This window comes from Lepidochelys kempii, chromosome 11 (genome assembly GCF_965140265.1).
Source record: "Lepidochelys kempii isolate rLepKem1 chromosome 11, rLepKem1.hap2, whole genome shotgun sequence".
Taxonomy (NCBI): domain Eukaryota; kingdom Metazoa; phylum Chordata; order Testudines; family Cheloniidae; genus Lepidochelys; species Lepidochelys kempii.
The window spans coordinates 35,390,376-35,634,168 of NC_133266.1; the positions used below are offsets into that span (position 1 = coordinate 35,390,376).

The 243,793-nt window shown below is 40.3% G+C and overlaps 1 protein-coding gene and 1 long non-coding RNA gene across 9 annotated transcripts; one reads left to right on the forward strand and one right to left on the reverse strand.

The window, feature by feature from the left end:
- Positions 1 to 109,490: 109,490 nt before the first annotated feature.
- On the reverse strand, positions 109,491 to 212,130 carry GRB14 (growth factor receptor bound protein 14). Of its 6 annotated transcripts, XR_012154278.1 has the most exons (15): positions 211,551 to 212,129; positions 209,106 to 209,238; positions 158,429 to 158,585; positions 145,414 to 145,535; positions 143,495 to 143,569; positions 128,615 to 128,755; positions 126,059 to 126,169; positions 125,769 to 125,864; positions 124,996 to 125,076; positions 122,104 to 122,220; positions 121,941 to 122,010; positions 121,759 to 121,846; positions 116,187 to 116,280; positions 110,925 to 111,091; positions 110,083 to 110,168 (listed from the first exon to the last, which is right to left on the reverse strand). XR_012154278.1 is itself a non-coding variant. In XM_073305649.1 (14 exons), exons 1-14 carry the CDS (start codon positions 211,724 to 211,726, stop codon positions 110,022 to 110,024), a joined length of 1,608 nt encoding a protein of 535 aa, XP_073161750.1. In that variant the 5' UTR covers positions 211,727 to 212,128; the 3' UTR covers positions 109,491 to 110,021. The 6 variants fall into 6 exon arrangements, 5 of the variants coding, with proteins under 5 accessions (XP_073161750.1, XP_073161753.1, XP_073161752.1 ...); XM_073305649.1 differs by lacking the exon at positions 110,925 to 111,091 and having other exon boundaries at positions 109,491 to 110,168; positions 211,551 to 212,128; XM_073305652.1 differs by lacking the exons at positions 110,925 to 111,091; positions 211,551 to 212,129 and adding an exon at positions 209,925 to 209,963 and having other exon boundaries at positions 109,491 to 110,168.
- On the forward strand, positions 211,198 to 243,566 carry LOC140895593 (uncharacterized). Of its 3 annotated transcripts, XR_012154280.1 has the most exons (5): positions 211,198 to 211,268; positions 211,454 to 211,756; positions 226,944 to 227,033; positions 241,321 to 241,438; positions 242,147 to 243,566. It is a non-coding gene; the product is annotated as an uncharacterized lncRNA (long non-coding RNA). The 3 variants fall into 3 exon arrangements; XR_012154279.1 differs by lacking the exon at positions 226,944 to 227,033 and having other exon boundaries at positions 242,147 to 243,564; XR_012154281.1 differs by lacking the exons at positions 226,944 to 227,033; positions 241,321 to 241,438; positions 242,147 to 243,566 and adding exons at positions 215,109 to 215,188; positions 215,284 to 215,715.
- The last annotated feature ends 227 nt before the right edge of the window (positions 243,567 to 243,793 follow it).

Sequence of the window (243,793 nt, forward strand, 5' to 3'; positions counted from 1 at the left end):
GGTAAAAGTCTAAAAGACCCATACGCTCTTTTTCATCATGACAAAAACAGCTTTCATAAATTTTCTGACTACTATACAAAATTTAAAGGGAGTCAAAAAATTGTGACTCTAACATTACCATGTGCATAGTTAAAAACAACCAAACGGGCTGCTTGGCCATCTAGCTATTCTATGAGCCTGTCCCATTTTTAATATTTTATATTTTTAATATTCATTTTATTTATTAGTTCTCACAAATGAAAGTAACACTGACCTGATTTTGAGGTCCTGAATGGCCATCATTTAAGCCAGTGGGGTCTGGGGGTGCTTAGCATCTCAGAAAATCAGGCCACATGTTCATGGGTCCAAATATAGATTTACTTCAGGCACCCAAGTTTCTAACTTCTAACCCTATTTTTGATCACTTTAGCCGTTGTCTGCAGCTTCTCTTACTTTTAATACTACCATTATTAGAATCTGTCATGGTCTTAAATAAAAATAAGCCAGGTACTCATGAGGAAATTTAGGTAACCAGTACAAACGAAGAAATCCACCCTACAGCCATTTTTCATTAACCATCAGTTATTATACCATAATGTGTTGTTTGTTGGATACCAACAGAGTGTTTGGTTGCATGGGGAACAAAGAGATGACATGGTCCACGTCCCCCAGGAACTTATAATCAGTCAAACCTCCTGCATCCTGTTAGAGGCTGGAAGATTACTGGGAAGCACTAAACACTCTCAGTTCTCATTAAACAGGGCCTGAGGACAATCAGCACCTCTCAGGATCAGGAATTCCATGAAGGCAAGTATGGGAGACCATCAGTGAACATCTTCTTAGACATCCAGAATTTGAAACAAATACCTTAAAAATATTAAATGTACAAGTAATCCTATGGTGTGTCCTTAGGATCTTGTCACAGCTCCTAAGCAAGCTGAATCATTTGTCTCTGGCTAAATCAGTACTGAACCAATGCCAAAGTATGGTGCTGGTTTGGGGGAAGGGAGATTATGAGCTATGGTTGCTTTTAGATGAAATGTAAAAACAAGATCCTGCTGATCATTTGTGTCATTGTAGATCCCCAGCAAGAAGAGGAGCATTAACCTGAGTCCTGGACAAATTCTAGCTTGGCCAATTACATTCTGCATTCTTAAAATTGCTCCTCTATTATTTTCATTTCCGTTTTTTTTTCATTTCCTTCCTAAAAACTGTTGAGTGATGTAACTTCTCTGATTCACGTCAGGTACAGTTGCATTTCAGTGGTGAATGAGCCATACCTAATCACTTTACAGATGGTCTACAGTATTTAGGGTTCCTTGTAGACTACGCATGCTGTACAAAGTTATTATTCTAACAGACTGGGAGCTGATGCAAAAGCCACTGTACAGTGAAAATGTTTAGGATCTCAGCAGAATTCATAGGACTTCCTCCAAATTTGCAAAACAGAAAAAACGCCATTAGGTGATTTTGCCAAGATAATTTGAAGTGGAACCTAGCAGTTCACCAGCACTAGTCAATGGTGCTTTATGGCTTAGCACCCTTGAAATATTTATTGACAAACAGAGACAACAGAGCAGCAAATGGGTTTTAGCATAGCTAAGAAAAGAGATAATCTTTGACGGAATCAGTAAAATTAAATCCTGACAGAATCGTGAGTGAATCAGTGTGTCTGTTAAATATAAATGACACTGACCAACAATATATCTCTTCTTGAAGAGCCTATGGTTTGTGCCGTCCTCCCCCTTCTGTACTATTGAAATCATGTCCTTATCTCAAGTACTTTTCACATATCAGAGAAGTGGCAAATTTCACAAAGCTTGCACTAATGTTACTCATTTCTATTCCAAGTGAAATGCTCTTCAGTAAGTAAACATGAGTATTCAATAATGCTGTTTCTGGAGACAATGGAAAAGCTCCCTGTTTCAAAATATATTGATAAATAAATCATTTTAAAAGCATAGGATAATACTGTTGAACACTGAAGGGCTGAATCACTCAAGGCTGAGAATAGTACTGATGTGATTTTAAGTACCCTGGTTTTTATTTTTTCATTTGCTCATTGTGTTTGACAATACACGACAAGATGTTTGTATTATTACATTTTATAATTCTGTAGGTACTTGACTAGATTATCTGAGAATAATCACATTTCTGTTAAAGGACTAGGAGCATACTGAACACAGCCAAGTAAGTTGGATTTGGAATGTTTTGCATATTTCTTTTTTTCAGAACTGTTTTGCACAGCTTTGCAGGCCCTGAAATTAATATCGGATTGGGTTGGAACAACTGTTTTCTCATGCTTACATTTTATTGTGTGCATAGGCAAAGTAATGATTATTCAGCCATCAGTAGAGCACAAACGCTGCCGTCAGAATCAAGACCCTATTATCCTAGGTACTGGATTAACATAGGCCATGATCCTGTAAAGGCACATCCACTGGCTTAACTTTACGTGCTTTGAATAGCGATGCACAAATAACTGATTTTTTCTGTATTTTAAAAAAATGTTGCAGGTTTAACAAATGTTGAAATGAAAAGTGTTTCATTTTTGAGGGCTGTTTTTACCTTTTTAAAAATTAAACTGAAGAAAATTTCAAAACAAAGTAATTTGCAATTGAAAAAACATTTCATTTAAAAAAAATGTCTAAACTCAGTGTTTAGATTCTTTTTCTAATTTTTGGTTTTTTGACCAAAACATTTTGTCAAATTCAACGTGAACTCACAAACTGTTACAGTTGACCCAAATCTGCATTTTTCAGTGGAAAAAAAGTTTCGTCCAAAAGGTTTCAGCAAGCTCTAGCTGCGAACAGTTTAATTGAAATCAGAAGACCTACTCACATTCATACAAAACTTAAGCACACATATAAGCCTTTGAAGGTTTGGGGGCATAAAGGAATACATGGCCCCGGCTTCTAATAGCTTACAAAAAAAATAAAACAGATGAAGTTTGGGAAGTGTGATAAAACAAATTAGCAAAGTGATCAGGATAATAGGAACACAGCATTCCTTTTAACAAAAATGTAACTTATCCCTAGCCTATATATATTTTTCTAAATAGAGTCCATTACATGTTTACATGTCCATCTGATGACTGTTTTATTTTAAAAATAAAATTAGATTAAAAGTATTACATTGCCTTCCCAGACAGCAACCCCTTGCCTCTCATTATGAGTTCTGCATCAGTAATCATTCCACTCAGTTTATACAAATTAGCAGGTGGTTTGATATCAGAGGAAGAGGCCCCTGATGGCAGAAGACCTTATCAGACTGGTTGGTCTGAACATGGTTAGACACAGTATATATAGGATGTTCTCTGGTAAAGTGTTTCATGATCCCAGATCCCACCTCCAAGAAAGCTTAGACCCCCGTGCCCAAGAGTTTTATCTTTGGCCTTTTTAGTTGTAGAATCCCTATGGAACTATACAATGTGGATGGATAGGCAGCCTCTGGCAGAGCCTGGTCTTAGATCATGAAGGCCCTTGTAGATTAAGACTAGGGCTTTTAATTACATCTAGAAACAAATAGGTAATAACCAGTGGAGTTCACAGAGCACTAGTATGAAATGTTCTTCACCAGATCTTTTTGTTCAGCAATCATGCTGCTGCATGCTGCACCAGGCAGAATAAGTTGCAGTGATCTATCCTAGAGCTAACTAAATGCTTATATCTCAGTGGCAATATTCTCAGCTACAGATTCCTGGCTAATCAACGATGATAAAATGCACAATATGCACCATGTATGCAGGGGTAGTGAGGAGTCAAGCAGGATCCTAAGGTTTCGTACTACCTTGACAACAGATGGTCAGATGCCCTCAATCAAAAGGAAAGGTTTTTTACTTTTTTCAGCTCTTCTCAATTTTTCATTTCTTCTTTCTTCCTGAATTAAAGTTGAGGCCAGTTGCTCATCATCTTTTCTCTTATATCTTCCAGACAACCTAGGTTTTTGGTGTGCTAACTTATTGATTATACCTGGTCGTATGTTTAACAAACAAATCCTTCTCAATGGGTCACACAGACCAGCCATTAATCCAGACAATGGCCTGCAAGTCAGACTCAGAGGCAAGAGTAAAAAAAAAAAAATCTTTTTCTATCTCTGTTCAGTGTTCACCTTAGATTCAATTTAAACTGATCCTACTAGTCATAAGCAGCAGCCTCAGAAAACTCCCACGTTCAAATGGGGTGGGGGTGGGAAGGGGAGAGAAGCTTTGACAAAGTTTTCAGATGGAAAGAATATTTAAATAAACTGATTGTTTTATGAATACAGATCAGACTCAAATCAAGGCTGATTTTGAGAAGATCCAAGGTGTGTGTTGAATGTTTCCCATACTTCCAAACAGTGAAGCCATATTTATGGGGAAAATCTTAAAACTTAAACAATGTTCAACACAAGAATATATTTGCCAGACTAGCTAAGAGGCATCACAGAACCGGGCAATATTCTGCATCAGCTGTAGTCACTCTGCATGCCACATCATATTTCCATCATTTCACATTCCAACAGTTGCAGGGGTTGTGCATATTAGTTGTAAGTCAAAATGTTCAAACCTGGGTGTCTGAAGTTAGGCTTGCTAAATCAGTATTTAGTCTCCTAAATGGCAGTGGTCTGATTTTCAAGGGAGCTGAAGGAAAGCCAATGAAAGCTGCAGTCACTAAACTGCATACCCATGGGAAACATTGCTAGCCTAAAACTGGTGGAGGCAGTTCTGATGTATTGCCTCTTGTGCCAGCAATGCCTTCTTAACACCTGTGTAGGGAGAGGGAGTGTTGGGAGAAGGAATCAAGTGTAATTTTGCTGCATCCGGGTCTTCACTGCAAAAGGTCACTGAAGCACCTTACATCAGTAGCATAAGTTAAAACTGCTCTCTGCAACATTAACTTGCACTGGGGATGGTGGCTGAGAATCAGGGAACCAGCATCAGTTTCCTGATGCCCTCCCCCGCCCCCCCCGACACACAAACACTTCTTTCACTGTGCCCAAGCTCTGAGACTCAAGCTGTATTATAGTAGTGCCCAGAGGTCCCAAACAGAATGGGGGTACAGTTATACAAACATAGCTGTAGATTGGGTCCCTGCATCAAATACTTTAAAGTCTAACTTCTGATTGCCTCACTGTTTACCACCCCCGCTCTCACACCCATGCAGTGAAAGGCTTCTCCAGGCACTGGAATTGAACTGCTTTGTATAATTCCCAGCTTTAAGAGACTTCTGAAGTGAATGTTGCACTCACACACTTGGGTTCTCTGGCCCCAGGTCTTGAGCAAACAAAATTCACTTTGGCTATGTCCCTTCTTCAGCAACCAGACAACATCCCGTATGTTCAGTCACTTTGTATACTTTTTAAATATTAGCATCTGTTCTACAGACATCTGCAAAGACATGGTTTAAAGCCACTGGGCTAGATCCCTCGCTGGTGGAAATCGGCCCAACTCCATTCTGGCAGCTGACAAGCTGTCTCCCCACCACCACCTTTTTAAAAAATATACTATTGTGCAGTCAAAGTAACAGGAGCTGGCCATCCACACAGTCATTTGGTTATTTATGCCCCAGGCCTATGATCACAAAAAAAAATAGCACTTACAAAAAATAAAGACACCTTCCCAAATTTTGAAAAGCTCATTTCTCCATCACGGTGCCTAATATGGGGGCTCCATCACTAAAACAGATGTGGAGCCCCTTATTTGATCACATTGGTGATGCTTCAGGCGCTTTACTAAGAGCCTAATGGTCCTGCTGCTGTTTCTTTTTCTATTTTCTTACATATATTTTGAAGTTTGGTGGGTAGACGCGGATGCCGCTGTCCCCTATTTATCTGTATCATCTCTCCATATCATTGTCCAATCCCTACATATTATTTTAAATATTTCCCTTTCTCCAAAACACATATCACATACCCCAAAATCTTTGTCAACCTTGTCCCAGTTTTCCTCACCGAGATACCAATCAGTTGCTCCCCTCTCTCTGCTCCCCCCAAACAATTTTCACCATTCAATAGCTATTTTTTTGCCATTTCTCAAGGTCTATACTTCCAAAATTGTCCCAGTGTGATGGGTGGCCACCACCTACAATACACCAGCATGCTGAGAGCATGAGCGCTGATGCTGAACCATGTTTGTCGTGTCATAGCATGCAAAATTTACACTCTAATCCCTTCACTTCCCACCGTGGTGATATTTGGGTTTTATTTTAAAAATTGAAAACAAGCAAAAGTGATTTTTTTTTACCTTTTCACAAAACTGGCAAAAAGCCAAAATTGTGCATGTAAATCTGGTTATTAGTGTAACCCAAGGCAGAGGAATAAGAAAGGTTTTGTAGCTCTCTTCAGCCCTTTAAATAGTGATGTGGTGTTTTGATGGGCAGGCAAGATAAAAATAATACAGAAATACTTGGCATTCAGGCTACATGCTTTGCTAAAATTGTTTACTTAATGCCTTTCTTCCCCCTTGGGTATAGTTATTGCCAAGGCACATAGATTTATATTCACTTCTTTTTCAAGTACAGCTTTTAGAAAGGTACCCATATACCATATGTCTAAGAGCAACCTCCAAGCTGCAGGCAGAATAAAACAAATCCAAAAAGTAAATGTACCTTTTCAGAAAATTGTTGAGTGGATTTAAGTTACAATAATAAACAATAAATAATAAAGTCTCTCTGAAAGCTAGAGAAGCATGTGTGTCATCTTCATTGATTTTATCACTTCATCATGCACAACAAATCTGTGTCAACATGAGTGGCAAGTCTCTGAGGTAAAAAATGTACAAATCAAGGCCATGAAAGCAGACCACATGCTTAGGAATTTGTCTATTGTAACCATAATGAACTGGACTGTTGTCTCTGAGGAGACAATTCACGATACATAATATGCTAAGAGAGGAGTTCGATAAAAATACTCTTTCACTATCTTACATAGTAATCTGTAAATCAATGAAGATTCAAGTCCTTAAAAGAGAGAGAGGAATGAAGAATACCTGTTGATCTTACAGTACTGAGGAATATATTTTAAAAACCATGAGCCAGATCCATACTCTAACCAGCAGTACTCAGTCTGTGTCCAGTCCTGTGCTTTAACCACTACACAAACTTATTCCATTAGAGTTCAAATGTGTACGAATGTACAATTCTCTAAATACTGAAAATTTGGGTCACCACCAGAGCTACTGAAAATACATGCTAAAGAATTAGAGTTGGAGAGCTGTGAATTGTCCCCATTCGCCTCAAAGGAGGCTAAACTCTGAAACCTACTATCTCTCGCTTTATGCAATGGGGCTGACTCTATGTGAAAGGACACTCCAAGGATACAAGACTTAAAAGTAAAATTATATTCATTTTTCCTTGATCAAATGTGTGATTTTCTTTCATCATAGTGCACTGGAAGGGAGAGGAGAAGATGGTTTAGTGGACCTAGAGAATATTTGGAATCAGGGCATGTGAAGATCCTGAGAAAGTGAATGTTTCTAATCTCAAAGGGGAAAAATAATATAGATGAGATGGGTGAAACTAAGTAAAGGTTAGTGAAAAATACATAGTAATGAAACATAGTATACTGAAACACTTATTGGTCTCTTCATATATTTGAGTTTTCTTTTAAAAAGTCTTGCAAACAAAGCTATGGAGTAAGGATGTATTATATAGATCTTGGTGAAAATTCCCACGTATTTCCAGGCGCCTTAGTCACTGCTTATTTCATCTTTTTTTCCCCCTTGGTAAAATGTGACATGAAGCACCTGACCAAATTCTTCCCGCAGTTGCACTCACAAAACACATTTTAATAGTCAAGGTTTTATTTCCACATACATTCTCTTTTACTGGCATTTGAGCGAAGCAATAGTGACATCAGCTGACTAGTTGATTACAGATTTATATCCCATAAACATGAGGGCATATGGTGTGACTCTGAGATGGCTATCAGATGTTCACACAGTCTAACATAGATCATGAAGTGAATTGTAAAATAGGACACAAGTGACTTGGATTCAGTCATTTAGCATCTGCTCCAGTTGTGTTAATTCAGGCTGGACATTACGTGATAGCAGAGACATAGCAGAAACAGCAAGAAAACCGTACACACACGATAGCTTGATTGCTCATGTAGATGAAAATGTGCTGCCATGCAAGTGATCTGTGTTTGAACAACAGAGAGACAGTCCCATTCGTTAGGCTGGAACTTTGGAAGAATGAAGATGCATCTTTTGGTCTTTGTCAGCAAAGAGGGCCACAGTGCTCCTGCAAATACCCATGAGTCTGTATCATTGCAGCCTCACAAGCAGGAGACCAACTATTCTCCCAGGGATAAAGTCAGCATAGTAGGGCTACAACAGTATACATGGAAGATGGAAGGTAAATCATAGCCAAGAAAGAAGAGGTGGATTAAACCCCTGAAACCTCATTCATATTATCTGGATGTGCCAACTGTATCTTTGGGCAGGTGGGAGCCCCTCAGTCATGATCTAATTGGCCAAATGAGCACATGCAAGAGGATTTACTTTTGAATATCTAGAACCGTGACCGCGCAAGCAGTAATCAATTAATACAAATGAGAAAATGCCATATATTTGATTCACTAGGACTCACTTCACCCAAACCAAAGCCAGTGAAACTGACCGATTAAAAAAAAAAGTGAAGACGGTAAGTATCTGTACTGTTCTTGGCAGATACTGGCAGTAATTATTAATATATGAACTATCTGGGAGTAGGTTAGAACTTCTGTAGCTTAAAAAAACTGGATGGCATACAATGTGCCAAACAGAAGTACAAGTTCTTGTGTGGGCCATTTAATACACTGCATGTTTATTCAGATTTGTCTTCATAGTCTAAGCAGATGGATAAGTCAATCTCTCTCTCTCTCTTTCACACACACACAGTGGTGAGCTGGAGCCAGTTCGCACCGGTTCATGTGAACTGGTTGTTAAACTTTGAAGTCGGTTTAGAACCGGTTTTTAAAGGGGTGGGCAAATTGTGTCCCGCGGGACCGTCCTTTCCGTCCCACCCGAGCTCTCAGCTGGGGAAGCTGCCCTGAGAATTTTTACTCACCCAGCAGCACTCCGGGCCTTTGGCGGTGGGTCCTTCACTCGCTCCAGGCCTTTGGCGGCACTTCGGTGGCAGGTCTTTCACTCGCTTCAGGCCTTCGGTGGCACTTTGGCGGCAGGTCCTTCAGTGCCGGCGAAGAACCGGAGCGACTGAAGGAACCTGTTCTTCAGCTTCTGGCAGCTCATCACTGCATGCACGTGCACACACCTCTCTCTCTCTACCAGGAAAAGAGATGGGGACTATTTTGATTTAGTGCTTGTGTAGTTAATTTGCTTTTGCCACCTGCTTTTACCTTAACACTCAGGAAACAATTTTTTCACATCACAGGTAGCAAGACACTTAGATATTCATTGTGAACTAATATTATAGCATTCAGAGTACCAGCCGTGTTAGTCTGTATCCGCAAAAAGAACACGAGTCCTTGTGGCACCTTAGAGACTAACCAATTTATCTGAGCATAAGCTTTCGTGGGCTACAGCCCCCTTTGGCCCACGAATGCTTATGCTCAAATAAATTTGTTAGTCTTTAAGGTGCCACAGGTATTCCTGTTCTTATTATAACATTGTATACTGAAAAGTTGGGGCTGCTGGTATGCTTTTTATGTTATGTTGCACACAAATAATGAGACAATGTGATGAGCAGATAGGCCCCTAGATCAGTGCAGCCTCACTATGATGAACTGGTAAGGGGTGCCCATCTTTGACATGATTGCTGTCCTCTTTTTTTCTATTTTCTCTCTCCTGTTCTTTTCTGTCTCTGCTCTCCGTTCTTTTGCTATTTTAATTTTCCCTATTAATTTGTTTTCTAATTTTTGTCCCTTTGCACTCTTCTTCTGTGGCAGCCCACTGCCTCTTCCTTACCAGCATAAGGGTAAATGATAGAGTGTTTCAGCACTCATTGGTGCTGACATGAGGTATCAGGAGAGGCATTTGGTCCTGAAGACTGCTGCCTTAGCCTGAGCCCTGTGCATGTGTGCTACTGTTGTGACCATGGCCATCTCCATCAGGTGTAGAGCAGAGAGGGTGTGGCCTTCAACAAGCTATTATTACTCTCAGGCAGCGAAGGGCAGATCTGGGATCATGTCACTTTCCCCACCTCTACTGTTTCTCTCATCTGCCCAGCAACTTTCCCAGACTGGGGCTGGGTAGTAAACTGTAAGTGGTAAAACATACCCCAAATAAGACAAATAGGCAGAACCATGATTCCTTGGATTCCTCAGACACAGCTCAATTATAGTCATCACCTTAGATTCAATCTCCTGTAAACACCGGATTCCTTTATAAGCACAGGAGCCTCGCAACCCTCACCTGATCTTCAGGTTTCCAGAGAGGCCTTAGGACGCTTATGGGAACATCACACACCGGGGGCTGCCTGAGTGGTAGATCTAAACTGGGGCTGGCTGAATGTTAATGAAAAGTTTTTCATGAATATTTTTGGCAAGTAAAAATGGCAAGTTTGCTGTTATTTGTCCCATCCTGTTCATTTGTTGTTGAGGATTTGAATGGCTGCTGAATGGTCCTAAAAAGGTTTTTGAATCCCCAAAGTTTCATGAACTTTAGCATGCATGAAAAAAGTCCATATTGTGAGTGAGTTATTTGCTCTTCACTACTCATCATTCATTATTTGTTATTCCCATTTAAAAAGTTTCCATAATCCAGCTAGGATACAGAAAAAGCATCATATAACTTAAAAAGAAAAGGAGTACTTGTGGCACCTTAGAGACTAACCACTTTATTTGAGCATAAGCTTTCATGAGCTACATATGACTTAAGTGAACAATCACACATCATGAATAATAGCAAATAGGTGAAGTGAAAAATTACTCAACAAGACACAGGTTGAAATTTGTTTGCATATGTCATTTCATTTTTCATCTATATCCCATCCATGAACACTCTGTTTAACTACATTTTATAATGTTTAGAATACTTTTATTGTATTGCTGTCTAGCCTCCAATCACTTTGGTGCAAGGGTGCTTTATTCTTAAATCTCTTTGAGTGAAGTTATTTTTCCCCACAGACCAACTTCACAAAAAGAAGTTCAGTATAACTAGATTTGCTTTGAATTTCACACTGAAAAGTGATGGAAAAGTTGGGGGTTTTCAGAGTCTCCATAATTGAAACTTCATTACATCAAAATCCATGATGAGCAAGTTCCACTGGCATGAAACTTCATCCTTTGTGGTTCAGTTGCTTTTTTCTCATTGATATTCATCCATTTGTATATTATAAAGAATCTTCTTTTGATTTTAGAAAGTTGATAGTTGGCCTAATGGATTGGGGAAATAATTTGTGATCCCAGGCCTCCCCTTCCCTTCCAAAGCGTGACTCTAAAGAAAGTGAGCACTGTTCATACATCATCAAGTTCAGGGTGGCAATGCTGGTCAGCAAGAAATTAATTTTGAAAAAAGAAATTTTGCTGGTCAGCAAAAGTAAAGGCCCTTTTGGCACTCATAGATGAATGATGTTCTGCTAATTTCCATAGACCTTTTAACTATAGCCTTGAAACCTGATTTTTATCTACTCACCTTACAAAACCAAATAAAAGCTGTTGTTGGCTATGCTGATGGCACCCTAGAGTCCCATTAGCAAAGCCTAAACCTCTGAAAACTAATTTGACCTTTCCTCTGAGAAAAATGTGTCATCATAGAGGGTTCAGAAGTTGGCTGGTATTAGTGGCTGAGTATTAAAAGATTAAATTATTGATGATGCCAGTTTTCTTTTTTTAAAACCCCCCACCATTTTCTACATTTTCAGACAGCTCGCTTCTAAGCATCAGAACCCAAGAAGAATGGGGATCAGAAGAGGTTCCTCTCAGAATTTAGACTAGAAGTGAGAAGGAGAACATAAGCTCTCTGAAACTCAAATCACTAGAATGAACGCAAAGGAAAGGAGATTTAGAGACTGTGTAGACTTAGGTAACCATCTTCTTTGTTTATATGTTTGAAATGGCTGCCCCAATCAACAGTATCACATGACCCAGATGCGAACCCTACACAGGTTAATTCTTCATCATTATTGGCTATAGTAAAGGATGTCTCCCTCTTCATGGTTTTCCTTTTCTATTCACTATAGCGTGGGAGGAGGAATTTAAAAGTAATTCATTACTACAACAGAATTTCCTGTTTTGGGCTATTAATTATTTCATTTGTGAAACATCAACAGCATGCTACAGTAAGTTCTTTGCAGACAACAAAAAAGGCAATTCAATGCCCTTTTCTCTGACCCTCTTGTCATTTAACTGGGCACAATTAAGCTATTACGGTTTTATGCAAGTAAAAATATCAACATTTGTTTAATTTAGCTATCAAATTCATTTTTAGTTTGCCAGAGATTTCAACTTTGGCTTTTTTTCTGCCTTGTAGAAAATAAAATATTTCAAAAATGGAAACACAATAAGAGATTGCACGTTATATTAGTTGCTGTCAAAGAGGTCCTCCTCTCTGTTGTTTCTGGCATTCTCTATCTCCATTCTCTTTTGTTTGCTAAAGTAGCTTACTGTTTATAATAAAGGGAGTCCAAGTGTCAGCTCGAGACCTCATGAAAACTAACATTCACATAAACCATTTCCCCCCACTTTTGTTAAGCTTCTTATCAAAAAGAACTCTCTCACACACACTCACACACACACACTCTCATTCTCTCTCTTTCTGTCCTTTTTAGGATCTCTTTCTAATTTTGCTGAGACTCCTCTGCTAAGGTACAGAACTATAGTTCAGTAACTATAGAAAAGTGAACCCAAAAGAGCCAGCTTGAGACTACCACAAACCATTTTCACTTCTTATGTTAACATTTCATCTCAAAGGACTCTTTTCTCTGTCAGTTGCAAGGCATCTCTTTGTCTCTATTGTGCTTACTGTGCTAAGGTGCCTCATTGACTGTAGTGAAGTGAACTCAAGCATGCTAACTTGAGGCTGGCACACATTTTTTTTAAATTTGGTTGAAGTTGACACCCTAAGGGACTCTTACTGTTCTAAGCAGTAACTCTCTCCCCCCACCCCTCCACCCCCATGCCATCTCTGCTGAGATAGCTCTGAAGTATATTAGATATACAAACTTTGTATATACGCATTATACGTTTAATTTGACAGAATTTAACTGATCATAACCTATGGGTCATTCAAGGGTATTTCTTTACCATCCTCTAGAGTACCTTGGATACTGTAGAAAAGTGAATCCCCTCAACAAACAAGCAGCGAGATACCCTTCAGCCCTAGAAAATTTCTTAGCAAAAGCAAAGCATAAAGATCGCTGTTTAAGACGAACCTCCCAAATATATTTCTGAAAGCGAAAGGGTCAGTTCTTCCTCCTCCTTGAAGTCCAGTTCCTCTTTTGCTGAGGAAAAAAATAGCATATAAGATGACGACATTTTATGGTGGTATCAAGAATCTGTTGGTGTTTCTCAGACAGGTAGTACTGAACTTTTGAGTCTTGTTTCTCTATAGTAGCCACTCAAGAGGACTCACACTGGGAGATAATTTTAGGATTAAACATGAACTAAGCAAAAGCAAGTATCTAATATACTTACCAATCTTTTTATACTCAGTGGAGAGATGGCAGAAAGACTACAAGGAACAGGATTCATGGTCATCAGTCTGGCAGTGATATCAAATATTGCTTCAGTATTTCAATGACAACAGTGAGAGCAAGGTATATGTTTGTTCCCTGGTACAAGATTTGTAGAGTAATCATTTTCTTCCAGTGATGCCCTTAAAGTACTGTATCACAAAGAATACCATCCCTTTGGATTAGTCCTATTTGAAATGTTTAGCACTTGCCTCTTCCTGTGAACACCCAAAAATAAGACATGCTTTTTGAATTGGAAAACACAAGTCCAGCGCTGTGTGATAACAATAGGTGAATCCTACAGTTTTACCGCATGAGTCTATGCGTTTCTGACAAGGCAATTACAGTGGAAGATGGACTAGGCTTTTCACCTGCATAACAAAGGCTCAAAAGCATTTAACTTAATTTGATATAGTTTTATAATTTTAGAAAACACAGAGTCATGTCATGTATTTTCAGACTCAGTTTATGAATTGTATAGTATTTAAGGATCGGTAAAACTGAGGCACCCAAAAAATCACGATTCTCTTTTAAAAATCTTGGCCACCCCAGTTGAAGTCAATAGGAATGTTGCTATTGATTTCAATGGCACTAGGATTTCAGCCTTGGTCTTTAAAACAGTGAGCAAGTCCTAGAAGCAGAGTGATGGAGCCTCAGAAGCAGAAAGACAAAGACAGAAGTGGGCAGGTCTCTGGAATAAGGAAAAGCCTAAGTCAAAGAGCAACATTATGGAAGTCAACCTTGGGAAATCGACCCAGCCAGTGGAGCTGTGAATATAAAGAACTTAATTGATCAGCTCATTTATGTGATATAAATTAATATATTTAGCAAATGAAAATTTTGTGGTGCATTCTAAGTAGTTGCTCATGTAACAAATGTGTCATTTGGTAACATTCTTTGTTCCTAAAACACTATGAGCTTTCCAAAAACTTTTAGCAAGCCTAGAACTTAGAACATGTTAAGGCTTTTCCTTCCCCAGTTAATCATCATTTACTATTTACCTGCAGGAAATTGAGTAAAGCTTTAAAAAATGTCCAAACTCTCAAACCTGTCTTTGGCAAACAGTGAAATGACTACAACTGGCCAATTTCAATCAGATTTCTTTGGCAATTTTTCAGAGAGACAACAAAGTGGTACATGAGAATTCTGCCAGGCCTCATGAGCCTCTGTGAATATTATGTAAACAGCAGCACTTGAGAACATCCCCAGTCAAAATTATACCAGCTGTTGTTCCAGCACTTATTCTCTTTAATAAAGTGAAAAAGCATGATTTTGTCTTCTATGTAACACTCTTCCCCCCCTCCCCCCCCCAAAAAAAAGAACAAAAAAACCTCAGCCTCATACACCAGGAAGCAGGGGTGCTGGAACAATTTTTATAGTGGGGATGCTGAAGGTGGAAACCATGTATTTGGGTTGTTATTGCTACTTCAAGCCAGGGAGCGTGGCAGCACCCCTACTTCCAACACCTATTCAAGGAAGGAGCAATATTAATGGTTATTTTGAGAAATATACAAACTTTGTATATACACATTATACGTTTAATTTGACAGAATTTAACTGATCATAACCTATGGGTCATTCAAGGGTATTTCTTTACCATCCTCTAGAGTACCTTGGATACTGTAGCAAAGTGAATCCCCCAAACAAACAAGCAGCGAGATACCCTTCAGTCCTGGAAAATTTCTTAGCAAAAGCAAAGCATAAAGATTGCTGTTAAAGATGAAAGATGAAGAGAAATTTGCTCCCTCTTTGTGGGTTTTTTGTAACAGTCAGGGACAGCCATGATGATGATGATGATGCTGTTATGGAAAATAAAGCTGTACTGACTGGACTTTCATTCTGCTCCAATCAGACCATTTTACCAGATTTCTGTAAAGTTCATAATGTTTCAGGGAAGAACAGAAAGACTAACTCTGCTGTAGTTCATGGAAACTTTCTATGAGATAGGAAATGTATTCATGTTGAAAATATTGAGTCACTAAGCCTTCAGACTGCATTCCAAAAGTCTACCCGAAACATTTCAATCAGGAGTGCGAATATGTGACAGCCAGGCCATTTGGGCTAAAAAGCATTGTGCAGAATTATGCTGGAGAATCTAGTGCCCTCTAAATGACCTCATATTATGGCCATAGTATTAAGTCATGGAGAAACCTGTAAGAATAATAATTTTTTTCCTTTTTTTTAAAAAAAAAAGAGAGAGAGAGAGAGAGAAAGAAAGGCAAAACTCTTGAGTTCCTAGTAAGAATGCTAAATTACCCCATCTCCCAATGGAATGGTTCACTTTCATTTCCAAGTAGCAGTAAGCCTATTGACCCCCATGGTGTTATCCTTTTCACTGCTCATGCAGTACTTTCTTTAATCTCTCGGATCAAAGATTGGTCAATAAAAATCATCTCTGCTTTTGTGGGGAGCAAACAAACTGCACTCAGTCCTATGATAATTGTAAATCTTCACTAAAATCCTTGAAAAACAAAAGCCCATATGTTATCATTAACTTTGCAACTGGAGATGTTTGTGTTCCCCTTTGCTCTATACAGTCAAAATGCACTTGTTCTGAATCATAACTATGATTGTTTTATGCAGCTTCATTCTCTTCTCACTTTTAATTTAGTAATTTTAGGCCTTGAAATACTGCCACTAAATTATGTTTACACTCATTTTTGCCAATTGATTAGAATTATAGTATACTACAAGTCCTAATTAGAGACACATCCCAGGGCTCATTGCAAAGAATAGCAAACTGGGCAATATTTTAATAACAGTACCTATATGTGCCAAAAGGGTGCTATTCTGTTTTTGACTACAAGCACTAATGGGGCTTGAGCCAAAGCTCATTGAAGCTAATGGAAGCTGACTTCAACAGGCTTTGGAGCAGGTCTTGATTACCAAGTCTAGAAAATAATCCTACTGGGAAACTTTTAACACTGTAGAAAACAGTCACAATAGGCTGTGAAGTCTTTCTTGGAAGAAGTCATCCAAAGCTGATATCTACAGCCCTGCAAATCTGCAGATAACCATTTTATATCCATGGACCATGTTTGCAGATTTCAGATCAGATGCAATTTTGTATCCTCGCAAGGCTCTACTGATATCTTCCTGGCAATCAGGCTCATAACCTGGCAGCCATCTTTAATTTCTTTCTTGCCCGTGCCCATACATTCAGGCTGTGTCCAAAAAATACCACTTACTGTTCCACAACTTTTCTAACATCCAACACTTTATTGCAGTCTAGATGGCAAAAACTGCCTGTCAGGTACTTGTTTCTCATCTTCATTACTCTACCTTCCCCTACATCTACATCACGCACACCACCCCTATTGTTTGGCCTCTGTATACGATCTGCATAGCTGGGCTGTGGGCTCTAGGCTCTAGAGTAAGCCCTGGGACCTTTGATCAGTGCCTTGCTATAGGTCTCAAGACTCTAGCCTTTGGAACTTTGATCAGCCCAGTTGTTAGAAATCTGTAAGTGGTTTATCTCTCCCTGCTGGTGAGGGGTAGTGCTGAGCGGAGCTAAGCAGGAAAAACTATATAAAAAGTGATTTGCTAAACAAACTCCAGAGATATGAACAGAATCAGTTAACAGGAGATATTCGGAAAGATTCTGAAAGGATTTCATTCCATGTTCAGTACTACGTGTGATATCAACATGGCCTGTGATGGATTAATGGTAGCATGACCTGCAATGGATGTGCCATGTTCTTAGGGTTGCCAACTTTCTAATCCCACAAAACCAAATACCCCTTTGCCAAAGCCCCACCGCTGCTCCCAGCCAATGGGCACTGCAGAGCTGGTCCTCAGGGGGCAGCATGTGGAGCCCCCTGGTCACCCCTGCACCTAGGAGTCGGACATGCCAACCGTTTCCAGGAGCTGCGTGAAGCCAGGACAGGCAGGGAGCCTGCCTTAGCCCTGCTGCACCGTCAATCTGACTTTTAGCGACCCAGTCACCTGGCAACCCTTCATGTTCTCTTTCTTACCTGAAGACAGAAGGGATTTCATGTGCATGAAGTGCAAGCTGATGGCTGTGCTGGAGGAAAAGATTCTTGGATTGGAGGGGCAAAGTGAGATACTACTAAGAATCAAAGAAGCCGAGGAGTTCCTAGACAAGCAGATTTGGGAAACATCAGTATCCCTGGTTCAAGAAAGAATGGAGCTGGCAACAAAGGAATCAGTGAGAGAGGGAGTCAGAGAAGAGGTCTGGCAGTTTGTAACCACCAGAGACTAGATGTCACAGCAGCATTCTACATGACTGGAGATGGATGAGGATAAGCAGACAATGGCCAGCAGAGAGAATAGAAAAGAAACAGGAGGAATTTCATACAACTAGAAGTTTCAAATGAATACCAGATCCTCAATATGGAAAATATGAAAGATACAGCCCAAGATGGAGCAAGTCCAAGAGAACAGAGAGATATATGGGACTTAAATATAGATGACAGCTAAGCCCAACCTATAAGAAAATCAAATTCACCCTCAAAGACCCTCCAACCACCCAAGGAAGACAGAAGATTCTTGTTGGAGATTCGATACTGAGAAAAATCAAAAGTATATTCTACAAGGGACAGGTGGACAAAAGGACAGCGTGCAGCCTTCCTGAGCCAAGACAAGAGACATCTCTTGGAGATTGAATAGACTTAGGAAGCCGGCAGGCAAGGATCCATTGGTGATGGTTCATATCGACACTAATGACACTGCATTGTGGAGTATCTCACAGATAGTAGAGGACTTCAGAGAACTCAGTAGCATGCTGAAGAATGTCCAAACAATCTTCTCTGAGATCCTCCCTGTCCCATGAGCAAAGGAAGACAGAAGGCAGAAGATTCTGGAATTGAATCACTGACTAGGTCAGTGGTGTAGGGCTTTGGTTTTTCAGAACTTTGGTCCACATTCTATGGGGAAGAGGGGGCTGTGTAATTTTGGATGGCCTCCATCTCAACAGAAGGGGGACCAATCTCCTTGGGAACAGACTGGCTAGAGTAGTCAGGAGGGGGATAAAGTAATAACAAAGGGGCAGCAGGGTAAAAAGAGGAGATACAAGCACTCAGCACAAAATTGAGATGCTGAGAACAAAATTAATCAAGAAACCAAAAGGCATGAAGAAAAAAATTCCTCAACTGCCTATATACTAATTCTAAGAGCCTGGGTACAAACAAAAGAAACTAGAATGGTCCATTTCTGAGCATAAATTCAGTCTAACTGGTATTACTGAAACCTTATGGGATGATTTGCATGATTGGAATGTTATCATCAATGGTTATGAGCTATTTAGGAAGGACTGCGAGGGAAAAAGGGAGGGAGAGTGGCATTCTACAACAAAAATTGCATTACCTGTTTCTGAGTCACTCATAACCCATAAGCATTCAAGATCATTTTCTTTTGAATCAGTGTCCTAACAGATAAAGCACAAGATAGGGCACAAGTTTGGTGTCTCCTACAGACCACCAAAATTGTACTAGGCAACACTAGGATGACCACCTCCTTTACACACACATCTATAGTGGGGAGGGGGGGGTAGGGCAGGGGGGACTTCAATTTGAGTGACATATGTTGAAAGTCTCATGTTGCCAATACTAAAAACTTCCTTGGAATTTCTAAACATTATAGCTGACAATTTTCTGATTCAAAAAAAGCATTGCAGCCAACACAGGGGAATCCTTTATTAAACCTTGTCTTAACAGACAGAGAGGAACTGATCACAGAACTAAAAAAGTTAACGGCAGCTTAGGTGCAAGTGATCATGACTTGATCACATTTATAATGTGCAAGCAGTATAAAGTCCAGATCAGTAATACCTGGTGATTTAGTGGGACCAATTTCACAAAGCTAAAAACAATTATGAGCCAAATCACCTGGGAGGAAAATTGTGAATGATAGAGAATAATTTAACACCTTACTAGATGCCCAAAAAGCCACAATCCCACAACTGAGGAAGAAGGCTGCGCTGGTTAAAAAACCCAACCTAGTTTAGAGGGGAAGTGAAGTAAATAGATTAGGTAACAAATGTAATAAAGTGGAAGTTGATAGCAATTAAAACAAATCAGAGGTTAGGAATTGTAGAAAATCAATAAAGGAAGCCAAGGGATGCAAGGAGAAACCTATGACCAGCCGAGTTAAGGAAAATAAGGAGTTTTTAAAATATGTTAGGAACAAAAAGAATTCTGACAATGATATTGGTTCATTACTAGATGGAAATGGTAGAATTATCAATAATAATGCAGAAAAAGCAAAAGTATTCAATAAATATGTCTGTTCTGTATTTGGGGGGAAACAGATGACAGTCTCATCATATGGTGATAAAACTCTATCCAGTCCACATCTGTCTTAGAAGGATGTTAAACAGAAGCTACTAAAGTTAGACATATTTTAAATCAGCAGGTCCAGATAACTTGCATCCAAGAGTTTTAAAAGAGCTGACTGTGGAAATCACTGGACCATTAATGTTGATTTTCAGTAAAAGTCTTGGAGCACAGGGGAAGTTCTAGAAAACTGGAAGACAGCTTATGGCACCAATTTTTTTTAAAAAAGGGTAAACAGGATGGCCCATAATTATAGGCCTGCTAGCCTGACATCAGTTCCAGGCAAGAGAATGGAGCAGCTGACATAAGACTTGATTAATAAAGAACTAAAGGAGGGTAATGTAATTAATGCAAATCAACATGGGTTTATGGAAGATAGATCCTGTCAAACTAACTTGATATCTTTTCTGATGACATTACAAGTTTGGTTGATAAAGGTTATAATGTTGACATAATATACTTAGACTTTTGTAACGGTTTGACTTGGTACCACATGATATAAAATTAACATGGCACACAGTAATTGGATTATAAACTTGCTAACTGATGAGTCTCAAAATGTAACTATAAATGGGGAATTCTGACCAAGCGGGTCTGTTTCCAGAGCAGTCCCACAGGGATTGGTTCTGGGCCCTATGTTTTTCAACATCTTTATTAATGACCTGGAAGAAAATAGAGTAATCACTGAAAGTTTGCAGACGATACAAAAATTAGAGGAGTGGTAAACAATGAAGAGGACGGGTCACTGATTCAGAGTGATCTAGATCACTTGGAAAACTGGTTGGCAGCAAACAATGTGTGTTTTAATACAGCTAAATGTAAAGGTATACATCTACAAACAAAGACTGTAGGACATACTTACAGAATGGGGGATTCTATCCTGGAAAGCAGTGACTCCGAAAAAGATTTGGGGGTTGTGGTGGATAATCAACTGAACATGAGCTCTCAGTTTGATGCCGTGGCCAAAAGAGCTAATGTGATCCCGGGATACATAAACAGGAATCCTGAATAAGAGTAGAGGTTACTTTACATTTGTATTCAGCACTGGTGTGACTGGTCCTGGAATACCAGTTCTGGTGCCCACAATTCAAGAAGGTTGTTGATAAATTGGAGAGGGTTCACAGAAGAGCCAGGAGAATGATTAAAGGATTAGAAAGCATGCCATACAGTGAGTGAGCTCCTTGAGTCTACCTATTTAGCTTAACAATGAGAAGGTTAAGGGGTGACTTGATTACAGTCTATAAAAACCTACATGGAGAAAAATATTTAATAATGGGCTTTCAATCTAGAGAAAGGTATAACATCCGGTGACTGGAAGTTCATGCTAGATAAATTCAGATAGGAAATAAGGCATAAAATGTTAATGGCCAGAGTTCTAAACCACTGAAACAATTTACCAAAGGTCATGGTGGATTGTCCATCACTGACAATTTTTAAATCAAGATTGGCCTTTTTTCTAAAAGATGTACTTTAGGAATTATTTTGGGGAAGTGCTAGGGCCTGTGTTATGCAGGAGGTCAGACTAGATGATCACAATGGTCCCTTCTGGCCTCAGAATCAATTAATATTCATATAAAATGCAGTCATTAAGATTATATTCCTGTCCTGCTGATCTGACCAGGTCACACATGCCCCTCTGAATCCCTTCACTGGCTCCCACTTTTCCATCATATCAGGTTTAAACATCCTGTCCTCAAGAAGTTTTGTCCTTCAAGGCTCTATGTAATTTGGCCCTTGCCTACTTATCAAATCTTTTCTCTTATGTTAATCCCAAGCCCAAGGAATTTGGCAACCCCTGTTCATCCTATGCTTCCACAACCATCTCCACACTTTCTTCCATGCTGCCAGCAATGCATGTAATGCCCTGACAGAGGGCAAAGCCACTACCTTCTCCTCATTCAACCCCCTCCTTAAAAATCTATTGCATCACCTGTAAGAAAGTATTAAAATAAGATTTATATATTTCTGATTAGTAAAAAGAACATTTAGCGTGCTGTGAACTAACCTTTGCGGAGAAAAGGCCCAGTCCAACTTCTACTGACTCCAGTAGGAGTTGGATCAGTCCCTAATTGTGTAATCTTACTGCTTTAACCCCTGTCCTTCCTCACCAGACTCTTTCTACTGTCTTGCTACAGCCCCCACCTCCTCCCATTTGTTGCGTCATGTCTGAAATTAGACTGGAAGCTCTTTAGGACATGGTTTCTTATTTGTACTGTAAGATGCCTAGCACACACTTTTGGGTGCTATAAAATAAGAATAAGACAGGATGTCCACACACCACTCATAAATACTGAAGTATAATTATTTTTTCACACATTTATACTGAAAGGTTAATAGGTATTTTGCTAGTGTACTAATTTTAAAAACAGGCCTTCGCTTCCAAAGCCAGGTCACTTGCATCAAGATGCAGAGGTTAAGGGGACCTCTCATTTCCATAGGTCACACCTCCATATTAAGGGTCAGGGCAGATGCAATCTGCAAATTAGTTTCAGCCCTCAAGTTCCAGGCAAGATGGAAGTGTGGCACCCAGCTGAGCAAAGCCTGGGAAGACCTAGCATAGCCACCCTCAGACACAGTTCAAATCTAGGGATCAATTCTTGTATTCCCTGCACCAACAGATCTCCTATGAATATTTAAAATTTGAGGTATGCAAGGATCAAGCCCCTACATTTGAAGAATTAGCTGGATTCTAACCATCTTTTTTCCTGTTAAATATATTATTTTAGCATTGAGAAAATAAATGGAAAAAAAAACAGGCCTTGTTCTTATACACCTAAAAAAATACAAGTGTCTTAGCCAAATACCTTGTCTAATCCATACTTTTCCTATAGCTGAATACATTTCTACTGAAAGCATCAATGATGCTAGTGCTCAAACAGAGAAGCTAACAAAAGGCACCCATGCTGTCTACTGCAGCACTGGAAATGGAGAAAAATACAAAAGATGAGAAAATCAGAAGAGGAAAACAAATTAATTGCAAGCATCAACTCCAGACAAAGAAGAGTTAAAAATATCGAGTATAGTTTAAATTTCTTTATGAATGGCCACAGAGATGTTTATTTACAATTTTACAATCATGGTATTATTGGAGCCACAGAAAAATATTTTTGTATGCACAAGGACTTTACTATGACACTACAGTACAGCTACAAAAACTGCCATATGTATTGTGTGTATAAATTCATGGTTTTATTAATTCTGAATGTATCAAATACACACACTCCAGAATATATTAACAGTTCTTCCCATATCTTTTTAAAATGTTGCAACACTTAAAAAAAAATTTTGATAAATGATGGCAGCAACTCATTTAAAGTATCATGGTTTATTTTTTTAAATAAAGCACTCAGACAGTAACAAAAATGGCATACTTCATATAGAAAATAGGTTGCTATTCACTAAAATTGCCTCTAATGTTAGCTGAATATTAATAAAATCCATAAACCATTAGTACATTATGGCTTCTTTGTTCTGAATTACATAGACCTTTTATGTTTATTCCTCAGTGAAAATGCATAAAAAAATGAAATCCTCTCTAATTGTGCTCTCTGAAGATAGCTGGTAAAATCATTTCTAGCAGCTATAAATCAATTGTAATATTAAAATGACCTGCCAGGTGCATCTTCTGGGTATCAGACTAATTAAGGGAATGTATTAATTGCAACTATTCATCAACACCACCAATGTTGTTAGGTAACCCTTACAATGAATCTTTTTACCACATTATCCTGCAATAAAACTGCAGTTTTACCAAATGTAAAGGGGGATGGGGAGGAAGGAATTTTCAAAAGAAAAATACGACTTACTTCTGGTCTTGGTCTTATTTCATTACTTGTAAGACAATTAAACATAAGACCAGATAATGATTTGTGCATATATATTTTATACACTGCATATACATATATCAACCTCTCTTGAGATAGAGAGATTCACAATTTCAACACCAAACTTTAGAGGCTGATACTATTCTTTATTCCTTTTTATCACTGATCAACTGCTGTAGTAGGTGGTTCTACTTTTGGGTTTTTTTTCCAGCTGGGAGTTAATTGTAATAGTAATGTTAATTAGTAAGAGAAAGATTTCTAATAGATTTGAATTCTTAGCCATAAAATGAGCATGCACTGCCATCTGGTCCCTAAAACCTGGCATTATACCCACAATGCCCCAAAGAGAGAAGCTAAGGATTGTATCACGTATAGACTAGCATTCCATAACGCACATGACTATCATAAGCTGTGGGTACCATAACACATGTCTAATGGATGGTCAGATGAGTGGTACCTTGACCTGAGGACAGCTAATGCAATGGGCATTCTAATTCTTAGTTGGCTAACTAACATGTTGACCGATTACAGGTTTATCCAATGGCATTAACTTACCAAAGAGTAAAGAGACCCTACTGACAGCGGAAATGTAATTTTTAAACTGTGATTGCCAAGCATCTTCAGAATTTTTTTCCAGGATGTCTGTATTACTCTATATGTTCTTATAAATAACAATAATATCATTGTTATCATGGTAGTTAAGACTATATGCTGGTTTTCTCCATGATGTGATTCTTGGATATAAAAAATTAATATTTCTTGAAACTATTGATCCATTTTTGGTCCACTGCACTGCTGCAACTGTAAGCACGCTATACCTTAACAACTTTATGTACTTCATGTTTGTAGTTGTAGTAAAATTCCCACTATGCTGCTTTCCTAAGAGTTTGTGTTGATTTAAAAGAAACTCTGAAAAGTGGGATTTAATATGGATATAAGCTGGAGAAGAGGACTTGCAGGTATGAGTTAAACACAGAAAACGATATAGATCACAAAAACAAAACAAAACAAAAAAAGACAGCCACATTCTCCTCTCACTTTGTCAGTTGCACAATTGAAACCACACTGACAACGAGAAATATGATGACACAATTTGGCCCATTGCATTCTTCACATTCTTTTCTCTGAATGTGTTTAAAACATTTATACCTAGCGGGCTGGTTTTTGTTGACCCAAATCTCTTAGTTATTTCTAAAGCACCCCTCATAGTTAAATTTAACTCTCTCTCATTGCCATCTCAGAATAATTACCATCATTGTGTCCCAGCTATTCTCCACCCCAGCTGAACTTCAAGAAGACTCATACAACAGATCATTCCGGTGCCTAGAGCTTAATGGTCTGGATAAAAATCCAAAAGATTCTCACCCTCTTCTTTCACTGGAACCCAAGCACAAACTACCAGTTAAGGCAGCATGGCTGAAAGCCTAAGGTGTAGAAACAGCGGCCTGTGCCTTAAATTAGTTACCATCCATCACACTCATGTTTTAAGTCACATAGCAATTGTTGGCACTGTAACTGAAGGTGTGATTGCAGTTTGGGTAGGCATTCCATGCTAACTGTAACCTAGCTAGCACAAGTAACAACACTAGTGAAGGCATGGTGAGTTACGCTTGTACTTGGACCAACCACCCAAGTACAAGCCTGCCAAGGACTCTGGGTATATTCAGGTTGCTAGCCTATGCTGAAACCTGTACCAACATGTCTTCACTGCTATTGTTACCTGTGCTAGCATGACTACCCTGTGCTAAATCATACTTTCACTTGCAGCCTGCAAATTCTATTTCCCCTCTGTGTTTCCATTTTTTTAGTCCCTGTCTTCATTCTGTTCTTCACTGGATCCCTCACATCATGCTCTAGCCCTCGGTTTTGTTTTTCAGCCATGAAATGCAGCAGATTCAGGGCAGAAGAGGCTTTATCATTCTCTCTGGAGTAGGGTTCTCATTATAGTTGAGAAGGCATGGCTGAAAGCTTAAGAGGAAGAAACAAAGGCTTGACCTTAAATTATTATTTGTATTTCGGTAGTGCCTAGGAGCCTCAGTCATGTACCAGGGCCCCACAGCGCTAGACACTATACAAATACAAAACAAAAAGATGGCCCCCCTATCCCAAAGACCTTACAATCTAAGTAAAAAAGTTTAAAGAATGAAGCATCATTTCCCAGTTTACTTTTAGCAATATTTGTATCAAACAATGGCAGCAAGTGTAAGTGCTACATGTTATAACTTGTCTATACACAGCCTGGCACTGAAATAACACCATCGGTTGTACTTCACATCTTTGATGCCAATAACTATGTGAGTACTTACTTTGGAATAAGTGTCTGATTTTGATTTAACTTCAGACCACTAAAAATTGACTTCCCAGCCTCTAATGGCCTCCTACTGCTCCTCTCTCAGTCCCAGAGTGTCCTATTCCCCAGGAAAAGCCAGTGTATTTTGCAGTGTGTTATAATAATACCCAGGCTCTGGTAAACTTTGCCAGGAAGCAAGTTCCAGAAAAATGAACCCTTCACTGAAAATGCCCTGCTACCCTGGAAAGCTTTGAACTTGAGCCCCGATATCAAAGAGAGAGAGACGGAGTGTTACTTAAGCCGACAGTACCTGAGCAATTCAGTGTCCAGAGCCACATATAGCACAGGCAGTTTTTCAAGTTCCCTTCACACAAAGTTCCACAAATGCCTCATTCTGAATTGCTGCTCAAGTTGTGAACAGATACTACCAGAATTGTCTAAATGTGTAGGTTTAAGTAAAGAAATGGGCATGCAGTGAGACTACCCAATTCATTTTTATTTAGGACTTCAAATAAGAATAAACCCCCAGAGTTTCCAGTCTTCCAAATGATGTCTTTTTTAATATGATGTAGATTTGTTAAGTTCAGCGACAGCAATTTAAAGCCAACTACTTGTCTGGAGTTTGCATCAATATATTTGAAGGGATATTCAATTATTTTTGGTATTCAAGCAGTTAGGAAAAAAAAGTTCAAGTAAAATACTGTTCCTCTCTTTTCCCTCTCTACCCATACTGCTTTATATTCTTACCTTTGTCCTCAATCCTTCCCTTATCCTTTTCACCTTCTCTTTTTCACTCTCACTCCATCCCCTTGATCCATCAGACACAGCCAAGCCATCTGATACTCTGCCTTAAAGTGATTTTGGACAGAAGCAAAATGCCCTAGAATCCCTAGTAATCCTTCTCAGATCCATGTACTGAGGTCTGGTTAGGCTCTTATACAGCCAGTAAGCAGTCTTTTGACCAACCAGCCTGGAAATTGAAAACCTGTTTCCTTAACTTTGGAAGGACAAGTCCTGAGACGAAATCAGACTAGCAGGTGAGAAAGACAAAGGATAAATTAATGCAGACTGCACCCCATTACCCGTCAGATAATTCTAAACCCAAGGAGCTCAATACTTAAGCAGAGACTATAACAGCACCTAAATAGGCTGCCTGAACAGTCAGCAGCTGCAGGAGTATTGTCCCGGGGGCTCAGTAGGTGCCCATAGATACTCTGCAGAACGGAGGTAAGTTCCATTAACGGGCAGTGGCTCTGATTGGAAGGGACTTGGAAATGCAAGAATGGGAACCCAAAGTATCCTCCATGCCCTTTTTACCCAACAAGGGCAAGGTATCTGAAACTTGTTCTCTGAGAAAAGGGGCTGGAGTACAGTACTGAGGTGAGCTCTAATGATACCCAGTGCTTAAATGGAGAGATGCATAAATGAAAGAAAGTCAGGAGATTACGGAAAGGACAGGTAGGCCACAGAGCTCAGTACAAGAGCTGGAAAATGAAGGTGGAAATCCAAAGACACGGAACTGTTACTGACTGGAATAAGCTATTTTTACTGGGTGTGACTCAAGTTATTATCCTTTGAACAGATTTGGCATCACCAGATATGACAGAAGTCCAAGCCCCTGCTGAACTGCGCCAGAATACATTCAAAGACATTCAAATAAATACATGCGCACCAACAGGATAAATCATCCATACCAACAAGTCGTCTTCTTTAGTTGAGAATATCTGGCTACTTAGCTAACATGTTTACAAAGGGGCAAGGCTTTTCTCCTCTGAGTCTCCTTTATTCACCTTCCAGGCTGAAGCTCTATTAGGTAGGGTTGTGGAAGATGATCAGGCCTTGAAGGAAATCTCATCCTATTGCACCTATACACACACAGCATTTTGAGCTGCCTCTCTAACTCCATAGCCTCGAGGTCCAATCCTGGATTCCTTGTGCTGGAATTTTAGATGTGCTAAAAACACAGCATCAGGTCCCTCGGTGTTGCGATGTCCTTTTCTGTGTTGAATCTTTTTTTCCCCATAAACACTTTCAGAAATTATATGCCAGAAAGCAGTCTATGGTTTGGTTTGGTTTGGTTTTATTGTTGTTGTAGTAACATCATTGCAATTTAGTACTCATTAAGTACAACAGAAGTGTGGTGCAGGATAGTCTTACACTGGTAGGCAGTACAGATAGACATCAGATATTTCTTTACTTGTACATATCCAGTCATTTGATTTTGCTGGTCGGGGTTTGTTCACAGATAGCTTAGTCAATAAACTGTAATAATTTATAATAGCGACAGTGATACAGAAATTTCCTTTGAAATCTCTTGTATGCTTTCTTCAAAACTGAAACAATGCACTGGATTTAGAAGAGACAACAGAGCAGCCAGAAGCAGTTTCTTTCTATCAAGGCTTTTGTCTCCAAAAATATGCACACTGGATTTTGTTGCAACTGATAAGAGATGCTGATTATATAGATTTCATATTACAAAGTTTACACTACTTTCAACAGACTTTTGGCCCTGGTAGAAGTGTAACAAATGTATTCCCTGTGAGGAAAGACCGTCCCTCTGGCATTACCAGCTTCACCAGTATATTTAAAAAAAAAAAAAAAAAGCTTTCCTATTGATGTAGATAAAGCATGCAAATTGGCACATAAACAGTGTTGAGCTACAGTTTGGATTTACAGACTTCTCTTATGGGCCTGAGAGTATCAGTGGAATACTGCAGACCCTTAGAACCAAATTCTACCATTGTAAGCCTACAGCACATCTCAGGAGTCAACAAAAGGACTCCAGATTTAGCAGAATCTGGTCCTCAGTCATTATGACTAAAGGTTGCTTCACTGGACCCAGCCAGGTCTATTACTTTGCTGTTGGTGGGGTCACAAATGTAGGCAGAAAAAGCCCATTCCCTTGTCTGCTATTGGCTGCATCAGCCTGCCCTAGACCTTCTGCACAGTACATTTAGAAAAAGTTTACAATAAGAGACAAACATATTTTAAACCAGTGCAGGAAAACAGAATCTATTTATTTCTGAATAGTGAGTACTACCTCAGGTGCCAATGACCCAGGATGGACAGTGCTCCTTAAAGGGACCAGCCAGTTGCCATGGCAACAGGGGCTAGGCATCAAGCACATCAAAAGCTGATCTTAGCTGTAACCATGATGCAAGATGGGGTAAGAACTACATGCTTCACAAATCCACTCCTCTCCTCCTCTCCCTTGGCAGATGAGGCACTGAGACAGCCTGAGTGCTGATGCTGCCTCTCTACAGATCCAGGATGTCAGCTAGCAACACTCTCTTGAAAAGTCCAGTCCAACTTTCTGTAGCCTTCCCGCTTCCCACCCTCCCACCACCTCCATGACACGCTGTAGAGCAGCGTGCATGCAGAGACTGGAATATTCAGTACTGTGATTTCCAGTGCTTCCAACCTCAATCTCATGGCACTTACTGCTTTTCTTAAAGCTCAGCTCCTGAAGCTGAGAATCTCAGATTTCATTTTTAAAAAGAGAATTGAAACTTGCTGAAAAGGAGAAAAACAAAGAGAAAAGCCTGAAAAGGTAAACTGTGTGAACCCCAAGGGCTCAGAAACCAAGAATTCAAATAAGAAAAAACTCAACACACACTTCATGATTTTGGGGGCCTGGCTCAATATTTCTCACTGCTTGGGTTGGCAATACTGTGTCTGGCAGCATGTACCCATTCGGGGCCTAGTTTGGAAATGAGGGGCAATCTGTTTTAGGACTTTCCACATCCACACCTCCAAAGACAAATCACAGGAAAATGATTTTTTTTAAAAAAGCATGTTTACCCTACTTTGCTAAACAGAGGTACTGTAAGTCAGTCTTGCCTGCACATTCCACAGCTTGCTGGATTTAACATACATTTAATCAACCTTGTCTATAGTTTCTCTCGGTTTCCTTCTCAGGTGTTACTATGATTAGATGATGTTCTCCACTGCAGCTGCCCCTGGGAGCAGGAGGAATTGACCCCATTTCCAAAATACCAATGCTGCACATGAAGTAAAAATCTATATATTCACTCAGCTCTTACCAGCATAGTTCTAGCTAGAGCCATGTAGGAAATGGTTATCCCATCCCTCAAGAATTTATGAAATTTCAAATAAATTTCCTATCCTGATTTGGGATGAAAATTCAAAGTTTTGTGCGCCAAAAATCCAAAAAAAATTCAGATTGACCCAAACTAAACATCTTGTCTGGATAATTTTGAAACATTTCATTCTGATTTCAGCCTTTGTTGTTTTTTTGTTTGTTTGTTTTAAATACAAGGTAACTAAAAGTGAAAATTCTTTTTGAATTGAAAACCAAAACTTTTCATGTAAAAATGTTGAAAGGTATGTTTTGACAATATCTAGACTTGAACTCAAGGTTGTTTCCAATCTGGAGATTAATCAGAACCAACTCCTTCCAATGAACACTTTCAGTTTCAACAAATTGGCCTTTTCCCATGAAAAAAATGGTCAGAAATTTCCCAGACAGCTTTAGTTCTAGCCTAATTTTCAGCCTGTCAAGGCACACTCACAAATTTAAAAACACTTTCCTATGCTCACCTCTGCACGTTCCCCTACATGCACACACTGATGAATATTTTGACTATATGTAATTTGCCAGTGTCACCCAGCAAGTCTATGGTAGAGTCAGGAATAAAACCCAGATCTCCTAACTCCCATTTCTGTGCTTTAGCCACCAGATCATCTTCTTTCCTCATCTCTGATCCTATTTTCTTACATTGATTCACCCCCTTCGAATGTTCGCTGTAACCTTAGGTGAAAGATCCTCCCCCATCTTTTTCTTGTCTTTTCTTTTCAGTGGGTTTTTCTGTCTAAAATAAGCCCTTTATTCCTTATTACAATTGTTCCAACACACCTTTCTCCCTTTTATTTTATCATCATCATCATCCTAGCAATTGTTTTAATCTTAACTTATATGGATTTTGGCTTTTAATTATTTTGTTGATTAACTTTCTATTTCTCTGTAAAGTCTAACTGCATTTTCCCTTATTTTCACACTTTCACTTCTGGCTGTTCTGTAATATTTTTTTTCAGATATCTTTTATAGGAATTGATTCAAATACGCACAGCACTGTGATTTAATAAAGCAGTTCTAAAGTATTAACCAATGTCAATTGACAAAAACAGTATATCTTGTATATGAAATGCTGGATGTTTGTTAATCTTCAAAAATATGTTGCTAGTAATGAACTGCTATTTAATATTCAGTTCCTATTTCAAGAAACTGAAATAAAATCTTTAGTTAAGCATATTTAAGATGGTCAGCACCTTATTTAGCAAAACAGCCACCAGTCTTCCATAGCACACACAGCTATGGCAAACAAGTGTTCAGGATTTTTGTGACCTTGCCCAGCTCAGAAGCCAGGGTCTTAGTTTAAAATGATGCCAATTTTTCTTTTGACACCTTAGATTCTTTTTGTTTGTATTTAGAAAAGAAAAAAAGAAATAAATACTTGTTTATTGATGCAGAAACCAGTGAAATAGTAGAATTATTGTCAGTACATAAAATAGGGAGGACATCAACTTTTTTTCAGAAATCTCCAGTGGAATTACTTTGGGCAAGGTCTTTTGTCTCTGTCTGAACTGCTATTGGTAAGATGGCTTCAAACAAAATTGAAAATATAAATGCATGATTTCTATACATATAATGGAGAATGATATGCTAAATATTCATCAGATTAGTGGTGGCGCTTCACTATTATACTAGAAAATATTTACTGCATTTCACTGTGCTATTCAGTTCTTGCTGATATGAAACAGAAAACCATTTGCAAAAGGCCTAGTACAAATCCATTCATGTATTTTTAAAGGAAAATGATATCATAATAAACATGTCAGACAACTAAGACTTTCTATGTTAATAAAAAAGAAAAAGTGGTTATAAATGGCCTTTATTCTCTTATGAAGTTCTATTCCACTCTTTGAGTTTGTACTTCTAAATTTTTACAATAAAATACATTTGTACTATAAACTACATAATTAATATTTTGCTAAAGGAAGTGTTCATAAAGAATGATATTGATTGAAACTGTTCATACATTCTCATTTTTACCAAGTATTTTTATTACTAAAATGAGATATCACATATTATAACCTGATTTAAATTAATATTACTGAAACCATGATTTGTTGAAGCTCCACTAACATTAGAAACCTGCCAGTCTATTTCCTGTAACTATATCAATAAAGATAGAGCTGTATCTTTATGTAAATCGTATATAGATACACATATCCATATAGTTCTAAACAGATATTAATATTTCATCCTTATGCCCTTTTCACCTTTATATCTGAATGGGCCTAATGCTCAAGAACCCCATATTTTATATGTTACTGGTGCCTCAATAATTATGATGGAACTAGGAAGGAAATGATACATTCCTTGGATGATTAAATCAGCCTAAACATTCTACTCTCATGATTCACAGTGGCATGAATGAAGGCACCATATTCTTAGCCTTATATCTGTCCTGCTAATTTTCCTTAGCTTCATTATTATTATTTTTTTTGCCTAGTATCTTTGACCCCTCTTTTTCTTCCCCTCATCATCTGTCTCTCTCCTTTTTCTTCTAATTAGGCCACTTCTTTTTTTCTGTCCTCCTTGCTCCAGGTATACTTGCTACTTTCTGTCCCTGCTCTCACCTCTTTTCCACATTATCTCTTTCTAAGCACAAGAACAATGCCTTTTTTTTTACACTTCTGATTTGAGATAATCTCACTTTCCTGTGTCCCAGCCCAGGTTTTCTACCCCATGCCTAAGCTTTTCCTTTCTCCTGTTATCAGATACGGTCTCTCTTCTATTTCTAGACCTTGAAGTTCACAGAGCTTGTAGGAAATGAAAACTACAGCTGTGGTAAAACAACATAGGTTTGTCCAAAATTATTGCTGATAATTCTGATACAGTTTACCACTTTGTTCTCAATTAAAAGCAAAAATTGCCTTAATTACATTAAATGCAAAAAAAAAAAATAAAAAAAAAAATCAAGAAAAATTCCCTGGGGAAACAGACTTGTAGAAACCTTTTTGCCAGCAATTTTGGAAATGAAACATAAAAATGAACAGCAAATATTATGGTTACTAAATAGAAAGGGCCAGGTTCTCCTGGTGCAAATCAATGTAAGTTCATTGATGTAAATGGAGCTACACTGATTTAAACCAGCTGAGGATCTGATGTTCTTTCATACATTTGCAATGAACCCCCTACATCAACATAACTTGACACATGCCACCTTAATATGCAAATCTTTCAATACAAAGAAACATTTAATTTTACTCTGTTGCTTGCTGTAGGCTGTGACAGGGGTGGGGATAGCGCTGGTTCGCTGACCAACACTGGATTTAGAAGTTTCCTACAAGAAAAACCAGAAATATTATATCTAGTTTGCTGCTTCCCCTCTCTATCTCTGTTACAAAGTTAAACAATTTTAAGGCTATTAACATGACCAACATTTATTGTTATCGCCCTGATCTTTCGAAAGCAAAGACTTGTGCACAACTTTCCTTGCACAAATAGTCCCAGTTTTTCAATGGGGCCACTCACGGAAGTAAAATTGTGCACTTGCATAAATTTTTGTGGGATTGAAGCCTATAGTCTTTTTTTTTTTTGTCCTTTTTTTTTGGCGGGGGGGGGGGGAGGGGGGGAATAGCATCCTTCTTAGTGATGAAGACCTTCCTACTTCTGCTCTATTCTTTCTATCCATCTGTCTACCCAGGCTCTTATAACAGCACCCATTGCCATAGTATCCAAGTGCCTTCTGCATCATCTTTGGTTCACTATTGTCTTAATTCCACTACACATTTTTAAAAAAATATTTTTAAGAAACACTAAATATGTGAAGTATTATGGAATCAACTGATCATTATAACTGTAACCTTTAGTTTTCCTCTCTGTTTCACAATGGGCTAAATCCTGCCTTTTGTCCCCAGGAAAAGCACTCACTGAAGTCAAAAGGAGTTTTGTTAGAGTAACAGCTGCAAGATTTGGTTTCTCTCTTTACTGCCACAGCACAGACATCTAGGGACAGAATTTGCAAATCTGGATTCTGATGCCCAGATTAGGTTCCTGAATCCATAGTTGTGCATTTAAATATAAGTGGCCTGATTATCAGAAATACTAAGCACCAACAAATCCTACTGATCTCACTGTGAGCTCCAGGTCTTTAGCTATCAGGCAGCTTTTATTGAGGTGCCTATATAAGGGTTTGAAAGCCCAGGTTTAGAGATTTTGCCCTGACTCAATATATTTCAACTATCTACAGAAATGGGAAATAACCATGGCCAACTTGATTGCAACACAGAGAAAAATTAACTTTGCTTAAGTTATAATGAATTTAGGACCAAACTCTGCCACTCTTCATCACATTCAGCACCATCTTATTTGACATGCAGTTCCATTGACTTCAAAGGAACTAATCATGGAATAAGTTACTGCTCAAGGTGAGGCAGTATGACAGAATTTAGCCCTTATTAAATAAGAAGCAGGTGTCATTATTACAGGACTAAAGCAAAAAACAATATCTTCCTGGCACACGAGGCATTAGAAACTCTGTATCAAGGACACAGAGACAGACAAAGGCTGACACTACTATTGAAATAAATTACACTGGACCAAATTCTGCATTGACTTATATTCCATGCAACTCCGTAAATTAGGGCAGAATTTGAATGATTATATATTCATAGTATATTTAATAGACTACTGGCCCCAACTTTGTAGGAACTATGAGCATAAGCTGTGAATAAAAAATTGTATTCCATTCTCTCAATATATATTTTATAGAATCACTTTAAGATAAATATTGCTGTGATAAGAGGGGAAAAAAGCATTAGCACTAGCATTTTGGTAAAAGTATTTTGTGCAAAAAGTACTGTAGGAATTACAATTAAATATCACTAGCACAGTGTAACATAAAAATTAAATACCATTTACTTGATATAAAATTGGGATAGTATGTAAATTAAGTTTCAATTCATGTCTTCTTACTCACATCTGTTGGCAGTTTAAATAGTTTTAGTGTCATTAATTGTTATAAAAGTGCAAGATTTGCTGTATGCTTGCCACTAAGGACCAAAGGCACAAAAGTCTAATTGAACTAAGTAATTAGTAATTTGTCATTTCCTATTGTCAGCAATTACTTTCCATTAGAAATCCTCACTGAAAATTCTAATTTGAAGTGAGGTTTGCATTTTATTGCTGTCCATCCAAATTAGTTTAAAATTGACAGCTACATTTTCATTTAAAATTTTAAGATATTAAATATGCTTGACGAGGCTGAAGCATATTCTGCCCTGAGTGTGCCTGTGATTATGCATCCACACTCAAAAGAGTGAAAAGTGAAATCCAAAACACTTCTCTTCTTTATTCCATTTACGAGGTATCTACAAGAATCACATAGTGGGTCAAATCCTACTCGTCTTGCTCTTGTGCACAGTTTCACTAAACGGGACTACTCAGGTAAGTGAGATGAGCAGGTCTTTTACTCACAAAGTTACATTATGAATCAGTGGCTTTCTTATTTTGCATTTTATGTGGGAAAATGGCAGTAGAGATGGCCAGTACAGAATGAGAAGGGACCCTTGCATTTTCATACTTTGTCCTATAGGTTTTCCCATGTGGCTTTGCTGCAAAAGTGATTTTTCATTTGTTATTTTTCAGACTCCATTAAGGCAATCAGTACTGCCCATTTCCAAATGTTCTGAGTGCAGCATGAGACAACACTTAGGCAGGGTAAGAGTGCTTCAGAATGCTTGAAATACACAGGGCTGATTAGCTGGTGAGGAGGTAATGATTTACAATTAAGATGTGCCAAATGGATATGCATCATCCTTTAAGAGCTCACAACAAGGAATAAGCATCCAAGTGCCAGCTTGCTATTTGGTCAGATGATTCTCTTGCCCAGCCTGGAGCTAATACTGAAATTGATTGTATGCCCAAAGTTATACATTCCAACTTTTCTCAACTATAACTTGTCTCAACTTTTGTTTCCCAGGAGAAAAAACTGGAAGCACTTGTAAAGTATGACTGCTATGTATGCTACCTAAAAAAGAGCTTCTAACAAAATGCATATTTGTTTGCTTTTTAAAAATCAAAGAGACTAGCAGCAACTAATACTATCAGGCTGGAAATTTGTTGTCTAACTTTTCAAAACATCAGTATTTAGTGGTAAAGCTGACATCGTGACCAGGATGTTCATGCTGAATTCAAATGGAAGAGATCAGTTACCAGAAGATTTAATGCTTTCATTAACAAAGACAGCTATCAAAGGTACAAGATCTGCGATGATCGTTTTCTGTCACAAAACTCTGTGGGGAAAACAACTCTGATATGAGACGAGTTGGCCAAGTATATATTGAGAGATTTATTAACCCACAGAATTAGTAATGTATTAGGGACAGAAGAAAATGGAATTGCACAATTGTGTGTCTAATAATTCAATAATGATTAAAGTAAAATTGATCAAATAGATACATTAATTACAGTAATATTGTATATTACCATTTTTCTTGTTCCTAATTTACACGACACCAAAATTAACTTTTAAAACTAGGAATGGTGATAAATGTCTCTTGATTTTAAATATTCTACATTCATATACATTGAAAGAACATATTTTCCACTGAAAGTCTCTCAGAAAAAACAAGCTGATATCACAGATCACTAATACGTAATATTAAGTGGACATTAATGCTAATTTACAATGAATTCCTGTGAAGTAACATATTATAGCCACATGAACACCAAAACAGATCATCATGATTATTTGACAAAGAAAAGTGAAGAATCTTATTGACTTATCACTAATTAACAACAGATGTCTACAATTTTCTAAAATTCACCATACCAGGGGTCTTTCAAAAAGGCAATATCATATGCAACCGTTTTTTATCCTCAATTTTGTTTAATTATAATATTTAGTCAGTGCAAGAAATGACTTGTTTCACTTTTCAGTCTCGAAAAAGAGGAGGGAAACTGAAAACATAAGGGTGAAAGGGTCAACTGGACTTATACTGCAAGTCAACTGGACTAGAAGCAATTTTTCCACACTGCAATCAGTTTTACTTCTTACTATATTAATAGGAGACTGATTATAATTAGATGCTTGATATGTATTAAAAAATCTGAACTTCAAATGTGTAGATTGCTTCTGCACTATGTGTGTCCTAATTCTATGGGGTTTTCATAGTGAGGTCTGGAGACATCTCTCAAAATAATAAATATGCAAAATATATTTGAAAGCCCTTATTCTGCCATTTCTGCAATTGTGTTTAATTGCCAAATGAACAGAATTAAATTAAAAGTTCAATAAATACTGATCAATAGTCTTGTAAATACCAAGTCTATAAAATGATCTTCTCCTTAAATATAGTTATACTACAGGAACCGTGCAGACTATCTGCATTTGAATTTAATGAATTGTTTTAAAATCTCGTTAGATTTCTTTCTAATAAAAAACATGTTAGAAATCCAGGAACACAGACAGAAAAGATTATAAACTAGTCTTTATTCCTACACTGTTGCTGTCCTCTGGGTTAGCATTAGCTCACAATCAGCTGAATAAAGAAGTCCTCTTCTGTCTAACATGTAAATAAATTATCAGACTTCAGTTACTTTACCACGAGCTGTTTGTCATTCGGGAAAATAATGGTTAATCAATGACTAATCAATGAAGATGTGTAACGTATTAGTTTGCAGTCCTTCATCATCCTATTTTCTTCAATTGCCTGCGGGTTTGTGTTCAGTACTTACAGAATCGATTACAATTGAGAGTGATCATTCAGCTCATGTTGAGAGCTGTCAGCTGTGCTTTCTGCTATGAGTTTACCCTCCTGTTTAATATGAGATGCTAATATTTAGCTGCATCTGACAAACAAGGTACCACAGCGGAAAATTTTATGAGAAGTGCTTAAGTGACTAATTGTAACACTACATGTTACTTGATGAAACTAAACTTTTCCTGACTTCACAATAATCATAACCATTACTGGCTTGCTGTGGAAAATTAAAGGAAAATAGCTATCTGCTTGAGTCTGATCATGCCTGCAGGGAAGGTCTAAGAAAGGCAACTGACAATGATGCCTTTGTGCAAAACTGCAGGGGAAAAAACAGATAATTCTTCAATTTTCATATAAACTGACATTCTTTACCATATGTGACATTCATGTGTGTGTTCAATTTCCTACCAGAGCCACTAGAAAACTTAGACCTGAAGACTTTTGACACAAGGCCGCATTTATGAGTAACAAAGGGTTTTTTTTTTATAACAAAAGTAATGTTTCACTGCTTGACATGTCTGTTTTCTTTGAAGCAGATATAAGCTTGTCACCAACACAAAGCTAAGAGAAGATTGGCTGCTATCCCTCCTGCACTGACTCCCTCCCTTTACCCCCACACGTTGCTATCAGTGTCTAGGGTTATTCACTTTAATTATTGGTTTTTATAGTTCTTTTACCAAATCCTTGTTACCGATAGTCGTAGGGTTTGACTGTGGAAACTAATAATCATTAATATATTTCATTAAATATTTAGAGCTCATCAGTATTGATTAAAAGGTGTGTGTAGGTTCTCATTTTAATGGTTTTAGTTCCAACAGTACCCTCTTGTGGCTGAAATGTTGCAGATAGTCTTGTCTGAACTGAATTACATTTGTATGCAGTACTAAGCATACTGCCACTGTCTTTATGGCCAATATAAAGAAACAAAAAGAAAAGAGAGAGAGAGTATCTATCATCAAAAGGTGACCTTAATGTCCTTTGTTAGCTTAAAGTGTTTTAATATCATTCTATGATCAAGTGTAATGTGGAAATTTTAAAATGATCTAAGAAGTAGTTTTAAATAGGCCCAATGGGGCATTCACTCTGTAAAAGTCTCATTTCTCAACTCCTTTGTGCAATTTATTGATTCATCTTACAATTTTATGGATATTTTAGCATATAGCTCAATTGTTTTAAATTGCTGCTGGAAATAAAGGGGAAATACTGTACTAATTGTGAGAGCTTCCAGAAAACAGACAGACGTTCTGGTACCAGAGAGCGCAAGGCAAAGACTAAAAGATACACTATTATGTGTGTTATTGAAAATGATTATATGCCTCTATTCGTACGTTGTGCATTTAATCTGAAAATAGAAATGAACACCACAATACATACTATGATTTAAAGCAATGGATAAGCTATTTTAAATATCAATCAAACATTATCATCTTGTTCGTATGAAGAGTTTTGTTTCCAGTAGCATGTCATATTTTTGCACGTTCTTTACTGGAAATAAAATTGATCTTTTGAAAAGGACCAGATGCTCAAAACATTTTCTTTTTAACAGAAAAATAGAGAGAGAAAGAGAGAGAGAGAGAGAGAGAGAGAGATGAGTCACCAGGTATTTACGTTCTATTTTACAATGAAAATATAGAACACCTTTGGACCATATATGCTACAAGAAATTACAAAGCAGCTTTAGGACTAGCATATACAGTATTACTGCACACAGAAAACATAAGGATGAACAATTAGTTACAGGACTAAAAACAGATTAATAAAAAAATAAGGTCTAGAAATTTATGAGCAGGAGTAGATTCTTCACATTCAGATATGAGAAATTGGAACACAGAAACCCATCAAAACAGTTACCAATATAGTTCAACTGTGTTTCAGTTAAGTCCATGATTATAATAGCTTTAGAACTTTTCCAGTGTGTACCCTGAGTCCTGTTCAAATTTCTTCCCACTGGTTTTGGAGCTAATTTTTTTTTCTTAAATTCTCATAATAAGAAGAAATCTTTAGAAAAATGGCCCAATCCACCTCCAAAAAATTTATGTAAGGGGGATAATTGTCCAACAGAAAGATAAAGCAAATTACTGCTCTGAAATAATGACATCCACACACTGACAACCGGATGCTTACTTTTTAGTGCAAACTTCCATTGTTCTTAGCATATACAGTTCAACCCAAATATACCTAGAACAAGAAATATGTAAAATGCCACCATCCATTCCTAGCTATCATGTGAAGTTTGCTTTACTGCAGAGTATCTGCACGTCATGATGCTAGCCAAGTTGAAGATGAAAACAATTGCTCATCTAGATCAAGCTAGATATCACAGTTCCTATGGCTTGTCTTTATAATTTCTATTTTTTTGTCTGTGAAGCACCTTTCAGACTGGTGGTGCTATACAAATAAAAAACTAAAAAATATTAATAAGCAATTGCTGGTTAAGGTCTTCTATTTAATATTTTACAAGTCAAAGTATATTCTTGAAATATCCATTTCCAATACATCTCTATTTGGGTGAAGTTACTAACTCCTGCTACTTTACAATAACTTTTATTGCAAGATGTCTGACCAATCCTATATGAACATAAAAATGACTTAACTAATATTACCAATGTAATTGAGAAAAGAAAAAGTCTTGTGAACTATGATACATGTTTTCTGATACAGGTAATTTTTTTAAAAAAAAGCCATAATCATCAAAACAATGACAAATGAAAGACTCAGAAAAGGTTATGTCTTCACAAAGTAACATTTTTAAAATCTGGACACCAATCAAATTGATGTTAAGTATCAGTGATGCAACACTTTCTGACACTAAAGTCTTTACCACTGTCTAAAATATATAGAACAGCCTATTGCGATTGCTTAATGTCAGCTTTTGTTCATAAGCTCTTTCATAAAACAGAATTGGGCGAAATGATTTAAAGCAGTTCAATTTGTCTATTTACCTTAATCTTTAACTATTCCCATATGTCTTAGCGACATGATGCATGACTCTTCATAAACCAATTTTTCAAAGATATACAAGACAGAAAAAAAAATCAGACTCCTAACCTTTTATGCACTGAACTTTCATAGACAGCTGGCAAAAACAAAACTCTTTTAGGTTTCAGGGAAAACTAAAACAGTTATTTTGCTCTCTCTTGCTTTTTGCAAATATTTGAATCCGTTAAACAGCAGATGTCTGAAATATTTCCCTATGTCAAGCAATCTCAAAGGAAAAAGGCATTTGTTTAAAATTGGAATGTAACTGAAAAGTTGATGATCTCCATTGTAATAAAGACAATTAGACCCCTATCTAGAAAGTGGATTGTACAGTTGTGAAGTCTTGTTTGGAAAATGGATTATAACGCAGTACAGCTGCTGCGAAAGTTGCACTAGGTGCAATCTGACTTTATAATGGTATGTAGAACATAGAATGCATGGTCCAAACTATAGTCATTGTTTTTCTAACTATTTAATAATGGGACTTGCTTTAATAGACAGGCAGCAACCCTAAGATGCAATACAGCCTGTTTTGCCATTTAAAAAAAAATTATTGTACTGACACCTTTACTGAGTATTCAAAAATGAAGCAAAATCCTGTGCTGAGCAATGAAAAAATGACTCACTCATCACATTGGAACTCTGTAGTCTGTAAAAAGGGGAGTCTACAGTCAATGGAAAGCTTCCATTATGTTCAAGGGCAAATTCTGGTGCAGGGTTCCATTTGTGCTTCTGTTTGCACTGCAGCTTGCAGAGCGGGATTACTCAGAACTATATTCCCCTCCCCAGAAACAAACAAAAAATTCTAAATTTAAAAGAAATTTTATATGTATATTATATAGATATAGATTAGATATATATAGAGAGAGAATATAATTCTGTAGTTGTGTTTCCTAGTTCAGGAAAGATTTGGCAATAGCAGCCAGGTAAATTGATTTCAAAAAGTTTTTATTAATTATATATAACATTTCGAATATGAAAACCAAATCTTGATGTCAAAAGAGTGAACCAAATTCTGAACTTGACATCAACGGAGTTTTACCTGAGCAACGAGGGACATAAGAATGTGCACTTTAAAAAAAAAAAAACAACAAAAAATACCACATCATACTTTACGATAACCTCACTTCCCTAAAACCGGTTTATAGTCCTAGACGCATTGATTGCATAACTGTGTTACATAATTACTAAACATCCCACTTGACAGGGTGAACACCACATTTTAAAACTTTCAGAAAGAGAAACAATTTTAGTATGGAATATATTAAGTTGAGATTTCTAGAATTAAAATGGGAGTCTTTAAAACTTCAAGTAAGCTTGAGAAACTGACTGTGGATCATGCATACAATATAGGGTCAATGCCATATTGAATTTCTACACCATTTTCAGACTACCTTCTGGCAATGGAAGCATTTTGACCACTGACACTCCCTATGGGTATTTCTGACTATCCTCGTACAATGCGCCATTCCCCATTATTGAATCTACAACAAACTGCTCTAGGTTATTCATTGATTGAGTGTTTAAGTGTATTCTTTGGCAGCAAATGGAGAATGAATTCTGTAAACAATCACATAAAAAAAATCAGCAGAATTCCTTACTCAGAGATGTATTTCAGCTGCAGCACTGAATTATTTGTATTCTTGAATTATGCTGTGTCATTTTAAATAAGGATGCGCTGGAATTTTGCTCTTCCTTTCACAAACAATACAAAAACAACATGTTGAGCTGCACATTTTATTTCAAGGAAAAATTAAGCCATCACTAGCCACTAACACTGCATAGGGACATAAGGTTTAAGTACATGTGCCATCTTTTATGCTAACATCTTTATCTAGATCAATTACAGTATGCCCTATCACTGTTAAATAACCAATATAGATGCAGACTGCAGCTCTATAACATTCCTAATGGAGGTTAGACCAGACCAGACATTAAGGACTACATTTTCATAAGCTCAAGCAATAATTGTGTGCCTGTCTGTCTGTCGACATCTCCAATCATACAGAATTTTGATTCTATAGACAAATGTTCCTTTTTCCATTGTAACCAATGAAAAAACACAAAAACTTCAGTGTGTGTGTGTCTGTCTGTCTGTGAGGGGCAGCTTTGCCTGCATTCACATACTGGCAGACGAACAGTGTATTTACAACTACTCCCTCACTCGCAGCGCTTCATGGGCTACAAGGAGAGAGCTATAAACCAAACACAACATTAAAACATTTCAGACTCCTTTTGCCATTTCCATCTCTTATTTATAAAAAAGGATTTATTTGTTTATGTCCTGAAAATAAAATTTGTAAGCAATATGGTACCAGCATGTGAAAAATGTATTGACATATACTACAATGTATTGCTGTAGCTTAATAGAAAACTTGTTTAAGTTTGTTTCATTTAGAGAGAATTTAATCATTCTAATGAACTTTACAATACATCTAGAAAATAGATTACTAACTTTATTATTTCATAAGGCACCCACTGAAAAGTAAACAATGGAATTATTATTATTCAAAATTTATATTGAAGTGGCATGTAGGACCACCCACGTTGGGTTCCAGTATGCTAAGCATCCCTGCCCCAGAGAGCTTACAGTCTAAAACAGTTGAGCAGTGCAGAAAAATATGCTTCAAATATCTTTTGAACCTAATCCAGGGTTGTTCAGGGGATCAAGCCTTGTGGCTCTGTTATGAAAGGAGACAACTCCATAGAGCTACACAAGGAGAATCCACACACACCCTTCCCTGAGTGTCTAAATGGGGTCTATGGTAGAGGGAGTAGCTGGTGAGTCTATGAATTACATAGATCCACAGGTTCAAAATTCAATGAAATCACAGTGGAGCAGGACACAGCTGATACTAGAATCCAGGGATGGTAGTAGGAACTGCAGTGTGGATGCAGAGTCTCTGCTCATGGCGGGAGGGGGTTTCCACCACTTTTGGCTTTGTGAAGGTAATAATTAAATACCAAATTACTGTTCCCAATTCTGCAATTAAGAACTTAACCAGACATTTACTACAGGCGCCCAAATACATATTTTTAAGGGTCTACATACTTCTTACCGTCTCCAGATACAGAACTAGCTGCCTAGGGTGCGCACAGCACTTAGAATGCACATAAAACCCTTCCTTGGAAATCCCATAGGTGCCTAACTTCAGCCCAGTTCTATGTGCCTTTGGAAATTGGAGCTTAAAATATCATTTGTTTTGCAGGAGAGCCTAACGGGCCAATAGAGATCAAGGCTTCATGAGCGTGCTTTACTGCTTACTATGAAAAACAAACAAAGATAAGTGCAAAATACTTCACTTAGGAAAGAAAAAAAAAATCAAATGCACAACTACAAAATGGGAAATAACTGGCTATGTGGTAGTATTGCTGAGAAAGATGTGGGGGTTAGAGTTGATCACAAATGGACTACAAGTCAACAATGTGATAAAGTGAAAAAGGCCAACATTCTGGGGGGGTATGAACAGGAGGCAATTGCCCCATTCTACTCAACACTGGCGAGGTCTCAGCTGGAGTACCACATCCAGTACTAGGCACAACACCTTAGGAAAGATGTGGACAAGCTGGAGAGTCCAGAAAAGAACAACAATAAGGATAAAAGGTTGAGGGGGGACCTGAAAACATATTTGAAGACTAAGGGCTGTTACAAAAAGGATGGGATCAATTGTTCTCCATGTCCATTGAAGGTAGGACAAAAACTGTCTACAGCAAGGGAGATTTAGGACAGGTATTAGGAAAAAAAACTTACTAACAGTAAAGGGAATTTAAGCTCTGGAATAGACTTCTAAAGGAGGTTGTGGAAACCCTATTTTAAGAATAGGTTGAATAGCTAGCACTCTTTCATGGATGGTCTACTTTGTCCTCAAGTAGCACAGCGGCCTGCACTTAATCACTTCAAGCTTCCTTCCAGACATACATTTCTATGATTTTGTGCAACTTAATGTCAAAGAATTAAAAATATTTTCTCATGTTACTATGTATTAGCACTAAGTTAATTGTAAAGTTACTATAAAATTGACAAAGGAAGTCTTAAAAAAAAAAAAAAAGTTTGAGCCAGGAATATATTTGACTCGCACACTATTCTCGTTTCCTTTGTCTACAAAACTTCATTAGTCTTGGATTTTCCCCCTTAAAGCACTAAAGAAACATGAAAAAAGGTTCAAAACTAAACTTTCCACTAGGGTGGTTGCTTTTTAAGTGCCACATAATTGTCTTTTATATTGTATTAATGTGGGAAAACTGTGACATTCAAATGACTAACTAGGTAAAACTCCCCTGTAAGAAATTTCCATTCCTGAGGGAGATTTTGGGACTCCATTATATCACATTCAAACTGTTCCATCTTAAGTTTTGTTAGTACTAATATTATAAACCCCTCATTTTAGAAGTTTACAACCTGGTCATGAGAGTCTTTACTTCCAGATGAAATGTGCTGGAAAAGAGTCAGCTCTGCAGCAATATTCATTTTATACCATTTAATTTTTTTTTAAGTGTTTGGATAATTTTAAATGCCACTACATCAAGAGGACTATATTAAAAAAAGGTTGAACCTGCCAAGGAAAGAAAGTTGAAATCTGGCTGACAAAGAGTCCTAATCAACCTGCTGCACTGGTAAGAATTTACAAGTCAGGAAATGACAACGCTAATTTTGTGTGTGCAACCTTAACCATCCCCTGATGTGTATGCATTGCAATATGCTTTAAATATATGACCGCATTCTATTTCTCAAAGAACGCAATATAATTAGGGCCCTACCAAATTCATGGTCAGAGGATTTTTAAAATCATAAATTTAATTATTTCAGCTATTTAAATCTGAAATTTCATGGTGTTGCAATTGTAGGGGTCCTGACCCAAGGAGCAGTTGAGGGTGGGCGGGGGGAAAGGGGGATTGCAAGTCTATTGTGGAGGGGTTGTGGTACAGCTACCCTTATTTCTGCGCTGCTGCTGGTGGCTATGTTGCCTTCAGCGCTGGGCACCTGGCCAACAGCTGCCGCTCTCCTCCCACCCAGCTCTAAATGCAGCGCAGAAGTAAGGGTGGCAATACCGTGACCCCCCTAAAATAACCTTGTGGCCCCCCCTGAAACTTCCTTTTGGGTCAGGACCCCCAATTTGAGAAATGCTGGTCTCCCTGTGAAATCAGGTCTTTTGTGTGCTTTCCCCTATGAAATCTGTATAGCATAAGGTGAGACCAGATTTCACAGTCCGTGAATTTGGTAGGGCCATAAATATAATAAACAATTTTCCTGCAACTTTAGATACACATGTAACGTCTTGTACTGTCTATGTCAGACAAAAAAAGTCCATTAAAGCCATTACTTACATATAACACAGAGGATTAAGTATAAGAACACTGAACATGCAGTATCTAAATTTGCAACTAATTTAGCTTCCCTGTTAGCTGCCTCAGTCCCTTTGTTGCACCTCAGGAAAGCTGCACCGCTGGTGAAAAGAATTGTGACATGGCTGCTCACTAAGGCCACAATCAGCTCCCCACAGGCAGACATACCTGCATAGAGCATCACTGCTTCTATTAGAACCAACTCCTCTGTCTGCAGCAACCCCCCAGAACACCCTGGGGGTGGGCTACCTGGAAAAGGAATACAGCCTGCAAATGTATGACCTTTTCCAGATAAGGTCATCAGGGCTCTAGGGAGATGATTTTCGTTTCACCCACCATGGCTTATTCAATCTCCATCCTCCCCCTCCTCCCTGTGCAACCTCTGGGTTACACAGCCACGCTTCTGGAGATCTGTGTGTGGAGATCTAGCCATGGACACAATTTGTCAAAAAGATCTAGACTTCTGACATTTTTGCAAATTATCTGGCAAACCTCCAAAAAAAGGGGGCGGGGGGAAGGGAAGTATTACGGTCTGTTGAGAAAATAATGCAAGCATTAGAAACAATTACAAATCTGTATACACCTGCTAAACTTCACATGCACTCCAGCCAAGTGGGAGAAGAATACTCATTTGCAAAAAGAAAGAAAGAAAAAAAAAAGATCTAGGAATGTACACTGCATCAAAAACAGCTTTAAAACTCATTCAGCCAAGAGAGTCGAGAGTCGGCTCTGAAACAGATCCCATAATTAATGTGAATAGGAGTTGAGAGAAGAGAACCTCAAGAATGTTGCTAAAATCATTTTAAGGTTAGCATAGAAACAAACCCATCTAGAAAATGGAGAGGGTAAAGCAGGTACTCTAAGCCACAGAATGTCTTTGCTCTTCACGCTGAGGGGCAAATGTCATCCTCTCTAAAGTAAATGGGAGTTTGGTGCCTCTGACTTCAGTGAGAGCTGGATTTGGCCATAGGCAATAGGAACTGTATGTGTGGCCTGAAGAGAGGCTGTGTAACTGACGAAGCACTTTCAGTGCAGAGGTAAGGAGAATAGCAATAATGACCTCTTGTAGAGATGGAGCCAATGATTATTTCTCATATTTAAAGGGCAATGATTATGGAGTTTAGGGTCTCTGAGAGGGGCAGTATTTTTAAGAAGGATGGTGGGAGTTTGCTCCCTTTTCCCTTTCTCATCAAGAAAAGGCCCTGTGGTCTGAGAATCCTGGTTCCTAATTACATCCCTAGCTCCTAATTATATCAGTTCATTAAACCTTACATTGACTCTTGTAGTCAGCAAGGCTCTGCTCCTTACCTAGAAAGGGAACCATTTAAATAAAGCTGTATTATTGCTCCTGCTAATACAGTTTAGATAATTTTTTGGTACTGGATATGAAGACTGCTGAAACCTACTCTGAAGGGAATGTAGGAATAGTCTGATTCTCTGACTGGCCAACTTGGCTCTTCTGTTTCTAGGGTCTTTTCTCCCAACTACTATGGGGGAAAAAACACACAAACCAACACTCTCTTTTATGCTATAACTAAAGGACCAAAATAAATATCCTATATGGGGAGGTGAGGAATATTTTCCCCACTGAGAGAATTATTTCCTACTTAGTTGGTGACTATTTAAAGAGGAAGGAATTAAATATGCTGTCATGAGGGGAGTTAACTGTAATTTTGAAACAAAAATTCAGTGTTTCACCTACGTTTGCTCTGTTCTGACAGAGCCCTAGAAGGCACTTAGGAAAGAAAATAACCTAGAAAACCAAAAGAATAAAATTAAGGGAAACATTCAGGTTACAATTAAACCAGAAAGGTGCAATAGAAATATCAAGCACACAGTTTGTTGGCTACAGCACCTAACATCCTAAAATCCTTTGCTACGTTAAAAGTTTGATTGCTTTTAACTTTACAGACTGCAAGCAACTTGAAATTCTCTGCTAAAAATAGATGCAATATATGCATATGCCTAAAAGGTGCAATTGCTACATTGTATAAGAGACGACAAGTTTTAAAGGTGGTGGCACCTAAAGGTCATAAGGTGGCTCCTAAGGAGGAGATTTTGTATTTGTACAGAACATAAATGATGGGAGTGTAAGATGGGATGTGAAATTCAGAGAGGGTTGGGGGCAGCGGGGGGGACGGGGACGGACGGACGGACATTCTTGGAAATGGCATTGTATTTTGGAAACCGATGAGACTTTTGCAACTTTAATGCTAATCCTGTCAACATTGGCTCACTGGTGTTTACCTCCAAAGCTTGGATTCTTCCCTTGTCCCCAATCACACCACACCACCACGGGTGTTCTGGAGTCCCTTCATTCAGGAAGCTCTGTCAGCATGGCCAAGCCAGAGTAGAAAGGCATGGAGCCTTTCTGTATGAAAGTAGACCGTGCCTCTATGACTCCGCTGGAGATCTGTAAGGCTTGGGGCTTGAACCTCCAGCCATTTGTTAATCCCATGAAGATGGGGGGGGGGGGAAACTACCATGAAAAGGAGAATTTAGGGCAAATAGTGGAAGCCCAAACTCCCGGAATTCTCAGCTGACACCTGGCCAGTGGTTTTGGGGAACTGTACACACTAAAGAGAAATAATTGAGCTGAAAATAGTCCCATGATCTGTGTGGTTTGTATAGAAGGCAGAAGAACGATACCAGGGAGTTAGAGCGGGGACCAAGAATCACCCACATGAGGTTTTTAAACATAGCAGGCTCTCTCTCTCTAACTTTGCATGTCCTACTTTCTGTCACAACCTTAACTTTAAACACAGATCACTTTCCATTTCCTTTTTAAAGCAGTGCTGATTAGATACCTATGGATATTTCAGCATACATCTGATTATTGCAGGTATAATTGTATATATCACAAAAAATGATAAGCAGCAGAAATTAAGTTCATTGAAAGGCTGCTGTTTGGTGCAAAGAGTGGCTCCAATGTAAGTCCAGTCTGTCTTTTAATAAAGCAATAGAAAAAAAACAAACACACACAGAAATCAGAGTCCAGATGCTGAAGCCACTGCCCACATGAGGAGTCCGGTTAGACTCAGTGGAATAGACTCTTTTAAGGATTGCATGACACAGTCCTTAGTTGCAATCTCCAATCCCTTTTTCCAAGGGATTTAATGCATTTAATGTAACTAAGATCCGATTCTTTGCCCTGGGTTTAGCCCCTCTGGATCAGCTTAATGGCATAAAGAGACAAGAATCTCGTTAGTGGTGCCCGCTTAAGAGTTTCCCTTAATTCCCTAGCAACAGGAATTTCTCCAATGGCATAAACCTAGAGGAGTCAGTTCCTACCCCAACTATCTCCCCACCACAACATGAAGGGTGCATTGGAGAGATGCAGAATATGCTCTACTCTGCAAAATTCACCAATGGTGCATGGTTCTTTATGGCCCCCCCAAGCCCAACATTATAAGTTAGAGGAAATCCTAGCTGCTTTCCCTCATATCAGGGCTGTGGTCGGGGCAGTTTGAGAATCAAGGTGCTGTACCCCACTCCCTTACCACTCCTGACCTAATCCATGCCAAGTGGATCTCAGTGCAGAAGAGAAGCTGCTCCTTTGTGTTTCCTTCTCATCAAAATTGAACTACTTTTCTTCACCAAAAGAGGGGGTTTGTTTGAATTGCATCTCCCAAGTGTAGGTTTTAATGTGTTCTGTTACAGTCACCGTTCAGTCTTCAGCCAGTGAAATAAAGCTCTGAGAATTTAAGATGAATACAGGCGGAAATTACCTTGCATAGTCATGCCTCATCTTATTAGTATCCTGCAGTTGTGTCTCATTTAGGAAGTGGTGAAAGTATGATTTGAAAACCACGAAGACAACTGCTAGCACTGGACTCTATTCAGTAATTAAAGCTGCATTTCCAAAGATTATGTTACCGTGCAGTGCAGCAAGTGACATGACAAAACTGTATTGATGTGCGTGAGAAACTGAGACCACGATATGTCTCTTCCATTCTTGTATTTACATAGCAGGTTAGCTCAGAAGTTATATTTGTGTGGGTTTTTAAAACTGAAACATTTGATAATCACTAGATCTGGATTTGAACCTAGATACAATATATGGAACCCCACTGTTTGTATATTTTGATCTTCAAAGAGTTCATGGCTTTATTGATTGGACCATACAGTACAAACTTTCAGAGTACATTTTTCTGTTGTGTAGCTTATTTTTATTTATTGTAGTAAGATAGGGTTTAAACAGAGAGCATGATACGAGTTTCAGTTTAAGGTGAAGTTAGTTTTATTTATTAGGCTATGGTGTACATGAATTCATTAGCAAAAAGGCAAACCAAACTAGACCATCTAGGTTAGAGAAGGCCTAAAATATTTATCAAAGTTCTTTATATGAACCGTGCTCCCAGTGGAATTTGCCAATATACAGCATTGACTTTCCCAGCACTCTGCTCATAACAACTATATAGTTACACTCCCATGCAGCTGTGACAACACCTTCCCATTAGTTCTACAGGTGGTTTCATTTTCTTTAGCTGAAAATTAAACTGACTTTGATCTATAAATGCAAAGCTGAACTGGGTGAAACAAAACTGTATCACCAAACCCCCCAAAAAAGGCCCTTTCAAAATGTGGGTACACCAGACCGTGATTACTGGTGAACAGGAAAATGTTGCTGCTGAGTAAGAGCAGACAGACAAAGGCCAAACAAGAGTCCTTTGTTGGTGCTTTGTGATCATAGTTAGCGAACGTTCATGCAACCTAGAAGACTGGGAGTAGGTCTGACTGAGTAGCAGCAGTTTCTAGAAAATCAGGAGCAAAGCTATGCTGATGTTAAACTTTCCCCCCTTTCCTATAGCTGTGGCCTCTCGATACTCATGCCTGTTAAAACCAATGGCAACACAATAATCTATCCGATCAAAGTTAGAAAGCAGTTACCGGTAGAATGACACACAGCAAAAGAGTGTACTTTGTAAATGTGATTAAAAAAATGAAAACATGCAGCAAATAAATGTGAAAAGAAATTGCAGAGTTAGTTATCAAATTGGCATCAACTGGGCAAAGGGGAAAAACAAACCTGTTTATTTCCCCAGCCCTCAGGAGGAACTGAAGAAGGCAGAAGGCCTACTTTAAAATGTTTAGTGGTGAAGGCTGACATAATGGCCCAGGCCCAGCCAAATCAGAAAGAAATCAAAGTTGGTGGATGACTATGTCTCTCATACGAGAGCATTTGGGACCTGCATATGTGGCAGTGAAACTTCGCAAATGGTTAAAAAAAAAAATCAGGACAGATTGAAAGTTTCTAATCAGAAATGTTTTACAATTGAAAATTGGGTTTTTGAATGCATGAAAGGTTTTATGAAAAGTGTCTGTTTTCTGTGGAAAGTGTCAATTTTGTTGAAAGACCAAACGTCTGAAAACCAAATTTTTCAGTTCAGAAATGCTTCCACAGTGCTTCACGTGAGTTGAAGTTCGGCTGTCTTGTTCTCCTTTCCTTCTCTAAGGACAGGATTCCCAGGGGACTACATTTCCCATGACTCAGAAAGAGGGGACAGTGGTGCATCATCAGAAATGTAGTCTGACCAGAAAGCCCAGCTGACAGAGGAGAAAGGGACCATGAGGCACCTGACAACTCCCTCCTGGCACTTTCAAATCAAAATCTCCCAGTTTTGGGGCCAAACACTTCTAGTTTTCAAACTAAAAATTTTGATTTTCAAATTTTCACCAAGAGTTGAAGTTTTCCCAATCACCTGAAATTAAAAATGAAAAATAAATATTAGACAGTGGCCAAAAACATAATACTCTGAGTCATGCCTGACATGCCAGTGGCTAAGGCCAGAAGCCTACAACAGTAGTCCCGAAAGAATAGTATAAATTCACATACAACACTATGTAGGTATAATGTAAAAAATAAAAATAGTTACACAAGTCATTAATCAGATTCCACTGCTGTTTTGACTGAAAACAATACAAACTATTTTTTCTCATCATTCTCTTCAGCCATTTCCTGAATGAATCAGTCAGAACGCTGACCCAGAATGCTAACCATCATGATTGCACGAGATGCTCAGCTAAAATACAAGAGCCAAAATACCATGTGTCTGAGCCCAATCCAGTATGACATTAAAAATTGATAAATGCATTTGCCACATTTTGCAGTCATCCTCATAGCAAAAGGGAGGGCGGAAAAAGCTGTGTGAAACTTTCACATTTCCTCCCTCTCTCCCCCCTGCTAAAATTCTTGCAATAAAACCTACATTTTTTTAATTTTGAGAAACTGGAGATCAGAAACATGGTAGCCCCCCAAAAAAGACACACACACACACACACACACACACACACACCATTTATATTAAGCATTTTTCTCACGTTAAGTCAACATGGTGATAGGTTCTCAGCTAAACTGAATGATTTATCTTCCTTGAAAAGCAGAAAGGCTGAACTTCGTAATTCACTGTGAAGCATTAAGGCTTGGTCATTCTCTGCAGGGGTGTGCTTTTCAATTACTATCTTTATTTGGCCACAATTGTTTGGATGTATACCAAGATTTGAAACTTTTTTCTTTAACCTTTCCAAGTCAAGGAAAAGGCCAAGGAGGGAAAAGGAGAAACAATTGTACCAAAAATCTACCAGGGCTAATGCAAAGCCCTCCTTAAAGCCTATTTCTGACAAATTGTTTTATTCTTCTCAGGTCAGGCCACAGCAAAAGAATGCGTAAGGAGGTAAACATGAAATGTAAAAATGGCTTGCTGGCCTAGTAAAGGACTTAAGACACTGAAATAGATGCCAAGAAGAATTTCCCTTTAAATTTACCTGTTGGATAGACAAGAAGCAGAGAGTGAATGTACCCCTCACCATTAGAGAGCACCTCTCCTGTTCAAAGGATGAGACACCCCATCCGGACAATGTAGGTATGGAAGCTGGAACCTCTCCTGTCTAATTTGGGTAAACAAAGGACATCAATTTCTAGAAATCTTTAGTGACATGCAAATTAAATTTAAAAGAGTGTTTGTAGGAGAGACAGAGTTCTAGAAGGGTGGAAATGAGAAAGAAGAAATGTAGGGGAAGGGGGAAAACCCACCAGTGGGACACTGGACATGGTGATGTGGAAATAAGTTGCAGTATCTGTGGGGGGGGGAAGAGGGAGGGTGAGGAGGCCATACTATGACAATCTCCTTAGTTACATGTTCCCTTTCATCATGAAAGATCTAAGAATCAAACTGAAGTTCAGACTAGATTGTAAGCTATTTGGGGCAGGGTCCATCCATCTTTTTGTTATGGGTTTGTATACTGCCTAGCAGAATGGGTATTTGTCCCTGACTGGGGCTTCTAGGCACTACCATGATGCAAACAACAATGATATAGTGTTATTGAAATGCAGCATCTTCCAGGGCAGAACACAAAAGTAGTATCTTCGCAGTGAACAGCTACACCACATAGAGTGTTTTAATATAGGGAATGAAGAATGTCTTTTCCAACTGAAACTGCAGAATTTTTGCTAAAAGAATGTAATTGCTAGAGTTGGAATTTGGCCAGGTTATTGGTGTTAACATTCCCACTCTCTTGCAAAAAGTGCCATGAAGTCTTTAATGACCACAAGTGGTCAGGACCTTGAATTTACATCTCAGCTAAAGGACCTCAAGAGCATTGCACTATTATGCACAAAGCCTTGAGGTGTCAAAGGGGTAATTCTTCTAGTTAAATTTAATGTCAAGAAGCCAACATGAGATGATTTATGAGCCAGCCAGGGATACAAAATGTAGACCTCAAATTGAATTTACAAGCCCCAGGTAGTGGTCATTCCGGCTTTGGGACACAAAAATTAGTAAATAAAACCAAATTAAGATATTTTACTTCTGGGCTACAGTAGTTGTACATGCCATTCATGGACAAACACATCCTTCATTCAAATTAAGAAATACCAGTTCCGGGAACCCAAGTAATTTTTCAATCCCAGATTCCTGGGGTTTGGGGGTAGGGGGGAACTGTGTGAAACACATGAGCAGTGCATGCATTATGAGAAGGGAAGAGGGAGAAAGGAGAGCATATTGACGGTGATTTTTCATATTCAGAGACACTCCATGGGGGTGGAAGGAGGAGAAGCTGAGATTTTCAGTTGCTTTGCTCAACATCCACAAGAAATGTTTAACTGAGCATGTCACCCTACAAACAATAAAGAGATCCCAGCCTGCTGACCAAGGTGCACAGGACTCAGAAGGAAAAAAAAGTGGATTTTTTCCCCCACACTTAAAATATATCAGATTTCAGCAGTGAAACCAAGATTGATCCCTGGACTGTATTTTGCCATTGTATTGCATTTCCTGTTCTATGAGGAATATATTTAATGGTAGGAGTTCTAATACACCAGATCATGCATCGCTCATTCCATAAGGACCTTCCCCAACAGCAAATAGCTATACTTCATGGAGACGGAAGAGCCCTCAACGAGCTGCCTAACAGACAGTCAGGTGTTCAGAAGCACTTTTAAGAACATCTATAACTAGGGTACACCTGCAGCTTTGTAGTAGGATTAGGTTGTAATGTGATCTGCTTTATGCTCCACCGTGTCAGGGTAAAGAATCTTTGGGCCTGTTACCCACTATTTATGCAAGAGAAGTTGCAATGTCTTCTGCTGCCCCATTTGTGTTTTCCTTAGAGCACTGCCAATAGTAGCACCACATCCAAAACTTTCTGCTTCTTGCACCATGTTACAGCAGATACCTGAACGGCTTTAAGGATAAACTGGAGGACAGGTGAACAACTAGAGCTGAAGATAGGGGAAGAGACTGATCATATGGATATTGCCAACCAGAATCCCAGGTTGGAGAAAATCCAAACAGGAAGCAGCAGCAGCAACAGCAGCAAGGAGAGTGATTGGTTTGAGAGAACACCTCATAGGGCAGGGAAGGATGAGTGGGTTGCAACCTCTGTTGAAGTACAGAGAGTCTCTGGGTTATTAGGTTGGGGGTGGAAGGAGGAGACAGACTCAACATGTAAAGTCAGAGGTGATGGTACGGAGTGGGAGGACCAAGAAAAAAAAGCCACATGGACAAACACGTATGTGTACACACACACACAGAGTTTGTGTGAATGTAAACATGAAGGTGGCATTTACAGGCATTGTTAACATTAGAGCTGCGTCAGGAGAAGCAGTTCAATTTCACACATTCTTCCTGTGGCCTATAGAATTAACTACTAATAACTAAAAAAAGTAGACTTAAAGAAGCCATTTTAAAGTCAGGCAAGATGCTCCTCTGCAATTGCCATCTCTCTTCCCCTTCAAATTATAGCCAGGGTATAAAATCATAGATGTTAGTGATGGAATAGATGCATTAGGTAGGTCACACAGTGCAGCTTCCTGCTGACTCAGGACTGTTCCCTATAGTACATTCTCTAGTGTTTACTAGTTTGGTTTTAAATGCTCCAAATAGAGCTTCCACCACTTCTCTTGGTACAACTAATCCACAGCAGAATAGTTGTCAGTACCAGCAATTGTTTCTGACAGTCAGCCTAAATTTTCCCTTTCTTAATTTCAATTGTTTTGTCTACAGAGACTTCTTTCCCGGGTGGGTCTTGCCCACATGCCCAGAGTCTAAGTGAACACCATATTTGGGATTGGGCAGAAATTTTTCCCCGGGTCAGATTGGCAGAGACCCTGGGATCCTTTCATCTTCCTGTGGTGCACGGGTAACTTGCAGGTTTAAACTAGTGTAAATAGTGGCTTCTCTATAACTTGAAGTCTTTCAATCATGATTTGAGGACTTTCAGTAACTCAGCCAGAGGTTAGGGGTCTATTACAAGAGTGGGTGAGTGAGGTTCTGTAGCCTGCAATGTGCAGGTGGTCAGACTAGATGATCATGATGGTCCCCTCTGACAAAGTCAGGGTCCCACCCTAAAGAATTCTTCTTACTCTTTGGTGTTCAATCTCTTCTGCTATTCGTAGACTCTTGCTGTATGTTCTCAGTTGACACATAGCCAAGCTCTACACATTTACAATAGATCTTTAAATTAGTCTTTAAAAGTCTTTAAAAGTTCCTCTAGCCTCCCATATGACAGTTGCTGCTTTTTCCTCAGGTCCTTCTAGTCTGTATCTGGACTGGATGGCAGGAAGTGAAAACTACTGTTTATCCCTTTGGCCAGAGCAGTTAACCCTTAAGCTCCTTAAGATCTGTTTCTACTAGGGACGGAGTTACATATTTTTGGGTTTATTTACAAAGAATGTGGATAAAAGTGGATAAAAACACAGTTGTGAGCAAAGAAACTGTCAACGTTTGCTTCCAACTCCAAGCCTCGTTCCAGGCAGCACTCTACCTCAAAGCTCTCTTCAGATCACAGTACAAGTACTTCTGTTTATTTCTCAGGTTTCCTTGATGCCTTTCCTGTGTGCTGCTCTGTTGTTGCTCCTGCTTCCCTCTCACACACACCGTTGCAACCAGGTCAATCCCCCACAATGCCACATCTGTCGTCAAATCCCTGGGAAACCTTAGACCATAAGGCTCATACACTATTTTGGCATGCAGTTTAATCAGCCGGTGGTGATTTCTTATTGGTTTAGGTATTACTAAACAAAGGGGCATTTAAATTGTTTCCTCATTTAGCCTGAATGGAAGGTGGCAATCACACCCAACAAGGTGGTGTCATTGATAAATCCAATTATGCTGGGGAATGGACAATGCCCAGCTGGACAACACTCACTGTGCTGCTCTTCTATTACAGTATGGCTCTGTCATACCAGAGGACATCATGGCATCTCAGATGTCCCCATGTGTCTGTATAGTCAAATCTGGGAGGTGCAAGATCACCAACAGATGTCACAAAGGATGTGCAGGCTCCCACTGAAGACTTGGCATGATGCCTGGCCCTTTTTATAATCAGTTGTTCATGTCTTTCTCAAAGAGTTTACAACCTTCATTAAATAGTTGCTCTCCATTCAGGTCTGTTCTCAACAGGGTCTTCAAAGTTAGTATTTATATTGCATCAGTTGAGATTCTGCATAAGGGTGTCTGAAGCATTTACATTCACCAGCTTTATGGTACTTTGAGTTTCAGCGCACCATAGAGAACTTTTTTCAGGAGTCGGTCATCACCCATGCCGATAACATGGCCTGTCCATGTAAGCTGAGTTTTCATAATCATTGCCTTGATGCTGTTTTTTGGCCCTTTCAAGGATATTAATGTTTCACACTTTCTCCATTGGACCTTCAGAATAAAGCAAAAGCAGCATGTGTAATTTATTAAGTTGCTGGATGCATCTGTGATAAACGAACCATGTTTTCACATCCATAAAAATGGATGCTCACTGCTGCATTGCAGATCAGCAGTTTTGCTGACAGTTGGATGGTATGCTGGTAAGAATCCTACGGCAGGCAAAAATATTCCAAAAGTCTGGCTTGCCTTTCATATTCTATTTGATATTTCTTGATCCAGGGAACCATCACTTGAGGTGGTACTGCCATGGCATGTAAAATGATTGATGTTCTTCAGGCTTGTACTACCAATGGTGATGTTTGACTCAGTGGTACTGGTTAATGCGAGCGTTAGGGAGCGTCGAATCGTGGAAGTCAACGAATGGCTACGCAGGTGGTGTCGGAGAGAAGGCTTTGGTTTCTTTGACCATGGGATGGTGTTCCATGAAGGAGGAGTGTTGGGCAGAGATGGGCTCCATCTTACGAAGAGAGGGAAGAGCATCTTTACCAGCAGGCTGGCTAACCTAGTGAGGAGGGCTTTAAACTAGGTTCACCGGGGGAAGGAGACCAAAGCCCTGAGGTAAGTGGGAAAGCGGGATACCGGGAGGAAGCACAGGCAGGAATGTCTGTGAGGGGAGGGTTCCTGCCTCATACTGGGAATGAGGGGCGATCAACAGGTTATCTCAAGTGCTTATATACAAATGCACAAAGCCTTGGAAACAAGCAGGGAGAACTGGAGGTCCTGGTGATGTCAAGGAACTATGACGTGATCGGAATAACAGAGACTTGGTGGGATAACTCACATGACTGGAGTACTGTCATGGATGGTTATAAACTGTTCAGGAAGGACAGGCAGGGCAGAAAAGGTGGGGGAGTAGCACTGTATGTAAGGGAGCAGTATGACTGCTCAGAGCTCCGGTACAAAACTGCAGAAAAACCTGAATGTCTCTGGATTAAGTTTAGAAGTGTGAGCAACAAGGGTGATGTAGTGGTGGGAGTCTGCTATAGACCACCGGACCAGGGGGATGAGGTAGATGAGGCTTTCTTCCGGCAGCTCACGGAAGCTACTAGATCGCATGCCCTGATTCTCATGGGTGACTTTAATTTTCCTGATATCTGCTGGGAGAGCAATACAGTGGCGCATAGACAATCCAGGAAGTTTTTGGAAAGCATAGGGGACAATTTCCTGGTGCAAGTGCTAGAGGAGCCAACTAGGGGGGGCGCTTTTCTTGACCTGCTGCTCACAAACCGGGTAGAATTAGTGGGGGAAGCAAAAGTGGATGGGAATCTGGGAGGCAGTGACCATGAGTTGGTTGAGTTCAGGATCCTGACGCAGGGAAGAAAGGTAAGCAGCAGGATACGGACCCTGGACTTCAGGAAAGCAGACTTCGACTCCCTCAGGGAACAGATGGCCAGGATCCCCTGGGGGACTAACTTGAAGGGGAAAGGAGTCCAGGAGAGCTGGCTGTATTTCAAGGAATCCCTGTTGAGGTTACAGGGACAAACCATCCCAATGAGTCGAAAGAATAGTAAATATGGCCATTATCTTTGAAAACTCGTGGCGAACCGGGGAAGTCCCGGATGACTGGAAAAAGGCTAATGTAGTGCCAATCTTTAAAAAAGGGAAGAAGGAAGATCCTGGGAACTACAGGCCAGTCAGCCTCACCTCAGTCCCTGGAAAAATCATGGAGCAGGTCCTCAAAGAATCAATCCTGAAGCACTTGCATGAGAGGAAAGTGATCAGGAACAGCCAGCATGGATTCACCAAGGGAAGGTCATGCCTGACTAATCTAATCGCCTTTTATGATGAGATTACTGGTTCTGTGGATGAAGGGAAAGCAGTGGATGTATTGTTTCTTGACTTTAGCAAAGCTTTTGACACGGTCTCCCACAGTATTCTTGTCACCAAGTTAAGGAAGTATGGGCTGCATGAATGCACTATAAGGTGGGTAGAAAGCTGGCTAGATTGTCGGGCTCAACGGGTAGTGATCAATGGCTCCATGTCTAGTTGGCAGCCGGTATCAAGTGGAGTGCCCCAAGGGTCGGTCCTGGGGCCGGTTTTATTCAATATCTTCATAAATGATCTGGAGGATGGTGTGGATTGCACTCTCAGCAAATTTGCGGATGATACTAAACTGGGAGGAGTGGTAGATACGCTGGAGGGGTGGGATAGGATACAGAAGGACCTAGACCAATTGGAAGATTGGGCCAAAAGGAATCTGATGAGGTTCAATAAGGATAAGTGCAGGGTCCTGCACTTAGGACGGAAGAACCCAATGCACAGCTACAGACTAGGGACCGAATGGCTAGGCAGCAGTTCAGCGGAAAAGGACCTAGGGGTGACAGTGGACGAGAAGCTGGATATGAGTCAGCAGTGTGCCCTTGTTGCCAAGAAGGCCAATGGCATTTTGGGATGTATAAGTAGGGGCATAGCGAGCAGATCGAGGGATGTGATCGTTCCCCTCTATTCGACATTGGTGAGGCCTCATCTGGAGTACTGTGTCCAGTTTTGGGCCCCACACTTCAAGAAGGATGTGGATAAATTGGAGAGAGTCCAGCGAAGGGCAACAAAAATGATTAGGGGACTGGAACACATGACTTATGAGGAGAGGCTGAGGGAGCTGGGATTGTTTAGCCCGCAGAAGAGAAAAATGAGGGGGGATTTGATAGCTGCTTTCAACTACCTGAAAGGGGGTTCCAAAGAGGATGGCTCTAGACTGTTCTCAATGGTAGCAGATGACAGAACGAGGAGTAATGGTCTCAAGTTGCAGTGGGGGAGGTTTAGATTGGATATTAGGAAAAACTTTTTCACTAAGAGGGTGGTGAAACACTGGAATGAGTTACCTAGGGAGGTGGTAGAATCTCCTTCCTTTGAGGTTTTTTAAGGTCAGGCTTGACAAAGCCCTGGCTGGGATGATTTAGTTGGGGGTTGGTCCTGCTTTGAGCAGGGGGTTGGACTAGATGACCTTCTGAGGTCCCTGCCAACCCTGATATTCTATGATTCTATGATTCTAAGTGAGAGTTAATTTTTTCCCCCATCAGGCCAATGGTGAACCCAGACTCTTCAGTTACCTCTGACAAGGAGAAGCTGTAAGTCACTTTCCACTATGACTAAGTGGAGAACAATCATCTGCAAAAAGAGCTTGACATAGAAGTTCCGCAATATGTTTGTCTTTGCAGTAAGCCTTCAGAAACTGAAGAGTTTTCCCACCAGTTCTGTATCTTATGTAGGTGCCCCACTGAAGGTTTTCAGATGCATAATTCAGAATGGCTGCAAAGAGACTGAAGAGGATCAGTACCAGCACACAGCCTTGTTTCACCCCATTAGACAATATTCACCCCTGGGCAATAGACATGGGGAATTGTTTAGAGAGGCCACCATGTGAGGTTACTTGGCCATGTCTTCGTGGAATAGACATATGTTAACATGTTGATGAGACAGCCAAACTTTTCTGGAATTTTCTAGAAGACCATTTATGCTCAGTGTCAAACAATTTTTAGGTCAATGAAGACAGCTTATGTGTTTTGTTCAATGCATTTTCCTGAATCTGTCTCTCAAAATTCAGGTCTGTGGTGCTCCAACCTGATCTAAATCCACATTGGATCTCTTGTAGAAGCTTTCCTGATGCTGTTTCAACAAGCTGATAGGTCACTACTTGGGTTTCTCCCCACTTTGTGTAGGTGGGGAAATTCTTGCTCTTATTTTTATCTCAGTCAGATTTGTTGCCTTTATTTTTTGCATAGTGTAACTGTGATTGTATCTTCAAAAATCTGGAGGAATGTTTGGTTTCACAGATAGTTGACAGTTTTGGGGCCTGCAGGTTTAAGATTTTAGCTAGCATGCTGTCTTTGATAAGTGATTTACCTGACTTCATTGGTTTGACAGAAATGCCTAGAATCTATAGTGTAAAAACGAAGGCGCCCATCATTGTAACATATGAACCCCTGCTTAAAACCTCCTCTATGCACACTGAAAAATTGCACACACTCTACACGGAGCAGGAAACAGCTGAAAGTACAGCAGGACAGGGCTGGTGACATCAAAGGAGCATCAATTATGTCACCAGCCAGATTAGCAAGGCAGCAGGGAAGGCGCACACAAGACACTAATGTCTTGTGAATTTTCAATTTTGAAAATTATAAAAATCCAAAAATATCAAAAACAGTGCAAAACAGACAGAGGGAAACAGGAAGAAAAAAAGGAGTAAAGGGAGAATATATCAAAGCCTGTGTCTATCAAAATATTATTGATATTATAGTTCTGATCGCTGTTACTTCTTCCACAAGGTACGCTCAGTGACCCTGTGATAGGAACACTAGTTCTGGTTCCAGGGCAATCAGGTAGCATGCTCCCAAGCCTCCTGTATACAGTATATTGGAGTTGCACTTATGTGCTTCAATGCCCTGCACTTCTAGTGGGGAGAAACACTCAGCCCTCCCTCTGATTCTCTACAGTCACCAGTTCTAGGTTTTTTGCCTCCCCAAGCTCCAAGAGCGCAACTGCCCAAGCAAAAAAAAAAAAAAAAAAGTGGCCGGAATGCCGCCCCTTGAAATGTGCTACCCCAAGCACATGCTTGGTTTGCTGGTGCCTAGAGCCGGCCCGGACAGTCACATGGGAATGAAAGACTGGATTTCTCCCCCACACACAAAAATTGAATAATTATTTGAAGTGGTTTTTCCCCAGCAGAGGTTGAACAGGAATCTTTAAAGACAAAACATCAGGTATGCATGGTGCAATAGACCCCCTCCCCCGCCCGTGGAGGTGGAATAAGAATTTGCATGATATAAGGATGGTTATAATTTCAGAGCAGTAAAGCACAGCTAGCAGTCAATCTCGGATTAAAGAATATGAACATGGGACATCATGTGCCACCAGGAAATGCTGCAGCTGGTTTAATCGGGGAGGGCATCTCATCATGGCCTGACATCCTGCCCCTGCCTGGAGCAGCAATCTTTCAGAAGATAGTTTGATGAGCTATCATCTACCAGAGTAGCAATGATTCCAGAGAGAGTCTTTTCCTACCCATCCAAACTGGGATCCACCAGATCATTAACATTTTCCAACTCTGCATATCCCAGATTACTAGACACTTCTGGAGAGACCACTGCCATCAAGGACAATTCTTGTCTTGGGTGCTGAATTGATGCAGTGAAACCACAAGGCTTGCAGAACTGAATTCACCCATTCACTTTTCAGGAGTGCATCACTTCATTTCAATTTCGATAAAAACTAAGAAAGCAATTCAGTTGACTAGTAATATTTTGTGTACATTTATTCTGGGGTTAAATTTAACCATTTATGCACATCCAGGATATTCTGGAGTGTTTTTAATGGATTAATTGGTGGAAGAAAAAGCCACACCCACCCCAAAAAAGGTACATTGCACTATAGGTAGGATAACAAGGGCTGTTTTGTGCTGCTCAGTATAGCAAGGGCAATACACTGTTTGCTCTGCCCTCATATATCCCACCTATTATGTGGGAAACATTCTCTTTTTTAATAAAAGAAGTTGCCCTCAATTAATAATAGCCCTTGTTTAGCAGCTGTACTTTATGAAAGTCTTGTCAGAGAAGCTGAAATAGAATAATTAAGAGAACTGGCGGCTTCTAATCAAAGCTAGGTAGTATTCCTGTGCCACTGTAGAATTTTTCAAAGACTTATAGGTTCAAATCCACGGAAGCTCTATTCAACCCATACCCAGATTTCAAAGTGCAGTCTCATCTCCCCTTCCATAGTTATAGCTCACTACTGTCATGTTCTTGCATTCTCTTTCAGAGCAATGCAAAGGAAAAAAAGGACTGTTGCCCTCTTACTAACATTCAGTGAGGGTGTTTAGGTTGGCTAGCGCCCATTACTAAAAGGGGAATGGTCGATGGGGAATCAGGACCCTGAGACTGATAGTCCCCAGGAACAATGGGGAGAGGCCAATGCTCCAGGTCAGCCTGAATGACAGGGCGGGCAGGCTAATCAGGGAGTCAGGAGGCCAGGGAGGTCCCATCCTCCGTGTGAGCTGGATTTGCCTGGGTCAGACAGAGTGGGGCCGAGCTAAGGAGAAAGCAGGGGCCCAAGCTAAGCTGGGGAGCGGAGCTGGGCCAGATCCAGAGGACCAGAAAAGCAGCCTAGAGAGAGCAGACCTGTCCTGGGAGCAGAGTTGCAGCAACCAGAGCCAGAGGGGACAAAGAAGCAGCCCAGGGAGCTGGAGGCAGAGCAGCAGCAGCGCTGAGACAGAGTGGTGGAGCTGGGGCTGGAGCAGTCCGGAGCTGGGTGCGGTGAGCAGCTGGGGAGTGGGAGGGGGACCCTGGGCAGCGGGTCCAGCACACGGAGACGCCTCAGCCAAGAGGCTCTGCAGGCCAGGCTTGGATTGTAACCCCGGCAGGGTGGGGGCGACACTGGGAAGAAGGGTCCTACCACTTAGAGCCTGAGAGCGTGTGGCCACCACCAGAGCAAGTGTCCAACCCACAGTATCCCTGCAGCATGGCCAGGGCCTGAGAAGGCGGCCTGGGACTTAACAAGGAACAGACTGAACTGCCCTGACATTCCAGAGACACTGTTTGTGATGTTCCCTGCCACAGAGGGGGTTGATGTGCTTCCTTTAGCCTCTCTCATTTTTCCTTATTCTTTTTAAAATTAATTGTTGATTAAATAACTTGCATTTGCTTTAACTTGTATGTAATGGTCAGTGGGTCAGAGAAGTGCCCAGTGCAGAGAGAGTACCCCAGAGTAGGGACACCCTAGCCCCTGTCCTAGGTGACCACAGCAGGGTTGGGGGTCGAGCCCCCCAGGAATCCTGGGCCCAGCCTTGTTGGGGTTACGAGGACTCTGCCAGACAGGAGAGTGGAAGGGGAGTCCTCAAGGTCAGGGAGGCCACTGGATAAAGGAAGTGGGAGTGAGGACTCAGATCCTTTCGCTAGCCCCACTTCACCGGGGTAGTGCAGAAGCCAGGAAAGTTCCCCACAAGAGCAGGACTATTCCCCCACTTACACATAGTAGCAGTCTAGTTGGTGGATGTGATATATCTTGACTTTAGCAAAGCTTTTGATATGGTCTCCCACAGTATTCTTGCCAGCAAGTATGGATTGGATGAATAGACTTATTATAAGGCAGATAGAACGCGGTCTAGATTGTCAGGCTCAACGGGTAGAGATCAATAACTTGATATCTAGTTGGCAGCTGGTATCAAGCGGAGTGCCCAAGGGGTTGGTCCTGGGGCCAGTATTCTTCAATATCTTTATTAGTGATCTGGACGATGGGATAGATTACATCCTCAGTAATCTATGACATGAATGACACTAAGCTGTGGGGAGAGGTAGATACGCAGGAGGGGAGGAATAGGGTCCAGAGTGACGTAGACAAATTGGAGTATTGGGCCAAAAGAAATCTGATGAGGTTCAACAAGGACAAGTCCTGCAGTTAGGACGGAAGAATCCCATGCACTGCTGCAGGCTGGGGACTGACTGGCTAAGCAGCAGTTCTGCAGAAAAGGACCTGGGGATTACAGTGGATGAGAAGCTGGATGAGAGTCAGCAGTGTGCCCTTGTTGCCAAGAAGGCTAACAGCATATTGGACTGCATTAGTAAGAGTATTGCCAGCAGATCAAGGGAAGTGATTATTCCCCTCTATTCGGCACTGGTGAGGCCACACCTGGAGTATTGCGTCCAGTTTTGGGGCCCTCCACTACAGAAAGGATGTGGACAAAGTGGAGAGAGTCCAGCAGAGGGCAACAAAAATGATCATGGGCTGGGGCACATGACTTACAAGAAGAGGCTGAGGGAACTGGGCTTGTTGAGTTTGCAGAAGGGGGGGGGAATTTGATAGCAGCCTTCAACTACCTGAAGGGGGGTTGGTTCCAAAGAGGATGGAGCTAGGCTGTTCTCAGTGGTGGCAGATGACAGAACAAGGAGCAATGGTTTCAAGCTGAAGTGGGGGAGGTCTAGGTTGGATATTAGGAAACACTATTTCACTATGCGGGTGGAGAAGCACTGGAATGGGTTACCTAGGGAGGTGGTGGAATCTCCACCCTTAGAGGTTTTTAAGGCCCGGCTTGACAAAGCCCTGGCTGGGATGATTTAGTTGGGGCTGTGAGCAGGGGGTTGGACTAGGTGACCTCCTGGGTCTCTTCCAACCCTAATCTTCTATGATTCTAGTCTTGCTGGGTTTGGCAATCCCTTGGCATCAGCTACGTAGCTGAAAGTCCCTTCCTCGTAACTCTGCGCCACTTCTGGAAGCAGCCTGAGCATAGTGGGGTTCTTCAGCAGCTGTAGAGCTGGCAGAGGCCAGCAGCTCAGAAAGCATGTCATGGGTAGATCAAGGAAAGTACAGGCTAAGGAAGGGAAAAGACATGTCCAGGGTGTTTCTATACCCTCTTGCAATAAACACTAGACCATAGGTGTTGTTGCAGCAGCTATGGAAGTTAGGGGAGTCTTCAGGCATATTCACCGTGATAGCTTGAGAATGGAGGCATTATATTGCCAATTACCTCAATCCCTATGCCAAGTTCCGCATAGGTGAAGGGAAGAAATGGGGCCAGAGAATCTAGCCTAGGTTTTACACTGTGCTCAGAGCATGTTAGCCCAGAACTTTGTGAATTTAGTCACTGCTGTGTGAATGCCCATACAGCATAAATGGGGGGTGAGGGGAATTTTCAAACATACCTGCCTTTCAATGAGATTTAAGCACTTAGGTAGCTATGTCTTTTGAAAATGGGATTTCAGCTCCTGTGTCACTTTAGCACTTTTCAAAAGGTTGATAAAGTTTAGGTCACTGCTAGGTCTCCTTGATTAAAGGAGTGCCAAGTAAACAGCGATATAGCAACTGCATCCCTGCTGGAAACGGATGAAAATAATGAACTTGAAATTGCGCTGAGTTTCATTAGATATTGAAACCTGCATGTTAAGACAATGAATTATGAACCCTTGAACTCTAGCTTCAGCTTTTCTGCTAATAGATTCCAGTATGTTACATTTACATTACATGGTCTTCTGTAATTTGCTGACTCAAAGCAAGTCCAGTAGCACCAACATAATCTAGCCTGACCTAATGTTACCTGGAAATGTGAAGCCTGCCTTGGAAATGTGAAGGGGACTCAGAAATACCAGTGATTTCTCTAGCATGAAAAACAACAAGGAGCTTCATCACTGCGTTAGTTTTGGAAAAGAAAAATCTCAAATAGGATTAAGCTTTGTGCTGGAAGTCCCTTCCACTTATACATTGGCTGAGATTATACATTTACCATGGTTTGACGTTGCATTTCTATTTTTAAAACAGTAGAACTTTTACAGAGTACTACAGCTCTTTAACAGTCAAATGCTGTGTAAAGAGAACAGTTACTGTGAAATGGAATATTTGGAATCAAAGTGATAAATGTAACTAATTTAATACTTGCATTATAGTTGCGTTCTGACTTTTTTTTTAAACTGCTGATGGCACTGGCGAGAGCCAGATGTAATGAGGATATGCACATGCAAGCATCCTGACAGCTGTGCCACTATCAATCCACTTCAATCCCAGCCTGTGGTATCCTTGCTATCCTAGCCCTACCCTGCTCATAACAGAAGCTACCAGTTGTACTGGATTCTATGGTGGTTCTCAAAAAGGTGGAGACATATCTACAATACAACAGACAAGACAGACCACTAGATTCAGTTCACCACCTGTGAAAGAAAATTTGAACAAGTCCTCCTGAAGTAAAAGTGGAGCATATCAAATCCACCATATCACCTAGCTCTCCTCATATTACAACATTAGTCATTTTCCTTATTATTCAATCAAAATATGCTATATTGAAACAAATTAGATTCTTAGCACATATTTCATATACTGGATCAAGTCTTGCAAGGGTTTTCTTTTATTATTTATAAGATCATGTACTGTCTTCCTGCTGAAAATGAGATGGTCTGCATGAGGAAAAAATGTACAAGAAATGCAGAGAAATGAAAATCAGATATTCCCTAATGGTATTTAAAAATAGAAATTTTGCTGCTGTTACATACACCATGTTCCATCTTTTGAGATTTAATGGCTCTCTTGTGGTTTAATGGAGAATTACTTTCAGTAATTGATTATTAAAATTTAAAATTGCTAACCATCTTCATTATTAGATGAGTGAACATGTTATCCTTGTAATTAAAAAAGCTTGAGATTCACTTTCATCCTGTTGACAGAATGGGTAGACAGGCTCAGCACTCCAGCTTGATGGTTTCAGGCTTCTTCTTTGACAAAAAAATAGCCAGCAAGTTATTTAATGATGAAAATACAGAACATCCACAGAGAGCATAAAAATGAAGATAAAATAAAAAAGCCCGACAAGCTAATTAAAGTTTTCAGGCCCAAATACTGTATGCAGCAGCATTTATTGGATATTTCAGTGTACTTTATGCATGTTAAAACCCACACACATTTTTCTTGTTCCAAAATATACACTGAATTGCATCAAAAACTGGTTCCACTGGATGCACAGTCACATTTGCCCTTTGGAACTCAAAAAGTTAGAATTTGCCAAATGCTGCAGCAGCAGTTTGGGGGGGTCTGCGAAGGATCGGACGACTACACTCTCCGAAATGCGGGAGGGGGAGAGAAAGGTGTTGTTGGCATGAAGGGAGCCGATTGACAGACTTGGTGCCCTCTAGCATCCCCTCTATGGTACAAAAATGAGAAAGAGCTTTGAAGATTCCCTGCCAATAGAATTCTCAGCTGTGATCTGAACAGCCAAGTAGTGGAGAAATTTAGGTAAACACCATATTCCCCCAAAAATGGCAAGCGGTAAATTCTGGAAATCTTCAACATGACTGCAACTGAGATACTTGTAGAGGTGAAAGAATAGTTTACTCTGTATGCCCATTCATTGTGCTTTTTGCTGAGATTACTCATAAGATTTGAAATCTCTGGGACAGCCAAATAGACCACTAATTAAAACCCTGGGTTAGACTACAAAACAGCTGACTAAGATGGTGAGCAGGCTAAATTCCTCCAAGCATGATCCTAAAATGTTGTGCAAGTCTGAAAGGCACAATACGACCCTAAAAATATAACATTTACATGGAGCCAATGTCCCCACTTTCCATGCACAATTATTCAAAATGCTATTGAAAAAGGTGGAAAATTTTATAAATGTTTACACCCCCCAACTGCTCAGCTTATTAACATGCCCATAAAAAAAAATCAGAATAGAGAGTGAGGGAAAGTCAATCAGGAAGCTTCCCACTTATGTAAGACAAACTTTACATAGCTGTCAAGACCCGAGTCTGAAGTAGCGTGTTCCTTCTGCTATAATGGATAATATGAAGCCAAAGTCTGGCCCATGTTGACTAAAGCAAAGTCTATGGATTTCAATATGAACAGGCTCTCCAAGTGGTCAAATTGTGGGGTCATGTACAGACCTGCAGGATCTGCTAGTGCTTGTTAGTATTTTTTCTCCCCAATATAGGAAACAATTTCCTTTTGGGGCTAGAAGACTGACACCTGTGCTTGAGGATATTTGTGAAGTTATCGACTCTAACAAGTGGAACACAGAGTGAATGAAAGTTGCAGTGAGGTGGCTGATTACCTATTATATGGCCAAGTGTGCTGGCACCACATCAGTTTCCAAAATAGCTGGCCGTGTGAGCAATAGCCATGCTGACTAACAGCTCAAAAGAGCACAGCAGTTCTGTTAGTGTCAGGTTAAAAACATATATACACTCACTATATTTGAAACAAAATATCCCTCATATGTTACGACACTTATTCATTAAAATCAGAAAAGGTTAAAAAAAAAACACAAATTAAAAGTTTTATTTTCCCCACTCTTTCCCTTTGACTTTCTGCATTTTTTCCCGAGCTTGAAGGACCAAAAAAGGTACTAGTCAGGGTCACTTTTTGACCAGTCAGTTTCTAATCAGCTTCACTTTGATCTCAAGCATTATCTTAATGCTGCAAAAGTATGGTTGCAAATACTGCAAAAGAATGCGACTCTCCCGTAGAAAAAATCCTATGCCCCAAGTATTATTTTGAAAACATCAATTGGGTTTTAGGCTTCCAGGAAGTTAGTGTAATGTTACCATTTGACCCAAGAGTGCCCATTTAAGAGGAGTTAATACAAGGACATCAATTAGAAAGGACAATTGATAAAAATCCTAAGATTACGTGGAAAAGGACAACCTATCTTGAAACCAAAAAGAAATTTAGCAGATTAATATTTAAACCAAGGGTCCTATACCCACCTTGTTTTCTGGTCTTATATGTCACTTTATAAGCAAGTAAATACAACAGGTTTTAACATTTGTAAAAATAAAAAAGTTTCTTAGCTCTAATGCAGTAGTGCACAGCAATTAAGCATATTTTATTGATTGTGGTAAGAAAGGATGCAGAAAAAGTGTAAAAATAGTTGACAAATTTTGGCCCATTTAAGCCAATACCACTGTACGTAACATTTCAAAATTATTCTTAAATATAATAAGAAGTCTACTCCCTCCTTTTTTTAAACTATCTGCTTTTCCTGGGGTTGCTTCAAGTTTAAGCGGACCAAAATGTGAAATCTTATTGATTGGCTATTTTTAAAATGGAACTCTTCTCACTAAAATAGAAGCCATTTTTAAAGACTACACTGTTAGGATTATGTAGAACAATTAGTATGGGATTTTGCTAGAATAAGTGTTCTGTCATTCAGGAATAGTGATGAGTTGCCATCAGCACATTGAACAGCTTCAGCTAGAAAATGCTTATCCTTCCATCAATGCACATGCCTTCTGCAAAATGAGACCAAGCAATCACTGAAAATTCACAGAATAGTTATCTACCAATCGAGACAATGGGCTCAGCCAACTCTCTAGTGTTCTCTTTTGATCATAGTCTTAACATTGGTGAACCATTTGGTCTTTGGTACAGGAACTTCAGTTCAGACACCATTATTTCAAATTCTTCTGGAGGCATATGTTCTCCAGGTTCTTAATTATAACCTGGAAGAATGCTACCTACAGTGCTTGCCATTAAAAACCCAGAATTTGTCAACAGTTACCTCATACATCTGAAACACCATGTAGGTAGAATAGGAAAAGATTGTGCAGTATCTTTGTCATAAATATAAAGGGAAGGGTAAACCCCTTTGAAATCCCTCCTGGCCAGGGGAAAGCTCCTCTCACCCGTAAAGGGTTAAGAAACTAAAGGTAACCTCGCTGGCACCTGACCAAAATGACCAATGAGGAGACAAGATACTTTCAAAAGCTGGGAGGAGGGAGAGAAACAAAGGGTCTGTGTGTCTGTCTATAGTCTGTCTATATGCTGGTTTCTGCAGGGGATAGACCAGGAATGGAGTCTTAGAACTTTTAGTAAGTAATCTAGCTAGGTATGTGTTAGATTTTGATTTCTTTAAATGTCTGAGAAAAGAATTGTGCTGAATAGAATAACTATTTCTGTCTGTGTATCTTTTTTGTAACTTAAGGTTTTGCCTAGAGGGGTTCTCTATGTTTTTGAATCTAATTACCCTGTAAGATATCTACCATCCTGATTTTACAGGGGGGATTTCTTTATTTCTATTTACTTCTATTTTTATTAAAAGTCTTCTTGTAAGAAAACTGAATGCTTTTTCATTGTTCTCAGATCCAAGGGTTTGGGTCTGTGGTCACCTATGCAAATTGGTGAGGCTTTTTATCCAACATTTCCCAGGAAAGGGGGGGTGCAAGTGTTGGGAGGATTGTTCATTGTTCTTAAGATCCAAGGGTCTGGGTCTGTAGTCACCTAGGCAAATTGGTGAGGCTTTTTACCAAACCTTGTCCAGGAAGTGGGGTGCAGGGTTTTGGGAAGTATTTTGGGGGGAAAGACGCGTCCAAACAGCTCTTCCCCAGTAACCAGTATTAGTTTGGTGGTGGTAGCGGCCAGTCCAAGGACAACGGGTGGAATATTTTGTACCTTGGGGAAGTTTTGACCTAAGCTGGTAAAGATAAGCTTAGGAGGTTTTTCATGCAGGTCCCCACATCTGTACCCTAGAGTTCAGAGTGGGGGAGGAACCTTGACAATCTTTAAGTGTTGACACTTTAATGTCAACCACTGTTCCTTATGTGGCTATGAAACTGCATGCCCCTCCTCTCCCCCTCCCCAAGAATAAAGCATGCATTCCCCAACACTTAGCAAAGTGTATTTGTAACCATTCTTGCCAATATGTAGCCTCTGTTTTTCCTCTAGCACAAGCTGATTTTTTTCACATTCCTCTAGAGTCTGGTAATGTGGTTTGCTGTATTTTTTGTGTCAGCATGGATAGAAGGCATCTCAGTGCAGTGGAAATTGCAGATTGTGAATAATCAACAGCAGGCATCAAGGCACTGACATGTCATTCACTTGTAACACCATGGGATGGAATGCCAATAATACTTTCTAAATATGCCATTGAGGGAATTCCCGGATCCTTAGCACAGTGTGCTTTAATACATTATGTATAAGGTAGCATCCAGTTTCTCCATATAAATAGTGCTAAAAAGCAAAGGTGGTTGTGGAGGAGGTGGGGGGCAGGGGACAGCAAGTGCATTAACTTTAAAATACGTAGGACATTGGTTTCCAGTCCTGACTATTAAAAATAGATGTGTTTTTATTACTGTAAAGGATCTATATAGATGAGCTACATAGAATAAAGAATGGTTTCAGAGTAGCAGCCGTGTTAGTCTGTATTCGCAAAAAGAAAAGGAGTACTTGTGGCCAGAACTCCTTTTCTTTTTATAGAATAAAGAAAAAATCCTACTGCTAAATTTACTATAGTTTTATAAAAACAGACTGACTATCTTACCATTAGCAGGATATTACAAACCAAGGCCACAATTCCGCAATGTGAGCCACATGTGGCTCCATGCATGTGCAGAGCCCCATTAACTTCAGTGGTTGCCTTCTTATGCGTTGCAAGCTATGCATAGTGCACCACATTCTGCACTAATGTGCTTTGGTGTAATCAAAAATCGCCAGGAACTGGAGACAAATAGCAGTACAAGGTTAAGTACAATGCGTTGTGGTTTTTTTTTAAATTAATTTCATTTTAGAATGCCAGGTACAGTGAGTCTCCTCTGATCAAGAATTGGGGAAGATCAAAAATGCATCACAAGTCAATCCTGTGGTCTATGCTCCCACTATTAGACCTACTGAAGCCAAATGAGTGTCTTTCTACCTTAAAGGAAAACTGCACCTAATTTTGCCCTATCCAGGTAATGAATAAACCTGCATGCCCCTGCTCTCCCCCTCCCCAAGAGTAAAGCATGCATTCCCCAACATTTAGCAAAGTGTATTTGTAACCATTCTTGCCAATATGTAGTCTCTGTTTTTCCTCTAGTCTAATTGTTTAATAACTAACCTATCAAAACAGATTTTTAACTCAAACTGTAGTTTATGCCCAGCAAGGGTAAGCAAGGGTAGGTTTGTTTAAGAAAAGGCTATACAGTATTTTAAACATGGGTTTTCTTTACACCTATGTCTCTCAAATGTTTTTCATTTTCAAAAATTACTTATACTTCACACACATTTGGCCATCCATTTGCTTTTTTAATGTTATTTTGATCAGAAGTACAGAATCATGAAACTGAGGTTACAGAAGGAGATATTTATGCTAAAGGAAGAAATTCCACAAAATTTTATTTTGGTTCTGTGTCACTCATTGCACCCCCTATTATGGCCTTGGTAGGTAGGTCTGTACCTGTGCATACTGAAAGACAATTGTAAAGCTGAGGCATCAATTAGACTATTCATACGAGTATGAACAGGATAGGGCCCACTCTTCCATTTCCTGGAAATAAATACAAGTTATAAGGAAGCCCCATTGGCCCCACATGAGTAAACGATGTAGGATCAAGACCCTATTTAGTACCATTAAAACTTCTAGCCCTCTGATTTTGAAGCCATGTAAATCTGCGCCTTACATATGGTCGCATATTTTTAACACATCTTTTTCTAAATCAGACTCACCAAGCCTTGCTGCCAAAAAACTTCAAGTCTCCTGAATTCAGCATTGTTTGTTTCAATTAACAATATTTTTGAATATTGTATTGGCTACATTTAGAAGCAGGCTTGATGTTTTGGCTGGATTACAGACCTACTGTCACCTCTTAAGGTGATGCACTGTAGATCAGTTGGATGTTGGCTCTGTGCCTAGCTGCAAAGTGGGAGACTCAAACCTTCAAAGCTTCCTTTGAGTCTTTCTGCCCACCTAAGCAAGTTTCCTCTTGTTCATACATAGTTTCTCTGTACACTTATTATAGCAACAGAATGCCTTAAAACTAATCCTGAGCAAATAAATCTCTGTGGGAAGTGACAAAGCAGATATGGACCAGTGAGGCATGCAGTGTCTATTTTAAAAGGTTTTTAAGAAATGTTGAACCAGTGTCTTTCTACACTTCTACAAAGAAGTGTATATTCTCTGGGCTGACTGAGCGGTACACAGCACAAGTCCAAGGCAGCAAGAGTAGGGGAAAGTCACATTTGCTTTTCCCTCCCTCCCCCACCCCAATACTGCATCTAGCTGGTGATTGTCCTGCTCCAGGTTCTGGTCTGAGTAGCCTTCAGAGTCAGACAGCTTCCTTCTACAAGATTACCAGTGGCCCACAGGAGCCCTTGTAGCAGCTAGGAATCAGACAAGGTGGTGCAGCCACACCACCTGTACTGAAACTGGCAAATTCATAATTTAAGGCCAGAAGGGACCATTGGGATCAGCTTGACTGGCCTTCTGTATAATACAAGTCTTACATGTTATCCAAAATAATTCCTAGAGCACATCTTTTAAGGATAACATCCAGTCTTGATTAAGATCAGTGATGGAGACTCCCCCACAATCCTTGGAAATTGTTCCAGTGGTTAAATCACTTACTGTTAAAAAAAAAAGTATGCCTTATTCCCAATCTGAATTTGTCTATTGGGAAATGTATTACAAGCCATTGGATTGTATTATACCTTTCTCTGCTGGACTGAAAATCCCCATTATTAAATATCTGTTCCCCATGTAGATACTTACAGACTAATCAAGTCAGCCCTGAACCATTTCTTTGTTGATCTAAATAGACTGATAGACACAAGGAGCTGAACTCTATCAACCCAGCAGTCATGTACAGGATGAGGGGATAGAAGCCCTAAACTACTAGAGAATTATCCTAATACAAGGAGAAATCTCCATGGGCAATTGAGTTTGTTTTTCGGTCTGTTGGGTCAGCACAATGCAGATTTAGCTGTCCAAATCTGTAATTAGGAAGTTCCTGCTCCTATTTAAATAAATTGTGTAACTCCCACTAACTTCAATATGAAACCCCAAATGTTTAACCAACATGCCACCCGAGTGGAACAGATGTTTAAACCTACCCACACAGAGACACACACACACACAGAGGGACTTCTACTTGGCTTCTGACTTAACATCTGCATGTTCTCTACATCCAACTGGCAGGTGAAAATACCATTGGTGCCCACACATGAGGTAGACAGATTTAAAAGGTCTGTCATTTGCACTCATGATTGGTTACAAATGCCTGCACCTGTAATTGATTGCAGGGGCAAAATTATAGGCTATTTTTGGAAGCCTGGCCATCAGAATCCTAATGTATTAACACAAAGAGCCCAATTCTCCACTATCTTATACTTATTCTCATCTGTGAAAAGTAAAGGCAAAAATACGTGTAAAATTCTACTGTTCCAATTTGGGGACATTTTACACTGTAGAAGTCTACTTATGGTGCAAGGTAGAGGAGAATCATACCCACAATTTCCAATTGATCATCAGAAGTGTGTTGTGGTTAGCCCAGGTGTTTCTGTAACAAATGCATAGGAGAAGATGTACATGTCCTTAAAACACACACTATGTAATATGAAGGATCTAGTATTCTGTAGATTTATGTATCACCAGGAAAGGATTTGAGTATTTACAATGGAAGAATGGCTACATTTAAAATTTAATACATGAAAAGCAACATCCCAAAACAAGGATTGCCTTTTACTATAAAGAATCTCCATAGTTGTTCCCAGAAATCTAAGGGTATCCCATTTCCCACCCCTTCCACTCAATCTTCTTACAAAAGACCCTCAACCAAGCAATCATCCTTTTCATAGATATTGTGTTCTGTGGAGCTAGTATGAGACTAGTAATATGGAAATTTATTTTTAACTATTCAACATTACCATGTTGATTTGGTCTCACACACAATGGGAGTTTTTCCACGTTTACCTGAATTAGTTTCAGGAACTGCAAATCCAATGTATAATTTTCCAAGCATTACCACCCATTGATGTCTGGGTCACTCAGAATGGCTGAAGTAATGAAATGGAGAGAGTACGTCAAGCTATTAATGGTTTTTAAATTCCATGCCAACACAGGGGAAAAGTGATGGTTTAAACTCCCTCCCAAAAGTAAAATGCTTCACTTTTTTCTTCCAAAGTCTTTTCTTTTTCTGATGGTAGCAGGGGCATCTGCAGGCACAACATATCTTCCTGCAATCCTCCTGTCAGGGTTCCCTCCCCACTCTGAACTCTAAGGTACAGATGTGAGGACCTGCATGAAAGACTCCCTAAGCTTATTTCTACCAGCTTAAGTTAAAACTTCCCCAAGGCACAAACTTTTTGCCCTTGGAGAGTACCCTGCCACCACCAAGTGATTTAACAATGAACCAGGGATAGGACCACTTGGAGTTCCTGTTCTCCCAAAATATCCCCCACCCCACCCCTTAGACCCCCTTTCATGGGGAGCCTTGAGAATACCACCTAACCAATTGGTTACAAAGTGATCACAGACACAAACCCCTGGGTCTTAGGACAATAGAGAAATCAGTCAGGCTCTTAAAAGAAACAGAACTTTATTAAAAAGAAAAAAGGTAAAAGAGTAACCTCTGTGAAATTAGAAGGGAAGCTAATCTCTCAGGGCAAACAGATTTAAAAAACCAGAGGATTTCCCTCTGGGCAAAAACTTTAAATTTACAAAAAGAAAACCAGGATAACACCTTCCTCTCAGCACAGAGAAAAATCACAAGCCAAAACAAAAGTAAACTAATGCATTTCCTTGCTAGTACTTACTCATTCTAATGGAGTTGGATTGCTTGCTTTCTTGATCTCTCTACGGCAAGCACACAGAATAGACAGACAAAACCTTCTCCCCCCCCCCAGATTTGAAAGTATCTTGTCCCCTTATTGGTCCTTTTGGTCAGGTGCCAGCCAGGTTACCTGAGTTTCTTAACCCTTTCCAGGTAAAAGGATATTGTGCCTCTGGTCAGGAGGGATTTTAGAGTACTGTATACAGGAAGGTTGTTATCCTTCCCTTTATATTGATGACACCTCCCTTGCAGTTTTGTTGTAAAGAGGCCTAAACTATTCCTCTTCCAAAACACAGTCCCTTGTTTTAAGAACACATTGCAACTGGCCAATAGATAAAATGTCAAAAATAACTATAGAGTGAATGTTTTACAAGCTGGAATCTATTATCTAGATTTAGATGCAATGATGGACTATGAAGTGTCCTGAACAAGTAACATGCTGCGTTGCTGCCTACAAGCATAACAAAGGCTTCATTAAATGCTTTCCAAAAAAGGGATCCGTTTTGTTAGAACAATATTAAGTGATTTGAATGGTGTTATTATCTTTACCTAGAAAATTTACTGTTTGGCTTTTCCTTCTGTTCTTGTAACCATGACAGTTGTTGATTTTGAATACGGCTATCAGTTTAAAAATACCTTCATTAGCATAAAATCAGTCCGTCAGTTTGGACGTTGTTAAAAGGGCTGTGACACTTTGACGGATAACTATCTCAGTTTGTTCATTTCCATGCTATGATAAACTGAGTGATTAGCAGCTAATGTGTTTAATAGAGAGGATTTGCTCAATTCCTCTAAGTTTCCCCCGGTTTTAAATCCATACCCACATGGCTTACCTGAGGAAATTGATTGCGCAGCCCTATGTGAGATAGAGTCTTACACATTGCAGTTCCATTGCAGTGAATTGGGATTTATATGGTGGTTTTGCTTTTCTGAAGCATGACTCAAGTACAGATGCTAGATGGCATTTGATGCGGATACAGGAATGACCCAGTACGGCCTATGGACTGCTGTGAATCAGACATGGGCAGTTTTACTGGCAGACATCCAATAGAGACATGGGAAATCCCCATGTATTTGCTCAGTGAGGTCCAAAGCCTCCTGAAGAAAACCCCTGTAGAAAACTCCACCACATTAGACACTCACCATTTTGGCTGCACGGTCCTTTTTTTTTTTTTTTTGGGGTGGTGGGAGGAGGGATTTGAAGCAGGCCCTACAGAGCAGGGTAGGGTTTCTCCACAAGGTGCTAGGCCAGCCTCTCCGCAGTATTCCCCTCCCTGCTTCCTCTACGTTCTGTCTTCCAACCCACAGGCTTCCAGCTGTGCAGAGTAGCCAAGCAAAGGCGGTTTTAGACTTTGGACGAGGATATCATACCACAAAGCCATTGATGCCCACCGCCCCGCCTCCCCTCACCCCTCTTTAGTAATCGATCACAAATCAACTTACGTTTATCCATGTTGTTTAGGATTGTGAAACGGCAACCGTTTATGCCACCGAGTTTTGTAAAGGCACCAAAAAACAGCACTGACGCAAAGCGTGCAGCCTGGCAACTTAAAAAAAGATTTTAAAAGGCTTTCCAAAACATTAAGAACTGAAGGGAGACAATAGAAAAGTAGGCTATGTAGATCCAGACAGAAAAAAGTCTGGGAACATACAGAGCCGAGTGATGATCTTAGTGACACTTAAGTCACCTGAGTTATCCCAGATTTACACAAGTACAAGTCAGAGCTATGTTTGTCTCAGTATAATTATTTAAATATGTTCTTCTCTTAAAGTCTCAAGTATAGTCACAACACAGATATATATAGTTCCTTAAACAATTGTCTTAGGGGCCTCTGAAGGGTCATACCACTGAAAATCAGGACATACAATGAGGAAGATGTAATGCTTAGCTGACGCAGACAAAGGGCCAAATCTTGCCTTATTTTTTTTCCTTTGTTTCATAGAATATCAGGGTTGGAAGGGACCTCAGGAGATCATCTAGTCCAACCCCCTGCTCAAAGCAGGACCAATCCCCAATTTTTGCCCCAGAGCCCTAAATGGCCCCCTCAAGGATTGACCTCACAACCCTGGGTTTAGCAGGCCAATGCTCAAACCACTAAGCTATCCCTCCCCCCTAATAGTACAGCCAGTGCATTCCCACTGCTTTGAGTGTGGTTGAAAGACTCAGATTCAGCACTGACTTCCACTCATGAAGGGAATTTAGGTATCTAAGGTCAGATATATGGCAGACCTCTTAAAGCAACAGGCTTTCTACATATTGCCTCTTCTAGCAACATTTTTTTGCTTCTTTATTGCATTTACCTTGTCACTATCGCTATCAGGTGTCCTTCATTGCTCACAGGATCAAGAAATAAATTTGTAGATTAGCAAAAGGAAATTTTATTTTAATTGATCCATCACCCTTAAAGCTCTGCACACCTCAGTACATCCACCTCCATCCTAACAGAGAAACAGGTGGTCACATGGCAACACTCAGCCTGGAATCAGAGAGAAAACTTCATTCAGAAATCAATGTCCATTGAAATAAAATTATATTGAAAATAATCCATTTTCTAGCCCTTAAATAATTCACATTTTTCCTGCCTAATGTGCTCACGTAGTATTGCGGCAGTGCCCAATATGGAAGGTTCTGTACAAATGGGTCAGAGCCTCTGACCCAAGCAGCTTACAATTTACAAACGAGAGACAAACCACACCAACCTACCTATGAAATATTCAGGGTGAAGTTAGTCAATGGAGCTCAGCCAAATCTTTATAAAGAAGCATGCTGAACTCTGAACAGATGCGTACAGTACTTGTCATAAAGAGACAGCAAAACACTTGCTGAACCAGTGTCTAGACAAGTCAAATAGTTTAGGTCAATTCCTTTAGGCTCCTTTAAAAATCCAGTCGTAAGCTATTAGACACATGCCTTGCACAAGGAACTAAAGAGTAATTATCTCATAGTATACACAAATAGGCGGACCTGTAACCAATACACACTCTTAATTCCTACTGGCTAAAGTGACAGTCAAAATGTAATGCATTAAGCTATAATTAAATACATTAATTTTTTTAACTTGGGCATGTATCTGTGGAGAGATTGGAGCAGAAATGATGGTTGTTTGTTAGACTGTCGTGCTTTTTGAAGGATTTAAAAGCCTTCTGCATTGTTACAGTAGGAACACAGATATGATTCTGCATACACAGTGGTGCCCTGCCTGATCTGGATATTCTCAAAACCCCACAGAAATAGATGTGGCACCATTTAAAAAAAAAAACAAAACAAAAGACAACACCACACACTCTGGAGAATAGCAAGCTCAGCAGAGTGAAGAGAACAATTGCTTGCTAAAAGGTTAGTAAATAGATAACTCTGCACTTAGCATAAAAATTGCTCAAATTTTTAAGCCCATGACCTCTGTTTCTCATACAATTAGACAGTAGTTAGTTATGTCACGACAGAAAACCTCCTTTTTCCAGAGCATCAGGGGGTCATTACTTCTGGAATCCACAGGCAGATAAAACCTATGGCACAGCTGGGCTTCTAGTAGAGTCCCTGAGGATCTCTCACTACATCCCTTCTTCTCTTCATGGTCTTTTAACAACATAACAGTGGCCAAAAAATGGCCCAACTAGCCCAGCATCCTGTCTTCTGACAGTGGCCAGCATCAGATGTTTCAGAGGGAATTAACGTAACAGGGCAATGGAGTGATCCAACCGCTGTAATCCAGGCCCAGCTTCTGGCAGCCAGAGGTATAGGGACACCCAGAGCATGCGGTTGCATCTTTGGCCATCTTGGCCAATAGCTATTGATGAACCTCTCCTCCATGAACTTAACTTCTTTTAGCCATTATATTGTTTGCCTTCACAACATCCCCAGCAAGGAGTTCCACAGGTTGACTGTGCATTGTGTGAAGTAGTATTTCCGTTTGTTTATGCCTATTAATTTCATTGGGAAACCCACAGTTCATGTATTACATGAAGGGGTAATGACACATACCTCTTCACTTTCTCCTCACCATTCCTATTGTAGACCTCTACCACATTCCCCCTTGGTCATCTGTTTTCTAACCTGAAAAGTCCCTTCTCATATGGAGGCTGTTCCAGATACCTAGTCATGTTTGTTACCCTTCTCTGTAGTTTCCCCCATTCTAATAGATCTTTTCCAGGGGGTGACCAGAACTGCATGCAGTATTTGAGGTATGGGCATACCCTGCGTTTGTGTAGGGGTATGATGATATTTTCTGTTATCTATTCCTTTCCCAATGGCTCCTCACTTGTTAGCTTTTTTCACTGCTGCTGCACAGCAAGCAGATGTTTTCAGAAAACTATTTGCGATGATTTCAAGATATTTCTTAAATGGTAACAGCTAATTTAGACCCATCATTTTGAATGTATAGTTGGGATTAGAGTTTCCAATGTGCATTTATCAATATTTTAAACTCAGATGTTCAGCGCTTAAAATATTGCTAAAGCCATCTGCAAAATAAAATACCTACGAGTATCCCTGGGGACATCACTTTTACAGCCAGATTTTCACTTGCTCACTAAATGCAGACCTATGATCTGCCCCCGGTCTTTGTTCCGGGAATTCCAAATGTAATAAACGTCCCTTTATTCCAATAGGATTTTTGCTGCTATTAGATTTAAACAAATATCTTAGCTGCCTGACTCATCAGTTGCAAATAGCTTCTAGTCCAAGGCAGACACCTTACTAATGTATTGAGCCCTTCATTATGCCCCTAGTCCAGCTTTCTGCTAGCCATTTGGAGACTGTAAACTGACGGTGGTTTTAGCAGCCATGGAAGGAAAACAGAGCTTCAGGCACTCATCTTTTCGGCCTTTCCTCAGTATTTGTTTTATTGTCCACAAAACAATCACAAATCAAAAAAAAAAAAAATCAAAACTGAAACAGTGAGCAAGGAAAGCCTGTGGGAATTATTGCCCAAACCAGTCACCCTTCCCCATTGGCCCGTTTTCCCCTTTCTGCTATACTCCGCCCAAGCTGCCATGTGACAGGCAAGGACCTATAATCTCTTTACAAACTGCAGTCCCTTTACCTTGTTACAGACATTCTAGACAAGACAGCCCAGCATAGGAAGTATTAGATATACACATAGCCAAAGTGACCTAGAGTACTTGGAGACACTTAGATCATCATGAATGTTAGTGATCCTTCCCCGTCAAGATGCCAATTGTCCTCTTACAAGCAGAGTCAAGAATAAGCATGTACTATGCCTACTCCTAACCCTATACCTGCTAATACTTGGTTAGGCCTATATGTGGCAATAGCCACATTCCATTTACAGTAAATTCCATCTCTAATGGGTGCACACTTAAAAGGTCTGAAAGCTTGAGATCTTCTTGTTAAGTTCACTGCTTAGCATTTGGAAGCGTTATAGGAAATCTTTCCTCCTCCCCACTCTCGACCCTTTGAAAAAATTCATACACTTAGTATCATATGTAGAGTGATAGATGGAAGTGCTTTTTCCCCCTCTGTTTGCCTGCCATTCCTAAAACCAATGACATTATTAACCTCTGTTTTTCAGCATCTAATAAAACTGTTTTGCTTGTGACATCTAAGAATAAATGCATCCTGGAATATTCTGTTTGGAGCTAAGGTATGTAAGAAGGAAAAGTAATGATATAAGTGATAAATGGAATAAAGATTTTAGGGAAATTTTATTGTATTTAATTAATCTACCATTTTTACTAAGTTGCTTTCAAGTGAAATGGCTTTTTACCAACTCCTTTTGAAGAGGTTAGAAGGGTATTCCCTGAGCTACAATCATTAGCATATAGATGTCTCTAAGTGTTAATTTCTGTTTTCATTGAATGAATGTAATTTAAAATGAGGCCCTTTCAAATCAGTTAACTTTGGCCATTTGAAAAAGATAAGAAAAATGGACTCAAGTATGAACCCCAGCAAAACCTTCTTCTTAAGGATAAATATGTCACTATTTAAGAGTCTTCATTTCTACATGCTGCATGTGATGGATTTCAGGAATATTATGGAGAAGGGTGGGTACTAGGATTAAAGTCCCATTGCTAGGAGACAGAATCCATTAATAGGGTTAAAAATAACAAAAAAGAGGGGTTATTTTTCAATTCATTTTCTAAAAGAAAGTTGAAAACCAGCCTAGAAATTAGAGCTGTGGCAATTAGTTTCATACCTACTGCAAAACCCATTGAAATTTTTCCTTTTCAGTTTCATGTAATAAAAGGGAGAATAATTTAGAGCCTGATCCAGCTCCTAGTGAAATTAATGGCACAGCAGCCATTGACTTCAGAGGGAACAGGACAAGGCATATTTTTAGGTTTTAGTTTTAAACTATTTAATATATGTGTTGTGTGAAATGCCGTAGGCCCTTTCAAACACTTGTGCAACAGAGTATGAACCAAGTCATGCTCCTTAACAGCAGAAAGATTCTATTCAGCCTATGGGTCCATCGGACATACACATGCATATATAAATGATAAATATACGCAGTTTGTATAAATATTCATTAGATGCAACATGCATACCCTACCTATAGTTAAGGTTGCCTGGCACTTCCTATTTTAAGTTGCTTATATCTTTGTCTCATTCCCTTCTATTGTTTCGCCCACACAGAAAATAGCCTACTACTGCTACCAGCTACTCTATTGGCTCTAGTGGTAGAGACGAGCTGTAAAAGGTCTGAAACTTGATGACCTAAAAAGTCAGGGTCAATATCATTCCACATGATAAAAATTATATTTTCTCGGGGGGGGTGTGTTAAATTAGGTAATTGTATCCAAAGAACATTTCAAAGAATATTAATATTGCAAAGTCAGGTGTTCAAAAGTTAATATTAATACTGACATTTCCTAACAAGGCAAGGCAAGGCTAGGCTGAGCTCACAGAAAGAAGTCCTCCTTGATAGTGCCTTCCATTAAATGTGGGAGTAGGGCTAGCCCTTAACAAAAGTCACTCTAGCAAAATGTGACAGGTTAAACAGGAACGGATTTAGGAGCAACAGCTAGTTTGTACTTTAAAGTAAAATTTTTGCTTGTGAAATATGCCCAGTCAACGGCCCTCGAGAACAAAGGAACAAAGGGGCTGATCCTATACACTTTTTCAGAGGTAACCAGTTCTTACTCCTACAAATAGTGCATTAATGCAAAACTGGCTTGTAAGTAAGGTTTTGCCTACAATAAAAGTATGTATCCTCACTGATGAGAGCAATCATGTACCTCCATTTTCTTCAGCAGACACAGGGTCTGGATAGCTCTGGAGACTTGTAATGTCTACAGTATATTCACCTCTAAATTGCTGGATCAAGTCCAGTCTGTTAATAGCAGCCATGCATAGCAGTGTCCACTCACTGTACCAGTCTGATTTGAATGAGCAGCTATAATGTTAGATTCAGGTGCATGTTTTCAAAGTCATGGAATAACTGGCACATCTTAAGTAAATTCTTTGAACAAGTAAGCAGCAGTGTCCTAACCAAAAGTTATTGCCATCAGTTATACATTCAACACATTTCTCACCCAATAGACTACTGTCCATCTGACAGACCACCATCACAGCTGACATCAATTGGTTTGCTTGTGGGCAGTCTCAGCAGAGATGCCAAGGACTAGACAAAAGTACTGATCTACCTTCTCTTCTCTAGGGCATGTCTGAGACACAGTGACTAGAGAATTTGGGGAAACTCTGGACTGGTGCTGCCCTGTTCTAGGGGTTAATAGAGAGTTTCATGGCTGAAGTGAACCATTTTGGTTTCAGAGTTTTATTTAGGCTGACTGAAGTACTGTACCAACCTGTACCAGGGAATGCAAAGGTCTACCCAATTATGATCAACAATGCTCTTCAAGTCCATACAGAAGTTTTTCTACCTATAGAGTGGCATTCTGGGACTGCATACAACCGATTAGGAGATTATCCGTCCCAAAGCCAAGGCCAGCTGTGCATTTGAAATGCTGTCACGCTGCCTAGGGAACAGGGCAGTCAAAATAAGTACTCAGCTAAATGTATATTGGGCAATGCTCCTATATGCCACCACCACATTAGGAAATTTGATCAGTTCCATATGCTGTCTCTGGTGTGTTTGCAGGAACAAGATTCCCTATATTGAAGTCCTTAATCATTGGCAGAAGTCTGGCATTCAAAGCATGCTTATAAAAGCTCAGATGCATTGTCTGGGCATCTCATTCATACGGCCAAGTTGAGAATATGCAAGGCCATATTTTACAGCCAGCTAAAGCAAGGCACCTGATCTCATGGTGACCAGTAGAAACAGAGACACAAGTCAAATTTGAAAGCGTATCAGGTTGACCCCAGCAAATGGGAAACGGCCCACAAACAGAGCAAGATGGTGGCAGATTTGTCATGTTGCCATTAACTGCTTTAAAGCAAGACAATCTTTTGTGTGAAAAACAGCACAAAATAAAGATACAAGAGCCTGGACAATCTTGTCTGTCCTATAGGTAACTGTCTGTGATTCTCTCATTGGTCTAACCTTGCATATACATGTTCACCTATAGTGTTTGCTGAATCCTAGTATGTTGACATCAACTGTATGCATCATTATGTAGTAAGCTTAGAAAATAGTGCACATCCGCATGTCATTCCCCACCCCCATCCACCCTTGTTTAAAATTAAACAACTTGAGGAAAGATTTTAGTGTGTACTTATTATTCCAAACTCAAATCAGTCTTCCCAACGCAAAAAAAAAAAAAAATTAAGAAGCAGAGGGCAGCAATAAGTTTTGTAGAAATTTCTATTTAAATGTCAGATGAAATTTCTTCAATTTTCCCCACTAAAAAAGTTTTAAAAAGCAGAAAAACCCCATACACCACACACAGCCTGGAACTCCCCTTCCCCTGAAACTCTATGCATGCAGAATCCTTGTGCTCTGCTCCCAATGTGTATATTCTTTAGAAACACAGATAATCAAAAGAGAGCCACGAGGGACACAAAGTAATAACATTAACTAATGCCACACAGTAATGTTTATTTAACAAATCTGTGTTGCATGCCCGACATTTCCCCTGGTATCAATTTATTTTGTTTTGCTTTTCTCTGATAGCAGCACAAATGCATTTAAAATGTAAACTTATTTTACACATACCAAAGCATATACACAACATAATAAAAATGTATACATCTTTTTAATGTCTTGGGGGAATACACACTAGAGATGCACAGAAAGCCCAGTGGCCAAAGTAAACAATCCAGATTATGGAAAATGTTCATTTTTAGCTGTTCTAAGAGCTACTACAACTGCATTTATCATTGCACTGTATATCACTGCATTGTGTTAGATATAAGTGCTGCAAAATGACAACATGATGATGCTGTACATCAGGGTTCAATCTGAAGTGAAGTTGGCAAAGGGAAGAGGTGAGGATGGGAGAAGTCCACCCAGCCCATTCAAACTGACAGTTTGGAGAGTTCACACTTGGCAATTTTTAGAAGTCTACTTAGAAGTACTCAATCGATTCTCTGAAGAAAAACGGGACACACTCTTCTCCTGCGAAACTCCCTTTTTGCATAATTCTTATTTCTGCAACTTCCACTACCATCATTATAACCCTTAGTTTTCCATCCCCTCTTCTCATCTGCCTTAATTTTCAGCATTGATTCCTTTCTTCATTTAGGAAGCCAGCCCAGCCAACTAGCCTCCATTTAAAAAAACAATCATTCCCCTCCCCCCTTACCTTTTCCCCACTGCCCAAGACATCCTTCTGTCTTTGCCTTCCCCAGTTCTCTAAATCATTACATAGATATGAAAGCACAAATTTTCTATTTAAGAAATGTATGGTTTAGAGTCTCTTATGGACAGTGACCAGAGTAATCATCCCCTATCCCCTCGCATTCAGCTTCTATCTCCCGTAAGTCCTTTGCTCACAGTATGAAGGGGCACAACCTCACCCCCACATTAAGAGTAAAGATTATCCTTTCCACAAAACCATTGCTCTTCTCCTTTCCAGCACAGCAATACCCCTGGCACAAATGGCCCAGTGTCACTTACTGTCACCAAACTAGCTGCTGCCAAGCTAATGTAACCCCTGACTACCTAAATCATTTAGAATTTAGATATGTGTGTTTCTCCCCCCCTTTCATGGAAACAATCAAGCTGCTTTTCCACTTCTAGCAGGGATTAGGGACCCTCTGGTGCACGAAATTCTGGTCAGAAGTTCTGGTGCAGCTAAAAATGCACATTTACCATAACCTAGAGGTTTACTTTGGCCATAGGCCTTTTGGAACATCTCGTGTGTATTTCCACAAGATATTAAAAATATCTATGTTTATTATATTGAGTATACACCTTGGGAGATATAAAATAAGAGAATGTGTCAAATGTACAGAATTGGGCTTTGAATCCAGTGAGGACACCACCCTGATGAATTGCGTGCAGTTCCATATAGACCCTGTGATGCTGTAGGATTGAAGATACCATTTGCACCATAGTTGCTACCACTGTTATCCAATTGCAACAACTCTTATGCAAAGCGTATCCTGTAAGGTCTCAATGGAAAAATGACAATGTCAAGTATAATTATTCTGTTAATATGCATGTATCATCTTTGTATCTGAAGTTTTGAATATTGGTTGTGTACTTTTATCTCAAACAAATGTGTTCCTTGGCAACACCCCAGACAGATTTGCCTCAGGACTAGAGACAACTGTGTGTCGATGGCCCATTGAGGCCACTCATCCCACCCAGTAGGCTTTTCCTATGGATGCCTCAGACAGCCAGGAGTCACTGGCCACACCTGTGATTCAGAAACCTACTACTGTTGCTGCCATAGAAGGATCCAGAATAGGCTGCTGCCATATGGCACATGTTGTACTGTGCCCAGCTGCCTCCTAAATGCTACCATATACAATGGATCATTTAAAATCTCATTTCAATTTGGGTCAATGAAGTTATATCTGTTATGTATGTTTAGTTTGTCTGGTACCAGATACATGTTAAAAATGTTATGCACACAAATTCCATAACTTTGAAATTTTAGTTTAACAAAAAACTTTCAGCAAGTATAGAAAACTCATTGTATTACATACTAGACAACCCTTGCACTAACAAGTTTCTGCTAGCACATGATCAAATTCCACAATTTCTGCTCCTATTATGTAGTATGTTCATATTCTACGTCATTATTTTGCACTTGCCAATTTAAAAAGATTACACGAATTTGATCTGATGCCCTCACTTAATCCCATGGCGTTGCCTCAGTAGGATTCTTTTCCTTCCAATAAGCTATTAGTAGGGCTCCGTGTCTTTCATGGAGGTTGTGGAAGTCACGGATTCTGCAACTTTCCATGACCTCCAGGACTTCTGCAGGGGCCAGTGCGGCTGATCCCTGAGACAGCCACACCAGCCGCTGTTCTGGCAGTCCTCAGCAGCAGTCCTGGGACAGATGGAACAGCCACACTCCATGGCCCTTGGCAGCTGGTGACACTGCCCCACCCCACAGCAGAACCCACCCCCTGCCCAAGATTTAATCACAGATGTTTATAGTATAAGTCATGAACAGGTCACAGGACATGAATTTTTATTTATTGCCCATGATCAGTCCATGATTTCTACTAAAAATTCCCACAGCTAAATCGTAGCCTTAGCTATTAGCTACCAAAGATGGACCCATACATTGAAATGATTTAAAAAAACACCACAACCACCTTTCCAAGTCAACTACTACATACCTCCACCAGTGTAGCATGATTTACTTGGTTCATTGTGCTGTATTCTTCCTACTCAGCTCTTTTTGCTTCCCCCACAGCAGAGCTCTCAAATGTAGAATTGCTGGAGTTGCTGCTTCCATGGATGAAAAGAACTTTCCAGTCTTCTATAAGTTGGCAACAGAAATAAGCTATCAAGGTTGTTATACACTCATCACAGTGATGGTATCTGAGGTCTTTATCATCTCCACTCCCCACAAACATCTCACCCAGACATCTCTTAATTGCTGGAGTGAGTGTTTATAATTGGCCCAGTAAAGCCATACTTGTTTACTCTTCTCGTCCATAGTAGTGTTAGCACTAGACTAAAATACATTTTATTAGAGTCACTCCATTCCTCTCTCTGCTACAGACATTATGCTAGTTTGCCCATCCAAAGACCATCAGCCTCCATTCCTAGATCAGCTGAGGTGGCATCTTACTGCTAGAGATATACTCCAAGGACTGACTTCACTGATTCCACAGTACATGCAGCTGTTGCTGGACCAAGAGGTCATCTGTGACAAAATAATGTTATTATGCTGTTCATCACTGCCTTCTCCTGGGTGGACAGTTCAAATGTGCGATGTCACCCTCTCGTAGATAAAGCCTCTAGAGCATACCAAAACCAGATTTTGCCCTTTGAGGGAGTAATAAGTTTCCTGGGTTTGCATTAACTGTACATGCACCCCTGGTTACATATACTTTTTTTGGCTTGGATGCATACATCTTTTTAAAATTTGATTTAACCCACTTCAGTTTATAATTCTTGGTTTTATAACTCTTATGTAGGCCATTAAGACAGTAGAGAAGAAGGTATTACAAGGTGTAAGATTAAAGGAAGAATCTAAATATACAGAAAAATATAAATGCCTTAGGACTAGATCTAGTCCAGAATCTTTCAACACAACATGGTTTTGATAAATCAGCATTTTCCAGTGAAACCAAGACTTTCCACAGGAATGCCTCAGTTTCAACAAAGCCTTCTGAAGGGCAGGATGGAGTTTAAGCAAAGCAGGAAGTGGGGAGGGGAGCAGGGAAAGATGACATGGAAACACATTTATTCACAAAATCCCATATAAAACCAAAAAAGTGTCAAATATTAAGATTACAATATTCACACAACAGGTATAAAGAGTCAGACCCTAAGCAACTCTTACACATGGATCACCAAGGCATCATCACCACCACCAAGTTAACCTAAAACATTGTTACCACACCAGGTCAACGGAAAGGTGTCCAAATTTAAGTCAGTTAATAAAAAGTATACTCAATCTGCAGTGCACAAGACAGACCCAGGCCATCATACCCCTCTTCCTCTGCCACTCTGTCCTGGTCAGATTTCAAAACAAGGAGCATGGCCTAACCCAGTAAGAGACTGGCCAGGCAGGAACTGGGCGGTATGCGAGCACTGTATCTCATTTCCAAAAGAAATCGGGGCTTGAAGAAAACCAGTCCCAAATTGCTGAAGAGCTGCTGTTGAAAGAAAGAATGAGCGAGCAAACAGGGGCAATGGAGGAAAACATTAAAACCTCTTATCTGAGGCCAAGCAGAATGCCACACCTTGACACACATACCACAGAGCTGCTTCTTGCTCATGGCTAGGAAAGGAACAGCTACCCAACCCTTCCAAGACAACCACCTCCCCAACTGCCCACAACTCCTGTCCACCAGAGGGGAGATAACTAGTGAAAGGAGCACAGAATTCCCCCCAAAAATGCACAGCCAAGAGTGCAATCTGAGCAGACAGGGCTGCTGCCAGCTTCCATCCCCACCAGCCAGGAGCAATCAGGTGGGACTGCTTGATCAACCCAGCCTAGTTAAACAGCAGAAAACAAGCTCATGGAGAGAGCCTCAAAGTAGCTCTTCCAAGAGCCCTGGACTAGAAAACACTGTCTGGCTGAACACTTTGCAGGAGTCCCCAGACATTGAAAATGCTCTTGTAGAATGGTGGTGTACCCGTTCTGCCAGATGTACTCAGCAGCAATAAAGGGCCAAGTTCAATATCTAGGGGTTCCTCTTAAAAGAACTGGCTTGAGCCCCCAGTAATCTGGGAAAACTCACGATCACTGCTGGGTGCCCATAAGGGTATATCTGCACTGCAGTTAGGCATCCAGAGCTGGCCTGTGCAGTTGACTTGGGCTCATAGGGCTTGGGCTAAGGAGCTGTTTAATTGCAGTGTACACATTAGGGCTTGGACTGAAGCCTGGGGTCTAGTACACTGCAAGGTGGGAGGGTCCCAGAGCTTGGGCTGCAACCTGAGCCCAAATATCTATACTGCGGATAAAGACCTTTAGCCCAAGCTCCGTGAGCCCAAGTAACTGGCACAGGCCAGCTGTGGGTGTCTAATTATAGTGTAGACATACCCTTAGAAGCAATACTTCTCCACCCACAAGCACTGAGTCTGCATATAATAAAAGACAAAAATTATAGAGGGAAAGGGAACCCAGCATTATTTGGGAAAACACCACTACGTGTACCATATTCAAAAGCATAAAACCATAAGCCGAAATCCACCCCACAGTATGTTGGGCAGCATCCGTTGCCCAAAATTCCCCATCTTGGGGTGGGAAAGTCCAAAAAGTGTCTCTAACATACCAATCCCCTCTCCCGTCATTGCACCCATTCACAATTGGTTGTCCTTAGTGAGCCAAGTCCCAGAGTTGCATTCACATAGGTCCACCTCCAACCCTCATTAAAAAAAAGGGGGGGGGGGTTGAACAATGCTGCCACTGCCTCTGCAACTACCTCCACCCCTGTTGTTCTCTTACTGCCACTTCTGCCGTGCCACATTCGGAGGGTCCCCCACTTCGCCCAGCTCTTACTAATTTCACCTTTTAGTGGTTTCACCGGGTAGCAGGAAAGCTCTGTGTTGCTGCCTCTGTCATCTTGCACTGCGGCACTGCCCCCATACGAGGCCCAAGGCTTAGCCCCTACACCTGCTCATCAGTGATTTCAGCTCTAGTAATCACTCAACAAAAGCAAGGATGCTCAACTGAGTCCAATCAACTCTGTTTTTAAAGTACTGACGAGCGGAGGGTCAAATTGTGCCTAGTACTCTCTAGGCAGAGTCCACACCATCAGGTAGGCATATCTGTGCCCACCCCCCTCAGCGTCAATGGGATTTGGCTTTCCTACCCACTTCTTAACAAGGGCGATTTAGTTTAGGGGGACACCTTTAATCAGGCAAACAAAGTATAGCTCTGCTGCCTTCTACTCATTCAATAAGGATAACAGATCATTACCTGTGCATTCAATACTAAAGTGAATTGTAACCCAAAACCAGCCAAAACTGATCATTTTGACAAAGAAGGTCTGCCTGCTGAAAGCCTCGGCAAAGTAAGTTTGTCTATGCCAATATGATCTGCTCCTGAAGTCTTTTTCCCCAGTGTATCACTAGATGTCACAGGAGAGCTCATTCAGACCCCAAATACATCAGCAGACCCAGGCGCTCCAAGTGACCGGGTGTGAGCAGAAACAAACGAGAGTCAAAGCAGGATGGGGGGAGGTGGGGAGGGGAGACAGAGAAGAGAGCAAGGGGAGTCCAAGTACAGCAGCTGCTGGACAGAAGGTGAAAAGCTGCCATATTATTTATCAGGTTGATGAGACTCTACCCCTGCCCCCAATTTAACAGCAACAGCAGCGTCCAAACAATGGTAACTGTTCCTGAAAAAAGTGGTCGATGGCCCTCTCAAGTCCAGGAGCCCCAGGGAGGTCCAGACACACCAACTAGTGCAACAACATTGAGGCCACAAGGCTGTTGGCAATCCAAATCCACCTCCAAAAAGGAAGTCTAGGAAGAAGCCAATGCCATTTCTGCAGCCAACCCAGCACCCTCTCCTCTTCCCCCTCCCAGTGCTTTAACATCTACTGTTCAGATACTCCCCACCCCCCAAAAACCCAACACTCTAATCCAAGAGATGCCTGGGATGGGGTACACTGACCCTTGGAGCACCCTCTTCCATCTGTGTGTAACACTGTTAGTATCCTCTGCTCCCGTGCCTCCTCACTAGATCTTCCATAGCTCAGCCCTCTGGCCAAGACATATAAAGTCCAAACCCCTTCCAGGGTAACTAAAGAGTCCAAATGAAAATCCAGATAATTTTTCTGCTCCCCTTGGGCAGTCTCAGGGATTCCTCCCACAGGAACCTGCGCTACTGTCTGTAGGTTTCTCTCCATAGTAGAGTCCTGCCTCCTCTGCAGTCTCTCCCTGTATCTTGCCCCCAGGGATTGCCATGGGGATCAGTTCTGTCCCTATGGTCTTCCTCAGTCAGTCAGTCTGCCCCCAGCTCCTTCCCAGAGAGGACAAACTCTCTACCCTCTCTCTTATGGGTCTTCTCCCACAACTGAACTCAGCTCTATTTAAGTAATCCTCTGCAGCTCAGATCAGTCACTAACTCCACTTCACCCAGCTGAGATTACTAATTGCCCCAGAGTGGCTAGATCAGGAGCTAGTCTGAGGGGTTACTGCTAGGTCATGGACCGGACTGAGGCCAGCTTGCCTTAAAGGACCAGCCAGCCTCTAACAGTGCCCCATTGCAATTGCTGGGGCAACAGTTGGGGACTGCTGCACTGCCAGGAACCCAGTAAAATCAAATTACTCTTAGCCCAATTGATTTGGGAAGAGAATGCCTGTTTGTATACTCCCAAACAGAGGCAAAGTGCCTGCACAGCACCCTCAGACATGATAAAAGTGGAGATGTCATCTGCACAGGTCAATAGACAAACCGGGAAAGCATCCAGCATCCATGGCAGAGAGAGGCTGGCCATTTGGCACCAGGTTCAGGGCATAGAACATCCCAGACAGAGGGCACCCCGATGAATGCCTTTGCATACTGGGAAGTAGCAGCTAAGACCCCCATTAATCTTTAAAACACTAAAAATGGTATGATACAATAAAAATATATGATGTAAACACTGGCCCAATCCCAAGTGCTTTTAAATTTTTTAAAAGATAGCTTTTGACAGAGTTCACCATGGCTTTCGCCTGGTCCACTGAAATAAACCCCACATGCAGATTAAGAGGTTTGCTTATTGTAAAAATATCACAAATTAAAAACAATTTATCAAAAATACAGCAGTTCAGGGATACATATATGTTTGATCAAGGTGCATCAAAGAGTCCATCTGCCTATTTTATAAAATCCTATCCGGGATTTTAGCATCAGAACAGAGAAGGGAAACAGGTCTTATTTCAATAAATCATAATGGTTTCTTTGGCAGCAGGGGTAATTAGTGCACTGTGATATGTGAGGGGCACTTTCTTCTCATGGACACACTTCAGCACAACCAGGAAAATATCAGAACCAATCAGATTCCAACAGTGTTTATAAAATTCAGAGGGCTGTCTATTGAAACCTGGGATATTACCCATAGAGAGCTGCAGGTCTGCAAGAGAGCTCCTACAAAGACAGGTGCATTTGGATGCCACATCTCCTTGCCACTCAGACTGGGCAATGCCTGGTACAGCTCGTCCATTACCTGGACATCACAGTCTTCAGGCAAATACAGAACAGTAAAAGGAAACAGCTGCTCTCCAGATCTCTGTAGTGTCAGTCATCAGATGACCACCAGGCAGCCAAGGCTGTGAATCTTCTGGTGATCCATAGTCTTTTTATCAAAACCAAAAATAAATAAATAAAATCAAGTGGGAACATCGGTGTCATGCAGCTGGGTGAAACAGGCCCAAACCAGGACTCCCTACACCTTTCCCTTCAGTAAGCACCTCAGAAGCTGATATTTCTCCCACACGCTTGTCTGACTATAATTATGTCTCTCTCTCTTCCTGTGTGTGCTTCCTACTGGCACTTTATTGCTAAACTGTTGCAGAACTTGAATTTCACTCAGGCTGAGTTCTGGTAGCATTGGCAGCTGCAGAAGAAGCCCTTGTGTGAGTCCCTGAAACAGTGGTGGGATGTCAGGAATGTCCAGTACACCACAGAGAAGAAAGAAACAATGGAAAGTGGGGTATCTGGAGAGCCATGAGCCAAGGGGGAGACAATATGCCCTGAACAGTCCCTGAATGCTTCCTAACCTTACTCAGCAACTTCCTGAGAGAGAAATGTTTCCTGCAATTGATAGAGGTGTCTCTCAGAATAAGAGTAGTTAAATAGGCAAAGCACAGCAAATTAGGGAAACAGGCCTTAACCTCAACTCGCTTCTCCATTTTAGTGCTACCTAAGAAATCACTGATCTTGTGCACACTTTGCCCACCCTCTTGTTCAGCTGACTGGCTGGGACATCAGGGACCAGCAAGGACCCAGGGGTCATCATCATCATCCTCTTCTCCACCTTCAGACTCTAGAAGCTCAGAAGAGCATTGCACTACTGTGGCAGCACTCTCATCACTCACAAGGGAGATGCACTCTGTGGGAGTGGCTGTCAGCTCCCTCCTCTCAAGAGTTGCAGGCATGATGGCATGTACAATCATGGGCCTGAAGGATCACTATGCCAGGCATGGAGCCATCACCCAGAGCTATGCCATCCTGTTCCACAGGGGCCTGTAAGATTCCTCTCTCAGCCACGGCTAGCAGATCAGAGGCCTCCAGAAGCTTGGCCTTTTTAATAACCGCCCCAGGCAGATCTATTTCACTAGTCTGCTTCTCACCCCCATCTCCAGCAACTGTCTTCACTTGCTCTGCAAGGAGGTGCTCTTCAGACTCTAGGACTCATTTCTGTTTCAGCACAGGTGATGGGGCCACAGTAGAGGGCCTCTCTAGGGCGACTGTCCCCTGAACAGCAGCAGACCATCTAGGGAGAGGAGGGGGAGCAGATCCAAGTTGTGCAGACAGAGGCTTTGTCTTCTGCTGGCCCTATGATGTTCCTTCCCCCTTTCTCCAGAGTCAGCAGTACATGGGCAAGATCCCCTCAGGTGACCAGGTTCACCACACAAGGAACATTTCATACTCCCAGTGGTGGCAAACACTGTATAATATGTCCCATCCCCAGGGCTGCCTAGGGTCATTTAAAACCACATAAACCTGGTGTTGGGAATGGCGTCATATAGGGTGACCAGATAGCAAGTGTGAAAAATTGGGACAGAAGTTGGGGGGGGGATAATAGATGCCTATATAAGAAAAAGCCCCAAATATCAGGACTGCCCCCTATAAAATCGGGACATCTGGTCACCCTAACATCATACCTGATGTCTAAACTCTTACAGGCTAGTAGGATCATCCAAACAGGAGAAACTACTTTCCCATATGAAGAAAGATCAGATACCAGGGTCTTATTGCAAAGGAAAGGAGGGACTGGGGAAAAACTGTTTTCATTACAGGGGTAAACAAAGGGAAAACTGGAACAAAAGACGCCTGACCCAGAGCCCTGTCAGGACCAACCAATTCACAAACTGCTTCTGGGTCACAAAGATCACTATAGAGTTGCTTGAGAGGCAGGTTTTATGTTGACACAGCCAGTAACCTCACCTACACTCAGCAATAGGTCCTCCACAGAAGAGGATATGCAGGCACACATCAAACCCCAGATCTGTAGGTAAGAGTGCTAAACCCATCTAAAATGGACCTCTGAATGAGTCCCCTGTGGCCCCCATAGGTAAAAAGCAGGGGAAGGGGAAACACCACTATTCCTAAAAGAAACAAACCAGTAACAAAGAAAAACCAAACTAACAGAAGGACAGCTTACACACACACCAAACACAGAAACTCCCACAATCCCCAGAATAGCCAATAGCCCAGCAGTTAAGCACTCACCTGGGATAAGAGAAGACAAGTTCATGTCCTTGATCTAAATCAGGTGAAACAGGAACTTGAACCTGGGTTTCCTACATCTGAGGTGATTACCCTAATCTTAGGGCTATCACAGGGGCTTGCATATTTGTTTTTTTTAGTTTGCTAGTTTTCCCCTCTCTCCCTCCCCTCCCCACCCTGCTCTACGTAAAAAATCAGTGAGACAAATTGTCTCTTCATCCGCCTGTTCTGCCACTGAGGACTTGGGGGGGAAACTGGATCCCTATTTGTCTGAACCTGAAGGGACAATTTCTCTTAATGGTTGTGAAGGTGGATGAAGGCTGCAGCAGGATGAAGATCTCCAATCATCTCCTTGCCATTGGATTATGCTCCTCATCCTGTCTAGCACCTTGTGGACACTGGTGTGCAATTGTGTCTCCACATTAAATGAATCCATGCATAAGCATCTTCCATATTCATGTCCAAGTCCTGTAGTGATTGGCAAGTGGCGACAGGTGCAGGACAGTGATGACAGGAAGCTCTTAATCATGGACTAGCATGCGGGTGATGGCTGTCAGATGGTTGGTTTTGCATTTGGACAGAGGCAGGAGTGCAACTCGACAGCTGCAACTGCGACTGAGCAGCCCTTTTTAGGATCCACTCTGCTCACCCTGCACAGGGAGGGGGCTGGAAAAGGTGACCTAAATGTAGTCTGCCTCACCTCCCCCGACTGGATAACCACATCCAAATGGATCACCTTACTGCAGTCAAAACTGAACAATGAAATTTGGGACCTGGGCCATTCAAACCCTGATGGACCACCTGAAAAGTAACTGGCACATGAAGTCATGGGAAACCCAAACTCTCAACCTACCAAAATGGAAAAGGATCTTGTGGCGAGGATCCCAGTATTTTGAGATACAATTTAGATGACAGGAAATGGAGAAACAGAAAAGGAGGAAAGAACACATTGCAGCCCAACTCAACAATCCAGATCCTCCCATTGAGAAATGACTGTCTCAATTCTGACAAGATCTGTGGATCCTGGATCAGTCTCATTAACCACCTGCAGATCCACCAATGATAACTGACTTCCATAAAATGATAGCCAATCATCCTCATACTCTGAGGGATTACCTATGATTTAGGAAATCAGGATAACTACTGTTGATTAATTTATTTTATATATGAAATATACTCTCATTATTTTTCCACTGCTCATAAATCACATTCAAAATATATTATGAGGGAAATGAAAATCTGTTTGAAGCCCCTAATTGGAAATAAAGAAGTATTTTACACAAACAGATTCTCCTTAACCAGATGGTTTCCACTGGTATTCACTACTAAAAAGCTTAGTTAAGGAGCTTATGTTCAACTACTTTGAAAGATGCCAGGAACAGTACTATTATGCCAGCAATTAATGTCATTCGGATGAGTCTCTCTGTCAATTTCCTCCTGGTATTCAACAGCTATTACAGCATATTTGGTTTCATGCTGATTTGATGTCCACCTCACAGCATAAAAGATCTTTCATCAGCAAAACTGTGTTTTTTAGCTTGATGGGACAAGTTTTTAATGCAAATTTAGCAATATTTGGGCATATTACCATTATTGCGGCATAAAATCCTATAGTATTTGTGTTACAGTTTTACCTCAGTCCTTGATCTATAAATATCACAGCACTCGTAGAGTATATACTGTATTGTTCATCAGAATTTTTTTGGTCCTTAATTTTTTAAACTATAACTATGTTTGCTACTGAATTTTGTTGACATGTTAGTCTGTACAAAGGCACTTTTCCATTGGCATGTTATTGAGCCATTTTATCAGCTAGAGTTCATCATGTGAATTTCACCAGTACCTCTTAGACACTGTTTGCTCTTTGGCATAATACAACCTTTCAGATATATCCACTCAACCAAATACATTTTATACCAAAATAATTTAAATTCAACTTGAACCCAAGTTGCCACATAATGTCAAACTTATGTGTTAGCCCCATAGATTTTCATATTATATTTTTCATAGCATGGAAAAATGTGTGTAGGCGGGTTAGAGATTTTTCAGATTTACAAACCCCAGACATTTTAATGCTGAAAAAACACCCAAGCACCCTCATGTATGAGTTAAAAGAAAACTGCTGCATATGGCAGTGGATAGGGTAAATGTTAAGATTTGTTTCGGATTTCAAGGTACAAAATGTGGATACTCATAATATGAATGGCAGCCACTTTTAAAAGCTTTCCTACTCCATAACAAAAGTGATATCCCTTATCCCTAAAAGGATATTTCATTGCCAGACCTCTGTTCACTACTCAGATCCAATAAGGAAGCTGAAATCTTCCAGTCACCTTCAAAACAGTGACATTTTCTGATTTGGTTGGAAGAACCAATCCTTAATATTTTGTTGTTGTTCTTGTTTTAAACTCACATAGTAGTAACTACTGCTGAGGGGTGGAGGACCTTATCACCTCCAGAGGAAGCTCTGGCCTCAGATCATTAAGAGGGGTGGTAGTCTTGTTCTTTACCTAGACTTCTCACCACTTCAGAACACTGCTGCAATAAGGTCCCTTTTCACCTGTTGCAGGCCAGACGGCTACACAATACTAGAACGCAGACTTGTGCAGCATGACAATGCATTAGTAACCTCAAAGCTCAATTACTATAACAGACAATTTTTAAAATGCTCCAGGTGATAAATCTCAGCAGCCCTCTAAGCCACCCAAGCTGCAGGCACATACCACCCCAGTATTATGCTGTCTTCACAGGCTTGCTGTTGAATTCCACATCAAAGTCAAGGTTTTGCTCTTCGCCTTCAGGGGACTGACCCAACTTACTTGAGAGATAAGGTCACTGATTCAGAGTGATCTGGATCACTTGGTAAACAGGAAGCAAGCAAACAACTTGTGTTTTAATGAGGCTAATTGTAAATGTATACATCTAGGAACAAAGAATGTAGGTCATACGGACAGGACGCGGGGACACTATCACATGACTGGGGATAGGGGTGGATAATCACCACCCCTGAACATGACCTCCTAATGTGACGCAGTCACCAAAAGAGCTAATGTAATCCTTGGCTGCATAAGCAGGAGAATCTAAGTAGACAGATTATTTTACCCCTACATTTGGCACTGGTGTGACCGCTGCTGAAATACTGTGTCCAGTTCTGGTGCCCACAGTTCAAGAATAATGTTGACAAATTGAAGAGCCTTCAGAGAAGAGCCACAAGATTGATTAAAGAATTAGAAAACATGTGTTATAGTGATAAATAGATTGAGCTTCTTGAATTTATTTTAGCAAAGAGAAGGTTAAGGGGTGACTTATTACAGGCTGTAGATACCTACATGGGGAACAAATATTCAATAATAGGCTCTTCAATCTAGTAAAGAAAGGTATAACATGGAAGTTAAACACAAATTCAGACTGGAAATAAACTGTAAAATTTTAACCGTAACCACTGGAACAATTTATCAAGGGTCATGTCAACATTGACAATTTTTAAATCAAGATGGGGTGTTTTTCTAAAAGATATGCTCTAGGAATTATTTTGGGGAAGTTCTGTGGTCTGTGCTATACAAGAGGTCAGACTAGATGATCAGAGTGGTCCTTTCTGGCCTTGGAATCTATAAATCTCATCCTATAAGATCACAGTCTCCCATGGCTAGAGCAATAGAACTATCAGTCTCAAGAGTGAAGCTGGAGACAGAGCTTACCCAGCAACTAACCCACAGATCCTGAACTCTCTTCCAAAAGAGATTAGAATGACCACAAGCCTCAGTGCCTTCAGAAAGAAAAGTTTGACCCATTCATCCTTCAATACCCCAGAATTCACATTTTTCAAACAAGGGGTCTATAAAAATTTCTCCCTAACAAAGAAAGTCTTGTGATTAAGTTACAGAACTGAGATTTGGCTTCAGTTCCTGGCTCTTCTACAAACATAGTATAACACTGGGCATGACCCTTAAATCTCTCTGTATCTGTTGCAGGACCCAACTGTAAAGTGGGAATACTACTACCTTGTTACTTCACTGTGGGGGTTGTGAAGTCCATGCATGCCTGGACACTGCTCAGGTGAAAGCCACAGGAGTACTTAGAGAGACAAAATGGTGGAAGAGAAGAAGAGACACCTTGTGTTCACTACAATAATGTAGTCTCATACTCTGTAGTCAGATATCAAAGTGATGCTCATGTTATAAGACAGATAGATTCTCATCTTCCTCCTACAGGCAACATGCTTAGTAGTATTCCTTGATTCTGGAATTTCCTCTCTCTCATTTCCAACAGAGGTGACATTTGCTGAGTTTAAGGACATGCTGCCGAAGGACACAATAAAGGGGACCATAAGTTTTGTTTCTTTGGGGTGGGGAGGATTTTGTTGCGCCTATTTGTCATTGAGTTCAAAATGCTATGTATGAATACCTGCACTTGCAGGGTGTGACAGGAGCGATATTATGAAAAATAATCAGAATATTTTTAAAAATCAATGTCCCACATAGAGATAACATGAAAAGAAAGCTATAACGGGAAAGAAGAGTGCTTCCTAAAATAATACAAAGGCAGAAATAAGAGCTTTTAAAAAGAACTTTCATTACTTTACACTGAACATATTTGCAGTTTCCAAATTTATGGGTGTAGCTGTCAACATGTATATTTACTTTTACAATAGCTTTCTGGCTTAGTGAGGTCACCTGGAATGATTGTTCTTTTAAATTAAATTCCCTTTTGTAAAAGTTCATGCTGATTAGGGTTCCACCTGTTCTCTTGATTGGTGGCAGGTTCACCACCATCATGAAGGGGCAGTTAACTGACCTTTACATTTTAAATATCTGATAAAACTTTGAAGAGTACGAAAACTTCATTCAAGAAGCTACAACTCTACAACAACTGGCTTATTTATTAAAGTGTCTCTTCATAGAATGTAAAACATTAAAAATACCTGTTGGAACCATTAGTCTGGAAGGGCTGGAGAGCAAGCAGCTCAGTGTAAAAAACTTGAGTGAGAGAAGGCCACAAAACAAATCAATCACATTGTGATGCTGCCTCATTGCAACGGTCATCACATATTGGTGCAACATGACAAAGCAACGTTAGAATGTTTCACTGATTAGTTTGTCTTTCTCATACTCCATTTTTCTCCCAAGCTTCCTGGCTACTGGATTAAAGGTGGCATTTCCTTCTCTCATTTCTTCCTGACTTCTCTTTATTTGTTCTGCATTCCTCCATACAGACTGAACAGGAGAGAAACCTTGTGATGGCTGTTTCTTTCCTGCAGTATGATACCAGCCAGAGCATCAGAATCTCCAGTCAAACAGAGATTCCAAAATAAATCCTTGCAAGGACCCTTCCAGCAACGTGAGGCTCTTGAGTTATAAATTCAGGATTACCGAAGAATAAGACTATCTAGTGTGTCACCAACTAGTGCACAATTGTTTCCTATATGACTTTCTCCACAACCTTGTATACTCTTAAATTTGAATACCTCCAACACTTCCCTTGGAAATTTGTTCCCTAAACCTCTTGACCTACAGCTCAGACTTTTTTTGGTTTCATCCTAAAATCCTCAGTTATTCTTCCCCTTGTTAATGTTCATGCCCTTCCTATATTTATTTGTCGACTTGTAATACCCACTCTCACAGTCTATGTTTGGCCAAGTTACAGTAGTTTATTAGCCTTTGCTTGAAGGTCAGGCCTTCCAAGTTCTTCATCATTTTTATAGCTTTTCTTTGGATCATTTCCAATGTGTTGATTTCTTCCTTGAACTGGGGGCAAGCAAACTGTCCAGCATACTCCAAATGCAGGCAAACCACTGCTCTGTGAAGAAGTCAATTAGCCCCTGCTCCATGATGCTATTCCTTGCCTGAACAACCTAGTATTGCACTGTCTTTTTTGCCACTCACATCACATTGCAAGTTAATCACCATCACAGTTTATCACCATGCCAATTTTTTTCACCATTACTGCTGTGAAAGCATCTCTTTCCCAAGCATCTCAATAAGCACATGTGCAACCCTTCATTGCCACCTTTCCCCAGCAGCAGATTTGTCATATTCATGAAACATGTGGGTGTACCACTCAAATTACTTCCAGTTGCACTTTTGTTGTTATAGAACACTTATATCACTCTGCAAATTTACAGAAAATAGACACGACACATTCCCTGTCCCTGAAGAGCGTAAAATATATCCAGCAATCAAATGCTCCTCCATGATAGGTCATTCACCAGTAGTAGTAGTTCAAAGTGATTTAAAATGAAAGGTGAGATGAAATTGTGCAAAGAGAAAAAGGATAAAGGAAAAGAAGTTGTGCAGGGAGAGAAAAGAAAAAGCCCAGAAAGAATACCATCAGCTAGTTCTTTCTGATCTTTAGAACTAATGCGATGGCAACAGTAGGTTCATTCTTCTGACTCTGAATTCACATAAGATGTTTAGCCTTAGTTCAAAATGAAAGAAGCAGTGGGAGTGGAACATGTTTCTGATGGCTGATATAGTCATTTTATTCATTATATTACTTATTTAATAGAACTAACAATGACAATCAAAAATCCTTTTGCAGTAAATGGCACTATCCTAAGCAAAGAGCAAGCTATTGGCTTATTACAAGTATTTTCTTCTACAGCTACGCTTCTTTCTTTGGGTCATTTTGTGGGGAATCCCTTTTTAGCACCTCAGCACCATTAAATATGCTGTGAAATTGGTGTGGTAATTTATTTATAGCTACCTATAGAATCACAGAATCATAGGACTGGAACGGACCTCGAGAGGTCATCTAGTCCAGTCCCCTGCACTCATGGCAGGACTAAGTATTATCTAGACCATCCCTGACAGGTGTTTCTCTAACCCGCTCTTAAAAATCTCCAGTGATGAAGATTCCACAACCACGCTAAGCAATTTATTCCAGTGCTTAACCACCCTGACACTCTGTCCAACATAAACCTCCGTTGCTGCAATTTAAGCCCCTTGCTTCTTGTCCTATCCTCAGAGATTAAGAACAACAATTTTTCTCCCTCCTCCTTGTAGCAACCTTTTACATACTTGAAAACTGTTATGTCCCCTCTCAGTCTTCTCTTTTCCAGACTAAACAAACCCAATTTTTTCAATCTTCCCTTATAGTTCATGTTTTCTAGACCTTTAATCATTTTTGTTGCTCTTCTCTGGACTCTCTCCAATTTGTCCACATCGTTCCTGAAATGCAGCACCCAGAACTGGACACAATACTCCAGCTGAGCCCTAATCAGCGTGGAGTAGAGCAGAAGAATTATGTCTTGTGTCTTGCTTACAACACACCTGCTAATACATTCCAGAAGGATGTTCACTTTTTTTGCAATAGCATTACTCATTACTCATATTTAGCTTGTGGTCCACTATGACCCCCAGATTCCTTTCTGCAGTACTCCTTCCTAGGCAATCATTTCCCATTTTGTATGTGTGCAATTGATTGTTCCTTCCTAAGTGGAGTACTTTGCATTTGTCCTTATTGAATTTCATCCTATATACCTAAGTCTATTACTCCAGTTTGTTCAGATCATTTTAAATTTTAATCCTGTCCTCCAAAGCACTTGCAACCTCTCCCATCTTGGTATCATCTGAAAACTTTATAAGTGTACTCTGTATGCCATTATCTAAATCACTGATGAAGATAATGAACAGAACTGGACCCAGAACTGATCCCTGCAGGACCCCACTTGTTATGCCCTTCCAGCATAACTGTGAACCACTAATAACTAATCTCCGGTAATGGGTGAAACAACAGTTTATTCTTGTTGTGTTTGTTAGCTTCTAATATAGTTTTCATTGATGTGTATAATGTAGATTCCTTTTGTTTTTTATTTACTGACCACCAGCAGCATAAAAGGTCCTGTACAAAACAGAGAACAATATCATTTCAAGTGTAAGCATCCTATTACCAGTTGTTTATTGTAGGTAAAATCACTCCTATTTTTGCAACAAATAGCATTAAGTGCCAATAGTGTTATCAATTTACAGAGCACATAAAGAGGAAATAAGGCAAAAAGCTATTTTTAATTTCTCTCCATATGCGTCAGTTAGTGTAAACCAGGAACATTTTCATACAGAGAGAGAGTGTATGAGCTATTATTTTCATTGCAACTACAATGAAAGCATCATTTTATTTCACCAGTGATTTTCAACCTGCGGTCCACAAACCCCTTGGGGGGTCCACAGACTATGTCTAAGCTTTCAGGCTTTAACCTATATCCATGATGAAAAAAGTACAATTTGTATAGAATTAAAACATTGTGTATAGCCCCATTTGCAATATTAAAAATGCTACTAAGTTGGGATGAGGCAAACAGTAGGAAAAAATGAATATTTTAATTATCCTCAGATAGTCTACATGTTCTCAAATCACACCCTAAAAATACAGAAGCCAACACACATTTGAAATGGATATTACAAGTGAAGTGATCTCAAATATATTCATATATTGGAAAACATGTTAAAAGCACATAAAAAGCTGCAGCTTCAAACACTATTCACAAGTTAGGAGTGGGAAAAGTGAAAAAAAATTAAGCTTTTACTTTATGTAGCTCACTATTTATCCAAGCACACTTCAATGTGTAATTTACCCATCCTAAATGTACATCTGCCAGAATATCAACATTTAGGCTATGTCTACACTGCAGTTTACGTCAGCATAACTTGTCATTCAAGGGTGTGAATAAAGCACATACACCCCCCAGCGACATAAGTTACACCAACATAAGCACAGTGTAGACAGTGTTATACCACCACTCATTGGTTTTATTATGCTGACAGGAGAGGACTTCATCAAATGCAGCGCAGCACTGTATGTGTAGACAAGCCCTAAATTACTGTAAGGACAAGGTGGGTGAGGTAGTATTTTTCTTTGGACCAACTTCTGTTGGTGAAACAAACAAGCTTTCGAGTTGCACAGAGCTCTTCAGATCTGGGAAAGGTACTCAAAGGTGGAACAGATTGTTTAGCATAAGAAATTAACACACATTCCAAGAGATTATTCGAGGCGAAGTGACCCATTAACACCTCTGCAGTCACAGGACAAAAGTGGGGGTTTAGGGGGTTACAGATTGTTGTAATAAGCCATAAATCCAGTGTCTTTATTAAGACCATGATTTTTAGTGTCTAGCAAAATTAGGAATGTAAGCTCTTTTGAAGGTGTTGTGCAGCTTTTCTTTGAAGACGAGGACTGAGAGGTCACATAGGGAGCGATCATTCTGTGAAAAGTGTTTGCCCCGGGCAATATGGTGTTTGTGTGTTATTTTTCTGTGTGAGTTCATTCATGAGCATAGTGATGGTCTCATTTTACATACATAGTTGTTATTGGGGCATTTAGTGCATTAGATGAAGTATACCATATGTGATGGGCACGAGTTGGCCCCATAGATCTTGAAAGGAGTGCTGCGGGAGGTATAGATCATTGTAGCAGGGGAGATATGGCTGCAGGTTTTGCATCTGTTGTTATAACAGGGTCTGGTGCAGCATTGAGTTGATAGGCCCTAGTCTGTGGGGATTCTGAAACCATTAATGACAATTATTTTAAAGGGGGAGAAAAGCAAAAATTTTCTGTCGGCAAATAATTTTACGACCATCTCATGAGATAGGTTCAATGCCTCCTCTGCATTTAATCCTCTCTCATGTCCTACTCTGCTTTAAAAAAAATCTTTCAGGATTTTTTTTAATTAATTATACAAATCATTAGTATTAAAAAGGTAATGTAATGGTTTCAAGAACAAGCTTCACAGACTATCTGCATATTTAATCATCTCTACTAATAAATTTTTAATCATTCATTGAGTTCAGGTTCTTGTCTTGAAGCTTAACTTGATAACAAACCTAGCAACTGGTAGAACTAATTGGTACAGAACAAGTTAATAATTTATAAAAGGAAAAAGCACTGGGTGTTCTGAAGGTGTGCGGCGATCGCAAGTCACAGATATTTCCGGAAGGGAATAGACAAACAGCAGCAGATGGTAGGAATTCCATGATACACTGCTGCCATCCAGAGGCCAACTTTAAATATTGTTCACATTTCTTTCAGTTGGACTATAAAGCCAACTATAAAGTCAGATTCATTACATTTTAAATATTCATGCATTTCATTAAAGTTAACATTAATTGGGCTACCATACACATTGATTATGCATAGACCATCAAGTGTTTAACCTCTGAAAGCTTGAAAGCTTCAAATAACACACTGTGTCTCATCTTAGATGACTTTAGTGAAATCTTCAGTTATGGCCTGAATTAGGAAAAATTATATTCCAATGCTAAAGGATAACCATTTAAAATATCAGAGAAGTAATTAAAAATAATTTTATTAACTGATTGGGAGAATTGGTGCAAGTTATGTCTTGCTTCCATATATGTGCAAAAAAAAAAACCTAAAATATTTGGAAAACTAATAAAAAGGTAGTAAAATCTCATTGACTGATAGACTACTTAAAGTATATTGTGGAAGCTTCCAATTACATATATATAAAAATGTTGAACATTCAACTTACAAATTAGTCAGCTGCTCTTTTTTGGTGAAAATGACAATTTCAAATTGTATATCATATTAAAAACAAGATGACTGATCTTTTGAACCAGGAAAGGTAAAGTCAGTTTTCAATATTTAATTAAAAAAAAATCTACAAAATATATTTTTCTTCCCTCAGAGAAAACACAGAATACTACAATCCCAAAAACAGAATGCCTATGCTACTGGCAACTTTTGACAGAAGACTGAATTCTTCCCCAACTTTTAGCCAATTATATATCTAATGCTGTAGTATTTATTTGGTTAACCATGACTCAAAGCACTTGAGAATGTACATAACTTTAAGCATGTGCTTTAAGTCAATTTGACTTGAGCACATAAAGTGCTTTGTTGAATTGAAGACTTGCCTGTTAAGTAAAAAACATTTACAATCTTAATAAAATCTTGGAGTTTTTTTACTTTACATTAAAAGAGTTAGGAAATGGCAGATGTCATGTAAACTGAATTCGGCTCTTTTAACATATGTATTTGATAGTCTTTAATTATATCATCAATTTTTTCCCCAGAGATTCCCTCCCTCAGGGCACAGGATAAAATATGCTCTAAGAACGAGGTAGCTTTTTAATATTTTTTATTCTGATCATACAGTGTGTCACTATGCCTTATTTACCGTTCACCATCCAAATTCTGCACTGGAATACTGAATTCACTTTTCAGGTGGTTTTCTGTAACAGTCAATGCTGTAGTATCAAAGTGTCTCTCAAACGTTAATGAGTGCACGTTCAACTACGTGGGAGATAGGAATGTTTATCATCCCCATTTCACAGAATGCAAACTGAGCCACTGAGACTATGGCCAAAATTGGTAGTACGCACACTAATTATGGTTCCTCAACCACTGGGCATCCAACTTGAGACATCTTGGAACAATTTTTCAAAATATTTAATATTTTTAACGTACAGAAGTTTGCCATTGACTTCAAAGTGTCCCAAATTTCACCCTTTATACCTTCCATGCACTGTGCAGACACTAAGTAATCCTCACAACATCCCTATGAGGTAGGTGAGAAAGTATCATCCATATTTTGCAGATGAGGAAGCTGACAGAGTTCCAAAGTCAAAGTCAGCATTGGAACTCATCATCTCTGGATTCCCTTCTCAACTTGGGCACCAAGAAAATGAGAAATACATAATTAGGGGCCACCTGGCAAAATTTTGGTTTAAGTGACAGCATCTCATTGAAAGTTCATGGCAGAGGCAAGGATGAACTAAGTTATCCTGGGTGAGATTCACCTGTCTTATTCACTACATGGCTTCCAACTTTTACTAGAAATGGGGCACCATCCACCCTGCATAACCTCTACAAGTGGCTAACAAAGAGCTTAATAAACAAGTTTGTACAATTTTGCCTGTTTAAGACTTGTTCGGAACACCAATAGTTTCTACATGTTAACCTCTCACTCAAGTTGTTTTTTCAGGTACTTCTACCACTATAATTTGATAAAAAAAATTTGTGTTGTCTTTTAAATACCAAATTCTTGGAAGAATTTCAGCTTAGTTTTCTGCTTTAGGCTAGTTTGTCAGAAGTATTGTTAAAATAAAAAAGACAACATTTTTGTCTTCAATACTTCCCAGGTGAAAAGCATTAAAAATGTTCAGACAGTCTGCCAGCTCACTGTACTATATTTTTCCATTAATTTAGCATTTGTGAAAAGTTCTGGATTGGAGAGCCATGGAGTCCTCTGTCCATAGAATAGATAAAGCAAAGTTGGCAGTTCAAACTCTTGAACTTACATTTCTCATCCCTGACCTGGAGGGACCCAAGGTGAAAGGATTCGGTCTCCACTTTCATTCAGTGGTTAACTTCTCTACTGAGAAGGTTGATGACTTGAGTGCCAGAACGGCAATTACAGTATTTTTGAAAGTGACACTTTCCTACTATGAAATGGACCAAAGTAAACAACTTGTTTTAAGTGTCAGATGACAACCTGTGGTCATTATTTGTCTAGTGATGTGGAGGATGTGTGTCTCTTTCTCACATTTGCAATCCCTGGAGCCATGCAATGCCCGGAAGTAAACCTATATACATGGTTAAATTGGGGTTCAACAAATTTCGTTAAATAATGCAATAGCAACTTGGGAGCTTTTTAATTAAAATTATTCTTAGAATAAAATTTGAGTTTATTTTCAGGTTTAATTTTAAAGTTAATGTATTTGGGATGCAAAAACCTTAAAATTCAGTATTAATTTGAATGAGATGATGGGCAACACAAGTTGCATCTTCAATGCATGTTCTGGAATGTTGCTTCTCTTCAGCCTGGTCTCTAGTAGAAAATTATGCCAGCTTAACTACATGACTCAAGGGTGTGAAAAATCAATTCCCCTGTGTGGTGTAGTTAGCTGACCTAACCCCCACCGTAGACAACAAAGTTGATGGAAGAGTTCTTCCTTTGATGGGAATGCGGACTACCTGCCTCAATAGGGAACCTCTCCTGTTGGTGTAGGTAGTGTCTACACTGCACTGAAGTGCTACAGTGGCGTAGATGTGGTACAACACTGTTGTATTCAAGAGTAGAGAGGTCAGGCTCTATTGTCATTTTGAAAACAAACATTTTTACATTTAAGAGGGAAGGGGCTCTGGTGTGTGGCACATGTTGAGTAAGGGTATTTTTTTTGTTTTTGTTTTTAAGTTTTTATGGAAGTACTAGAACACAAGTAGCTATTTAAAGGCCTTTGGAAAAAAGGCTGGAAGCTAATACTGCAAATTTGAACTAGTTGCTGTCCAATTGGTCAATAGTGCAATGTTATCAGCAAGCAGACTGAAAAGGAGTACTTGTGGCACCTTAGAGACTAACCAATTTATTTGAGCATACGCTTTCGTGAGCTACAGCTCACTTCATCGGATGCATACTGTGGAAAGTGTAGAAGATCTTTTTATACACACAAAGCATGAAAAAATACCTCCCCCCACCCCACTCTCCTGCTGGTAATAGCTTATCTAAAGTGATCACTCTCCTTACAATGTGTATGATAATCAAGTTGGGCCATTTCCAGCACAAAGCTGGAGAAAACCACAATCCAGTTTAACTCTTAACTTGGGAAGGAGTTACATTCCACATACCCTTACTTCCAAAATATAACACTAAAATCAAGGCCCTTTTAAGTGCCTATGGATAAATAAAAGATTGCACATATACACATGCATGTTATGTGCACTACAAAATACATATATGCACGCTCATATGCACATCAGCTCCAAATCTGTATAATAAAATGTGGTTCAAGTCACTACTTAAAGGAGAAAACCTATAAAGAGTACTATTACAGCAGCAATAGTACAATTCATAACACAACTGATCCAGAATTAGTCAAGACATTAGAAATAATTTTAATTGGTTAATTCAGAATATTTTCACTTTTGAATGCAAGAAGCCACAAAATAGCATTTAAAAATATAGCGCAAAATAATTTTGTTTTATTTACAAATTAAGTACAATCCAACTTCTAGAGTTTTTCCACCCAAAGTTCATGTTATACTCCACACACACACAATTTCTATTCCACAGTGTAGAGTATTTCTGAATGCAATTAACTCATTTATTAGTCATCTATTACTAACAAGGAGGCACCCTCCAATTTTATTTTGGTAAATAAAGTTGCATAATATTAAAAATATCTGTTTGCATTTGAAAAAAATTCCAGTGCTGCAACATTACATAATTTCACATGATTTCACATGAAATACTTTTTTCTGAAGTTGATTTTTGCAGTGACAATTACAAAGCAAAGGACTTTCTGTATGGAGCATATAAACTTTTCTTTGCATCTGAAATTCATCACCATTTCAATATAATGATTTTTGCCCCGAGGAAATTGCCTTAGAAAAGTGTTCTAGCATCTCCTTTTTTCCCTGTTTGGTGAACTGACTTGGTTTTTGTTAAAGAGCAATTCGGGCACAATAGTGTTTTAACTTGCAAGGTAATACTCCTTTATTGAGCTGGTAGAACTCCACAAGCTGGATGAGATCAGTAAATCTGGTGTGACCATCATCCAGTGTATAAAATAGCTTTCCGTCCTCTTCTAGCTGTAAAAGGGGAACAAACAAAAAGATAACAAAACACTATTGAGCCACAGTGTTTGTCAGACATTCAAAAATATGTACATTGTTGATCTTTAATGAAATCAGGCCTTGTGACATCTTTGTGTAGATTCATGCTCCTGAGTTATTTATAGTCTGTGGGGAAGGGGGGAAACTTAGTGTTCATTCATAGCAAATTAAAACTGACCAGTAGAAAAGTAGTGCATTCTCTAACTTCTTGTCAATTTTAGTTAAATACATAAGGTAAAAGGAAGCAAGACTGAATATGTATTAGAACATTAGGCCATGAAGACTGCTAATGTCAACACCTCTTATGCCTTCTCCTTTATTCAGAGAACATCTGATGATCACACATGCAAAGATTTAAACTGGAACCATAAAAACCTTGAGCCTTCATAAAACAAGAAAACTGAATTTAGATATACTCTCTCTCTCTCTCTCTCTCTCCAAAGAAAGAGGGGGAGGGACAGCTCAGGGGTTTGAGCATTGGCCTGCTAAACCCAGGATTGTGAGTTCAATCCTTGAGGGAGCCATTTAGGGATCTGGGGCAAAAATTGGGGATTGGTCCTGCTTTCAGCAGGGGGTTGGACTAGATGGCCTCCTGTGGTCCCTTCCAACCCTGATATTCTATGGAAGAGGTGTCATATTATAACTGCCTTTTGCCCTACGCTCGTAATACACAATGTTCTGTGTACCTAGTATATTTTGTGTAGCAACGGGTGGCTGTATATTCATAATTACTTTTGTGCACTGACGTAGCCTTTACTGCAAAAGGTGCTTCTAGGCAGGAGCCTTCTATTGTTGGTTACCATGATGGCGGCAGCACACGTTCATTGATGCCGGAGGCAGCAATAGGGGAGCAGGGGAGAGGAAAAAGACTCCTGCTGTTCCAGATCGCCATTAGCATGCTAGCCCCAGGAAGAGAGAGGGAGGAGAATACCCACTGTAAGGTTACCTTGGCTAACTTTAAAATCCACCCCCCACACACACACAAAGATTTACAGGGAATATTTCCCATTTTAAACTATTACAAATGAATAGCCCCATAATTTGCATCACCCAATTAATTCTTAAGCTAATTCTTTGGCTAATAGAATATCCTCAATCAGCAGAAAAGGGAATCTAAAGCCTCCTGGTACTAAAACATTTGATACTTAACAGTAATATTGATCAATTAATGAAAGAAGGCAATTTATAGGCAGTGGATAGTAGTGCATAAAAGACCCTAAAATGGTGATCGCATTGGAGTATCAGTTACTGCAGCAGAGAGGAAAGATGTAACCATCCTTCTGGGATGGATAAAATTAGTTCTCTTACCTGTAATTAAGGTTTCTCAGTGTAAGCAGCAGTTGCACTGGCCACAACTACTGGGTTATCCTACCCATTCTAAGTCTGGAGGCAGCTTCCTTTTTTCAGATTTCACCAGTCCAGGACCAAACACTACTAGGTAAGGAAGTGTTAACATATATGTCACACTGTGGGTCTGATCATGCCTATTTTCCAGCGAGAAATATGAAGATGCATGGTCATCCATGGGACTCTACGCATGCATACAACGATCATGCCAACATGATAGACATTGCAGAGCTGAAACATTTAGGAGAGCTGAGGCATTTGTTAATCAGGAATTAAAATTTAACAATATTTTTTTTGTTATTCCCAAACTGATGTTTGCCTTGAATTACATGAATATTTCCTCAAGGGAAATAGCTCTTCAGAAGATAAATGAGGAAACCATAGTGTCCAAGAATCTGACATGTTCAGCATGTTTGCAAGGTTGTTATTCTGAATGACTGATCTTTTATTAGAAGATGATTGTCCGAGAACTAGTGTAATTGTATCCCTTTCCTCTCTCAACTTGAACAGCTGAATAGTGATTAGCGTTCTAGACATTAGAAGACACTAAACTGGGAGGAGTGGTAGATACGCTGGAGGGTAGGGATAGGATACAGAGGGACCCAGACAAATTGGAGGACTGGGCCAAAAGAAATCGGATGAGGTTCAACAAGGACAAGTGCAGAGTCCTGCACTTAGGACGGAAGAATCCAATGCACCGCTACAGACTAGGGACCGAATGGCTAGGCAGCAGTTCTGCAGAGAAGGACCTAGGGGTTACAGTGGACGATAAGCTGGCTATGAGTCAACAGTGTGCCCTTGTTGCCGAGAAGGCCAAAGGCATTTTGGGGTGTACAAGTAGGGGCACTGCCAGCAGATCGAGGGACGTGATCATTCCCCTCTATTCGACATTGGTGAGGCCTCATCTGGAGTACTGTGTCCAGTTTTGGGCCCCACACTACAAGAAGGATGTGGAGAAATTGGAGAGAGTCCAAGCGAAGGGCAACAAAAATGATTAGGGGACTGGAACACATGAGTTATGAGGAGAGGCTGAGGGAATTGGGATTGTTTAGTCTGCAGAAGAGAAGAATGAGGGGGGATTTGATAGCTGCTTTGAACTACCTGAAAGGTGGATCCAAAGAGGATGGATCTAGACTATTCTCAGTGATAGCAGATGACAGGACAAGGAGTAACGGTCTCAAGTTGCAGTGGGGGAGATTTAGGTTGGATATTAGGAAAAACTTTTTCACTAGGAGGGTGGTGAAACCCTGGAATGTGTTACCTAGGGAGGTGGTGGAATCCCCTTCCTTAGAAGTTTTTAAGGTCAGGCTTGACAAAGCCCTGGCTGGGATGATTTAGTTGGGGATTGGTCCTGCTCTGGGCAGGGGTTGGACTAGAGGACCTCCAGAGGTCCCTTCCAACTCTGATATTCTATGATTCTAAGAGCAGAATATATGGTGATTAATTGGTAGTGGTGGCCCAGAGTCATAAAGCACAAATTGGGAATGGAACATACAGCAATGAAGGATTTTTTTTAAAAGGAATGTTCAAACATTTTCATAGATGGTGTAGCTCATAACAAAGAAATTGTCTCCTACCATACCCCCTTCCAGCTTCCCAATCACACATCCATTTGTGAATATGCAACATCCCTTCACGAATTGCTGAATAGATTGCTAATATTGGAGACACTGGAGAAATGCTGCTCTCTATTAAATCCGGGAACTCTTTTGATGTGTTCTCTCAGATCTGGAAGGCTAGACTCTTGACTGCAAATGCTACCAAGCAGATATTTCCTCTTCCTCCACCAGGGATCCTATTGCAGGAGAGAGAGGTTTTAGCAGCCATAAAGGATGAACAATACTTGTATTTTTTGCACAGTGCTTCTGTTTGGCAGAACAACCTGCAGAGGTGTATGAGAAATGACTGGCTTTTTGAGAAGGAAAGAAGGGGTACGTCTGGGTCAGAGGGGAGTGGAACTTTCTAAAGAACCACCGAAGTTTCCTCCACAGGAGAAGATAAAGAGCTAGGGGCCTGTTTCCTGATGGGGGAAAGAGAAGGTGGTCTCTGTTTAGCAAGTCAAAGGGGTGCCATGCTGATGGGACTGAATCATTCAGTTTTTTTATGGAATCTAAAAAGCTGTTTCAACTATATTCCATCTGATCCAAGGACAGATAGGAAACAACTGGATAATGGAAGTGCATCATCAGTGGCCCTGACTATAGGGAACACAGGGTGGGTCCAAAGAGGAAAGACACTGGTGCCAAGAGTCCTCTCCTTGAGCTATTTAGGCCAGAGATACCACCACGACTACCCCATCTGTCACAGCAGTGCAAAACTGTGGACATTTTTGTCCTGGCACTGACTTTGCTTAATGGTTCACAATGATTAAGGGGTTATGGGCTGGTTTTCAAGCACTAGATCAGATTTACTGAATCCCCTGAAGTGTTTCAGCTCCATTTTGCAGCAAAGAGGGAGGTTTCTACGATACTGGCTACAGGAGCAGGGTAAAGCATGGAAATACCAAATGGTGGCCCTCTGAAATCTCATTGGAGCCAGTGAGTCAGGGGAAAGAACATTTGGGGAAGTGCCCAGTCTTGCAGAATAGAAGAATCCCCTGAAAAACCCAACAGGGGAACCTAATTATCAAGAGGTCTGGAGATTTTGGATAGAAGACAGTCTGGGAGGGAGGTTCTTTGAGAAGTAGTAGTTGTGGCTCCTAGGTAAAGGCAAAGCACTAGGGCTAAAGCAGTGCATGAAAATATATTTCAACGTGAAGCAGGATGGAAAGAAAGTGGAAGAACTTTAATACTGCCTCCAGAATCAGTGGAATGGATAGGATGACTCCACTGTCATGTCAAGAGCATCACATGTGATGTAATTGCTTTCACTGAGAAAGTAAGGGAAATATTGCTGTACCTCAGTAAATCCACAAGGGATTTCAAGATTAACCCCAGGTAATTGATCTGTAAAAGCATTATATCAATTTTAACCAAAAAGTGAATGTACACTGAGGAAGAGTGAGAATACCTATCTACCCTACTGGCCTTGTACCTAGATACACCAAGGCAACATGGGGCAGGAAATGGGGCCTGTGATGCTGTATGGAAAGTGGGGGACACTTTAGGATATTATTAACACCAATATTGTAAAATGGCAATGGGTGATAGCAGATATGCCATGTAAAGTATCTGCAAAAATATTATAATTTGTAAGGTATGATATCTTGTTATGTGTTTGTATCACCTTTGTATTGTAACATATATACATGGTATGTCTGTAGTTCCAAACTTGTGCTGTGCATCTTGGTGACACCCCCAGACAGGTTGGCATTAGAACTGCCTACCCTGCTTGACAACCCATTCAGGAACATCAGCTATACAATTGACCCACTGAGAGAAGGCAAGGGATACACCTTGTGACTCAGCAAGGCATGCAGGGGCATGCTTATGGACAGAACTCTAAGGTTTCCAGGCCATGTGCTGGGCAGCTTGTGTTCAGAACAAAGATGATCAAGCTGCATAGCAAAAGATGATAAAAGGCAGCTGTACCTTCTGCTTTTTGTCTTCATTCCTGTTTCTTATCTCTGGAAGAATTTTGCTACAAATGAAGCTCTAAACAAAGGACTCTGTGTGTTACAGAGGGACTTTCAAGCCAGCAGACTCACCAATTCTGCTAGGAACCTGATAGACTGTGAAGTCTTTGTATGTATGTGACTGCTTTACCATCTCTCTTCTTGTTCTTCACCCCGCCCTCCTTTAGAATAGACCTTTAGTTTTAGACATTAAAAGGACTGGCTGACAGCATTGTATTTTGGGTAAGATCCAAACCTATATTGACCTGGTAATGTGGCTGACCCTTTGGGATCAGAAGAGCATTTTATATATGTGAGCAGAGTTTTTTAAATAACTACTCACTGTACGGGTCCTATGTGCTGACTGAGAGCTTCTTGATAACCAGTCGGGGGGGGGGGGCGTTGTCAGAAGCACAGTTAGTGACTGGCTGGGGAGTTTAACTTCAGTGTTACCCACCAGTCTTGGTAGTATCTGCTCTCCCTTTTGCAGCCTACCCTGACCTTGTCATTTCCAGTGAGGGCTGCCTCAGGCACCCAGGTCACTGAACCAAAAAGACTGGGCCCTGAGATATGAAGGAAGCGGCTCTGAACAGAGGCAGTGCCTGTGCATGTGGCTAAGATTTCTAACCTAGGTGGGTCCATTTAACTGAAATTTAAGAAATAAAAAAAGGTGTGGGGCCAGGAGGCTGTGAGACATTTGAAAATAAAACATTTTCATCCCATAAGAGGTGTTTCTATTTAGTTTGAAAAATAGACTTGCCTTCATCTTAAGACAGCTCACACAAAACCCAAACGATATTGCCAAATCTTATAACAAATCAAGCTGCAAGTTCCATAAATGTTTAATTCTGTCTATGCAGGGTTGTTGTAACTGTGCTGGTCCCAGAATATTAGACACACAAGGTGAGTGAGAGAATAGCTTTTGTTGGACCAACTTCTGTTGGTGAGCGAGACAAGCTTTTCTAAGCTTTTCTAGTGTCTAATACTGTAGTACCAATATCTACCATCTTCCATATACCAGAAAAAATAACTTCAGAAGTTTGGCATGCTATTATGCCTTTTCAATTATACACAAATTAACAAGTGTTACTTACTGGTACAATTTGAAAGTGCTTTATTTTTAGTCCATGGCTCATTGACAATACAAACGTTTTGGGGTTACTTTGGCTATCCCGTACCAAGAAAACCCTAGGGAGAGAGATTAGGAATTTTCAAAGTAAGCTCATGTTGAATTGTTAGAAATTTATGGTAGCTTTCCAATGAACACTGTAATGAATTGTTAACACAGTATTAATGAACATCAATAATAAGTCAATCCATCAATTTTGTAACAAAGTTTAATTTCAAGAGTTCTGCTTTAAATCTTTATATGTTTTGAGAAAATATCAGAATTGGAAATACAAGCTTTAAAATAGTCTATTTAATCAAACACTGTCTCTCATGTGAAAAAAATATGCATCTACACAATGATAGATACAGCAGCTGTTATGTATGTCAATGTCAAGATGTAGCTTTTTATCACAGACATAAAAACATGTTTAAGAGTTTGCACTTTTAGCAAAGTTTTGACCAAGATCTTGACAGCTATCAAAATCACAAATTATACAGGGGTAGAATGCCAAGAATTGGCAGCCTGTGATTTTTCACATTGGAATTGTAAAAACTTATTTATTTTCATCAGAAAAAGCCACAGGCACCAATCACCAGTCGATTGACATACGGAAATTTTACCTTAGAAAGTACTTCAGAGCAAAGGAAAACATTTCAGTTTCTATATTCAATAGAATATATCCAATTGATACATTGCTACTTATTTCTTTTAATCTTCAAATAGTATGGCTGGAATTTGGACATCTAATTCCATTAAGGGCTTTCGAAATTCCCAGTCTATGTGAGTGTTGCTCATGTGGCATAAGAGCAAAAGCATATAACATAGCTTGCAAAGTTAGCAGTTCCATGGAAAGTTTATAGGAGATATGGTACAAGACTTGACGCTGACCATATTGTTACAGTTGGCAAATATCTGCATACAACAAACATTAACATCTGTAGAGCAGGAAAATTCCCCTTCAGGATCAAACTCTCAAGCTTACAATACTGGTTGTTTTATTGCAGAGCTCAAGTAAAATATTCTTAATTATCAACAGACCCAATCTTCGTTGGGCTGTTCTAAGATTTGAAAAGCCATTCCAGACCAGTTTTTCTGACAGCCATTGTCCTGGGCACTGTTGCAGCTGGAGGGATGAGGAGGGAGGCTGTCAGGGTGTCTCCCTCCCCACTGCTTACCCTATCTCTATAGAGCAGGGCACGACATGACAGGGCTAAGGAGGGAGGGAGTTTGGTGGCAGCAGCTGCTGTCTTAACTTGCTGATCTACTTAAAAAGGCAGTGTACTTAGAGTGCGGTCAGCTTACTTAAAGCTCTCCCTCTCTCACACACACACACACACACACGCTGTGTGTCGCTGGCTATCCCTCCATTTGTGCTGCCTTGTAGAGTGTGAGGCTACATTAACAATAAGGTGTTAACCCTTGAGGGCTCAGCCAAGTGCTAGTTCATCATTTAGCAGTAAGACATTCCCTGGGAAATATTCCACCCTCTGACTTCACCACCTCAACCAAGCTTCACAATCATCATTGCTGTGTACAGTATTAAATTGTTTGTTTAAAACTGTGTCTGTATTTTGACTGGTGAAAAAAATTTCCCTGGAACCTAACGACCCCCCCCCATTTACATCAATTCTTATGGGGAAATTGGATTCACTTAACATTGTTTAGTTTAAAGTCACATTTTTCAGGAACATAACTAGAACATTAAGCGAGGAATCACTGTAGCTTAAAGAGATAGAACAAAGCGGTTGGTACAGTTGGAGGGGAGACAATCTGGACTGGACGAATAATACAGAACAGAGAGGGGTAACCACTCCAAAATAAAAAAAAAAGGAAAATGAAGAACGAATCCATTGAAGGAGAAATCCACATGGGTAGAGAATATATGAGTGGCTGCCTCTTGTAGTCACCAGTAGACTAAAAACTAGTCTGCTATCCTCCCCATGCACATGCTGGCAGGGTGTAAGGGTAGTGAGCAACTTGGCCCCGCACACACCACCTCCAACAGACAATTACATGCAAGCGGGAAGCTGTTAGGAAAGTTGTGTGGGAAACGAGGATGATAGGAAACTTATAGGGCCCTCCATTGGCTCATATAGGCCTCCAAACTGCTACACATTCATGTAAGTCCCAAAGCTTTTGAGGTTCTCCCATCACCAATGTAGGTATTGTTATAACCACCATAAAGGAGGATTTATTAGCAATTTTGAAGTTCCTGATCATTTTATATTAAAATAAACTAAAATTCACCAGGATGACCTCAGAACCCTTGTGCTTGGCTCATTTGGAGACATGTCCATGGGAAGAAAAAAATACATATATCGGCAACTATGCATATATTATACCAGTAAAAGTACCTAATTGGGTTTAAATGAGTTATAGAGTGATTAATATACTTAGATGTTTCTAAAAAGTTTTCCCACACCATCTAGTTGCCTAAAAATCATCTCTTTGCCCTTTCCAGGGCTGTGCAAAAAAGTTTTCAGGCTACAGTTAGATCCCATGTATAAATCATATGGTATTTTATAACTCTTAACATTAAGGATGGGCAAACTGGTCCAGAAAACATACAAACAATTTCATTATTTGAGCATTGCACTTTACAGACATTCAAAATAAGGCCCCCATCCTAAGCAGCCTACTGTCTAAATTAAACAACAATATGGATAATTACATCAGACCACAAAAGAAGAGGCTGGAAAGGAGGATCAGGACTCTGCCAACACATTCATAATTTCATTTTAGGGCACATTATAAGGCCCACTCATTTCAACAGCCCTGTCTTTACTGGGCCCCATCCTTTGTTTTTTTAGTTATTTATTTTTTAAACTAGTTAAAGCCTTTCTTAACCCTGTTTTTGTGTTAAGTGTGGCTTATTTCCTTTTAGATGATGGGGTCCCTCAACCCTAAACTATCCTTATGTATGCTTGAGGAGCTTTAAAGCCTACATAACAAACAAAAGTATCCAGGGATAGTTTTTGACACACATCTAAAACCCATCATCCTCCCCCATTAAGCCCACCCTATGTCTAAAAACCATCAACCCCCCACCCCCACCTACACATACAAACACGCATACCTCGGGTGTCAAAGCCCAAATAACCCTGATTTGTAAGAAGTTCCCCGCTTGACCAAATGCATAGTGAACTGGGGTCTTATGATGATTATGATTACAACAATGACAACATTATCCTTTCCATATATCAGAAGCCTAATAGTTTTAAATCCTGTCAGCAATTTATTAACTAAAAATCCTTCAAATAGCCACTAAGAGTCAAATATCATAACCATAATCTCGCTGAAGCTTCTGCCATGCTTTAAAGCAAATATCATTGCTTAAAATTTAGTAGATCCAAAATGAAACATCACAGAGTACGCATTAATATATATATAGACACACACACACACCACATCAGTTGTGTGTCAGCCATAAATGTATTTTATTTTTTTGTTGCATTTCCTAAGCTCCACAGAAAAACCAACAAACACATAAACTTGGATTAAAAGTAAAATAAAGATTTAGCGACAAATGCTTTCAAAATTATTATGCACTACTTCACCTAAACTTGGCATGTAGTAAAACTTGGGAAGAAAAACGGCCTAGACACATGCAGTGCTCAGAGACAAACTTTCCAGAAAATAGACAAGTTTGTAAAATTGCTGGAGATTAGATCTGTGACTCATTAGTATTCCCTTCATCCCTTGAGAAAGCAGTTGTACCATGATGAGTCTCAAAAAATGCTTTAAAAATTGTTGGTATCTGTAATTAGGTTCAGCACTCTCTTCACGTGATGGCACCATTATCAGCCTGCTGCAGTTCCTTTCCATGATAGCCCTTGTTAAACTATTAACTTTCCTCTTTTATAAGCCAGTATGAACACTATTTATCAGGACACACATTAGAACAGCAGCCTATAATCTGTTTGCATCTGCATAGTGGGTTTCATTGCCTGGAACAGTATCTTTGAATTGACACCCACCAAGGCTCTGCTCAAGGAATGCAGAATTTTGCCTGATACATGGGCAAGCCTATACAGAAAGAACATCTTATTACCCCCATGCAAAGCCTCTACATTCATGGTGGTAGTTCATTTTTTCAGACAACTAAGCAAGTGAAACATTTGTCACATGTTGTATTATCGGTATTTGTGAAAGACTTCTATGCCAGTTTCCGCTAATGTCTAGTACACAATTTGGGCAGATATATGTGTTCAACACAAGCTGCCAGTCCATGATTACTGGTACAACCAGTTTCAAATAATTCTAGACAGTCTATTCGACAAGATCCCTCCCATCAAACTGCAATGCACATCTCTCTATAGACACCAGGGTATTATCACACACTAACATGGTACAGAGGTAACTTTGAGTCACTTTCTAGGACCTTTCAAGGCTCAAATGGTATTGCTCTTTGCTCCTCAATCCACTGTTTCTTTTCATTTTTTTCCATTTAAAACCCGGTTTTGCATTTTGGTTCTACTAAAATATGGCTCAACTTTAAATCTGCACACCTCAGAAACATTACTTGCTGGGTTTATTACTAGAAATCTTACTTCCCTTTATTAGACCAGCTTCTAATATCATTGCAGTGAAACAGAATTCAAGGAGGATGGAGCTCTTGGTTTTGCAGCTGAGATTCAGAGCTCTACAATGGAAAATGTTTTCAGCCCTGTGAGCCACTTTTTGTGCAGCCCTTTCTGACAGATATAGGAAACTGTGTTAAATCAGTGATCTGAAGGGGTTTCCATTACTCTAAGCTTCAGAAAGATTTGAAGTGGTGGCCCAATATAATAGGTTAGACAGATAAGAGTTCATATCTGGAAGGCCAGCAGGTAGGCCAAAATAAGAGGGGAATGTATACAGGTAAATTATGGGACTGAGGAAGCCCTAAACTTTAATCACAAAATGCAGCTGTATTACAGGAAGGCAGGAGAAGAGATTTAGAAGCAATAAAATAAATATGAAGATTTGGACAAATAAATATGTATTATCTTTGTACTTTTTTCAGAGAAATACTTTAAATATTCTATCATTAGAAGACTAAATGACTCATCCTGAAGTTCAACATTTACGCTCTCTCGCAATTACTTTCATAGCATCTCTGCTCAGTTTACAAATTAAATGGATTCTTCCAACAGCCAGCACTAGAAACTCAACCTTGGATTTGAAAGTCAAGCAGCGTTTTCTGATTCATCATGAGTAAGTGATGCCGGAATTCAATTTTAGGCCCTGATCTTACAGTTGACAGTGCAGAAAACAGAGTGTTGTGCCAATCCGAGCCCATTGATTTCAACATGGCTCTGTGCAAATGCAGCAGTCCATCCACTCAAGTGCAGGATCAGAACTTTAGAGCACTGTTTTATTGAACAAGAAAGATGCCTAATACAATCCAAATCATTCTCCAATAACTCTAATAATATGAATGTTTTTTATATTATTTACATTAAGTAAGCAGATATCACAACACAACCCCTTCAACAAGCAAATAATGTTTCTACATAGTTATTTTTCTGACCATACCTACAACCCAAAAAAGTTAAGAAAAAGAATCAGCTTACCCATCTACAAGTCCTTGCTGTAAAATAAGTCGTTGAGCTTCATCCCTAGAGATTTTATGGTGAAACCACAATTGTGTTCTGTGTATAGCTAGAAAAATTATAAAGATCTTAGTTTTAACAATATTGTTTTATCACAAACATTATTGCATCTCTTCTACGGCTGTAAATTAACTCACACATACCTACACTGGATGTGGCGCTTTGAGAAGTGGTAGGACTTCCATGTGTGTTGAGTCGTAAACACCCTTTTCTCTGAGTGGGAGAGGAAAAAAAAAATGTGTCAAAGCTTTCTGTGTGAGAATAAAATTAGAAAAAATACTTTGAAAAAAGTAGAGGTGTTTATACCCGCCATGCTAACCCTTCTTCAACTGCAACTGAAAGGGCTTCTGTTGGATTTTCAATAACTCTGCTTCTATGTCCTGAGAAGTCCATTGCTACCAAGGAATTTTCTGAAATGCTTCTCTGGGGGAGGGAGGGGGCAAAAAGAGGGGAATTCAGATTTGAAAGAAAAAAAAAGTTTAGGAGGTTTCTAAACCTTATTTTGAAATATTATATTTTGCCAGTTGTGTTTCAAATTTTTGCAAGGCTTTCCCCTCTCAACCAAGATTTGTTTCACTTTGGACAACATTTGTAGTTCTAATTCTCTTCAAGGGGGACTATCCAGCTGAACTTTAAGGTTTGGCCAGTCGGCAAGATAATTGTGGGAGGAAGGAGAAGGTAATGGCTACTTAGTATTGTAAGACTTATAATGTGTCTTGTTTTTGCATCACTGCAGCCTATAGTACCTGGTCTGAAGATGCTTAAGCTACTGAAGACTGGTCCTCACCAGCTGTAGTTGAGGCTGTGGATTTAAACTATCTCAGCTTGCTATTTATGGCTAGTTAAGACAGTTGTCATGAGACACTGGACACAAACTTTTGCTTTGCTTACTTCAAACGAAAGCCTTCATCTACCAAAAAAGCCACACAGGTCGGAATTTGAGTATGTAGTCTCATTAATGCTATCAAACTAGATCCGTACAAAATAACTGTACTCACACATTGAGAAGTAATTTCAACTTCCCTGAAACTCAAATACGGTTACAAAAAAAACCAAAAAACCAACACAGTGAACCACTTCCAAAGGACTAAACATTTCCAAGACGATTCTGTAATATTCCATCGCTGTTCTGTGACTCTGATACATTAAGAGAGAGGGGAAGTCAAACAAGGATGCAATTTCCTTTTCAATGGCCACACTGAATAGAATAGAAAAAGATAAGGAAAGAAAACTGCAAACCATGAAAAAACAATGCAACCTTTTTGATTGCTAAATCATACACTGATGTGACTGCTATGGTACAGTTGTGAAAATATAGCTTTTTCCAAGGTCCCATCTAAATTTAAGAGTGGATAGACGATGGGCCTACCTACTATTACTGCTTTTGAAAACTGCTAAACATGCACCACTGAATATGATTTGGTGCTCAAAATGCAGACCTCTTTCAAACAAAACAGAGCTACTCAACTCACTACACTTAGTTCCATGTGACTAGGCAGGCTGAGATGAGGTATGGGGAGGAAGAGAGATTATTCCATTCAGGAAACCCACTTTGCTACACAAGTAGGAGAGCCTATTAAAACTCCACACTTCAGCATGGACTCATCTGTGTCCAAAGTTGTGACATAGCATGGCCAGCCTGTACAGGCTGAAGTTAACCATGTTTAGACCAGGATTTTTCTGCTAGTGCTCAAAGAGCCAAAAAGGCTTATTTTTTTGAGACATCAAGCCGTTCTGGAATAGAAGATACCAATAACAATCTTATTTTTATTGTGTGGCTTTGGCACTTTCCTTTCTGTTCAAAAGCCCTTTACAACACCCCTAAAACCAGGAAGGGAAATTGAGATGTCCTTCAGACCCTTGGAGAAAGATTCTCATACTCTACTTTGTTTCTCCCCTATCTCTCCCCACTATCCCCTATGCCATTAAAGTCAACCAAAATTGCGAAATACTTGGGGTATGTGTGAATGTACACTCGGCTTCACAGTCTAAACTTCCAATAGAAGTTTCTGTGGGACCACTAAGAGGAATTGAGTAATGTTAGATTGTATGCCTTAATGGATTGTAAGATCTACTCTAGTGCTTTCTGTTAAGCTCCTGGCTGTTATGAAGGAGCATAAAAACAGTAAATGCAAGTTCGTGTATAAAATATTCTAACTGAGGGGCAGGTTTGTGAGACGGAAGTAATTTAATGTTTTATGTAATTGAGTAAACATGGATTCATGGACAGGGAAGACTCAAAGTTAGCACAAGCACTTGTATCTTAGGCATTCAGGTTTATAAATTGAGCTTGATACTAAGTACACTAGCTCCACAGTAACCATTGCTGGGCACTGGGATATAAATAAATAGAAAAACCCCTACCCTTCTATAATTTGAAGCAATGTGTAGAGAACAAAACACATGCCTAACCAAAAATCTCTGCCCTTAAAATATTCCTATTCAGTTCCAACCCTAGAAAGATTACTTTAGAACTCAGATAAATGGAAGTAGAAGAGATTTCAACAACATGTATTAGGACAGCCTATCCTATCAAAAACATTTAATTGCAATTACTTCATCAGAGATCACAACTGAATGACTTCAAATCCTGGGGCCATATCCTGAGCTGAAGATTGGGCCAATGAATTACAGCCTACTTAAACTTTTACCAAGGTACAAACAAGGACTGGATAAAAGGCAATGTTTGCCTGTAGGGGAGTTTAGAGAATGGGACCTGCATTGCTGAGACAGTTGTGAACTATGATTCAGGGATGTGAAAAATTAACTGCTTTTTATACTGAGAATGAATATACAGAATAATCTCAGTTTGATCATTTATATTAATCCTTTTTCAAGAGTGCTGCTGGACTGATTGGTTTCTTTATACAAAAGTGGTGAATTGCTTAATATTCCTCTTAGCTAGAGCATGGTTCAAATACAGGGCTAGATTCTCTCCTGCACCAAGATCCACTCGGCACAGAAAGAGACACAGGGGGAGTGCATGTCAAGGAATCAGTAAGGGCTTCCTGACTGGCTCAACCTCCGGCTCCAATGTCAATAAGGGCAGCTGATCATTCTCCCTAAAGATTTTGGTAAGTGCTTAAAATGAAGCACACACACAAACATTTCTAGGATCACAGACACAGGTTCCATTGCTTCTGCCATAGGTTCCATTTTAAGAAGTTTATTTGCTCAATAAGTTATTACAGTACATACCATAGGTGATATAGTCAGAGAACTGCAGCCACCTCTACCTTGATATGGTTGCATGTAATTCTGATACAGCTGCATTCCATACTAGAATCAAAAAATAACGTGCCTTATCACTATTAGTTTATTGTGGGGATTTTTGTAGTACCACCTTGAAGTACTAAATAAAAATGATTATACAGGAGCTCCTGAATACTATACAATGGATTTCAAAGATTTTGACTTTTATTAGCTTAATTAATTTAAAAATAGAACTGCCTGCACAGACAATAGGAAACCTTTCCTTAGAAATATATTTTTCCATTATTGTTTTCTGCCACTACATTTAAGAGAATTCTCCAAGTCCAAAACTGGAATGTATAAATTTTGCTACCCTCAAAAAAAAAAAAAAAAAGTTGACCAGAATGAGTAAATGGCTACAGTTTTCATTTTCTTAAGAAATAACTTACATGTATGTTAATTCTAGCCATTTATAGGCACCATATGACCCATTCTGCCTACTTTGCAACTAAAAACAGGCTCTTCTACCACTCAAATAAGTTCTTGCATCATAATCGGGGCCAGCACCAGTAGCAGCAATGCCAGCTTTTTCTATTGTACTGGAAATTCAGTATCTATCTTCTTTATTGGGAGAAGTCAAAAAGAGCCCACAGTGTACAAAATTAAGGATTTGTATTACACTGAAACCTACAAGTAACCCTTGATTCTCTATTCCAGAATGTAAAAACACTTAACCTAGTAAATTAGTGGCAAGAAATTAACTTCACAGAAGATTGTACCTTAAGTAATCTAATTGCTGTCATCCAGCAGGTCCTACTCTGCTCATCATCTGCACAAAGCTGCTTCAGGTCTCTGACGCCTCCTGCTTTGTTAGGCTAGAAGGCCACAGCACATTGTTTATCATTAATGCATATCTTGCAGATAATACCTGTTGAAATAAAAGCCACTAATTCTCCTATTTTATAATAGACAGCTGACTCTTTTTTAAAAAAAAGATCATAGAAACTTAAGCTTACCTAAGAACTGTGGCTTGCTTTAGCATATATCTATCAAAATATTAAGCCTGTACCTTAAAGCAGAATCCATAGTTTGCTGGTGTTCCAGACGTCTTTTTGCCTGCCAAAGACATATACATATCACTACTGCTGAATTCACTGAAAAACTGCAGATGTCTTGGTTCCTGAAAGGAAAAGCAATATAAAACAATTAGACCTTTTGCTTTATTATAAACCAATGAAGGAAATAATAAATAACTATATGAAAATCAGAAAAATATTAATATTTATACAGTAAATTATTTAAATACATGATAAATATCTCTCCTGGAAATATACTACAATTCATATTAAAAAAAATAGTTCTATCTATGCTAAAAATACATCCCTATCAACCACTCAGGTTTACATGTGCCTAGGCCCTTACCATCAATCAAGTTATGTGCTTTCCATCTATGAGGCTTTTATATATCTGATCCAAATCAGATTTGCATGCACCCAGCCCTATTAATCACGTTAGTTTGCACCTGGCCTCCATCAATAAGGTTTGTGCACAACGCATATATTTTTCATATATAATGTGAACAATGGCCAAAAAATGGCCCTAAATCAAAAACTAAAAGCTTCCCTGTTGCATCATATCTCCTCAAGTCCTAACTTCCTAACAAGCTTTGCGTTGGTAGATAGTATTTTTTGAGATATCACTCAACAGTGAAAAGCAAACCTCGCAAGAAAAACCATTCAAGTGGAACTTAAATCCTAACTATTAAAAATGCACGAGGAGAAACCAAAACCATACTACACAGAAAATTGAAAGGGTATAAAAACTAACCTGGTGTGAAATGTCACACCAACTGGCCACCTACTTTTAGAGAAATAGGAATTTTTACTCCATTTTAAGACACAAACTTGACTGCATAACGTGATGATTATCTCATCATCCAGCATTTCCTTGTGAAGAGGCTGGATGGAGGAATTGTTTGTTTTGGAGGGAGCTGCTTGTTCCTTTTGCGGGGAGGGGGAGAGACGACAACTGTATAGCAGTTTTAAATTACGTTCTGTGCATTTGCCTTAAGACACAATAGCAGCATTCCTCTTGTAAATAAAAATACCACACACACACACAGCTTAAGGAAATTTACAAAAATTAAACTTGCAATTTACCTTTAAAAGGAAACTAATAGTAAGTTAGGAAAAGCGTAATAAAAAAAGAGAAAGTTACACAGAACATTTTCAGGGAGAGAAACACTGAGCACTTCTCCTTTTAGACAGATAGCCTCTTTAAATACCAATAACTACACTCATCTGAGGCTCTTATCTTGTTCCAAATGGCAGCTTTCCTGATACTATGACTGTAGAAGTTGAACTGACTGAAGACATCCAGAAAAAGGCCACTGAACAGCCTACCTGCTGCAGCAGAGGAAAATGCCCAAAACTAGACAAAGCCAAAAAAGCAAACTTTCAATTTTTTGTGAGAAAAATATGTAGCACCAATGAACTGATTTCTGGAAAAGCATATGAGATATAAGCCATAATGCTTAACGATTCATTACATCTTAAAATGTAAGAACTTTTGAAGTCACTTTGCAGTTTATTTTTAATTCCCTTGTTTAAAACACATCATCTGAACCAAGAAAACAACATATTTTAGCCATTACTGTCCAGTCCCATTCTAAATATTAGTTCTATTCCCCAAGCTGAAACCAGTCAAGTTTCTTTTGTTTGATTCTTTGTCTCCTCAATTAAATGAGGCTAGCTGTGGAAATACTTTGACAGCTAACACAGAAGTTCAGATGGACATAAATCATAAATAAATAAATGGACATAAATCTCCTTCCTTAGAGGTTTTTAAGGTCAGGCTTGACAAAGCCCTGGCTGGGATGATTTAACTGGGAATTGGTCCTGCTTTGAGCAGGGGGTTGGACTAGATGACCTTCTGGGGTCCCTTCCAACCCTGATATTCTATGATTCTATGAAAACCATTTTTTCCTAAGTGGGTTACATAAAAGTTCTCTCCTCTCCAAAGCACCTTGTTTAACAGGTGTCAATAGTTATGCTTCCAGTATAGAAAAAAAATTGAACAAGTAAAGTGGGGAGGAGGTATGGATACAAAAGGCCATGATAAAAATTGAGGCGCTCCAAACATTTTCCTACAAATTATTTTTCTGCAAATTTTCTCCTTTCATTTGCTTCAAAATAAATACATGCTCTGAAAGACAGGTCCAAATGGTACATTCAGGAACAACAGTTAACGTTTGCTTATGTTCTCACCCTTCAAAATTCTCAACCAGTACATCTGAAATGCGGAATTTATTTTTGAAGAGCTCTGGTGTTGACTGACTGAAAAATAAATTTAAATTAATACAATCAGAATGAACCAGACTTGTTAGGCCAGAGTACTCGGGTTTATACAGGAAATTCTAATTTATTCTGAAGCCCTGTTCTTACATATCCTTACTCCCATCAATCACATGTTTTATCCTTAGAATGGACACTTGAATAGGAAATTTGGGAGCAAGGTTTTTTCCTTTAATTACCATGGATTGAAATAAAATTAGGTTAAAAACTACTGCAAATGAAAATACATGCTTACCCTATGCATATTGTTCTCTATCATATTTTAGTCTTACCTTTGATGTCCCTTTAGTGGAAAAATACAGGCCAGATCTTCTCAAAAGAAAGTATAATTTTTTCCATGATGATTTCTTCCCCTGCTCCTTTGCATGCAAATAACCATGAATTTCAGGATATGTGCTGGAACTTAGGAACATCTGAAACAAAATATTGCATATGTATTTCCCACCTGAAGCCAGCTTTCTCTGCTATTGACATACTATTCCACAGTTTTGCCAACATTATACCAAAATTTAAATGTTTAAAAATTAAAAATACACACTTCAAAAATGGAAAATTATACACATGCCTCAAAACAGGGGGACCATCTACTTACAACAGCACAGAAGACACTGAACAAAGCTTCTGGTAACTAAAGGAAGAGGTTAATCCTTCAAAGATTTATCAGAAATTTAGAGAAGGCAATAAATAACACTATATAAAATATAAAACCTAAGTTCTTGCACCCTAAAAGAAAGAACAGCCTTCTACAAACTTGAAAGTTCAGACAGATATTCATGGCAGTAGTTTGTAAGATTAAAAACAATGCTTTAAGGTATTTTGTTTGTTTTTGTTCTATTTTTAAAAGTGGTGGGTTAATGCCATATCTCCCAATTCTAACTCCCGCCAGCTGATAAACCACTGGAAAGGAAACAAGTTAAGTTTATAAGAGGTAGGCACATGCCATCATTTGGGGGTGACGGAGCATATCACCACTTATACATACAACCCCTCTCACTCTACCTCACACAAACCCAAACATACACACTTTGAGCATTGACAGAAAATTAAAGTGTGCATAAAGTGACCCTGAAATCAAAGCTAAATTTCAAACCCTCTGGAAAAGAGCCTTCCTCCTTCGAAAAAAAATTTAGCTGCATTATTTTGCAAGTACATTAGACTGAGAAATATTCCAAGTCCTTGACAAGGTAAAAATTTGTTATTCCCTAGAATAGTTTGCAGATATCTACACAGTATGCTACCACAACGTTCTGGTCCAATGTGACGCTGTAGTTTTACTAACATTGAAGCTACAGAGAAGCAAATACCATTTATTATGAGGGAATTGACCTTTAATAGCCAGATAAAGGGATATATACACTCCATAAAGAGCATTCCTTACTAGTTCAATGCATTGCCCTTGTTATTTGTACTGAATTTTCTAAAGGAATATATCATGCCTTTTGAAAATCTGACAGAATGCCCAAGAAATTGTATCAGATACTGGAACACTTCCTAATTCAACCCAAGAAACAGATTCAGCTCCAGGCCAGGGGTTCTCAATCCATTTCCCTCATATAAATCTCTCATCTTGGAGTCCTTTGTGCAAGTCCCTGCAGCTATTCTAAGGATTTCAGACACCTGGGAAGAGGACTCCATTCACTCTTCTCTATAACCGCCCAACTGCTCAAGGAAGGTTAGTACCTTCTTTCCAATGCAAGGTGTCACAGCATCCCTTCCCGACACAGGTACTTTCAACGCCTCTAAAATAGTAGGCTTTTTATAGCTCTCTCTGCTCTGCCCTGTACACATCTATTAAGGAAAGTGATGAGCCCTCCTGGGATCAGCACTCCATTCCTTCTTTTCAAGGATGAACAGAAAAAGTTGACAGAGGCAACTCCTACCAATCTACCTCTTCCCAGCACATCCCTGTCAAAAGAATTAAATAGATCAGTTTACCTAAAGGAGGAAAATATCTGCTCTAGCTAAGAGGTTCAGTTGTAAATAAAAAAAGGACTTATGTTCTGCTACTAACACAGTAATTTGTCTGATACACTATAACCATGTTCCTGCAAAGTCTTAAGCAGATGTGTAACTTTATGTACTCTGCAGCAAATTGTGCATCCGAAACTCATGTTCTGAAGCAATATTAAATTTATTCTATCATGCAATACCCTTCATTCCCACATCTCTACACCCTCACAAACGCATACAGCAATAAATATTGAAATACAATTATTGATTGCCACAAAAAACCCACATCCTGAAATAACCATCATAGAAAACAAAACAAAACAAACAAACCAATCTCCACACCATGGGCCTGGACTATGCACAATGTTTTCTAGGCAGTCAGGTCAGAACCACCTTCCCCTCCTGAATGGCAAGGAAAGGGGAATGCTGTAGCTAGCTGCAATGGCTCATCTCCCTGGCTCCAGAGTCCTTGGCAGTTGTGCTTTTCTCCAAGCTGTCTAGCTCATGAACTTGTATTTCTGGTTTCAGAGTAACAGCCGTGTTAGTCTGTATTCGCATAAAGAAAAGGAGTACTAGTGGCACCTTAGAGACTAACCAATTTATCTGAGCATGAGCTTTCGTGAGCTACAGCTCACGTCATCGGATGCGTCCCGTGGCTTTCGTGAGCTACAGCTCACGTCATCGGATGCGTCCCGTGGCACTCCCTGCTCACTGTCTGAATGTTGGATGCCTGTTGTGGCTTCATGGCACAGGGCAGGAAGCATGCACTAAAACTGGAAATAAGGAATACATTTTTAATGGTGAGAGTAATTAGCCATTGGAACAGTTCAGCAAGGGTCATGGTGGATTCTCCTTCACTGACCATTTTTAAAACAAGATTAGATGTTTTTTTCTAAAAGTTATGCTCTGCAAATTATTTTGAGGAAGTTCAATGGCCTGTGCTATACAGGAGGTCAGATTAGATCATCACGATGGCCCCTTCTGGGCTTAGAATCTGTAAACTATGAGCCAATTAACTTCCGCTTGTAGGGAAAGCTGGAGACAAAAAGCTGCTGGCAGAATCCAAGAGAGCAGGAAGTCAGAACAAAGTATCAGGCACCTGGTTGCAGAAAAATGGCTAATTCCATCAGGAAATATGCTAAATTCTTATGGCTACCGAATCACTGAGCCCACAGAGCCTTGAATTATATTAGAGCAGTGTGTATCTCAGAGCTATTGTTTCAGCCTTGCTACAGATTCAGGCAGACACATTGCTTTAATTACCATTCATTTCATGTTTCTGAGGTTTGCCCCATGGCCATAAGAGCTAAACACATTTTTTAAAATGAAGAGGAAAGATTGTGGAGCACAATTCTGCAGCAAAGGTTAAATTCCTCAGTAAAATTTTTGCCCACAGAATTGTAGAATAGACAAGGTCCTCTATGTCAATAGTCCCATCAACAGGACTATACATGCACAGAACAATCTCAGAATCAGGGCCTAGAGTTGCTTACACAAACTGTTTTCCAGCTTTGCTCACAGTTGAAGGGAACAACATCTCCATTGCAATGTAGGCACTGTTCCACAACACAGCTTCATTTCAGTAGCCATAAGTGATATTTATCATGCAAGAGTGCACTTGAAGGAGGCATAAAAATTGTGATTGGTGAAAAGAAGGAAACACTAATTTTGCTTTCTTATTGCTTTTGGTTTTGAACGTTGCTTGATGAGCCCACAAAAATCAAATAATGCGGGCTTCTAGAAGCAAGAAGTTTGAGGCAAAGACATTCTAATCTCAACTTGAAAGTGTACGTGTCTGAGATATTATCAAGGCTAAGAAGGTTTTTTGGCAAATGACAAAAAGGAAGATCAATAACGTAAACATACAAATACATTATTTTTCAGGCACATGCGAGAGTGAATAAAAACACTATATTAAAGCTGTAATTTAATTCTACAGACCAAGTTCAAAGGGAGGCTTTAGGAGAGTTTGAAAGATTGAGGGTACGTCTACACTAGAAATAGTGCAGTAGCACAGCTGCAGTGCTGTGGTATAGACTTACAACAGTGATGGAAAGGAATCTTTGGTCGCTGCAGTAAATCCACCTCTCAAAGGCAGTAGCTAGATCAATGGAAGAATTCTTTGGTCATCCTAGCCTTGTCTACATTGGGGCTTACGCACCTGAATGATACAGCTAGGTCAATCTAACTGTCTCGTACAGACCAGCTGTTGATTTTCTTCAGGGAGATTTCTCCCCACCTCTCCCTGATGGCTCTTAATTTTAGTACCTTTGCCCATTTTGTCTGAAGATTCAATTAATGGCTCCCTAACCCCATAAGACACCCATTTTAGGCCCTGTATCCTTGCACCTATCCTCTCACTAGGAAGATACCCATGACAAAATGATAACCAAAACATCATTCCTTCAACAGCAGGCCAAAGTTGCTGAAAGCAAAACAAAGCTCTGCTTTAGCAACCAATATTGCACCCATACTAGTGTTATCAATTTAAAGTAGTCCACAACAACAGTACTTGGAATGAGGCAAGACTAAATCAGGTTTTTTTTCTTCCCAGGATAGCAAAAGATTGCATGGCAAAACACATCATGACTAACAGCATCAGACAAAATCATTACTGCCATGATGAAAGAATACTGAAAATCCTAGACAAGGATAAGAATAACCTGCTCTTTGGGTTATGGAGTTGTAAACGATAGTAGGATGATAAATATACTCTGATCAAAACCCAACCAAGCTGAGACCAAAGTTTATCACAGCTGGAAGAAATCATCAATGACAAAGAAAAGCTTTATTAGGGAGCCAAGTAACACTGGGTAAAAAGTATAGAAAATTAGAGGATTCCTCTCAAAAAAAGGATGGGTTGGTTATATAAAATGCAGTAATATTCAATGTATTTTACTCTATGGGGATGAAGTATACGATATGATTTATAGCAAATGAACTGTAAATATCATTGGTGTAAAATGTCATTATGTATTACAGATTCTACTATACAACAGCATCACAGACATTTATAACTTGGTTTGTACGTCTGTAAAGCCTACTTAAAGAGAAATGAATTCAGCAGGTAACACAAGGATGCAAACTCAAATGTCTGAGATGAACATAAAAACTAAGGAAGAGGAAAGTTAGAAGAGGTAGATGTTCTTGCATGAGAACATCTCGGCCTAAAGTTATGTTTCCCCTTATATAATCTTATTCATTATTATATCCCCCAAACTTACAGTGAAACATCTGAAGTGCTAGAGCAGTTAACAGCGCCCTTGAAGTTAGATGCACCATCTTGCTTCTTGAGCAGAGACCCTGACTCTCACAGATGAAATGGGACGAAGACTAATTTCAGAGAAAACCAGCTTCTTTTTTTTAAACTTTCAGATTTGAATTAGAGCCTTTTTGTCTCCAGTTTGTACCCAGACTGCTTTTAAGTTTCTCTTAATTGCTCAGATTTTAACTCAGTCTCATAAAATCAAATTTGGTGCTGAAATCTTCCTTTTTGCTCCATGTGTGTTACTACTGATCAATATTTAAGAATTGCCTCCAAAAATGTTCAATAAATTTGTGAGCATGCCCTCTTGCAAGGCACAAATGGAGGGCTATATGTGCACATTTAGCACATAAATTGTGGGTATATTTTGGAAGTATCTTTGAAAATTACTAACTGAAAAATAACATTTTGGGCTCAGTTATATTATAGGCAGAGCTGGTAGCACTGTAAACAGGTGAAGCTGCCGAATGACTCCCACTATAAAGTCCAGTTTTCAATTGCTTAAACCTTTGCCAAACTTTTCCTGTCCATACTGAAATTTTCCATGCTGGGCATCTGCCTCAAGCTGAATATTTTTGGAACGTTTCTACAAAAGGAGTTCATCAATTTCTCCAAACAAGGTTATGGAAAAATGTATTGGTTTGCCCATCTTAAAACCATTTTACCATATTTGTTGCAAAGTTATAATGCCTTCATTCTTTGGAGCAGGGACATGAAATTTGGCAGGAAGTCACCTTTGCTGTTCCCATGGAAGCCAGCCCAGATTTGACCAGATTATAAACAGAGTTGGGTGGAAAGAGGTTTTCCATTCTGCATTGAGGCAAACCCAAGTCCTATCAAAAATGTTTATGAAAAACCAGAAATCAAAACGCTAACATTCTGGTGAACAGTCACATGAGATGTGAAAGTTGCTCCTCTGATTCATAGCAGGGACTTAAACCTGGGTCTCCTACATTCCAGGTGAGTGTCCTATCCACTGGGCTTTTGGCTAAACATCTCTCTCCCCTTCCCCGGAGAAACCTTTCCACGAAAAGTTTAGGTTCCAACAAAGAAGCATTTTCTGAAAACAAATGTTTTGTCAAATAACTCCCAGCTACCTCAGTTTATAAACCTTGGAGGGGTGGGGGAAAACACAGCTCACACATGCTCAGTAGAGACTTGACAAGTGAACTTTCCAGATTCCGTCTGAACTGGGCATGCTGCAGCCCCAAGCTTCAGAGAGGTAAGCAGGATTTTCCTTGCAATTGCCACTCCTGGATGCTGCAGAACCAAACATCAGAACTGAGACCAAGAATACTGACACTCAATGCTCTCCCTGCTGGTGCCCATGCAGTATGGCAGCCTGTCTGGAACGCAGAGGGGACAGAATGTGGTGGGGAAGGCAGTGAAGAAAGTAGAATGGGACAAGGAAGTAGGGTGACCAGATGTCCCAATTTTATAGGGACAGACCAGATTTTTGGGTCTTTTTCTAATATAGGCTCCTATTAACCCCCCACCCCCGTCCCGATTTTTTACATTTGCTGTCTGGTCACCCTACAAGGAAGGGAGGTGGGTTGAGAAGAGATTGGGAGGTGTGTGGAAGTTTGGGCCTGGATGGGCATGAAGACTGGATGTAGGACCCAGGTTGGGGGAGACTCAATGCTTTGAGCTGAAGTACTCAATGCTTTTTTTGCCTCTGTCTTCACAGACAAGGTCAGCTCCCAGACTGCTGCATTAGGCAACACAGTATGGGGAGGAGGTGAGCAGCCCTCAGTGGTGAAAGAGCAGGTTACGGACTATCTAGAAAAGCTGTACATGCACAAGTCCATGGGTCCAGATCTAATGCGTCCAAGGGTGCTGAGGGAGTTGGCTGATGTGATTGCAGAGCCTTGGCCGTTATCTCTGAAAATTCATGGTGATCAGGGGAGGTCCCGGATGATTGGAAAAAAGGCAAATATAATGCCCATATTTTAAAAAGCGAAGAAAGAGAACCCAGGGAACTACAGACCAGTCAGCCTCACTTCAGTCCCCAGCAAAATCATGGAGCAGGTCCTCAAGGAATCCATTTTGAAGCACTTGGAGGAGAGGAAGGTGATCAGGAACAGTCAACATGGATTCACCAAGGGCAAGTCATGCCTGACCAACCTGATTGCCTTCTATGATGAGATAACTGGCTCTGTAGATACAGGGAAAACAGTGGATGTGATATATCTTGACTTTAGCAAAGCCTTTATATGGTCTCCCACAGTATTCTTGCCAGCAAGTTAAAGAAGTATGGATCGGATGAATGGACTGTAAGGTAGGTAGAAAGCTGGCTAGATTGTCAGGCTCCACAGGTAGTGATCAATGGCTCAATGTCTAGTTGGCAGCCGGTATCAAGCAGAGTGCCCCAGGGGTCGGTCCTGGGGCTGGTTTTGTTCAACATTTTTATTAATGATCTGGATGATGGGATGAATTGCACCCTCAGCAAATTCTCAGAGGACACTATGCTGGGGGGAGAGGTAGATACACTGGAGGATAGGGTCCAGACTGACCTAGACAAATTGGATGATTGGGCTAAAAGAAATCTGATGAGGTTCAACAAGGACAAGTGCAGAATCCTGCACTTAGGAAGGAAGAATCCCATGTACTGGTACAGGCTAGGGACCGACTGGCTAAGCAGCAGTTCTGGGGATTACAGCAGATGAGAAGCTGGATACGAGTCAGCAATGTGCCCTTGTTGCCAAGAAGGCCAACAGCATATTGGGCTGTATTAGTAGGAGCATTGCCAGCAGATCGAGGGAAGTGATTATTCCCCTCTATTCGGCACTGGTGAGGCCACACCTGGAGTATTGTGTCCAGTTTTGGTACCCCCACTACAGAAAGGATGTGGACAAACTGGAGAGAATCCAGCGGAGGGTAACAAAAATTATTAGGGGGCTGGGGCTTATGACTTACGAGGAGAGGCTGAGGGAACTGGGGTTATTTAGTCTGCAGAAGAGAAAAGAGTTAGGGGGGATTTGATAGCAACCTTCAACTACCTGAAGTGGGGTTCCAAAGAGGATAGAGCTAGGAGGGAGATTGGGAATGAAAGCCAGGATGGGGGATAAAGGAGACAAACTCTGCTGAGGAGCCCAGAGCAGGAGATGGGGACTGGAGTGAGGAGCACAGAGGAGTGAAAAATAGGAATGAGACAAGGAACTGGGGCTGATAAGAGGGGAAAAAAGAGAACAGGGCAGAAGGGGTCAGGTTTGAGGGGAGATTCTTCAAGATTCCAGAGTCTCAACATTTCTCTGTCATCAGCAAATGTCTGTGAAACCCTCTGGCAAAGTATGTTTCATCCCTCTCTAGTCCACAAAGGATGACACCTTACTGGTCTGTGAAGTGGATCTAAAGACTCAAACCCTGCTGATGTCCCATGTGGCTATTCCCATAGGATTAAAAAGGCAAACTGAAAAACAGAAAATTAAAGACCTCAGAAATTACACACACAAAACTACATTAAAGAGAACATTAAGGTTGCAAAGTCAAGTACTCAAAAGTTAGGACATGCCAGAATTGAGTGCTTTGCAGCCTTCATGCTCTTTTAGCATAGTTTTTGTGTATATATTTCATACAAAAACTATTTTAATTGTCTAGAAAGGAAGTGCGCCCTGTTCTTTAACATGTATTTTATATTAAGATAAAAATACTTTGTTCCAAAGCATATGTACAAGCCATTTTTCACAAGCAATCTACACGTATTTTCTAATGTATTTGCATTCTGCTGAAAAGGCAATAAGAAAGAAGCAGCTAAATTAGTCAATACAAGATTTGCACTCTGAACTCAAAGTACACCTACAGAACCTGAATATCAATTGCATCTATTGACGAACCAGACTTGGGGAAAATAGAGCTACCCTTAAAGAAAAAGTAGAAAAGCATAATCAGGATAATTTTACAGACTAACAATTGTGAAATTGTTGCTCTCAAAGTACAAAAATAATTAACAATATTCTGCAGAGTGAAAAAAAAAATAATCCTGGTCCCAAAAACCACTGCAGCCAAAAGTTTTGAATAGTACGAAGAACAGAGAAGTGTTATTCATATAAGTAAAAGATGAACTCTTAACCCCTATCAAAGTCAATAGCAAAACTAACATTTACTTCAGTGGGACTAGGATTTCACCCACTATCCAAGTTAGCTCAAATGGGACCTAATCCTATGCACATGATTAACTCAATGGGAGTATTTGTAAGAACTAACAACATGAAATTTTATCCATATATTGTTATTGAAAAGGTGTGGAGGGTGTTGCCATAGAAAGCACTGGTGCAAGCTACTGAATAGGTTTTACAAGTGAAAAAATCTGATTTTAAATTAGATTTGAAGACATCAGCTTCACATTTAATTACTAGAAATAGGTGAACTATAAATGAATCCATTCATACTACGAGACCTATAATTTCTCAAAGAAACAGATAAAAATGAAATATCAGAATATTCTATTAATATTACTGTGAAGGCCTCAGGTTTAAAATCCATTTGATCTATTAATTTTTTATGTTTAAAATTGATCACATTCATAAAAACCCAGAATATGAGCTATGCTCAGTGATTCCACTCTCAATGCCCAAGGAATGTATGCACAAATACTGTGCCTCCCTAAAGTAGACTATGACACAGCCTTGTACCATCTACGCATCGCAACCCCTTCACCTTCTTCTTTAGACTTAACACTTGTTGGGGGCAGGGATTAAACTTCTAGCTCTTTGAGAAGTGCTACCAGAAACAATTTTTAAAAATCAATGCACATCTGATAGTTAAGCACCAGAATATGCCTCTAAGGGAGGCTCTGGAACCCCCTTCAATGGAGGTTTTTAAGAACAGGCTGCAAAAACACCTGTCAGAGATAGTCTAGTATACTTGGTCCTGCCTCTATGCAGGGGGTGGGATTAGATGACCTCTTGAGGTCTCCTTCACCCCTACATTTCTATGACTCTGATTATTAGAAAAGAACTAAGGAAAACAAATCAGTACATTTTTAGGTATTTCAGCTCTTTGACTTAAAAGGAAGGAGTCAAAATTCTTACCTTCTCTTACTCTTGCCTTATAACGAAAGGCAAGAAAAATGGTTAACACATAGCTAGAGAATATTTTATTTGCATATATCTCAACCCACAGAAAACCATAAGAGAATTTTAAAATTGGGTTGTTAAAACTAACATCGCTCTTGATACTTGACCAAGCATGTCACAGATAATAATGCAAGCTGTCATAAATATAAAGGGAAGGGTAAACCCCTTTGAAATCCCTCCTGGCCAGGGGAAAGCTCCTCTCACCTGTAAAGGGTTAAGAAGCTAAAGGTAACCTCGCTGGCACCTGACCAAAATGACCAATGAGGAGACAAGATACTTTCAAAAGCTGGGAGGAGGGAGAGAAACAAAGGGTCTGTCTATAGTCTGTCTTTGTCGGGGATAGACCAGGAATGGAGTCTTAGAACTTTTAGTAAGTAATCTAGCTAGGTATGTGTTAGATTATGATTTCTTTAAATGGCTGAGAAAAGAATTGTGCTGAATAGAATAGCTATTTGTCTGTGTATCTTTTTTGTAACTTAAGGTTTTGCCTAGAGGGGTTCTCTATGTTTTTGAATCTAATTACCCTGTAAGATATCTACCATCCTGATTTTACAGGGGAGATTTCTTTATTTCTATTTACTTCTATTTTTTATTAAAAGTCTTCTTGTAAAACACTGAATGCTTTTTCATTGTTCTCAGATCCAAGGGTTTGGGTCTGTGGTCACCTATGCAAATTGGTGAGGCTTTTTACCAAACCTTGTCCAGGAAGTGGGGTGCAAAGTTTTGGGAAGTATTTTGGGGGGAAAGACGCGTCCAAACAGCTCTTCCCCAGTAACCAGTATTAGTTTGGTGGTGGTAGCGGCCAATCCAAGGACGACGGGTGGAATATTTTGTACCTTGGGGAAGTTTTGACCCAAGCTGGTAAAGATAAGCTTAGGAGGTTTTTTCATGCAGGTCCCCACATCTGTACCCTAGAGTTCAGAGTGGGGGAGGAACCTTGACACAAGCCCATTAACTTGTGTTAATGAAAGTTACCAAGGAAAGAGTGGCATACTTTAAATGATCTACTGAATGGCTTTTGCTGAAATGTGCATGATGGCTTTGTAAGTCACAAAGGTGTTCTGTACTTAATGTCTAGTAAGTCCTATTGAACCAAATATAAATAATCAGACAATACTATGTAAAAAAATATACTAACAAGAAACAGTTTTATCCAGTTTTGATTGATTGACAAGTTAACCTGTAATTTCATATTTGGAGTAAAACTGAACCCTATGCAGAAGGCCAGCATACAAACTATGCACTGCTTAAACACTATTTTTGAGGACTTAAGTGACTTAGTGGTACATAGGCCTTAAACTGGCTCTGCGCACAGGTTTTTAGCAGATATACTTTAGTTTTTCTTTCAAAACTATGAGATCACTTTTGAGATAAAGAGATGTTAAATTCTATGAGCACAGAGACCAAAATTTTGAAATATAGGTGCCTAAAGTTAGACTCTGAAATCCATATTTAGGCAGCAAAAGAAAAATGGCCCAATTTTCAAAGGGTCAGCACCTTTGAAAGGTAGATTTTTTTTTAAATGTTCTTATTTTTGGTTCCTGAAGATGATTTTAGGGACTGAACCTAAAAGCATCTAAGTTTCAACATTTTGCCCACAGCAGGGGGTTAGAATCAGGAAATCTACACTTTATCTTAACTCTGCCACAAACCTAACCACTCACTTTAGCTCTCCTTTCTGTAAAATGCATCTGTGATAAATGAAGGGGCTGGGTGTAGCTCCCTTTTATGGACACCCAGCCAGCCAGCCAGCCATAAAACCCCTGTTAGTAGCTGTTCTCTACTTGCTTTACCTGAAAAGGGCTAAAAAGTCCATAAAAGGGAGGGAGTGGGCACCTGACCAAAAGAGCCAATGGGAAGGCTAGAACTTTTCAAAACTGGGGAAAAAATTCCCCTTTGTCTGGTTTGCTCTCCTGGAGAGCAGAGACAGGATTGGAGCTATGCTGTAAAAGCTTGTGCCAGGTATGAAAAATCATCAGATCATACCTAGAAACTACTCATTTAAAACCCCAGATATGTATTAGAGAAGTAGCCATGTTAGTCTGTATCCACAAAAATGAGGAGTCCAGTAGCACCTTAAAAGACGAACAGATTTACTTGGGCATAAACTTTCATGGGTAAAAAACCCACTTCTTGATAAGATTATTCCCAAATAAATCTGTTCGTCTTTAAGGTGCCACCAGACTCCAGATATGTAAGTAGATCAGGAAATGTCTAGGAAGACACGATTAGATTTCTCTCTTAATTTCTTTATGGCTTGTGGACTCCTGTGCGCTAACCCCAGATGCTTTTGCTTTGCTTGTAACCTTTAAACTGAACCTCAAGGAAGCTATCTTGATGCTTAATCCTTGTAAATTGTTTTTTGGGGGGGTTTTAATCTAGTAAAAAGCCTAAATTCAAGATGTATTTTCTTTCTTTTTGTTTTTAATAAAAATTTACCCTTTTTAAGAACAGGATTGGATTTTTGTGTCCCTCTGGTTTGTGCATATGTTGTTTAATTAGCTGATGGCAACAGCTGATTTCCTTTGTTTTCCTTCTCAGCTCTTCCCTGAGGGAGGGGTGAAAGGGCTTGAGAGTACCTGTAGGGACGCCGTGTGGTTCCCCACCACCCTGGAGAGGGATAAGCTCTGCCAGACACCAGAGTGGGCAGGGCCAGAGCACTCCAAGCCTGCCCTCCAGAGGGTCAGGTGCTGGACAGGAAGTGTAAGAGCCCAACCCCAGAGCGTCAGCCACTGGAGGGGCCAGACACCTCTGGACTCCAGCAAACAGTGGCGGACCTGGAGATTGGCCTGACCAGCCGATACTTGACACGGATCAGCGTGTGGGAGAGTTGCCGAGCCTACCCCTCGCCAGCTACCCCGAGCATCCAATGGTGATGGATCCCCCTGAGGGCACCACCTTGACACAGGTGCCTCCAGAGAGGGAGTTGCGAAGTAGGCCGGGGGCAGCCGACCCAAGTCTGGCTGCAACACTGCCGGAACCCACATCAGTGTGTTGCAGCCAGGACCCCCACTGACACAGCCGCGGGTCTTTGGCCGCTGCTAGGGCCCTGAGCTGGGACGCAGTGGAATGGGAGGGCCTGTGTCCCTCCCTGCCACCCACACATTATTTGGCAGTCTCCCCTTTTTCAAGGCCACTCAGAGCCTGAAGCCTGGGTATGCTATTTACCTGCATTTGCTCAGCCCCTGCCTGAGGGCCTGAGCCTCAAACTCATTTCTGCCTGGGCCTGTCAACTGCTAACTGTTACCTGTGTTTGCTCAGCCCCGGCCGGACAGCTTGAGCCAGGACTCCTGTGACTCGACTGATTCCCCAGGGACCAGTGCAGGGACTAAGGGAGGCGGTGTGGTTCCCTGCTGCCCCGGAGAGGGACGAGCCCTGACGAACCCTTTCTACAGTACCCCACAGGAAGGAATTCACAAGTGCGCCTTTCTGGGTTCTCGAAGGGGTTTTTCAATTTGGGTGGTGGCTAGGGTGACCAGAGAGCAAGCATAAAAAATCGGGACGGGAGAGGGGGGTAATAGGGGCCTATATAAGAAAAAGGCCCAAAAATCATGACTGTCCCTATAAAAATCGAAACATCTGGTCATCCTAGTGGCTACCCATCCAAAGTCAGAGAAAAGCTGTAACCTTGGGAGTTTGATACAAGCCTGGAGTGGCCGATATTAAATTTTTAGAATCCTTGTGGGCCCCCACTTTCTGCACTCAAAGTGCCAGAGTGGGGAATCAGCGCTGACAGCATCCTACACTTATAACAGGCATGTTTTGAAATTTAATTCATTAATGTTTTTAAAGCACTTTGTGCTTTCCCCAAAGTGAGCTGTAGCTCACGAAAGCTTATGCTCAAATAAATTCGTTAGTCTCTAAGGTGCCACAAGTACTCCTTTTCTTTTTGCGAATACAGACTAACATGGCTGCTACTCTGAAACCTGTCAGAGTATATTAAACTATCTTCCAATTTTAACAAATCTTGCGGTTTTAACTTTTTTTAAAAAATCCTATTTTGTCACTGTTCCTTTTCAACACCCTTTTAGCCCCAAATACATGTGGTAGGTTGCTCTCTCTAGCACCAGTGAAAGCTTTCCCATGTGTAAGTGTTGCCATTTCAAATATATAATAAAAGAAAGGGAAGATCCCCTTGTTTAGGATCCATCTCATGGCCACTACAGGATTGTTTTCTATTCTGCAGATTGCTCCCCATTTTACATTTAAAATGATGCATCCAGCTTATATTTAAAACATACTGTGGATATTATTTGTTGTATTACCATAGTGCCCAGACACCTGGAAGTCATGGACCATTGTACTAGGTTCTTCCACTTCTTTTGGGAGACTGCAACATTCCACAGACTAACAAACCATGCCAGCCATAAGATTTTTTTTTCTGCCAATCAGTCTAAATCTTCCTTTCATTAAGTTCATCCCTTTACTCCACTTGCAATGTGTTAAAAATCTCCTTGTTTTCCTTTGTGTGTACCACTGTCAAACAGTTGAGGACTGTTGGGCTCCCAGCCTTTTAGATGGGCTACACTACTTTAATCTTTCAGTCATTTCCTGCAAGTTACCCCACCCAACTCAACCAAACCATTTTTTTCTGCATTTTGTTCTTTTCTGAACTCCCTCCAATTGGTCAATATCTTTACGGCAATGAATTCCCCAAAACTGAATCATTCCAGGTGCAGTTATATCAGAACGGCATAGCGGGGGAATATTACCTTTTTGGTTCATGACAAGACGTCTCTCTAGTCATCCAATAGGCCACTACAATTCGGTCAGTGACAAAATACTATGTACGCACAAACTAGACACCTGAAATTGAGGTATTCTGCTGTAAACTGGTTTATCTTAATGCAAATACTGCATACCTGTAATATCTGGGCGTGGCCTATCATTCCACTGGTCTCGCTTGACAACGACACCATATGCTCTGGAAAATAATTCTGTTAAAATAGAACATATTAAAACTTCTGTAAATGTGAGTACAAAAACCTTCAGATTTCTCTTAGACATATAAACGGATCCACCACCCAATTGCACAGAGCAAAAAGACAATGAGATTTCCCCACCTCTCAAAGAATTTAGGAAAGGGGAGGAATCCATTAAAATAGCCTCATATTGTGGTATCTTGTAGATTCAGCTGCTGAGTTTGTGAGAGCAAACTTCAAAGTTTGGTTGGGTTTTTATTTTGTTTTGTTTTTTTAAAAGATTTCAATGCAGGGTCTGCTGCATCAAGTCAGACTGCAGGAAGGACAATACTTAGGATACATATATACTGCAAAAACCTGTGCCAGTGGGTTTCAGAGCCTGGGTCAACTGATTCAGGCTCACACTATGGGGCTAAAGCAGCAGTATAGATCTTCCCACTTGGGCTGGAGCCCAGGGTTTGAAACCTGCACAAGTCCCATTTACCGAAGTCTGTTGACTCAGGCTCATACTCGCTGCTAGGTTGTGGTTTGTTGGCTGTTGTGATTTGTTATTTTTGTTTGTTTGGTTGGTTTTTTTTAAGTATAGACATTACCTGACAATCTAAGGTTATCATTCACTCACGCCTTCACGCCTAATAGGCCTGCCCTAGACTTCAACATATTACTATCTAGGAAGAGGGAAAATGCATTTAAAAAGGAAAGTTTTGTTAAAGTTGATATGGTATCCCAGTGGACGAAGGAAATAAGTGGGAGATATTGTCAAAAACATTTAAAATCTTATTTGAAACAAAATGTTGGTTAATATATTTTTTTGCTACCTTTTACTAATTCAGAAAAAATCCCCTCTGATTTGTTGTGAACGCTCTCTTTATTCTGTGTGATATTAATATGGATCAAATGGGGGAAACTTGCAAAAATACAAAAGAGGTATTGTAGGCCAGAGCTAGTGTAAGTCAGCACAGCTCCACTGACTGAATTGTAGCTATGCAGGTTTACACCAGTTGAGGATTTGGTCCCAGATCTAAAATGATAGTCTTTCCTAATAGCTGGACAATTCCCAAATTAAATCCTTCACAAAGTACATAAAGTAACCTTTCATGTTGGGCCCTGATCGGTAAGCTAATGAGAGTCTATATTGCCCACCAAGGCTGCATGACCATGGTCAACCAATGTACTGGGTCTAAGTTATTTCCATGGACCACTATAATATCCGACCCCTCACCATTAATTAATTTAGCAACATCTCTGTGAGATGGGGAGTTATCCCCATTCAGAAATAGGGAACTGAGGGAGAGAGTGATTAAATGATTTGCTCAAGATAATACATGCAGAGCAAGGAATAGAACCGAAAGCTCTTGTGTCCCTTAAGATATGTCTGCACCACAGCTGGAAGGTGTAAATTCCAGCTTGAGGAGACATACCCGCATTAGCTCTGATCAAGCTAGTGTGGTAAACTAGAGTATAGTCACAGTGGGGCAAATGGGGCAGATGTGGGGAGCTGCCATAAGTACGACCTTGTTGAGACCACAAATATGTACTTGGGCAGCTAGCCCATCCCAGAGCTTATGCTGTGGCGACTACACTGCTATTTTTAGCACACTGACGCAATTGGAGCTAATGTAGGCATATCTCCTCAAGTTGGAATTTACACCTTCCAGCTCTTGCATAGACATACCTATAGTGATTTAAGATCATTCTTCCTTTCCTTTTAACAGGTCACAGGTAGATTTAGGTTCCATTACATTTTACAGCTCACTCTAAGTCCTCCTGCATTTCTGGCATTCCCCCTCATCACTATGCCACATGTCAGGGCAGCAGTAACAGCTGCCCAACCAGTGCTTTTAAGAAGACAGACTTACCATTGGGTGTTTAAAAAACTCATATTTGGCATAGTTTTTTCTAAAATACAGTCTATTTTCTTCTTCGATTCCCCAGTTTGACTGAACTTCAATTACCAATTCGTGGTCTTCTATCATTCTTTCTGTAAAACAAAGAAAAATACATAGCCTTGCACACAAGTCCACCATCGTGGTAAACACATGAGAACTTCGGCTCAGCCACAAATGAAGAGTTATGTTCAACCCAACATGAACGAAGTAATATGAACACCTTCAATTCATCAAGTCTATTTTACATTTTGTCACCAAAGTCAGTAATCTATACAGTGCTCTTTTATAAGCCAACTCTGCTCATGAAACATGAATATCTGCAGTAGGTGAGCAAGCTAATTTCCTCCTCCTCAAAACACCAACAAGGTTTTAAAGTCTCTCATATAAATGCAAAATGAGATATTGCCTCTTCCAAAGCCAACTTATTACATACTGTAACATTTTTACACAGCTTGGAATAGAGAAATGGCGATTTTGGCAGCTAGACTTCTTAGTTGTATAACTTCCTTCTTTGAGAAATGAGAGACTTGGAGCCAAAAATTAATTAAGGGGAATGGTTAATTACAAAAACACCCAACATTCATTCATAAAGCGTTTTTTCACATTGGAAGAGTTCATCCTGAAATTACTCAAGAGCTGGCAAAGCTATTATAAGTGATCCCATTTGTATAGCTGTGAGCTCATTAACTAGGTTGGATGCCAGACATTTAGATCTGCAAAGCCACGTAGGGAATTTGAATCTTTTGAAAACCAATTCTGATTGCTAATTACCTTTACAGGAATTGGGGATTTAGAAAAATCTAAACAAAATGGCAAACAAAGGACTTATATAAATGGATAATAAAAACCAATCAATCCGCCTATGTCTGCTCCAGAGTTTTTTCTAAAGATTTTCAGAATACTGTTGCATCTCCTCTGCAAGCTGTTTCTAATCTCATTTTTGACAGTTTCCTGCAATGTAAGAAACACTAAACTACATTTGTATAAAAGGAAATATGGTTTAGAATTTAAGGCCCTGATCCTGCAAAGAGTTATGCATGTGCTTAACTATAAACACTAGAAGCACTATCGTTGATTTCAATGAGACTACTTGGAGTGTATAAAGGTAAGCCCATGCATAACCCTTTGCAGGTTTGTGACTAAATTTATTTCTGTACATTGGATATCACTTATTAAAAAAACAAACAAGTCATGTAACTTTCATGCTACAAAGAAAAAAGAATACATTTCAGTACACAGGAAAAAGTTTGGTGGGCAATTTTTATTTTGCTGACAGCATGAACCAATAAGGAAACAAGTTATTTTAAATGTAAGTGAGGAATATTTTTTCTGGAACTTTATTGAATTGTACTTAAAGGGTCACTGTCAATTTCAAATCTAATTAATTCCAACAAATAAACAATTTAAAATAGTTTCAGCTACTGCTCCTGGGTCCCCCTGCAAATTATACAATTTTACACAACCACCTTATTTTATTTAATCTCTCTCTCTCCCCCCAGTATTGCCAAAATGCAAGAGCACCAAAAAAAAAAAATCATAGTCAAGCTCTAAAAATGCATGAGATGAAAGGGGGAAGGAGGGGGTTTCTATGTATTTTCCTTCTAGTTTTTCAGCCTTTAAAGGTACAGCCAGTTCATGTTCTCAAGCTTTATTCCATATCCACAAGAACTTTAAGCTTAATTTAAAAAAAAAAAAACAAAAAACACCCTCTTACATAGTCACTTTAGTCCAGGAGCTGGGGCTTTAAGAAACATCAAGTATCTCAAGACTTGTGATAAAATTGTGAGCTCGCAACACTGCTTTCCAGGACTGTGGGAACAGAGTGATTGTAATGCAGCAAAACACAAAATGTCCATTAAATTCTTGAAATACATTGGGGACAAATGTTTGTTTCAGAAGGTGGAGGAAGTAACTGAGGAAACGGCCATTTTAGACTTTATTCTGACTAACAGCATTGTGAATCTGAAGTTGAAGACAATCTGGGTGAAAGTGATCATGAAATGGTGATTACGTGATTCTAAGGAAAAGAAGCAAGAACAGCAAAGTAAAGACAATGGCCTTCAAAAAAAGCAGACTTTACCAACCACTTCTGAGTTTTGTAATGGCCTATGGGAATAAAATCTAAAACAAAAAGGAGTTCAGGAGAGTTCTAAGTTTCTCAAAGAGACAATGTTACAGGTACGACAGCAAACTGTTAATAGGATGAATATTAAAAGTAGAGCCCTGCGTGGATACAAAATTTGTACCTGCAGATGCGAATATCCATGGCTATAAAGCAGATACCCGTGAAGCTGCAGGGCTCTATCAGGAACTACAGCAGCCTGTCAGGCCACCACTCACAGGAGCCAGAGCCCAGCCAGGGCAGCTCCTCCAGCGCAGCTGTACCGCCCCCAGCTCTGCCCACCAGGGTGGGCACCAACCTCACCGGCAGCTGCCCCTCATCACGCTAATGTGTGCAAACAGCTCGCGTGCTCCTAGACAGAAGTAGCAACCTTAAAGAGGAAAAACAGTACACTTCTATCCTTTTTTTAAGAACCAAATTTTGCTGTATCGCTAAGATTTTCAAAAGGGTTAAGTCATTTTGAGGGCCCAAATAGAGAACGTGGAGCACCTGTCCTCTGCAAATCAGACCCTATTTAAGGTATCTCAAGTTGGGCACACAAAATCTTTTAAAAATTAATTTGGAATATCTTGGCCCAGAAAGAATTAGAAGGGCAGGAGTACAATTGCAGCCTCTTTCCATCAATGGTCTTCACTTATTGTGGCAACACCCACCTTCACAAAACAAAAAAAATACTATCCACAGCCCAAATAAGGCCAAGTCTTCAAACCTAGATTAATTACTGTGCCAGGAAGTCTCCAAATCTCCACTGAGTGAATTATTACCATTCACACAGCTAAATTCTACAAGTAGGAAAAAAAAGGTGGGCTCATTGTAGGCCACATATACTGATAGTGCTCATGCAATGATGAGATCAATTGTTCATCTTAAACAGTTCTCTTTTTAGTTAATAATACAAATTAGAATTGGGTAACTCCTTGATTTGACTAATTTTATTTATATATTAATCCCAATGTATTTTCATATTGTTTAGCACTTGAAGGAAGTATGAGAAATTAGTTAACCATATATTTATTTAAGAGCATAAACAACGGTTATAAAAAAATCCACCAAACTGGCTTCCTCTTATGAAATGACAAGGTAAAAACTACCTTAATTAAAGGGACTGTAATTAAACATTAGACTCTAGTCCTGAAAACCCACTATTATTATTATGTCATGCCTAAACCAAAGGAAAAATGCAGCAGCCCACCATAATCTACTAAATACCATAGGATTTGGAAAATAAATGACCTCCACTCCCACTGACTTAAAAAAAAGTCAAACAACAACTCAGTTGAGAAGCTAATTTAACCCCTCATCACAGGGATAAATAAATGAAGCAAAATTGTGTGGTAATCATATCTACATAATTCAACCAATATAGTTTCTCAAAAATTCTCTGTGAAAATTAAACTGAACCAGGAACACAGCTTTTCTCCAAAATGCATCTTTCATATTTATGAAAAAAAACACGGAGAACTGAGGTGCTGTCTTAAAACAATTTTTTGTTGTTGTTTTGCACAAGTTTTTACAGAAAGCCAGTGCTGTTCTGGTATGCTATTTGAACTGTTACATTTCTGGCACTGTGACATTTAAATAAATACCATCTCCTGGAGACTTGCTTCTTGGAACAAAAACCAAGACATAGTGCATCACCTCATAATAGGTAAAGATCCTGGTATAGCATATGAACTCTACCCAAAGGATTTTTAAGGTAGCAGATTATAGAACTTCTAATAGGATTCAGATTACCTTTTAAAGGAATTGAACTATTAACAGAGTACTATACTTTAATCCAATCCAATCACAGGATTGTTTTACTTTTCTTAACAATGCTGTCTATCCAGTCTTGGATAAAGGACTCCCTAAGACTACAGTACAGTCTCTGTGCAGCTCACATAAACGATACAAAGGAACTTCCAGGAAAGTAATCGGTAGAAACCATTGCAATCTCAAAATGCTGTTCAAGACATTAAGTCTCAACACCATAGTAAGGAATTCTTCGATATTTTACAGATTGGTGAACTGAAGCAACAGAACTCATATACGAGTCCAACCTTCCCCCCCCCCCCGTCCCCTGCTCTAACCAGTAGACCACACTTCCACAAAAGCTTTCAGCATAGTTGGCTGTGGACATCTTTCAGCATCCTCAGAGCCACTTCATCTTATGAAAACAAACAATACTGATTCTCAGCAGACTAGGTTCCTAACTGAAACCGGTCATGGAGAGAAGGGAGTTGGCAAAATTCTGTCTTCATTTTGGAAGAAAGAGTTTTACCCCGGGACTTGATTTGTTCATCCTCTTTTTCTAGAAATATCTGGATAGTGGCCACCATTTTCCTCCCTCTTGTCTCAAATGCATTTCCTACTACTCTGGCTAGCATTTATCATGGTCAAATATTAAGAGTTTCCTTCATTCAGGGGAGATGCTGAAGCTGATGGAAGAGGATGAGTATCTTGAATGCTTTCTGGCTTGTGTCCTCTACCTTATTGGGCTCTTCGACTTTTCTTTTGTGGAGAAGATTTCATCCTTGCTGGGGGATTGCTTCCTTTTCCTAAATAGTGCCCTTTTTGGGGCTTAGCCTGAGGGGAGGGCTTCAGGCCTACATGCTCTCACTGAAAGACCCCAGATCCTCCACTTGGGAGGAAGGCAAGGCAAAAAGAATGCCAGACTCCTTGCTGTGAGATTCGATTATCCAACTGAGAATACAAGTAGGGATGCTGGAACTTTTCTTCTTTGTGGTGGATTGGGCTGAGAGGCAATTAGATGAATATTTGGACTTAACTTGTAAGAAATCCCTAATCAACAAAGATGGATCTATCTGCCAGGTCCCAAGTGCTGAAGACTGACCTCAGGTGTCTCAGAAGAAGTCTCCAACTCTGTGAGGCCTCAATAAGCCATCCAAACTCCATCACCTTTCTCACAACGAAGCAAAGGTCCACAGGCTGCAATCATGGCAGAACTCCCCTTTCTGTGGCATCCAGACAATCTGCATACTCCATTTTAAATGATTCTGCCATGCTGCAGAAGATGATCAGCATGGAGATCATTCCAGAGTATAAGGGGGTGGGGGAGGAAGAGGATGTGTCCTTCTGCATCAGGAAAAGGGGTGGGGAATACTGCTCACCTCTTCTCCAAAATTTGGCTTCAAAAATCCAGGATAACCAACAGGGTAACACAGGATTCTCTGCTGCCAGACTGAGAAAATCTGGCTCTCTCTGGGTATGTCAGAGCCGCCTTCAATATTTTCAGGAAGAAATGCACAGCACAAAAACATTTTGGAGTGGCAGACAGGTCCCTAATTCATAAAAGGGTATTTGTGATATATGGTGCTACATATAATTATTTTACACAATAGCCAATGAATAAAAACTACATCCAGGAAAGCATGAAGTTCACATAATACTGATTAAGATTTATGTCTACATTTGGAGCTGGGGGTGTGATTCCAAATTCAAGCAGATATGCTCATGCTAACTCTCATCAAGCTAGCACGCTAAAAATAGCATCAGTCATGACAGCATGGTCAGCAGCAAGCAGCAGCACAAGCTATCTGCCCAGAATACAGACCCAGCTAGATACTCTGGGTACATACTCAGGTTGGTAGCTTGTGCCGCTGCTCACCGTGCTACGGCTCTGACAGATACAGCTATTTCCTACAATATTCTGGACAAATCTTATTGAATGAAGTTAAAGTATCTTAGGAATTCGTTATATTAAAAATGCAAATGGTTATGTATTATTGTGGGACTGTATGTAACATCTCTAGGAAGCAGATATGACAAATGTCTCCTGGGAAGTGTTATGAGCTTCAAAGGGCTATTTTAAAACAACAGGCCAGATAAGTAGTATATTTTGAGGGAAAACAAAATTAAATGGATTTCCTAGGAAAATACCCTGGGGAGGGAATGCAAATTCCCCACCTCTGGACCAAACCTTTGAAAGCTTCGCCTTGTGGAGAAACCCATTGTCCGGAGATCACCTATTCCTGGTCTCTAAGGAACAAAGACCTAAACTGAATAAAGGAGAAAAACAAAAATCACAGATTTATGGGTATGCTAGTTCTGAGCCAAGGTAGTTATGAACTTGTAACCACTCGAAAACCCCTTGATGATGTCAGTATTGCAGATCTGAATGGAATGAAGTCCTTGATGTCGTCTTCAGGACTTGCAAAATGACACGTTTCAGAGTAGCAGCCGTGTTAGTCTGTATTCGCAAAAAGAAAAGGAGTACTTGTGGCACCTTAGAGACTAACCAATTTATTTGAGCATAAGCTTTCGTGAGCTACAGCTCACTTCATGCTGTAGCTCACGAAAGCTTATGCTCAAATAAATTCGTTAGTCTCTAAGGTGCCACAAGTACTCCTTTTCTGTCTGCAGGACTGTTTACCTACCAGAGCCCTTATTGGAGTCAGGGTAATCTCTGGTCATCTTATTTGCATGTGTGTAATTCTTTTTATTCTTTTCTCCATAATTCTTTTACTTTAAGAATAAATGTGATTGTTTTAGAATTATGTGGTCACTCAGCACTGTTTATAGGCTCTGAGGAAGAAAGGCAAACAGGCCTGCTGAGGCAGTCTGCTTTGCTGGAGAATTCACAGTGTAGACAGTGAACTGGGCAGCATGGAAATCCTCAGATAGGAGAGAGAGGGAGAGAGAGATGTATGTATGGTGATGGTGGGGGAGCTGGAAGCCTCAGAGCAGACCACAGAGGGATAACAGAGGTGCATTTGCCCAGAACGGTGAAAACTGCAGCTATATGACTATTTTTAGCATGTTAGCCTGATGTCTACTGGAACTGGGACTCACACTCCCCTCTCCAACTGTAGACATAGCCTAAGGGCTTGTCGACAGAGCTCCTCGATTTGGACTATGGAGGTGTGAACTATAGCACACACTAGTGCACTCCACTGTATGGACACTGCTGTTGCAAACTACAAGGTACCTAGTTTGCATTAACATGGTCCTCTTTAAGCAGGACTATTTAATTGCAAACTAAGTACCTTTTAGTTCATGCCCTTAGCATCCACTTAGGGGAGTTACAGTGAGGCAACCCAATGCGCACTGCAATTTGTACACCCTATAGTCCAAATTGTGGGACTGCGTAAACACAGCCTAAGATTCAAGTGCTACCATTTATTCTGCTAAAATAAATCTGGTACAGTACCTGTATATGAGGAACAACAGTGACATCCGGTGGATATTAAAAAAAAATCCCACACACCTGTGATAAGCATAATTGTTTGAGAAAGAATTGTAAGTTAAACATTTGAGGAAAGCATAACAATTATCTCTAAAATGTACTATCCAGAACCAAATATATTTTAGCATTTTCTGTCCATGACAATAATTTTAAAAAAAAAATTAAACAGTTGTTTTTTTTTAACTTATGTCTACTGGATTCTGAAATAATTTCTGGTAAACACATCCCCTTTCAGGGTACATACCCATTTGAATGTGCATGTAGCTACTCAAATATATGTACACAGATTAGAACATATTCCAATGACTTTTTGATAATTAATGTCATTTTTATATAAATAACAGCTGACTTGTGGCTTTATTTGCAAATAAAAAGCACCATGTTCAGTTCACTATGATTCATGGGGTCACAAAAACACAAGTATTTGGATAGCTGTTGGATATTAGCAAAAATGTTTGTGTCCATGACACATTCAGGAATTTTAGTATTAATTATTATTCATCCAAAAAATGTTTTACTGGAAATGAGCTTTTTGCTATTTCCTGTTTCAAGTGCTTCCATCATTCAACCAGGCAGCTGAAAAAATGCCGTGTGTGTGTGTGTGTGTGTTTGTTTTAGTGGATAAATCACACAACAGTACAATTGCAACCGTCACCAAACTGTTCACAAACCACAATCTGAAAGTTATTCATCCAGTACTTACAAATAGTGAATTTATTTGCTTACAAGAAAGATTATCAGTTTGTGAATATATCACACACCTAAAAAGGGTCTAAATTTGTGTCATAATTAAAAATAGTTAAACCAACTCTAATGTTTAAGTATTACAGAAGGAGGCGGCATCCTGAAAGAGAATTAATCTCCATACCTACTGGTACCTCATTAGTCTCCAGCATCAGCCCGAAGAAGGCAGACTGACTAAAAAAGGGAAATATAGTCTCTTACTAAAATTACACCTGAAGGAGAACCAGACATCTCAGAGAATTGGTTAGGGAATGCAGTGCCTTAGTGCTGGTTCATATTCAGCAGAGCTCAATAGTGAGCTCAGTAGTTACTACTGGAAGAGTTTGTATGCCTAAGTGAAACAACTTGATGGTCTCAATCTTGTTCTCTAGAAGGAGTGGACAGGTCTCAACATAGTACTTCATAGAGGTTTAAAAATTCCCATATTTGAACAAGGGACTAGTATCTTAAGAAAAGTGACAACTAAAAGATTGATATTTCAGCAACAACTACTGTCATTTGGATTGAAGCGGTCCAATTACATGACAAAATATGTATTGTATCAATAACTGAGACAGACTGGACCATGAACCATTGCAGTGTCACTTCTTCAGGTTTATAGTTCATTTTGTTTTCCTTAATGCTTTTTACTAACTAACTTTCTTCTCTATTTTAAACACCAGTCTTACTGATAAAGAGAGAAAATACTTCTATTATTTGTATAATAGCTTTAGACAATAGTATCCCTAGCCTTCTCCCAATAGCACATTTAGTCAATGTACAGTCCTGACCCAGTTTTAACTCTGACCTTATTCTCTGAGCTAGAAGCAACTGATACACTCAGGGTAAAAAAGTTATAAATATCTTTGAAATGCTACAAAGGAGAAAACTTTTTCAAAAATATTTGTGGCTGTCTTTATAAACCATAAAAGAGCAGTAAAGGGTAAAAACAATTTTAGCTTTGTAGTTCATCTTTAAAATACTGCTGTTAAACATAACACAGTATAAACAACAAGGAGTCCTTGTGGCACCTTAAAGACTAACAAATTTATTTGGGCATAAGCTTCTGTGGGCTAGAACCCACTTCATCGGATGCATGGAATGAAAATACAGGAGCAGGTATAAATACATGAAAGGTTGGGGGGTTGCTTTACCAAGTGTGAGGTCAGTCTAATGAGTTAAATCAATTAACAGCAGGATACCAAGGGAGGAAAAATAAAACTTGTGAAGTGGTAAGAGTGTGGCCCATTACAGACAGTAGACAAGAAGGTGAGAGTAACAGTAGGGAGAAATTAGTACTGGGGAAAATTAAGTTTAGGTTTTGTAATAACCCAACCACTCCCAGTCTCTATTCAGGCCTAATCTGATGGTATCCAGTTGGCAAATTAATTCCAGGTCTGCAGCTTCACGTTGGAGTCTGTTTTTGAAGTTTTTTTTGTTGAAGAATTATGTGTGTCCATTTATTCTTTTGCGTAGCGACTGTCCGGTTTGGCCAATGTACATGGCAGAGGGGCATTGCTGGCACATGATGGCATATATCACATTGGTAGACGTGCAGGTGAACGAGTCCTTGATGGTGTGGCTGATGTGGTTAGATCCTATGATGGTGTCCCTTGAATAGATGTGGACAGAGTTAGCACTGGGGTTTGTAGCAGGGTTTGGTTCCTGGGTTGGTGTTTTTCTTGTGTGGTGTACAGTTGCTAGTGAGTATTTGCTTCAGGTTGGGGGGCTGTCTGTAAGCAAGGACTGGCCCATCTCCCAAGGTCTGTGAGAGTGAGGGATCATCCTTCAGGATAGGTTGTAGATCCTTGATGATGCACTGGAGAGGTTTTAGGTGCTGTAGGTGACGGCTAGTGGCATTCTGTTACTTTCTTTATTGAGCCTGTCCTGGAGTAGGTGACTTCTCGGTACCCTTCTGGCTCTGTCAGTCTGTTTCTTCACTTCACCAGGTGCATACTGCAGTTTTAAGAACGGTTGATAGAAATTCTGTAGGTGTTTGTCTCTGTCTGAGGGATTGCAGCAAATGCAGTTGTATCTTCGAGCTTAGTTGTAGACCATGGATCATGTGATGTGGTCTGGATGAAAGCTGGGGGCATGTAGGTAAATATAGCAGTCAGTAGGTTTCCGATATAGGGTGGTGTTTATGTGACCATCACTTATTAGCACTGTAGTGCCTAGGAAGTGGACCTCTTGTGTGGACTGGTCCAGGCTGAGGTTGATGGTAGGGTGGAAATCATTGAAATCTTGGTGAAATTCCTCGAGGGCCTCCTTTCCATGGGTCCAGATGATGAAGATGTCATCAGTGTAGTGCAAGTAGAGCAGGAGTGTGAGGGGACAAGAGCTGAGGAAGAATTGTTCTAAGTCAGGCATAAAAATGTTGGCATACTGAGGGGCCATGCGGATACATCTTTATCATCTGGACCCATGGAAAGGAGGCCCTCAAGGAATTCCACCCTACCATCAACCTCAAGCTGGACCAGTCCACACAAGAGGTCCACTTCCTATGCCCTACAGTGTGCGGGGCATGTGCACAGGCAGCCTATACAGCGTGTGGCTCCTCTGAGAGGGGAAAGACCCCTGACAGTATGGTGAGAGGGTATGCTTCCTGAAGGGCAAAGAAAAAGGGCTTGAAATCAGCAATACCAAAAGCCGGAAGGGAGCTGCTTTTGTTCTCTCTTCCAATACTAAACATACATTGTATTGTTACTGAGTTTGTGACTGTGTCATCATTCCAGGACTCTGCCTGCTTATGCTAACCCACAAGGAGTCCAAAAGGCCACGTAACGATACACTCTAAGCTGCACAGTTGGGTATCATTTTACATAAACACACATTGTTCACGGATGACACTAAGCTCAGGGGAGAGATAGATATGCTGGAGGGTAGGGAGAAGGATCCAGAGTGACCTAGACAAATTAGAGGATTGAGCAAAAGGAATCTCATGAGGTTCAACAAGGACAAGTGCAGAGTCCTGCACTTAGGATGGAAGAATCCCATGCACCGCTACAGGCTGGGTACTGACTGGCTAAGCAGCAGTTCTGCAGAAAAGGACCTGGGGATTACAGTGGATGAGAAGCTGGATATGAGTCAGCAGTGTGCCCTTGTTGCCAAGAAGGCTAACGGCATATTGGGCTGCATTAGTAGGAACATTGCCAGCAGATTGAGGGAAGTGATTATTTCCCTCTATTTGGCACTTGTGAGGCCACATCTGGAATACTGCGTCCAGTTTTGGGGCCCCCACTACAGAAAGGATGTGGACAAATTGGAGAGAGTCCAGCGGAGAGCAACGAAAATGATCAAGGGGCTGGGGCACATGATTTACAAGGAGAGGCTGAGGGAACTGGGTTTGTTTAGTCTGCAGAAGAGAAGAGTGAGGGGGATTTGATAGCAGCTTTCAACTACCTGAAAAGGGGTTCCAAAGAGGATGGAGCTCAGCTGTTCTTCGTAGTGGCAGATGACAGAACAAGGAGCAATGGTCTCAAGTTGCAGTGGAGGAGGTCTAGGTTGGATATTAACACTATTTCACTATGCGGGTTGAGAAGCACTGGAATGGGTTACCTAGGGAGGTGGTGGACTCTCCATCCTTAGAGGTTTTTAAGGCCCGGCTTGACAAAGCCTTGGCTGGGATGATTTAGTTGGTGTTGGTCCTGCTTTGAGCAGGGGGTTGGACTAGATGACCTCCTAAGGTCTCTTCCAACCCTAATCTTCTATGCTTGGGCCAGACTTTCTGGAGCAACGAGAAATCAGCACAAAACACAGTGATGGCAAAGCAATACTGACCATTCTTTTAGTTACAAATTGAATCCAGGTGATTTCATATCTGCTGATGGGGGGTAACTGAGTTGTTTGAAATTATAATAGTTTTATGACTTGATTTATAATAGATTTCTCCATTATAGCTCTCTGAAAAAAAAAATCAAGATCTAATATGCGAAGGTATTGTCCTACTTTTTATACTGAAAATGGTATTTAGACTGTGAGTAAAATAACTTTTAAGTTGATGTCTTTGGCAAAATCTTTACTGTGTTACATATTTTTAACATGTCTAATACTTGATATGCCTTACTTTACTTTTTTATTGCAGAGTTTTTAAACTATGTATACACTGAAATCAGGAAGTGAGACCACTACAACAACATAACATTACACTGGTTATCTGAAACACACAAAACTTGGTATCGGTCACATTACACATAAATGTAAAGGTAGAAACATTTATACTTTATATGGCAACACATAATATCAACAGGGCAAATATAGTTGTTGAAGCAGAAGTATGAATGTCTTGATTTTTGTGGGCTTAAAATCTTAAACTTAGTTGTTTTTATGTAGGCTTCTTTTGTATTTAAATATGTAGATGGGGGGCGTTTAAATAATATAGGTCAATTTCTCTGGAGTTTAAATCAAAACCTCACCAAGCTAATTGACTGTATTGCGGTAGGATGTTGACAAGTCTACTTCAGTAGAACAAGATGTAATTTAGAGGGATAGACTCCCACTGTCCACACAAAAGTATGAAATAGGACAGCTCTTCTGTCCTTTGTATGAGATATTCATTGACAATGCCCTCTCAAAAAATTTCAGCTGGTTGTGTTGGCGTGGCACAGCTACCATTTGCACTGGAATACTGGCCCAGCTCTTTTGCTGGAGGTAAACAGGAGCAAGTCAAGAAAGTAAAAGGGGGAAAACTGTCCAAAAAAAGTAAGAAAGAACTAAAAGCCATTTATCATAAGTGTTAAGAATCTATGTCCTAGAGACCCCTGCTTCAGATTCAGACCAAGTAATTTGGGAACAGTGAAAGAGCATGCCTTATGACTATGCACCAGAAAAAAACATGGGGAAACAGAAGAATGAGTTTTAATAGCTTCCTAGCCTTCCTACATATTTAAAAAAAAAATAAAAACCACACACACAGTGATACCACCTTCTTTATGCCATGAACAAGGCAATCTTACCTAGACCTATGCGAGGAAGGTGTTCAAACAGTGTCCAGCTGTGGTCATCTATGTAATGATTCTTCAGTATTAACAGCTGGCATACATCTCTGGCTGTTGCATCACCTGGCACTTCCAAAGCTCTGCTAGTGTCATCCTCACTGTATACTTTAATTACCTGCAAAAAACAAGGAGTATAAAAAGGGAAAGCTAAAGTGCCCATACATTTAAAATTGCAAAGCATTGGTTAAATCAGCCCAGACAACTTATTAATCTCCACACCTTATGACTAAAAGTGTAACATGAAATCCAACAAAAGCAGAACGCTTCCTTGTCCCCTTCTAGTAGCTGGATCTCCACATTAATATGAGACAAGGATGGTGCTGCAGATAACTAATGGTACAATTCAAGGACCCTGAGAATGTAGCTATCCAGAAAGGTTAGTGAAACCAGGTCTGAATTTGTTGGAAGAAATTAGACAAAGAGAGGTGAGCTAATTTGAGATGTACACAATTCTGTAGGGAATAGAAAGGATGGATGCCACAAGACTGTTTGAATTTTGACAAGCAAGAACCTAAAAAAGGGATTGACACACAAGGGAATGGAAGTAGAATTAAAAACATGCACCTGAACAAAAGTGATACATGTGAAAGATTCCCAGGGTCTATGAGCAACTAGAGAGTAATTCAAAATATTGTAGGAGGGGACATAGCACAAGTGAACAGATTTATTTGCTCATCTTCTATCCTTACAACTTCCAAGTTTCTTCCTATTGTATTATATTCTTTATATAAAATTTGTAATTTTCTGGTGATCTTCAGCAATGAGGAGTTGTTGACTTGAAAATTTCAGTAAAGATCCATGCTTCTGAAAAATAGGGAAATGTGTATTATTTAAATACCATATAGCTTTTTGGAAGAAGAGAAGGTTTGAGTTGAAATTGCTCATCCTTGCACCCAGACAAAAGATGAATCCCAAATCCAAACTACAGCCAAATTAGATGGAATTGATGAAACTTGCTATTGCCTTACTCTCTGAAGTGCTGTGCACCTACTGGTCCAATTAAAAAAACATGGAAGAGTTTCAGGTATTCAGGAAACATTTCTGAATTTCTTGATTTGCATGCAGTTATAACGGAACCTTGAAACTAAATTAATACAGCACTATATTTTGCATTTGCCTTTATTTTTACTTTTCCATTTTTAAAGAGATAACAAAAATAAGCAATGAAAAATATAGAAGACACCTGGCAACAGCCTGGCCTCTCATTAACTTCATTGTGGTATTAGAACCTCAACATTATCCCTGAATTATCGTAAGTGTTTCGAGTTTAATTATAAAACTGATAGACTGGTCAACATATGAAGGAGGTGTAGGAGAAATATGCATATAAAAAACTGTCTTTTAGATCTTCTGAAGTCCAGTAAAATGGCAAAATCTGAAACTGAGCTCTTTATTTTTATTAGCTTGAGTTTTGTTTGTTCTGGGCAGAGTATTTTAATCCAAAAGCTATTTTAAAATCATTGAAAGGTAGAGAACAAACTGTAGGTCATTTCATTAAGATCTCCCACCAGTACAGAGTTTCTTCCCTTGTGTATATATTTTCTAGTAGCTTGAGACAACTCTGAACTAGACAAATTGCTGTTTCACTACGTGTCTCACTTCCCTGGGAACTCCATGACACAGAGATCTCAACATTATAAAGTTGTTCTTGATATTCCACTTAAAAAAAGTCTTTTATTACATTTTCTCCCAGTGTAGCTAGATACCCTTTTATCATACTAGTGTGCATAACTTATCTGGTTCTCTGAGCTTTACACACCAAGTTATCATGTCTTTGTACTACCTTATGTTGTAATTTAAATGAGCTACATGTATTTGGCTCCTTTTAAAGCTTTCCTTCATGAGGCAATCCTGCATCCCTTAAACATTTGCTTCACCCTTCTCTGAATCTCATCTCACTTAACCAGTGAAGGGCTTATTGGTGAGCATCTGATCCGTGCATCAGCAGCAGTGCACTGAAGGCCAACTCCACTCTGGAACTCCATTCCTCCACTTGAGTATTAGCTAGACAGCCAGCAGGAAATCCCACCCACTCATGCAGCCTGTGCCACAAGAAAAGACAACATTGCTGCAGTAGTAGCAACATGTGCCTAGGCTAAGAGACAGCAAATCCAAATGGAGCCTTCCAGGGGACATAGGCCAGGAGAGCAGCCTGAATGCAAGGTCACTGTGAGCCTGCATGGCAGGTAAGAATTGCCATTTAACAATACAATGGGAAAGAGGCACCTTAACAGAAGGGAATAATGCCTGAGGGGTAGTTGAGATTGTTAGTGATGGAGTTAGTTCCTTAAAACCGACTTGGATTTGTGTCAGACTCATTGACTTTTTTTTCCAGTGACATACAGCTTCTGTCTCTGTAGTTGTTGGGACTGGATCTATGCATTGGAATGATTCCTGTCTCTGCAAAGGTCATAGGAGGTTGGAACAACGTAGCAAAGAAGCCCCTACCAGTCCTAGAGAAAAAAGATACTATACTCAACTATTCAAGATACACTGGTATTATTTATCATATATATTAATATAGCACTCAGAAGCTCCAGCTAAATTTGGTGCCGCATTGCAGTGGGCCCTATCCTAAAGAGCTTACTGTCTAAGCAGATAAGACAAACTGTGCAAGAGAAATAGAACGACTTGCCCACGGTAACGCATGTTGGTTGCAGAGCTAGATGCGACTCCCATTCCAGCAGCTTGTCTCCTGGAAGATGATACTGCCAGTTCGTATGTTGCAAATAGAGATTCTTTTAGATATACATCAAGTCAGGTGTCATGTAATGTCACTTTATAGCAAGAATATGCCCAAGAGTGTATGCTGAGGCCTTTGTTAGCCATTTTAAAAGAAAAACTTGTGTAAGAGTTGCAGTGCAGATGACTATTCTCTGTATTACTGCTGAAGATATAAAAATTGGCTTTTTAAAATACTGAAGACTACAACACACATCCTGATAATGATCTGACTGAGGCCATTTGACTTGGGGACAGGGAAGCCTTGGAGGTGGCCTTGGACCACAGCATTATAGCTGAAGCAAAACAAAACAAAAAAATTTAAAGTAGAGTTTATATTCTAAGTCTCCTCACTTTCTTAGTATAGGTGAATACATCCTGCCTAAGTCTAAGACAGCCAATTACCCACTACTCTCAGCTATGACATGTGATACCTTGTAAAACATAGCTACACTGTGCCATTTAGTTCTGTTCCTTGCAAAAGATCCAAACTCTGCTGGGAGACAACTGACTGCTTGTAGCATCTTTCTGAACTTTTGTTACAGTTTGATGAAGTAAGTGTGACAGGGTAAGTCTCATCAAGTAAGAGTGACCTTTTGTTTTCCTTTTAATTAAGAAAATAAAACTGTACCATATGTATACTCTGGGTACATGCATTTGAGACAAGTCCAGAGCAGATTTCTTAGGAATGTATTTGTTTCAAAAGGTCTCCAAGAATAGAGCCACCTGAAAGAGGATGTATGGAGATGCTTCCTTTCCTTAAAATGCAGAGCTATACGTTTCTTTCTTGCCAGAAGCAGGGAGAAGGGAAATGCTCTCTAGGAGTAAAATGAGGATAAAGTCATGGCCACGAATGTGACCACACTGACCTCCCCTGACCTACAACCTATGAGGCACCTGACTAAGTGAATGTCTGTCTCTATTTTTGCTATACCTTTCCTGAACAGAGCCAGCCATCTTCACTCTCTATCCATTTCCTGTCTCCTGACACCTACCAAGATTGGAAACAGAAAGATAAGGAAAACAAAGTCTGCTTCCTTTACTTATTTTAAGCACCTGGCAGGTATAAAGCAATAAGTCAGTACAGTAGGACATTTTAAAAGTGGGCCCCAGACCCTGATACTTATATGTCTACATGCATTAGAAGACTCACAGCATGGTTGCAGCTGGCCCAGGTCAGTTGACTCAGGCTTGAGGGCCTCAGGCTGTGGGGCTAATAATCAGTGTAAACATTTGGGCTGGAGCCCAGGCTCTGAAACTCCGTGAGGGTAGAGGTCTCATAGCTCATGTGCCAGCCTGAGCCCAAACATCTACACTGTACATTTTAGCTCCACAGCCCAAGCCCTGCAAGCCTGAGTCAATTGACCTAGGCTTTGAGACTTGGTACCGCAGGTTTTTTATTTCAGCGTAGACAGAGATAGGGTGGAAGAGATTCTACTTCAGCTCAGAGAAGTGTTTGTGCATAAAGGGAAGGCACCACCTTTAGTGCAACAGGCATTAAGTGGCTACATTGCTTGAAGGGTGGGATGGGGGAATTGAGCAATTTGTCATTTTTATTTATTTATTTATCACAACATTTTGAATATTGAAATAGACTCATGAAAGCATTTGTGCCAAAAAATAAACCCAGCAGTGCCACAGTGTACATTTTATTTGGATTATGTTTGTTTCTTTAGTCATCTTATTCAGATTGTCAAATCATGGTTGACTTATATTTAAGGTGGAAATGAATACTGTGTGAATTGTTTTGAAATATCATTAACATAGGAGAGCAGTAACTGCTTGAAATGAAGAGGGAGCAGCAGAGGGAAAGGAAGCATAAAAGGTAACCAGAGCAGGGGATTTTTTTGTGCCCTGCTTCTCCCAATCTGTCATGCTGAGAAGTCTCCTAGCAGACCAAGGGCAGCAATTGTGAACTTCATGGATTTGTTGGAGGAGTCTTGCAAATCCTACAGAATCAGGTTTGAAAACTAATTCCTATTGGTATTCTATTCAGACTGCATTATTTGCATTACAATACAGTAGGAGGGCCTCAGTATGCAGACACTATACAAACATACAGAAAGATACACTCTCAATCCTAAAGAGTTTAAAATCTAATTCATTTAATGCATGGTCTAGACAATGCAATAAGATGTAAACTACCATACAAGTAAAGAGCCAACTACAGCTAACAGACAAAACTATTGAGCTTGAGTGCCAAAACCCAGGCATTGAAATCCATATTTAGGCACTTAAATCAAAATAACCAGATTTTCAAAAGATGCGGAGCATCTTTGAACCATAGATGATCAACACCTCTGAAAACCAGTCCACATTTATATAGATTTAGGTGCCTAACTTTAGGTCATCACTACCACAATTTTTTTTTGCCGTATGAATAAAACTTTGCACATTTTGTACTTCATTATAGTTTGTCACGTATGTTAACTAGATAATTATTGTATGTCAGAAACAGGTTTTAAAAGTCCTTCATACCTCCCGAGATCCTGATTAGTATCATGCATGATCATCAATAACCCGCTATCTTATAGTTAACTAAACGGCTGCTTGCCTGGAGCACTTGTTCTCTAGCTCCCAACCTTCTCCTCTTCTAGTCTGAAAGGTTTGCTTATTGAGGCTGGCAGAGTAGGGTAATGGGAGTTGTAGCATACTGCACTACAATGGAGGCATGCCGAAACATTTTACAACTCCCAACAATATTCCCCATCACTATCCAGATAATTCCACTAGAAATGGGAAAATTTTGCAAAACAGTCAAGGGCACCCATATATTTCTAAAAGGCTAGTGTTAGCCTATTGGCCAGACAGGATTCCACCTACCCATCATGTAGAGTCTCCATCACAAGGTAGGTTTCCTGGGTGTGGTGGAATGCCAATCCAGGGAGTTTAAGGACCTTCCTAGTATTCTTCTTTTAAATTTTTCATCCTCTAGCATTTACCCACAAAGAGCAGATGTATAGAGAGAAAGACTCTCATAACTCTCAGAAACTACATTATGCAGTCATGTCAAAGAGAAGGAAAATGTCATCAGGACAGATTTCTCACACTATTCTAAGCTAATTAGGTATTATTAATTATTTGTATTACCATAGCACCAATATGCCCTCCTTTACCCTAATATCTGAGTACATCACAAGCATGTATGAATTTGTGCTCACCACACTCATGTATGATAGGGAATTATTATTGCCATGTTGCAGATGGGGAAAACTGAAGTATCAAGACACTAAGTGACTTGTGCAAAGTCATACAGCAAGTCTGTGCCAGAGCAGGGATGGTCTCCTGAGTCCTAGGCTATTGCCTGGACCATCCATCCTTTTGCTTTTGAATATCCAGTGGAAAGGAAATTGCTCTGTTTCAGCCAAGGGTAAGAACATTTCCACATAGCTCCAACACCAACAGGTTCCAGAATCAAACAAACAATCAAGGAAAAAAACACGGGCATATATGGAAGAATTCAGAAACAAGCACAATTACAGCTACCTCAAGTATGCTGTTCATACCTTAAAGTGACTTAGTCCAGATGAAAAGCACACAAAAGAATGCATAAATTTTCAATTGTTTTGAAAGACTCAGTGTTTCTGTGTAAAATATAATGGTTTAAAATGTTTTAACATTAAGCTGATCACCTCTAAATGTGAATGAGGAACTGCATACAATGATGTTGGCAGAGGGAAGGAAATAGGACTAAAGACGTTGTGGGTAGGAAAACAGAAGAAGAAATAACATAAGACCACATACACAGGACAGGGTCCTACATACATCTTGTACTTGGCAATCCAAGTACTGGCTGTAGCCTTATGCAAATACTAGTGGTAAATATGTTATGTTAGATAGTTTTAAGCATAGAGATGGAGGGGAAGTAACTGGTTCCCTATCGCAGTTAAAAGGGTAGAGTCAAATAAAATGCTCTCATATTATTATAGTAACTTCAGATGTACGCAGTAAACAGGAAATAGCAAAAATACATCAGTACAATAGTCTGTAGAGGCAAAAGAGGCAGCAAAGAAGGGTTGTCTTTAGGGGTAAACAAAGAAGATCTGGGTTCTCTTTCTGGGTCTATCACATACTTCCTGCATGTCCTTGAGCAAGTCAATCTCCAGGCCTCCACTTCATCTTCGTATACTGGGGTGGGGAGTAATAACATTTCTATATGGCAGGGTAACAGGTTGAACTCATTAAGATTTGTGAAGTGATTCGACTTCATGTGATTAGTGCTTTATATATTTAACATATCATCATACTATCTGCTTAGCCTAAAGGATTTACAAACAATAAAAAAAACTTTACAGATGAGATTTGCTGTAAGATCTTATGCAAGCAATTCACAAATAAATGACATTTCACTATCTACCAACAGATAAACTGACGTTAGGAAAGTCACCTGACCTCCTTGTAATTATGATTCCCCATCAGTAAGACAGGTACACTGCTTATCTTCCTAACAGTGATTATAAAGCACTTGAAATCTTTAGATGAAAGATGCTGTATAAGTATCATCATTATCGAAGATATGGGGGGCAGGGAAAGATGGGTAGAGAGGGAGAGAAAAGCTTACACTGCACTCACATTAACTAAACTAGTAATACATTAAGAAGCACCCACATACAGGTACACTTACAAAAAAAAGTCACCTATGAAAATGAGGGAAAGAAAGGACTTCCAAAATCAAGCTAACACAACTTTACTTCTCATTTTTGTTTGCTGTGGTCAGTGAAGTTAAGGGCAGGAGATCATCAGCCATACATTTGAATTCCTTGTTCTCGTTTGTGTCAAGTGTCACCAATACAGTATTTAAATGATGCTTTGTAATTAACTGTCCAACATATTCTTTGCTTGTCAGAGAACAATAGAATTTGGTGTTCTTACATAAAGTAAATCTGTTACAGACACATTCAGGGTTGGATTAAAAGAATTTGGGAGCCCTAGGGGAATCAGGGGACCCCCACCTTTCCTGCCTCAAGGAGGTAGGAGGCTTGGGGAGGGAGCTGTTGGCAAGCAAGACTGCTCTACACTCATCCTGCAGCAGCTCCTGCTATTCAATAAGAGGAGCAGATTATATTCTTTCTGGGCAGCAATTTTATACAGGAAATCTAGGCTGAACTAGAACATACAGGCTTCAAGGTAAAAATGCCAATATTAATATCAGTTTATCTTCCGGGAGCTCGTTAAAGAAAGAACATAGATGGGAATTTCAGCTTTAAATGTAAAAGTTGATAACTTGTCTGCTCATCGTAGCATTATTCTCAGATAGTAGCCTACATTGTCCAGGCAGATTTTCCCCTTGACCTGGCACAAATATATGCCACATCTCTCATGGATTATTATTTGTACTGTGGTCAAGCCTAAAGGACTCTTTGTTTTTTCTCAAGTATCTAGCTCAAAGGAAGACAGAAATATCTCTGGGGCAGCGTCTATTTAACTTGAAACAAGACAAAAAAAAGTGTGGGAGGGGAATTAAGATACTGTCTTGTGGTTACAGAAGGAATTCCATGCCTAAAGGACAACAAGTGTGACAACGTCTGCGGCAGTAAACAAATAGATATTCAAGGTTGGGGGATGGGGATGATAAACGTGACAAATGTGGATACATAGCAAATGGCAGAGTTGTGGAAGGCCTTGAAAGCAAGGATAAAAAGTTTGAATTTTATGTAGTGAAGAAAGAAGAAGGGCATTATCAGATGAACAAACAAAAAAGATGGTCTAGTATACAATGGAGGGGGGCAAGGCGGGTGTCAGGGAAGCCAGCTAGGAGGTGGTTAACATTGTCAACACTTGAGATGACAGCCAGAATAAGAGTTTTACTAATATGGAAACAAAAAGATTGGATTTCAGGGATTTTATAGAGGAAGCAGGAAATTTTGGACACAGCATGGCTGTGCACAGCAAGGGAAAAGAAGAACTCAAAGACGACACCCAAGTTACAGGCTTAAATGACAAAAGGATATTAGTGTTGTTAGAGGTGACAAAATGGGGTGGGGTGGAAGATGCCAGTCTAGAAGAACAGGTAAGGAGTTCAGTTTTGACCATAATATGTTTAAGTCTGCACTATGGAGACTCTACAGGCATAGGCCTGTAGTGTAGATGCCACTTACACCCATCAGAAGCGGTTTTTCTGTTGGTGTAGGACCACCACCTACTTAAACAAAGTTACGATATCAATGGAAGCCCTAAGCACATAGCTGTGTCTACCCTGGGGTTAGTTGTCATAGTTACATCAGTCAGACGTAGCTGATCTCACAGGAAAGGGGAGGAGGACTTACTAGGGTTGCCAACTTGGTAATATTTTAAAAACGGACACTCCAGTAGGAGTGCCAGAACATCTCCTGCCCCACCTCTTCCCCAGAGTCCTCCCCACCATCCACTCCTCTTCCCCGCCCCCATCCCACTCCCAAAAGTGGGAGTGCTTTTCCCCTCCCACTCCCCCGTCCAGGTCAAGAGGAACTCACCTGGCAGAGCCAGGCCTGGGAGCTGCAGCCACTGGACGCAGATAAGAGGTGGCCCCAGCTGAGTAGGACTGGTGCAGGTGATGACCTGGCACCTCCCCGCCTTCCCCACCCACAATAACCAGACATTGGTTGTCTGGTCAGTAGATCTGACCAGACACTGTCAGGTCCCCTTTTCAACTAGTAAGTCCAGTCAAAAACTGTGCACTTGGCCACCCTAGGACTCACTTTAAAAGATGCTAAAAGAAATGGCCAGAAAGGTAGGAGGGACAAACATGAAAGCCAAAGAAAGGCAAGATTTCAAGGACAGTATGATCAATAATGTCAAGAACAGCGCAAAGGTCAAAGAAGGCAAGAATAGAGTAGAGGCCCTGAGAACTGGTCTTTAGAGACTCAGCAAGAGCAGTTTCAATGAAGAGGAGAAGGCGGATGCCAGATCAGAGGGAATTCAGAATGGAGTTGGAGGACAGGATTTCAGGGCAATGGTTATAGAAGGCACAGAGTGTGCTTACAGGTGATAGAAAAAAGGGAAATGGGTTGATATTTGGACAGGCACGTGGGGGAGACCAGAGCATGCTTGTGTGAAGAGAGAGAGGCAAAGAAGGTCTGGAGGCCTATAAGTAGAAAAAAGCAAGAGACACATTAGGGTCAGTCCTGGAGAAAGAAAATAATTGGGGAGAAAAAAGGGGAAGACCAGTCTAAACCTGATGAATGATTCAGTACATTGTGTTGAATTCTTCCTGGGCAAGTTAGTGTGTGTAGATTTTATACAAAGCTCAAATACCTCAATAACTAACTATATATTTATATAGATCAGAATAATCTCAAAGCTGCACATAAAATCTTAGTTATGGTATGGGAAATACTTTAGTTTTAGTATAAAAAGCCTAAGCAATTCCTTTTGTGCTGTATATATGCTACATTTATTCTTTTATATACAGCTATGCAGAATCATGTCTACTAAGTAAGAGATTTACTCCTAGCCGAAATAACTATTCAGCAAAGCCTCTTGATACGCTTCAAGGCTAGATAACAGAGTCTGAAGGTTAAGTTCTGACTTACTGGAAGCCTAATTTTTTCAAAAGAAGACTAAAGTAGTAGGGCTAGGAAATGGCCAAGCACTTTCCCCAATTGATGAGAAATCAGTTTTCTTCCAAGGGATTTCTGCCAAAAGGAAAGGATTATGAGCAGAGAAGAGCACTAAACACTGCCAATTTCCTTGGTTACTATATGAAGAATGTTAGATGTTCAAAGAAGTCAATAAGAAACTGAAAAACATATCAAAGAACTGAAGAGGGAGAGGGGGTGGAGTGCAACATTAATTGTGCCACTAAAGCTTGTCAAGCCACCCCATCTAATAAGTAATGAAAGAATGCATTGCACCATTGAGATTTAAAGACTTGGAAAAAACCCACACATTTATGACTTCTCTCTCATACACACACACAAATTTCAGATGAGCTGTACAACATTTTGCCATACAATTCACATTAGATCATTGTGAATTCTGGGACTAAAAATCTGAAAAAGCCACAGCAAGTGTAGAATTCAGAGTGCCATTGAGTGACTATCATACAGCAACTGAACCTAATACACAGTATTTTGTCACATCATAAAAATATTTAGCATGCACATGTTAGAAAAAGCAAAAAGGCTGGAACAGGGATGTTTACAAAGACTGTGGAAAAACCAACACCCTCATCTTTCCTGCTAGGTTTGGGTTTTTTGGGGAGTGAGGAGGTTGTGTGTGTGTGTGTGTGTGTTTGTTTTTTAAGATTATTCCTTTGAAATGGCTAACAATTAAAAAAATACCTTATTGCACATTTGTAAACAAACATGGCTATTTGCTGAAATTATGTTTAAATAATCTGTATGTGTGTGTTAAAATTAGTTGTCAACTATTTCTCTCCCCTGCTCAAAGGGTAGCCATTTCAATACATAGAGAAGGCAAGGCCACAAACTTGTCTCCCTCTATTCAATCTGAATCATATCTGGTCTCTCTGTCATCTCCTTTAGGGTTGTCTCTCAATCAGCTTAAAATTTAACCACCACCAAAATAAACCTTTATCTTCCTTCCTAAACAGCTCTTCACTCCTCCTGTTCTTGGTCACTCAGGCTCATAACCTGGAGGTCAACTTTGACTATTTTGATCCCCCTCCCTGCCCTTCACATCAAAGCCATCTGCAAATCCAATGCTTGTCCTAACGGTCACGTCTAGGATCTGTCCATTACAGCTTTAAATCACATTTAGGCCTTCATGATTGCCTCTCATGGTTATTTCTACCGTCTTTTTCTCTGGCCAAACTGACAAACCATGCTCCCCTCCCATTTCCAGTCAATATATATATGCACACACACACACCAAAAACCCGTAGCCATTAAGACAATCTGCCTCAGCCGTTGTTCTGACCATATCACCACTGTCTTTGAACTCTTCTGTTCCCCCCCCGCCCCTCCCCTGTCTCCTCCCCCTATCAAATTGAAGTTTCTTGTCCACGTCTTCAAGCCCTTCCATAACTCTGCTCATTCCTTTTTCAAGCCTTTTCTTCAGGTTATTCTCAGCATAGCCTAAACTGATCACTTGCCGGGACACTTGAATATTCAATGGAAAAATGGAAAAAGTTGGTTCAAGTTTCAGAAACAGGTATACAGTTAAAGATCTGCAGACCTGGGGAAATTAATAAGACCTAAAATCACACTAATTTAAAATTCAATCACAGGTGTCTTTCAGCTAAGATCAGCCTTTCAGTTGCATCTTCTCTTCAAACAGCTATGTCAGGCAAAACAGCCAGGATTTAGAGTATGCAGGGGAGACAGTGGGCTCACAACAATCTAAATGCCTAATATTAAAATAGATGCATTTGGAATAGATGTCCAAGCTCCCAGTCCTTTTAACTACATTTCACCCCATGCGTTATTATTTGTATGATAGCAGCAGACAGAGGCCTCAACTGAGACTGGGGCCCCGTTGTGCTAAATGCTATGCATACATACAGTAGAAGACAGGTCCTGCCCTGAAAAGCTGGCAGGCTAAGTAAGTCAGACACACAAAGAATGGAAGGGGAAACTGAGGCACCAAGCAGTGAAGTGATTTACCAAAGGTTACACATAAAGTTACCAGTAGAGCCAAGAACAGAACCCAGGTCTCCTGACGGTCAGAGCAGTGCTTTGTCTATTAGACTATGTCATCTGACCTCATTTTTACCTTAGTTCCGCTCCGGTTAGAGGAACATAAGCAAACAGTTTTATTCCTCCCAGTTTTATTACTGAGCAGCCCAGGACAACAGACATGGCTGCTCCCTGCCATTGGCTGCCGTCCATAGCATTGGGCTAATAAGATCATAAACATTCAAATTGCAGATGTTCAGCGATGTAGATGGTTTGTGCATCGTACCCTTTCCCCCGCCCTATGTCTATCTTATGTATTTAGGTAAGCTCTTTGAGGCAGGGACTGTCTACTACTTTGTGTTTGTACAGGGCCTAGCACAATAGGTCCCATTCTTGGTTGGCCCTTAAACGACTCCATAATAAATAATATTCATAGGGGTTTTCATCCTTCATTTAGGGTATGCCTACACTCCACCCAGCTCAGGAAGACAAGTACACTCTAGCTCTGCTTGAGCCAATGCTCTTTAAAAAGTAAATAAATAAATAATAATAATAAAGAGAGAGAGGGCAAGAGAGCGCGTGAGCGTGCACGCGCCAGGGATTGCACAGGCAAGCAGCTCAGGCTAGCTGCTTGATACAAGCCTGCCCGGACCCCCTAGGTATATACTCAGGCAGCTAGCCTGAGCCACCACCTGCACTACCACTGACTAGCTATCACCTGTCTGTCTTTCTGAGCGTCCAGTTGCAGTGTAGATGTACCCTTAAAGTGCTTGCACTTTTCTGCATGCAGCACAGTAGTCAATAATAAGCACCTGGGCCAATAATAAAAAACACCAACAATATTTATCCTCCTCCCTATTTCAGCTGCAATTCTCCTATGGTGTCAGAATTCCTAGCAGCATTCGCTGTATTATCCCATAGAAAGTGCTCAGAAGGAACTTTATCAACCATCTGCTATTGAACCGTTTTTATTCTGATTCTTCTCCATACAAGCCAGCTCCTGCTATACACCTACGGGAAGTTATGGAAAGATTAGCAGGGCAAAAGTTCACACTCACATAAGACCCCTCTACATGTGGAGCAGGTTTAGCACTACTTCAATAACCAGAGAAGTAAGCCGAGCATTTCAGTAATCAGACATTACAGTAGGTCTGTAACCAGCATGGAGGTGTTATTTGGGCTGCTGTAATACTTCACACTTTTATGACAGTGTGCTAGAAGACAATATTTGAGAGTAGTACAAAAGCGCACTAATCTCCATTCCACCCTGTTTGGAATTACCTCGTTTCCAGCCTCCAGTCTCAGTGGTTGCAATTTGTGAGCTATTCTGGCTGTAGATTTCTGGGTTGGATTCCCCAGGCTCAGCAGAAGGCAGATCTGAATTTAGTTAGTGCCCACAACAAACTCATTCCTTCTGGCAATATACCAGAGCCTGGATTTTGTGAGCTTCAAGAAGCGGAACAAGACTTCCCTGTTCAGTAAGGCCTTTAGACATAGTATTGCAGTTTGAATCTAAAGAAGGTGCTCAGGTGTTTATGAAATGGGTGCTATTTATGCATCTTTAAATAACTCCATTTTTCCCAATTGTCCTTATGGATAGGAAGACAAAATATTCCAAGAAGAAACCACTGCCTCCAGATGTAACCATGTACAGACACCATTGGTATGTCAATTTGAGTGCTTTTATGTTAAGTTCCCAGGTTAATGCACTAGCCTTTCACCTCTGGGGACCAGAATACAAATTGAAAAATGCCTTTCAGCCTAACAGATGTATGTTCTCATCACTAACTCTGAATAAGATTTAGCTTAAGTAGCAATTTTTGCTGAGAAAAGGCCCAGGATTAAAGTATAATGGCAGATGCAGGCCAGAAGTTAGGGGCACTAGAGGTGTGTGGGGAAACTTTCAAATTGCTTCCTTACATCCATCCTGACTTTAACCAATCTAATCAGACCCTCAGTTCTTATAAATGAAAATTTGTATTATTTAAAAAAAAGAAAAGGAGGACTTGTGGCACCTTAGAGACTAACAAATTTATTTGAGCATAAGTTTTCGTCAGCTACAGCTCACTTCATTGGATGCATTCAATTGTTTAAGTTATCTTATGTAATATTTTTTAAAAACAATGGACATGACAGTTACGTGTCATGCTATATATGCACTCAGGGGTTTTATACACAGAATGACTTCTAAAACCTTATGAAAGTAGATCCTAGCTAGCATGAAATGTCACGGAATGCTTTTATCATTCCTTATTCCTCATTCCATGTACATGAGTGTCTATGTTTACCCATTACCACAACCAATCTTGTGGATGCATCAGTATTTATTTTTTTCCGACTAACTGGTTCTCAGACAGACATAAATGTTTTGTAATGCAGGTTGATATTTTTAGTCAGACTCCTTAAAAACAGTTTATAGAAGAGTAAAAAGTTACCAAAGACTAGAGAGAGAAAACATTAATTCTGAATCATTAATTCAATGATTGTGGGGCCAAAACGTACAGATCTGATTTGAACAACGCTTAATATGCACATTTGCATGCCTATTCAATAAATCACCTTTCCGGCTGACTTTTAAAGACCCTTTTGGAGAAAAAGACAGCCGTTTAGAATAACATCCATAGCAAGCAGTGTCCATTTATGGTCTGTAGAAAAGGAATTGCATGAATCATGGAAGTACATTCTAGAGGCAATAAAGCTTGTACTGCATTTTATTCTTATGAGATGTAGTTGAGTGGCAATGGTATGAATAGCATTTGTCTATATTAGGGTACAACAGATACATATTTGGAGTATGTATTCCTTTCAGCTTTTCAGAAAGAAAATGAAGGTGAGTAGTGCATCCATCAGGAACTAGCAGGGTAGCCAAATTTTTCTTCTCATGAAAAACAATGCCATTGCAATTTTTTTTGTATAATTGGTAAAATCTGCACCTTTGCCCTACTATATCTGATGGATATTAAATCAAATTCTTATGGAATAGATGACCATCAATTGAGAATACTTCATGGACTAAGGCTGTTTTCATTTGATAAGAAGTAGAGCTGCTATTTCTAAAACTGTCTGACAATATATTCCTAATTACCATTGAATACCAACATAACATTTCATTCTTTACTTACACTTTTTTCCCCATTTTTAACATTGTATATAAATCTATTACTCAAAAAATAGGACAAAAATAGTACATTTGTGACATTTTAAAAGCACATTTTTGGAAAAAAGAAAACAGTGGAGACTGCCTTTTAAAATGTGCATTCATTCTTCTAAGGAAAAATCTGCTATTTGAAATAGTATGAAACATAAGAAAAGCCTAAAGATGTTGTGATTCAAGTCAATGAGAGCTTTGACCTTGGTTTCAAGAATAGTATGATCGGATCCTAAATGTTATACTATATGATGCAGTCTCTGTATTTACTAAAAATATACTAGAAAGAGCTAACCAAAAAAATCTTAACTTTTTAAGTTAAGGAGAATGATACTCTCCCCCATTATAAACATTTCCCCGACTTTGTTTCTACACGAGAGTGATTTAAATAGCTGTAATAAAACTTACGGGGAGGGATTCATAGGAGGAAGTCTCTGCAAGGAGTTCCCCACAATTGTTCTGGACTGGGGGTTGCTCTCTGCAGAACCCACTCTCAGACCTGGAGGATCCCAAGAATACTAGAACTATACCCATGGAGACCTGCTGCATCCCTTCCCTCAACTACCCCTTATGCCCAGCTCCCTGGAAACACAACTCTATTGGAGCTGCTCTTCAAGGGTATCTTCCTGCCCATGGTAGCTCCCAGAAGCATTAGGTGAGGGGGCTACAGAAATAAACACATCTTTTGCCTAATGTCCACAAGGAGACAGAATAATACATATCCCCAACTGACCATCTCAGATGCACTCCTGCCTTTGGCCTGCCCAGTCTCTGTTCCCTCCTCCATTGTGGCTGCCCACAATCACAAAAGATCAAGGATTTCCCTACACCTCCCCTGAATTTCCCCAATCCTCCCCCACCCCCCATTACATGCAGTGCTGCCAATTTGGTTGTTGGCTGGAAATTTGAATTGAAGTTGAAACAATACACACTTTAAAAGCATATACAGTACGTGAGAAAATACTTGTACCTGAGAAAGCATAACGGGTTTGAAAAAGTATGAACAAAGACTAGCTTCTTCATACAGCTGTTATTTATGACAATGTCTGCACATTTTGGGGGGCTATTTGGCCTACCTAATGATGTCAAATTATGATTTGTAAGCAAGGTCTGAATGAGCTCTCCCCTGACTGCTAGTGATGAGCCAGGGGTGGGTGGAAAGGCTTCAGGACCAGACTGTATTTATATGAACACATTATTTATATGTGTTTATATGTATTTATATGCCTAGGTATCTAGCAGACAGAGCTGTGCTGCCAAGTGATCACTTTTAGCTAGTGTTGGGTTACAAATCACTTTAGTATTGAATTTGGGGGTCATGAAATGTTATTATCCTTATTGTATGAGTAAAGGGCAGCAGAACTGTACGTAGTCTGCCTGAATGAGGGGGTCTCCCTCAACGCTTAATTTGTGCTAGGGCTTGCCAGGGCTGAGCCTCGGCACCTCTAAGCTTGGCAGTTCATAGCCCTGAGACCTCAGGGCTTGCCACATCAGTTATGAAAATAACAAACTTGCTTGAGCCCCAGCACCCCTCTCATTACAAATTAAGCACTGGTCACCCTCAAGTGAACTGCACTCCCTGATCAGGAGGTTTGGATGGCATATCCTAGTGAAAAGAGAGAGGGGGAATGGGGCACAGGTGTTTTGCTTGGCGGCATGGGCTCTGCCTAAGAGACACAAGCACTATTTGACCTGCCCCTCTCTCCTGTTTAGAGATAGAGCTGATTAGGCTCCATAGAGAGCCTTTTGGTTTGTTAAGTGTCCACTAGAGCTGAAATCAGAGATAATCAGGTCTAAGTGCTTAGACCTGCTGTGGGACAGTGTTTCTGTGGAAGAGACAGCCCAGCCTGCACTAGCAGCAAGGTTCCCCCACAGAGATGAAATCACTGAGAGCTGGGTGGAATTTTGAGACCCCAACTCACAGAGGTCACAGCGGCAGGTGGCAGCAGAAGGTGATGGTGCAGAACCATTGGGGACAGAGAGGTGGAGCGAACAGTGGCATGATGAACAACAGTGGCCAGAGCATTTGTTTGTTGGACTATGTTTTAGAGACTTCTGATTCTTGTATTAAGTGATGGGGTAAATAACATTTCCTTATTAATTTTCCTCCATACCCAGTCAAGATTTTATAGGCCTCTATCATATCCACTCTTAGTCATCTCTTTTCCAAGCTGAAAAGCCAGTCTTTTTAATTTCTCTTCATATGGAATCTGTTCCACATCCCTAGTAATTTTTGTTGCCCTTCTCTGTACCTTTTCCAATTCTAATATATCTTTTTTGAGATGGGGTGACCAGAACTGCACACAGTATTCAAGATATGGGTATATCATGGATTTATATTGTAAAAGTGGACGAGCTTGGTTTGCCAGGCTGATCAGCCAAGCCAATACTGACAACCTACATGAAAAGGCTGCAAAACACCATGGCCTCTGGACTGCATCAACATGCAGAAAGCCTTATAAGCCAGTCACTGACAAAGCCAATTTTAGCCAATTAAAGTACTTAATAATGCTGTTAATAATGTTGGAGACACAACTCAGTTTACGTGAGCCAACATGGCTTTTGCCTCATACTTTCTATTTAAGCAAGAGATACCACACACTAAAAGCTGGAGGCCAATTTTAAGTGAATTGTCATTTGTTAATCCTGAAGTTGGACACTGGTTCTGAACAAGACCACAGCAAATGCTCACTAACTTTCTGCAAGAAACTCAACTGACTGGTTAGAAGCATGCAGTACAACAGTGAAAGACTCAGTAGTTGAAAAAGTGAAGAACTCTCTCACCACATTCAGAAAGTTTCCCTACATAGCTGATGAATGCACCGATGCAAATGGGTGTCAAGTATTAAGTTATTGCATATGTTATCTTGATAGCTGTGGTAGGCCAGTAGATGCATTCTAGATGTTCAGGTTATAGAAGAGACATCAACTGCATCTGTGACATCTAAGAGTTAAATGTTTGTAAATTGAACCCCAAACAGATGGCTGCTTGTGTATTTGATGGAGCTGCAAACTTCTCTGGAAGACATAGTGGAGTACAGGCTTTGCTCAGAGAAAAGCATATCTCTAAACTCTCCTATACACACTGCAGAGGCCATCTACTCCAGATAGCACTAGTATAGCTGCAGAATCTTCAAAAGACATTAGCAAAGCTATAAATTTAATGCCTGTATTATAGTCTTTTTTCAGCAAGAGTCCAGAAGGACTGAACATCTTGGAAACAAAAGGAAGATACACTGGGACTGAAGTTCAAATTAGTCCACCCTGGAAAAACCTGCTGGCTTTCTCATTAGCAGTTCTTGGCTGTTGTCTTAAAATTACTGCAACCATTATTACTGGCTTTGGAAAGTATCTACCCAGATCTAAGTAGTGAGGATGGTGGACTATTTTTGTTACTAAGTTCAGAAAAGACTATTGCCATGCTCTCTCTGGTAAATCTACTGTTGAAACCACTTGGGTCATTAAACAGTGTCATCCAGGCATCTGCTACAATAGTAGTAGATCTTTGTCCAGCAGTAGAAGCTACCCTTGGATCAATCAGACATCCACTGAAAACATATTGGAAGAAACAAAGGCTTCAGTCTGGAAGTTGACTAATGAAGGCACTTATATTGACTCCTTACATGAGGAGGGCAAGACGTATTTGTCAAGCCAGCTGAAAAAGTACACAGACTTGATGCTTACAAATCTACAATAGTGATTTCTGGATTCTACTCAACTTCTACATAGCTTTTACAGATGCCTGTCTTATAAAACACCTACAGCCTACAGTTGAGTGGAGTGAGGTGCTACCAGCAATGGGGATGCTGTGTTACCAGGACAGAATAGAGAATTTTGAACACAGAGTGCACATCATACAAACAAATGAGGATTTAACTTCAGCTTCTTCTTTATCACTACTAGCGGTTCGACCCAATCTTTGTGCTATGTTTCCTGGTGTAACCGGACACAGACTCACCAGCAGCGCCTCCTGCTGGTCGTCTCAGGGAATTAGCGTTCCAGCCTCCGGAGCGCCCTCTTCAGGCCGGTGTCTCGCCCTGATGCCGGCTCCCATGTCCCTCCCAGGACACTGGTGCCCCTTTCATTGGGTGCTGCCCCTGGCAGTACCCCACAGTTCTGGGTCTCCCCCTCCCAGGGGAACCCCCACCCACTATCCCTACCTCGCCTCAGTCGTAGGCTCCTGTCAGTCACCAGCTAGCCCCCGCGCCCTGGGGCAGACTGCAGTATGAGCCACTCATCACAGGCAAGGTGGGGTTTGGACCTGCTGCCTCTGCCCACCCATGGCTGCCCCCTGGCAACCCCAGTACCTAATAGGCCTTCCCAGGCCTGCAGCCTGTGGCTTTCCTAGGCCAGAGCTCCCTGGCTCCCTTGGCCTTTCCCCAGCCCTGCTCCAAACTAGGTCCTCTTATTCAGGTCTCTGCAGCCAGGTGCCCCCTCTCAGAGCTAGAGCTAGAGAGAGAGAGCTCTTCTGCTCCTGGCTTCCCTGGCTTTTATAAGGCCCACTGGGTCTGTTTGGGGCGTGGCCCCCAGTTGCGGCTGCTCTGCCAATCAGCCCAGCTCTTCCCCTGCCCCAGCCCTCTCCCAGGGCTATCTAAAAACCCCTCTGGACCCGAGTGGGTGTCTACCCCGCTACCCCAGCATGAAAGAAGTAGGAATTCATCTCTTGCTACTCCCAATCACAACAGCTGCAGTTGAGCATTCTTTTTCCTCATTGAATAGAAGTTTGTGTTCTGAAAGAAGTCACCTTCTGCATGATCATATCATGAAGGACTGGAAGTAATGGACACACAAGAAGACACCAAAGAGTTGTGCAAAATTACAAGAAACCAGGAAGGATGTAGATGTAGTACTTCATAGTAGGCTTGAGTAGCCAACTTTAATTTCTGTGATTATTTTAAAAAAACATGAGTGAAATCTAATGAAATGGTTGTGAAACATTTTTCCGTTTTTACTATGGGGCTATACAGCCCACCTTCGCCCTCACAGTCTCAACCCTTGTCGACCCTTTCCCACCCCCCATATATTCAAACACTCCCCCTAATTTCAATTCCTGGGGAAAACACAGGGGAAGATGGTGCTACAGAAGTGGCTAAGTCATCCTTCGGGGTGGGCAGGAAGATCCTTACAGAAGTATGCCACATGCACAGATACAAAGAACACAAGCTGCAGCAGGAAGTTTGAATTTGGCATTGAATTAGCCCTGATCGAGGACACGCGCCTTTGAATATTCCAGTGTAAAACTTGTTTGGATCAGATATCCATTGAATACTGGACTCTGGGTGCACATAGTACATTTTGCAGTTTTCTCACTGAGCTTATAAAATGTGCAGATAAGGAAGGCTGTACTAAGCATGCATGCATATCTAACTTAGCTGCATGTTGAAAGACTTAGTGAAGTTGTGCAGTGCTTGGGCAAGAGCTATACAGGCACACTTGTCCCATTCACTATCTGTAAAGTATGTAAAGAACACTTAAATACTTGCTAAGGTTTGTGGAACAATGGGGTCTTTCAGGCATACCTTATAAAGTTTTAGAGGATTGGGCACTGGTGGTATCTAACAAAACAAAAATAAACTCCCAAATGTGGAATTACTTTTTCCTTCACTAGTTCACACAGAAAATTCTGACAAAAACTTTAAGGCTGCCAGTGAAGTATTCAAAAACCAGGGAACTCCAAAGTTACAGGTACACCTTTACCTATGTTTGTATGTACAGCACAAAGTGTAGTGGGTAATATTGTGTATTACTCTGTCTATTCTAGACAAAGTGCATTAAAACAAATGCCCAATAAACAAAAATAGAGCAATAATGAAAGATTGTGGCTCATGTAGACCACTTAAGTTTACAACTGAATTATCTTGACGCTAACTGCCTCGTTTCCTAAAATACATGAAAGGATTGTTGAAAATAAAATGCATAATACGAGGGTATTGATTAACTTAACATTCAAACATTTTAGATGATTTTCTTCTCTGGCAAGTCAGTTAAGCTATATTGGACTATTAGGACAAAAAATGTAAAGAGACAAGGACACAGACATTTACAAGATGCTATATGCATATCTAAGGTTGGGGGTGGAATATTATATCCTAGATATAGTATGCAATCATCTAATTAGGACAGTATCATAATTCATATTGCATAAGACAGAAAAATTAAGTTATATGTAAAACCTTAACTGTATTTGTATTATACATAAAACCTTAACTGCATTTCCTGAATTTTGAATGCTCAACTGGGTAATCTTACCATTCTCCTAATGTTCTTTTTTTGATAGAACACTTGAGTCAAAACTGTTTTTTGAGTAAGAAGAGATACAAAAGCTGTGTGATCAAATGGTGTAGACACCATGGGCCAAACAAGTCATAACAAACACGCACTATGTCTTATTTCTGTAGAGATGGCCTTGAAAGCCTCTTAAAACTACAATGATGTTTCACTGAAATTCCATCTTAGTAACTGAGTAACAAAAGACCCTATTTACCAGGATTTCATTTACTTCGAGAAAATAAAGCTAACACCACATGGCAATGAAACCTACCTTTGCAAATTTATTTTAAATCATATGAGTTTTTTTTAAAATAGAGATGCCTGCATTTAATATAAATTAATATCACTATATTAAAAAAGAAGAACATCTCCCTCCATCACCTTGTTGTTTTTAAGTGTCTATACATCTACACTATGTAGACTGGCTAGTTTCTAACTCTGGTTCTTATTCACAAGGTGTAATATCAAAATTGTATGATTCTGTATCATATGTACATTTTTAAAAGTTAAATCCTTAAGAACTGGAACAAATAAGTTTAGTTTAAAAAATCTGTTAGAAACTATTTTTAAAACGTTAATGCTCACATTCAACTTTTAAACTGAAACTTAGCCAAAAGAGTCTGAAAGAGAGTATAGGAACATAGACACTGATCCAAACTTCAGTGGGATTTGGATCAAGCCCTTAAAAACCCCTATAAAAATGCACATTTTAACATTAAAAAAATAGAATTATGATATTTTCGGCCCAACTAAGATATTCTATACATACAATTTTCTCCATAAAGGTACAGTACAATAACCACAAAAATTAGGATAGAGAAAAAGGTATGTGTGACAAGTAGTCTAATAAGCATTAAATCAACTCAATGAAATAAAGACATTTCACTATTTTCTTAAGATATTATAGGATTTTTAAAAATCATATATGCTTATATATGGCTACATTATATGTATTTAAAGCATTGTTTGTTTAAACTGTGCAACCACTTATCCCGCACAGACACTACAGTGAATGTTACAAACTTATATAAATGCCCTACCCTTTTTTGAAGAACTATTGGAGTAATCGCTGGCAAAGTTACCCTTCTTGCATATAAGTTCATGTCTGCTCTTCACAGAATTAGACTAACAGCCTCCGTTCAGGTCATACATGAAATAAAGTAAGTCCCTGGCAATATTCCTTGGAGCCTCAGTTCTCAGAACCCAGTACCTTAGAGTCAGTGCAAAGAAACAAGAAAGAATGCAATAAATGTCACCCTGCTTATGTGAATCCAACCCTACCCAAAGCCAATTAAGGAGGACTCTGGGACAGGACTAACTAGCAACCAACCAATCACAGGGCTTGCAAACTCCTCCTTTGTCCTTGTAAATATGTTCTGATACTTTTGTTTATGGATGATATTTAAAGAACCAGATTAACAAGTATTTAAATCACACAGGAGCCTCTCCCCTACACCTCCATCCCCCCATCCTCAAAAGAACAGAGCAATTGTATGCCTTCTTTGCTGGTCGGAGAGAAAGAATTGTGCCTTTTGTTTAGACAGAACATCATTATACTTTTAAATTGTAAAAAGTAGGCATATTTAGATTACATTTAAAACATGCTGTTCTTAAAAGGACTTAAATTAAAGCAGATTATGCAGTAGATATGGTTAGAACTATGAGATTAAAATACTTTTTAAACACAAGCCTCTTTTGATCAAGTATGTAGGTTCTAAAATGTTACCCATACTAGATTAACAAGGTAAACAATCTACAACAGTTCAAGTCAAAAGTTCATAACATTTCAAACAATGATGTGCAAGATACACAGCTATTGCAGTTTTTTAAAAAAACCACTGAGTAAATTATTTAGTGCATGTCTGAGTACTGTACATATCCTTGAAATGTTCAGAGCTGACTTGGCAAATACTATATTAATCCATGCCAAAACCACCTTATCCTTGTGATGGTGCGGGGGGCGGGGAGAAGAATAATTGGAAGATGAAGATAGCCATTTATGCTCAGAATGTGGTGGGGAGGGAAAAACTGATTACAAGCCACATTAGTCAGTGATTTAAAGAATTAAATGCTGATGCGTTAAAGAGAAACAATACTATCATCTATAATTAAACACTCAATACAAGAGTCTTTCAAATAGCAAAAATATATAATCTAAACATGCCACTGGTACTGATAGGGCACAATTAGAGCTCAGAAATTCAATGTGCCCATTCATGATTTTAAAGTTAGGCATGTGCTTGATCACCTTGGTGAGCCCTGAAGTCAATAGGGCTTAATCACATTCTTAAGTACTCTGCAGAATTCGGCCCTGAATCAGAGCCTTAATGCTCTTTTGCACAGAGCAATATGCAGATTTAAAAAAAAAAACACAACAACAATTTAACCTGTAGTATGTTGATGCTGTTACCCATAGCTATTAAAGAATGACAAAATATTGTCAGATAATAGGAAGTACAGGCAAACATTTTCCTGCAGTTTCAAAATCTATTGGCCTTGATTATGACATTATGAATAGCTGCTGTAAACGGACGCAAAGTCATAAAGGGATCTAGACTGGAGGCTGGAATTTGATCCTTGTCGAGTTAACTTGAATCATTTAGTAAAGTCATGAAACCAATTAAAATGTGCCAAAAATCTTTTTGTTAGCTCAATGAAAGATGCTCGGTGTTCACTTTGGTTCGTTTCACGCTCGGGCTACAGAAAAACCAAACTCATGGTAACTATGTAATCTCCCAAATATTAGACATGGTACGCAAACTTTATACTCTGCTTATCTCGAGATTTTAGGTAAAGAATTCATTATATCTATGTGCTGGAAATTTTCTAGAATGCAGTTACTCTTGAAGGTCAAATTTTAATCTCCATTCTATAGCATCTCGAATGAGCATCTCCTTCTACTACCACCATTCTCAGATTGGCTACAATAAATGTCAAGTGTTTGATTATATATTTTTTTTCACCTTTTACCCCAGAATGTGACTTTAAAAAATTTGCAGTAAAACTTGAGACACAAACGGTGTTTGCAGAATTGGGGCTTCACACTTTACTCTCAGGAATACAGTTACACATGCACAAGTTTGCAGCATTAGGGCTTTAAGATCCCATGATGATTTTTTTAAAATCTTCTAGAAAAAGTGAGGTTTAAAAACAATAATAGTAATCCCAATATATTGCACCAACCATTTTACTGCAAAGAGAATAAAAATATTAAACTGATTTTGGTTCTTACCCTCGGGTCTTGAAGTTCCTTATCTGTTGCCAAGAATTTCAAGCTTTTCATTGTATGAATAATATTTTCCTGTTTGTCTACAAGATGAGGCAGAGGATTATTTTCCCCAGTGAGACTATTTGTGTTTTTTCTGCTCCAAGCAGACATATTGACCACACCAGGTATTTTCTTACTTTCCAAGGTTTTACCAAATGTTTGAGTTTAACAGGAAGCCATAATTCAGATGATGTTGTTTTTAAAGCCATACCTACCCACATTGTACATGTCTGTTTTCAAAAGTCATTCTAAAATGATACTGTGGGATACTTCCATTTCTTAATTATTTCCAAATCAAATCAGCACACAGTTTAGAAAAGACATCTTTTAAACTTGCATAGAGATAAAGCCAGAAGAGATCATTAAACCGTCTGTATATCACGGGCCATTAGTTTTCACCTACATTAACCCCAAAATATTTTAGTGACACCAAAGCATTTTGGTCCTTGGGAGACTGTGTGCCACAGGCAGAAAACAGCAGAGACTAAGGTGCCACTAATGTCTGAGGTCCCTGCAGTGGCAGAGAATTGATTAGGTAAAATATGTCCAGATGATCCCAGCAGCCAAACCATGCTCCATTTTGTAGGGGGGGGGGGATGAGAAACCCCCAAGGTCCCAGCCAATCTGACCTGGGGGAAAATTCCTTCCTGATGCCAAATATGGCAGTTAGTATGACCCTGAACATGTGAGCTATCTCAAGGGAAATTAGTTTAGGCTACTTTCAGTTACAAGCTGTGTGCATGGAATATAAATAAAATACAGGAAATACTCAGGCAAAATAATATTTCAAGAAGATGGTGGAATAGACCTGACAGTGGTTTTCCTGGAAAGGAAAAGGGGACCAGTATTTGTCTAGGCCTTGTTTGACCGTTTCCATGTGTGTCTGGCAGCATGCAAGTGCCAATTTCCACCTCCCCCATGCCATTAGCTATTTACCTTTAGCTATTTCATCTAGAAAGAAGATTCTCTGCACCACCTCAGAGCACTGGTCCACCCCATATGGTGCCCCATCTCTGATGTTTCAGAGAAAGGCAAAAAATCCAGATAACATCTGGACAACTGCATTTGGGGAAAAAAATCCTTCCTGATCCTTACAGGTGACCAGCTGAAGCCCTGAAGCATGAGATTTGATTATAGTCATTATCTTATAGTGCAGAGCTGCAAGCATTGCGAGCGTATTGAAAGCAATTCAGTCAATCCCATTCTTACTATGGCTCCTAAAGGAAAAGGATGAACAGGACGAACTTTCAACTGCCAGCTCTGCAAAGTTAAGTTGAGGTCTGCTTACCTCATTCATCAACTTCAAAAAGAGATTTTTTTCAGGCTAACTAATATATTTCGTACATGTGTTCAACTCCTTTGCCTTCTGTGGGTTGAAGTTATTACTGATCTGGCTCTAGAGCAGCAACTTAGTAAACGTCCATGTTGATGATGCACAAAAAATAGAATCCAGCCCACTCTATGTTTGTACCACTTTGAACTAGTTTAAATCACTAAAATAGCAGATATTACTCTGCATACATACAGGGAGTAGATCAGCTGAGTAAGAAGGTGCCAGTTTTTCCCATAGTGCTTTTGAGAGTAACTACACTTAAATGTATGTCATATTGGATAATAAATTCTAGAAAAGCTAACTACATTTGTCATCACTCTCTTTATATAAAAAAAAAGTAACTAAGGGGGGAGAGGGAGCGGGAAAATATCTAAAACCTGTGGAAAGCTCATGAAAATCAGCAGCTACAATCAACTGTTTTATCAATAGCACATGCAGTAGGGATACACTTCTAGTGGTGGAAGGCTGGTCTTATGAAGGCCCGGGCCCAGGAATAAGGAGAGCCGAGTTCTGTTGCTGCCACAAATACAGCATGTGAACTTGGACGAGTCACAATCTTTGTGCCTCAGTTTCTACTTCTTTAGAATAAGGATACCACCATTGAGAAGCTAGGTTCATTAATGTTTGTCGAAAGAGCTTTGAGACCTTTACATGAAAATGCTACAGAACTATTATTTTAACCTAATACATTAGTATTAGATGACCATAAAAGACCAGTATATACTCAGTTAAGTCGGCTAGTCATACCATCTGCATTTCTTTACCAGAGCCACTGAATAGGTCAGACAATCATCCTTCTGGATTTCTCTCTTTACCGGAAGAATCAGAGTTATACGATCAAGGTTACTGAGGAAACTCGTTATATGGTAGAGTTGCATTTTTCTGAAAAAGTTTTTTTTTTTTAATAAGTAAAACTGAAGTACACAAGACAAAAAATTTCAGACTTTAAAGTGCAATTTGGTTCCTTGCATAAAATGGAACAAGGTCTTATTTCCAAACTGAACATGGAATGTGATTTCAGATATGCTTGAAGTAGGGCTGGAGTAAATATTTATTAATTCCCACGTAGAGACAGCAGCATTAAAATGTTACGCCATAAAACAACATTCACAGTATATATATCCAAATATTTAAACTTGAATTCTAGATACCTAGGAAGTTTACAATTAAGATTAAATAATCAACATCAACTATGTACCTCTATTCCTCCACATCCATCTTCCACCTACTTAACTTGCACTTCTTAAAACTAGCATGGTACAGTATAGAATTCCAACAGCACGCTCTTCAGTTGTAGGAGGATACCACCACATCGACCTCTCCAGCCTATATCGTGTACAAGCCATGTATAACATCATCCATTTCAGGGCAAGTTAAGGGCAAAGCATGATAGCCTTGAGATTCTGAGCCCTGTACTGAAAACTGAACCCAGATTAGTCAATTGGTGGTGCTCAGTTGACAGCCAGCTGCTGGTACTGCAACCAGGACCAAGAGGAGGCAAAGAAACAGGTGTACTGTGTACATTTTGAAACCCCTCTACTTCTTCCCTCAGGTGGGATGCAAGCATATTACGAGTAGATTCATCACCAAATTTGGTCAGCTGGCTGTAGCATTAGCTTCCCCAGCTTGCGCTGGATACTGACAGGAATTACTGCTCACAAACCGGGAAGAATTAGTAGGGGAAGCAAAAGTGGATGGGAACCTGGGAGGCAGTGACTATGAGATGGTCGAGTTCAGGATCCTGACACAAGGAAGAAAGGAGAGCAGCAAAATACAGACCCTGGACTTCAGAAAAGCAGACTTTGACTCCCTCAGGGAACTGATGGGCAGGATCCCCTGGGAGAATAACATGAGGGGGAAAGGAGTCCAGGAGAGCTGGCTGTATTTTAAAGAATCCTTATTGAGGTTACAGGGACAAACCATCCCGATGTGTAAAAAGAATAGTAAATATGGCAGGCGACCAGCTTGGCTTAACAGTGAAATCCTTGCTCATCTTAAATACAAAAAAGAAGCTTACGAGAAGTGGAAGATTGGACAAATGACCGGGAGGAGTATAAAAATATTGCTCGGGCATGCAGGAGTGAAATCAGGAAGGCCAAATCACACCTGGAGTTGCAGCTAGCAAGAGATATTAAGAGTAACAAGAAGGGTTTCTTCAGGTATGTTGGCAATAAGAAGAAAGTCAAGGAAAGCGTGGGCCCCTTACTGAATGAGGGAGGCAACCTAGTGACAGAGGATGTGGAAAAAGCTAAGGTACTCAATGCTTTGTTTTGCCTCTGTCTTCACGAAAAAGGTCAGATCCCAGACTACTGCACTGGGCAGCACAGCATGAGGAGGAGGTGACCAGCCCTCTGTGGAGAAAGAAGTTGTTTAGGACTATTTAGAAAAGCTGGATGAGCACAAGTCTATGGGGCCAGATGCGCTGCATCCAAGAGTGCTAAAGGAATTGGCGGATGTGACTGCAGAGCCATTGGCCATTATCTTTGAAAACTCATGGCAATCGGGGGAGGTCCCGGACGACTGGAAAAAGGCTAATGTAGTGCCCATCTTTAAAAAAGGAAAGGAGAAGGATCCTGGGAACTACAGGCCAGTCAGCCTCACCTCAGTCCCTGGAAAAATCATGGAGCAGGTCCTCAAGGAATCAATTCTGAAGCACTTAAAGGAAAGTGATCAGAAACAGTCAGCATGGAATCACCAATGGCAAGTCATGCCTGACTAATCTAATTGCCTTCTATGATGAGATAACTGGATCTGTGGATGAAGGGAAAGCAGTGGACGTGTTGTTCCTTGACTTTAGCAAAGCTTTTGACACTGTCTCCCACAGTATTCTTGCCAGCAAGTTAAAGTAGTATGGGCTGGATGAATGGACTATAAGGTGGATAGAAAGCTGGCTAGATTGTCAGGCTCAACGGGTAGTGATCAATGGCTCCACGTCTAGTTGGCAGCTGGTATCAAGTGGAGTGCCCCAAGGGTCAGTGCTCGGGCTGGTTTTGTTCAATATCTTCATAAATGATCTGGAGGATGGTGTGGATTGCACCCTCAGCAAGTTGGCAGATGACGCTAAACTGGGAGGAGAGGTAGATACGCTGGAGGGTAGGGACAGGATATGATACAGAAGGCCCTAGACAAATTATAGAATTGGGCCAAAAGAAATCTGATGAGGTTCAACAAGGAAAGGTGCAGAGTCCTGCACTTAGGACGGAAGAATCCCATGCACCGCTACAGACTAGGGACCGAATGGCTCGGCAGCAGTTCTGCATAAAAGGACCTAGGGGTTACAGTGGATGAGAAGCTGGATATGAGTCAACAGTGTGCCCTTGTTGCCAAGAAGGCCAATGGCATTTTGGGATGTATAAGTAGGGGCGTTGCCAGCAGATCGAGGGACGTGATCGTTCCCCTCTATTCGACATTGGTGAGGCCTCATCTGGAGTACTGTGTCCAGTTTTGGGCCCCACACTACAAGAAGGACGTGGAAAAATTGGAAAGAGTCCAGCGGAGGGCAACAAAAATGATTAGGGGACTGGAACACGTGACTTATGAGGAGAGGCTGAGGGAACTGGGATTGTTTAGTCTGCGGAAGAGAAGAATGAGGGGGGATTTGATAGCTGCTTTCAACTACCTGAAAGGGGGTTCCAAAGAAGATGGATCTAGACTGTTCTCAGTGGTAGCAGATAACAGAACGAGGAGTAATGGTCTCAAGTTGCAGTGGGGGAGGTTTAGGTTGGATATTAGGAAAAACTTTTTCACTAGGGGGTGGTGAAACACTGGAATGCGTTACCTAGGGAGGTGGTGGAATCTCCTTCCTTAAGAAGTTTTTAAGGTCAGGCTTGACAAAGCCCTGGCTGGGATGATTTAGTTGGGGATTGGTCCTGCTTTGAGCAGGGGGTTGGACTAGATGACCTCCTGAGGTCCCTTCCAACCCTGATATTCTATGATTCTATGAATTGAGACGTGACCCCTGATCCATTGCCCTCCCACCCCCCATCTCTTTGCATCATGTTATCATGACTGACCCAGTAAATAGCTAAGGAGTTGGGGAGATGGAAATTGGCACTTGCATGCTGCCAGAGAGACAGACTGACAAACAAGGCCTAGACACATGCTGGTTCACTTTTCTATTCCAAGAACAGTTGTTCTAAAATGAGTTTACAAGCTCTGCAGGCTGTGCTAAGAGACAAACGTCTGTCAAGTTTCAATATTTATTTTCCCAATGGGAGTAAGTAGTAATATGCATGGAACTTGACAGAAGCAGCACAGGCTGCAAGAGAGAAGAGTTTGGGCGAAGATATCAGAGCAGCCTCTCTACATACATGTGAATGGAATGCTAGATGCAGATGCAGCACCACTGGGAATAGTTCTCTTAATAAAGAGTCAGTTTAGTTTTAGAAACATGGAGTCCTGTCACAGAATTACCTAGCAGAGAGTACATGAAACAGAGTGAGGATACAAATATCATCCTGAGTAGAATCATATTCAAGGCCTCAGAAGCTAAGCAGGAATAACTTTCGCCAGGAATAATTACCATGAGTCACTCATTTGAGGCCTCACTAAGTAATATGTTCCACTAGCATGCAGTTCACAGTGGTTTCAAAAACCACTGACATGGAACTCACACATCTTATAACCTTCTGGCAAAGCTCAGGGTTTAAATAAATTCTTAAGGTTAACACTACACAAAATCCAGGACTCCTGGCTATAATCATTTTGTTTTCAGGCATGCAGACGTGAAGGAACAGCTACTTCCCTGCTCCACTCTGCAGGCACGGCAGGGCACATGTGTCCCCCTTCTCAGCCCGCAGAGCGCCAGGAATAGATTTCATTCCCAGCCTCACTCCAAGGCACCCTTTTTCCCCCCAGACAGAAATAGTGAGAAGTGGTTCTGGGACTTGGGTAAAATGCTGCCAGTTTCTTTAGGTGTGGGTTAGAGGTAGGCAGGAACTGGTTTTCCTATCCTGCAAAGATTTTTAAGATTTCAGAAAATTTTCCCATTACACATTGGGATGAACCTGAGACCTTTCAAAAAATATTGCAAAAAAGAGACAGACCAACCCACCCCACAATAGCCTGGTGTTAGTGCACTCACCTTGAAGACGGGAGATACAGCTTCAAATCTCTGCTCTGCCTGATTTAGAACAGGGACTTGAACCCAGGTCTCACACATCCCAGGTGAGTGCCAAAACCACCAGGGTACTGTGGGTCAAGAGAGGTGCGCTCTCTCTCTCTCTGCCCAGAAAATCCATCGTGGACCTGAGACAACTTCCTGATTAAAGTTGTGCTAAAACCAACCCATTCCCACACAAAGTTTAGTTTTCATCAAAAAAAGGTTTAATTGAAAAATTCCCTAGTCAGTTTTAGTGGTGGGGCTGGAGGAGTTTTGGAAGCAGACACCAGGGACCCGACATGGGCTTGTTGACCACACACACACACACACACACACACACACACACACACGTTAGATGGATATAGAGAGTCTACTACTGTTTGTTTCCTTTCCCCACACCTCAGTTTCTATCTTTATCAGAAGCCTAGTCCTAGTGACTCATTTCCTCTCCCCAGTAAGACCCTGTCATATCCCCCATCTACTGTATTTGCAGATATACCACCAACTCCTCACTCTGGCTAAAGAAGCTGAATAGCTTCTACTTGTCAACCTGTTCAGGACTCAGGCGCATCTCTAATTCAAAGCACCCCAGAAGATGAAGACAAAAATAACCGAGTTGAGTTAGTTTGTCTCAGCTGATAAATCACATTGAATATTTTTCTTCACTTATATGGCATAATTACCATGCAAATTTTAGTCTTCAAACTAATATCCATTGTTGCCATAGAGAGTCCATGCATTACTTCAGCTTTTGTCACCTTGTCCTTTAATATGCTCAAGTGTATTACACCATTCACATGTACAAATCCTCCACCTGTTAGCCCCCTGCTTCATGTGTTAAAATTAGGGCTGTCAATTAATTGCAGTTAACTCACGTGATTAACTCAAAAAAATTAATTGTGATTAATTGCACTTATCACAATAGAATACCAATTGAAATTTACTAAAATGTTTTTGGATGTTTTTCTACCTTTTCAATATTGATTTCAATTACACCACAGAAAACAAAGTGCACAGTGCTCACTTTATATTATTGAGGGTTTTTTAACAAATATTTGCACTGTAAAAATGATAAACAAAGAAATACTTTTCAATTCACCTCATACAAGTACTGAAGTGCACTCTCTTTATCGTGAAAGTGTAATTTACAAATGCAGATTTTTTATTTCTGCTTACATAACTGCACTCAAAAACAAACAAAAACAGTGTAAAACTTTAGAGCCTACAAGTCCTACTTCTTATTCTGCCAATCACTAAGACACACAAGTTTGTTTACATTGATGGGAGATACTGCTGCCTGCTTCTTATTTACATCACCCGAAAGTGAGAACAGGCGCTTGCAAGGCGATGTTGTAGCTGGCATTACAAGGTATTTATGTGCCAGATGCGCTAAAGATTCATATGCCCCTTTATGCTTCAGCCACCATTCCAGAGGACATGCTTCCATGATGATGATACTCGTTAAAAAAATAATGAGTCAATTAAATTTGTGACTGTACTCCTTGGCGGGAGAATTGTAGGTCTCCCACTCTGTTTTACCTGCATTCTGCATATATTTCATGTTATAGCAGTCTCAGATGATGACCCAGCAAATGCTCGTTTTAAGAATACTTTCACAGCAGACTTGACAAAAACACAAAGAAGGTACTGATATGAGATTTCTAAAAATAGCTACAGCACTCCACCTAAGGTTTAAGAATCCAAAGTGCCATCCAAAATCAGAGAGGGACGAGGTGTGGAGCATGTCTTTAGAAGTCTTAAAAGAGCAACACTGATTTGGAAACTACAGAACCCAAACCACCAAAAAAGAAAATCTACCTTCTGCTGGTGGCATCTGACTCAGATGACGAAAATGAACATGCGTCAGTCTGCAGAGCTTTGGATCGTTATTGAGCAGAACCCATCATCAACATGGAAGCATGTCCTCTGGAATGGTGGTTGAAGCATGAAGGGACATATGAATCTTTAGCGCATCTGGCACATAAATATCTTGCAATGCCAGATGCAGTGCCTTGCAAATGCCTCTCCTCACTTTCGGGTGATGTAAACAAGAAGCAGGCAGCATTATCTCCTGCAAATTGTAACCAACCTTGTTTGTCTAAGTGATTGGCTGACCAAGAAGTAGAACTGAGGGGACTTGTAGGCTCGAAAGTTTTACATTGTTTTGTTTTTGAATGCAGGTTCTTTTGTACATAATTCTATATTTGTAAGTTCAACTTTCATGGTAAAGAGATTGCACTACAGTACTCGTATGAGGTGAATTGAAAAATACAATTTGTTTTTTACAGTGCAAATACTTGTAATAAAAATATAAAGTGAGCACTGTACACTTTGTATTCTGTGTTGTAATTGAAATTAATATATTTGAAAATGTAGTAAACATTCAAAAATATTTAAAATAAATGCTATTCTATTGTTGTTTAATCACGTGATTAATTTTTAATCGCTTGCCAGCCCTAGTTAAAATGAGTAAAGTGAGTTATAGAACTCCTGTCAGATAACATGGGCTTGAAGTAAAGCAGGTAACATTTAATTTTCAATGCTCTGTACCTATTTTATCCCTATGCCTGTCTATTCTAAAGAGTAATTTAAAGGATGCAGTCTATGTTCTATTTATTAAAAAACAAAAATCACATATTTTCATTCTTGTTCCTTAATTGAATTTTAGAGGTGAACATTACAGTGGTATAATGTTCTAATTCATTCTAATGGAACTTAGTAGCCACAAAATTTCTCAAAAGTACCACAAATTATTCACCCATCAACAAAAAAATGTGGTAGATGGCACACTGGTTAGTTGTCTACTTATCTTCAGACCCCTGCCCAAATGCACCATGTTCCAAAGATGGCTGAATATCATCAGCTTTGTATAGTTTATCTCCAGTTAATAAGGCAAACAAAACTAAAGTTGGTCAGAACATCTTTGACTAAATGAAAATTCACCAAAATATTTTGCAAAGATATATCAGTTTCACTGGGAAAGAAGGTCAGAGTCTGTGTGACTGAGAGCAGAGTTTTTCATCCCAGATCACTCTCTAGCAGAGCAGGGACTTGAAACTGGACCTCCCACATTCCATGCCAATGCTCTAAGCACCAGGGTACAAGGAGAGAGTCAGTTCTCATCAGAAGGGACCAGAGAGCACCCTGGACCCAAAAAGACCTTCCTGAACTGAAAAGCTCAGGTTTTGATTCAAAAAGAAACATTTCAATACAAATGTATTTCTGCAAAATGTTCAAAAGGTTTTGTTGACATTCCAGCACGGAACAAGAACAAATTTGATACCTTGAACGTTGCTGTGAAACGGAACGGTCAGTCTCTGTTTTTAGCTCTACACAAAAACACAACTTGCAACTACATTTAATTTAATATTAAAATAGGTTTTAAAAACATTGTTTCAGTGGGGACAAACAGTTGTCAGAAGAGACCAAAGAGACGTTCAGATAGTAAATACAACCAAGAAACACTTTCATACCAAAGTCTACAGGTATGGTCATCTGGTTAATACACTAACAGGGCCTCAGGAGATTTGGGTTTTACCTCCATCTTTGCTACAGATTATGTGTATGAGCTAGGAACAGGGGCACTATGGGGGGGCAGCCCCTCCCAATTGGCCACAGAGCAGGTGGTGTGGTAAAAGTAGTAGTCCTGGCCAGTCCCAGCAGGTTTCTCTTACCCAGGCCTGGTCTACTTACCAGGATGCCCCAGACCCAGGTCCCCGCTTCTGTGAACCCTGGGCTGCCATAGGCAGCAAGTGGCTAGGGCTAGAGCCTCCCCAAATCTATTTTATGAGCCACCCCTACATATGCCCAGTGTGGCAAGCAACGCTGCCTATCTAGCAGCATCAGGGTCAGGAAAGGGGCAGGGTGGGGCCCCACTTGTGTGCTGGATTCTCAGCAGGTGGAACTAGATTCCTCAGGCCTGGCAGGGGAGTCCTGGCTCCTGAGCAGTGCTTCCCAGCAAGGTTCACTGGGACAGGGCAGGAGATTGGAGAGTCCCTGGGGAATCCCTGAGGTTATGAGAGGAAAGAGATCCTGAGGTAATGACCAGGGTGTGGGAGGAGAGTGGGAGGTAACCTGGAAAATTCTGGTTGTGCCCCTGGCTGGGGAACTGAGAAAGATTCAGTGTCTTGCTCAAACTGTAAAATAGGAAGAATACTTCCCTATATGAGAGGCTAAATTAATATCTATGAAACGTTCAGATATTATGGTGATGAACACAGAAAAAACCTATAAATAAAATCAATGCTGGAATGTTCTGTGGCCTTATTAGACTATTCATCTGCACAGCTGCTGTAGGGATATTAGTCCCCACCACGCATATCAACTGTTCCTAAGTTTAGATACACAGTGGAGACAGCTGAAGATTGCTTTCTTCTAGGTTCTTGACTACAAAAATTGTGAGAGAAGTCACATTAGATAGCATAATACAGGGTTCTCCCGCTCCTCTGGCCATTCCGCCCCTCCTGTTCTGTAGATTGCTAAACTCCTCGTTACAAGCAATTCCTGGAAATCTGTGTATTTTTCAACTCTTTGCTATTCATGTACTAATTGATATCCTCAAGTTAAATCAAAGAACATTAACTCCAAAGCTCTGCCAACTCAGTCATAACAAAACCATTGTATTTCATGTTTTCTTTTCCCCTTAATATATCAATAACTCATAGTAATGAGGAAGAGGGTTGGAAGTTTGTAAGAATGTTTTCTTAACATTTGATAGCATTTCTATGTCATTATCAAGTGCTTGCAGCTGCTCACAAACTCAAGGTCTTAAAGCAATCAGTAATAGGAGTTCTCATAACAGAACTAATATAAAAGCCTATTTATAACCTAAGTGCAGGCACAAGCTGAAAATTTCAGTTTTGGGGTCACAAGACAATTTATACTATCTTGCTTTGCTGCATATCATGAATATTGTAGCAAGTTCTGAAATGCATACACATATATACCAGTATTTAGCACATATACTTGCCACACAGCGTATATATATGTACCTGAAATAGGAATGTGACAGTGTATCTGTGTACTGATTTAAAAAAAAAAAAGAAAGAAAAGATGTGCATGCATGCACGCACACAAACACACACAGTGACTTCTCAAAGTTAAGCAATATCATGAAATCTCTATCTGGAGCTGCTTAAGTGAGTAATTTCACATATTAACAAAGCTGTCATTAAAATGGCTGGGCCAAACTGGCAGCTTATTAGCTACAGAATGCCTTCCCATGACAAGCATCAGAGTTAGGGACTGAGAAGAGGAAGGAGTTTCCCTTGTTGTTGGCCATCTCATTTCTTCCATCTTGTCATTACTTCCTCCCCCCACAGTTGCCTTTTTTGTGTGAAGAGGAGGTTACCTCTTTTAGATCTCCCTAGCTAAGAGATTCATTTTAGAGCTATAAGACAGGATGAGTCCATTTGCAAAAGCACCGTCTTTAAGAACTCCCTTCTCCCTACGCAAGCCTGCAAGGGAAGAATATCTTGTGATAAGAGCTTTAGACATAACTAAGGGGTGGTCTACACTGTGAACTTATATCAGCAGAGCTACGTCCACACCTGAGAGATGTAGCTATGCCAACCTAAACCCCCCATGTAGACAGTTCTAGGTCAATGAAAGAAATCTTCCATCAAACTAGCCACTGCATCTCAGAGAGGTAGATTAACTACAGCAATGGGAGAACCCCTCCCATCGCTGTAGTGAGTGTCTGCACTTAAAATGCTGCGGCTGCACCACTGCAGCTCTTACACCACCAGCTGCTTATGGCAGAACTCTGCTTTATATGGCTTTTTCTGGAGTGAGAGTGCTCTCCGGAGGATAGTGGTTTCTCCAAACTAGATTACTCCTCTTTTTCCTAAAGGATGTCAACCCCTGCTTCCTGCAACATACCATGAGAAAAAGTTCCCCCAAACCTAGGTGCTTGGGGAAAAAAAAAAAATGTTCCCCAGCTGGAATTTACCTAAATTTCCTCTCTGCAGCTAGGGCATACATAGTGGAAGCCTATCTTGTCTAAGGAAGGTCAGAGAATTAACCCCTACACCTCCCTAATAAGTCCACACTACAAAATTATGTTGACCTAACTTATGTTGGCATACAGCCACTGCAGTTAAGTCACTTGTGTGTGCACACACTTGGCTTCTTGTGTCAGCAGGGTGCATCCTCACCAGGAGGACTTGTATCGATTGTATTGTCAGGATGGAGCATTGTGGGATGGCTCTTGAATGACAGTAACAGGTGACATAAGCAACGCAGCATCTACACTGATGCTGCATTGACCTAACTACATCGACCATGAGTTTACAGCACTAAAGGAGGTGGTGTTACTAAACTGGCATAGAGAGGCACTTATGTCAACAGGAGCTAAATTTAAGCGAAGACACTTCCACAGATAGGTTTCAGGGCCACCCAGATGGGGGAATGTGGGGGGGCAAGTGGGGCAATTTGCCCCAGGTCCCTGTGGGGCCCCGACGAGAGTTTTCAGGGGCCCCCCTGAGAGTTTTCAGCAGCACTTCAGCAGCGGATCCTTCAGTGCCGCCGAACACACCCGCAGTGAAGGACCCGCCGCCGCTTCTTCCGCTCCATGTCTTTGGCAAAGTGCCCCAAAGACCCAGAGCAGAAGGATCCCGCCGCTGAAGACCCCAGGCCCCCTGAATCCTCTGGGAAGCCCTGATAGGTTGACATAAGCTGCCTTGCGTCGACCTAATTGTGTAGTATAGATCAGGCTTAAGACTGAAATGTCGTAGTAGAAAGTTGAAGTCTGGGTGCTCTGAAACCCAGTATGCTGTATCAGTCTTTGGCCCTGCAGGAAAAAAAAAAGTGCACCAAATTAATAATTATTTGTTGTAGTAGCAGCAGCATTTCAGGAATGCCTAGGAGCACTAGCCATAGACCAGGACCCCATTTTGCTAGGTGCTGTACAAACACCGTACACAAAGATGGTCCCCCTCTCCCAAACCCCTTACATTCTAAGTAACCAATGGATGGCCAAATGCTCTACCATAAAATTAAAGGAGTACTTGTGGCACCTTAGAGGCTAACCAATTTATTTGAGCATAAGCTTTCATGAGCTACAGCTCACTTCAAGTAGCTCACGAAAGCTTATGCTCAAATAAATTGGTTAGTCTCCAAGGTGCCACAAGTACTCCTTTTCTTTTTGAGAATACAGACTAACACGGCTGTTACTCTGAAACCTACCATAAAACTGTGATCTTAGTGGCCCTAGAGTTTTTAACTAATTTTCACCATCCTCTTTCTTACTGAAAGCAGGCTTTCCTTACCATCCGGGTTCTCCCGATTCAAAGTTTTTAGTGCTGAGGGGAGTGAACAGGCTGAGGAACAGAAAGAGAAACAAGATAAGTAGCAAAGTCTCAGTTTCTCATGGGCTACGTGAGTGAAAGCCAGTCTCATGTCCAGATGAACTGTTCTCACTGGGAAGCTAGAAATAATCTTAAATGCACTGACATTGCAGTGGTAAACTTAGTTATGTAGGTGACAACTAGGATCCAAGTGTGATTAGAAATTCCTTGCATTCTAATAGCCTTCAAATGACAGCCCGTTTAGAATGATCAAGTGTCATCACAGATATCCCTGTATAGCGTATAACTGGAAAGTAAATACATGCACAAGCCAAAGCAATTTTAATTAACAGCTACTTCTTAAAATTACTTTATATACATTATCAAATGTTAATGTCACTGACCAGGTTTAGCTGTTGGTATCTGCTTGGCAGTATGTTCTGTATATTTCAATATAAATTCTTCCTGTTGCAGCTACATTTTGTGAGTGTTTCTCCCTAAATTCATGTCACTTTCTCTTTTCAGAGACCTCTGAGTACACATCTTCACAATTTAATGGTTTCCTATTTTTAGTTTGGATAGAAATAGAATAAAATAAAGTTACACACATACACACCCTTAAGAGCTTCACAACCATTTAGAATGCAGCAGTCCAAAGATGCATTAGGATCACACCATTCTTCTGCAACAAAAAAGCTGCACAGTAACTAAGAATAGAAACCATGTTGAATTTGATTTACATTGATGTAACAAATTAAAAAAGCCAAAAACGCACAAGGTGGAGACAGAGTCATAATAAAAGCTTTGATTCCAAAACATCTTAGTTTCTGGGAAATTCGCACAATACAGCTTATGGAGAAAGCTATCAACTAGTTAATATCTCATCTAGTATTGATGACCAAGTTAGTTTACAAATATACAGTACAATGCCCTGATCCTGCAACTGGATCTGTGCAAGCAGAATATTGCACTTGCATGGAACATCTCTGAATTCAGTGAGACTTTGCACAGGTTTGCTCTCATGGTTTGCGATTGAGGCCCAGACAATGCAGGCATACTCTTAGCAAAAGAATACAGAGATCCATATGTCTAAAACATAAACTGGATGAGATTATTGCAACCCTGGTTCTTCTTCACATCTTGCCTCCAGTCAACCCTCTTTTTGGTTGGTTATCCTTACTTGGCATGTCTAACATTCTAGCTCTTTGGGAAAAGAAAGTTGGTTGAGATTTTGAAATCAGTAAAAAGGGAATGAACCACACATCTTCCATTAACTTCAATTGAAAGTGTATGGCACTAGGTCTCCGGTATACCTGTGATGCTTTCTCGGCATCCAGAACTGAAAGCCACCCTATCACCCTCCTGCCTTAGCAAAGGAGGGGTATGCGGATGCCATAATGTGTGGCAGCTCCCTGTCATCCCAGTCTGTTAGCCAACCAAACAAACTCTTTAGGACTCTGCCACTCCTAACTTTGCCTTGCAGGATAACCTTTGGTGTACTTCAGTTCCAAACACTCCAGAAGGATCTCCCTGCAGCATCCAGCCTGTCACTGTATGCCCACAGAAATACAGATCTGCTGTCTCCAAAGGGACAGAATATACACCAGCCTGTACATCTCACTTAAATATAACAGCACTGAGATGAATTTATAATAAAACAAGAATAAGTATTACTAAAGAACAGAGATTTAAAAGATGCTAAGCTGAGATAATAGAAACAGAAATGGTTGCAAATAAAAACAAAAGTATATCATGTTTCTAGGAGACTACATATAACGTTAGCAGGCTCCAAGTTTTGGCTAAAGCAGTTTTCTCATCTATCTGTGCACCACCAACTCACTTAGCTGGGGATTCACTGTTCATAGGTGCCAAGAGCACTGAGCCAAAGCAAGGTAGTACCAGTGGAATGGGAGGACAGTAAGTACGCTTCCAAAGACTGCGTGATGGGTGTGGAAGCAAATATGGATACATCTACACTACCCGCTGGATCAGCAGGTAGTGATCAATCTATCAGGGATCGATTTATCGCATCTAGCGTAGACACAATAAACCGATCCCTGATCACTCTGCCATCAACTCTTGTACTCCACTGCGGCAAGAGGCAAAAGCGGAGTCGATGGGGGAGTGGCGGCAGTCAATCCTGCGCCGTGAGGTAAGTCTACCTAAGATACACAATTTCAGCTCCAAGAATAGCGTAGCTGAAGTCGACGTATCTTAGGTCAATCTTCCCCACCCAGCATAGACCAGGCCTAAGAAAGCACTTACCAAAAGGCCATGTAGAATGTGTTGCCTTGGAGGGTAAATAAAAAAAATAATGGGGAGCTCTCCAGGCACCTCAGAGTGGTGGGAAGAAATTTCTATATCTTGCAAGCTGGCCTTTCTAGAGACATAGATGAAGATGACACTTCTTTCTATATGTGTCTCCATATAGAGGCTAAGGTGCAAAAGGAAATCAATACAGAAAAGAAGAAAAAACCACCACACACACACCCCTTGTCAGTTTCTCCTAGATTTAAAAAAAAAAAAAAAAGTCTACAGTAGGGCTGGTCAGAAATTTTCCATCAATACTGTTTTGACAACAACAACAAAATTGTCAAAACTTTGTGGTTTTTGTGAAGTGTTTGCTTTCTGTAGAAAATTTTGATTTTTCCAACATAAAATATTTCATTTTGGACATGCCACCACTGTGCTTCATATTCCTTTTCTCCTGTATGGGCCAGGCTACCCGAACAGACTTTGTATCCCATGATGCACACGTGTCCTTACCAAGAGGAAAGGCTGTAGTGTATCATTGCCCAGCCTATAGAGCAGAACAGGAGCATGAGATACCTGAACTACAACTCCCATGAGGGCATTTCTGAATCAAATTATTTGGTTCCAGAGATTAGAGGCAACAGGCTGAGCTCTGCTGCACCAACCTGGCTGGAAAGAAGGGAAGGACAGGTTCCCACTGTATTGTGGAAGACGGCAAACAATTCCAGGTTCCCTTCATCAGTAGCACACCTGGCAGCTGCCCTCCTGAGGGTGAGAAACAAATCTGGGCTGAGAGGGCTGGGACAGAGACTGCACTTAGTGTAGAGACACTGAAGTCAGGGAACTCTGGAGCCTATGAAAATAAAGACAAGAGGGTCTTGTCCCAGTTCTTGGAGTCACGTGATTATCTATTAGATTTCATTTAAACAAAAGATTCTAGCCCTCATGATTGCAACAGGAATTAACTGGATACAGGAACCAAGCGTAACCTTTGCATGGTGTGCCTGAGACAGTCTGAGACAATAGCTCAGAGACGTGAGCTACACCATGTATATCAGTAGGATGTTAACTCCAAGACCAGCTGCTCTGGGAGATCCTGCCAGCACCCTTTTATGCAATAGAAAAGTCTGAGAGTGGTTGACTCTCTGGGATGGGGGAAAAGTATGTTTATAAAAACAGCAGATGACACCAAACTGGGAGGGGTTGCAAGCACTTTGGAGGACAGTATTAGAATTCAAGATGACCTTGACAAATTGGTCTGAATTCAACAAGATTAAATTCAATAAAAACCACATACAAAGTACTTCATTTAGGAAGGAAATAAATCATGGGTAAAGCAAAATGGCCAAAAAGCAGTTTTCAGCCCACTGGGTCATTTTCAGTCTGTGCATAATGCTTTTCCGAGATAATGGGTAAACATCCTCTCCATAAAAAGACAAAAGGCAGGGGAATGTAGTAGGCAACGTACTCACGCAAACACATCCCGATATCAAGTGGTACTGAAACATCCTAATATCAAGGATGGTACAAAAACATTCCCCAAGGATAACAGGAACACACTGACCCCTCCTAAAAGATAAGATCAGGATAACAGTATGTAATGAAATGTTTTAATCAAACCAACATGTTCAAGGTGATGGGTAGTAACTAGCCACGTCAGGGGGTAGTAAATAACTCTGTCAAAGGAGCAGTACGTAACTTGTTTGTATTGGGGTATACAAATTTATCTCAGATGGAATGTCTTTGTCTAGCCTAGGGAGGAATGGAAAGTCCCACAGTTCACTGAGCTGGTCCATTGTATGGGCATCCCTATATTAGTGGGCTGGCAGAGTCTGCAGCATACTAGTACCATGCTTTGTTGACAAACCTGGGTACGTGCTTTCATCCCTTAATTAATTTTGCAGTCATTGGGCAGTTTGCTCAAGGTCTGCCAGGCCAACTGTCTGCACAGGGCTTGGGCAGCACACAGGGGGAACACACACATGCAGCCAAATATCTATCAACATCTAACCATAGTATTCATCAATTGATGCGTCAGCTAAATATATCCTGACAATAGATTGGAAACATCTTAACACATCTTTCCAATTATCAGAAATGGAAATGTAGAGAATACATGGCAGCTTATTAGGCCTCATCTACATGCAAAAGTTGTACTGTTTTAACTGCACAGATATAGTTAAAGTGGCACAATTCCCCTAGTTTCAACAGTTATACCAGTATAAAAGTGTGGTTATGACAGTATATCTTAGTGTACAGAAAGGGAAATAAACTATGCCAATATAAGGCCCCTTTATACCAGTAGAGTTGCATCCATACCAAGGGCTGCACTGGTATAACTATTTTCATTTAACACACAGGTGTGTGCACACACACCAGCCAAAAGTTGTTATACTAGTACAAAAATCCATATGTAGAACAAGCCTTTGTTTAGCAGACTACTTTTCCAGGTTAGCTGAAACATGGCAGTTATCCTTAAGTTTCTACCTACTTACCACTAACACTTTTTGATGTTATTGTTTTGTAGTTTGCATTCATTTTTTGCTTTTTTTTTTTTTAAAAAAAATCTAATAGTCATTAATGCATTTAATTCCCTGCTTTACTCCCAGCCTTAAAAATCTGAGTGTAATATAACAAAATTTGAAGGAAATGGAACCTTAAGGTTCTTGAGTCCTAAAAGCATTTATATCTTGTGCAAAAATGAATCTAAAAATAAGATAGGAGTCCTGTATGCCTATAAACTAATATTCACAAGTACAACCACCAATACTTAACCGGAAATTCATGAACCATTGAAGGGGGAGCACAGGTATCTCCCCTTTCTGTTTCAGTTAATCAACCCTAAGCCTGAGGGAGTTTTCAAGTCAAGAGATAATGTTTGTTTTTATCAAGTTTTGTCACTGGAACTTAGCAAATTTGTCAGATATTTAGCAATGCACAATTACTAACAGTTCTATTTGCAACTCTGTGAAAAATGAGGTTTCAAATGGAAATGCTGAAAAACTTTGAACTATAGTGGCAGTAAAGGAGAAGGGTTATAGAGTCAAATGTTAATGTTAATTTTAACCTTTGATTAGTAAATATTTAAAGAAAGGCCATGTTCTATGCCATAAAGTTGTTCTTTGCAATGAAATTTTAAACAAAGTTACTAATGCAAGGTAGGAAATCTGAAAGGAAGCAAACAATCATACTGGAACTTAAAATATGTATCTAAGATTCTCTTACAGCACTGTTTTTCTAAAATGAAAATTGTGGAATTATTTAAAGTGTATTTGGTCTCAATGATAAAAATATCCATTTGTTGAGAACATCAAGAGAGTAACACACAAAGATAACATTTCAAGGAATAAACTGTTCTTCACCTTGAGATTCACTGTAGTTTTATTTTTACACTTGAAATTGGATTCAAGGAAACTCAAAGCACTAATTACCTTGAATGACTTTTGTGATGAAATAGTTTTTGGCTTATCCTTGAGCAGAGCAAGAACTGTCACTCCAAGGCAAATTACTCTTGTTTTGTCATCATAGAGCACTGAAAACTGAAACTTAACTGACTCTAGGCGTTAATAATTTCAATAACCCTTTAAATACTTGTCTTTATTTAACATGAATGGGGAAAATGGAAATATATACTAAAGAATATAAAACTAGATTGTTTTGTGCTTTAAAGTGTGACCATTAAATATATGAATGGTCAATACGTTCTTCTGTAATTTATATAAAATAGAATCCAACAGTAAAATGGGTACTGATTGGGTAATCTGCTAATGATCAGAAAAACAAAGATCAGAACTATAATCTATTTTCCTCTTTAAATTAAGAAACTACAAGAAACATAAAAATATATGTAGTATAGTAATGCATAGAATCCAATAAAATATACCAAAGATAGAAATGTGATTTGCCATTCCTGATCATACCATAGATTCAACTCTTATATACTTCTGACAATAACAAATGGTTGACCTCGTAAGAGAAAGGCAAAAGTCCCCACCAACACACTTGGCCAATTTTGCAAAGCTGTACTTTAGGGCTAAATTTTCTTCCTGATCCCTGCAGAGAAATATATTATACCCTGAAGCAAGATATTTCATTACTCTTCATTAAGCATGCATATATACATGAGTTAATTATGGCCAAAACTATCCATCCATCTTATTATACATCTTGACAGTGATTTCCTACAGCAGTGGTCTCCAAATTTTTTTTTGATGGCGCACCCCTATCAGTAAAAATTTGAGCATGCACCCCAATAAATGTATGTATAAATTATATACATGTACTACTGTACTAATATATTGTGTAAGTTATAAAACACTCACAAAATAGAAATTAAAAAACGATGAGATAGAGATGAAACAATATTTTTAAAATATTTTTTTATTTTTATTTATTAACGGTACAAAAAAACTTTTGCTCTCACTAAAAAAATAATATTTTTTTAGTGAGAGCAATGTGATTGAATATGCTTTATTATTTTTGAAAATCTTGGTTTAACACTTTGTGATACAGCGGGCGCTCAGGGTGGGGGTGCGGGAGGAGGCTCAGGGCTGGGGCAGCTCCTGTTTGGTGCAGGAAGCTCTGCGCAGCGCAGCACCACCCCCATGGCCACGATTCTGGGAGCCACGATTCGGGGAGCTGCCCCTCCCCCCCCTCCCGGCAGGCAGGGCCACCCAGAACTCAGGGGCTTCAGGACCCCGGGGCCCTAGCCTGCAGCCCTGCGAGCACGGGCTGGAGGACTCAGGAGGAGCAGGGGCAGCCGCGCAGCCAGCGGCCGGAGAGAAGGGCACTTTCCCCTTCAAAGCGCCGCTTCTCTCCGGCCGGCTTTGAAGAGGAAAGTGCCGCTTCCTTCCACCTGGTGGCTGCGCTGCTGCCCCTGCTCCCCCACGGGCCGGAGGACTCAGGGCCGCCCCCTTCCCCCCCGCCCCAGCCCCACGGCGGTGCTGCTCCTGCTGCGCCCCCCAATCGATCGTCTTGCGCACCCCACTTTGGAGACCACTGTCCTACAGAAGTGAATTCCACAGACTGATTATTTATGTCCTGTTACTGTATGAAATGTTTCCTTTTATTTGTTCTAAATTTGACAGACACGGATTTTGTCTCTGTTCTTGTATTACTCATACACTAAGGAAAGAGAACAAAAGAGCAGGGAACAGATTGGTTCTCTCTAAGCAGAGAGATACAACTCAGCATTTTGTATTCTCAGACCAAGGCCTGATCTTGCAATCAGACCCACCCAGGGGCAGTCTCACACCCACGCAGCTCCTTGCTGAAATCAAGTCTTACAAATACCTAAAATAGATTGACAGGTATTAGTTCTTCGAAGTACACGGGTACTTCCTGTATACAGCTCACTCCCTGGGATACCCATCTCAGTCCCTCTTTCACCACTTGAAAAGAACAAGACTTGTGACCCTGCTGGTCCTATAGTACAGAGTCTTTGTTTGTTTTGTTTATTAAACCAAAGCTCTGGTGTAGTTTTATCTGTAGTATGTGTAGCTCAAATTTTAAGAGTTTTAAGTTTATTCAGTAAAAGCTATTCTGTTTATATGGTGTTGGTTCATTAGAATATCGATGTTTTAACAGAAAGTTTCAGACACCTGTGGTACAAAATTCTGCTCTAATAAATGTTGCCATAATATCAGGACTGCAATCAATCACTTCCCAAACTGTATGAGGAAATGGGAGAGTGACAGCTGTGTTGACAGTGCAGAACTGAATAATGTTTAAACACAGATGGCCCACTTCCCAAGCACATAGGCAATTGATCATTCTGCTATAAAAGCAAGTTACTAGCCCACAAACTCAAGTCCTGCAAGTCAGCCCCATTAAACAGGTGTCCTAGTCTGTCGGCATGCACTGTGTTGTATTTGACAATGCTTTAAACAAAGACAAAAGATCAACAGAACAGTAAACTTCAGCTTGGGAAAGTAAAAGTTCACACTTAATGTTAATAGTTTTAAGCAATCTTTCATTTTTGACTAAGTGGTAACTCCATCTCTGGGTGTATCCTAATAAAATAGAGCTGACAATTTGAATTAGGCTGTGTGATGGATATTTGAGAGCTAAAAGGGTTTATAAAAATAAACAAATAAAACGATATACAAATTAGGAGGACACTATTGTTGAATCTAGGGGATATAGGTCTATTCCAATCAGGTGTCCGATAATATCCTAATAAATAATCTAAACCTCTTTCAAATTAGAGAATTATTGTAGTTATTTTAAAACTGGAAGCCACATGAAGAAGGTGTTTGATTACTTTGACTTGTAGTGTGGTGGGACAAACTAATAGAGGAAAACCATGGATATCTTGAATAGCCGATGAGATTGAAGTCAAATTAAACCTCTCCTTCCTGAGACCAAAGATTATAGGGAAAATCCCTCCCAACAAGGCAGAAAAGCCCTCCCAAAATCTATTAAATACCTAAAGACATCTCCAGAATGGTCCAAGTACCTGTAAAACAGTTCGTCAGACTCGCATAGAAAAAGGGTTTGATAAAATGAAAAGTTATTTTATGGATATATGAAATGGTTCTGTTGTATATATCTAGTTTGTCTTATTTTTATAATGTTAGGTATTTTTCTTTTAGAGGCATACTGGGCTGATAATGATACATTAGGCTTATGTAGAAGCTAACTTTGTAAATTTTCCTTTACTTGTCTCTATTGCTTGAATCCATCAGGAAAATATATTAAGGTAAGAAGGAAGCAGTCTAATATGATAGTCTGAGAAAACATATCTGGATCAGAGGTATGAAAGAGAAAACCCTTTAGCCATGAGCACTATATATAATAAAGTATTTGACAGTAACAAATTACATTTTTCTCTTTAGTGAGATAATGAATTCCTTTATTGTAGGTGGCTTTGAGGTTTCCAGCAGACTATAACATTCATGTACTTCAGCAGAGTTATAATATAGTCACAGTAGTGTTTGTGTATGTATTAAATATACTGGAGCTCTGTTACAAAGGAGTAAAAATAAGTGGCTAAAGCAACCACTGGGAACTGGGTCTCATGAATTTTAGCACACAGAATCTGACACTTATTCTGTGAAACCTTTGACAAGTTATTTCAGCTCTCTGCACATCTGTTTACCCATGTGCAAGGAAAATATACTTTACTGTAAAAAAATATTAGAAGGTTTAAATCTGAATCCGCGTTCTCAGCGGACAGATATTATGGGTTTGATCAAATGCCCAGTGAAATCAATAGAAAAGACCCCTTTACCGAGCATTGGATCAAGCCCTATGAAATATAGTTATTTTAACTCCATCTTTGAAGAAGTCCCTAGATTTTTAATCCACTGATACTGCTTTTAACACACACAATATTTTTCTCCTTAAATGGGAAATAAGAAGATAGTACAAAGAGTAGGAATGGGACCAAAGATTTGGGTCCTGGGGCAAGAACCTTTAACTGAACTAGACAGCAATAAAAGCAGTAAAGATATGAAACTTACATTTATACTCATACACCAACCTCAGGATCAAGTTAACTAATGAAAACACACACTTTTTAACTTGACGGGCTACATCATTATGCTCTTGGGCTCTTGCATGTTAAAGCAGGACTTGAAAAATCCATTTACTAGTTTCAAGTAGGAAGATTGACATGTTGAGTGGAGGCAGAGACAGGTCTTAGCCTTCAATATGAGGTGTTTAAACTTATGTTAAAAAAAAGTTTCTAGCCCTTATGATGGCAAAGAATTTTCCAAACATGAGTTGATTTAATGTATTCTTCCTTCCTCTGCTGCCGTTTAGAGCTTCCCCAGGCATTAAAATTACAAGTGTGAGCTCAGTTTCACTGCTGACATTCAAAATCCTGTGGGCAGTTACGAAACTGACAAGAGTGATGTCAATTTTACTCCCTTATTGCAAAACTCAGAGCAATAATAGTATAAGCAAACACCACTGCTATTCCTAGGTGAAGATGAGAAGGAAACAGAATTAGGTGGGGAGGGTTAAAGTAGTGATGATCTCTAGCTTCAGTCCCCCACCACACACTGCCAACCTTCACAGCGGGAGGTTGCAGAAAAGGTAAAGTAATGGACACTCTTGCACAAGGTGTCATAGGGAAAAAGGGGTTGAGAGAGAGAAACAAAGCTCTATAAGCCACAAGCAAGAAGTTGTCAGAGGCCAATATTGAAAGACAGAGCCTCTAAAGAGGGACCGTGCCACCAGCTAGAGGTCAGGAACTGGCATCTCATCCAAAGTGCTACCCTTGCATTTTGCTGATAAGTGCCTAGTACCCATCCTTTGCACCAGCCTCAAGACACATATTACAAAGGAGCTTACTATGACTGGGAAGAAGTTGAGACATAGCAACACAGCATTTGGAACAGTGGGCCAGATTTTCTCCATGACAGGGGCACTCATGTGAGGACAACCAGAGGGGCCTGAAAATGCCATCCAGATGGACTTCTTTCAGAACACCACCCCCTATAATAGGACAGGTTTAAAGGGATTATCAAAAAGATCATCCACACAAAAGGGCCCTCTCAGATTTGACACCTCACATACGCCAGGAGGACATTTTCCAATAGAAGCTATGCTGCCAATGACAGTCTCCCTGCAGTTGAACAGCAGCACCCATGGAGGGGTCAACTCCAGATAAATGAATGCTGCTGGTAGCCATGTTAGCTTCCACAGTTTCTTAGTGAAAATCTGAAGGTTGAGAAAGGAGCAGTACTACAGTGAGTAGGTACTCATCAGCTCTGCTTCCTCTTCCACTTGCCCTGCATCTAAAATACCTCACAGGAAAGATCCCACAGAGAACAAGCATGCAGAGACAATGTCCTAGAAGTAGCACCACTGGGAGTGTTCCACCCAGATAAAGGTTCTTCCACCCACCAAAAAAAAAAAAAAAAACCACAAAAACAACCTGAAGAGTTGAGATGGGCCAGTTTTTGAGACACAAACTGAAAGTTTGAACACCGCTGCTTTCTTCAATTCAATGCTGAAATGAAAGCTTAACTACTCTTGATCTCTAGTATCCATCCCTGGTCAAGCATGTTACAAGGGAACATGGACTACAAAAGAATAATTTCTGGCAACTATTTTTTTTCTTGCCAGAAAAGATGACCCACTATTGGAGTGCAAATCCTACCTGAACTCTTGAAAGCTGTGACAATGCTTCCTCTGACTCACATTTAAGAGATTCACTTAAAATAAATATTGTATATGTATGCCACAGAATTCAGACATAAACCTGCTATCCACCTAGCATGGTGAAAAGCTTGGTATCTGAGCCCTTTAACTATCAATATGTTTTGTTTTTACAGCTTTTTATCTAAAGAGTCTAATGTTGTTAGTAAAGCTGTTCAGTTACTGTGGACACCCAGCTGCTACGGTCTAATTATAATGATGGGCAAGGTATACATTTAATTTGTCATTTAGGGATGACAAAGCATAACCTGCTCGTGATTTCTCTTTACCTGTCACCGGTTAGTCAGTCACATCTCAATTGTGAAAAATATTCATACCTCCTAGGTTTGATTCCAAAAAGTCATTATCACCATTAATACTCTGTTTATTGGACTGTATATCTTAATTTCTTGGGAATGTTTGGAATTTATTATTTGGAACTTAGAAATAGATCAGTTAAGTAGATAATTGTATATTTCATTGAGGGTTGGAGAAAAAAAACACTTTTGTAGAACTAAGTGTTTTAACAAAAAATAATTTATAAATCTTACCTGCTTTTTTCTTGAAGTTGCCTTGGGCAACAGGCTGGCTGACAAAACCGATGAAAGTGGAGAGCAACATAGCTCAGGAAAAGGGTTTGGAATTGATGGGATTGCCAACACATCAAGCTCTTTCTTTTTGATCCTACATCAACAAAATGCACAACATGGTTTACATAAATACAGTATATATTAGGACATTAATATTAGGGGATTTGCCACATTAGTTATTGGTCACATTACTAGCACTTTTTTTGTCAAAAGGGGGTACTGATTAAAATGCATATGATTAATTTTGCACATGTAGGATTTCCTTACATCCCCAGAACTCTCCCATCTCCCGCAGTGTTGCCAATTTAGTCGTTTTCCAACCCTCCCCCGTAAATTTAACACCCTTCTCTAATTTCAATTAATGGGGAAGACTAGATTAAATCCCAGTGACAACCCATGGTTGTAAAGTTAATTGCTAGTGTAAATCTTTACAGCACCAGGGTTTAAGTGTGTCCATACCGTCCTCAAGTATTGCAAATATTCTCAGTCCCCGGATTCTTACGCATATGCTTAACTTTACTATAAGGAGTAGTTCTATCTGTTTGAACAGAGCTACTCATGATAAAAAGTAAAGCACCTGCATGAGTTTTGGTGGGGTCTGGTCCCAAGGTGATTCATAGCTTGGAATTTCACGTAGGAAAAATATTCCCTTCTGTCTCTAACTGTCTCGGTGTTTGTCTTCTTTCTTTAATAACTCCTTAATTAGCTATAAGACTCAGTATAGGGTCATGTTTTTAAAAATCTAACTTCGTATTTGTTTCAAATACCACCAGCCAGTACCTGCGAGAGTTTGAGCAGATTACCACTTCCATAATCATTTTGCAAGAGCCCTTATGCATTCATTTAAAAAAATAAATAATTTTAACCAGCAACATCTAAGCTTTTAGAATGCTGTGCACACTACATTACACAATTTTCTGACATGTAAAATATAAATTTGTGCCTATTCTTCTAGGCAATAGAAATCAAAACACCATAAATCTTGATTTGATTTTGCAAGCATTCCTTCCCCGCCCCGTTCCCCAGTTCTGGGAGTTGAAGACGGGTTAATATTTAACCTCTTAGTTACCTATATTAGTGTCATTCTATGGGTCACTTGTTAATTGGTATGATAAAAATGTTTAGACTCGTCCACATCATTAAATTACTTTTGAGGCTGCTTTTATTTCTTGAAGTATTTAGAGAACATTAATTTACAGGGAATAGATAGTGTTTAGCAGGAGTGGAAAGTATTGTGCTCACAATGTTTTGAAGTGTGTGAGAAGTTAATGTAGACAAACTATCAGACACTTCATAAAAGCCTAACAGCTCTCTCTCTTTTAATACAAGTTGAACTATCTTCCTTTTGAAGCATGAGCTTAACAACTGGTGAAAGTACCTGGTACAAATATCACTTAAAGTGGTTATAACTCTTACAGAAGCGGCTTTAATAGTAGATGTTCCTGGCAAATGGAGTGCTCTGATCTTACAAGCTGGTTCATTTCACTTTTAAAAAGTGTGGTGTATAATGTTGCCCATAGCCTTGCCAGATCAAGTTCTGAAACTACAAACAGCAATATTAATTAGGTCCAAAAAAAGCCAGTGGAAGTTGATGGCTTGTGTGAAATATTTTTCTGCTGATAAGATTCAATTTTAAAACCCTTTAAAAAGTAAAACGTGGATTAAAAGCTCTTAAGGGACAAATTAAAGAAGAGAAGACCTAAAACATTGCCACATAAATGATAAAGGTCCCTATCCTGCAAAGACTTGTGCGTGTACTTAACTTTACCACTGTAAGTAATTCCATTGATTTCAGAGACTACTCGCAGTAGGAAAGGTAAGCGTATGCTTAAGCGTTTGCAGAAGTGGGGACTAACGTTTGTGTTCAGAGCCAATAAAAAAAAAAGGTGGGGGGGGGATTTTAACTGAAGAAAAAGGTGCTTCCGCTACAGGATACCGCACATCTCTTTCCCTTTCCAGCTGCGACTTCCTTACTCTGCCTTGGATGTGGCAAACCTTTGATAGTATTTTCCGAAAATTGTGCGAACAGTTTTTAGCCTGTTCCTGTCCGACCCCACTATTGCTCAGACATCAGACCTCTGCGATGGCTTCCTCGGGTTGGTTTTGATCACACACCACCTAGGCGTAAGTAGCATCAGAACAGGGTCGTCGCCTCGTGTAACCAACACACGTTCACCTCCGAGCCTCTTGTCGCCCGGAGCCTGCCCGCAAAACGCCTGCGAGGCTCCCGAGGGGAGGCGGCGCGTTTCTAGGGCGTTGCGGTGGGCTAACGCTTCCCTGCTGAAAGTGACTCTCTCTCTCTCTGCCAGATCCCGGCAGCTTGGAGCCACCTGTAGCCACACACAGAGCGGAGGGACAGGCGGCATCCGTCCGGCGGAGACGCTGCCCCCCACCCTTCAGCCTTACCTGTCCGGCCCGAGCCGGGGCCCCGCCTGGGAATGGGGCACAGCAGGGGGGAGGAGAGGAGCCCGCTGGGCTAGCCAGGGGGAAGGAGCCAAGTCACCGCTGCTCTCCTGGGAGGGAGCCGGAGTCTCTGCAGCCCTCCCTGCGCTCCGCGGCAAATGTGGCAGCGGGGCAGCCATCGCGGCGGCGCCGGCGGCTCCTCCTCTAAGGTACCATCCTCTGGCTCAGCCCAAACGGGAGGCACCGGCAGCAGCTGATCACTAAGGCAGTAGCGGGAGTGCCGGCGGGCCGGACTTGTAGGGTGGAGACGTGGGGGGCGGGGGGAGCGCGGGCGCCGCCCGGGCAGCAGCAGCCCCCCAAGCCCCTTCCCCAACTCACGTGCGGCAGGAGGCCGGGCTGCCCCCTGCTGCCCGAAGTCGCCCCGCGCCGCCGAGGCACCAGCGCTAGGGACCCCGGGCGAGGGGGCTCCCTAAACTTAGTGCCCCGCTGCCCGTCCTACCCCAGCACGGCCGCGCAGCCAGGGGACCCCGTCAGCTGCGCAGCAGCCAGCCCCGGAGGTGCCCGGGGACAAGGGCGGGCTGGAGAGCCCACTCCAGAGCTGTGACCCGCCGGGCGGGGTCTTATTGGGGTCACTCTCCTGCCGCGCCTCGTCGCCCTGCGCAGCGACAGAAACAGAGACACAACTAACCCTTAACGTACTGAGGGGAAGGGCAGTTTTGTTCCCGCTCGGCACCTGGGTACATGGGCGGTTCCTTGTGAGAGTCTCTGGCTCCCTGGCCAGCTGCAGCTCCTTGGGACACTTAGCAATGGGTTGACTCCACCGCGGGTTGGGTAGGCAGGTGGCTAAGGCACTAACCTCGGCTCAGGAAGCCTGGGATTCAATCCCCACCTCTGTCCCATTCCTCCTATGGGACCTTGGGTACTTACTCTCTCCCTGGCCCCCTTCCTCTTCTGTAAAAAGTACGTTAAAATCTGCCTTTCCCCCTCGCCCTGGACTTGTCTGTTTAGTTTGTAAACTCCTGAGGCAGGGATTGTCTCTGACTATGTGTATGTACAGCCCCAGCCCAATGGGGGTCGAGTCATCCTTGGGACCTGTGAGTACTAATACACATTTGCCCGGAGCCACCACGGAGCTTAGATGCCTAAATTCCAGATTGAGGTACTACTGTGAGCCAAAAAACCTCCACTCAGCTAATTAGGTGCCTAAAATCACTAAGTGCTAACATTTCAGCTATAGAAGTTCCCTCCCCACCTAAATTTCTACCTCTGAGCATGCATATGGCTACCTCAGGCAGGCAACTAGCTGCCTATATCATGCCTACACCCCAGCAGGATCCTCAAACCATAGGACGATAGGTGTTGTCCCGTCTTTCTTTCATGCAGGGTTTGATCGAGTAACTCCACGCAGAACTCACCCACTAGTGGGGAGAAAGACCGGATTCCTTATAACTTTTAGCCCAGTGATTAGGGTATTAAACCAAGAGGTAAGAGATCCTGGTTCAGTTCCTTCTCTTGCCTGATGATGTGAAGGAATTTGAACAGGAGTTTCCCTCCTTTCAGAACTACCCCTATTCTGCTGTATCTCTCTCTCAATTGCTTCTGTTGAAACCAGTCTAAGCCAGAAACACTGCAAGTGACTTTATAGTCTAGGGTTTAGGGCACCCATCTGACAGGTGAATAACCCCTGTTCAAATCCCTTCTCATCAATCTCTTTGTGGAGCTCGACCACTAATAATACACATGTTCCAAGTGCTTTACAATTCATTAACTAAACTTCCCAATACTTCTGTGAGATAGGAATGTATTTTTACACATTGGAGCAGAAAGAAATGAGCAGATCTGGAAAAGGCAACACCCATGTGCCAAAACAATGAACTGATCCCAGGCTGGGGTTTGGTCCTTCCAGGAATGCGGACACATGCAAAAAGATTATACATCCTAGCTGGAGGCTTGAGCGTGCCTGGATGCATGTTCACAAGCATTCCTTGGGCTATATCTATTCAAAGGGTAGTGTAGACATACTACCATGCCAGCTGACTCGGGCTTGTGGGGTTCAGGGTAAGGTGCTATTTAATCACAGTGTAGACATTCTGGCTTGGTCTATAGCCTGAATTCTGGGACCCTCCTTTCTTGCAGGCTCCTGGAGCCCAGGCTCCAGCCCAAGCAAAAGCCTACAGACCATTAGCCTGAGCCCAAGTCAGCAAGCATAGGCTAGCTGGAGGTTTTAATTGCAGTGTAGACATATTCAAAGAGCATAGAGTCAAATTGTGAGTTGCACTTTTGGGGCAATATCCTCAGATTAGGAAGCCTAACTCAGACTCAGTTTTATATGCACAAAACTCAGATTAAAAACATGACAATTTCCAGATTGTTTTTGGTCAACACTAAACTGACTACAACACAAAACACTTGAATCACAAAACTTTAACTGCACAGAACTGACTACATGAGATGCACTCATGCTACTGAATAGGAAATAAAGTGTTCGTGAAAAGATTAGGGCCCACTCCAACTCCCAATGAAATATGGAGAAGTACATAGAACTCTGGTGGTATTTGAGTTAAAGAAAGTAAATGTTTTGAGACTAATGAGAAAACAAAAATAAAATGTTTCGGGATAAAATGTGTTTTGCTGTTTTTAAACTCACTGAAGAAATCCAGATATGGAGAACAACATTTTAATTATTAAGTGAGGGATGTTCTAAAATAGGAACAACACCAGCAGTTTTCATTCTGTCTTAGTTAGAGATGATTTTCCATGAGGTGGATAAAACTAGGAATTCTCCATCACTCACACTATGGCAGTTGAAAATTTGGGCTGATGAATTCTTATATACTGGCTTTTGCAAATGTATTCTGAATGTAATAGCATCTAATGACTCATTATAATTGGCTGGTTGATGTAATGGTGTAAAAGACTGGCAGGATTCTCCTATGAGGAGAGACGGAATGGCAGGTTTATTTTTGCTGACTCACTGAGGCAGGTGTGACTTGTTAAACTCCACCAGGGGAGAATATGGTGGGTATCAGAAGAAATAACTTGTGGGTAGAAAACTAGGATCTGGGGTAGATAGGAATCATAAATACTACGTTTAGTCTGATGTTTATTACATATATAATATAAAGTTAAACTATAGAAAGAAGGCAACATCTAAATGGCCACAAAATCTGTATAAAAAAAAAATTTGTTGGAGCAGGATAGGGACTGAGACTGTATACATGGTAAGTCTTTGATTTCGTATATAGTAGTGCAGTTAACTGGATAATTTAATCGTTTATATTCATCTTTTGTTAAAGAAACAAAACTTTTTGAAAATTAACGTATTGAAAATACATTAAAATAGTGAAATATGTTCCAACACTCCAAACTTCAATCGAGTATTAATAGCTCACAGCAGTGCAAAAATCAGTTGCAGGAAGACCATAAACAAAGGGTAAGTGCTATTGATATTCTGGTTCTAATTTAAAGGGCCTTAGCAAGGAACTAGAAGAAATTTTATGTAAAGCCTTCCCCCTCTTTTCATAGCCTTTGATGCTACTTTGCACTTATATTACCTTCCAGAGGAGAATCTATAATGGAAATTTTACAGATGAGGAAACAGAAGCAAAAATACATCAAGTGACTCACCCAGGGTTGCACAGGTAATATAAAATCAAGCTCTCATGACTGCTAGGTCTGTTCTTCAAAACGTACGACTACTTTTCCTCTCTATTTTGATGTCCTTTGCATTCCACAGAATGGAAAATGCTGCCTGCGCGTCATTATGGATAACCTGAACTATGAGTACTTCAGTCAGAGGAATACACTAACATTCAAGAGTAACCTTCTTAAACCTACTTCACTGAACAAGTGCATTTTAAAAACCATGCTGAAGGTAGAATAAAAAGCAAGTTGCTGCTTGAACTTCAAATCAAAATACAATTTCATCAGTTGCAAGGACCTTAGTTATACGTCATCCATTGGCCTCACATGACTTTACCATAAATGCTCCAATAAATTGCTTTGCTACATGTCTATCACTGAACTGGGCAGTAGTAACTCTGCATCACTCCACTTCTTGCCTCTTCTTGGTTCTTGTTCTGCTAAGCCAGAGGTGAGCAAACTACAGCCTGTGGGACCCTCCTGCCCGGCCCCTGAGCTCCTGGCCTGGGAGGCTGACCCCGGCCCCTCCCCTGCTGTTCCCCCTCCCCTGCAGCCTCAGCTCACTGCACTGCCAGCAGTGGCGCTGACCCATGGTACTGCGCGGTGGCATGGCTGGTTCCAGCCGGGCAGCACGGCTGCCTGTCCTGGTGCTCTGGTGCTCCAGGCAGCGCGGTAAGGGGGCAGTGAGTGGGGGCAGGGGGGCATTGGATAGAGGGCAGAGGAGTTCAGGGTGGTGGTCGGGGGCAGGGGTGTGGACAGGAGTCAAGGCGGTTAGAAGGCGGGGAACAGGAGGGTTGAATGGGGCCAGAGGTCTGGGGGGGGCAGTCAGGAATGAGAGGAGGGGTTGAATGGGGCAGCAAGGGGCAGTCAGGGGCAGGGGGTCCGGGTGCAGTCAGGGGACGGGGGGGGTGTTGGACGGGGCAGGGGACCCGGGGGGGACATCAGGGGGTGAGAAGCAGGGGGGGTCAGATAGGGGATGGGGGCTAGGCCACACCTGGCTGTTTGGGGAGGCACAGCCTCCCCTAACCAGCCCTCCATACAATTTCAGAAATCCAATGTGACCCTCAGGCCAAAAAGTTAGCAGAAGGGTGGGCAAAGCAGAGGTTTTGCAAAACTAGCTCTGTAGAGAACCTTCAATCCCCATCTCAGTAGTATTACAGTTTCCCCTTTCCTCTTTCATTTCCCATCATTTCCATGATTCCATCACCAGAGTAGCAATAAGATGGACACCTGAAGGCAAGCGAAAATGAGGCTGCCTGAAAACAACATGGTAAAGAGCTGTGGAAACCAAGCTGAAAAGCCTGGGGCACAGCTGGGGAACCATTGACAGACTTGCCAGAAACAGACAGGAGTGGAGGAGCTTCGTTGCTGCCCTAAATGCCAGAGGTGTAATAGGAACATGATGATGATAATTTCCTCTTTCATAGCCACCTATTGAGATCAAGAGCAGGTGGGGACAAGCCCACCCGTGCCTGAAGATCCCTCTCCCAGCCTAAAGGGAGGAGCCACTGAACCCAAGCCTCAAATGATTCTGGGGGACAACTAATAAGAAACAGGGACAGGAGTGAGGTCATAGGGCCATAAGCAGGGAACCAGATAGGGCCACTGAGCAGAGAACCCCAGACAGTGCCCAATGTTCCTCAAAGGTGTCTAGGAAGTCAGGGGACACAAACCAAAGGAATTCTGCCTGGATGCGTGATGGAATGGAGAAACAGAAATAAGCCCCACAGTCTCAGAGCACCTCCCCGTCCACCATCCTCCTCCTGTTTTCCTCTTTCATAACCTGGTAGCCTGTTTGCAGATACAAAATGTCAGTTGTAGATGTTGTGAAAAATAAAATTAATTTTTTTTTAAAAAATGTAACAGATTGAAGCTATTCAGAGTATGCAACTCACAATCAGAAGACTCCAAACTCTACAGTTCTCAGTTTGTGTGCTATTCACGGCAAACCAATTTGAATAATAGAACAAAGTTGTATTTCTAATTAGCAGAGAGAAAACCTTCATAATTAGCATCAGAGGGAAGTTAACCAAGCACACCACCTAACAAGCTTGCAGGTAGAATAATTTCTTTTTCCTCTTATACTCCATGTATTTGAGAACAAACTATACTGAATGAAATGGATTTTTTAATATAAAGGTTTCCAACTCCAGGAATGGAATTTATTACAGAATTAGGCCCGGTCTTTCATCTGGATCTACTAGGGTGGTCTCCGGTGCCTGTGATTCTCCACAGGTATCTTAATGCAAGATTGAAATGTTAGGTAGGATATAGATATAGGAAAACAAAGGGTACTGGCATGAATCATGCTGACAATGCTTTGTTCTTGGCTCTTTTACATAAACCATTGATTACCAGTTATTTATGCCTTCATCATCTCCCTGATGTATTGCAGCAATGAGATATACCTGGGCAGGAAGCCTTCAACACTAGGAAATTCCAACTAGTTCAGAACTCAGCAACACTTTATATGAACTTAACAAGCCTGTCTTCCACTCTCTACACTGGCTTCCCATAGATTTTTGAATCAAGTTCAATGTCTCAGTCCTTCAAAGCACTCTGTAGACTGGGTCCAGGTAGCTAAAGGTCCATCTAAATCTCTGGGATGACCCTAGTCAACTGCTATACTCCTCTGGCACAATGTAGCTCAGCTTTAAGAGTAAAGCACTTCTGTACAGAATACAGAACTTTCACCGGGGTGGTCTGAAAGTGTGGAATTAACTCCCTCAGGAACTAAGGACCATCACAAACCTCCTCACTTTCTGCTCCAAATACAAGGCACATTTTTGTCCTGAACATCTCCTACATTTAAAAAAAACAAAAACACACACCGTACCAAAACAAGACACTTTTCTGAACACTCTTGTCCCTCTAGGGAGAGGATGAGAGATCAAAGAATACATGACAAATGTGTAATCACTTTACTTAATGTACTACCAGAAGGTGCTCTGATACTGCAGGATAAGTGCAGTATAAAAACTTAGGTTATTTAACCCCTACAATGCCATAGTTGTCCTTGGGGATGGGGGGGATGGGACTAAAATGCCTTGGCCAATCAGACTAGCACTACTAGGGCTAGCCTGCTTTGAATTTTCAAATTCTTAAAATGCTGTTACAATTAACATGTACAATATATTACTCAGTAAAGAGTTTCTTCTTCCTTCATGTGCATGTGTGTAGTGATGGACAAAATGTTGTTAGTTAGCCAGTGAATCTCAAGAAAATGTGCTGTGATATATCTGTGTTTTGTTTTAATCACAACATTTCACTGTTTGGCTTGTACAGGTATGGGGTGTGCCCTTAAAACTTAAGTACAAGATTTAAGAAGTAAATGGTGTTATAACCAATGGAAATAACTGTGTTCTCCACTTTTACTCTTCCATTTGAGGATTTCAGAGAACTGTACAAAAATCTTAATTAAATTAAGCCTCACAACAACACTGTGATGTATGCAGTATCACTTCCACTTTACAGATGGATAAATTGAAGCACAAGAAAGTTAAGTGACTTGCCATGGTCACAGAGGTTATGGCAGAGCCCAGATCTTCTGACTCCCAATCCTGTGTTTTAACCACTAGTCCTCCTGAATTCAATTAAAGTATTTAAAGGAGTGATCCAAATGATTTAAATTACTTTGAATACAGATTAACTTTACTCAGCTAACAATGCTTATCCTTGACTCTGACAGCCAAGTATGCTGTGTTGCACAGCATTGTTCTTTCCTGGTATTTCCTTTTAGAAAGACCATTACACAGCTTTGAAAATTATGTCCCATCTGCTTGGACAGTACTTCAGCAGAGACAAAGTTATTATATAAACATTGCCATAGCTACAAAAAGGCAGTTTCTTGGCAAATGGTGCATACATCTTTAAAAAGACATTTCTCTGTATATTTTGTGAAGAGTTTTGGTAGTGTAGAATCACTGAGCATCCTGCACCACACACAAAGTTAGAGCCCCTTAACAAAATGCATAACTTTTTATTAAACACAGAAGCAACATTCCAAGGAAGAGGATCAATACAGTCACTTTCATGTTTTCAGAAGCAGCTTCTAAGTAATGCCTACATTGCCCACATCATGTATTGCAGTGCTTCCCCTAGTTTAAAAATGCTCTCTCACTTGCCTGCTTCCAAGAGGCACACTTAGAGGTCTTGTGGATGTATTTTAGTTCTTTTTAAAGAAATCAATAAGAATGAAGGGAAAGCTTGAGCAGAGCTGGCTTTTGCATCCATCTCTGAAAGCAGTGAGGTCAGCATTCATTCTTATTCCAGTAGCAAGTTCCATAGTTGTAGTCTTCCCATAGCATTTTGAACAACAGGCCAGGAACCTCCTCCTATTGCTTGAAAGTTTCATGGAATTTAGCTTTTATAGGAGGTTATAGTTCAATTCCATGCAGGACTTTGAATATTAGGACAGTTACCTTGAAGTCCATAAATCAAATCAAGACTGGATGCCTTTCTGGAAGATATGCCTTAGTCAAACACAAGTTATTGGGCTCAACACATGGTGACTGGGTAAAATTTAATGGCTTGTATTACACAAGAGATCACAAAGATGATGTAATGGTCCCTTCTTTCCTTAAACTCTATGAATCTGTGAAGTAGACCCTGTGTTCAATGGGAACTTTATGCAGGGGGCAGCATAATGGGATGATGCATTCCTGGTTATCTGCATTGCTCAATGGGCAGCTTGCTATGTTCTCATTAAACTAGAATTTCCTCAGGGTATGAAGGTTCCTTCCTAGTTACACAGAGTTGCAATAGTCCAATCTAGATTTACAAATGCATGGATCATTCTGGTCAGATCTGTGTTCAATAGGATCAGATGCAATCTTCAGCCAGACACAGGCGGATTAAAAGTTTTTTGCTGCTGTAGCTGCTGTAGCCAAGTGCAATGCAAAGTCTACATGGATCTATCTTGGCAGTCACTCACCAGCAAATCTCCCTCTCATGCCAAGATGCAACATTGCAAGGGCTCTGTCACCCCCACTACCCCCACCCCATTAGCCGATTTGGTTCTGTCACTGTCTTCTGGGTGACTTGACCCTCTGTCCAGGTCACACTTAAGTTCAAGCCCTTTTCAGGGTAACAAACGTCCAACTAAAAGTCCAAAGTCCCAACACATGATCCTTCAGCCCTCTCTTGGGCTTTTCCTCAGCCATCCTCTGGACTGTCTTCAATCCCACTCTGAGCTCACTAGACCATGTGTAGGGCTTTTGTGCCCCTTCCTTTGGGGCTGATAGAGAAACCCAGTTGCACCCTTTGCTCTGGGTTCTAGTCCAGGGACCCTGTGTTAAGGAGCTAGGTCTGCTTCTTCAGATGTGCTGCTGTTTCCCTGGACTGCTTCCTACCTCTAAGCCCCTTGCACCATTTCCCATGAACCGGTGGTTAATACAATCAATTCTCTGGTTCCCAGGCTTCTCCAGCTTCAACATAGGTCTTCTCAGCTCCTTGTAACTCCCTTGGGACACCAACCGACAGTCTTGTAGGATCTTGCCCCTCTTCCAGGGTCTACAATAGGGCTAACTTCATTCCTGTAGCTTCCCCATGGTGCTTTTCCACAAGCAAGGGGACTCTTCCCCTCCTCTCTTGTGGATCTCCTCACTCAAAATTGAGTCTTCACACACCCCCTCTTGCTTTATAGGAATAAAGTTTAGAAATAAAGGATAGAGTTAATCCTTATTAGTTCTCTCCACTCCAGGTGCCACAAAATGGGCTAGTTGGCCCTCAGACTCCCTGTTAACCTTTTATTTGCCAATGTCTGACGTACTCCCCATTACAGGACTCCAAGGCTTAGAATCAATTTGACCATGTGATGGCAGATCCCTTTGATGGAGGGGATTGCAATGGAGGAGAGGAAGAGTTCTAGGCATTTCCTTTTTCTCACTAATATGACCTCACTCTTGTCTAGATTCAGCTGAAGTCATTCACCCTTCACCTGATATGGATCTCACAAAGGCATTCAGAAAGCTTAGAGATGCTACTTAGAATATGATGTTGTGATGCTTGGCCAGAAAGGGTTAAGCATCCTGCAGGATAACTGACCCAAATTCAACCCTTAGAGACATTTTGGTAGATGATGTTTGTGTTTTTACATATATATTGTTAATGGTTAACAATGTAATCAAACAGTCCCTGTCTATTGTGTATTCTGTTAATTCAGAGATTAAAAGGACATCTTAACATTTAGATAAACTGTAAACGTAGGATATCACTGTATTCATCTCTCTTTGAAATGTATAGCAAATCACCTGAGAATGATGAAAAACAGGAAATTACCTTACGTTAATCTACGTAGATAATTACCAGTGATGCTTAGGAAATAGATCTACTTCAAAAGTCCCCATAATTGCCTATTGTTTGCCAAGGACTCCAACCTGTCAAGAGAAGGCCTGAATCTGTATAAAACCCCCTTTGGTCCTGATCCTTTTAATCTCAGAGCTGCTTCATGCAGAGGAACTTTAAAACCAAGACTGAGGTCTCCAACCCTAACCTGGAATCACCCTGAAAATGGACATTGGGCTATAAACTAATTCTGAAAGAACTCTTTGCAACTACAAAGCTTACTACCTCTACTATGAATCTATATTCATGTCTGTATGTATACTGATCTTTTAACCAATACACTCTCTTTTTAATAACTTTTAGTTTAGTTAATAAGAATTGGGTGTAAGCGTGTATTTGGGTAAAATGTGGAATATTCATTAACCTGGGAGGTAACGTGCCCAATCCTTTGGGATTGGTAAAACTTTTTTATATGATGAATACGTTTTTCAGTAATCCCCATCATATTTGACTTGGGTGTCTGAGTGGAGGCCTAAGGCTGGGTTACTTTAAGGCAACTGTGTTGGCTTCTGGGTAACCAGTGAGGTATTATAGAAGCTGTTTTGTGCTATTTTATTAAATCCAAGTATTGGAATATCCACCAGCTCTGGGGATTGTCTGCCCCATTCTTTGCAGTTCACCCTAATTGAGTGACCTCAGTTGGCTCCCCTGGGACTCCAATCACAGATGTCCAAACTAATTATACACAATAGAATATTAGGTGCAACAATATTACTCTTTTCTGTTCCCCAGCATTCCTAGACAATCAAGATAGTAGTTTACATGAACTCAAGCTTAAGCCCAAGTGAATACACTATGATGATTAACGCTTTAGTTATGGGACTAAAATAAAACTGTGCAAAGCATATGTCTGCCAGTGGACAACAGCAAACAACAATATGTAATTTATAAATTAACTAGTGCAGTTGAACAAGTGCTATTTGTAACATCAGTGTACTGCTGTATCCTTTTAGCCTGCTTTTGGAACTCCAGCTCTTCACAGAAAAACATCACCGCTGACATATACACCTTATACATATCTTACAAAAACATAATTAATGTGGAGGTCATATTGCAGATGCTTAGCACTGCACTATGCTCTTCATGCCCTTCCAGAACATTAGTTTAATTCCCAAACTCAAACATGGGAAAACCAGAGTTAAGGTCCCCTTCAAGAAGGTTAGTGTTACAGAAACAAAGATTGGAAAATGGAAATATAGAGCTAAAGTGACTCTTCCCACACAACAACCTTAACTCTGCCCTAAGTAATCTGTCCCCCAGGGAGATCAGAGTACCTCACTCCTCCCTCAGTCTCTGCCAATCAGCAGAAAGTACACTCCGGATCTGTGGTGTCACACAAAGCACAATCAGAGTCTGTTGGACTGTGGGAATAGGGACATTGATTAGGAGTTGTGTTGGGCACCAAGAAAATGACAAGTTTGTTTAGGGCAGGGCAAGATACTGTTGTATTCCCTTTCCCTATTGCTGTGCCCGCAGGGGCAGAGCCATGGTTAATATGGCAAATTTCAAGCCAATCTGAATGTAGCATTTTGAAAAACTGACAAGCTGTGTTTCTATCCTGCTTTCGTACCAGAGAGTGCTTGCAGTAGACCACTTTATATAACCAGAATGAAAGTCTAAGAACTTTTTAAAAACCTTTCATCATAGGTCAGGTTTTCTAAGCCTTTTATCATTTTTGTTGCTGTTCTCTGGATTCTCTCCAATTTATCCACATCTTTCCGAAAGTGTGGTGCCCAGAATTGCTGAGACCTCACCAGTGCTGAGTAGAGTGGGACAATTACATACAACACTCCTGTTAATACAACCCAGAATATTAACTTTTTTCACAACTGCATCACACTGTTGATTCATATTCAATCTGTGATCTACTATAACCCCTAAATCCTTTTCAGCAGTACTACCACCAAACCAGCTATTCCTCATTTTGTAGTTGTGCATTTGATTTTTTTCTTACTAAGTGAATACTTTCACGTCTTTATTGAATTTCATCTTCCTGATTTCAAACCAATTTTTCTTATGTCTCAAGGTCATTTTGAATTCTAATCCTGCCCTCCAAAGTGCTTTCAACCTCTCCCAGCTTGGTGTCATCTGCAAATATTATAAGCATACTCTCCACTCCATTATCCAAGTAGTCATTAATGAAAATATTGAATAATACTGGAACCAGGACTGACCCTTCGAAGACCCCATTAGATATGGTCTCCCAGTTTGACAGCAAACCATTGATAACTACTCTTGGAGTACAGTCTTTCAACCAGGTGTGCACACACCTTATAGTAATTTCATGGAGACCACATTTCCCAGGTTTCCTTATGAGAATATCATGTGGGACTATATCAAAAGCCTTACTAAAATCAAGATATCACATCTACTGCGTGCCCCCTATCCACTAGGCCGGTAACCCTATCAAAGAAGGAAATTAGGTTGGTTTGGCATGATTTGTCCTTGACAAACCCATGCTGGCTGTTCCTTATAACCCTATTATCCTCTACATGCTTACAAATTGATTGTTTAATAAGTTGTTCTAGTATCTTTTCAGATATCGAAGTTAGGCTGATTGGTCTATAATTTCCCAGGTCTTCTTTGTTCTCCTTTTTAAAAATAGCACTGCCATTCTCCAGTCCTCTGTGACTTCAGCCACCCTCCATGAGTTTTCAAAGATAATTTCTAATGGTTCTGAGACTGCCTCAGATAGCGCCTTAGATCCTCAGATAGTCCCTAGGATGAATTTCAACAGGTTCTGATGACTTGAATATATCTAATTTATCAAAATATTCTTTAACCTGTTCCTTCCCTATTTTGGCTTGCTTCCTTCCCCCTTGTTGTTAATATTAATTCTGTTGAGTGTCTTAGGCCTATATTCCACATACCCCCCCCCCAGCTCTGAGCTCAAAAAACATTATAAGGATGAGAAAATTTTAAAAGCTGGTCATTATGGGGGCACTGTATCTCCTTACCCCTGGGACCCACCAAATCTATACTGGCCCTTGGTAGCACAGCACTTTTCAAATCAATATGTCTATGCATGTGCATCTTGAGTACTTTCAAAAATTGGGTCTTAAACGGACAGCTCCACTGAACCTTAACAATAGAGACACCACCATTCCTCAAAAATAACAGAGCAAAAACAAATGCTTATCCAGATAGATAGTATTCCTAGAATACAGCCCCTTCTTTGCAATTTGTGATAAAATATCCACCACCATCTTTAAAACATCATCTATTATCAAGATACTTAGCACTCTCTGGTACCAGCTAATCCCCTGAGTTTGCCCAAGGGAGGTCATATGAGGTAATCAACTCTTGCTCCCTCTCAATGGTTTTACCAGAGGGCAGCTTTAAGGTGACTGTTGTATTCAAGAACCTTTGTAAAAGCAATCTACTGCACATGTTGTTTTAAAATAAGAATGTTGACCCAGAGGGAAGGCAGCAGCACTGAGTTATTAATACAAGTGGGTTTAGGAGCCACTTCTAAGCCAGCAAACTAGCTAAGGTACTTTTATGACCCTCTTCTACCACAGGATCTGTGCACCTCACACTCTTAAATGCATTTATCCTCAGAACGCACCTGTGAGGTCAGGAAGTGCTATTATCCTATTTACATACAGGGAACTTAGGCACAGAGAAACTAAAGGCCTGATTTTCAAAGGTATTTGGATGCCTAAAAATGTAGATCGGCACATAGTGGGCTATTTAAGCCTCTAGGAATGAGTTAGGCATTTTGAAAAATTTCACTAGATGTTTACGCCTTTAGGCACCCAAATACCTTTGAAAATGTGACCCTAAGTACGTGACCTTCCCAGAGTCACAAAAGTCGGAGAGGCAGTAAAGAACTGAACCTTTGTCTACTGAGTTCAAAACTAGTGTCCTAATCATTGGACCTCCTCTCAACCATAATAATGTTTTATACTTAGTTTCTAAAGAAACAGAATCATAGATTCCTAGAAACGTAGGACTGGAAGGGGTCTGGATAGGTCATATTATCCAGTCCCCTGCACTGAGGCAGGACTAAATATTATCTAGACCATCCCTGATCTAGACCATCCCTGACAGGTGTTTGTCTAACCTATTCCTAAAAACCTCCAGGGACTGAGATCCTACAACCTCCCTAGGTAATTGGTTCCACTGCTTAACTACTCTTACAGTTAGGAAGTTTTTCCTAATGTCCAACCTAAATCTTCCTTGCTGCAATTTAAGCTCATTACTTCTTGTCCTGTCCTCAGAGGTTAAGGAGAACAATTTATCACCCTCCCCACCCCCTTTATAACAACCTTTTGCATACTTGAAGACTACTATGTCCACCCTCAGTCTTCTTTTCCTCCAGACTGAACAAACCCAATTTTTTGAATCTTTTCTCATAGGTCATGTTTTCTAGACCTTTTATAATTTTTGTTGCTCTCCTGTGGACTTTCTCCAGTTTTTCCATATCTTTCCTGAAGGTGCCCAAAACTGGACACAAAACTCCAGTTGAAGCCCTGTAAGTGCTGAGAAGAGTGGAAGAATTACTTTTTGTGTCTTGCTTACCACAAGCCTGATAATACATCCCAAGAAGGAGTGCCTGTCTGGCCTGTTGGACTGGGTAGTTGCATGCTCTGACCAAGGGTGAAGAAGGTACAGGGACTGTGGGGAAGTGGCCCAGGAAACATAGCAGCATGGTGAGAAGTTAGTCGCAGCATGAGATTGCTATCTACAAGGTCCCTAAGTCAGGACCCAGAGTAGTGGGTGGGCCTGGGTCTCCCCAATTTACCCCTTGGGAAGTGGTAGGATTTGGACCACAGTATTAACCCCTGGAATGGGGAAACGTGGACAGTGACACGGAAAGAGGGCTGAGTCATGAGGAGGATGATGGGGTTCCTGAGGCTGGGAGAAAGGTTGTAGGCAGGCAAACAGGGACAGAGTGACAGTGTGAAAACCATGGACGGGAGGTTATAGGCCTCAAGATAAGCCCCAGAGCAACCAGGATTAGGCAGCAGACCAGCAGTGAATGATGAGCTCCATGACAGGCCTATGTGCTCTTGTTTCTACCACTGCACAGGAAACCTGAATACGATTCCTTGTGTAATCTGCAAACTGTGCCTTTCCTTGTACTTTAATATAATGATCATTCACACAAATCTAGTTTTGTGATTTTTCTGAGGGTTATCTCAGTATGGGTATCACATCACTGTTTCTAATTAAAACTATATAAAAACACCAAGTATAACAACAAAAATAAATAATTTAAAATCACCGTGTACAGGTTTCTAAGGCTGTGTCTACGCCAGGGATTTTTTTCCCAAAATTCTCAGCAGTGGTGGGAGATAGCACCAGATGGGAGCCCATGTGGCTTTTGGCATTTTTACCTCCTCCTTAGGTCAGTGAAGATCCTTTAAATACAAACATCTAATTCATTACTGATCATTTTATCAGAAACATCAAGCTACCGAAATTCCATAGAACTGTTGGATGATGCAGTGACAGCTACTGGAAAAGGGACAGTAAAGTGCAAGTTCTGCTGAGGTGAGGAATAAGAAATGCAGCCCCTCCTACTAAGATTTTCACTGTAGCAACTTGTACCCTGCAACTGTGGGATTCCAATGCCAAATGCTGCCACACATTGAAAATAGGGAAGCAGTGTAATATAAATATATAAACACAAGGAATACTAGTCTTGGCAGGCAGTGGTGCATAATTCTAGGGTTCCTGCGCTAGTATTTAGTTTACCCTGCTACATAGTTTAGGCCTTGAATCTAGCTGATTTTGAATTCCTTAGATTTCCAATTTGGAAAGCAAAAAGGCAAATACAAAACTGGGATATCATCATGTATGTGACTAGAACCAACATAGAAATGTTAGATCTTATCCATTAAGTTTCATTGTTTGCTCTGCATTCTTTCCAGGCTGTTTAGGAATTGTTGGATCCCAGCTTAGACAGTGAAATCTTTGTTTTTAATTGTCTTATTTTTACAGTGACAAATTCATAAGTAAATTTCTAATCCAGTTATTTTTGGTGTTGTGTAAATGATTACACAATAAATTGGTAATGTACAAGACAGTTCTAGAGAATTGTCTTTCACATGATGGCACTCTAGGGGATTGGTCCTGCTTTGGGCAGGGGGTTGGACTAGATGACTTCCTGAGGTCCCTTCCAATCCTGATATTCTATGATTCCAACCTGTCCTGAAAAGTCCTACAAAGTTTCTCAGCAGAAAAAGAAGGAAAAACTACTATTTTACAAATTCATAAACAATTTGTAAACACTTGAAATGAATAGAATAGAAATGAATAAATGCAGGTGATGAATCCGACAAATTTCTGAAGCAGAAGGATATTTTGAGATCTGAGAGTTGGCAGGTTATTTTGTGACTCCACTTTGTGAAAACTCAATCTGCAGAGCCCTATTGACAAATTAATTGATATAGCCATATGCCATTGTACTTACAAGCATTCTTAATTATAACAAAAATCAACCCATTCATTTTTTAAAATTTTGATCTTGGTAAAATTATAGCAAATGCATCTCACGCACCCTTCTAATCTGCAGTCTTTGAGCTTTCATCTCATCAGTCAAGAAGGGCCAGCCATGGTTGATCCTATAACTGATTCCCTCAGGAGCTGCACAAAGTGGTGTTTGAAACTCAGAAGTCATTTCCCTCTGAGTCAGAGGGCAAGTGGCAAAAATAAGGATTTAGCCTAATGCTAGGGGTCATCCTAGGTGCTGGAACTAGGGGTGCAGCAGCACCCTCTGGCTTGAAACGGCTTCCATCATATATAGGGTTTACAGTTTGGTTCAATGGCTCAGAGAATCCCCACTATACAAATTGTCCCAGAACCCCTGGGGGGTCACCGTAGGTCCTAACCACTAAAGATTCTATGGTGCTTTTTGTTAGCCAAAGCGTTGGCTAAATGCCAGTTCACATTTGGCCACCCATAATGGCTTTAATTGGATATAGTGTAGCTGGAAGTAGCAAGTCATTCACTACATTATGTTCCAAAGGTAATTCCATTTCAGCAGTGGGTGAAGTGAGTTGTATATATGCCTGGGCCCATTTCTGCTATCAGTTACATTCTTAGATGATTTAGGGGGGTTAAATGAGTATAAAGGAGGGGGGCAGAAACTGGCTCACTGTTTTATAACATCTTGGTGTCCCATTTTGGATGAAAAGCACCATTTAAATGTGAGACTTTCAACCCCTCTGTTTTCCAAAATGACATTAGAAGAAAAGTATGTTTCAGTCCATTTCATTAGCACAATTTCTTAAACTGGGGAAAACAATTAGTTAATAGGGAAATCTACTGAAGAGTAGAATGTTTCAGGTTGCTGCAACATGCCTCTTGTGTTTCAAGATTTACAGCACTACTGTTTATAAGCATCACTTCAGGAATAATATGTATTCTACTTTCATAAATGCCAAGTTAGACATTAATTTAATATTTTACTTTATACAAATTGAGGCTCAATTAAATTAACACAATTTAGTGTTTGAGAATCATATGAATGGAATAATTAAAATGATCAAAGCAGGAAAAGGGTACTTTTAACAAAATTAATAATAGAAAGTTTTCCAAAAGTATATTCTTCTCTGTTAATTCATTTATTAAAAAGAATGAAGTCTACTATCATGAGAAAAAGTGTCCTATCTTTTACAGCTTCACAGCAAGGTAAGAATTTCTCTCTCATGCTTTGCTGGGAAAAATGAAAGCTTGAGATGCAATTACTAAAGGTCTGGATTTGCATTTTTTCAGCAATCCAGGCAAATAAGAGCTGCTATGGTTATGATTATCATCATTCTAGAAGTCTCTGTTTACAGATCTTCTGACAAAACTGTTGGTCAACTGCTTGTTAGATACTTCTCTAGTTATCAAACATTATCAGAGTGGACCAAAAGGAGCAGCAAATTACTCTGGTAATGTGGTATATTCATATGAGGTGAAATTCCCCCACCCAATATGTTCTATAGATACCAACATGCACAAAGCAATTGGATGTTGTGCAGGTCACTAAGTGTGGAAAAAGGGGAAGCAGAATGGAATTCAACCCCCTGACCCATGGGTGGGCTACCACACAGCCCTCTGTAACTGGTTTATATATTGACAGCATCCACGCTGTACTAAACGGGCCAGATCCTGGCCTACGTTAGGGTAGCTTTGCACTACTCCATTATTGCACTTTACATTGCTCCAGGTTGGCTCAGCTTACCATGGGAGGAATTCTGTCTGTGTAGGGTAATTCCTGGGTGACGTTCAGTGGCTGTAGCACGTCCTGCCCCAACACACACAGCACCGGTAGCCAGTTCAGGGGATGTAATCGGGACAGCAGAGGTAACCAGAGTGTCCCTGCATCTCGGTCATTCCCAGCTATTCGAATGTCCCTTGGCATCGCACCAACACTTTTCTTTGCATAAACTATATTTTAGCATACGAAGAATAGTATCTAGAGTTCAGAAATGATTATAGGTTATTCTTCCATTGTTTGGGATGCTGCGCATCTAAGCAAACAGAAATAATTTAATAGATGCTGTAATTTGATTCCATTATTCAGGGAGCAACAGCGAAAATATATCAAAAATTGTTGACCCTCTGCAAACAGGCTTTCACCTACATTAACTGTTGGGTAAAAACAGAATGTAATGTTTGCAGTGCAATTTGTCACAGAAATGGAGGTTCAATTAGTCCCAATGACTTACTAAAGACATTTTAAACACAATGTCCAAATTTTTCTACATAAATTAAACATGATGTAATTGAGTGTAACATTAAGTGTCTCGTCACTGTTGATTCATGTGGAAATCACAGAAATTTCACTGATCATTATGCATTCATTTGATATTCATGCGGATGCCATATGTGCCTCCATAAGGATTCTACAGTTATTCAGCATGGAATAAGTTTTAAATTACCATTAAAAAGACATTAAAAGGCAATCTCAAAATACCACCACAAAGGTAATTTCATTTAAAGAGTGCTAATGAAACACATTCTGCATTAAAAATCTGAAATACAAAGTAGGTTAATCATGAATCAGCAGAAATAATTCAGGAGAAAATACTGTTGAATTGCAAGTCAGAATAAAAAGAATATTTGAACAAAAGGTTTTTGTCTGTCTGGTCTAGATTTTTGACAGGTGAAATGTAATTGCATGACAAGTACAATTTTCCATTCAACTGGTATGTAGCATTATGGCAATATAGCATTTTGCTACTGGGAAAATATTCATTACTGAAACAAGTATAGTTGTCCAGATTCTCACTGCATTCATTTTCCACTGACGGGGAGCAGATGGCCACAAGGAATCTGGCTGTGGCTCCCTATTTCTCAGATGGGCTCTTTGCCAGCCCCAATATATGACAGTTGGTACTGACTCCTAAGGGTTGAGTGACAGCTGAAAATAGCTGGAACACTGTTTTGCTCAGGCTACTCCATTTCCTGCCCTGGCACACCCTCTGTGTAGCCGGGTGGAGAGACGGCATAAGTGCTGTCATAGCCAGCTCCACACTAGTGGAGGATTCCCCCATGCTCCAAGAATGTTCATCAGGTGCGACACTGTCTGTTTCTATCCCTTTTTATATCTCCAGAGCAGCACAAAGGATCTAGAATAGAGCAGAGAATCCTGCTCACTGTATCTAAAAATATTTAAGCCATTATAGGATGGCTTATCTCTTTGCCTTAGAGACCTACTTCTACTCAACAAAGTCCCTTCTCTGAGTTAGGCTTTATGGCATTTGTATTATACAAGAGCAAGAAAGTGAAGGGCCAGTCCTGTGTGGTGCTGAGTACCTTCCTGAAAGATGCTGAGCACCCTCAGCTTCCCCTGATGAAAATCTGTTTCAATGTATTCTAGTTTTGAAAGCTAAGTGGGGAAAATTCTAACAAACAGCAGACGTACTGCTGGAAAAAATAGATTATCTTTAATAACTGAGTGTCCAGGCATAGTCTTTGCCTCTAAGGAAGGTGAGGGTTATTTATCAATGCATGAAGTGGGGTTAGGAAAATCCTCCTATCAGATTGGATTGGAAATTTGTGTATATAGTAAAGCTAAATAATTCTAGCTTTCTGACAGGATAATTTTTTAGGTTTGTGTCCCAAGCAAATGGAAATTTGTGCCATTGAAATGACTAGAAAAATCTATGACAAAATGCAAAAGTTACAAGATGTGCTGCTGTAAAAATGATTGTGACAAGAGGTGTGACTTGTTTCTGTGTTATTGTAAAATAACATTTTGGCCTGTCTAAAGTAAATGTCCTGTCACACATACACACTTTGCCCATAACAGTGAAAGATTAGCCCAAATAATTTGCCTTGAAAATTTGTCCTCATCTCTGAATAAAGAGAAACGTTCCTTTGTGTGGTTAATTGGAAGCCCTCAGTCATTTCACAGACTAACCTCATCGCAACCTGCCTCTAATACAAGGATGCTGATTTCTCTCTCCCCTTCTTTGCTCAGCTAAAAGTCCATTGTCATATTACTACCATCTTATTTTATACCAGGTATTCAGGAGATAGCCTTGCACCAGTATGATAGGTGGTTGGTAAGAAAAGAAGTGTGACCATCATTAGCCAGATCTTAAATTAAATCAGTATATAATACTTGGTGGAGACCTAAGCTCTGCATAATCCTTTTCATCAGATCACACTGTCCTGCCAACATGACTCATGCCTGTTCTTGATGTACTTTGTCCAATGGGTGAGTTCAATATCTATGCCCATTAAAACTCTTGGACTCTTTGCTGAAACTGCCAATATGCATGATAAATGCGCCAGTTGAGAATGTAGTTTAACACGTTTCCACTAGGTAATGGACTGAGACCACTACCTCCTTTCACATAAACCACCAAGTAATCATCAGCTTAAACTAGTGATCTAAAAGTGAAAGGATCAGTGTCCCATCTCAATAAGCAACCCAAGGATCTGTACCTTGTTCCCTGTTTGTTTTCCTCTTAAGTTAAGGGAAAAGAAAATGGGTTTTCTGCATCTATGTACTTTATAAACTGTAGACCCTCACAACATCTCACACCTTACAATTCACAAACAGAAAGTTGGTATCTCCTTACTTCTCAGCAAAGACTTAATGTCAGGCTGCCGCAGCTTCCTATTACTAAGACTTCAATCTTTTTACACCGTATCTGACAGTGTAAGTCCTAGTACATGTATATGATGAAAAATTAAAACTAAAAGACAACTGTCAAAATAAATGAACAGAGTATAGTATGTTGTGATAATTATCCTGGAGTTTTAAAATTTACTAATTCACATATTATGAAGGTTCTAGTGGTCTGGATATGTAGGAATTTATAAAATCAAAAACTTTTAAAGCAATGTTTTCTTCATTATCCTGCACTGTTTTTGAAGTTATGCTGTGCAGCCTGAAAAGTCAGCTGCATATTTTCATATATATCCCAATTATATTTCATAAAATGCAGCCATAAATATAATCTAATTCCCATGCAAATTAAGTAAATTCTGCACAAAAAACTGAATGCTGATACTGTACTAAATTTTGTTTTGCTGCCAGACAGAAAACAATGAGTTATAAGTAAAATGTACCTTATTCAGTACGTCCAGAATACAAAAAAACTCACAAAAACAAAAAACCCACCACCACCAAAACCTCCAGTTTCTATGGCACAGGATGTCTCAAATGTCTTATTTTATTTACAGAGAAAAAATACTTGCACTTTTTCTAGAAATTTGCAAGTATGAAAAGACTAGTCACCAAATCACTCTAGATTGCTTTAACAGGCTTATTTTAGCAACCTTATGTATTGCCTTATGGGAACGTTAGCACAGCTTAGTATGTGTGTAAGTGTCTCATTTTAGGAAACATAAAGCAAAACAGGACATGTAGCTACAGCATGAGTTTCAGAAGATAAAAACTCCAAAGACTGTTTGCAAACTTGAATGACAGTAAATGTGGAGCAATGGGAAATTTCCATTTCCAGTTATTATTTTGCTTCACTTTGTTGAAATGCTCAAGGATTTGATACACATGGGAAAGCAAAAATTTCCCACACTCCACCACCCACACAAAAAACTTTCTGAGTACCAAACACCACAATAAATACAGCCACTGAAATTAGTCTAAATCAGCAGACATTTTAAAAGACATTTTAAATTACGGTACACACCTAAAAAAAAATCTGCCCAGAAAAAGACACAACTGTGTGGTTCACGTCTTTCCCAGTTAAAGATCTGAGGTCAGTTTAAAAATCTTTTTAAAAGAATTTGCTTTCCCTAGGTTAGTTAACCCTTTAGATAGCTAAACTGAAAAGATTTTGGAAGATTTAATTGTTTACTTTTAGTACTTTAGTTTAGTTCTGATGCACTATAACAGTGATAAAATATTTAGGTTGTACACACTACAAGGGGATGTTTACAACCAACCAACCAAAGTTTTCATTGACATTTTAAACCAATTGTGAAAGTTTCTAGTTTAAACATTTTATATATTTATTTTTAATTGAGACCTGATTTTGAGTCTAAATTCCCGGCCAACGTCCTTTAATGTGGAAGTTACAGAAAGCCTTTTTATCTGAGAAGCAACAGAAGAGGAGGAAAAGGTGTCATAAAAGAGTGGGAGGAATTAATGTTCATAGGCACCTTCCACCTCTTTCTAGAGCTGCAAGTCCCACCTACTCAATCATCCAGTCCTTGCATATTTAAATAATTTAATTTTACTTTTACTTTAATTTTACTTTATTTGTAAAATGTATCCTTTAGCAGACCATTCTCTGTTCCACTGATAGTATAAATATTCCCTTTCCAATACATATTAGTTCTAACACATTTCTTGGCTCCTAAGAATGTTCCATATCACATATACACAAACCCCCACTGAAGAAATTCATAATAAAACAGATGTAGACTGGGAGGCACAGTGCTGAGAAGCTTATCAAATCTCTGGGTGTTTATTGTGTAATACTTAAAAGAAAGTGACTTCCAACGGTACATACTGAAACACTGGCAGAGGTGACTGCATTGTTACAAAGCACATAGAATCAATCATATGGTTTCAGCAGAGGCAAGTAAAATGACCGAGAAATAGTGTGAGAATCTGGAAGGATTCATCAGCATAGAGTGCAAAGGATTCACAATAGGGCTGTTAAGTGATTAAAAAAATTAATCGCACTCTTAATAATAGAATACCATTTATTTAAATATTTTGGATGTTTTCTACATTTTCCAATATATTGATTTCTATTATAACACAGAATACAAAGTGTATAGTGCTCTTTATTTTTTATTACAAATATTTTCACAGTAAAAAACAAAAGGAATAATATTTTTCAATTAATCTAATACATGTACTGTAGTGCAATCTCTTTATCATGAAAATTGAACTTACAAATGTAGAATTATGTTAAAAAAAACCTGCATTCAAAAATAAAATATAAAACTTTAGAGTCTGCAAGTCCACTCAGTCCTACTTCAGCCAATTGCTTAGACAAACACATTTGGTTACAATTTGCAGGAGACAACGTTTCCTGCTTCTTGTTTACAATGTCACCTGAAAGTGAGAACAGGAGTTCGCATGGCACTGTTGTAGTTGGTGTCATAAAGATTCATATGTCCCCTAATGCTTCAACCACCATTCCAGAGGACAGGCATCCATGCTCTTGATGGGTTTTGTTTGATAACAATCCAAAGCAGAGTGAACCGACTCATGTTCATTTTAATCATCTGAGTTAGATGCCACCAGCAGGTTGATTTTCTTTTATTTTTTTGCGGTTTGGGTTCTGCAGTTTCCTCATTGGAGAGTTGCTCTTTTAAGACTTCTGAAAGCATGCTCCACATCCCGTCCCTCAGATTTTGGAAGGCACTTATGATTCTTAAAACCTTGGGTGAAGTGCTCTAGCTATCTTTAGAAATCTCACATTGGAACCTGCTTTGCATTTTGTCAAATCTGCAGTGAAAGTGTTCTTAAATTGAACATGTGCTGGGTTGTCATCTGAGTCTGCCATAACATGAAATATCTGGCAGAATGCTGGTAAAACCTTAGAGCAGGAGATATAAAATTCTCCCCGCAAGGAGTTCAGTCACAAATTTAATTAATGCATTATTTTTTTAACAAGAGTCATCAGCATGGAAGCATGTCCTCTGGAATGGTGGCCAAAGCATGAAGGGGCATAGGAACATTTTGCATATCTGGCAGGTAAATACCTTGCAATGCCAGCTACAAAAGTACCATGCAAATGCTGGTTCTCACGTTCAGGTGACATTGTAATTAAGAAGTGGGCAGCATTATCTCCCAAAAATGTAAACAAACTTGTTTCTCTTAGCGATTGGCTGAACAAGAAATAGGACTAAGTGGACTTGTAGGCTCTAAAGTTTTACATTGTTTTGTTTTTGAGTGCAGTTATGTAACAAAAAGAATGTACATTTGTAAGTTGCACTTTCAAGATAAAGAGATTGCACTACAGTACTTGTATGAAGTGAATTGAAAAATACAATTTCTTTTATCTTTTTTACAGTGCAAATATTTGTAATAAAAATATATAAAGTGAGCACTATACACTATGTATTCTGTGTTGTAACTGAAATCAATATATTTGAAAATGTAGAAAAAATCCAAAATATTTAAATTGGTATTCTATTGTTTAACAGTTCGATTAAAACTGCAATTAATTTTTTTAATCATGATTAATTTTTTTGAGTTAATTGCATGAGTTAACTGTGATAAATCGACTGCCCTAATAATTATATATTGTAAAGCATTTGGGCATTCTTCACACTTAAAGGTGTCATGACATCTTATCTATGTGTGACTGTTCAACATTTGATTCAATGTGAGATTCAAATGTGAAAAATAACTAAATATAGGCTTTAGAACTTTAAAAGCGCTCATCCCTACAGTGTCTCATTCTCTAATTATAGCAAAATGTAGAAGTAGAATCCTGCACTGACAGAATCATTTTACTATTTTTGTAGTTTAGCTCAATTTATTTCTTTTCTTTTCTCCTCTACCCCGCACCCCCCAAGACTGAGGGAGTTTTTAATGTGCATTTCTTGGTACATGACACATTCCTGTCTCCACAGTAAAATACTATTCCACAGATTTATAATGTGTGTAATCCAATGCTGCTGGTTATTCAGTTGAAATGTGGGTGGGTGGGTGGAAGACTCCTGCTTATAGGTAAAGAGAACAGACTATTAGATCAAGATCTAGATACACAGGGCCAGATTTTCAAAGATATTTAGACACCTGAAGATGCAGCTAGGCACACATATTCGATTCTTTAGTCCCCTTGAAATCAGTAGAAGTTAGATTAGGTGCTTTTGAAAAACTCAGTAGGTGCCTGTTTGCCTATTTAGACACCTAAATACCTTTTGAAAATCTGCCCCTTAGTCTATATTTAGCACTTAAATATAAAACCTGATTTTGAGAGATGCTTAGCCTGCAGCAACTGCTATTAACTCTGATAGGAACTGTTGGATGCACTTGAGAATTAGGTCGCTTATTGAGGTGCCTAATAAGAATTTAGGAGCCCAAATTTAGACACTCACTTTTGAAATCTTGGTCTTCCCTCTTCTCTAATGATTAGAGGATGAAAGTGGTCTGCCACTGCGTTGGTTTCTCTGGTTGACCTCAGTTATTTTGGCTGTAAAAGCTTATGATCATGCTCCCTGTGGTTCTCTGAAATATTTCTAAGTGAGATACTGGAGTCACTATTAATACTCATGAACAAAGAGGAATGACTCACATTCCCACAAGACACAAGAAAAATTTCTGGTCTTAGGCTCGTCACTGCTTTACTTCAATCTCCTGCTGAACCCATAGCGCCTGCTGTCACGGTGAGCATTCAAAGACTGTAGGTAAGAATCCCAAACTAGTCTTCCTCACCAACCCCATCAGAACATCTTTTGGGAATGACCAGAGCCACACACTTGTCAAGAGACAAATGCTTCAGAAAGAAGTATGAAGATCATTTGTTGAAAGAGTGGTAAATTAACATCTGTTTCACATGACAAATATTGACAGAACAGTTATTAAAACTGCACACATATGACACAGTCATTTATGTGATCAAACTAGTAGTAAATGTCCTTTGCCATATCTGTATAGTCACATTGGCTGTTGTCTTGTGTTACTACCACAAAACAATTCTAATGATCTGTGGTGGGGCATCTGACCCACACTGGCAGAAGAAAGGTTAAAGCAGCCCAGGTGAGGCTGCACAGGAGACAGCTAATTAGGAAAGGGCTTGTAGAGACACCCAGTCAGGAGAAGGCATAGAGACAGCCAATCAGGGTCAGGCCAAGGCCATATAAGAAGGGCTGATGAACAGAGCAGCTTCAGTCACTCCCTGGAGTTCGAGGAGGGAGGACTGGTTGCCCTAAAGGAGGGAGAAGAGACAGCACCTTGGTCAGAGCAGTGCTGCATGGGATCAGGGGAGCATGACTGAGTTCTTGGCTGACTGCTGCCCTGATACCAGGGCAGAGAAGGTGCTAGGGCTGCAGGGAAGTGGACCAGGGAAACAGACAGCAGGGGTTGGAAGTGACGCAGCATGTGGCTGCTGGCTAGAGGGTCCCTGGGCCGGGACCAGGAGTAGTGGGCGGGCCCGGGTCTGTGTCCCCCCACCCGCCACTGAGGGAAGTGGCTAGAGTGTGGGCTACAGTTTGCCACTGATATAGGTGGCTAGACCCTGGACGGCAACCTGCCACTGAGGCAAGTGGCTGGACAGAGGACTGCCAGCCCCCTGGAAGGGGGAGGCAGAGAATCGCATGGGGCACAGCTGGAAGGCTGTGTCCAGAAGACGACACCATGGTCCTCAGAGCGACATTGGTGCTGATGACAGAAGTGATGGTGGCGATATGCCACGAGATGAAGGTGCACTGGCAAACCAGAGCTAATTCCCAGAAAGGTCAGCAGGAGGTGCCATGGTGGTGATTGAGCCCCATCACAGAAGTTCCGAGTGCTAAGAGAGAAATTTGGGTCAAAATTCAACTGTGATGTAAGCAGGAGGAATTCCTTTGTTGTCAATAGAGCTCTTAGGGTTCGTAGAATCATAGGACTGGAAGGGACCTTGAGAGGTCATCTAGTCCAATCCCCTGCACTCATGGAGGACTAAGTATTATCTAGACCATCCCTCACAGGTGTTTCTCTAACATGCTCTTAAAAATCTCTAATGAGGGAGATTCCACAACCTCCCTAGGTAATTTCTTCCAGTGCTTAACCACCCTGACAGTTAGGAAGTTTTTCCCAATGTCCAACCTAAACCTCCCTTGCTGCAAGTTAAGCCCATAGCTTCTAGTCCTCTCCTCAGAGGTTAAGGACTACAATTTTTCTCCTTCCTCCTTGTAACAACCTTTTATGTACTTGAAAACTTGTCATGTCCCCTGTCAGTCTTCTCTTTTCCAGAGTAAATAAAACCCAATTTTTTAATCTTCCTTCACAGGTCATGTTTTCTAAACCTTTAATCATTTTTGTTGCTTTTCTCTTGACTTTCTCAGATTTGTCCACATCTTTCCTGAAATGTGGTGCCCACAGCTGGACACAATACTCCAGCTGAGGCCTAATTAGCGCAGAGTAGAGCAGAAGAATTACTTCTCGGGTCTTGCTTACAACACTCCTGCTAATACATCTCAGAATGATGTTCACCTTTTTTGCAACAGTGTTACACTTAAAGAAAAGGAGTACTTGTGGCACCTTAGAGACTAATAAATTCATTTGACTCATGTTTAGCTTTGGTCCGCTGTGAACCCCCAGATCCCTTTCTGCATTACTGCTTCCTAGACAATCATTTCCCATTTTGTATGTGTACAATTGATTGTTCCTCCCCAAGTGGAGTACTTTGCATTTGTCCTTATTCAATTTCATCCTATTTACTTCAGATCATTTCTCCAGTTTGCCCAGATCATTTTGTATTATAATCCAAACTACTTGCAACCCCTCCCAGCTTGCTATCATCTGCAAATTTTATAAGTGTGCTCTCTATGCTATTATCTAAATCATTGAAGAAGATATTGAACAGAACCAGACCCAGAACTGATCTCTGCAGGATCCCCCTTGTTATGCCCTTCCAGCATAACTGTGAACCACCGATAACTACTATCTGGGAATGGTTTTCCAACCAGTTATGCACCCACCTTATAGTAGCTCCATCTAGGTTGCATTTCCCTAGTTTGTTTATGAGAAGGTCATGCGAGACAGTATCGAAAGCTTTACTAAAGTCAAGATATACCATGTCTACCACTTTCCTATCCACAAGGCTTGTTACCCTGTCAAAGAAAGCTATCAGATTGGTTTGTCACAATTTGTTCTTGACAAATCCATGCTGCCTGTTACTTATCACCTTATCTTCCAGATGTTTGCAAATTGATTACTTTATTTGCTCCATTATCTTTCCTGGTACAGAGGTTAAGATGACTGGTCTGTAATTCCCCAGGTTGTCCTTATTTCCCTTTTTATAGATTGGAACTATATTTGCCCTTTTCCACAAGAGTCTTGTGGAATCTCTCCTGTCTTCCATTACTTTTCAACGATAATTGCTCATGGCTGAGAACTCCTCAGTCAGCTCCTTGAGTATTCTAGAATGCATTTCATCAGGCCATGGTGACTTGAAGAAATCTAACTTGTCTAAGTAATTTTTAACTTGTTCTTTCCCTATTCTATACTCTGATCCTACCTCATTTTCACTGGCATTCACTTTGTTAGACGTCCAATCACCACCAACCTTCTTGGTGAAAACCAAAACAAAACTCATTAAGCACCTCTGTCATTTCCACATTTTCTGTTATTGTTTACCCCACCTCATTGAATATCAGGCCTACCCTTCCTTGATCTTCCTATTGCTTCTAATGTATTTGTACAATGTTTTCTTGTTACCCTTTAGGTCTCCAGCTAGTTTGATCTCGTTTTGTGTCTTGGCCTCTCTAATTTTGTTCCTACATACTTATGTTATTTGTTTATATTCATCCGTTGTATTTTGACCTAGTTTCCACTTTGTGTAGGACTCTTTTTTGAGTTTCAGATCATTGAAGATCTCTGGTTAAGCCAGGCTGGTCTCTTGCCATACTTCCTATCTTTCCTATGCAGTGGGATAATTTGCTCTTGCGCCCTTAATAATGTCTCTTTGAAAAACTGCCAACCTGTCTTCAATTGATTTTCTCCTTAGACTTGCTTCCTATGGGATCTTACCTACCAGCTCCCTGAGTTTGCTGAAGTCTGCCTTCTTGAAATCCATTGTCTTTATTTTACTATTCTCCCTCCTACAATTCCTTAAAATCATGAACTCTACCATTTCATGATCACTTTCACCCAAGCTGCCTTCCACTTTCAAAATCTCAACCAGTTCCTTCCTATTTGTCAAAATCAAATCTAGAACAGCCTCTCCCCAGTAGCTTTCTCCACCTTTTGAAATAAAAAATTGTCTCCAATACATCCCAAGAACTTGATGGATAATCTGTGCCCTGCTGTGCTTTTCCCGCCACACGTGTCTGAGTAGTTGAAGTCCCCCATTACCACCAAGTCCTGTGCTTTGGACGATTTTGTTAGTAGTTTAAAAAAAAGCCTCATCCACCTCTTCTTCCTCGTTTGGTGGTCTGTAGTAGACCCCTACCATGACGTCACCCCTGGTTTTTTACCCATTTTATCCTTACCCGGAGACTTTCAACAAGGCTGTCTCCTATTTCCATCTCAAACGCAGTCCAAGTGTATACATCTTTAATACTTAAGGCACCACCTCCTCCTTTTTTCCCCTGCCTGTCCTTTCTGAGCAAGCTGTACCCTTCTATACCAATAATCTGTGATGCCAACTGTAACCAGGGAAAAATTAAAACTAAATAAATCCCCTCTGTTTCCCTTTTACAGGTACAGATTCTTGGATTTATCAGGATCTATCACCTGAGGAAGGAGCTCCTGTGTCCCACCTTCCCTCAGAAGTGTGGTGCAGGAAAGAAGAGGAAAGACAAAAGTTAAGTTGAAACAGGTAAGTACTGTATTAAGGGTTGGTTACATGAAGGGGGGGGTATAAGAGGAACACCACAAACAAACACATAAAACACAGCAAACAGTGGACCGCAACAAAGGAGCTTGAAGCTCAGACCCAATATACCCCTCCCTTGGCAACAGAACAAAACAAATCCCCAGTATAGCCTACTGCTAATCGGATGGACAGGTTAGATGGTAGTGAGTAGTGGGTCCAGACCAGGACCTTCTACCCTCGGGCCAAACACTGGCCTCTGGGGAGGAACGCTGGATGGTGACAAGCTGCTGGGACTGAAGCTGCTGATGGACCAAAGGACTCTGGATGGCAGGTGGGTTGTTGGTATCACAGGATCCTTCACAGCTCTTGATCTGGAGACCTGCGCAAAAGCCCAACCGCACACAGCTGCCTCCTGAGCGGACAGCACCGTGATGATGTGGCACAGTTCCTTATAAAGAGTGAGTGGTGGGAAAGTTCTGAGGGGATGGCAGTTACAAACCAGTCTCAACTGGTCTGAACCAGCTCTCGCACCACAGCTTTGGCACCTTAATTTTCCCACCTCTGGGGACAAAATGGAGATTTGGCTCCATTTTGAAAAGTACCAAAGTCCATATTGATGAGGGGAAACCATATAAAAACCTTATCCTAAACATTTAAAATCACAAGGTTAGCCAATCTGTATCCAAATATGCTCTTCCCCTTCCTTGATAGGTGGACACCATCTCTGCTCAGCAGTCCTTCCCGGAACAGCATCCCGTGGTCAAGGAAGCCGAAGCCTTCCTGGCAACACCATCCTCGCAACCAGGCATTCACGGCCAGGATGCATCTGTCTCTGCCTGGGCTCCTACCCTTGACCAGAAGGATCAAAGAGAACACCACCTGTGCTCCCAACTCCCTCACCCTTACTCCCAGAGCCTTGAAATCACTTCTGATCTCCTGAGGGTCATACCTCGCTGTATCATTAGTGCCCACATGGATGAGTAGCATGGTGTAGTAGTCAGAGGGCTGGATGATTCTCAACAATCCCTCTGTAACATCTCAGATACGGGCCCCTGACAGGCAGCATACCTCCCAGGATGCCATGTCAGGGTGACAGATGGATGCCCCTGTCCCCCTCTGAAGAGAATCACCAACCACTACTACCCTACGTTTCCTTTTGGGAGCAGTGGCTGCGATCCTCCCAGCCTTGGGGGAAAGCAGTCCTAGTTAAAATTAAGACCCAAAGCTAAATATATATTTGGTCACACTGGGATAACAGTAGTCAACTGGAAGTAGTTCAAATGTTCAAAGATTTTAGTATTTTTTCCCCTTCTTATCACTGCTCTGCCATCACAGTACTGAGTTCAGAAATGAAGGAAAGCAAAACTTTGGGTTTGTGTAGTCTATGATCACAGTAGCCAGTGCAACCTGAATGAGAATGTCTTGTCAGTTGTATTACCATAGCACCTACACCTAGGAACCCTAGTCATGGAGCAGGACCCCACAATGCTAGATGCTGTACAAGCATAGAATAAAAAGATGATCCCCTACCCAAAGAGTGTTTGGGGGGTATTTTAATGGTGTGATGTTTAGGTGTATGGGGATAACAAATCAGACTGTGGCTTTCAGTTCCGGGACGAATGGCTTATGTTCCACTATAGAAAAGCACTTAAGCATATGCATAATTTAAGCACAAGTATTCCCATTGACTTCAGTGCTCTCAAGAGCTTTCAGATCTCAAAGCAGAGAGAAAGTCCAAAGAAGAGAAAGGAAACTGGCATTTCCTTCCATAATAATTTCTTTGCCAGGGTGAAGATAAAGAGCACAAAACAAAACTCAAGGTGAAGTGTGCCCTTAAGTAAGGGGGAAGAAAAACCAAATTCCCCAACAGATTTTTCACCTTCAGGCTTGATTTCCTCCAGTTTGTACCTTAAATGGCAAAGGAATGAGGAAGAAACCTATCACTCACAGGTATCCACAGACACCACGCTTTCTAGCAACAAAAAACCTCTATTTTCACCTTCTTCTCTGTTATCTAGCTTTTTGTAAAATGATTAATAAATGGCTTTGAGATGCTGAGAACATTTTGAAAAACAAATTGTTTACTCCAGCTCTGTTGTTATACCTAACACATAGCCTCTCTTAGCTCAATCCTGCTTCAACTAGTCCCATTCGATTTTCAATTTATTTTTCTCACGTTCTGTGCAAGATCACAGCTCCCCTGGCTATTGAGCTGACCACACTAAATTTAACCTTGTGTGTCCAAAATTCTTAAGAGTTTAAAGTGAGGCAATTCAAGTCTTGATTACACCATCAAATCCATTATATTTTCTTTAAATGTATGCACTGTTTTAGACTGGTCCCTCCTGAACAAACCAC

Coding starts and splice junctions, on each gene's coding strand:
- GRB14 (XM_073305649.1), bottom strand. CDS start 211,726: ATGGCTGCCCCGCTGCCACATTTGCCGCGGAGCGCAGGGAGGGCTGCA. Junction 143,570..145,413: donor AGTTTTTTAAACACCCAATG/GTAAGTCTGTCT, acceptor CTATTTTAACAG/AATTATTTTCCAGAGCATAT. Junction 121,847..121,940: donor AAGCGCCACATCCAGTGTAG/GTATGTGTGAGT, acceptor TAATTTTTCTAG/CTATACACAGAACACAATTG.